Genomic DNA, 238,232 nt, shown 5'->3' with positions numbered 1-238,232 from the left:
TAAATTTCAGACTTTTTCTTTTTATCTTCAGATTCTTCTTCAGATGTCACACTTTCATCTGAATCACCATCACCATCATTACTTGTAATTCTCTTGACTTGTCACTAAAATCTGCACTGAAATTACGATACTGGCTTGCAAACTGTTTCAGTTCTAACAACAACTCACTTCTATTCACGTTTGCTAATTGAGAAACAGTTTGCAAGCAATCATCTGGAAAATCTTCTACCTCCACTGCAACTATATATCCTCGTACCTTTTTGGGTCTAACCAGGAATAATCAAGCAGTAGAGTCTTGTTGGGTACAAACTGTTCTTCTATACTTTTACTCGCATAATCGAGAATGTTAAAGTATAGTGCTTTGTATTTCTGTTCATGTGACAAATTTCTGGTCTCGTCAGAAACTTGTTCACAAGGCATTTTCTTCACCTTTGGATTTTTTTTGCTGGAAAATCACCTTCTATATCAATTTCCCCATTCCTAAAATAAGGTTTGATGTCTTTAACCAGGGATTTACATTTGTCATGCAATCTTTTAAAATTTTTGTCACTTCTTTTTCTTCTAATTTCGTCTAATAATGCATCTACCGACTGCCAGGCCTTTGGAGAAAGACGGACACAGGAGAAGTAACCGAAAACATGTCTAGCATCTACCGACTGCCAGGCCTTTGGAGAAAGACGGACACAGGAGAAGTAACCGAAAACATGTCTAGCATGACTACAGCTAGAAACAAATTTTCGAATTTGCACCCACTGTCCTAGAAGGGAACGCACTGTAAATTTTGTTTTGCAATCGAAATTGCCTGTTGACATATCTAACAACACTGACAAAAATGTAACGAATTTAGAAGATTCAACATTATCTATCATCATGTAAATCTATTATGGATGATAGAGCTTTGTGTTTGCTCCACCACCTAGTAGCACCTATTTTTTTTTAATCGATGTAGCTTTCCGACACCAAGAATGATGTTTCTTTGTAAATTTCTCTCACACGATCATTCTCTTGTATGAATTGCTTAAAAAGCAAGCGGATTCGTCCACAAGCCCGAATAAATGTTCTACTTGGAGGCACTTTACAGTAGAATCTGCTATAACTAAATTGAGAACGTGTCCCATGCAATGAGTGTATATGATTTCTGGGTTTACCTTCTTCAAATGTGCTTGAAGACCATTGTAGCACCCTTTCATATTACTGGCTCCATCAAAAGAGCATGTAATCATATTTGAAAGAGGTATATTTAACTTTTCAAGTGATGATTGTAAAAGTCCAAATAGTGCTTCGCCAGAATTTTAGGAAAACCTGTGGAAAATACGAAAAGAAAGGAACAATAAATCTATGAAAACTGTCACAAAGGAAAGTGTGGCAACTATAAAGTCCGAAGGGAAATAGTATAACAGATAGTTTTCGGTACTGTATCTAGGTAATGTTATTATAGAAGATACCGTATGAACTGTGAACTGAAAATTAAAGTTAGATAGGAAAAAATGTCATTATATCCAACTTACTTTTTTTAAAAAATATTTTTGGGGGCCCTACAAGAGTGGCGCCTTAAGCTATAACTTGTTATGTGTAAATCTGGTACTGGTTGTTTTATAACTGTTTTTCAAGCATTACATTAAACTATGTTGTGTTTTAAAATTATCATTAGTTAATTCTGTTTTTTGTATTCTAAACATCTGATAATTAAGTTATTTTTTAAGTTTTAAACATTTATTTTCCTATGCGTCCGGGCCCTCCCAAAGGTTCTCGGGGTCTCGGCGATTGCCGAGCAGCCGACCTAGCCAGACCGGCACTGGATCGCAGCTCGGGCCAAGTGAGCTTTGTGTGAGAAACATCGTGTGCATGTCTCCTTGAGGTTCTCCCGTTTCCTCCTACTTCATTCCACCATTTAATTCATTTCTCATCATCATCGTCTCATTTCGTCTAGCCGGCATGATCGTAGGACGTAAACTTAAGATTTCATTTTTTTCAACCCTCATATTCTAGCGAGTCCAAGGTTGAGAAACCTCGCAATAGACAAAGTGGACTATTTATTATGAAAAAAATGTTCCATGATTGTGTCCTTTTAGGCTAAATGAAACGGATGATCGATAAAAGTGAATTATAAAATCACATGTACGTACTTTTGTACTTTCACTATGGAAATCGAACCCGGGACTATGTGCAACAAAGCCACACGCGGCAGCTACTAGACCAGAGCGAAGGGCTATTTTAATATCGAATAATAGGGGTCTATAGTGAAATATGCATGTGATATAATACAAAAGGCCTGAACTAAATGTAGGATTTTCAAAAAATGTCAACATACTTATACCGTTAGGAGGCAATGATGATGAGATAGGGGGAACGAATATTATGTTCCGTACATCAAGTAAGTTTTTCGCCATGGTTATTTTTCTTTATTTAATAATAATAATAATAATAATAATAATTGTATTTTAATTACGTGTTCATTTGTATCGTACCAACACTTATTCACATAACCATAGTAATATATATATATATATTCTTTGCAATAACTTATTTATAGTTACGGAGTTGCTTTCTTTCTCCTCTCTTTGTTGAGAAGGACAAAATGAATCGTAAAAGTTTGTCTCAAACGTGTCAACTGAGCGCCACGGACTTCGAAGAGAAACTGAGAAACCAGTGTTGCCACAATCCTAGCTCTGGAGTGGGCTGAAAAATAGTACTAAATTGAAACAAAAAGGGCTGAATTCATTATTTTATACCAGTAAAATACGTCTCTATAGAACGAAACTAAAAGAGAAAAATTCTAGAACACTACCCCCCCCCCTCTTCCAAGAGTCCAAATCAAGAAAGTGCTCTTTTTAAAAATTATTTTTTTAAAAAACATCCAAATCGGAGAACCCAGTGGCGTAACAATGGTCTTTGGCGACCCTAGGTAAAATCCCTATTGGTGCCCCCCTCACCCATTTAATAGACCAATGTATGACCATCTGTAACTACGCGCCACATCCCACATTTTGCTAGTTTAGGCACTGTTGCCAACATGAGATTTTTCTTTCTGCTAAAAGAGGGGTAAAAATTCGCTAACTGAAAAAAAAAGTCAGCACGTCTACAAAAATACTGTAAGTAATATTGCAATCGGTATTTAAGAAGATCAGCTAATTATTACTCTCCAATAATGTTGAGATTAGAGTCTAAGTAGGTCAGTCTCGTCCTCATCCATTTAACTCTACATAAACTCAGTCAACGTCAGGAACGGACGAAGGCAAAATTTTCACCCTGCTAATGAGTCTTTGCCCCCTTACCTAGTTTTAGCCTATACTTTGCATTTTATTACAGTGATGTTAGAAAATAGGTTCGAAAATTTATTTTGGAGTGCTCGTTTGGTCTCCCCCTGACATTAGCGGCCCGGACAGTTGCCCGGTTTGCCCAACCTTTGGTGTTTGTGCTTGGTTCTGTGTAGCCGCAGTACGTGGCAATTGTGATGTGGCTTATAATAACACTTTTTAACTCGTTTTACTCCAGATCTTATAGTCATAGAATTTGTCGTTATTGTTGAAAGCCTGTTGCGCAGAGGAATTTTATTTATAGTTAGTAAACTTAGTATATGTAATATAGAACTGGTATCGTATTAATACAGGAGGATTAATATGAAATGAAATGAAATCTTTGAGTTTTACGTCCCACGGCTAAAGGAGACGGTGATGATGAGAGATGAGTGAAATGGTGGAATGAAGAAATTGGGAGGAAACGGGAGAACCCCGAGAAAACCCACGAGCACGGTGTTTGTCCACCACAAAGTTCACTTGGTGGGGCTGGGATCGAACCCGGGACCCCAGGCACCAGAGGTGAACGCTCTACCACTGAACCACCGCGCCCCCCTTACAGGAGGACTAATTTCTTAATCATACAGTGCTATAACCTCTACGAGTTAACAATAATGACAATAATTTGATACGCAAATGTAATAAACTGCGAGCGAAGTGAACAGGAATGTTTATTCTTGCCATGTTTGGAAATGAAGACCACGAAAACTTAAGGCTCCGTTTATATAATTTGCTTCTCTTTTACTAAAAACCTAATATACCGAAACGTCCTGCGTCCGTACGCAATATCTACCCTACCTACTCTATTGTTACGCCACTGGGAGGACCCCAAACAACCGTGGAAGTAGATGAAACTATTTTCGCATGTAGGAAGTATGACAGAGGCCGCAAATTAAAAGAGAAAACAGTTCTCGTCTTCGCTATGTATTGTAAGGAAACCAAACGTGCCTCTATTTCAAAGTGACCAATAGACCAAAACGGTATTATGGCCATATATGAAAGAAATATATATAAACGAGAAACAAATGAATCATCTCCGAGTTCGCTCCTCATGACATCACACATATGAGTAACGTGAGATGTAGGAAAAGTCTTACTGACACTTTTGAAAATATGACAAGTATTTGTTAAATGGTGCTGAATTTCGTAGAATTGTATCAACCTTTTCACAAAAGGGGCTGAAAATGCTAGCGTGGTACCAACGGGCCAATGAATGACAAAAAGGGCTGAATTTGGTACAATTGTACCAAGTGTGGCAACAGTGTGAGAAACACACCACGCACATGGTTTGTTCTTTCGTCGGCAGCTGTCCCGTATAGGGTATCTTAATGTTAAATGTGACAACTCATCTCTGTTGATAGCCGTGTTGGGGGTGGGCAGTGTGTTTGCAACTCCTATTGGTTGACACTTTCTTGTAGTCTGAAAAATAGTGTTGCAAAGTTGAGAACATTTCTCTACATTGACGGAGTGATGAGGATAGGTACTACAATATTATAAAGCAAGTTTACTCTGAATTTCAGAACATATTTGGAGCATTGCGTGTCGTTTAAGAAAACATAGCATTTACAAATAATCTTTAAGAATCGAAAAAAAGACTAGATTATTTTCAACAACTATTTTAATTTCATACATATTTACTACATACAGTATGAGGCATTTCAAATAGTAAGGACAAACTCAACATCTGGCCAACTTTTTTTTTATTTACCCAAAGTATAATAATCACAACAGAAATTTCAACAATAATAATAACAACTAATTGAAAGAACGTTTTGTAGAGTTCTTCATTGTCAAGAAAGTTTAAAATGCGTCTTTCCCGAAGTAACTCTTGTTGAGTTCACCATTATTACCCGGAATGCTTCATATGTTTTAAAATAGTGTGTATTGAGCATGTATTGAACGCTAGCCAACTTCCTGATACAGCCTGAGACGCCAATTTATACTTAAAACAGAAACAATCTATAACCATATAAGACGAAGTTGAAGGAAGCTGGCCAGTGGCTACCCTGAAAAATATCATTTTATTTGCTAGATGGAACTTGAGGAAAGCATCTGGAGAAACCTCAGACAGGATAAATAGTCTTCGGATTTGTACCTGGGATCATCACATTAAGAAAGAAGATCGCTAACACTAGCCTATATTTTTGATTGATTGTTTTTTATTTGATGTTTAGCGTCTCTTTCAACAGCGAGACAATATGGGACGTGGACGTACAGGTTAATGAGGAATCCGAACTACATGTGCTCCCACCGATAACCAGTGTTTCTTCCACCGATACCAGTTTTTTGGGGGCACTGCACCCCGGAGGAGACCAAAATAATACGTCTACAATATAATAATAAAGAGAAAAGTACCAGCAGTGCCCTCCGGATTACTAAGTGTGCCCCCTCGGAACATTTTTTTCTGAAAGAACGACTGCCGATAACCTCTTAGGCACGAGGTAGCTACTACCCTACATTTGTTCGATAAGCATTTCCCTTTTAAAATCTCGGGTTTTACTTGCATTCCTGCGAGTAGCGTGTTTCCAAGCAGGTTTTCTAAAGGGAAGTCGAAGGAACGAACAAAATCTCGTATAATTATTACAGTTCTATTTTAAAATAAGGATTCATATGCTCTGATATATATTTTAATGAAAAATCATATTTTCGTTGTGAGCGCAGATTGTGGGTAACCCTTTATCATGTAGGACATTCTTTCATTTTATCTTACAAAAACAATAAAACACAGGGTGGAAGATATGTAGCTACTCAGAAACACGAAATTCAAATCTTAAATTACTATAAACACAGCGTCTTTATTTTGACATAATAAAATCCTATTGTTCGCAGAATCATTCAATTGTTGTGTAATATCATGCACTTACTTAAATAACTATTCCAGAGAAGCAATATACTCCATCGTGGCTAAATGATTGTCTTTTCACATTGTTTTAATAGGTAATGAGTTGACTCCTTGTAGGAGCTTATGTTTTTAATCCTAAGTTAAGCTGCCTCATAATACTCGCTTGCCTTCCCTTGCTATAACGCTCGCTTAGTTCTTTCTCTGGCTAGAAAACAAATCTTGTTGAAGCATACTAAGTGAAAATAAAAAGTTACCTATAGATTAAGAGGGTTAAAAAAAAGTTTAGGAATCAGTTTTATTCATAACTCACTGTAGAACACCCTCATATCTATGTGGACAGTGTACGCGCCTGTGGCGCGGGAGACCCTGGTTCGAATCCCGGCAGGAGCTCATGTGGTTCGGATCTCAAGTTAAACTGTAGGTCCACGTCCCACATACTCTTGCTGCTGAAACGGACGCTAAACTCAAATTTTAAAAAAATCATATCAAAACCAAGTGTATTTATATTCATTATATATAGATCTCATTGTTCAGCCGACAAAGAAAAGGATATATTTCTCGAGTAAGACTCGACAATGAAAGGGAAAGGAATAACATGAACACAAGAAAATTAAACATTTTTTTCTGCATTAATAGCACAATATAATTCTCATAACAACAGTAACTACTAGAGTTCATAAATTTGCAACACTGTTTTTAGTTCGCATACTTTCCGTCTATCTTGTCATCTGTGGCGCACTATATCATGCTTCAATAGCTGCAAATAGTATCATAAAATATTACAAATAGCGCGATAGTCGCAGCAACTTCACTAATGCTTTACTTGCCTTCGATATCGTTTGTAACTAAATTACAGGTTTTACCCACATTTTGTATTTCTTGTCACAATACATTTGGATTGCGAAAAAAAAAAAAAAGCCGTGAATAGTTAGAACATAGACACTACTAAGTTGCACACACTAAATAAAAACGAAATATACAAAGAAACAATAGAAAAAATATTAAATGTAATACTGTTTTCATGATCTTTCTCATCTCCGTCCTGGTTCATCGTGTCAAGTCATCCCTACGTAGACACTTTTGTTTCGTGCATCATAACTTCAAACTATATGCAAGCAGCAGAACTGTGACCTATTGTAGACACTACTATAACGTAACATTTAACCATTTGTATATAAAACAAATGTAACTACTGACATTGTACCAGAAACTTGTATTACGCAATATACGTAATATTACGTGGGGTGGCTTAAAATGTATTTATTTTAAATAACTGTATGTCAGTAAGCAAGCAGTCATTTTAGTAGCAAGTTCGAGTGTTAGGCTAGTTTTAGACGGAAGCATTTATCGTAGCATTTCTCGTAGCAGATGTGCTGCCAAAAAAATCATATAATATTCTATGACATCAAAAGTATATGGTGCTTTTAAACGGTAGCATTTTGATAAGCATCTGTCGTGACGTAGCAAACAAATCACTGGAGAAGAGCGTAATTATGGCTCCGAATTTACGCGAGAGGTAGCTAAAGCTATAGTAATTGTAACAACAGTTCTCGCCGGTCATATTAAAAAACGAAAATCACAAAGAAGTATGTGGGCAAAGAGCATCCCTACTCCAACTCATTTTTCTTTACTACGTACTATTCAATTTCCCACACAAAACAAAGAGCATGGATATTTGACACAAAATCTTTCGCTTCTTTTTAACACACCACGGCGCTACAATCGAACCAGAAATGCTGGGGAAAATGCTACGAAATAGAGCAGGTTCTATCGACAAGAAATGCCATAGGATATGCCTTGGCATGGGAAATGCTATAGCATTTGCTACTTTACACGATAGGATATCGATGATACGATTTTTGCTACGATAAATGCTTCCGTCTAAAAGTAGCCTTAGATTTATCCGATAGACGCCTTGAAAGCAATGACATGAAAAGAAAATCTCATTGTCCCACTCCTTCCCCAAACATACCAGATATAATTGAAATGAAATATTCCAGTTTAACGTCCCACGATATGCCATTTAGGCTAAAGGAGACTGATGATTAAGGCAAGTGACTGATGGAATAGTTGGTGGAAAATGTAATGATTTTTTTTTTTAGTTTTACGTCCCACGGAATGAGAATGTGTGAGGAAACGAAGTACCCCGAAAACCAACGGGCACGATATTGTGCATCACAAACTTACTTCACCGGAGACCACATGCAGCAAAGGTAAGCTACCACTAAGCCACCGTGCCCCCCAGACGGTAATTAATACTGCCGCTGGATAGATCTAATAAAACTATAGATACTGTTACACAAAGAAAACCACTACAATCTTCGTCCAAAAAAACAAACACATACATTATATTTTGTTGTATTATAAATATAGTGTTTTATATTTACACCGACTTAACTTGCCTTTTATTTTGATTCGTATAGATATCAATAGACGCAGTTTCCTATTTAAAATCATTTTTCGTTCGTTTCGAAGTCAGTATTTTCTAATTTTATTAATAAAATGTACCAAATCTTTACAACTTATTCCCGGAAGTTGTCATTTGTATGTATATGCCCTTATTGTAGGCAACTTCTCAGTGCAATAAATGTAATGAAAACTTATGAATAAAGAAGAAGAAGTGAGCCGAACTCAGAAGCTCCCGGCGTGCAAAGCTGTGGAACAGCCTCTATTTCGAGCCGAGTCTAGCAACCAAAATAGGGATCATTATACGATGGACTACTTGCCTACCCACGGGCGTCTCTGGTGGGAGGGGACAGGGGGGACGCGTCCCCCCAAATATTTTGAGTATGAAATAATTCATGTTGAAAGTATATACATTTATATGTAAGAAGTAAAAACATAGGCACAAGTGAAGGTTATGTCTGTTGTTAAACATTAGATTTTTTTTTTTTTTTTTTTTACGTTACACTTCTTGGTTAGTCAAAGTAGTCTCGGCTGCAGGCACATAATTTTTCATTGCTGAACTAGCAACAATTGGATTCCATGATGAAGAAAGAGTGGAGGAGGGAAGGAAAGGATGTTTAGAAAGTTGATCTGCGAATTAAGAAGGGAAATCTATACAAAGACAGGGAAATATACAATGGAAACGAAAGTGACAAAACGAATTAAAAAGATATAAAAATTTGAATAATATATATGAATGTAAATTTCATTTAAATAGAAAGGAGCAAAGGAGAATATAGAAACTACCGATGGAAACGAGTCTAAATGAGCGAAGATGGAAAGAACACATTGAGGAGCGGAATAATAACTACAATAAAGTATATTTTAGATTTTAAAACGGGAAATGAAATAAACGAGGATGGTTCACTGAACAAGATCTTAAATATACAGCGAAATGAACAAAAAGGTAGATAATATACCTTTAGAATTTTTTACATGTCCCGGTACCCCCAATACACATATGGACCCAGGCCCGCATACAATAGTAGCTGGATTTTAAAGTAATCGCTAATGAAAGTGTCTCATTGATCTTAGCGACCGCGAAAACTATGGATTTGACACTAATATCTGTCATTTTGGATTATTTTTACATGTCTCGGTATCTCCGCTCCGCAACCGAATGGGGTGAATTTGGAAGTTAATGCGATCCAAGGATATTATAAAATAAATGATCTGCCCATACGTATCTTCATCATACGAACTCAATGAAGTCGAAAAACAATCTAGCATCGTCTGAGCCGGCACGTCTGATTGGCTACTCTCGTTTCCGCCATGATTGTTGGCTCGAAACATTGCGATTTTAGTGGCGCGGAGTGGTCAGAGTAGGTGTGGCGAAGCTGTGACGTATGGCTTCACGATTTTGTTGTATGGGCAGATCCTCTATTTTATAACATCCTTGATGCGATTGGAGTTTCACCATTCATCTCAGCGACTGCGAAAACTACGAATTCGGCACTAATATCGACCATTTTCTACTACTTTTGTATGTCCCCGTAAAAGCCCCTCTGAGACTCCTCTGGTTCGAAATTAAAAAAAAAAAACGCTTCGTCTTGGTCTGGGGCCTGGACCAAGGTACCCGTGACTCAAATTTTGTATTCTCGATCTGTTAAATATAGCGATCTTTATTTCTTAGACAATGGGATATACTCCCACCAAATTTCATTTAGTCAGATCCGACGAGTAGTAACCGAGAAATCAAGCACCAGATGCAAAGCGGTTCGGACCTATCTCTGGTCGAGCCCGGACATTAAATATAGCATTATTTATTGTTTTGATCACGGGCTATTTGCCCATCAAATTTTGTTCAGATCCGGCTAGTAGTTACTGAGAAATAAAATACAACATACAAGGGAAAACAATCAAATTGATCACGTTTTAATAGATAGAAGTCTAACAATTGATGTTTGGTCGTTCGGAGGAGCTGACTGTGACACTGATCACTACTGGTAGCAGCGATAATAAGAGACGGGTTATTGTTGAATAAAGGAAATATTCAACATCAGAAAATGAAGATGTTTAAAGAAATTAGAGGGGACCCAGGTGAGAGAGGAATATCAGATTGAAGTGTCGAATAGATTCACGGTTTTAGAAGGTTTGGAGCGCACTAGTGTTCAGGATACTTGGTTTGAAATTGAGGATAGCATTAACATTTCAGCAAAAGAAAAATTGGGCTAGGCGGAAATGCATAGGAACAAACTATGGTTGACCAGGAATGCACTAAACTTGCAGAGAGGAGAAAACAGGCAGAACTGCGATGGCTACAAAACCCGAACGATGTAGCTACACAACATTTCTTTAACATCAGGCGCGAAACTTTCAGTATAAAGAAATGCGATTTTTTGAAAAATAAAATTAATGAACTTGAAAATAATAGTAAAAACAAAAACATTCGGGGCATGTATAAGAGCATCAACAAATTTAAGGGAGGCTATCAACCTCGCGCTTATATATTAAAGAAAGTCGACGGAACAATTCTCACTGATACTTGAGTAAATTGAAGGATTTATTTTATCATTTGCTTAATATGCAATCAAAAACTAATGTTTGTGGGGAAAATGAAATGCAAACAACAGAACTGTATATTCTAGATCCTAATCCAACAGAAGTAGAAATCGCTATAAATTAAAGAAGCACAAATCTCCGACTGAGAATGGAAGCACAAATGGAATTCCGACTGAGTTAATTTTCGCTATAGAGAAAAGACTGTGGAACAAAATACGCAAACTGATTCTCCTTATCTGGAACAAAGAGGAATTGCCACAAGAGTGGAAAGAATCAACCACTGTTCCAATTCACAAGAAAGGCGACAAAACAGATTATAATAATTATCGAGGCATTTCTCCTCTGTCAACATCCTATAAATCCTCTCAAACATTCTCTTGGAAGATTGATATAACGCAAATTGAATTATTGGAGATAGTGCAGATTTAGGCGAAATCGACCAAATATTTACCATTCGACAATACGTCAAAAGAAATGGGAATACAATAACACAGTAATCAATTATTTATTGACTTTAGAAAGGCCTACGACTCGGTTAGAAGGGGAACATTTGTACTGAATTTTGAATACCGAAAAGGCTTGTTTGATTAGTTAAGATGTGTTTAAATGAATCCCAAAGTAAAGTTCGAGTAGCAAAGTGCTTGTCCACGAGCTTTCGTTAAAAATAGACTGAAACAAGAAGAGTGCGTTGTCGCCATTATTATTCAACTTTGTTCTGGAGTACGCTATAAAAGAAAATCAAACAGGAACCAGGGCCTAGAGTTGAATGGTATTCACCAGGTTATGATGTGTGCTGCGATGATTAAAATATAATAGGGGATGATAGGAGAACAATAGAAAGAATTGCAGAGATTTTATTAAACGCTTGCAGCGACATGAGTTTAAAAGTACATGGAGATAAAAGTAAATACATGGAACTTCGCGGGAATCGCAATTCTGCAAATTATGAATGCCCCAAAATATCAAATAATATTTTCGACAAAGTAGCCTAGAGTAGATTCGTATACAATTCTCCTCAATCATGAATATTCATGAGTGTATAACTTCTTCACAGCTATTCATGAGTGTATAGCTTTGAATTACATATTCCGTGGAGATTCTCTACATTTGACAGTTTTTAATGATACATAATAATTGTTTTCACGGGCGGTCTTTTTATAGTATGACAGTTTGAATAATTGATACAACTTCCTCCGCATATTAATGATTTTGTAAATGACACAGAAGAAATACGATAATATATGCATCTATGAATTATTAAGCGTACGGATGTTGTATATGGGACGAGAATGTCATGTATAATAAATGTTTTCTGCTTGAAGAAATACTAATTTGACAAGCAGGATATAAAAAAGGCCTTTTAAAAATGAAATATGCAGATCACACACGTATAACAAATTAATATATTGTTTTTCATTTATATGCATGACATGTAACACGGCAGCGGATGTTGATCGTTGTAGAATATTCTGGAATGTTGGTCGTTGGAATGGGATATCACGTGATGCACTAAGCATATTAAATACCCGATGTTCTTTTAGTGAAAAGGAGTTATAAATTAGTTTTAAAACATGAATTTATCGAAACCTTTGAATCTTAGTACAAGAGGTGAAAGTGATTTTACAGAGTTGTTATCTTTGCCGGGGACAGAGTTTTCAACATTGCCGGAAGTGACCCCGCATTTTCCACCATTGGAAACAGAAGTTACTCCGTTTAAATTGGATGTATTAACATCTTTACCTGGAACAAAGTGTTCATCCCAACCGGTGGTGAGCCCGCAACCTCCGCCACTGGAAACAGAAGTTTTCCCGTTACTTGATGTCGATCATGAAATAGAAGAATATCCCACTACACCTTCACCAACAGTGAGTAATTCCTCGATGGAGAATTGGGAGTTGGAAGAACTTTTGAATTTACCATGTGAGTGTACTGTAGAACGAACATCATTGGACTGTATAAAAGACTGTATAATATACTGGAAACCAGACGATATGTGTATTTGTTTTGCTTGCGGCTTCGGAGACGGCAGTCAATGGACACATGATTGCTTGGTGTTGGATACGGAATCTCTTGAACGGAAAGCTATAGACAGTGGTGCCCACCTCCCTCATGTCCATGACGCACCCCCTACAATTGTCTATCCGTAGGTGTTCTTCCATGCAAAAAATCTTTGCGATTAATTTTTACACCCCCTCAAACATATTTATATAGATTTTTACCCCCCCCCAAATATTTCAATGACGCAGTTTGCGTCATAGCCCCCCTTTGTGGGCACCCCTGCTATAGATGCTGTAACAAAAGTTAAGATTCGTGAAAAATTATTATCAATTTACAGAAAAAAGCATGGACAGCCTTTTGCGATGATATGGAATTTCATTGAACGTTTCCGAGATCTTGTGTGTGATTTTGGATACAGACCCACTCTATTAAAAATTTTACTAGAAAAATATTATGGGAAATACGTGGACATATGGTGAATTGTGTATTGTTTTCAATTTTTAATTGTTTGATTTCCTTTTACTATTATTATTATTATTATTATTATTATTATTATTATTATTATTATTATTATTATTATTATTATTATTATTATTATCATTAATCATGTATTGTGATAGTGAGAATTGTGGACAAAACATTAGTGAAAGTTGTGTGTTAGAAACTATAACTGTATACTTATGCTCAAATGGTATAAGTGGTATGCAGCATAATCCTGGAACTTTTCTTGAAAAACACTTGTTGAATGATAAGGCTTTAGTAGAATTCTTTGAAATCTTTCATGAATGGTATCGTGAAATTTCAATCACAAACTTTATGTTAAAAACTGGTGAATGTTTTAAAAAATACTGAATTTATTGGACAACTTATTCCAGTTGTCATGGAGCGTTCGTGTAAGATTTCAGTTTGTCATAAAATACATATTGTAGACATACAGGAATTTCCCCGAATGAATTTGTGATACGTGAATTTTGTCTTGCTGCGTGTGATGATACATTAAATTTCCATTGTTTAGTAAAAGTACCATGTGAATTTAACGATTTACCAATAGGTTGCCAAAAACAAATTGATTGGCTTAAAAACCACTCGTATGGCTTGTCGTGGTCTAGTAAGACTGGCTATCTCGTATCACATATTCGGAATATTATGTATGATTTTTGTGCATCAGGTGCAACTTTCCTTTGTAAAGGTGGGGAAAATCCATTTGGATAAAGAAAATCTTTGCACTAGCAAACGCTGTGGATTTGGAAACAAAACGTTGTTCACCATTAGCATAATTACAAGGTACCGTTTGTAATGAAATTTGTTAATTTCATAAGCAAGTAGAATCAAAATCGGCATGTGCATATTGAAATGCACAGCAATTGAATTATTGGTGGAAAATGAGCGATCCTTACTAAGGTCATAGCAAGTTTAATGTTTTCATTGTAACCTTAAAATTATTGTAAGAAACAATATTTAAAAAAGGTATTTATTTATTTCTAAAATTCTACAAACATTTACTTTTTTCATTTGTTTTCTACATGTTTTTGACAAGCTTATTATTATTTTTAAAATTTTTTATAATTACACATTGCCAGTGGAGTATATAGGGGGGCTTCCGGGTTTAAGCCCCCCCCCCGAAATCTTACTTACTATAGTAAAGTATATGAAATATCTTGCAGAATTTTCACATTTTCAGGCAAAGCCCTCCCCCGAAAGTTAGCAAAGCCCCTCCCGAAACAAAATCGTAAATACGCCACTGCACATTGCAATACATTTTTCAAATGAAACACCACGTATCATATAATACAGAAAATATAATACAAAATATCCACACATGATAAAATGATTATCTTGAACTTGTACAGTATTTACAAAATAGAGTTTACAATTTCTTTGTAGGAACTGTTGAATTAGTTTAGGCAAACCCTATGCAAGAGAATCAAAATAGTAGCCATGTTTATTGTTATCTATATAGATCGCTACCCAATGGCTACGAGGTAAATCAGACTTGTCCAAATTAATAATCAGCCCTACTGGGTGTTGAACAAGTATAGGTAAACGATCAATGGGATAAATTCCAATCACATTTGCACCACTAATACAGTCCTTTAGTAACACTTGTAATAATTGATGACTATACATGTTTATTAGTCTATTTCGTTCTTACTTTCCTTTTTTTATTTTTGATGGAACATACGTTGCACTATTTGGATTTACGTATAAAACATAACCATAGACTTTTAAGTATTCAGCATATAATAAAGCTTCACGCACACAACACTTAAATTATCCAAATCTGTGTTTTAAATAAGCACAAGAGTAGACATAAAATCCCAAGGAAGAAGCTTTTGGGCACTGTAAATCTTCTAAATTCACAACAGTCCGTTCCAATAGTTGCTGCAGATAGTCCTGACGTGTCCTACCATAAGTATACAAGGTACAGGTATTAGCACAATATTGTTTCAATATAGTAGGTTACAATTAGTAATCTACATCGCCATCGTAACAATCAATACCATAATCATGTTATACTAGATGTTTATTCGAAACTATGGGCGGCACAGATAATTCATGTAATATATATGGTGGTTAAAAAATCAAGCTTTGTACAATTGGGATATCAGGATTTACAATTGCAAGTTAGTGATGACGTCATTTCCTCTCCGTTACCATGGTGATCGCCATTTTGTTTTCTACACAAACGTGAGTTGAAATATGGGGTGTTGTGTAGTTTCATGTGCATACGAACAATGGCTGTGAAATTATTTAGAATTTTCAAATACTTTGAGTACGAAATGAAGTTGGTGGAACAAGAAACAACTAATCATGAATGGTTCTGCACATATTTTTAAACACCTGTTAAAACAGTAATTTTTGGTGCTTGGAATACTGTATACAATATCAATACCACTGAGAGAAAAATTTAAACTTAGAGTGAATAAGGTGGATACACTTTGAAAGATATTGTAAATATCAAAAAGAAAAAAAAAAGTACAATTGAGAAAGAACATTTCATAGTGAATGTAAACTTACGCTGATTTCATTGTAATACTTGTCAATATAGGCCTATAACGTTCTTTCTATGAAACTAAATATTACTTACCTAATTGTTCTTTCCATCTCCTTTTTTCTGTTTCATTCATGGGAATGGGAAATGTAAAAGATTTACAAGCGTCCCTATCGCTATAATGTTTACAATCAGGTACATAACACACAACCATTTTTGCGTTATTTCTCAGTCTTCGCTCGTGTTTGTATAGAAAAGAAAATGGCGATCACCATAGCAACGAAAAGGATGTGACGTCACACTATTTCAGTCTATAACCCTCATGGCACTCAAATGACGAAATTTACATTGTATGATCAATATATACATTCCTGTCTTTATCGATTTGAATGAGAGAATCAAATTGAGCGTACACATTACATGTAATGAAACTTTGTAGAGGTTGAGAAAATGATAATTTTAAATTGATAGGGGAATGACGTATGATATCCCACGTAGAATCATCTAATGTTCCTGTTGGAGATAGAATGAACGGGTACAAAGTGTATCCATGTCGAAATTCCTCACTGGAAATTGTATGTGAATGATCTTGATAATATATACGCCATCGGAAAATAGAGTGGAATATGTTTGAGCATATAATCCATTTGCAAAATCAGGAGTGAGGGGTGTCGGTGGAAATGATTTTGAACCAACTTGTAATTGCAACTTGTTAACGTAAAAAGGTTGAAAATCAAAAGGGTTTACATGTTTTTGGCCGTTAAATGCAGCGTTTGATATAAAACCTATAACGACACCTTTTGGTACTTTACCCAAAAATAAATTATCGAGATTATATGAACTTACTTCTGCGGGAATAGTATATGTGCGAGTTTCAACACGGGTAAAACGTATGCTGACCGGAATGTGTTTCATTCCAGCATTGATTTGCATAGCTAAGTCGGCAGCAATTTGCACGTGAAGTGTTACGTCTTCAAGTTTGACTTTATATGCTGTATTTTCAGCAGACATTAATCAACCCCTCAGTCGTGCAGTAGCATTCTTCTGTCTATTCTCGTTGTGCAGGTGTTCGGGATTGCGGAGATGAAGTGTTCAAGTTTTCAAACTTATAGTGAAACTTATTCTCAGTTCTCAAATTCAAATTTATACCCTAAAAAAATTGTTTTCCTTTCATAAATGTTTGTACTGAATATATTTTAGAAGAAAAGTCGTGAAATTCATTTACATTGGGCATAGAATGGGGAGAAAAAGTGAGACGTAACACCGACAAAAGCCAGTAAAATATGAACATTAAGTGAGTGTGACAAAACCAATGGTGAAATTGTGTGGATCATGAAACTACATAAAAGCAGAGACGGTAGGTGTAGGTATGCAGTTGGCTAAGTTTCGGGAAGCGGAGTGCATAAAAAGTGGAAGAGTTAGTAGATATGGTCGAAGAGTGAAATCTTCTTTTAAACAGCACAGTGTATTGTGGTGATTGTGTCTTGGAGACAGATTTCAGTCATCTCAAGATCTTGCAACGAGTTGGTTGGAAACATCTGGTGTCAATGTTTGTTCACGTACAGTGAAAAACTAGTTGAAATCCATGGATTTGTGTCACACAGGGCTGTTAAGATGTCATCTTACACAAAATAACGTACAGCACTTGTGCAATGAGCCAAGGTTCACAAGGATTGGACTAATGGACAAGGGTGCAAAATATTGCACTGTAATGAGACAAAAATCAACTTTTATGGAAATGATTCACGTGCCAGGGTGTATCACATGTCTGGTTAAGCACTTAGACCTACGTGTACTGTTAAAACCTCGAAGTACCCTATAATGTCATGATTCAGGTATGTTTTTCTTCCATTGGATTGGTAAAATCAATATTTGTGACGGTGTTGTTAATGTACCAAAATACAAAATAATTCTTTAGACTAAAATGATACTTTCGAGTAGAGATTTATCTAGCGGTGAACTCTTTATTTTTCAAGTCGTTTCTGCTCGATTCTTATTTCACTTCACTGGTTCGGTAATTCGCCGGTCTTAAACCCTATTGAAAACTCATGGCGTGATTTGAAGGATTATAGTTTGTGCAAGGATGCCTATAACAAGAAAAGGTTAATTGGAGCAATAAACGACGTCTGGCAGCATTGCATTCAAGTAGAGACACTGCACAACATAGACCTGCTATACACTATAAGATAGATCCTAGGAAATCTCTTACGATTTTTCCTAGAGTCAAAGTCTCAACGTGATGGCATCAGATCACGTGTCATTTCCTATGATATTTATCTTGTTTAGCCCACAAATACCCAGCGTATCACAGGTATCACATTGATTTTCCGTTCACCTTATAAAGTTGATTTCAAACCTTGTACACAAATACCCATTGTACTTTACAAGTCATACATAAACCTTTGTATCAAGATTTGCTTCGTTCCTTTTCTTCAGGTTTTAGCAATTTTATTAACTTTTTCATGTCAGTAGGTGCATGTGGCTCATGGAGTTCTCGAGCGGCTTTCAACTTCTGGATATATTTTATTTATTCTTAAGATAAGTAAGTATTTAAATCCCTAATAATTTATATTTTCAATATCTAGAAGGATCAGTAATTACTCTGGTAAAGTAATAATTATTAATGTATTAAATTAAGGTTATAAACTACGTTTGTTTCTCGCTGTGTCACAGGTGTCACATTGGGTTTCTAGAGTGAACAATCACAAGGATGAGTGTGCTTTGTTGTAGTTACGCATCCATATGAGATTTTTTGAGAATGAATTTGGATTTTTCAGGAATGTCGGGGAAAAAAGATATCGAAAGAGGAGATAGAAAGTATTCTTGACGTGATAAGTGGATATGAAAGTGAATTTGAGTTAGAAATTTCTGACGATGAAGACATAGATGAGATCAATAATTTTTGATCTCAAAGTGAAATAAATATATCGCCTATTCGACTTAGGAATAAAGCAGAACAATTATTTGGAGAAGGTAAGAACCACGTTGATAATACAGTAACTAGTGGGATACAGGGAAATGACATTCCGAGGAAGGAAAAACTACAATGGAAGAAGATTCTATTTCATCCTCCAGATAATAGTTTGGATAGATCATTTCCATTTCCTCCTTAGCAAAAATACACACCTTATCAATATTTTAAAACTTTCGTACCTAGTGATGTGTTCAGTACAATTTCTCAAGAACCTAATCTGTATCACAGCCAGTGTACAGGTCAGTCTCTTCAGTGTTCATCAGAAAAAATTGAACAATCCGTTGGTGTTTATTTTTTAATGAGTTTAGTGTCAATGCCAAATAGTAGAATATATTCGGAAATTGAAACCAGATACAGTCCAGTGGCAGATGTGTTTTCTAGAAATAGATTTCAGAAACTTCTAATGTATATTCATTTTATGTACAATACAAATAACACAGATAAACATAAGAAAAACAAACTTTGGAAACTGAGACCATTTTCAAGTGCTATTAGAGAAGAATTCTTGAAGATTTCCTGAAGAATATAATAGTATAGATGAAATGATGGTACCATTTCGTGGACGTGGGGTTCCAAAATGTGGGGTAGAGCTGATAAAATTGGATTTTTGTATGATTTTGAAGTTTACCAAGAGTAGTAGGCCCCCCGTTATGCACGAATCGACCTTTGTGACGTCATAGGTCAAAGGTCAATGACCTTGGCCCGGGGTCAATGACCTAGGGGTACATAGGACCACCCCCTCTAAATTTTGGCAGGGGTACATAGGACCACCCCCCTTAAATTTTGGAAATTGACAAATTTAAAAATTTGGTATGGTAGCCTAGGACCATAGTATGAACCTCTATCAGTATTGGGGGTCTATGTCGTTCCCTTTTATGGGTAAAAAATTGCCAAAAAGTCAAATTTCGGGGGGTTTTGACCTAATTTATCCCCTTTGATGAGGTGTTATTACCCTATATGGTTATATGGGCGTATACAGGGGTCCATTCCCTTTCATAAGACATGGGTATATTAATGCACTCCTTGAAAAATTTGAGAGGGGTACCTTGGCCCAACCCTTAAATTTTGGAAATTGCCTAATTTAAACATTTCGTATTATAGGACCCTAATATGTATTATGATAAATTTGGATGGTCCACCTCGTTCCCTTTTAGGGGTACCAAATTGCCAAAATATAAACGTAAGCAATACGTAGTACCACGTGTTTGGTTTTGACCTAAGTTATCCCCTTGGATGAGGTCCTATTACCTTATATGTTTATATGAGCGTATACAGGAGTCTATTACCTTTCATAAGACATGGGTATATTGGTGCACCCCTTTAAAAATTTGGGAGGGGTACCTTGGCCCACCCCTTCATTTTTAGAAATTGCCCAATTTAAACATTTGGTATAATAGTATAGAACCCTGGTATGTATCACTATAAATTTGGGTGGTCCACCTCATTCCCTTTCATGGGTACAAAATTACCAAATTTTAGTACAACCACGTGTTTGGTCTTTTGACCTAATTTATCGCCTCTGATGAGGTGTTATTATCCTATATGGTTATATGGGCGTGTACAGTGGTTCATTACCTTTCATAAAACATGGGTATATTAATGCGCCCCTTGAAAATTTTCGAAATTTTTGTTTGTAAACTTTTTTTTGTTTGAAATTATTGTTTGGAAAATTTTGGTTTGACATTTTTTAAGTTTGTGCACTAATTAGTAAAGAACCGGAACTGTTTAGAACAAAAACCTTTGACAACATTGTTTTTTCATGATGCAATAGTACACGTCAGAACATGGGGCTGTACTTGAAGTGAAAAAACACAAATCATTGAAATGGATCATTTTATTACACTCCACATACGTCCATACCAGATATAGGATCTGGTTATTGTCGATAGAATGTATTTTGAACTTCTTGCACTAGTTTGTCTTTAGCGTATAATTTTAATTCCAGTTGAAGTCTTTTAAGGTCTATTGCAATATCAATTGGTGGAAACTCAATGTCCATTTGATCACAAATAAACTGTTTATCAATACAGGTATGCACCCACGAACGATGTTGACAACCATCACACTATCTAGATACATGTTGTACAATATGCATGACACATTTTTCAAAATAGTACTTTTTCAGGAATATACTTGTTTTGTTGCACACTTCCACTGCATGTTTAACACACTGGAATACGTTGATGAATTTGTTCCATTCTGTTTGCGTTAGATACACCATGTTGCGAGGGACATGCAATATACTCTTTTTACGTAACAGCACCATCTTCTCTTCAGGGACTGTACGTAACACCACTTCATGATTTGAGCCTAATGATTTGACTATGGTCACATTTAGCTCATCATGAAAATAATCATTCATTTGGTCGATTCGTGAACATAATATTTGCCATTCTTCAAAGTTCAGTTGTACACCAAATTGTTCTGCTTTGCCCAATCGAATCACAGGTTCAAATGTTCTAGCACTGATACCAATCATCACATGTTTGGTTTCAAATATATTTATTGGATAATAGCTTGCGAAGATGAATTCTTTATCGTTAGAAGTACACATCTTTCCTCCTGAAACGCACTTGCTCAAATGATTTCGTGGGATGACACTGTATTTGCTGGTTTATAGTTATTGCTGACGTCATTGGAAAGAAATGTGCTGACGTTTGAATTCATGATTTCATCACAGTTGCTGACGTCATCCTGACAAACCAAATTCATAGATCGCATTCTGCATACAGCTACGTCTGACGTCAAAGGAATGTGCTGACGTTTGAATTCATGATTTCATCACAATTGTTGCCGAAACCGGCTGTGTACTAAATTCAAATTGATGATTCGACCCAAGAATCCTTTGTAACATAAAGATACAGATCCAGTATTTAAGAAACGCAGCAGTTCTTCTTGTTTTGATGCTTCCATGGGTAGATATCTTGCTGGTAAAATTATATTCTTATTATTTTCAACCTTCACTACGATTCTTAATCCAAACTTTGTAGGGATATTTTGGCTAGCTAAGATTCTATAAGATACATTCTGTTGTAAATCAGTAATCTTGTTAAATGATTTCAACACATCACGTGTGTTTAGAAATTGCAGACAAGTAGCCATGATGACGTTATCATGAATACTAACTCGAAAGATACTTGTATATGATGCAAAACTGATGACGTTGCATTATTATGTTCTGACGTGCACTATTGCATCATGAAAAAACAATATTGTCAAAGGTTTTTGTCCTAAACAGTTCCGGTTCTTTACTAATGAGTGCACAAACTTAAAAAATGTCAAACAAAAATTTTCCAAACAATAATTTCAAACAAAAAAAGTTTACAAACAAAAATTTCGAACAAAAATCTTTGAAACAAAATTTTGAAAAAAAAATTTTTGAAACGAAAAAACTTGGAAAGGAAAAAATTTCAAACAAAAAATTTCAAACGAAAAACATTCAAACAAAATTTGGAACGAAAAAAATTCAAACAAAATTTTGAAACAAAAAATTTCAAACAAAAAATTTGGAAACGAAAAATTTCAAACAAAAATTTCAAACAAAAAAATTTAAACAAAATTTTGAAACGAAAAAATTTTTAAAATTTCAAACGAAAAATTTTTAAACAAAAAATTTTTAAACAAAAGTTGTCAAAAAAATTTCAAACAAAATTCTGAAACAAAAAATTCAAACAAAAATTTGAAAGCAAGAATTTTCAAACAAAAAGTATCAAACTAAAAAATTTCAAACTAAAAATTTTACGTTTCACGGTTAACAGTCAAACTTTATCCGGTTTTTTAACTATTCGATTAACAAATAAACGGTTTTGATCATATTTATCAGTGAGTGCAAAATGTTGAACGAAACCAAGATTTTAAATGTTAAACAAAATTTAAAAACTGAATGCAGCAAGATTTGAAAATCATCAACCAATCAGATTGCGCGAAAGATAGTGATCAACCAATCAGATTGCAGGAAAGATAGTGATCAGCCAATCAAATTGCATTAACAATAACTTTGCTAGTGTCAGATTACATCACCTTATGATTAAATTTCAAACTGTTGTAGCATGTATTGCCTTTCGTCTATGAGTCATAAGATTCAATAAGGTTAGCTATCAGATTTCTAAAGCTCAAGGTCAAATCAATCACCACAAGTGATCTTAGACTATGAGCTGTGACTAAAGTTCAAAGTATTCTTTCAAATTTCGCGCCTTATGTTAAAGTTCTGTTTATCAAAATTCCCAAATTTAAAGAATACTTCTCTCGATATACCTAAGTCTTAGAGTTAATAATATCATTATATGTTCAATAAGGTCAATAATGTCCGTCAATTGTTTACCTGAGTAGAACCACCTGTTTCCTGCAAGTGTTTGTACTCAAACTTAAGAAGTACCACAACAAAGGAAATGAATCCCTGTACACTACCTCATCAAGGACAATCACGTGGTACAACGTCTTGCTTACGTTTATATTAGGCGGGAATAATCAAAACCAATGACGTAATTTCATTTGACAATTCTCAAATTATCCTACAAAGTTTCAATGTACAGTCCGAGGCATAAAATTTGTAACAAAGTCCAAATGAATAACAAACTCTTGCCCAGTTTTCTTATGCATTCCCGCAATACATGTATCAATCGATTAGTTGCTTCTAGTATTTATTCCAACTTCTCCCCGTCCTCCACCTCTCCTTGTCTAAAGCAGTGTGTGTGACGTAGTACACTCTTTCCATTCAGCTGAAAAAGAAACAGGAATCAAGTTTACAACGTTATAGCTTTAAAACAGTCTTTTCCATTCGTTTGTTCTGAAATATTTTTAAGAGCCTAAATTAAAGGAAAGTCACACAATCTTCCCAGAGCTTCATAAATATCTTTAGTTTCATTCTTTTCTTTCTATTAAAGAATGCAAGCTAGTAAGATGCTCCCTAAGAAATCTCTGGAAATTGCCAAGTGCTCTAAAATATCTACGGACAGAAACGAGTTTTATTCAATGATTCATTGAATTTCTTTTCAGTACGTGCAAGCAAATGTTTCAGGGGCGTCATTTGGGCAGGACAGGAGGGTGTAATTCCCTCTCTCTTGAGCTTCATAAATACGTATTTTTTGATCAAATGTATAGTAATACACTAATAAAAAGTAAAAATCTTATGTCGCCGGAGAATCTCTTCCTTCTCCCCCCCCCCCCGAATAAAGTCTAAAAGACACTGGTTTTAACAACAAACCTATAGAGCTACGATAGCACATTGCTAAAGAGCTTACATTTGGTTTCAAGAGTCGAAGGTTTGATCTCAAGCCATATGACTTCCTGGGTGACATTGAGAGAGAGGGAGAGAGAGAGAGATTCAAGTATGGAGACAGAGAGGGATGATTTGTATACACAGATCTAGAATTGGGGAAAAAATGATCGGACAGCATTCGTATTATGACAAAAATTCTGATTTTGTGAAAGATAAGAAGGGAAGTTTTCGAACTGCGAGGATCACATTAGGCAGATGTCGAATTAATGTGGAGAACTCTTTTTAGAGCATCAGATGATTACGAAAGGAGAGAAAGATCTTCAGAACTGAGGAATTAAGATTTTAAAAAATCTAATTTCGGCGACGGGTTTCGAACCACGAACCTTGTGGTTATCGAACCATGACTTTATCAATTCTGCTACGGAGAAGTCTATTACTGGTTCACATACGTTTCCCTTAGCTGCGTTGAAAGCTACCTTAAGGGGATATTCCAAAAGTTGACTCGGTGGATGCGCCGTTCAGATAGGACGTAAACCTCTTGTAACTTAGTTACAATGTGCAAAATGAACATCCTTTTCTTCAGGACACTTTTTAAAGCTTTAAAATTTGTTACTATTGTTTTAATTAAGTTACATTTGATAGAACCATCTGATAAAGTAGTGCCAAGCCCTGTGCGTCATTGTCTGTTAGGTGAATGGTTAATGTAAGTTACTCCTACGTGGATGGTCCGAGCTTCCAATCAAGACCATTCTTATTGATTATTTTATTTGAGCTACGCTCATACTGTATATTCCACAAGTTCAATTTTGAAGTAATGTAGTCACAGCTAGTTTAATTCGAAATAATTTTCCAATATTATATTTGTTACTAAATTTACATGGCACTCCTCACTGTTTGTAGCCCTGCATAAATGCAAAATTGTTTTAAAAGTATATTTTACTTTCAAGTTTTATTGTTTTTTTAATTGTCCTTCAACTTCATTTTATAATTATTTTCTATTTCTTAAGAGCCTGCCTTACTAAAATTAATACAAAATTTACCATTTTCCTTTTGCTTGTTTATTCATCAGTGAAAGGAGATAATGAAATGCAAGTAACCACAATCATAGATAATGCTATTCTTCAACAGCAAATATGAAACTAAAGAATGTTCAGTGTTGCCATCCATAGAAATTACAGTGTTGCCAGAAAAAAACATTTCCCTAAAATCTAAGTTAATGCAGCGAGTAGAAGAACAAACTCAACTGCATTTGGTTACGTATCATATTGTTTTGGTTTCCTGTGAACTATTTTTTAAATAATAGTTGTATTTAGTTTGTAATAAACAAAATAGTTTTAACATACAGTTATTAAAACTAAATAATAATGTTAATTAAAAATTAGTTCACAAGAAACCAAAACAACATGATACGTAATCAAATGCGCTTGAGTTCATTCCTCTACTCGCTGTCTTAACTTAGATATTAGGGAAAGGTTTTTTCTGGCAACACTGTAATTTCTATGGATGGCAACATTGAACATTCTTCAGTTTCATATTTTCTGTTGTAGAATAGCATTATCTACGATTGTGGTGACTTGCATTTCATTATCTCCTTTCACTGATGAATAAACAAGCAAAAGGAAAATGGTAAATTTTGTATTATTTTTAGTAAGGCAGGCTCTTAATTATAACATATTTTCTATTTATATTGTATTCTATGTTACACCATTATTATTTATATCTTATGTCTTACCTTTGAAGAGGAGCTTTTGACAATTCAGAGCAGTAGGGACATACACAGGATGCAGGTCTTTGCAATCAAGAGCTTTTGCCCCAACGAAATCACTACTTTTTTTGTAAATTATATCTAATTTTAGAGATGATGATAGCAGGAGCGGATTCAGGGGAGTGCGTTCGGGCGATCACATCCCCCAGAATAGGGAACTTTTTATACTTTTTATTTTAAAGATAAAACATATCCTAAGTATTTTACATCTTTGTATTATAAACTTAAATTAAAACCTAAAGTAGATAGGAATTACTTTCTTAAGAAAGTTAATTCTGCAGAAGAGCTACTTTTCCTTTTCTAAATTTTTTTCTTTTCTTTTCTTTCTTTCTTTCTTTCTTTCTTTTTTTTTTTTTGCAATCCGCTCTTACCTTGATTTGACTTCGAACGACCGCCCCTCCCAAACAATCATCCTGGATCCGCCCCTGGATGATAGACATTTTAGTAAAATATGCCCTCAATCGCTGAAATAAATTCCTGTCAAGCTTTCGATCGCTGAAATAAATTTATGTCTACGGCCCTGCAAAACAGTAACGATTTTAGGGAGTGATCAGTTAGTAATGCCTCCCTGGAGCAACGACACTTCCCCAGAAGTCATATCTCCGATAATTCAGAATGTGATTTGTGCATTATCACTTTTCACTCTCAGTGTCTTGAAACGCACCAAAAAGGAACTGTTCTGAAGTATTTACTGGTTCTCCCTATGACCCCATTTCAATATGGCCAACCTTGGACATATACACATCTGAAATATCACCTTTTATGTCAGTGATCCCGAAAACTATCCATTCGACACAAATATAGGATATTTTCGATTCTTTATTCCTGTCACCCTCCCATTGTCAACTCGAAGCCAACCAAGGCTTATTTTGGACTTACGCAGCATCCACAGTGTCACTTTTCATCTTTGCACATGAATTCGACACTAATTTCGTTCGTATTTGACTACTTTTACATGTGAACTACACCTCTTGGTAGGGATTTTTTCAGTATCTCGCCCCCACAACTATGGAGAAATTTCAACCAACTAAGTATAATTATAAATTATCATCTGAAACGAAACAGTACGGGTGATCTTTTTCGCAGAGGAATTCGTTAACTACTGTTTCAATATCAATATATTGGCTTTTTTTTGCTCTGTATGCTAAAGATTGCCAAAGGGCTAAACTTCATCTGCACTATTGTGCAATGAATATAGGTTTTAGTGGTTTAATTTACTGAATACTCGCTTAGATGTTGCTCTCGTCACAGAAAAAGTGAGATACAGTTATAAAAGAAAAATGAAATGAAATATCTAATTTTTACGTCCCACGATTATGCCGACTATGCTAATGGAGAGAGTAATGGTGAGAAATAAATGAAATTGTTTAATGAAAAAGTGGGAGGAAACGGGAGAAACCCGAGGACACTCATGCACACGGTGTTTGTCCATAATAAAGTTCATTCGGCGTGAGCTGGGATCAAACCAAGGACCCCATGCACCATAGGTAAAGTTATAAAAGAATAGGCGTCTAAACAAATACGGAACACTACTATCAATGTGAGTTATATAAGATTAGATTTTTAGTTATTTCATTCTAAGTTAAAATTTCAATCAATCTTGTTCTTCATTACTGTTCGGAAACTTAAAGTTGTTGCTGCAAGGACGTGATAAATCTTTTCAGTAGACTTCGCAGTCCCCTCCACAGCTTCTTTTTCATGTAAGGCTAAAGTACTCTCATTTGAGACATCGAGGAAAAATAGTGGAATTACGAACTTTCAATGGGCCCCGTTTTACTCTGGGCTCCCTCAACGCACTGCCGTTAGTTACGTCACTGTTCAGGATGCATGATGCAGCTTCTGCTTTTAGGAATACTTTCTAAGGCAGTACGAGTTTTGTTTTTTAACTGCTGTGTGAATTAAGTTGTATTTGCTAGAAGTGTCGGTTTAAGGAAACTAAAGATCCTACACTCAAATACAAATAATCTCTTTCGAAACTAATGGAAAACGAAACGAATCGTTCTAAGCATGTTACGCTTTTGAAGAGAAAAAGAGCAAAGCAGTAGTTGCACATACGCTTAATGGTGTTTCTTGGATACAAATTTATAACTTACAAAAGTCATGTTCACGTCATGGTTTGATAGATGAAGGGTTAGTAAAAGGAATTCTTACGCTGGTGGTCGTGGGTTCGAATCTCTGCTCTTCTTGTTACTTTTTTCTCAGCTACACTTAGTTTGTGCATTCCAAACCTCGAAGTTTGGTTTGGATTATTTATGAAAGCAGGTAGAGAATTAATTGTAGTCGAAATTAGTTTCAAATATGAGATTATAATTACATATTTTGTCTATAACTTATTACGTATCAATTTTATATCAAATTTTCCAGTCTTTATTTAATTCATCTTCCGGTGTAATACAATGAACATTTGCAGAGCGACGTCAGTCGGACGAAAGTACTACATTCCATTGTTACTCTAATATACCTAGGTATTTGTTCATATATTTATAAATTGTTTACTAAGTAAAAACTTATGGCGGTCCACATTATGTGCCATATAATAGACCGCACGAAGGCGGACATAGCAGAAGGCGTATTGCAAATATCCCTGGTGATAAAAAGTAGGGGTCTTCTTCACTAGATTCGAACCACTGTTACAGGCGGTTTTGGTTTACATAGCAAGCATAATACCACTCGGCCACCAAGTCTCGCACGTTAGCCTCTTTATTAATGCAGAACATACTGAGACACTTACATTCACTGGTGTCGCGTAATGTATTTCATAAAATTTTGTTAATAAGTGGGTCGAATTAGGTAGCCCTCGAGAGGGCTGATGGTGTTGTGGGCGAGCATTTATTAATAGTGTGTATAGTCCCCTTGGGACTCGATTACAGCTGCCATACGCCGTGGCATTGAATCCACCAGGCGAGAGATATAGCGTTGGGTGCAACAGATCGACCACGCATCTTCAACACGCTCCCAAAGATCATTAGATGTTCGTGGAGGATTGTTCGACCAGGTTTCCCGCAATGTTCTTGCAACAGAGGCCCACATATTTTCAATAGGGTTCAGATCTGCTCCGAGGAACCCAGTCAACTATTTCGACATCAGGTTGCCTCTGCAACCATGTCTGAACCACATTTGAATTATGTATCGAGCTATTGTCCTGTTGCGAATATAATATGCCGTCACCTACATGAACTTTTATTTCCGGAAGCGTTTCATTCAGATGTTCCACATACTTCTGGGCGCTTACGCTACCAGGAATCCTGTAGATTCCTCCGAAATTTGCAGCCTTGCATATCCATGCCCAACAGTGGACAGTTACATGTCCCATTCGACCAGAACGGGAAACGTATTCAGAGGCATACCTTTTTCCAGGGGGGCAGTAAACACGCTTCGGCCCGAAGTTGCACTTGAAAATATTTTTTCGTCTGTGAAAACGACCTCGTCCCACACACGTGCAATATTTAACTGTGCAAACGCCAGACGGTCAACCATGTCGTCTTCTGTTAGTCGCTCCTTAACAGCTGTCCTGTATGATCTCAAACCAAAGGATTTGAGTCTACGACGGACAGTCGTAACATCGCCTGGGAAATTGGTTTCCTCTCGTAACTGTCGGGCAGACATGAAAGGGTGCTCACGGCATTGGGCAATTACACTCTGGTCTTCTTCGGCAGAGGAAACTCTTTGTCGCCCACTTCCTCTTTTACGTCTTACATCTCTTGTTTCCTCATATCTTCTCCACCAAATCCGTGCTGTAGCACGGTTAACGCCATATCCCGCGCCTGCCTCACTATAGTTCATGCCCGCATGCTCAATTAAAGCAATCACGCTGCTTTTAACAGAAGCTTCGTAGTGAGCCATTTTCACACCAGAAGCAAAATGATAGCTTTGCTTAGGTGTTTGAACGGAACGTGCTTCATGTGACGTCACGTAACAAGGCGGAGTTTCCTCTCATTGCTGTAGACGATATCGTACGCCCTCTGCTGGGCGTTTCGTGACGGAAAAAGTGCTTTTAAGCAGTTCATGGCGACCGCTTTGAAATCAAATGTAATGTATGAGAATTAAATTTGTCATATCTGTAGTTTGGTGTAGAGACAACAAAATTGGAAACCAAAGGTTTAAGAGCAACTCAGATTATTAATATAAAACAAGTCAAAGATTATTAACTTGTATTATCATTCAAGAAATGCGAGAATTTTGAAACAAAGAAAAATAACTTAGAAATTTGCAACTGAAGACAAAAAAAAACTAACTTAAACACACTAAAGGGTATGAGTAGGGGGATTAATGGCGACGTCAGCAATGAGGCTACATGTCCCCGTCTCGATTAACGCGAGGGATGGATTTTACCATTTCACTTTGACGGAATAACGTAGAGAATGGGGAGGAGGGGGAAGATACATAACAGCTATAAATATAATAATAAAAGTGACAATGTTCGGTGGTGAATAACTCTTGAACTACCCGATCGTTCTCAATCACATTTTGAACATAGATGAAATTCGAACCTGGAAAGCTTTTTATAATTTCATTTTGATATTAGAACTTGCGGTAGTGGAGGGGAGGGTAAATATATGAAAATGAATAAAACTTAATAACTCTTGAACAATCCGACTGATACCAATCAATCAAACATTCAATATAGATAAGGTTCGGACCTGGGATGTTTTCATTTTTTTGCCTTGACGGCACAATGTAGGGGAGGGGAAGGGGGGACTATGTAAAAGATAAAAATAAAAATGCTGTCTTGGTGACTTCATCACGCTTAAACCACCGAACTGATTTTAATCAAATTATCAACATAGATGAGGTTCGGACCTGGGGTGGTTTTTATCATATCCCTTTGATGGTAGAACGTAGGGTAGGAGGAGGGGAGGGGAGATATCTATAAAAATGAATAAAACTTAAGAACTCTTGAACCACCTAACCGATCTCGATCTAATTTTCAACATAGACGACGTTCGGGCCTAGAAACTTTTGTTTTAATATTTTCACTTTGACGGTAGAACATAGGAGAGGATAAGAGAAGGGGAGATTAATATATAAAAATAAATAGAACAACTCTTGAACCATCCAACAGATTTCGATCAAATTTTCAACGTACATGACATTCGGGCCTGGGATAATTTTAGTCATACCGTGCCCCCAACATGGAGAGGGGAGAGGGATACATAAAATCATCGAAAATGACCAATATCAAAGAGTGCTTTAGTAATAGTAAAACCATAACATATTACTATTTTTCTTTAATTTAGCCCAGCGAAATCGAAGTGCGACTTAGATTTGAGGACTTCTTAAGTTCGAGTAGTTATCGAGAAATAATTAAAGATATTAAGATATTAACGTGTTATTGAATTACTTTGCTAATAATAATAATGATAATAATAATAATAATAATAATAATAATAACTATTATTATTGTTATTATTATTATTAGTAGTAGTAGTAGTAGTATTGAAGATTTGATCATTCAAATATTGAAAGATCAAAATATTCAAATACCTCAAGACAATTAAACGTGTGTCATCGCCGACTAATGATCACCAAAAATTCTAAATTTAAACAAAATATTCACACATGGTTCCGACTTGAGAACCTCCAGATTATTAGCTAGCGCCTTGAGCACAGATCCACGCTCTATATGCGCCAAATGGTATGTTTTAGTATGTTTAAATTAGATTTCCTTGCCTCCAGTTACAAAATTCTAAGTTAGTATTTTTCGTTCTTTCAAAATTTCTTTCGAGTTTTTTTAAATCATGTAAGTCAATAATCTTTGGCATAGTTTATATTAATAACGTGGTTGTTCTTAAACCTTTCGTTCGCTATTTGGTTTCTTCTCCACACCAAACTACAGATATGATACGTTTAATTCTCATACTTGTCATTTGGTTTCAAAGCAGTCACCATTATCTGGTAAAGCAATTTTGTTCGCCACGATTCATGAGTTTTGTAACAAAACACGTCAAGAAATAAGTTAAATGAAGGCTGCAAGAGTTTATATCAAAGTTGAGTATTGTGAGCTAGTGACAAGCATGTAATAACGTCTCGTATTTAAAAATAATGTTAGCTACTTTTAATTCACTAACTGGTATTAGATTTAATTCAAGCTTAAAGAATTGGAATGAACAAACTCAGTGTAGCTTCAAGAAACAAAACGTAAGAAGAACGGACGAGATTTGAGCCATGGACCACCAGTACAAAAATCCTGTTCACTAACCCCTCACCTAACAAGCCATCAACTTCTATAAGTTTTAAATTTGTAAGCAAATGATACCATTATACGTTTGTGCAATCAATGTTTTGCTGTTTTCCTCTTCAAGAACGTAACATGTTTACGACGATTCGTTTCGTTTTCCATTAGAGCTTCTAGAGAGATGATTTGTGTTTGAGTATAGGATCTTTTGTTTCCTTTAACCGACAGTTCTAGCAAATACAACTCAATTGAAACAGCTGTAAAAAAAACTAGTACTGTCTTAGAAAGTATTCCTAAAAGGGAGCAACTCCATCGTGCACCCTGAACAGTGACGTGAGTGCGTTGAGCGAGGCCAACAGCAAAATGGGGTCCATTGAAGATTCGTAACTCCACTTTGAAGGGTTTTAATTAATTTCACACTTTTTCCTCAATGTCTAAAATGTAACTACTTAGCCTTAGATGAAAAGGAAGTTGTGAAGGAGCTATAGACTGTGAAGTCTACCGAAAAGATTTATCACGTCCTTGCAGCAACTATTTGCAGCAACTATTTGCAGCAACTATTTCCAGCAAAAGGGAATAAGTACATTAGACCTAAGTTTTCAGAAACGCTAAAAAACCTTCCCGAGGCGTATTTGTATTTGTTTCAACACGTGTATAACTGATTAATTGTAGCAAAAGACCTGACAAACTCTAAGACAAGAAGAAGAATCTTGTAGCACTGCAATTGGTGAGAAAAGCTTAAAAGTGGAAAAACTATTTTTATGTACTTATTCCCTTTTTCCAATCAGTGGTTCAATTATGAGCCTATATTTTTGAGGTGTTAAAAATAATAATAATAAGAAGAAGAAAACTTATTAACTGGTAGGTTACACTGGACTCTTAATTGTGTATATGGAATAATGGAACGTGGGGTCATACAGAGGATTTTGGATTTCTGTTGGCGATCAATTAATCTTTACCCTAGTAGGGAATACTGGTTGGTCCGGATTTCGAACAGTAATGAAGATCAAGATTGATTGAAATTTTAACTTAGAATGAAATAAATAAAAATCTAATCTTATACAACTCTCATTGATAGTAGTCCGTATTTGTTCAGACACCTATTCTTTTATAACTTTACCTATGGTGCATGGAGTTGTTGGTTAGATCCCAGCTCGCGCTGAGTGAATTTTATTATGGACAAACACCGTGTGCATGAGTATTCTCGGGTTTCTCCAGTTTCCTACCACTTTCTTCATTAAACGATTTCATTCGTTTCTCACCATCACTGTCTCCATTAGCGTAGTCGGCATAACGTGGGACGTAAAACTTAAATATTTCATTTCATTTTTCTTTTATAACTGTATCTCACTTTTTCTGTGACGAGAGCAACATCTAAGCGAGTATTCAGTAAATTAAACCACTAAAACCTATATTCATTGCACAATAGTGCAGATGAAGTTTAGCCCTTTGACAATCTTTAGCATACAGAGCAAAAAAAGCCAATATATTGATATTGAAACAGTAGTTAACGAATTCCTCTGCGAAAAAGATCACCCGTACTGTTTCGTTTCAGATGATAATTTATAATTATACTTAGTTGGTTGAAATTTCTCCATAGTTGTGGGGGCGAGATACTGAAAAAATCCCTACCAAGAGGTGTAGTTCACATGTAAAAGTAGTCAAATACGAACGAAATTAGTGTCGAATTCATGTGCAAAGATGAAAAGTGACACTGTGGATGCTGCGTAAGTCCAAAATAAGCCTTGGTTGGCTTCGAGTTGACAATGGGAGGGTGACAGGAATAAAGAATCGAAAATATCCTATATTTGTGTCGAATGGATAGTTTTCGGGATCACTGACATAAAAGGTGATATTTCAGATGTGTATATGTCCAAGGTTGGCCATATTGAAATGGGGTCATAGGGAGAACCAGTAAATACTTCAGAACAGTTCCTTTTTGGTGCGTTTCAAGACACTGAGAATGAAAAGTGATAATGCACAAATCACATTCTGAATTATCGGAGATATGACTTCTGGGGAAGTGTCGTTGCTCCAGGGAGGCATTACTAACTGATCACTCTCTAAAATCGTTACTGTTTTGCAGGGCCGTAGACATAAATTTATTTCAGCGATCGAAAGCTTGACAGGACAGGAAAGAAAGAAAAGAAAAGAAAAAAACAAATTTAGAAAAGGAGAAGTAGCTCTTCTGCAGAATTAACTTTCTTAAGAAAGTAAGGCCTATCTACTTTAATTTTTAATTTAAGTTTATAATACAAAGATGTAAAATACTTAGGATATGTTTTATTTTTAAAATAAAAAGTATAAAAAGTTCCCTATTCTGGGGGATGTGATCGCCCGAACGCACTCCCCTGAATCCGCTCCTGCTATCATCATCTCTAAAATTAGATATAATTTACAAAGAAAGTAGTGATTTCGTGGGGGCAAAAGCTCTTGATTGCAAAGGTCTGCATCCTGTGTATGTCCCTGCTGCTCTGAATTGTCAAAAGCTCCTCTTCAAAGGTAAGACATAAGATATAAATAATAAACGTGTAACGTAGAATAGAATATAAATAGAAAATATGTTATATTTAAGAAATAGAAAATAATTATAAAATAAAGTTGAGGACAATTAAAAAAACAATAAAACTTGAAATACTTTTAAAACAATTTTGCATTTATGCAGGGCTACAAACAGTGAGGAGTGCCATGTAAATTTAGTAACAAATATAATATTGGAAAATTATTTCGAATTAAACTAGCTGTGACTACATTACTTCAAAATTGAACTTGTGGAATATACAGTATGAGCGTAGCTCAAATAAAATAATCAATAAGAATGGTCTTGATTGGAAGCTCGGACCATCCACGTAGGAGTAACTTACATTAACCATTCACCTAACAGACAATGACGCACAGGGCTTGGCACTACTTTATCAGATGGTTCTATCAAATGTAACTTAATTAAAACAATAGTAACAAATTTTAAAGCTTTAAAAAGTGTCCTGAAGAAAAGGACGTTCATTTTGCACATTGTAACTAAGTTACAAGAGGTTTACGTCCTATCTGAACGGCGCATCCACCGAGTCAACTTTTGGAATATCCCCTTAAGGTAGCTTTCAACGCAGCTAAGGGAAACGTATGTGAACCAGTAATAGACTTCTCCGTAGCAGAATGGATAAAGTCATGGTTCGATAACCACAAGGTTCGTGGTTCGAAACCCGTCGCCGAAGTCAGATTTTTAAAATCTTAATTCCTCAGTTCTGAAGATCTTTCTCTCCTTTCGTAATCATCTGATGCTCTAAAAAGAGTTCTCCACATTAATTCGACAACTGCCTAATGTGATCCTCGCAGTTCGAAAACTTCCCTTATTATCTTTCACAAAATCAGAATTTTCGTCATAATACGGATGCTGTCCGATCATTTTTTCCCCAATTCTAGATCTGTGTATACAAATCATCCCTCTCTGTCTCCATACTTGAATCCCTCTCTCTCTCAATAACCTTTAAAGTTTGAATATTTGGTCATAAGAGGAACACCATACCTACAATGGGTCCTAGAAAACGTTTACCGAATTTTGTTATTTGATAATTCCCAAATTTAAAAGGGAACATAAACATATGAAGGTAATAAACCTCTGTACATACCCGTATAACGTGTTAAATCCTTATCAAAGGGGTCAATAACCTCCGAAATTTGATTTTTGGTAGTTCTTTACCCATGAAAGGGAAAGATGTGGACCATCCAAATTTATAGTGGTACATATTGAAGTCCTGTACTTTGATACCAAATGCTTATATTAAACAATTTCTAAAACCGAGTGGATGAGCCAAGATACCTCCTCCCAAATTTTTAAAGGGTGCATCAATGTACCCATGTCTTATAATAGGAAATGAACCCATATACATGACCATATAACCATATACGGTAATAGAACCTCATCAAAGGGGAGAAATTGGGCCAAAAACCAAACACATGGTACAACATATTGCTAATGTTTATATTTTAGCAATTTTTACCCATGAAAGGGAACAAGATGGACCACCCAAATTTATCATGATACATGTTGAGGCATGTACTATGATACCGAATCCCCTCCCGGGGTGCATCAATGTACCCATGTCTTATAATAGGAAATGGACCAATATATACATGACCATATAACCATATAAGGTAATAGGACCCCATCCAAGGGGATAAACTGAACCAAAACCAAACACGTGGTTGTACTAAAATTTGGCAATTTCGTACCCATGAAAGGAAACGAGGTGAACCACCCAAATTTATATTAATCTATATTAGGGTGAACAAATGTACCTATGTCTTATGATAGGAAATGATTCCCCATACGTGACCATATAATAATATAAGGTAATAGGACCTCATCCAATGGAATAAATTAGGTAAAAAACGAAACACGTGGTACAACGTATTGCTTACGTTTATATTTTGGCAATTTTGTACCCCTAAAAGGAAACGAGGTTATAGTAATATATATTAGGGTCCTATGCTATTATACTAAATGTTTAAATTGGGCAATTTCCAAGATTTAAGGGGTGGGCCAAGGTACTCCTTCCAAATTTTTCAAGGGGTGCATTAATATACCCATGTTTTATGAAAGGTAATGAACCCCTGTATATGCCCATATAACCATATAGGATAATAACACCTCATCAAAGACTATAAATTAGGTCAAAAGACCAAACACGTGGTTGTACTAAAATTTGGTAATTTTGTACCCATGAAAGGGAATGAGGTGGACCACCCAAATTTATAGTGATACATACCAGGGTTCTATACTATTATACCAAATGTTTAAATTGGGCAATTTCTAAAAATGAAGGGGTTGGCCAAGGTACCCCTCCCAAATTTTTAAAGGGGTGCACCAATATACCCATGTCTTATGAAAGGCAATAGACTCCTGTATACGCTCATAAACATATAAGGTAATAGGACCTCATCCAAGGGGATAACTTAGGTCAAAACCAAACACGTGGTACTACGTATTGCTTACGTTTATATTTTGGGAATTTGGTATCCCTAAAAGGGTACGAGGTGGACCATCCAAATTTATCATAATACATATTAGGGTCCTATACTATAATACCAAATGTTTAAATTAGGCAATTTCCAAAATTTAAGGGGTGGGCCAAGGTACCCCTCCCAAATTTTTCAAGGAGTGCATTAATATACCTACGAGGGCTGTCTAAAAAGTATCCAACCTTTGGCCAGAAAAATAGTTGCGAATACCTGACAGATTTGGGACCCTAATCCCCTTCAAAGTAGGCCCCTTGTGCTTCCACACACTTAGCCCACCGATCCTTCCACTGCTGGAAACACCGCTGGAAGTCTTCTTTTGGAATGTTGTGCAGCTCCGTCGTCGTGTTCCGCATTATGTCTTCTCTACATTAAAAATGGGATCCCTTCAGAGGCGTCTTCAATTTTGGAAACAACCAGAAGTCACAAGGAGGCAGGTCTGGAGAGTAGGGAGGTTGGCGAACGGTTGTAATTCCATGTTTGGCTAAGAACGTGTGGATCAATTGGGATGAATGTGCTGGGGCGTTGTCATGATGGACGTGCCAGTTCTTCGCTGTCCACATGAGTAGTAATTGCGGGACTTGGCCTAACTTTGGACTTTGACCCCGACCTTTATGACGTCATAGGTCAAAGGTCAATGACCTTGGCCCGGGGTCAATGACCTAGGAGTACATAGAACCACCCTCTCTAAATTTTGGCAGGGGTACCATGGCCCACCCCCTAAATTTTGGCAGAGGTACATAGGACCACCCCCCTTAAATTTTGGAAATTGCCAAATCTAAAAATTTGGTATGGTAGCCTAGGACCATAGTATGTATCTCTATTAGTATTGGGTGTCTATGTCGTTCCCTTTTATGGGTAAAAAATTGCCAAAAATTCAAATTTCGGGGGTTTTTGACCTAATTTATCCCCCTTTGATGAGGTGTTATTACCTTATATAGATATATGGGCGTATACAGGGGTCCATTCCCTTTCATAACATATGTGTATATTAATGCACCCCTTGAAAAATTTGGGAGGGGTACCTTGGCCCACCCCTTAAATTTTGGAAATTGCCCAATTTCAACATTTGGTATTACAGTACTGGACCCTAACATGTATTATGATAAATTTGGGTGGTCCACCTCATTCCCTTTTAGGGGTACAAAATTGCCAAAATATAAACGTAAGCAATACGTTATACCACGTGTTTGGTTTTTGGTCGATTTTATCCCCTTTGATGACGTGTTATTATCCTATATAGTTATATGGTCATGTATAGGGGTCCATTCCCTTTCATAAGATATGGGTATATTTGTGCACCCCTTGAAAAATTTGGGAGGGGTACCTTGGCCCACCCCTTAAATTTTGGAAATTGACCAATTTAAACATTGGGTATTATAGTACTGGACCTTATCATGTATTATGATAAATTTGGGTGGTCCACCTCGTTCCCTTTTAGGGGTACAAAATTGCCAAAATTTTAGTACAACCACGTGTTTGGTATTTGGTACATTTTATCCCCCTTTGATGAGGTCCTATTACCTTATATGGTTATATGGTCATGTATAGGGGTCCATTATCTATCATAAGACATGGGTACATTGGTGCACTCCGGGAGGGGTACCTTGGCCCACCCTTAAATTTTGGAAAATGCTCAATTTAAACATTTGGTATTATAGTACAGGACCTCAATATGTATCATGATAAATTTGGATGGTCCACATCGTTCCCTTTTAGGGGTACAAAATTGCCAAAATATAAACGTTGTACCACGTGTTTGGTTTTTGGTTCATTTTATCCCCTTTGATGAGATTTTATGATTACAGGGGTTTATTTCTTATCATATTGTTGCACCCTTCTTAAATTTTGGCAATGGGGGTTAACTGAAATTGTCCAATTTAAGCAAGCATACTTATACTTTCCCGTAAGATAGTTATATAAATCAACACCACCCATGTCTTCATTATAAACTTTTACAAGATGTGGTCTTGTCACAGAAATGTGAGAATTTGTTTTAAAATCCCAACTTTTCAGATTTGGCTTGGGGGGGCGACCCCTTGATATAAGTAAAATTTCGCGTTTTTCACTGACTTGCTACTATTCTATTGACAAAATCTATATAAATCTCAAACCCAGGAAGGGGGAAATGCCCCTCCCTGCCCCCCTAAATGACGCCCTTGCCTTCGAGCTTTATCTATGGGTTCGATTCCAACAAAACTGGAAATAAGTGTGACCTGCTTATTATCAAACCATCGAACAATGCAAATTCCTTTAAAATTGTTAGCTCTAAAATCAAATTATCCTCTCCCCAATTTTACAAGCTCCTTTTCATTTTGTATTGTAATGTGTAATTCGAAAGCCGGTTACTTATTGTACCAAGATATCCAATGTCATTTGATAATAATTCTACAATTAACGGAATGCTCGAAAAGTAATTATCAGTATGTACTGTGTGATTCACACCCTTGAGTAGAGTAAAAATGAAATCTTTAAGTTTAACGTCCCACGGTTATGCCGGTTAGGCTAAAGGAGACGGTGATAATGAGAAATGAGTCAAATGGTGGAATGAAGAAAGTGGGAGGAAACGGGAGAACCCCGAGAAAACCCACGAGCACGGTGTTTGTCCACCACAAAGTTCACACGGCGTGAGCTGGGATCGAACCAAGGACGCCAGGCACCGGAGGTGAACGCTCTACCACTGAGTCACCGCGCCCCCCCTTGAGTAGAGTATTCACCAATCGCACATTAACATCACCTTCAACACCTAAATCACTTTTTTTTAGAATAATCTTGGAGTAGTAGTAGGCCCCCCGTTATGCGCGAATCGATCTTTGTGACGTCATAGGTCAAAGGTCAATGACCTTGGCCCAGGGTCAATGACCTAGGGGTACATATGAACACCCCCTCTAAATTTTGGGAGGGGTACCATGGCTCACCCCCTAAATTTTGGCAGGGGTACATAGGACCACCCCCCTTAAATTTTGGAAATTGACAAATTTAAAAATTTGGTATGGTAGCCTAGGACCATAGTATGTACCTCTATCAGTATTGGGGGTCTATGTCGTTCCCTTTTATGGGTAAAAAATTGCCAAAAAGTCAAATTTCGGGGGGTTTTGACCTAATTTATCCCCTTTCATGAGGTGTTATTACCCTATATGGTTATATGGGCGTATACAGGGGTCCATTCCCTTTCATAAGACATACGAGGCCTGTCTAAAAAGTATCCGACCTTAATTTTTTCCACGCAAAGTAGTGATTCTCAGGTGGCGCCACCGTGCACGGTGGAAGGAGGAACCTTAATGCGCATGCTTGAATTTTTTCACCGCATTCGCGTGTGCCAGTCGTGAGCTGGTGGTCGCGAAGTGAGGTGCTGTTGGTAGTGTTCGTCGGATTTAGTGTTTCTCGCAAGATGACTGAACGAATTCTAAAGATTCTGCACATGCAATTTTGCGTTACGATTTGAACATGAAACGAGTGGCTGCTAAATTTGTACCCAACTCGTTGTCTCAGGAACAAAAAGACACCCGTTTTGACGTTGCACAGGACTTTCTGGACACCACCAACACTGATCCTGGGTATCTGAATTCCGTGATAACTGGAGATGAGTCATGGGTGTACGGGTACGACCCAGAAACAAAACAACAATCGTCTCAATGGAAGCATCCCGATTCTCCAAGGCCGAAGAAAGCGCGGCAGGTGCGAAGCAAAATCAAGGTGTTGCTGACTGTTTTCTTCGATGCCCGTGGAATTGTGCATCACGAGTACGCACCGGAAGGACAAACAGTGACAAAGGAGTACTATCAAGATGTTCTCAGGCGACTCCGTGACGCAGTCCGGCGCAAAAGACCAGACATGTAGTAGTAATTGCGGGACTTGGCCTAACTTTGGACTTTGACCCCGACATTTATGACGTCATAGGTCAAAGGTCAATGACCTTGGCCCGGGGTCAATGACCTAGGGGTACATAGGACCACCCCTCTAAATTTTGGCAGGGGTACCATGGCCCACCCCCTAAATTTTGGCAGAGGTACATAGGACCACCCCCCTTAAATTTTGGAAATTGCCAAATCTAAAAATTTGGTATGGTAGCCTAGGACCATAGTATGTACCTCTATTAGTATTGGGTGTCTATGACGTTCCCTTTTATGGGTAAAAAATTGCCAAAAATTCAAATTTCGGGGGTTTTTGACCTAATTTATCCCCCTTTGATGAGGTGTTATTACCTTATATAGATATATGGGCGTATACAGGGGTCCATTCCCTTTCATAACATATGTGTATATTAATGCACCCCTTGAAAAATTTGGGAGGGGTACCTTGGCCCACCCCTTAAATTTTGGAAATTGCCCAATTTCAACATTTGGTATTATAGTACTGGACCCTAACATGTATTATGATAAATTTGGGTGGTCCACCTCGTTCCCTTTTAGGGGTACAAAATTGCCAAAATATAAACGTAAGCAATACGTTATACCACGTGTTTGGTTTTTGGTCGATTTTATCCCCTTTGATGACGTGTTATTATCCTATATAGTTATATGGTCATGTATAGGGGTCCATTATCTATCATAAGACATGGGTACATTGGTGCACTCCGGGAGGGGTACCTTGGCCCACCCTTAAATTTTGGAAAATGCTCAATTTAAACATTTGGTATTATAGTACAGGACCTCAATATGTATCATGATAAATTTGGATGGTCCACATCGTTCCCTTTTAGGGGTACAAAATTGCCAAAATATAAACGTTGTACCACGTGTTTGGTTTTTGGTTCATTTTATCCCCTTTGATGAGATTCTATGATTACAGGGGTTTATTTCTTATCATATTGTTGCACCCTTCTTAAATTTTGGCAATGGGGGGTCCACTGAAATTGTCCAATCTAAGCATAGTACAGGACCTCAATATGTTTCGGTGGTCCTATTGTCAAAATTTTAAGTACAACCACGTGTTCGGTTACTGACTCAATTTATCCTACATGTTAGGGTCCAGTACTATAATACCAAATGTTGAAATTGGGCAATTTCCAAAATTTAAGGGGTGGGCCAAGGTACCCCTCCCAAATTTTTCAAGGGGTGCATTAATATACACATATGTTATGAAAGGGAATGGACCCCTGTATACGCCCATATATCTATATAAGGTAATAACACCTCATCAAAGGGGGATAAATTAGGTCAAAAACCCCCGAAATTTGAATTTTTGGCAATTTTTTACCCATAAAAGGGAACGTCATAGACACCCAATACTAATAGAGGTACATACTATGGTCCTAGGCTACCATACCAAATTTTTAGATTTGGCAATTTCCAAAATTTAAGGGGGGTGGTCCTATGTACCTCTGCCAAAATTTAGGGGGTGGGCCATGGTACCCCTGCCAAAATTTAGAGGGGTGGTCCTATGTACCCCTAGGTCATTGACCCCGGGCCAAGGTCATTGACCTTTGACCTATGACGTCATAAATGTCGGGGTCAAAGTCCAAAGTTAGGCCAAGTCCCGCAATTACTACTACATGTCTGGTCTTTTGCGCCGGACTGCGTCACGGAGTCGCCTGAGAACATCTTGATAGTACTCCTTTGTCACTGTTTGTCCTTCCGGTGCGTACTCGTGATGCACAATTCCACGGGCATCGAAGAAAACAGTCAGCAACACCTTGATTTTGCTTCGCACCTGCCGCGCTTTCTTCGGCCTTGGAGAATCGGGATGCTTCCATTGAGACGATTGTTGTTTTGTTTCTGGGTCGTACCCGTACACCCATGACTCATCTCCAGTTATCACGGAATTCAGATACCCAGGATCAGTGTTGGTGGTGTCCAGAAAGTCCTGTGCAACGTCAAAACGGGTGTCTTTTTGTTCCTGAGACAACGAGTTGGGTACAAATTTAGCAGCCACTCGTTTCATGTTCAAATCGTAACGCAAAATTGCATGTGCAGAATCTTTAGAATTCGTTCAGTCATCTTGCGAGAAACACTAAATCCGACGAACACTACCAACAGCACCTCACTTCGCGACCACCAGCTCACGACTGGCACACGCGAATGCGGTGAAAAAATTCAAGCATGCGCATTAAGGTTCCTCCTTCCACCGTGCACGGTGGCGCCACCTGAGAATCACTACTTTGCGTGGAAAAAATTAAGGTCGGATACTTTTTAGACAGGCCTCGTATGTCTTATGAAAGGGAATGGACCCCTGTATACGCCCATATAACCATATAGGGTAATAACACCTCATGAAAGGGGATAAATTAGGTCAAAACCCCCCGAAATTTGACTTTTTGGCAATTTTTTACCCATAAAAGGGAACGACATAGACCCCCAATACTGATAGAGGTACATACTATGGTCCTAGGCTACCATACCAAATTTTTAAATTTGTCAATTTCCAAAATTTAAGGGGGGTGGTCCTATGTACCCCTGCCAAAATTTAGGGGGTGAGCCATGGTACCCCTCCCAAAATTTAGAGGGGGTGTTCATATGTACCCCTAGGTCATTGACCCTGGGCCAAGGTCATTGACCTTTGACCTATGACGTCACAAAGATCGATTCGCGCATAACGGGGGGCCTACTACTACTCCAAGATTATTCTAAAAAAAAGTGATTTAGGTGTTGAAGGTGATGTTAATGTGCGATTGGTGAATACTCTACTCAAGGGGGGGCGCGGTGACTCAGTGGTAGAGCGTTCACCTCCGGTGCCTGGCGTCCTTGGTTCGATCCCAGCTCACGCCGTGTGAACTTTGTGGTGGACAAACACCGTGCTCGTGGGAAAGTATAAGTATTGTTTGAGGTCTAACAGGTGGTATACGTTTCTGCTTTTTTTTAAAAATCATTTTCTCATGGCCCACGGAAGTTGAAGAGTGAATGAATTCCTTTATTATTTTCTATAGAATTGTCTTTTATTTTATTTAAGAGTGTAAGTAAGCATACATTTCTTTTTTGAAATTATTGTCTTTGTAATTGTGTTACAGTACGTCTGGAAATACATATTTTTTTCTTTACTATATAGAAAAATATATCTTTGATGACCAGTGTGTCACCTGTGTCACATTACCCCCTCTTCCCCGCAATTCATTCGAAAACTTTTTTTCTTTTTCATTTCTGTTATCTATAAGGCTCTCACTTAGTGAACCATGAAATTTTTTTTCCAAAATTCTTACTTGAACTATATTTGGGTTTTTCGGGGTTAGAGCATACTCTATTTCGGAAAGAAAGTTCGTAAGAATTCGATTTAAGCGACATCCGGTGAGAGAAAATGAAAACAAATTTGTTTTCTCCCGCCAGCCGCATGTGGGTGAAAGAGTAAAAATACTCGACAAAATGAAGAGTGGTGCATGGAATGATGAGGTATGTTTTGCTCATTTATCTTCTGATTTTTATGCTTTTTGTAGAAGTGTAGGTAGAAATTCCTATGAGACATGTCTTAACATTTGTTCTCAGATAAATCCTAAGATATTTCTTAGGACTTACCTCATAGTGTATAGCAGGCCTTACTGAATCCCATGCCAAACGAATGCAACCTGCTTATCAAATCACGCGGATATCCAATTAAGTATAAGCTCAAGTCAAAGTCATTTTTGTACGAACCCAAATTTAACTTCCGTTAACAATGGCTGGCACATTTTGTAAAATATCACCCATTATTGCACATGTAGGTAACTTCTGTAACTTAATTTGCATTCTGTATAAAATTTTAAATTAATGTATTTTTCATTGCATGTTCATGCTTACTTTTTTAGAAATTTCTTATTAAAAGCTTGTAAACGCATAAAATTACATGTAGTTGCTATTAATTTTTCCATTACTGTATATAAGGGAATTTTTTGAAGCAATAGATAGCTAGATCGATTATTCTGGCCTAGCTCGTTAACGGTGTTAGTCTGTTAACGTCTTAACGGACACTGATGGCTATCTACACCCTACAGAAGCGGCTCGAAAGGAAAGTCACATTCGTAAAGATTTAAGTTTTATTGTTTCAAAGGAAGAGAATAAAGGTTACATAATGTATTAATTGTTGTATACAAAATTAGTAGATTAAGAAAATTTTCTTCTTTTAATTTCAAATGGAAAAAACTTTAATTTTTACCAATGTGACTTTCCCCATGAGCCGCCTCTGCTATATCCTATATATTTCGCGTGATCCTGTTTACAGTATCCGCCAGAGTTTATTGTTTCTATACTTTCAATGTGTTTAGTTTTATTTATTTGTTTGGAACGCAACTGAAATCAAATTTTTTACGTTACACGTTTGTATTCTATGTAGAGCAAGTGAATGATAGTAAGACTTGATGAAATGATTATTCTAAGAAAAAGAGGGAAAGGCACATTATATGCTCGCCTATATGACTGAATCGAACCCACAACCTTCCGCAGTAGAGGTGAGATTGCTGAGCACTTGTATATTCCGGGCTCACAAGTGAAGTAAGGTCTCAAAGTAGCTTACATTTGTTATCATGCATAAAATTATTATTATAAAGTTTTATGTTTCGCTTATCGTAGTGAATTTAAAGCATACAAATATAGCAAACACAGCACAACTGAAAGAAACAAGCGGAAGGCACAGAGCTCTTCCAGAAACGATGAAAATATTCTTTTGTTCTATATTTACAATCTTCGTATTTAAAGAAACAATATCCCACTCCCTTCCTCCAAGAATTTGCCAATGCGCAAAATTCCAAGAGCTAAGCAAAGACCACTCTGTGGCGATATGGCAAATGTGTTTCCTGGAGGCGGCAAAGACCCGTTGAGATGTGGAGTCCAACCAGCGCCACTTGCTACGGTTTTCGCGTGTATGAACGCGCACCTGAGATTAAACAGTGTTGTCAGACGAGTGTCGCCAGTGTTTTGTTCTTCGTGCTTCGTGGCTGTACACCTGAGTCTCTCGTGTGGTAGTGTGTGTTGTGTACAAATGACAGAGTAGGCGCTTAAAGGCTGGAGGAGACAAGTTGACACCCTATAGTTCATCATCTCAAAAGTGCCAGGTAAATATTTTTACATGTTTTATAATTTCAATATGCTTGTCTCTTGAATACTGGAATATTGGCTCCGGCTAGTGTGCGAAAGGAAGTTCTTTCTTCCAGCATTGGAAATTCTTATACACTTATTTAATCACCAAAGACAATGCTGATATTTAATAAGCATCAATTGTTAGAATTTTGTTTTTATTATTATTATTTAGTGTAAGAAGGTTTTGGAATTATCGGTTAAAGAGATGAAAGAACTAATTCGAAATAATAATGCTTCAGTGTGTAGAAATAAAGGTAAAAGCTTAACGTAGTGTATCAAAGTCGTAATTTACACTATAAAACTGCGATAGTTTATGTACTGCATGATTTAATTATATTTTATTCCGGTCATTTTTTTCTTTTCGTTACTAATGATTTATTTCTTGAACACATTAATAATATGGCATTAATTTAATTAAATAACTTTGAACGTCACGAGAATTTGTGTATTTCCTTCTGTATAATAGAATAATAGCATAGAATAAAAATATTCCTAGAGGAATATTTTGACGGTAATAGTCTCGGACGTTTCTATAAGGAAAGAAAACGAAAAATGAAATTTTTGAGTTTGACGTTCCACGATCATGTCCTTTAGGTTAAGGGGGACGATGATTAAAGCAAGTGAATGACAATGAAATAATTGGTGGAATGCGAAAGTGGGAGGAAACGGGAGTACCCCGGGAAAACCCACGAACACAATGTTGTCCACTACAAGAAAAAAAGAAAAAGAAAATACGGAAATAGATACATAATGCATCTAGATTACGACAAATTATTTTAGTTTTAAAATGGATATTATTGTGAGTGAAAAACAATGCAATATTGGACAGCTAGATAATAATAATGTTTCCGAGTTTTATAAATTTGTTCCTATTCATAAACCAGAACATACATGCTATGTGCTTTAACTCGTCACGAAGAAAGGTATATCTACTCTACATGTATAACGTTAATTTGTCGCAAAGTTTTTATTATGAAAACAAAGATTTATATTTTTCCATAATAAAATCCACCTGTCGTCAAGTTTGTCATTGTGCTTATTCATGTGTACTGAGATTTTGTTTTTTATTTTCTCACAAGATGATGTCATGGAAGACGTGATTTCATCCGGCTTCAACAATTCAATTCAAACCTAGTTGTATTATATTCTGGCTGAAATGAAACAAAAAAGCACGTTGTTTATGGCAAAACCAAGGCCATTCCAAAAAGAAGAAAAATGAAACTTAAGTTGATGGACGAGTAGGAGGTTAGAGGCGACAAAAAGTAGTATGGGGATAAAGAGCAAAGAAATAAAATAGAGAGAGGGGGAGAGGGACGAACGCAAGGAAGAAAAGAAGTAACGGTGTGATCTTGTATTTGAAGCGAAACTGATTGTATGAAGACAACGAAAAAAAAAATTGCCAGGTACACTTCACGATGACTTGTTAGCACATTTTGTTTAAGGAAAAGAAAACGAGATTAGCTAAATAAAAAGAACGGTGAAGGGGATGAGGAAAATGTGTTGCATAGAACTACGTGTTACATATGCAATTTCAATGGCAAGGTAGATCAACTAACATTATAATTACTTCATTTTAATATCAATATTACTTAACTCGTAAAAACTGAGGTGTGGTTGCATGGATCAATCCCCTCTTCAGTTAAAGCGTTTGTCTTTGCAAAGAATTGCCTCATCCTAATTGTTTCAGTCACCACACCTTTAATTTAGCATAGAATAATTAAAGGGATCATTAGTTTAGGTATCACTGTTATATTTTAACAGGCTTGTATGTTGCATTCCATCTCAACATTTTTTTTTTTTTTCACATTTCCTTGTTCTTTGTAGTTTAACGTCTCTTTTCAGCAATAAAGATACGAGGTGGAGCCAGAAAGTTTTGAGACTAGTTCCGTTTTACAAGAAAGTACTTCATTTATCAGGTACTACACACTATAACCTTCAAAATAGTCACCTTGTACATCAATACAGTACTCCCAGTGTTTTTGCCAGTGCTGGAATGTGTCTTGATAGTTTTTATTTTGAAGCGTGTCAAGCTTAAGCTTGCCAGATGTCCCGTAGAAAACAGGAGTCCCGATTTTGGACCCGTGTGTCCTGCGTCCCCGTAAATTTAGTCGGGACAGATTTTAACTTTTTCGTCCCGTATTTTAATACCGTCCGTAAGGGCGCCGATTTCTCTGTAAATTTGAGGGAGGGCCCATTCAGATGCAGAAGGCATATATATGAGGATTTTAAGACAAATTGCATTCAAATTATGCCAAACATTGTATATTCATAAATAAAACGCGGGGACCCACATGAGCTTTGGGGGGCCCGGGCCCCCTCGGCCCCTCAGGATCGGCGCCCTTGCCAGCTGAGCTATTGTTGATAATAGCCTACATTACAGATGGAGTGTTCCAATTTTGTATGAACGAGAATGCCTAAACAGAAGTGAACGTTTTCTTCCAATTTGAAGGAGAAGAACCCTTTTCTGAAAGCAACGAAATTGAACTATCAAGTTGACTGACAAAATTTGTCAGGGTGTCCAATATACAATGCAACCCAGAGTTTGGAATAGAAGAACTTTTGAACCTGAAACGATACACAAATAATGGTTACACCAAAATGAAGCCTTATTCATGCATATTTTAAACTTGGAAGCAACGATTGAAGTACACTAGGAACCACACAGTGTTGCCAGATGTAACTGTTGATGTAAATCTTTTTTATTTTTATTTTGCAAAACATGTAAATTGACTCATAAGTCATACGTATGGATGTTCTATCGTTAATTTTCAGTTTGTTTAGTTGGAATAGCTTGGAAAGTATGGAGCAGAAAAAAGAATTTCTCATTTCCATCCATAACTAATCGGATGTGGCCTCTGTAAGGAGGAATGAGGAAAATCGTAGTTTTCATAAATTAACAGTCTGAATTGGCAACATTGCTGATGTTTTAGTGCATCAAAAAGTGTGTTAAGGATCTGTCTACATTATGCAATTCCTGAAAACAACGAAAAAGAAACTTTGAAATTATCGTGATAAAACTTTTACTTACATGCACCTGGCAACACTGCTACTATCACGAAACGAGTTATCAGCTGTACAGCGCAGTGTTGCCAATTTGGAGAAAAATCGCTAAATCTAGGAGATTTGAGCAATAAGATAGTGACAAAAAATAATTTGTCCGATTGGCGACATTTTTGGTGTGACTTTTGTGCAGGTAACGATTTGTCCGCTTGCAGTCAAGCACTATTAGTTCAAAACATATTTTCTGTTTCATTTCTTCTTGTTTGATATAATCAGCGCAAGCTATGCTGCAAGTAGATTGCAGCACCTCTCCACACCCCTGAATTGTTTTATATTATTTTTTACCTTTACGGGAGAACAATTGCAACCTTCATGTCCTTTAGTTTGCAGAGCTTCAATTGAGAGAAACAATACAATATTACCTATGGCTATGATATTAGATATAGATGCGCGAATAAAATCGAAGTGGGTGTTTGTTATATTTGTCCGTTGTGATTTTTAATTATTCTCCACTTTTTTAAAAATGCGTAATGTAAATATTGTAATGTTAATTATTTCGAAACTATTACGGCTCCAAAGTATGAACAAAAGTACCCAAAACAATGTGAAATAATTCCTAAATTCAAGGGTTGGCTGCGTCCTATTGACAAAAATCTGAGTAGAACATATTGTTTATTTTACATCTACAACTTTAAAACAACGCTTATAGACAATGGATTTCACGAATAACTTTTTAGCGACTTTTCACTCCAAAATTGGAGTCATTTCACCTTTCGTTTAGCGACTTTTTGTGCCAAACTTTTGCAACACTGCTACAGCGATGCTGGGAGTGCCCCCTGTTTTGATTCGAACACTGGTTCACGTTTCATCATGTTGGCAGCAACTTTACGTAGAGCAGAAGTGTTCTCAATGGCACTGCGAATTTTCATTTGCAGGTCTTGTATAGTTCCAGAATTGTTCTTGTATACCTTTTGCTCTAAGTAGCCCCATAGAAATGAATAGCAGTGTTGCCGGGTGCATGTAAGTATCAAAGTTTCTTTTTCGTTGTTTCCAGGGATTGCATAATGTAGACAGATCCTTAACACACCTTTTGATGCACTGAAACATCAGCAATGTTGCCAATTCAGACTGTTAATTTATAAAAACTACGATTTCCCTAATTCCCCCTTACAGAGGCCAAATCCGATTAGTTATGAGTGAAAATGAAAAATTCTTTTTTCTGGTCCATAGTTCCCAAGCTACTCCAACTAAACAAACTAAAAATTAACGACAGAACATCCATACGTATGAGCTGTGAGTCGATTTACATGTTTTGCAAAATAAAAATAAAAAAGATTTACATCAACAGTTACATCTGGCAACACTGTGTGCTTCCTAGTGTACTTCAATCGTTGCTTCCAAGTTTAAAAATATATGCATGAACAAAGCTTCATTTTGGTATAACCATTATTTGTGTATCGTTTCAGGTTCAAAAGTTCTACTATCCCAAACTCCGGGTTGCATTGTATATTAGACACCCTGTACTTTTCCCATTACACGCAGTGGAAGATAACAGAAATTATGAATAATAGGTTACAAGTGCAGAATTGTGCTTTGGTTTGGGACTCAGAATGTGTAAATGCGGTCCTGAAAAACACAATACAATGAGAAAAACCAGGCGAGTTTTCATCAGATTAAACTAACAAACGTAATTTTCTCAAATGCAACCACTTAAATAATAATTAAATAAATTCGTATTAATAAACGCACGAATAATGTATAGAAGGCAAATTATATCACTGATTTAAATAAAACGAATTATTTGCATATTGTTTTCCCGTAAAGCATTTTTATAAGAGTCACCTTGAGTTTTTAAGCCGATTGTTTTCTAGTTGCATTGTAAATATCTTCAATCCGTACAATTAATCGCAGGGAATGAAGAGAGAAAAGTAGCTGCAGCTGAGGGAATTTTCACTTATCATGCTGTTGTTCATAACCAGAGCTACAGTTCATAGGACTGTGTTGGAAAGTTGGAGGGGGGGGAGGTATCGAAGGTGTCCCGTATTTTCATGAAAAAAATATGGCAGGCTTAGTCAAGCTCCTTCTGCGATTCACACTGGATTTCCGCAGTGGTGTCCAAACGGCGACCTTTGAGCTCGATCTTAAGCTTCGAAAAGAGGGCGAAGTCTCCAGGAGCCAAATCCGACTAGTAGGGTGGGTGCGGAAGTATGATAATATTGTTTCTAGTGAGAAATTCACGTGTGAGGAGAGCATGATGAGAAGGTGCATTGTCGTCGTCGTGGAGCAGCCAGTTTTTCGCGCGCCACAGATCCGGCTGCTTTCCCGAATTTACTCCTTCAGACGCTTTAAATCCTGGCAGTAGAACTCCTATTGACGATCTTGCCCCTGAGAACGAATTCGTGATTCACAATGCCGCGAATGTCAAACAAGACGATGAGCATGCACTTGGTCGTGCTGCAGACCTTGCTCGTTTTTTCGGTCGTGGAGATGATGGGCTCTTCCACTGTGAAGACTGTCTTAGAATCTTGCAACCAAGTTTCGTCATCGGTAACGATTCTCGACATGAACGACACACTGACGGAGTTCTTGACAGTCTTCGATGCGGTATTCTTTCTGGTTCTGGGTCAGCAGCCTGGGGACAATGTCGGAACAACACGGCACATGCTCAAATCACATATGAGGATGCCTGGACTGTTCCGTATGTCATACCGACAATGGCAGGAATGTTGTGGATTGTTCTCCGATGATCTTCGTGGCGAATGGTGTCGTCGTAATCTCTCGTCGTCTTCCAGTGATGTTCTTCCGCTTCTTGAAGCGCGCGTGCCACTTAAAACACCTCGAACGACTGAGCATCGCTGTACACTTACTGAATCATACCAAGATTCTCTGTGGGTGATTTGGCCAGTTTCACACCGAACTTCACGTTCGATCGATGTTCTACAGGGTGCTTATCGGTCACGAAAGTCACGAAAAAGTTACGAAATCAGAAAAGGGTCATGAAAGTCAAGAAATTTTGCTTTTGGGTCACTATTTTTTTTATCTGTACACATATAAATATTGATTGAAAAACTTTGTTCTATAAAATGTCAAAATTCAGCGCCAAAAAATATCTTTGGTCGGCTTTAGACGCTAGCAAATCGCAGGCAAAGCACGTTTCTGTCACATGCATAGAAATTCGGCCTGATTCGCACTCAAATTCGATCTTGAGATAGTTACGAAATTTTGTGGTTTGGTAGAAAAAAGGTCACGAAAAAGTCACGAAATTTCATTTTGGAATTTTAATAGACATCCTGTTCTAACTTGCTGTTCATGGTGAAATTGCAGACGTGGTAATGCACGTGGTCAGAAGAGCGCCAGATGTAGATGCACAGCTCCCGATGTACACAGGACAATGTTTCTCAGCATACTGACTTACGAAGGTCCGTGTTTCCTGTGCCTGCACCCCGGCTGCCATTTATTGGCGTGTTACAGAACTAATCTCGAAACTTATTGATAACACCTCGTATATGTAACGTGATTCTCTGGCTTAACATGCAACTCAAACTACATAATCCCCCACCTTGAGTGGAATTCGGGTTAGCCACGTTTATTGAAGTATATTAAAAGTTTATTGAAGTTTAACATTCCTTTTGAGCACCGAGGCTATATGAGACGTGGACCTACAGTTTAAGGTGGAAACCGATCTAACATAATACCTTCAATGTTCTTCAACTAGAAACCGAGTCCAGGACCACGTGCACCAAAGGCATGCGCACTAGCACTAGACCACGGGAAATGCGCCGCTCCTCAGTGAAGGGGGAACACTAGTCATGGAAGGGCTTTACGTTTCATGAACATGGGGGGAGGGATTAAGGCTTTTGAGGCCCTGAAGTCGACTATTTCAAGGAGGCCCTATGCTACTAATAATTCCAGAACATAACGTAAATTTTCTTTGCTGCCTTTCACAACCTCATAGGCTTATCAAAACACCGAGAACGATGCTGTAATATTTTAATGTGCTCCAAGTTTACAATAATTAGTTTAATTACATTCATTATTAACAATTAAATGCCCATATGCTGCAGTGTAACACATACATGTCAAATACAAGAAAAATGGTCATCAGTCCCTATAAAAACACTAATAAAGTAAAAGAGATTTGGAAAACCTCTTAGATATGCTCTAAATAATGACAGAGATATTTCAAAGGAATTATCACAAACTAATAATTTGGTTAGTAATAAAGGCCCAAAATTGCTCACTTCCTCACAACAAAATAAATATCGTGAAGATTCTAGTGCAGCGTTTGCCAACCGGTGTGCCGCGGCACACTGGTGTACCGTGAATGGGCCGCTGGTGTGCCGCGAGGAATCGAAACAAAATTATTAATTTTATAGTAATCAAATTGCAAAACGTAGGGAAAAATGTATATTTGTATTTCACATTACCATGAACCTGTACTATGAATCTACAATTTTAAGTTGGGGGCCGCGGTGGCTCAGTGGCAGAGCGTTCACCTCTGGTGCTTGGGGTCTCGGATTCGGTCCCAGCCCCCGCCAAGTGAACTTTGTGGTGGACAAACACCGTGTGCGTGGGTTTTCTCGGGGTTCTCCCGTTTCCTCCCACTTTCTTCATTCCACCATTTCATTCATTACTCATCATCACCGTCTCCTTTAGCCTAACCGACATAACCGTGGGACGTAAAACTCAAATATTTCATTTCATTTTTTTTACAATTTTAAGTTTCATACCAGGTTACTGTTCTGTATATTTCTAATGTTGAAAAAAATGGTTATCATTGTTATGACCATTATTGCTTCTTTATTATTGCAGACTATTTCATAACTTGAAAATTTAAAATATCATTCAATCCTTTCGACAAATTACCTACATTTGTGTTTTAAAAGGGAAAGAGATTTGTTTGTTCGTTCGTTATTTAGTGACCTTCCTTCTTAGGATACAGTTTTTAAAAAGAAAGCGTATTTTTAAAAACCTTAGTCCAATATTTCATTTCAATTGTTTTCTATTTTTAAATTAGAATGAAAAATAAGCATAATGATTTACCACGGGGTAAAACCAGTGCTAGAGCTTTCTAGTCTGTAAGAAGGAGATCAATAATCACAGAAAAATACCACTGTGTTTTATATTTACAAATAATAATATCTATGAGTGTGCCGCGAGAATCCAAGTAACACCCGTAGTGTGCCGCAAGTTGAAAAAGGTTGGGAAACGCTGCTCTAGTGGAAGAAGACTTCAACTCTAGCGATACCACGAGCATAGCGAGCGGAAAAAAAATAGCATGGATCTGAAAGTTAATTACTATATTTTAGCATTAAAGAAAGAGATTTTTTTGGGGGGGGGGCCTGAGCCTGAGGGATGTGGGCCCTGAAGTCTGGACTCCATTGACTCCGCCCTTAATCTGATCCTTTTCATTAATATAAGTGTGTATAAAATTTACGTCAATAATATTCCTGAGCAGCGGATTTTTTTATTGGCGTGATTGTAGAAATGCGAATTCTTGAATATAATTTGAAACTTCCATGCTTGACTTTCCCAACTGTTGAACACTTGAAATGGATATCGTATATCTAAAATAGTATTCTAAATTTGTTAAATATTATTTCTTTAAACACTATGTTTAGGCAGATTTTCAATCTTTCTCGACAAAAATACAAATGTGTACCAATTGCGTATGCAAAGTTTTTTTTTTTTGGGGGGGGGGTTGGGGAATATTTTTCCATGTTCTTCCCTTCCCCTATCCCGAGCTGAGCATTATTTTACAAAGGAACATACACATTTATGTTAAAGTACTGCGAACTTTATCACCTCAGATTCAGAATCGCACGTTCCATGGGGAAATAGTCACTGGAAATACTTGCTCCATCCTCATGGAGTTCAATAGAAAGTCAATAAAATAAAAAGCGTCAAATCATGTGAAACTAATGTTAACAGTAGATTTTTGTTTAAATATACTGTTGAAAATTCCTCTGTCTGAGCATAAGAATAGACTAAACTAAACTGTGTTACAACATGATACTGCTGACTAGATAGCACACGTTCAACTGGGTGACGCATGTTCAATTCATCGTCTTTCAAAACCATTATTTCTGATTTTCCTGGCTGGAATTAACTCTTAGTTCATTTTAGTTAACGTCCTGTCTTACTTAGCAGCACAAACAGTAGGGACAGCATTGCGAGAAAGTAGGCTGACGAATTGCAATTACAATCCCGATATTGTAATTAGACGCTTCGCCGAGCATTAGCCAACCAACTTATTTGCCAACATATACGCAACGAATACTGTTTTTCGGTGTAAGTTGGATTTTAAACCAACGCTTGTCCAACGTATTCACGATTTGAGAAACTGCAGTTTGTAGTACGGGATCAAAACTATTGCATTAACGTTGGCGACCAGTGAGTTGGGCCACTTAACGTTTCGAACTACATTGTCAAACACATTTTCCAACTTTATTTTTTTGACGTTTTAATATCCAATCGTACGAACGATTAGCCTACGTAGAGCCGACCATGCCGACGGTTGTCTATGTAGAAACCAATGAAGTCTGGTGCGAGTACTTAGTGTTACTGAACTTCTGTGTTTCATTCCGTTAATTCAAGAATTTCCTCGATCATCTGAAGATGCTGAGTTAACCCTGGAAAGTATGTTCTCAATAGAAACTGAATGGGTTAACGCCCTTGGAGTAGCAAGCAATACGGCATAACCTGCAGAATACATTACCTATTGGCTGATAAGTTTGAAATCTGGAATGTTCAGGGGAGAACACTTTCCCCCGTTCGTAGCGGAGAGTTGGAAGTAACAAGCAGTAAATATTACTTCCACTATTGCCAACAGCGAAAACATAATGGGCCTTATGCAGAGTCGTTTGACGAGTGATGAGTGCCATACTAAAGAGTTCGACTAACATATGTTTCCTGCAGTTGTCAGGCCTTTAGTATGGCGCTAATCATACCTCAGATCGACTCAGCATAAGGCGGAATATTACTAGTTTATACAGCATATGTTCTTGATCATACTCTTATAATATGTGGTGATGAAATGGGATAATAAAGAACTAGCTAATGGAATGAAAAGTGCGGTCGGAGGGAAGAGTAAACCTGAGAAAATCTCGCATGTGGTGCTCTTCAGTAGTAGCGTACAGAAAATTTTAGGGAAAATTTTGATGCTACCAAGGTTACATCGTTTCATGATTTTTGTATATCTTAATATGATTAATTTTTATTTTTCATAATATTTCGTTCAAGTGGGCTTTCTGTACGCCACTGTTGCTCACTATACAAAATGCATATGACGCGATCAAGGATTGAAGCACGAATATTAAACACTCCATTTTTTAAAAAACTCGTGCACCCCAGTCCTGTAGCAATGAGGTGCCCAGGGGTGAGGCCCTTCTTCGACCACTTGAGCCCCGTTCACCACGTGAACCAAGTTAGTCTCAAAAAAAAAAAAAAAAAAAATCTAGTTTGCCCTGCGTTAGTGTTCTGTCTACGGCCTCGATACACAATTTCATAAGCATGTCCTCTGGTAAGACCATCTACTGCTGTTCGTAAAAACCCTTATATATTCGTTATTAAAAAAAAAAAAAAAAAAAAAAAGCTAATCAATTGCAAACCACAAAATCCAGGTTATGAAGGAGTATTCATGGGAAGAATTGGTTGGAATTTACGCTGTAGATTTTCTTCTTTACAAATGAACATCTCATGTTTGCATCGTACAGTATCATTAGATATAACAAATTTAATAACGCAGGCAAGCGGTGGTCTGAATAAAAACATTTAATGTGAGAGCAGAAAAATAAAGTTGAAAATTTCGAACTTAGATTAAAAAAAAAAAAAAAGTTATTGAAATATAGTTTTTATACCTCCATAAAATACATGTTCAACAACGCATAATGATAATAATATTAATAAACGGCATGATTTCCTCAATTTAAGTTGACTGTTTTCTTTCTTTTTTTTATGAAGAATTGCAAGTTTAATTCTCAGTGGCCCAGCTACCACACAAAAAACTATTATTCATGTACTTCGTTATACAGTCAGTTCATTTAAATTATTGAGTAAACAAATAACATGTAGTCGTTACTGGCAGGGAAGCACTTACAGCTACCGACATTTATTGGCGTCGTCGCAGGCGATAGCGTAGTGGCAGGCAAGTGATATTACAGTCCAGGCACGTAGCCAAGAGATGGGTCCGGGGGGTCCGGACCCCCTTCTTCGGATCCAGAAATGAAAAACATTAAGGAAGAATGAAATAAAAAGAATCGAGAAAAAATGAATCAGCGTCAAAAATATAAAGCTACAGCAAGTGTTTGGTTACTCTTTCTTATGAGGAGCTTTGTGTGGAGGAAACCGAGGAGGGGGAGTTGAAAATTGGTATTATTGTAACGAAGCTTCCGAATTCCATCTATCTGCATAGATAACGTAGACTCTCATGTAGAACTTAAGAAACGCCCAGAATCACCAATAATATGAGCCATTTTGAATTTCGCGGCACCTCTAATACATTTTATAGGATGTCTTTACTCCCGAAAGAGTATCTCGTTACTATCCTTGATGGCATTAAACGAAGATAAGAAAAAGAAGAAGAAAGAAGACAAGTAGAACCGAGTTCGAATGACCTCGGAAGTCTATATCTTCTTCAATACTTTTTATTTTCTTTTACTCAAGATTTCTTCATAGTTTTTCTTCTTAAAATACTTACTAACATGTCCTCATTGTATTGTCCTAAAAGACCAATATGGGTATGTTGTCAGTAAAATAGTTTAGATTACTCGATCCCCTGGTCTGTAGCCATAGAATTTCATGTTACCCCCCCCCCAAGATTACGAAATCCTGGCTGAACGAACGAATATATATTGCCACTAAAATAATTTAGAATGATCGAGCCCCTGGTGTGATAACCACAGTATTTCATCACGGACCCCCCCTATTTCGAAATCCTGGCTACGTGCCTGTACAGTCACCGACATTTATTGGCGTCGTCGCAAGCGACAGTGCAGTGGCAGACAAGCGATATTACAGCCACCGACATTTATTGACGGCGGCGTAGGCGATAGTGCAGGTACATATATTAGCGTGACGCACAGAATGAAGGACTGAGACATTTGCTGCTTATTATTGGAATGTATACCACATACATAGGAATTTATATTAGATTAGACTATAAACCAATCAAGAGACGGTTTACTCCTCAGGCTTAGCAACAATGTTTATTATAACCTGAATAATCTTCCCCCAGAGTTTGCTCTCATTTTTTTGACACACATATCTCTCTCTTTCTATATGCATATACAGTATAGTGGAATCTACTAAAAGCTCTTCGTCCTGGCACGTTGAATGTCTTTCCATGACATACTTCAATTTTGGACAAAAGAAAAATGTGTAACAGGGTCTCATCTGCCCAATATGTGGCATATTTCATTACACAAACCGATTTCGAAGTCAGACTGTTTCTCAAGTGCGTTATCACAGAATAAGAATGTAGTATCATACAAGAAAAATCAATTAATTTATTCAGTTCTGTCATGTCTTATGAAGGTGGACGTTACACCAACCCTAAACAATAGTGACGAATTACGGTGATGTCCTAGGGAATAAATTTGCAGTGGTTGATACCAGGGTTGGCTGGTTTAAACCTTGCTTTAAACCAGCTGTTTTTTCAACAACAACAACAATATATATATATATATATATATATATATATATATATATATATATATATATATATATATATATATATATATATGCTTTAAATCATGTGAACTTTATGGTGACATCTCCACATATCAAACCATCCGCATTACGTTTATCTACTTTTCACCTTTTAATCAAGGAGTCCCGTGTTCAATTCTCGATCGAACCACAACCCATCTTTCAAGTGTAAACCAAGTAGCGATTCGAGGTGTCCTTTTAAGCGAAAGTCTTCTCCGTGATAACCTTGGTATTTCATAAGGATGTTAAGCCTAAACATACGAAACGAAACCAAATTATATATTTCTACTTGCCTGAATGCCTGTTGTTTTATAAAGAAGCCAAGGTTGCTTAAATATATTGATAGAAATTGGCAAAATTTATCAACTGCCTACATACCTTCCGACATCAGCTTGGATTCGACTTTGTTTTAATTTTATTGAACGATACCTACATACAAAATTTGTAATTTAATACCTCAGTTTTAGCGTAGTGATTATGATACGTTGACCTTAAAATTTTACATACAAATACATTTAAAGTAATAACAGGATTTTCCCAATGGCTAAGGCGGGAGTTTCCCCATTTATATGTAATTCTGTATAATGTTTTTACTTGTGTAACTGTTTATCTTTTTGTCCTGAAATGACTCTTGACATTTATATTAATAACTAGGCCTATGTAAAGATCAGCACAACGTCTTTTTATCAGGAGTCCTTCGTGAGTGAGTCGGCAATTTCATTTGTGACCAACTACCGGTTTCGTGTCGAAATAAACAATTTCTATTGGATGTAAGCCGAGAAGCGGTTTGGATTCCGCTTTAAGCTTATGTAACCCCTTCCAGCATAATCTTGTTGCATAATAACATCAAGGTGAAACAAACTAATTTATGTCCATATCTAATATGAATATATAGAGTAAATTATTTAAACAAAAAAAACCTGGTTTAAACCCAAAAAAACCTGGTTTAAACCAAAAAACCGGGTTTAAACCAAAAACCATGGTTTTTGCCAACCCTGGTTGATACCATTCACATGAAATAAAATAATGACCATGGTCTGCACACATGAGTTTCCGGGAGGGTCGGGAACATATAACAGACTCTCCACGTTCCCGGCAGACACATCTCATCATAGAGATCACCTCGTAGCGACAGTTGACAATATGCAGCCATACGAAGGAAACATCCGAGGATGGTGTCGTCTGGTGTCAACATTCCTCGTGACAATGCTTGCCCACATGAAGCGGGCATTTTGCAGGAGGCAACGATTTGAGTTCTGCTTCACTCACCGTGCAACCTGGACTTTTCACTGTGAAATAAATATTAAAGGAAAACTGTTTCATGGCGATGATGAGGTGAATGGTGCAGTGACGGAATGATTCAGTGCACAGCCGAAATTATTCATTTTGGATGGGGTTCGACTCTTAGTGAAGCCTTGGGACAGTGGTCGAATTGAGACGGTTTGCGGTGGTATGCCCTACCGCCTCTGGTTTTTCAGTAGTGAAGCCATACCACCTCCGGTTTTTCAGTGATCAAGACATTCCGTCACTGGAGGGTGGATTCTAAATACCTTTAATAAATCCATTTTTATTCACAGTAATTGACGAATAGCTTGGCAAAAACATTTTATTTCTTATGTAGGAATAATTTCTAAGTTGACAACACCGACATTTTTGTTATCTTTCTACTACCTTTTGTTTTTAAAATGAAGTGTCTTCAAAGAAGTTCATATAGTTTGTATTTTGATGAGCCATATTGAATTGTTTATTTCTTATGTATGCGTCTTCTTGCCTTAAAGCATATAAATGTCATGTTTTGAGCATGGACAGATTTACGGGGCGGATCTTCCGTGGATTTGGAATACTCCTCAGTCGAGCAGGGGCCAAAGAGTTTTTCCGCTGGAAATTGTTGGTATAAAAACTCGGGTTTTGAGCATTTTCAGTATAATTCTCTATAATACAACATAAGGGGATATCTATTACTTCTTCAGAAAGTTGTTGGTGGAGATCAAATCTCTCCATGTCCTCCTCTCCGTAACGACAGAGAAGCTCTCCAATGATTTTCAGTCATTATATAAATTGAAATGCAATATTTTAGGCAACATACCCTCACTGTATTTCAACGTTTAGATAAGCGCTATGTCGAGTCAAAATCGTAATATAACATACCACTTCGAACACTGTCTTGGGACACCTGTCTCAACTACTAACTCCCAACATATGTTACACTTTTGACCCTTATGAATTGTGCTTTCTTATGTTCATGTGTCGTGCTCCCCAAGTTGAACCCGATCTTTTTTCATCATAGACAGTTTCATTTTCACACGTTTTGTAAATCTACCTTTCATATGTATATATCTAGTGGCATCCTATGTATCATTTCCATTATTGTTTTTTTTTTTTTTTTCAGCTGTTTAGTTCGGTTTTTGTCTGTTTCTCCATTTTAAAATTTCCCGTGGTTTATGTTTTGTCTCTTTCTTTTATTACAGTTGAAGTATAGAAGTTATCAGGTGCTTGAAACATAGAATTGTTTAGAATTATTGTGCCGGTTTAAGGAAGTTGACGTCATGGCATTCTTTGCTGCTGTTGTCAGCATTACTAGAAACAATATTATTTTTCTTTGTGATTTATCTCTTGGTGTAATTGTGCAGATTTATTGTGTTTACGCATATATATACCATAAGGATTGTCTTTGTTAAAGATAATCTCTAGTATTGATATACATAAAGATCCATAAAATCCTAGTGGCCAAATTTAAAGGTGTCGTATTGGCGTTCGCTCTTCCTTCGATTTCTCCTTTAGGAGATTAGCTCTTGAAGGTTCGTTGCCTTTTACTCTTTACCATATTTCACTTGGCGAGGAATGTTATTCCTTGGAGTCAGGTTCTAATATACATTCACATTGTAAATCATAATATAATTCGCATACGAATAAAGGTATTGTTATACAGTGGTACCAATTCCGCGAAGGTACATGATCCTTCCCTTTCCGAAACTAAATTCTCTTGACATACATATAGGTCGCTTGGATGCCAAGTGGTTCAAGCCCAAAAGTGAAATTTTACTGGAGAGAAATCTGAAGTTCGGCACCTCGTGAACAATTCATATTTCTGTTATATTGGCAACCAAAACCATACTATGTTGTACATGGTCTTACAATTTACTCTTTACAAAGATTTTTTTTTTAAATGTAGATCTACGTATATATAAAGTGAATGCGTTCATTAGTACATTTTCCTATTTTTTGATTTATACCCTTGGTATCCAAGCGGTCTATATGTCCACTAGCATAACTAAAACTATTTAAAGGGAAACAACCAAAATTTTAGGAAGCATGTTAAAAATGTTTGAGACGAGTGGCCATAATTAATCGTTCATGCATTGGCGAGGTGCTGGTTTCGAAGCTCGCTATCATCCTGATTGAGGTTTTCCCAGAATTCTTTTACGGTTTCCAAGTAAACGACAGAGTTTCATGACTTTTTTAAAAATAAATAATAAAATTTAAATACTTCATTTGAACAAAAGGACAATATTTTCCACAGTAGTTTCTTAAATTTTAGTATTTGCGTTCCAAACTGCTAAACAAATATAAATTTGCATAGCATATCGTAAATTTTATATTGCATTTCCGGCAGTGTAGAAAATTATTATTTTTATTATATTTTATTGTTTTATGTGGATAGGAGATAACACAAAATTAACATTGTTTTGTATATCACAAACAATAATGATAATGGAAAACACAATGAAAAAATAGTTAGTTGTACTTTTGAAACAAGTGAGTTTCGTTTCACAGTGTGGAACTACGGTAAGACTTCCAAACTGTGCAAATTCAATACTCAAACTTGAAGTAGTACATCAATAACTGCTGGTTGTAACAGAGAAATAAGATCAACATAGAACCTGTTCCTCGAAATCTGATTTCATATCAAAAAGTCATTACTCGACATTTTTTACCTTGTTTCTTTATGCCAATTGATATTAGAGCTGGAAGTACTAGTAAATTTGAACCACTTCTGGTTTCCGAAGAGTGTTGTGTGTACTCATTGTATGTTCTCTTGAGACGCTGAATCGACTGCAAAAACATTGCTTGTCACTATCTTGAATTGTTGAGTTGATTTTAACGTCTTTTTCAGCAGCGAGGCTATATGAGACGGAACCTACTGATGATCGTGGAATCCGAACCACGGGAGCTCCCGCCGGGAATCGAACCCGGATTTCCAACGCTAGAGACGCGTACGCTAACCGCTAAGCCACGAAGGAGCTCATTGTCACTATCTATTACAGTTTCTGTTCTACAGGATGTCCCAAAAGTAGGTATATACCCCTGCATTAATCAAGTATAACATTCTAGTTTATGAATATTTGCTTCGGCTCTTTTGAGCTTAAGATGTAGGTAAAAACACATTAAGAACAAATAATAAAGAAACTAAGTGTACCTGATGGATAACAATAAGAAATGATATAAAATGGAGTACGGTACTGTATACCTACTTTTGGGACACCCTGTATAGTGATCAACGTTGCAACCAGAAAAAGTTCCGATTTTAATAGAGGAGATGGAACCTATTTTTGGGACGCTGAATAGACTAAAAAAAAAATATCTGTATCCTTTTTTTTTTTGTATCGAAATCAGTATTGAAACCGGAAGTACTGGTAAATTTCAACCACTTCCGTTTTCGGTAGTGTGTTGCGGGTGGTGATATTTTTCACTTGAGATGTTGAATCGATTGCAAAAGACATCTGTCGCTGTCTATTACCGTTTTCATTCTATGATGATTAATGTTGAAACTGGAAATGGCTAATGGCTAAGTCCAGTTTGAATAGGGAGTTAATGCAAGAGATAGAATCTATTGTTGGTGCCCCGAATCGATTGGAAATAACTGCTTCACCTTTTTTGCTTTGATACCTGTCAACATATGGGCATAACAAGTCTATGAAACTTTTCACACTTATACATAGCAAAGTTTGAAAGTCTAAAAAAAAGCTAACTTTGTTCTATAGATTGTCGAGGTTGATAGCTGGTTTTGAATGCGTCCGTATTTTTTTTTTTTTTTTTTTTTTAATAGTGCTGAATACGAAACAGAGAATTGAAATTATGCAGTCTACGAAGTGAACCTTAATTTTTAGGATTAAATACATAATAAGTTAATTTCACATAAATGATTATATCCTAATTGATATTGCAGCCAAATGCTACTCGGGTTCAGTTCACTTTCCCACTTTTCTGAAAGTTCTAAACCAAACATTACTTTTCTTTATCCATTTGAAAAGAAAGCTAGAAGGCTTAGCGAAAAGAATATTTCTCGACAACACCATGTTTCATTTCTCAACCTCAATTCCAATTTAGAAAATGTATTATTGGTCGACGAAGAAACATATGGTGAGGATTTACTGTTAGTGTTCTTACCGAACCATATAGTCTTCCATCGAGAATTGAATCTTAGTCTTCTGCACAACAGGCAAGAATGCTTATGAATGTAGAATTTTCATCTGTAATATGCAGAGTTTAGTTTTCGATTCCAGAGTATGTCAGTTTTGGAGTGGACAAATACGTTCTGTATTGAGTTTTCGTGAGATATTTATGATTATTCATACTTCGTTCCATTCCATCAATTACTTAATCGTCATTATTGATTGGATTGAAGTTAAATATTCCTTTCAGCACCGAAACTATAGGACACGTAGACCTACAGTTTAAGGTGGAATCCGACCTACTGTAATGCGTTCAAGCTACTATACCAGCTACTATACTATACAATCAATATTCTTCTTCTTCTTATTATTATTATTATTATTATTATTATTATTATTATTATTATTATTATTATTATTATTATTATTATTATTATTATTATTATTATTTAATGGAAGAAGAGTGTAGAATCAACGTAATGATGACATATTTGAGCAAACTTCACAAAAGTGAAATGTTTTTGCTTTATAAGGCGATATGACTCTTGTTACAGAATGTGAAAAGAAAATTCACTGAATGTTAGAAAGAATGACCATGGGAACCGAAGGCACTGTTAGCTACAGAAGTTGTGTGGGAGAACGTAAAATTAGTTCTATAGTTTTCACTTTCTGGATAATATTATTTGCTAAAAATCTAAAATTTGAAGGATAAATAGCCAACAGAGAGAGGAATGGCGCGTAAAGAAGGAATAAAAAAAGTTGATTTTTGTGGTAATACATTGAATAAAGAGATACAGGTGACTCACCAACTGTTCACATAAAAAGACTCATCAACTGTTCGGTGCGAAGTATTGTATTATACTGGGAAGGTGTTAAAGTTACGGAAGTGACAAAGAATACCTTGAAGCGTTCGAAAAGGAATATGGAAATAATCGGGGAATTAATTATATGGAACAAAGTGTTAATAAAAGTTGGAGAGAGAGAGGAACATCGAGAAAATTAGAGAACTTGATTAGGACATCAATTTATTTGAGAAGGAAGGTAGGAGAGGGAAGCGAAGAATTTTTCATGTGATAAATGTTATTAGAGAAACCTTTTTGGTCTAAACAAAAGTCTAGGCGCAAAATCAAAATGCGTGGCAAGTTTCTTAATTCGTAGCAAGTGAGCCGCAATCAATTGTGATGGTGATGATTGTCAATTATCGGTTTGAAAGAAAGCCCCCCCCCCCAAAAAAAAAAAGACGACGCTGCATGTTGACATAATGAGAAAGGTCAAGAAAAATCAATATTGTATTTAATGAGGCATGCTAATCTGCACCTAAACTTTATGTAAACGCTACTCGCACATTACACTAATATAGCAAATTAGCATTGAAACTTTAAAAAGAAATATAATTTTTAGTTCGAAGGAAATTTGTTACAACACTCCCTGTCCTAAGAAGACTTTGAGGATGCCTAATCTGTAATCAGTTGTAAATTGTAAGGAAGTCAAGGATACGGAATACTCGCTTGAGAAGACTTTTAATATTGGCGTAGCGAAACTCACTTCTCCTAAGGTGAATAGAAAGGTAGTCTTCCGGAGAACAGCGTACTTCCGTTGTTCTTTCGAAGAGCATCTCAACATATCATGTGGAACAACTATCAAGCTTTTACCATCAATTTCAAGTTGTACTGTTATAAAGTGCATAACCAACGGTTTAATAACTAGTTGTGTCCTTTTGTAAGACTGAATTTACGGTGTAACGTAGGAAGTTAAGTGCAGGCAGAATCAAAGGAAATGCCAATTTCTTTCAAAACGTTGAGCATATACCCATGAGTACTATACATTTTGCATCTCATGCGAGAAGTCGATTTGAAAAGTTAGAAATGGTGGAAATTTTTTAAAAAATTCATTTTGGAAGATAAGACTTTTGTATGATAATTTGATAATTCCCACGAACTGGAGAGTCTTTCGATTTCAGATGCAAGAAGGCGATTTAAATTGGTCTTTTTATATATATATATATATATATATATATATATATATATATATATATATATATATATGTGTGTGTGTGTGTGTGTGTGTGTGTGTGTGTGTCTGGAAACGGTTTGACTCGTTCTGGCATTGTGAAAAGTTATTCAAGTATGACTGCGTAAGTGATTTACGTAACTGCAGCAAAATCGTACTTGCACCAACAAGATTTTGAAATCAGTAAAAGTATATTTTAAAAATATTTATCATAAATCTTGTCTTCATATGCGAAAATTGGTCACTTCTGCTGGTTTATATAGGAATATTTCAAAGCCTTATATGAAAGCGGAATAACAAAATTTAATAATAAATAAATGATTACATTTTTTTATTACTAATATCTCATGTATATTATAAATAAACAATTTTGTATATACAGTGAAACCTGTCAACTTGGCCATCTCTCCAAGTTGGCCACCTGCTTATCTTGGCCTAGTTCGTCTTGAACCTGCATTTTCCCATAAGGCATTCGTTACTTACTACTCTGTAAGTTGGCCACCTGTCTATCTTGGAAGTTGGCCACACTGAAGTAATGTTTACCCTATGATAATAATGATAAGTTTACCTGCGTATCTTGGCCACGGAAAATACAGTTTTGTTATTTTTCTTAACTCTTTCGAATTCCCATACGAGAGGCAGATGTTCTGTATTTGTGACTGGACACAAAGAAGCATAGATTCGCACGATTTGTTCTTGGAGGTCAATGGCCTGAACGCTACCCTCATAAAGGGGTGGTGAAGGAAGATATGAATAAGAAAAAGCACGTGCAGGAATTCAGGAAATGGTTGTACGTATTTGTTTACTCTGTCTGTTTTGGTAAAACCATTAGCTATATCAACTCCTCTCATCAGTGGGGAGCTTTAGTAATTCCGGAAAATTCTCAAGGTTAAAATTAACCATCTCAATTGTCAACTATTGGCACCTGTCGGCTTGTCAAAAGATAGCGGAGTTTTTTTTAGATGAATTCCCTCAAGATTTTCTCAAAATATCTTTTGCTCCGAGGGAAACACTTCTAGCTCATTAACAAGAGGTAGTTAACTACAATATTAGAATGTGTATATCTGCCAAAAAGTATAAAATAAATACGCCTAGGATGAACCACCATTCAGTAACAACTGAAAAGAAGTTACATAAATTGCGTATGAATTTCTCAATTTATAACTTAGCTTTTCTTGTTTTCAATCTGAATAACTCAGTGTGCTATAATATCAATTTCAATAAACTGCGTACATACGCTTCTATTTCATGGTTGTTTGTGTTATTGTGTTTTCAATCCGAATAATCCAATGTACCAGACTAGTTTTCAGGAAGGAAAAGTATGCACATATATTAAACATATTATAGTAAAATTTCTAGTACTGTATGTTTTTGATTACTCTATATACATTATTTATAAGTAGCTGTCGTGCCACTGCTTATTAAAATTTTATAATCAAGTACTACTAGAAATCCTATTCTAAAAATACACAAATCACACTTATTTTCTGTAAGTTGGCCACCTGTCTAAGTTGGCCACTTTTCGATGGAACCGATGGTGGCCAACATAGACAGGTTTCACTGTAACAAATGTACATGAAAAGCTAAATAGAGGGAAAGTAATGACAATCATATACACTGATCAGTCAGAACATTATGACTAGTACCTACTATCGATATAAACCCATTCAGGCGATATCAGCGTCACGTGACGAGGAATGCCTGTAGTCAGACACACGTATGGCGCATGTAGTATCATGAGCGTGCTGGCCGTGTGTAGAATGTTGAAGGTGCGCGATCTGTCTGAGTTTGACCGAGGTCAGATTGTAATGGCCCGGAGGCTCGTCACGAGCATTTTGGAAACTGCACTACTTGTCGGTTGTTCAAGGAGTGCTGTGGTGTGGTGTCTTCAACAAGTGGCGAAACCAACGTGAAACGACGTCGAGAGGTTGGGCGGCCCCTCTCATTACAGATGTCGGACGTTGTAGGCTGGGCAGAGTATAAGTGTGTCTGAACACACAATGCACCGAGCACTCCTAACGAGGGGTGTCCTCACCCGACGACCCATCATCCATGTGTCAATGTTAACACGACGATATCAGCAACTACGACTGAAATGGGCGCTAGACCTTGGCGCGTTACATTGTCTGATGAATCCCAATATTTTCTTTGTCATGTCGATGGGAGGATGTAAATCCGTCGTCTTCCAGGGGACAGCTCCTTGACACCTGTACTGAGAGAAGAGACGAGCTGGTGGCGGCTCAATTATGTTCTGGGAAACATTCACATGGGCATCCATGGGACCAGTGGAGCTCGTGCAAGGCACCATGATGGCCGAGGTATATCGTACACTGATTGCAGATACATATATCCATTCATGACGACCATGTTTCCCAATGGCAGTGACAGTTTTCAACAGGATAATGCACTATGTCACAAGGCCAGGAATGTGATGGAGTGGTTCGAAGAACACAGGAGCGAGTTCCAAGTGATGTGGTGGCCTCCTAACTCGCCGGATCTGAACCCAATTGAACACATCTGGGATGTGATTAAACGTGACGTCAGAGCGCATCGCCCCCTCTCCCGAATTTACGGGAATTAGGTGACCTGTGTGTGCAGATGTGGTGCCAACCCCTTCTAGCGACCTACCAAGACCTCATTGCTTCCTGCCAAGACGCGTCGCTGCCGAAGGTGGACATACCGACTATTAGATAGGTAGTCATAATGTTCTGGCTGATCAGAGTATGTACGAGTTTATAAAAGCCTCGAGGAAAGACAGTGGTATTTGGTGAAATTTAATTATTAGGTGGAACGGCTTGGGATCGGACCACAAAACAGTATGTAGGTGTTTAATTTCAAAAATGTGCGTGCAGATACCACGGGAAGCTTGTTTGTGTGTGTCATTGCATTGCATGCAAATGTTGAACTTTCTTTTCCAGTTTACTTGAAAGTTAGAAAATATGACATACCGTTGTCTTTATTGAATTTCCCCTGAACCGCTCATGTACTTTCCTTAATTCAAATTGGATAATTCGAACAAATGTCTATTCACATTGAAAACTGTATTGGAAATAATGGTAAAAAAAAAAAAAAAAAAGAGTAAGTCGAAGTTGTATACTTCCTCTTCGGATAACTCGAAGTAATAGAGTACCACAATTTTTAATGGTGGGCGGATTGCAAGCAACAGAATGCAGTTAAAATTGCTTTTGAGTTATGCAGGGGCAATTGTAGGAAAGAGCGCCAAAAGCATAATCTAACTGATGATGAAGAAGATAAAGATCGTCAATGAAGTAAAGAAACAGCGTATATCAGCCTTATCTGAAGCTTCCGAAATGGTTGAAAATTTTGAATGTGGATGATTGATCTAGATTCTTAAGATGATTTATTGCATATTAACCAAATGTCACTCATAACGTCCTACACGCAGTGAAATTCAAGGTTTTGTTGGTAGTGTAAAAACAGTTCAAACCCAAAGAAAATCTTAACTTCTTTAAGTGAGGACAGATAATAAAGGTTATAATTACTCGTATATATGGGTTTGTATTTTAATTCAGTGCATATGGTTTTGTACTTTTCCATGGTACGTGGGTCTCTATTTATGTACGAGTAAATGTCGTTTGTTTGCTTCCGATGTTCTGTTACGCAGATAATATGCTCCCTTAAAAGTAAAGTATAGTGTATATTCCATTTTCCCATGCAGATACGTAGATACAGTAGTTTTGTTCGCTTAGATACTTAGCAATGCATATTTTGAATAATTCAAACTTTTTTCGCGTCCCCTTGCATTTCGAATTGAAAACATTTCGCTGTATAATATGCATGCAGAATGTCTCCATATGGATGAATGTGTCTAAGAAACGGAGAATTGGCATTACATTATACACGAAGTAACTCTTCATTTTTTTTTTTAAATAGCAAAAACACAACAACTTTTTCTAACTCATAGCAAAATACTACTCGAATCCATTTTATTTATTTATTTTTCAAAATTGTAAACCGAACACTTCTTTCGCCATTTCAATTAAAAACAAGAGGACGTAGCAAAATAATGTTTCTATTTCAGAAGTATCAAATAACTATGTAGGTGTGTCATTTATGAATTACGTACTTACCAATGCGTCAAACAACAGAACAGAAAAGGAAGGTTCTGCAGAAGTTATCTGATTCCGCTAAAGTTATGCACCGTCCTCGTGGGTTTTCTCGGGGCTCTCCCCTTTCATCCCACTTTCTTCATTCCACCATTTCATTCATTTTTCATTATCACTGTCTCCTTTAGCCTAACCGGCATTACCGTGGTACGTAAAACTTAAAGATTTCATTTCATTTTCCCCCTAAAGTTGTCTAATTTCCAAGAAGTAAACTGAGGTCTTGCATTTCGAGAGACTTTTGAGCCGCTTTATTTTTATGTTATAAAATATCGAAGTGCGCATTATCTCTCTTTCATCAATTCTACAGCCAATCTTAAATAAAATAGTCCTTAGTCCTTAGCGGAATTGTATATGTTATTGAGAACTAAAGGAAAACGTCATATTTTCGAAGGGAGAATTACCACAATAGCATATGAGATCTAAGAACAACAATTCTCTTATGAAGGAAATAACTATGTTCTGCTGTTTTTGCAGCAATAATTGCTTACTTCGGTAATAAATTCTGGTCATGGATGCAGAATAAATTCTGTGATTTTGTTTAGTTAACTGCAATGGGATACTGCTTTAAAAGACGCTTTATATATACCGGGTGTAACAAAAATCCGGGCCTATAGGTCAACTGCGTTATTGTCAAAGATATGAAATAATGGAAAGAGAGAAATGTTCTTCGAAATGAGTAGTTTTTAATCTAAAAATGTTCGAATTTTCCTAAGAACAGCAGCCATTTGGATTCTATATTGGTAAGTCGCCCTATGTTAAATGAAAAAGTAACATTGACAGTTCAGCAAGCTGTTGGAACGGAACGTAAGGGGAGCGGAGAATGTGGGACGGAGAACGTGCACATGGTTGTGTGAAGTAACTAGGACGTCTCAAATTCATTGCCCAACAATGTTATATTGTGGGTTTGTTGAGAGCTCAGAGAAACAGCCTGTTGAATCAACAACATTGCTTTTCATTTAACATAGATCACTTTACAAGTATGGAGCCCAAACGGCTGGTGCGATTTGAAAAAATCCACCATTTTGGATTGAAAACTATCTATATTTGCAACAAGTTTTCTATCTTGCTATTTTTCCGTATGTTTACTTGACCTATGGTCCCAGACTTTTGATACACTTGGTATAATATTTGGATCGTCGTCCGTGCTTATATCACTATGTAGGTTCGTATAACATTTTCCTTTAATCACTTGTTGAGAGTAACTACAAGCCTCTGCTTCCTCAGACCAAAATAAGAAAAAAGGTTGTTTGAGCGAGACTCCAGTAAATGCCTGCAGCGGCCATAAATTATAAAATGATTGAATGGATTTGAATTGTAAGTAATAATCATTATGGTCATACACGTCTTAAAAGTCGGAGCAGTCTGTTTCTGTTTTCACTTTCTTTTTCTACTTCAGCGGTTTTAATGTTTTATGATACCGTATCTTAAGCTTCTTTGTACACGAACACCCACTTGTAGTTTAATATTTCATTCCAATCCCTTATAGTGTAAGCCCCAGTTATCAGCTTCTATCGCCTAGTAGTCTTTATGTGCTTAACAAACATGATACTTTAAACGTTTGCTGGTGGATTACAAAGATTTCACATGTTAGAAGTAGTAGCGTCCTTGATTTAAAAAAAGCAAGTGTTTGCCGTCTTGAATACTACAGAGCTCATAATAATGGGAGCAGCCGTGCCCACACATATGCGTTCTCATTTTGCGTGTTAAGGCATTCTAAGCACCTGCGACGATGGTGGGTTGGGAAACAGCCAGAAGCATTTCAATACTTTTGAATTTCACTTGTTGCGCAAAGACTATATCACTATTTCCTTTCTCGTACACTATGTTCTATATTCTTATGCCAATGTTGTGTTAAACGAATCATTACGTTTTAAGGTTCTGTATTGGAGATCGCCTACGAAACAAGAGGCTAATAAGAAATTTCTTCAGTAGAAAATTTGAATTACTAAAACACATTTATATAAGAGGGAGAAGAAGACACAGGTTCCTTTTACGGTTTTAGTTAATTTACTATTATGTAATCATATATCCATACGCGTGTATACGGGGAGGAGACAAAAGGAGGAGATAAAACCTATATTGCAATCAAGAACAGCATCATAGTTTATTACTTTAATCATTACAAGAATACTTTCCGCTGAAACCTTCACATTCAACTTTGAATCTACGTACTTTGAATATACGAGTGTTCGTTCGTATACTCAGTACCACTAAATCCATTAATATTTTTCTGCATAAGATTAAGAACAAAAATATACATTCATATCAAACTTTAAAATACGTATAATTATACATGTATCAAGTAGGGATGGCCAATTCTGGAATTTTTACTTTCTGGAATCCGGAAAGTGAAATCGGAAAAATTCCGGAATTCGGAAAAAATTAGGAATTCGAATTTTTCTGAATTTCGGAAAGTGAAATTTCCAATCCCGGCATATATTTTATACAACAAAAATACTTGATTTTATTTATTTATGTATGTACATAGATACATTTTGCGTTCATATTTCTTGAATTTTAGACGAATTAATATGGGACTTGAGTGAAAAGAATAAAATTATGGGTCAAAGCACTAAACTTTCTCACTATTATTTCATAAATTAAATCATATCATGCTGCAGTTACGTTCAGTGTATTGATTTGCGGAATAATGATAAAATTATAATAGATGTTGTGGAAAAACGTCATTCAAAGAAACTATTTCCTTTGGAATTTTCATGAGATGGCTTGTGCCATGTTACATTTAGTCATGAATAAAATCACCTGAATCGTTTTTGAGAAAATCATCGCAAGAATAATCTACTTGTATGTATTTTTTTAATGTAAAAATTAATTTATCCTACATTATAGGATTGCTAATTTAATATTTATTTATGAAATATTTGATGAACAGATCCCCTGTATTGATCTCGACATAACAAAATCATTTACAAAAACACCAAGAATAAATTAAGTTACCTCTTCTGGATGAAATATGAACAAACTTGCCTGAGTCGTTGTTGAGAAATTTGTCCGAAAATCCCTTACCCTCAAGTGTAAATTACCCCTTACTTGAGATGAGTTGATTTCTATGAACAGAAGGAATACATGTTTAAGTATGAGCATTTAATCCCTTGTTGTATTGCAACTTTTCATTTGATTGTGCTTCCTAATTTATTTATCACATATATTTTCTTACCATGTACCGATGTTTAAAAATACAGTATATATAAGTTACCATTTGTTTTTCAAATGTACATATTTGGTTATCAACTTATCTTTTAGGTGACATAATTATTAACTTATGTTTCAGGTCTTTCCTTAAAGACCTAAAACCTGATGGTGAATGATATACTTTTTTTCGTTTACTTTACACACACACACAAAGTTTTTGAAGTTCTGTAAGATTTGAAAGTCTTGTGAATTCCAAACGGACGATCTCATTAACATGAAATAACGTGTAAAAGTAGGCATTGTAATTTAAAATTCTGCAATTGGCAATATTTTAACGTCAGCGTCTCACAAACAACTAGCATTTAATTCATTATAAGATGGAGAAAGTGCAATGTGTCGTGTAGTTTGCTGAATTTAAATCGTTACGTGTGTTATATTGCCCAGAAAGTTCCAAAAACCTGTCGCAAAGGAAGTTTTGGATTTAGTGACAATTAAGGAATAGTTAGAAAACTTAATTATTAATTTGAAATTTTGCAGACTTTGCTGAGCGGTACATTATTAACTCGATGAGGATAGTGTATTGAGAAGTAGAAGAAATTCACAGATGAAAGGCTGCAAAATTAAGAATGAATGTCAGTACAACATAGAAATAACGCATAAACAACTCAAAGCTAGATAGTATTAGATAAAAATAGTACATTACTAAATGAGGAATATTACGGTACTATACGCGCCGGAATTTTGAGAGGCGATGCTTAATCAGATATAAAAGATGGGTTTAATTGTGTCAGGTTAGTCTACTTTTCATGTTTTCTATACGAAGTGAATAAACAATTGCAGATTTTGGGAATAGAAGCATCCACGTGAGTTTGAAACACATGAGCGGGACAGTCTCGAGATAAGTATGTGGTGCACCATTTTCATGACACATTTAATGCGTCATTTTTTGTTCAAAGGGGACACTGTCACTGGAAATGCATAGTTCTAACTGTTGCAGACATTTCTAATAATACATAATGCTGATTACTTTGAGGAAGTCGGATCCCCACACTTCTTCTCCAGAAAGATCTCCAGATTTTGCATCCTACCACTGTTTATGTTCAGGATGTTAAGCAAGAAATGTTTTTGCTCTGCAGAAATCCGTATTGAAATAGGAAGTAGTAGTAAATTTCAACCACTTTTGGTTTCGGTAGTGTTGTGGGTTGTAATGGTATACACTCGTGAGACCCTGAACGTATTGTAGAAAACCATTCTCCGCATCTATTACATTATTGTTCTATGGCGATAAGTGTTGAAACCGGAAATGGTTAATTTTAATTAACCACTTCCAAATTCAATAGAAGGGTAAGGGAGGATACAGAACCTACTCTTGAGAACCTGAATCGATTGGAGAAAATAGCATCTCGATTTATCTTGATTGCTCTATGAAAATCAGTATTAAAACCGGAAGTAGTAGCAAATTTCAAGCACTTCTGATTTTAGTAGAGTGTTGTGGGTTGTGACGATTTGCTTTTTTGAAACCCTGAATTAATAGCAGAAAAACACTTGTCACTATTCGTATATATCCTATTACCATTTTTATTCTATGGCAATAAATGCTAAAACTGAAACTGGCTAATTTGAAACATTTCTGGTTTAAATAAAGAGTTACTGAAAAAGATTAAACTTATTCATAGGACAATGAATCGATTACAGAAAACCGCATCTCGATATCTCTTACCATTTTGCTCTATGGAGATCAGTATTGAAACCGGAAGTAATATTAAATTTGAACCGCGTCTGGTTTTGGCAGTGTTCAGAATTGTCATGGTACGTTGCGTTTAGACGCTGAATCGCTTGAGAGAGAAAACCACTTCTCGCTATCTGTTACCGTTTTCGTTCTATGACGATAAACATTGAAACCAAAAATGACTAATTTGAACCACTTCCGGTTTAAATAGAGAGTTAACAGCGGAAATATAAGCTACTCTTGGGACGCTGAATCTATTACAAAGAAAGTGCATCTCGATATCTCTGACCGTTTTTGCTGTCATATTTGTCGACAGATAATGGACGGACGGACAATCCCGTTCTATAAAACTTCCGTCACTTACACATAGCATAGTTTGAAAGTCTATAAATAAAAATTTACTTTATCTTGATAAACTAGCGCATTCTTAAAAAATTGAAAATACGCACTAATTTCCAAAACAAATACGTAGCAACTACATTTACTTTTCACACCCAAGCATGCATGTTGCATATATGCACTAACAAACAGAAGAGAAACTAGGCAGAGAGATAAAGAGACTAATAAATAAGAGGTGAATAATAAATAACGAGTGAGAGATAGAGAGGAAATAGAGACAGTGTATGATAGATTTGACATAAATTATACTATCGCACTGTAGCAAGTGCCTGTTTATACATTAACAGAAAATAGGAGGAAGCATAAAATAAATAAATAAATAAATAAATAAAATAAACTTGGAAACATGAAATATGAAAATAGCAAATGAAATTAAGAACTTTCATTATATTTGCAAGAGATCTTTACAAGTTCTAGTTCAGATACACTTTATATATTTTCTGCGTGTCTATAAGCATTCTATACCTATACTCTCCAGTGTTATAATCATTCATTTGCACGAAACAGAAGTATAAAACTACATGAACTGACATAAATTAAAGGGTACTTCCGGTTGACGTGGAAATTTGAAATTTGGCATGATTGTATAATAGCTTTCTGAGACTAACCGACAGGAAAATTGCCAAAAGTGAATATTCTTAATTCTTAGGGGGTCGAAAGGGAGGATGAAGAATTTTCCCATGTTATTTAAATGGATCTTTGTTTGGACCTATAATCCCATGTTTGAGGTATTTTGAATTGTAATAAAAACTTGAAATTCGGTATGCTTGTACGTTTTCGTTAGCATTACCTAAGTCAGGTACGTAGCCAGGATTTCGTGAAGGGGGGGGGTCCGTGACGAAATACTGTAGTCATCACACCAGGGGCTCGATCATTCTAAACAATTTTACTGGAACATATATTGGCCAGGATTTTGTAACGGGGGGGGGGGGGTAACATGAAATCCTGAAAGCCCAGGAGCTCGATCAATCTAAACTACTTTACTATCAACATATATTGGTTTGTGAAGATATGTTGGTAAATATTTTAATAAACTATGAAGAAATCTCGAGTAAAATAATAATAAAAAAAAGTATTGAAAAAGATTATACAATATTTACATCCTTTCTCTGTTTATTCAAATATAACAATTTTCCTTTCATTATGACCTCAACTATTATAAAAAATACATATTGACTATTATAGAAAGTACATACTCAATATGTCTTGTAAAATATTTTGCAATATCTGTGTTCCTTTTTCTGTTGAATCAAATGTTAACAGAACTTTCTTTCCACATATATTTTTGCTTTTATTATTCCATCAACTATTGTCTGTTTCAAATGACAGGTTAAAGGAGCAGTAGAAAATTGTTTTTGAAGTAACATGTTTGATATGCAAGGATGCGATGACGAAAAATTATGATAAAAAATGTCCACGCTGTTACTCAACGGCACTATGCTTTCGGAAGCTTGAAATCTCCCTGGCTAGTAGCAGAAATTCTGAGAATTCCGCAACTTTTTAGAAATTTCAAATTCCTTGACTCTTTCAGAATATATCGCTCACCTCGCAACCATGTATTTCAAGTAATACAAATTTCCTCATAAGAAAGAGTAACCAAAAGCTTCCTGTAGTTTATTTTTAACGCTGATCCTTGTTTTTCTCATTTCATTTTGTTTCATCCCTCGCTAGTTTTTTTCATTTCTTGTCTCAAAGGGGGGTCCGGACCCCCCGCACCCCCCTTGGCTACGTGCCTGCCTAAATAAATCAGTAAAACTAAAACTTTACAACTTTAGAGTGGTTTTATGGGGAACTGAAAAATTTGAAAACTCTTTCCCATGTTACTTATATGGGACACTTTTTACACCCCAAAATTATTGGGCACTTCCTGTAGAGCTACAATGATTAAATTTGACGCGATTGTAGCTTTCCGGGACTAACTGACAGGAAAATTGCTAAAAGTGAATATTTTTAATTTTTAGAGAGTCTAAAGGGGAGATGAAAAAAATTCTCCATGTTATTTAAATGGGCTTTTTTTTTGGACTTATAATATAATATTTTAGGTACTTGGAATTGGAATACAAACGTGAAATGTGGTATGCTTGTACGTTTTCATTATCGTTACCTAAGAAAATCAGGAAAAAGAAAAATTTCCATCTTTAGAGTGATTTGATGGGGAACTGAAAAATCTTTGCCATGTTATTTATATAGGACGTCTTCTACACCCCAAAATGTTTAGGTATTTCCGGCAGGATTAGAATGATGAAGTTTAGCATGCTTGTAGCCTTCGGGACTAACCTACAGGAAAATTGCCAAAAATGAATATTTTTAATTTTTAAGGGGTTTATAGGAGAATGAAGAAATCCCCATGTTATTTAAATAGGCGTTTTCTTGCGATACAAAATCTTGTTTTAGATAGTTGAAATAGAAAAAAAATATTTGAAATTCGGTAGAATTGTGGGTTTAAGAAGTGTGAGGGTCTGGGGGCGGAGCCTCCAGCTAGCCAAAAGCTAGTTTTAATATATAATTGGTCGGGTTTGAACCTCCGACTTCACGATTCTAGACTTTCAGACTTTCACACGACTTAGGAAGCCATTTTGCTTTCAGGTAAAGAAATGAGGAATATATGTATGTATGCATCTCTCTCTCTCTCTTTCTCTCTCTCTCTCTCTCTCTCTCTCTCTATATATATATATCCAGTTCTTCGCACAGGGAGAATAGGTTTATTGAAAATATTTGAGCCTCCTTTCCCCCTTAGGATACGCTCGTTAATAAATGTAACATGAAAAAAATTTAAGGTGGGAATTGACTATACTACAAGATTCATTTTAAACGGGTAACCCGTTTTCCATGATGCAATCACAAGCAATGGGCAACATTTATTCCAATGTGTCGAAAAAACATAGAAATTGCACTTCCCCCTTAAAACAGTAATTTTGGAAAATGTGGGATCACGTGCGCACTTACTTATGAGGATTAGTTCATAGGGTCTACAGATTTTCAGTTTCTGGGACTCATACTATATTTCTCGCATTAATTTTGATCCCTATTCTTTCGTATACGACTTTTAATTAAAATGATGATTGAAACCTACCTCGAGATAGATAGTAAGTTGTGTATGTTGCTAAATTCATTTCGAAAGTTTAAGCCATTTTCTCGTGTTGCGATCACAAATAACCAACAACACCTTTTCAATGCAGAGGGAAACATTTCTCTAACTTGAGGTACTTACGTGGTACCCTATTTTGGGCAAAAGAATTAAATCTCCTTTACCTCCCTTAGGATGAATATTAAAAAAAGAACTTTCTTATTAATTGCTTTCGTAACAAAAGGATTTTTAAAATCTCACGTTTCTAGATACATTGGGCGATTTTCAGTGAATGGTTTTCACTCTTCTATATAATCGTACATATTGCCACCCCTTCCCCTTCTAGTAGCGGAATTTTCGAAAATACTGAAATAAATTTTTCCCGTACTTTTAATGAAGAGTTTATATACAGAATTTCATGTCTCTAACTTAAGCAAATACCCACATATGGCAACTTTGTGACTAAATAAAGGGAAATTTCAATATTATACACCAGGGCGCAAAATTTCAAAGTCAGACGCACTTGTCAATCCAAAAATGATGGTCGCCAGTATCTCTCACGTACAAATTATGAGAGGTATCTTCCCCCGACGGCCTTTGGTTTGACAAAGAAAGAGATTACATCAGGGCATGAAATTTCAAAACCAGACAATTAGATTCAGGAGGGTGGGAAAGGAGAGGCGAATTACAACCTTGTGAGTACTTCACTTTCCATGTCCGTTGTGAGGATTTCATATTCCGTGTTTTCTCTCGTCTGTGACAATTATTATCATGCGAAACAGAAACTGCGGAGCCCTGTGAGTTTAGGCAGACACCATTCCTACTGAACACTGGTCTCCAGCTCTACTGGCGACCGGAAATTTTGCGCCCTGTTATAGACATATCCCGACTTTCTCCCATATTAGCGAAATTTTCAAAACTGCTGAAACATATATTCTCTTATTTTTAGTTGAGCTTATAACCGAATTTCACACCTCCAACTTTAGTGATTCCTCCTCATATTGGGCACTTCCTGAATAAACAAAGGAAAATTCGGATGTTGTAGAATTGACCTCAGTTTTGTCTCTTGAACCCAATTTTCGAAAACGCTGAAGTATGTTTTCCTTTTTTTATATGAGAGTTTATATACCACACATTAAAAAATAAATAAAAAAGAATATGTCCCAAGTTGCCAATTTTCAGTTACACACAGCTTCATTGTACGCATAGTATGCATATGCCCTTTTGAACAACCCCAGTGGATGTTCGTGATCTCGCATACGAAGGAGAAGTCAATGTTACCTAGGAAGCTAAGGATAACTAAAAATTGGCAGTTTTGGACTTGTTTCCCTTCCGTCCGAAAAAAACACAGAATTGATTGTTTTGTTTTTGTTAGTGTTGGCGGATTATCTTCTTTTCCGAAAGAAATTCTGTAGAATTATTACTGTTAATTAACATTGACAATATGAATATGAATATTTATATATGAAAGTGATCTTACGTGGGACTTCATCACGGGAAAATTCTCAAGGGAAATAAATTTTGAACTGTAGTTATCAGAATAAACTGGCTATTTAAAAGGCATAATAGCAGTACTGAATATTCCGCCTGTGTACTACATATTTTAGTGAATCTTTAGGTCCGTATTTTATTTTAGTGCATAGTTGTATGCGTATTTTTACGGTTTTTAATGCATATCGACCTGAAGTCTGTTTATCACCTACCTCGAACCGGATTTTATTCATGTTATTTTAATTAAAACGTGTGTCATAAAAGGGAAGTGGATAGGTGAAAATTTATGCTGAAAATGCAGTACACCACGAGCCTGTCAGGGTAGGGAGATGGAACTTGGTATATAAACCCCTTATTAAAACTAAGTAGAAACGTGTCTTAACATTTTTAAAAATTTCCGTTTAAGGAGGAAAGATTTTTTCCTTATAATTCGAATTTTAACAGCACTAGCACCTAGCCTAAGCTAAATTTTTAGCATGTTATATAATGCAGAAGGAGGAATTCTGAGGAGGTAGAAGGGGTTCAAAAGTTATGTAAAAGATACAGTAGGCCTTTGTTACGAGCCCGTCAAGTTAGGAAGACGAAATTGATGTGTAAACTTATCATGAAAAGTAAGGGGACACAGTCTCACATTGTAACCACATCACGGGGAAACGGTTGATCGGTTTTAAATTCATTTTGGAACATACTTATCTAGAGCTAAGTTTTTAACATGTTACTTTGATTGAAAGGTACATCTTAAGAAAATAGAAGGGCTCAAAATAAATCCATAAAATAAAGTATTTTATGCATTTTATCGTTAAACTTTGATTGAAATAAACAAATATTTTCCATACCTATTTCCAAGGGCGCCGATTTCTCTGTAAATTTTTTGAGAGGGCATTGAGATGCAGAAGGTATATATATATATATGAATATTTTAAGACAAATTGCACTCAAATTATGCCAAATATTGTATATTCAGAAATACAATAGGGAGGCCCACATGAGCTTCGGGGGGGGGGGGCTCGCTCCCCCAGGATCGGTGCCCTTGCCTATTTCCCGTGTGAAGAAAGAGTATTTCAGCTAGTACATTAATATCCGCTCTTCGCAGTGACCGTAACTCGTTTATTGGGGCTTTATTCGAAGCTTAGTCAGGAATACACGAGATCGAGTGCGTTAGCTATCGAGGCACAAAGAGCACACTGATTTGTGGACTCCAGGACTCCAGGACTAAAGAAGATCTACCTAAATTAACAGTTACACTTCATGTTTTGACTTGTTTAGGTTTGTATTTAGCACTAATTAAAACTGGGATTCTACGAGTCGAATCTACGATGAATCACATGAAGGTCGAGCTCATTACTGAAGTCTGGAATCCACGTAGACAGTAGAGAAATTTGATGAAGGAAGAAAGGGTTGAAGTTCCCAAGTTCAAATCGTTTCAGAATTATTGTAATATGGTAAATGTTTATTTTTTTTCATAATATCTTGCTCAACGGAAAATGGGGGGTTAAACTTGGAACTCCCGTTTGTGTACGCCACTGCACACAAGAATACAAACTTCCTACCCATGTACTTATATTTAATCTTACTCTACATAAAACGAAGAGTAAAACTGCGGACGAACGCGGGGGGACGCCGTCCCTACCTCCAAAAAATATGTCCCCCAGTTTCTAAAAAATTACATTGGGCAAAAATAGGCTACGGGAACGGCGTGACATCATGCCGCTACCTACCATCCCCCCTACCAATTTCAGATCCACTTTTATCCCTGCATAAAACCATCTAGTATAGCAAAAGGAAAGGAGAAAAAATATGCATCGGGTATGTTTAAGTAACTGTGTTCTGTGGGATTTCCCAACTGAAGATTACTTATTTATGGAAATGAATGATAAACACTTGGAGACTTCATTCTAACGAAGAGAAAGGAATAAAGTCATTGACATCACTTTTGGTAAGATGGTGTAAATTTATTGAGACCTAGACACAATAATTACTATCTGTGAAAACCTTTGTTGTCTGTAATGTATAATTACCCTGTAGCTGCCAATAAAGTATAGAAAAGTGTTTTATTGTATGCAGTATATGTTGTCACCTCAGAGCAATATTTCAAGCAATACAACTGACATGAGAAATTCTTGTGGAAATATTCTCTTTTTTAATATCTTTTATACGGATTCTCTTCTCAAAAGTAGGTTTGATCTTCGCCTTTATGTCTCTGTTGAGACCGGAAGTCGAACTTGCAATTATAATATTGGATGCGCATAGCTTAGAAGTTTATTGTAGTTTTGCAATGAAAAAAACGACTCTCGCTCGTTTGATGTGGGTAAGTTGTTTTGTGTTGATTTTCCCTAGCTCTGCCTCTACTGTCTATGGTTTACCAATACGTAGTATGGATGTAGAGTCGGCCTCAGGGTTAGAAGTGCAAACCTGCAGCTAAAATTTTTGTCACCCGGGGACAAACTCATAATTCGGCGCCCCATAAATTTATACGTATTGCTTTTTTTTAGGCGCCCTGCACAGATGTTAACATCTATCACTGTTTTCAGTTTAATGTGCGAAGAGGGCTTCCAGCCTTTACTTGAACGTAGTATACATTTGCGTGTTATTATATCACTAAAGATATCCGATTTGGAACTTCAGAAAAAAAAAAAAAAGCTGGAAAATACGTTACGTACTGATTACATCACCTTGTGTTGCTTTGTTTACAAGTTCGCCAATATACTTTGAATGTGATGAGCTTGCCGATTTCTTTCTTTCTTTTCTTTTTTCCTGTAGCAACAATTTGCATACATAGTTGTTCGCGATGATCCGCGTCACCATGTTAGGTGTAATCCTATATGTGCGTGTACCCGTAACATTATTATTTGTAGTTCGAACATTATGCTTTATTTTGGTAAAAGGTTTGAGCTATAAATGTATGAGGCTATGTAAACTTTCCTGTTATTTAAGTAATTAATACTTTTCTGACCAGAGTACATAATTATATATCTAAACATTAAAATGCATGTTTTATATGTTTGTGGCGAAGCTGGGATTCATATCCTTATGTTACGCAGCCAGTAGAGGAGTTAGGTATGACGGGTCGACAGGCATTGCAGATGATTTTCTTAAACGTATTGCATGCAGGGAAAATCTATGGCATGTTGTCAGGGCCGGACTAAGGGGAGCTTAGGAGGGCTATAGCCCCGCACCTCCAGGTGGACTGGAGCCTCCATTCTGATCAAAATCTCAACTGGCTAACTAAAAAGAATCATGAAGGTACAATAATCATCGTAAAATAAAATATGACCAAAAATATAAAACATATTCCCTTAACTTTTCTATTGTACTTTCACATAAATGTACTAGATGAAGTCAGTAGGGACCACATATTTTTTCTAGCCTCGGACCTCCAGATGGGTTAATCCAGCCCTGCATGCTACAACTTCAAAGACATCAAGAGCCGGAATGAGGCGTATTCGGACGGATAAGGATTTACGTATAAGGAGAAAAAAAAAATCCGTTTCACATCATCTGCCACTTCTCCAAGTTTGCCACAAACTCAACCTAACATCTATACATTAAAATGCTAGGTTTATACGTTTGTCTATAGCAATTCACTCTGTGAGTAGTCCTGTCCTTCACTTGTGTGTGTAGAGTATAAACGGACATTACAAATACAGTGAAGAAATGGGAAAGAAATCCGTAGCCATATCAGAATGATGCGCTGAGTAGACAGTCCAGGTTCAGCTCGTTAAAATGTAATAAGTCGTAACAGTTTCAATAACTTAATGTTATTTTCATCAGACGTTAACTCTTACTTAAACTGTTATGACATATTTTAATTTTAATAAATAATTATATACTCTGGTCAGAAAAATATTAATTATTTAAGTAATAGTTCCAGAGTCAATATGGATGAAGTTTCCTGTTATATAGATCGGCAGTGAGGAAATAAAGTGGGGCGAGCTGTTACTATCTCTATATGCAAAAGAAGAGTTCCTGACTGACTGATGGTCAATGCTAGACCAAACTGAATAAGCTAGGAACTAGAAATTTGGGCAGTACATAGGAGTTGTGACGGAAGAATTTTTGAAAATTTGACGTGGAAGGGGGTGGGAGTTACAATTTTTATAGTAAGATGTTGATATCTCAGAATTCCTTATGGATAGCGACATGACATTCTGTATTTAGACTTTTCATTTAAAATAATTAATTAATTTCTTTCATATTTTTTTAAATGTGTGATTCATTAATTAGTTCGAATTTCGTGTAATACTTCGAGTTCAGAGGGAATTAATTGGAAAGACGCAGAAGGAGGAATGCAAAATATTGTCCGTAATAACACGTGGAGTCATTTGCTAGTTATTTGTTTGTCTGGTTTCAGGGAGCGTTTGTTGTGATTCATTGGCTTTTAGGAATTCCGGAAGTAACATTCCGATATTGGAGACGAGAGTTGCCAAGCCAAAGAGTCCTATTGTTTCTCTCCGATGAAAAAAAAAAAAATGTAGAAATTGTCTTTCTGTCCTGTTACATATGACATGTGATGTTAAAGGTTTGATATTTCAACGAGCATCTAATTACTTTTGTCACAAGATAGCAAAGACTACTTAACCTGTCAAATAGGGATGCGCTCGAGTCGAGACATGTCTCGAATCTCGACTCGACTCGACTCGAATTTTCGAGTCGAGACACGAGTCGAGTCGAGACGGCTCTTAAAAATCTCGACTCGACTCGAATGTCTCGAAAATCTTTCTATAATTTTTAATATTATTTTGAAGAAAGTATTCACTCAGAAACAGCCTTGAAACCAATTCCAGCTTTTATTCCTTCAGAAAGGTACAGAACGCATAAAATTAATAGTTAATCTTTAAAGATCAAGATTTAATTTTCAGCTCAATTCAGTTAATTAGAACTAATAGTTAATGTCGTTGTATTTGGTTGTACTGCAAATATAATGATAATAATAATAATAATTGATTATCTAGTTTGTATAAAACTATTATCCGTAGTCTAAATCTAGTTTGTTTAAAACTATTGCGATAAAGTGAACTTCATAAATTCTCTGAATGAGCAGTTGGTACTCTATAGTAATTTAGCATAGTTATAATTATTGTGTTTTCGTTCCCATGAACGCAATAGGGTTACGTAACTTCTGGATTATTCGCTTGCCCAACTATTCTGAGGCTTTAATATGTTGCAGCATATCACGAGCTACGGATAATATATAATGTAACATTTGTTGTACATCACTTATTATGATACGAGACTATTTTACATAGTATATCTTATCTAATATAAATAAAATAAAGAGTTTGTTTGTGTGTTTGTCTGTCTGTCTGTGTGCGACCTGGGGACCAGACGAGTGGACCGAGAGTTCCCAAAATTTGGTCACGGGTACCTTAGTCCAGGCCCCAGATTAAGACGAAGCGTTTTTTTTTTATTTCGAACCAGGGGGGTCTCGGGGGGGGACGTTTACTGGGACCGACCTGGGGACCAGACAAGTTGACCGAGAGTTACCAAATTTTGGTCACGGATACCTTGGTCCAGGTCCCAGTCTAAGGCGAAGCGTTTTTGTCAAAATTGGAACCAGGGGGTCTCAGGGTGGCGTTTAGCGAGACATGTAGTAAAAGTAATCCAAATTGATCGACATTAGTGTCAAATCCATAGTTTTCACGGTCGCTGAGATCAATGGTGACACTTCCATCAGCGATGACTTGCAAATTCAGCTACTACTGTATGCGGGCCGGGTGTCAGCGAGTGAGGAATACCGAGACATGTATAAATAGCCCATATTGATTGATACTAGTGTCAAATCCATAGTTTTCGCGGTCACTGAAATGAATGGTGATACTTCCACAGGTGACTTCCAAATACAGCCCCCATGCGAAGAATGGGTATATTAAGCTAGTATTACAATAAATGGACTGCTTGGATGCCAAGAACTAGTACAGATAAGTACCATTCACTTCTATGAATAGGTATTTTTTTAAAGGATTTTTGTAAACACTAAGTTATAAAACAATGAACTACATACAGTAGTTATGGTTTTGGTTCCCAACATAAAAGAAATATGGATTGTTCATGAGATATTGAACTTCAACTTTCACTCCTGGAAAATTTCAATTTTGGAGTTAGGCCACTTGGCATCAAAGCAGTCCACTGTAAGATAAATACATTCCGCACATTAGTAACATAGTTGTTCAGGGGCCTTCGATTTCCATCCTCTCAAATGAAAGCTGAACGATTGCTTGATACATGCTGACTATATAGGAGAAATAGTGTATTAAGTTTCTGAGCTTTGGTGCGTATCCGTATTTACACTCTGATATAATTTTAAGTTCACACTCAAATCGAGCTAATTGTTTAATGCATTTCGAAAGCTTTTGTTTTTATGCAGCTCATTAAGGAAAATCTATTTCATAATCGTAACATTTATGTACTAAGAAACTATGAACGTAAAGTGGACTCGACCTAGCCCCGTGGCCGCTGTGACTCAGTGGCACAGCTCTCACCCTTGGTGTGTGAGGACTCTGATTCTCTGTGTGTGTGTGTGAACTCCGCGGCTAGTGTACGCGTCTTTGCCGTGGAAGACTCGGGTTCAATTCCCGGCGCGAGCTCATGTAGTTCAGATTCCACGTTAATCAGTAGGTCTACATTTCATATATCCTCGCTGCTGAAAGAGACGGTAAAGTCAAAATCAACTCAACAATATATATGTGTGTGTGCTTATGTGAATTTCCTCGTGGCTGTATGGTTAACACATACGCCTTGATCGCGGGAGACTCTGGTTCGATTTACGGTGGAAGCTCATGAAGTTGTTACCGGTATCCCACTTTAAACTGTAGATCCATGCCTCATATAACCATAGATATAATATATATGCCTTTGATACACTTATTTCCGACTTGGAAGCCATCGAAAATTTCCGGACACAGAGTCCCGTAGACCGAAAATGAGAAACATGGCTACAGAGTAAAACAGCCATAGAAATTTAAGCTTTTTAGGCTAACTTAATCCTTACATACAATGCAACTAGCTTGGCCAAGTTATAATGGAGGAAATGCAATCATTGCAACACTCTGAGAATAGAAAATGTTCGTCAGGTATTACTATCCCCCCCCCTCTCCTGCAGAATGAAAACCCTGACTAAAACTCAATATATATATATATATATATATATATATATATATATATATATATAAAACTATTTTGTGTAATGTAACAAACAGTGGCGGATAGTATTCATGTTTCCTTGCAGAGGTCCTTACGAGGGTTCGCTTCCATCTTCCTCTCCCCAAGAACTAAAATAAATTTAAAAAAATGCTATTACTTGTTAATCTTGTACAAAGGACGCAATTAAAGTCCCAGTGTAACACCCCTTCACATTTAGATTTTTTCCCTGGAAGAAAACCAGTTATTATTGTTTCTTGATTTCTCAGTCTCACCTACATAAACATACGAATAGAATTACAGGATCGGACATGTTTAGAGTGCTTGCACGTGACATCTAACTATATTTCTCATCAAATGTGTCACAGATGAAAATTTCCGTTTGTACTGCCTCTATTTTCTGGTACATATGTTTCATTTATGTTATGTTGCTAAAATTCGTTAGGAAACAAGTACAGACTGCGCCTGTGTGCCTGACAAAACGTAAATGTACTGGATAATTATTTCTTCACTTTCTTCCAGAAAAAAAGTAACCCATCTCATGTCGGCTAACAAAAGGAGGTAGCGGACCAAAGATAGCCGTTGTTTACCTAAGGTCGATACACAGCAGGGGTTTCATTCAGTCAGAGGGAAAAGAAAAAAGAATTTAAGGTTTCTACATTTGTTTTGAAGTGCAATATACTTCTTCCTTTTATTTTAAGAACCATTTCCTTCTCATTTGTCTGCATCAGAAAAAAAATGCAAAAAAAAAAATCACTAGAATGTGCCTATTTACCCAAAGTACGTACTAGATCACTAGTTCAATAGTAAAATCACTAAATCTAGTACGAAATCATAAATGTGGCATCCCTGGGTTGGAGCGAAAGTAATAGTTGGAGTAAAAACTAGTCCGTGTTTCTACTGCGTTCTGTTGTTGAATTCACAGAAATGTTCAAAAATAAATTCAAGAAGTAAAACACGATCCTACCAAAGACTGTTTACTTGCTCACTGGTTTTAGTATTGTGAACTGAAACTCAAGTGCGCAGTCATGTTGAATACTTCTGTCCCTTTCTACTTTACAACTTGAGGTGGGATGAGGGTCAGGATAGATATAGTGATATACCGCTAAAGGAAGTGCTTCAGTACAGAGTCGGTACAGTATGTATTGTTTATACTACTTACAACGTTACCCCCCACATAAAATATAAATTCACCCTTTCTCCCTTCCCTTTTTCGAATACAATGAACCGACTCTTTTGCTGAAGAAAAATGCTAAAAGAAAATTGAAACATCTGTGTCTAAACTTTCTTTGAAGCGCAGTCTTTTGTATTTATAAGGTTTTGCGAGTGTTTTCGAGATAGTCAAATCTTTTACCATGGACTCCTGCTGCGAACTGACCGTGAGTAAACACCCGATCTCGCTGTGCTCAATTTCTCTCGCACACGTGAAATGGGTTTGTTGTTTCCAAAATAAATAGGAAGTTACCTTGTGCTTTTGCATTTCTGCACGCACACAGGTACCATTGTTGTTTTAATGATCAGAAGAAATATCAAAACCATCCGATATATATGATACAAAACAGCTAACAGAGGGAGGCAAAGATAAAAGTAGGTCTATACCACGTTTTCCGCGTGGTACCATTATGGAGAATAAATATTTGATAAAGTCACGTAGATGCGCTTAAACCTATTCCATCTGTTCTTATAATTTTTCTGGTCTCATCAATTTCTCAGGAGAATACGTACAACATATGTCCAAATTCCATATATACTCTTTCTAAACTAATGAGTAAACTCATTAAGAACACCAACTGATATCAATAAACAGGAAAGAAAACAATACTTTATACTTCTATCATTTGGTACACATCTCTATGAAGCACAGCTTGTTTCTTTTCGAAATAGCTCCTTCGTGTCACAGCTGTGGTTAGTTTTGTTTTGTGTTAGGATGAAAGAGAGAAATACAACATTTGCTTCGCGGTGAAGTTATATATATTATTAAGATGAGCGGTGATAAGCGAGGTTTAACAAAGAGTGCCTTTCGGATGCACAATTTAACGGGTAGTTGCAGTCCGTGTTGGGAATCGAACCAAAGCTATGTAAGACATGTTAATATTGAGCTCTTTTGTGGTAAAAGTGAACTTCAGAAACACACAAAAGACTTGAAACATCAAGCTAATGTAAAGCAATTGAAAAATAGCCTACCTATCGCTGCATCTTTTCTGTGGCTAGGAACATGCAGTGTGTAGCAACAAGAATCGTGTTAAGGACTTTTTTTTCGAACATAACATTCCCTTCCACACCATAAAAGACAATATAATGTTTGTTAAAAGAAAGTGCACATAATATTTTTAAATTTTGTTTGTGATCCTATCATGCATAATTATTAATAATGCCTTTCATACTACGAGAATGAGTTCAACTATACGTCATGGCCCCTCTAAAGCGGGGCCGCGGTGGCTCAGTGGTAGATCGTTCACCTCTGGTGCTTGAGGACCCTGGTTCGATCCCAGCTCGCACCAAGTGAACTTTGTGGTGGACAAACACCGTGTGCGTGGGTTTCCTCGGGGTTCTTCCGTTCCTCCCACTTTCTTCATTCCACGATTTCACTAATTTCTCATCATCATCCCTCTCCTTTAGCCTAACCGGCATAACCGTGGGACGTACAACTTAAAGATTTCACATCATTTTTTCCCTCGAAAGCGATATCTTTCAAAATTATTTAATGTTAGATATTGTAAATTTACGGTATCTATTTTAGTGGACGGGAAATTTTGCATCTAATCGGATAATTTCATGGCTTCTAACAGGAATTCGCAGTTACGAAATTTGCATCACTGTCTTTTGAAAGGATGCCTAGAAAAAATACTACTAGAAAATAACTGAAAACACAAAATGGATTTGATAGCCAAATTCACGTCATCTTGGTGCGTCATCATTTTTCTTTAAATATTTGTATTTAGTATTAGATTAGAGTTTAGTGTCCCTTTCAGCATCAAAGCTATATGAGACGTGAACTTACAAATTAACGTGGGTTCAGAAGCACACGAGTTCCCATCGGAAATCGAACCTAGGTCTCCCGCAGCAAAGACGCGTACGCTAATCGTATGGACAAGGGTGTTCGATATTTAGTAATGTGTACATAAAGTTGTGAAATTGCGCTTGTATAATGGAATGCAATTCCTTCTACTGACATAAACCTTCACAATACTTAGCTGGACAAAGTATCTTTAAAAAGAAAATGTCACTCTTTACGTTTCAGTTTCTGGTTCGACTGAAGGATGGAACAAATTGCAATGAGCGTTTTTGGATCCTACTTTGTGTAGTTGATTCATCATAAACATGGTATTTGATACGGATATGAACTATTACACTTATTTGGTGTTTATTTCTAAATAATAAGTCCTAAAACAACTTCATAAAGTTGTAATTCTTCTTTAGTTTGTATCACTTTACACAATGACAAATCCAAAAGGTGTGTTGTATCGGTGCAGTACCAGTTTTTCACGTTTTTCAAAATGTTCCAAAACCCAAAGAATAATCTTTAATTTCTGATATTTTAGTCATCACAAATTACAATTTTATAATGTAGTCAATGTTTATAATTACTGGGCAGTTGGGCGTTTAAACTAATGACATCATAATAAAGTCAAAACCATAATTTTGAGTTGAATTGATTCTGAGTTTAACGTCCCGTTCAGCAGCGAGGCTATGTGAGACGTGGACCTACTGATTAACGTGGAATCCGAACCACATGAACTCCCACCGGGAATCAAGCCCAGGTTTCCCACGCCAAAGGCAAGTATGCTAACCGTTAGCCACGAAGGAGCTCCACCATAATTTTAGTGGGTGATAAGAAATATCTCGCCAGTGCTTTTACAATAAATAAAATTTTATAAGTATTAAAGAATAGTGGTAAGAGATTTTATAATAGCTCTTTTATTTATGAGATATGAGTATTTTGAAGAAAAAAACAACAACAACTAAAGAATAGGTTGGCGGAACCACAAAAGACTCGTAAAATAAACTTTCTTATAAATACATACGCACCTTACTCACCTTCTATAATTGCTATGCTTACGTTCTCCATAAAAACAGAAATTCTCTTTTAGTGATACTTTACACAAGATCATGAAGTGGGTTCAAATTTAATTAAAGGCAAAATACAATACAATAATCCTCAAATATTGTCTCAAGTGAGTTTAAAGATTTCTAAACACTAGTGCGAAACCGGGCTCTGCCGTTGCGATCAATTTACAGGACTTGAGACGAAAGTAAGAAGGGACTTATACACACAGTAAGTAAAAACAATTAATATGCCTGTAACTTTCCCCCAAATGGGTGTATCTTAAAACTAACCTCACCATTATTTTTCTAATTAAGTTCTAGCCCGAAATTATGTATCATATTACCCTATTCCCATTTTGAAAACTTGACCTTAATTCAAAATGGCGGATTTCAAGATGGCTGCCATCAAGGTCATATCTACCATACGACTTCCCCCCAGGACTTATATGTATCCACATGGTTTTTCTTCACTTTTCTTCATTAACGCTCCGTTTACAAAGGGTAGTAAGGGACTGCTGTAGTAATCTCTAATAACCACATCACAACTCTTTAAAGTTATTTAAAAAAATAGAAAACATGCACCATGGCAAAAATTTGTCATCACAAGTAATGATGCATACATGCCTTCTATCAGCAAAAAAAGTTTCATTGAAATTGGAGCCGGACATTTGAGTGATGTCCCTTGTGGGATGTGATTGAACGTGACGTCAGAACACATCGCCCCCCTTCCCGGAATTTACGGGAATTAGGTGAGCTGAGTGAGCACATGTGGTGCCAGCTCTCTCCAGCGACCTATCAAGGATCATTGCGTGTATGCCAAGACGTGTCGCCGTTTTTATCCATGCCAAAAGTCGACATACTGACAATTAGGTAGGTAGTCATGATGGTCTGGCTGATGTGTGCGTATATTTTAACTCGTACATTTTGTCTCGACTCGAATTTCGAGACGTCTCGACTCGAATTCGAGTCGAGTCGAGACAGAGACTGTCGAGTCGAGACACGAGTCGAGACAGAAACATATTTTCGAGTCGAGACACGAGTCGAGACAACATTTTCTCGAGACGAGTCGAGACAGGCTTAAATCTCGACTCGACTCGACTCGAATGCATCCCTACTGTCAAATGAAACCCAGCTGATTTACAGGGAAAATGCTTGCTTATACAGTAAATATGTAGGTAGACGAGTTATAGCATGACAGCTGTTGGTTTTTTATTCCATCGTCATCATTTCAAAGGAATCAACTAACTGTCGGGAATGTACCGACTCCTGAAAAAGAGAACAAAGCGTATTACAATGTATATTTGTCACTGTAAGCAAAATAAATTAAAGATGTATAGTTAGAGATCAAGCATGCCCGCAATCAGAAGGGGGCTAGGGGGACCTGGCCCCCCTAAACTTTTCATGGCCCTAGCAGGACTCAATACAAAAACACAATTTAGATATTTGTAAGAGAATTTTTAATGACTTCCCTCCCTAACATATTCATGCCCCCCAGACTTCTGTGGCCTGTTTCAGGCCTGAGATCAAGCATTATTTTCTTCAAAAATGAGACATAAAGGTCAAGTTAGTAAAAAGTAAAGAATTATTAGGTCTATTATTGGAAATCTATAAAATGGCCAATTGGGTGACCCTTTTGGCTCCTGAACTGTAACGGAGATCATATTGTCTAATGAACTTTATCTTTTAAAATGGCTACTTATAAGAAAAGTTTTATAATACTTTCCATTTTTTCAAGTTTTAGTTTTCTATTATTTTCATCGTGTTGCGTGTGCTTCACTGCTACGTGTGCATATGACTCGCAGATTTTTTTTTTTTTTTGATGACGTGACGTGATAGCTGACTTTTTTCTTTGTAAATTTTGTTCTATTTTACTGAACCTGACAGTAATACGTTCTTACAGTAATATTTTTACTTTTAAAAAGAACAAAAAATTGCATCTTTTATAATAACTTTGCCACTTAATTATTACAAAATATGTTGAGTTAAATATATATATTTCCCGTTATTAAGCACTATACTACCAAGGGATAGGTGCTGACTGCCACGACTGTCGTTGATTGCAAATATAAAGGTGCTGACTGCCACGACGGCGTGCTGACTGCCACGAACCTGGGAGAAACTGTATTTGGAAAGAGAGGAATTAATCCCTCATACTAAATTTATGATTATTAATTAATTTAGTAGGGATTAATTTAGTAATCATTACAGCAAATCTATGTGGCATCCTATAAGTTACAAAGTTGCTCACTAAGTGGAACGACATACACTTGGATGTTTATAAAGGGATTGTCTTTTCTGTACTATGTACAATTCGCACATTTCATTGTTTATATTAATTGTCTTATTGTATTATTTAATGGATATGATGGTCTGAAGCCAGCTGACAAGGGAAGTTTGAGAGAAGCACTCGCCTGCAGAGAAATAAGCATGTCATTTGAAAGACCAATTCATGCTGATTACAACAGGTAATAAAACTCCTCGAACAGATATTCAGCTTGGAAATTTATATGAGAAAATGAGTGGATGCACGTTTCAATGCGTTAAGTATTCTCACCCATGACGAAGCCTGATGGTTTGAACTTGCTATTGCTTGATCACTGGGGTCCATTCACAGACAATTTGTCTATTACAAGTTGCATGACGGATGGCAAAGACCTAATGGTTGAGAAGATACCAAAGAATTGCACACGATTTGTGCAACCATTTGATGTGTTTTGATTCCGATCAATCAAAGATTATGGCAGGAGATGTGCACATAGTATGAATCTTCTTCATCTGGACGTTATAATGTACCAACGAAACAATCAAATAAAGTTTATGTCCATACGAATCACTTCCGATCACCGCGATACATTGGATTGTTTCAGTTTGCGTTCTGCAAGACAGGTTACGAACAAATTATAGGCCTATAACTTTTGAATCACTTGTCGAATTTGCTTTTTGCTTTCGTCCTGCGAACTGTTCTCTTGACGGATGCAACACAATTGCACATATAAAATGTTCATGGTGCAAGGAAGTATTTTGCCTGCGTCATTTCTTCATAAAACAGAAGAACAACAGTGATCAATTTTCATCTCTAACCTATGATTACTGTGAACAATGTAATGACTAATTGTATCTAACAAACCCGTTAGCTATTGCGAAACACTTTTCTGTTACTTCCGATAGCTTTCAATTCGTATGTCAATATTCGTTACTAATTACGTCGTACTTAACGCGTATAAATGCCTATATCCTCATTTTCTCATATAAACTTCCAAGTTGAATATCTCGAACCATTCTCAACCTACAGGAATTTTATTAGCTTGTTATAATCAGCATGAATTGGGACCTTCAAGTGGCATGCTTAGTTTCTTTGCAGGCGAGTGCTTTCTGCTGAACTTCCTTTGTGAGGTACAGCCAGCAGTGCTTTTTTGATGGAACTTTCAAGAGCTGCTCGAAACAATTTGCACAGCTGTACACAGTTCTTGCTGACATAGGGAGTTCAAGTGAGAATATATAAATCGTACCAATTTTATACGCACCGCTCCCTGACAAAACTGAAAGTACACTCATGTCCAAAATTATTGTCGCATATCTATAACTATCTTCTTGTAAGAATATAATTTGATAATTTTGCAGAGTACTTTTAATACTTATATTATGTGTATAATCAGGAAATTTATATTTGTGATAAATTTCATAGGAAAAGAATTATAAATACGAAAATCATAATGAGTAAAATAAAATGTAACTAAATGGACAAGAAAATTTTATTTTCGTTTTATTGTTCTTATTTACTGCTCTTTTGACATGAAATTTACCACATGCTTGTCTTAACCGATTATGCACATACTAAAATTATAAGAAATACCGGGCGAATTCGTTATCAAATTATATTACTAGAACAACATATTTATAATCATGTGACAATAATTTTGGACATGAGTGTACATACAGAGACCTGTTTACCTTTGTTAGGTGTTGGTCTGAACAACACGATCCTAAGGATCATCTAGTTTCTATCATGCTTCTTGGCGTCCGGTAATGTTACGTCTAGCAACTTTCTCTCAGGCTCGTGGCAGTCAGCACGCCATCGTGGCAGTCAGCACCTTGATATTGGCAATCAGAGCCAGTCGTGGCAATCAGTACCATTAATTGGCTGTGGCAGTCAGCGCCCCACCCTACCAAGGGGTATCCCGGGTGTTCTTGTTCACACTTAAAAATCTTCATAAGGTCAACCAGGTGTTCACAAGGTCACCCTAATAAAACTTTACAAACTCACCCATTTTCCAATTTATTCCATCAGATTATCCACTTTTATTTAATTGTCATGGTAAGTACGAGGGATATTTTTTAAGTAAGGTCTGATGTCCATAGAAACAAAACTAAGGTAATTGCAAGTATATACGCCAGTGCAGCTAAATACGCCAAGTGTTCAGTGCTGGGACGTTTCCGGCGAAATCTACTAAAATGCTCTTCCAATATACGCCACGGTCTTGGACAAGTCCGATTTGACGAATACTCTGGGGGACAGCGCTCAGACCGCCACGTCGTGCAGTGCTGTATGCTTCGGGAAGGTTTCGTGAAAGGACGTTATTATTTGAATAGAGATAAGAATCCGTTATTAGTTCCGTACAGTGCTAACTCAGAACATTGCCGTTTGTTTACAGCAATGTATACCGTATTTCGTGTCCTTCTAGGGATACTTTGTTTTGTAGGTGTAATTTCAGTATTTGTGATTCTATGGCTACTAAATCAATACCAAGTATAGTGCAGCGAAATACGCCAGGGCTTGTGTTATGCTGGACTGACTGCAGAAGAAAAAGATGTTTTCATTTGTCCCACATGTTCCATGTAATATCGGTGTAGTTTTTTTTCTTCTTTTTTTTAAGTCACAGTACAGTGACACTGTTTATCTTCTTATGGACTAAAACTTTTCAGTTGGAACTTCATTTCAACTTTGGAGATTATTGTATTTACATTTTATCTTTTTATGTTCACCTAGCACTTTGGTAGTTTATTTTTTGCTTCAGGCACGTTGTGGAGTAATATTTGAGTTCGTAGAATACAGACGATGTAAGCAGTTGCAAGATTTATTACAAGTTTCTAGTCGTATCCTAGACTTGGCGTAGTTACCTGCACATATTGGTAAATACGCCACTTTGTAATACTATTTTCTTTTACCTTGGGTAGAAAATAGAAGTGAGTCGCATCATAGTCGCATTTTTCCTACACGCGGAAAAGGCCACTCTGCAACGCACATTCTTTTTCTTTTTGTTTCTTGAAAATTAAGGCCATAAAAAATTCAACCTTAACATGGCGTATTTACCTGCACCTACCTTATAGTACGCAACTCCCGAACTGGTGAATGACCCTCAGCGCTGGTCTCACGTCAACCAACCCGATTGCAACGACGTTGCCAGTCCAATATAGTAGAAGACTTCTTCGGCCGAAACTAAGATAAAATTTTGACATTTCTGATCTAAAACATTAACCGAGAGTAGTAGAGTATATTTTTCTGAGAATATCGGTGAAACAACTATGTTTCTAGCTCATTTTTTGTATTTTACAGATGTTTTTATTTTCCTATGATTTCTTATTGTAGTTATTGCTTCATTATTAAAGTTGATTTTATCAATGAAAATTAGTTTTAAATGATTTAACTTTATGAACCCCCTCTAATTTTAATTTCCGTTGTCAGAGGACTAGATCACTTCTAAATGGAATTTACAACTACAACTGTATAGTGTGTGTGCTTCTAGTACTATTGTGCAGAACTGTTCGAGGACACTAACCTCAGTAATGTTTAAAATCACATTATTATTATTATTATTATTATTATTATTATTATTATTATTATTATTATTATTATTATTATTATTATTATTATTATTATTATAGTAGTAGTAGTAGTAGTAGTAGTAGTAGTAGTAGTAGTAGTAGTAGTAGTAGTAGTAGTATTGAAGTACTAGTAGTAATATACGTTATAACAGCTGTGCATAACACGTAGCCCTAATTGTTTCCTTGTTGCGAAATTTCCTTTGTCTCGGAATATAGAAAATTCAAAATGATGGGGCATTGGCGTTCAGTTTGCAGAATCCTAAGTTTGATCTTCTGATGCATGGGGTTATAAACGACGTACATATCCCAAGTAATATCAAGTATGTCTATATTCATTTGATCATTATGGGAACATTCTACCCAAATGAAATATTGTATTCATACCACATTTGTAAGAAAAAGTAGTATTATTAATAAGTTACATACATTAATAATCCTATTGTGTGAAAATTTTGTATTGTTATGACATAGTGGATGTTCGTAATGAGACACGTACCTTTGATACATGCAATGCGAGCCCGCTGGAAGCTGGCTTTCGCACCGGAAATTTGGCAGCATCGCACTTTGCGAGCTGATTGGTCGTTGCCATTCGCTAGTTCGGCAGACGCGGGCTATAGTATAGTGACATATATTTTTGTTTTTTCTCTGTACACGTTAAGCTATTTTTCTACTTATTTAGGCCTACTATGTTTGTTAAAACATTTATCATAACGTTCGACAAGTTTTTGTACGCCTACGTCGTAGAAATTACCCGCCTGTGACCGAAGTCAATCTTCAACCCTTGCTATCATTGTGGCTATTGGCTATATTTGTTGTATCCGTCGAAATGCGTACGGGCGCTGTTTCCCAGCATGCGTTGGATATGAGATCAGGCGACATCAGTTGCAGTCGTAACGTATGTATGGTGTAGTGTGGGTAATTGAAATGTTTCGTCAAATTTAGCTTCCTGCCAAGTGTAAAATAAGGTCTGTGATTCGATTTTTGACAGCGAGGAACGAGTTAGCAATTGAAATTCGACAGATATGTAGGTGTGCGGCTCGAATGCAATGAGTGACAACAAGGTGTGTAAAGGGGTGTGATCGTTCAAGGACGAGCGGGACAATGTTCATAATGAACAGGATCGGATCAACCTTCTGTAATCACAGACGAATTGGTGCATGCAGTTGATGCAAAACTCCATGAAAACAGTTGTTTCACGATTTACATGTTGTTACTGGAATTTCCAGACGTTCCATGGCCGGTAGAGATGCAAAAAAGCCGGCTTTTTTGAATCGATGGTTTTTTGCACATAAAAAGCCGGCTTTTTTGGAAAAAAAACGAGAATTTTGGAAATTTTGGCTTTTTTCATTTTCACGATTTTTCTGTTTAAATAGCTTTCTTATAGTATACTTTAAAGTTAAATAAGGTTTCATGACCTGAATGCCATATTTCGTTCTAGAATTCACCATCATGATGAATGGAGCACATGGTTTATGAATTAAAGTAAACATAAATTACGTCGTATTTGAGGGCAATTTTAGAAGCTGTTTAACCTTATTTTAACTTCTGAATCATCGACATTTTTTTCTTCTCCAGATCACTTATGATTATCAGTATACAACCTTGAAGACCATTTTATACTGATAATCAGTGGCGGATTTAGAAAAGTATTTTGGGAGGGGCTTTTTTATATTAATGCTTAGTTTTTCTAAAAATTCCTTTTTTTATTTGAGGACAGCTTGAAGTTTATGAGTAAAGGCAAAACTAATATTTAGTTTGTTTGAGAAATTCCGTAATTTCGGGGTAGAGGCTTTAATCCGAAAGACATCCCCACCCCTAACCCTCTTTGCAAATACATCACTGGTGGTAATTAGTAATAACAAAGATTTAAAAACGATTAGAAAGGAAGTCGGCCAGGACACACAGTACACGCACTATCTACATTCACAGATGGGATTAAGAAAACTTTTGTCAAAATGGTCGAATGCGGGGTTGAATCCCGGACTTCACGATAGAAGCGCGAAAGCTAACCACTCGTTCATGTTTGTTGTGCTTAACTTAAATGTATTCTCTCTTTCTCTTTGTCTATGGCCACAAAAGCTCTCCATTGACTTCTGTCCTTATCCAATTCAATCCAGTTTCTACTCTGTATTCCTACACTGAGAAAAAAAGGACTAGGATTTCCGTGTGGATACATCGTATTTACGCGGGTGCGCTCCTTAAGTAGTGTAATTTCATGTATAAAAGTACAGCAGGTGGGAACACCATGCCAAGTCTGGAGTTCGGCGTCGAATTAGACTCTCTGTGATTGGATAATTTTATTCACATGATTGATTTTGTGTTAAAAACTATTACTCTCGTAAGGTAGGGAGTCACAGATTTAGAAAGAACCAAGAGGGGACAGTCGTAGGAAGGTAGTAACAACGTTATATACTAAGTTACCACCGTCGGAATGGGTATGGCGTTAATTCTAGATTTGAAATGGTGGTCCCACAATACAAAATTTTCGCTGGACGGTGGTGTAGATCGTACTACTGATGAAACAACATTACTTAATGTGGTGACGCGCGTAACCTGGTAAAAACAGCATTTACATGCCGACTGAAAAATGAAATGAAATTTTTGAGTTTTACGTCCCACGGTACATGCCGACTGGATTATGCATTTTTCTCCGTGTATTTCTGCTATATCCATCTTAATATTGTCCTCCCATCTGGGCCTAGGCTTTCCTAATGGACGTTTCCCGATTGGATTTCCAGTTAAAACTTTGAAATCGTTCCTACTTTCTTCCATTATGGCTACATGAACTGCCCACCTGATCCTCCTAGACTTGATGACTAACGATGTTTGGTAAACCGTATAAATTATGTAGTTCCTCCTTATGAAGTTTCCGCCATTCCCCATTCCCGTTCCTCTTGGGTCCAAATATTCGTCTCAGAATTTTATTCTCAAATAATTTCAGTCTACGTTCTTCCCTCAGCGTAAACGACCATGTTTCACAACCATAAAGCATAACAGGCATGATTATCATTTTATATACTTTAAGCTTTAAATTCCTTGACAGAATTCGCGACGACAAAATATTTTGAATTGAATAATAACAAGAATTTCCTGATTTCAGTCGACATTTAATTTCTTTGTGGGTATGATTTTGGTCTGGTAATACTGATTCAAGATTTTTGAAAATATCCACTATGTCGAAAGTATTAATTGATATTTTAACGCACTCATAATTTGCTATTACTCATATCCTTGCAAGCGTTTAATAAAGCCTCTGCATTTCTTTCGATTGTTCTCCTATTAGATTTACATCATCAGTATACACCATAACCAGGTAAACACCATTCAACTCTAGGCCCTGGTTCCTATCTTTGATTTTTATTATAGCGTACTCCAGAACAAAGCTGAATAATAACGGCAATAACGCATATCCTTGTTTCAGGCCAATCTCGACGTGGAAGCTCGTATTTTTCTACTTGGACTATACTCTGGGATTCATTTAAACACTTAGTAAATCTATTCTGTAAGAATGTTGTACAATGTTTCCCTCCTAACCGAGTTGTAAGCCTTTCTAAAATCAATAAACAGTCGATGTACTGGGTAATATATTCCCATTTCTTTTCGAGTATTTGTCGAATGGTAAATATCTGATCGATTTCGAGTAAATACACACTGATAATCTCCAATAATTCATCTTCGTATGGAGTCAATCTTATTAATATAATGTTGAGAAATGCATGGATAATTATTACAATCAATTTTGTCTCCTTTCTTGTGAATTGGAACAGTGATTGATTCTTCCACTCTTTTTAAATGTATCCATAGTTTTTCTTTTTGGTAAAAAAAAGTTTCGTAACGATATGTTGAATTTTCTTGTTAAAAATTCAGAATCCTTCAGGACTGGGTAAACCGTGATGGTGGTTATATATTCTACAGCCTAGGAAACCATACGCTCAGATGAACCGTCAGATGAACCATACGTATATGATCCATGAACAGAAAATTCGATACTTTCCCGATTCTGAACAAGCTTAAGGAACAATCAGTGCATTACAGAATTTGGAGCTTTACCGATTTTGCAGATCCGAAGCACCTGATAGGTGGTAACAGATTATTACGTTTGTGATCAATCAGTGAAAAATTTGTTCGAAATATTCATACAATGTATATGAAAGTTAAAACTTAACTGAAAAATTTCAAGAACGTACAGAGCTACTCGAAACGAAGCTCTTGATGTGCATATTTCTCTCATGTTTTTCTTTATTTTGCTTCAAAAAGAGGGTGTGTGATATTTAGAAGTAAAAATGCTACATACAATTTTGCTAGTTATTTATGTATCATTTTTAAAGTACTTATTGTATATAAGAGGCTAAAATATTATTACATATATTGGTTAATCCTTTGAAATTCATAATGTAAAAATGTTAAGAATTTAAAAAAAAAAAATCTTTTTGAAATTCATTGTTTATTTTCGAGGTTTCATATTATTATCTGCATCAACCACTAATTAAATGAGTTTTTTGTTGTAGAGAAGCGAAACAAAGTCTGCATTATCAGTTTAAAGCAAAATTTTCAAAAAAGCCCAAAATTTCCCAAGCAAAAAAGCGAAGCAAAAAAAAAACCGAGTTTTTTTTTCAAAAAAGCCGGTTTTTTTCCGAGCCCTTGCATCTCTAATGGCCGGTGCTGTGCACAATTGTCTGAAACCTTGAAGCTCCAAAAATTGTGCGCGCTATGGGCTCCCTGGCTGCTTACTGAGGAACACAAATAGAGACGATACTGTCTAGTGCTTTGATCTGTCTGTGTCGATGCAATGAGGAAAGAGATACCTTGGAATACGAGCTTACTCCGTTGCAGAACTCTGCTCAAGTTCCAAGACAAGTTTTCTCTTAGGACTCAGGAACAGATTAATCAATTCTTTGTTAAATAGCAAAAATTTGATTAATCTGTTCCTGAGTCCCAAGAATTCGAATGATTTTAACAATAAATGCACTGGATTTTAAGATAAAATATTAACAAATAATAATAATAATAATAATAATAATAATAATAATAATAATAATAATAATAATAATAATAATAATAATAACAATAATAATAATAATAATAAATAACTTTTTAGGCCTCGTGGGAAACATTAAGTTGTCATTACCCGATATATTAAAAAGAAAGGAAAAAAACTAACAGAACAGGCACAAAGGCATAAAGTTGCAGCGAAAACTACACGAGATGCATCACTCCAGCTTCCGACAACGAACGGAAGGACAAAGCAAAGCGGAAAAGTACATAAAAACAGATACAAAATACTCGTACATGCTGGCATTCGTATTCCAAGTTGTTTAAGTCCTGAGGCTTTGGGATTCCAAGATACTACTGTAGTTGAGTTTCAAGACACTGTATTTTAATTTTCCAAGAAGTATTTAGAACTCTGGGCCCAAAACATCTTGCTAGTGCCACTGTAAAAGGCTTGATAAGAATCTATTTTAGAATCAGTTTTACTTTAATAGGTGTCGTATTACTGAGCACATTGTTGTTGGTCACGAATTACATATTTTTAGTGCCATAAAAAGTGATTTTTGTCGATTTTCTCGAAAAATGCGCATGAGAATTTACTTTAACACACGTTTACAGTTCAATGGAATCTACCGATTGACATGTCCCAGCTTTAGACATTTTTTCCTATTATACGTTAATACTATTATAGCGCTGTAGCTTTGGTGCATGCGCTCTTGTTCGTGTTTGTGTTTGTCTTGGAGTCGGTCTGACATTGAGTGGGCTAACAATAAAATCAACAATAAGTATTAGCTACTTTTCTACTTCTATACTGTATTTGTTTCACATTCTATTATCATTACAGTACATATTAATTTTTTAAATGGTTTTCATGTAGTATTTTTATGATATTCACTTAACATCACATTATATTCAATGTGGTTTATATATTGAATAAGGAATTTCTTCTTTGCTCAGTACCATATTATGTTTATAGACAAATACAAATGGAATTCTGAAGAATAATTGGACGTTATAACTTCTACAAAGTATGTCATTTTCCCCAAAATCACACATTCCTTTGTGGCATGATAATTATTTAAAACACATTGAATCAGCAAAATGAGTAAGGTTTGGGGAATCGTATGATTTTGATATGCAAACTCCGCCATACGCTCTAAGTTACTTCTTGATAGAGTGTATATTTGATGTTTACTTTATATTGAAAATATTTGAATCATTAATGGTAAATAAATGATGAAAACAAAAGAATATTGTATGGTTTGTGTGAAGAATTGAAATATCAGCGACTACTCTTAAGTACAACACCTGTTCACCTTGAGAACGAACGTGAAAATGCGCTTCAGTCTTAAGTAAACTAATCATTGGAATGTTATCATTGAAGTAAAACAAATATTTCAAGGAAAAATTGAACGATACAGCATTTACTTAGTTACTTAGTGTGATGACCGTAACTTTAGACAATTACTCATAATGTGCTTGTAAGCAAATTATCCTGAAGCAAACAATAAATTCTATACATAATGATAATATTAAACAATCACTTACAGGGAAGATAAATATACATTGAGCATGCAGTCATTTGAACGCTGGCAATGAGATCTTGACGTAAAATTTTAACTTATAAACCGAAATATTATAATAATCCAAATTCATTCACATTATCTTGTTTAGCTCTTTTTCAAACTTTCCCAAATCTTTTGCTATTATTTCTTTTTTCATAAGAGCATGTGGAGTTTAAAACCTGCCTGAGTGATATCAAAGCTTGATTAATTGAGAGTTTAACGGAGAAGTTAGCAGCGAGCAATTCGTTTCCGAGAGACATAATCCACCAATAATAATATGAATTATTATTGTACACTGCTGGAAATCAGGGTGGAAAAAAATCATGATTTTTTTCAAAAAAATCATTTTTGTTGATTTTTTTGATTTAAATCGATTTTTTTGATTTAAATCAAATCTTTTTCTTCGTATAATATAAGTCGCGAACTGAAGAAAAAACATTAGGAAATAGTATTAAATGTTAATTATGTCATTTATGTGAAAGTATTAGGTTTTAATTTTGAATTGATTCCCAATCGTTAACCTATTCAATCCCAAACAATGTTTCTTAAGCATTAAGGAAAAAGTACAGCAATGTTTATCAACATGACACTTTTCTTTTCACGAAAGTTACTGATATTTGGCAGGGGCATATTTTTAAACAATTGAAACTAGCTAGCGGCACGAAATACATATAAAGTACATAAATTTCGCCTAAAATTAACTAACTCACTCTATGACCTATGGAACCCGGAGGTTCAATGCCATGTTCACAAAAGCTCTCCTGACTTCTATCCTTAGTCAACTGAATCCAGTTTCTATTTTGTATTCTTATTTCTGCGAGATCCATCTTAATATTGTCCTCTCATCTGCGCCTAGGTCTTCCTAATGGTCGTTTACCGATTGGACTTCCAGTTAAAACTTTGAAAGCGTTCCTACTTTTTTTCCATTCTAGCTACATGTCCTGCCCACCTGAGCCTCCAAGATTTGATGATCCTAAAAATGTTTGGTGAATGGTATAAATTATGCAGTACCCATCATGAAGTTTTCGCCATTCCTCATTTCCGTTCCTTTTGGTTCCGAATATTCGTTTCAGGATTTTATTCTCAAATACTTTCAGTCTGCGTTCATCCCTCAGCGTAAGCGATCATGTTTCACAATCATACAGCACAACAGGCATAATTATCGTTTTATATATTTTAAGCTTCAAATTCCTCGACAGAATTCGCGACGACAAGAGATTTTGAACTGAATAATAACACGAATTCCTGCATTAATTTTCTGCAGGAATTCCAAAATAAAAAAAAATTCAAGATGATCAGTTCCAGAAGAACAAACATTTGTGATTGTTAAAAATATGTTTTATGTGACGTGAAAAACAGTTCAAATGCGAGTTGTCCATGCATTTAAGACATCTATACATAGCAGGCACGTTTTTATACTTTTCTGTTGGCTATTTTATTTCCTCTGACATTTTTTCCTGCACAGGCGCGGTAAATTTTCTGCGATCACATCGCAGATCGCGGCATGTTCTGCAAGGGGTCAAGTATCCACTTTATCAAAAGTATTATTCGATATTTTAACGCGTCCAAAATTTGTCGTATTACGATCCCGAGGAACTTCTATCTATTTAGTACATAAATTTCGCCCAAAATTTTAAAATTAATTTCTTTTTTGTTTCGGAGAGGGGATCGGACCCCTCTAAATACGCCCCTATTATCTGGAAACAAACAAATAGACGTGGACACAAAAGAGTTTTCATCTTAAATGTCCATGGTGATTTCCCCATTGGAATAAAAATTTTAAAACCCTGTGTTACAAAGAGAAGAAAGCAGGGTTCACCCGTAACCCGTTCAAACGGGACTTTCCCTGATCGTTCTCTATATGATACTCGTTTTCATACTGTGCTTACATACATTTGAGTCTCATTGTATTATGATTATTATCTTCCATAATCAAAATAACAGAAGAGAAACGGGATTTTACTTACTTTCACTTTAAATTAATTCATTTCGGAATTTGATTTAAATCAACGATTTTTATTTAAAAAATCAAGTGATTTAAATCTTGATTAAAATCGTGATTTAAATCAGACTGATTTAAATCAATCCACCCTGCTGGAAATTATTGCAACATTAAAAAGGAGAAGAGGTAGAAGCACTTAATGTGGCGGACGTATAGTTTGAAGTACAAATATATAAAATTAGTACACTTACTGCGCTATGGTATGTGATACAGCGCCGTGAGAACCAGCATAAAATCTAAAAGTCAGTAGCGCGAGTCCAACATGGGTATCCAGAATAGCTACGACACAACAAAATAGAGAAGGCGAGGCATTGGATGTCCTTCGTGTGGTATGGCAAGCTATGACTCTGTGGCTTGTTGCCAAAGCTCAAAAATTATAATTGGGTAAGTGTCTGGTGTGCAAGGGCTCGTGCAATCAAATCATAAAAAATAGACGTGTTCATTGCACGAGAGAATAAAGTGAACTCGCCATCCAAGGAAGTAGTGGGACATCGTCTGTGTAGGACGTTGCGTACTACACACAATCTCGCGTTATCCTATTGGAAAGTGCTTCCGTGCAAGATCTGCAATAAAAGTTCCACCACAGGACCCAACTCCTCAACGGTGTATCGTTAGCTAATCAAAGACCCGTCGATGCGAGTTAGACGCGAGCGAATACAGTATCCAATGACCATAATACCACACCATAACATCTAGTACCAGAGCGATGCAGAATGCAAGAGATACTTAATTAGTTACCATAGTATCACCAGACACGGCTGTGGCCACGATGTTGGTGCAAATAGAAGCGGGATGTGATGCCATCTAACTCTTTATGACAACAGTTACAGCGCTATTGCGGCCGCATATGCCTTTGCTATGCAGTCAAAGTAAGCCGCATCAGTTGATATCCTGCACGCAATACTACGTAGAACTGTTCGCAGAAATACTGGTCGCTGCGCAACAATGCCAAATTTATGCACTAGTTTTCGGCATATATTTTAACGGAATCATCGTAGCTATGAGCACAAGAAGTGTTCTCTCGGTCCGTGGTATGACGCGGCCGTTCAGATATTGTACATGTTATGTAATAGCTTCTAGAGCTATCGATCCCACATTCGCATCATTGTCCGCATTATTTCACTTCCATCCAACATGAGTACAAATATTGCGGAAGGAAAATTCACAGTCGTGATGTGCCATAACTCTTACATGATCGAAGGCGGAAACCTGTTAGGCTTGGTGCCAGATTCGACCTTGAGGCATTGCTCGACCGTCCAGAAATATTCAGGTCACGCCAACGCTGAGCTACTACTAAACTATGACTTACTCATCTATCTCCAGTACCTATTTCTGGAGAGGAGGGGCGAACGTGATGTCACGGAATTGCTAATCATTTTACTGTGCTTCTAGCATCTACATATACATCCTAAAAATTGTGAGTTCAGTCTCATGGTTTTTCTTAGTGTTGCACGTTGAAGCAGTCAAGCCAAGCAGTGTATTTGTAGTTTTTTTAAAAAAAACTTCCTATATATTGTTCACCTACTGCGTGCAGTCGTCACACTAAAAATGCAGTATTTTAACCATCCCTAAGGCTATTTTTTAAAAATCATTTTATTAATTGCATGTCTTGGAATAAACATTTAGTAGTTCATAATTAAAAAGCAATTTAAAAAATTGCAATAGAATGTTGTAGTTTCAATAATTGGCTGAACTATTATTTTTATTATAGGAAACAAAAATTAACATGGATGTAATAGCTATGATAGGAGAATATTTGAAGGTTGAACTCCAAAAACAAAACAGTGTTCCCAAAACACGCTAACAGATTAGAATAATCTTTGAAAATGATAATTAGTTTTAGCCGCTATGTTAAAAAAAAAAAAAAAAAGAAAGAAAGAAAGAAAGAAAGAAAGAAAAAGAAAAAAAGAAAGAGTATTTTAATAGAAATTAAATGTTTCAAGGAGGCCAGTACTATAGTTTATTTGTTCTGCGTTGTGTTCTCTGTAATTTCACGTAGTTCATCACTAAAAAGTACACAACATTACGTATCACAAAGTTGTTGGCTCTGATGAAACATTCTATACTCCACTAAAATACTATGGCCTCTCAATAAAACTGCCATATTACACTTGTGACTCAATAATTTAAAATCAATATATTGTACTATGAATGTACTCCTGTACATGATCTATGTACAATAAAGAGATGCAGGATAACTTTGAACTTGGTAACTCACTATTGTAATTCTTCATTAATCTAATGTAATTTACTTAACTTCATGGAGAAAAATGATAGTTAGGAGACAGAGAAAAGGAACGTTTCAAAAGATGTTATAACTACGAAACTGTCTGAAGATACCGAAAAGGTTTCATCACAAATTCAAGTGGAATAATATTATTGATCTACAACATTGTGTGAAAAAAGTTTGTACAGTCGAGTAATAACTATAAATTATATTAATAGTTTGCCGTTATTGAGCAAAATTGAACTCTCGATTTGTGTGTGTATGTGTGTGTGTGTGTGTGTGTGTATGCTCTAACCACAACGAAACAAAACTACAAACAACTAAAAGCCAAATCAGAAAAAAATAAATAAATAAATAAATAAAACTGGAGAAATTCCTTTGTATTGAATACTACGTGAGAAAATCCAGTCAATTATGAGGTCACAAGATTCAGGGGCGTTCGGAGGCAATCGAAGTTTTACAAGTTACCTCACAATATTCTTCCGACTATTTCTGAAATTCAGTGATGAATCGTCCCGCTTTGTGGATACTTGTGAAGTATTTATTTATTTACTTAGTAGATATTAAAAGTGATATAAATGTCGAAAAGTTTCATATGCGGGAAACTCATCACATTAGTGAACCATTTTTATAGATTTTCCTAACAGTAATTATGTCATATTATAGACTTTAGAAATAACATATTTATAGACAAAATTGACATAATCGTTGTAGACTTTTATTCAATTTTGTCCAGAACGAACTGTATATATATAAATAATGTGGAGAAAATCATTAGAGCAATTTTGGAAATAATCATCATACAAAACTCGTAATACTTTGGTGAAAAAGGGGCAAAAGGTGAGACATATATAAATTGATAGGTCTGATTGAGCTTAACATAATGGTATAGATGAGTGTAAATGTGTAGTTTATGAGAACTTTTTTATGTATAAAAAATATAACTTGATGCTGAACGATAACCACATTACCCATTAAAATGAAACTTTATGCTGAAATACATAATTACTATCAAGCTTTTTGTCAAGACACTAGCAAAATTACAATATACAGTGTGTGTGGTTAATGAGATATAGCCCTAAATTATAACTTTAATTTTTGTGTAACTATAATATTGTCCAAAGATAAGAAATATAGCAATCGATAGATCACATCTAGCTGAACAAGATGACATATTTCAGGATAAATTCCCATGAGTAGTTTTCGAGAAGAACGTTAAAAAGTGTGTCACTCTATGTCAGTCCGATGCAGTTGGTATATTTTATTTTGTTGGAATGGATGATTTATTTATGTAGTGTATATGAAAAATACATATGCACTTTTAACTAGCAGTTTTGTATATTATCAATTTTGTCGAGTACGGTAACTGATAAAATGTTTTTTTTAATTAGATATCAATAACTATTCTAGAACAATTTTAAGGAAATATCTTCGAATCTTTACACCCCACATAATACTACGCTTTCTTAATTTTCTTATAAAGATAATTCGTTATTTTCCATGAAATACAAGGCTATTGTAAATGATCTTCCCGAATTCAAAGTTTAATAACTCACGTGTATTTATTCACAGCTACATACAACTTACGTTCAACGAAAGAAAAGCTCAAAAACTTTTAGTGGCTGACAAAGTTGGTACTTAATTACATATTCACAGGAGAGCATTTTGTGGTCTCGAATTTCATGTACAGCATTATGTAATTAGTGTTCAACGAAGATTCAGGAGAAAATTCGGATTAGATCCACCAAACGGAAGTAATAAAAAATAATGTAAAGAAGTGGGTGTACCTCCAAGAGGAAATCAACAAGTGTGTCGTGAGTTGACTAGGAAATAGTTTATCGTGGGCGTTCGCTTTTCGATAGAAGCCCACAAAAATCAACCGTTCGTGCAAGCAAAGAATTGAACTTGTGGAAGATTGTGCGAAAACGTTTGAAATTTCATCCATACTGATTGAAATTACTGTAGGTGCTTCAACGTACTGACAGTGATAAGAGACTTCAGTTCTGCGACAGCCTTATGGAAAGAGATAGTTTGACGATTGGGTCAGTTGTGTTTATTGACGAGATTACCTTCCTTCTTCCGGGCTAAGTAAATCATGCAAAATGTGAGGATCTGGGCTTTGGAAAAGTCTCCGTGGCTATGAAGAACATATCTATGATTTTCGCAAGGTAAACGTGTTTATGCAGTCACCCGCGAAAAAGTGTATGGCCCTATATTTTTGGAGGACACTGTAGACGGACGTTCCTACCTGAGTAAAGCCCATCCCATCAGTAAATTACTCATCTAAAATTGTGTTCAATTAATACAATTTAATGTGTTTTGATGAAATATTCACGTATGAAATATAAATAAAGGTTGCTAATGAAACGTTGTTTTGGTTATAGCGTTTCCAGAGTGTGATTGTTGGTGATAGCTGAAAGAAGTAATGGTGAGGATCAGAGATGGCTATTGAGGATCAGAGGATTATTTGAGCTTGCGCTTGCTCGGTTTCGCTACTCTCAATTGGACTAGCGCTCACTTACTTCGCTGAGGCTTATGTTCCCACGTACTTACTATTATGAATGAAACTCACTCTTATTTTTCTCCTCCATGTTGTACTTGTATAATCTACATTTTCAACATGCATGTTCAGTTCGCTTCATCCATCTAATCAAGTCTCATGGGTTAGAATAGATTATGTCAAGGTATATTTTTCGAAGAAATTTGATTTTCCTTCCTTAAAAAAAAAATATGGACGGGCCGTAGATTTTTAGGTATTAGGATGCGTAGATGTCTAGGCATTAGGAAGTTTGATAAAATCATTAGATGGGCAGTGGAAATGTGAAATACAGATTCAGTGACGATACTTGACTGCAAAAACGAAGGGTAAAACTAAAGACTGTCTCTTCCGATGGAAAGACATGTACTTAAGTACGAGGGCCGTTATTTATATTTTGAGCCTTGGCAACATTGATTGTAGTTATATATATACAGAGTGTAACTTAATTAATATAACAAACGTCGGGAGATGATTCCTGACACCGAGATAAAACGAACAATATACATCAACCTGGGTGTAAAAATGCCACCTTTTGGCGCCTTGATTACCCGAAAATTTGTTGAAAAAATATAAAAACAGCCATAACTCAAGAACAAAACGTCGGATCGAAGTCGGGTTGTCCATTATGTTTAGTAGTAGTTTCCATTAGTGTACAATCGGATATAGTGCATTGGCGGTGCAAGAGTGACTCCCAAAGAAACTGGAATATTCCTTTGAGTATTCTATAAACGTTGAATGAGGGAAATGAACAACAATCAAGTATAAGATTTCAGCAATCAAAAATAATATAGCACATCGTTCAAGATAGAAGAACACTTAGAATTCGAAAGAAAAAAAATATGTCTATTTTGTCTCAGTACAGAATAAACTCTCGGAAGAATTTAAATGAAACAAAGTCCTTAACGTATCGCTAATGGTGACGGGTGATAAACGGATTCCTGTCCAAGGTACGAGTGTGTGAAAATGAAAAAAAAAAAAAAAAAAACTTTGATCTAGATTGAGTTTAAAACGACTGTGCGTATTACCATCCTGAAACTAGCAGTAGCCATGTGTAGGGCGTAAAAATTCACATGCAACTCTAGTGAATCATCAGATGCAGAGATTTAGTGTGAACGCGCGGCGCGGTATGGTGGATAATTTTGTTGTAGGACATTATCTATTACCAGCGCTCCTTAGTAAATAAGGTACGTATCTCCACTGTGTGAGAGTATGTATCTTTTATTTTTACGTAATGCTCTCACAAAATTGTTAAAGCATGTGCCCTTGAACATAAGACAGCAGATGTGATCCTAGCACGACAGTGCACCTGCACATTTTGACAGGAACATGCAGACCTACCTAAATGAAACATTCCCAGATCGTTGGATTGGGAGAGAAGGACCTGTGTTATGACCACTTCGTTCACCCTACTTCACGCCCCTTGATTTTTTTTTGGGGGGGGGGAGTATGAAACGCCTTTCGTATCCAACACCAGATACGACAGCCGAAGAACTTGCTGCTGGAGTTAATATAGCTGGGGCAGTCATCTCCGAAATTTCAGGAATGTTTGACAGCATGTTTGCTTCTCCGAAGCCACCTTTGCAATGCGCTCAACGCTTGACAATATTAAACTGTGAATGTTATTCTTCACAGCTGTCTCGTACACACATAATGCATTGCGCAAATACTGTACAAGATACCTCTGAGTATTTCATAGTTATTCTTCTTTGTACAGAATAATCGATAGTTTGAAACTGTATTTTTTTTGTGTAACACGCGCAACAGCTTGTTTCGTCGAGTTTCATTGCTTTTGTGCTCAGGATTATTATTTTGCACGGAATTACGTATTTCGAGGAGGAAACCTTTTAATACAGGTTACTTTCGCCCAAATTATATTCAAATAATTTGTAGGAATTACTGTTATGTGAAGAATTCCGTATACTCTCGTTCATCATACATGACCTTTGCCGCCAGTGTTGCCAGACACGGCAAGCAAAATTACACACACCTTCCGTCCAAATTGCACAATTTTACACACAAGCTGGAAGACAGTGCACATAACATTACACAATACATAACTACCTATCTATATGTATATTATGTCTAATAACGTACATACCTATACGTACACTCATGTCCAAAATGATTGTCGCATATCTATAACAGGCTTGTTGTGCGAATATATTTGGATACTGATATCGCAGGGTACATTTAACACCCTTACTATGTGTATAATCGGCAGAGACATTATTATTATTATTATTATTATTATTATTATTATTATTATTATTATTATTATTATTATTATTATTATTATTGTAAAACGGTAACCTTCCCGCCCGTTGTCACTTTCATTTTACTTTCAACCATGCGCGCCGACTACATGGGTGCTCCAGGGCTCCGTCACCCACATAAATAATCTTGTGGGTACCGTGCACCCACAAGATTTTTAGCTTGAACCCGGGTTTGAACCAGTTTCTCTTGCGTTTAAACCAGTCGTGTTACCGACTGAGTTAGGGCAGCCCCAATTTATCCTTATAGTACCGATATATTTTACTTTCTCACAGCACAGGCCTTTATGACAATGTTCATAAAATATTTTAACTTAAAGTAAATCAATCAAACATCGAGACTTCCCTGAAAACATATAGGCTAATATGACCCGCCATTGGTACGCATCCACATAAATCTTGGAAAGTCTGCGCCATTGCTTTCAACGTACTTAATGTTTTTAATTGGACATCGGCCACTCTGTTGTTCATCTGTTTGCAAAATGGCACTTTCTTAACAAGTGGTAAGAAGACAAGACTTCTGACCACCTCCGCCTCATGTTTTGGCCAACATTGAGGGTCAACATTCATTCACATTGCTTGCTTGAACAAAGCGTCTTTGCTTGGGGATGTCATAGTGAGATACCAAGGAAGCAAGATAGGTTTTATCATACTGTAGAGAAAATAACAAGAGATTAACAATAATAACAAATAACTTGTTATTTTCTCTGTGGTCTTATTGCACTCGCCTGGAGTCAGGCGTTGGAGCTCGTAGTTTTTAGAAGGCAATTTTCAGGAAAAAAATGTGGAAATAATGAATATTTGAAATGAAAAGAACTTAGTACAAATCATCAATAATCAAAAATTTTAATTGTGCCAAATTACACACAAAATGCACACAGATTGGCATTACACACAAAATGCACAAACAGGCCAAAATTGCACACATTTTGTGCAATTACACACACATTGGCAACGCTGTTTGCCGCTTGACTGTCTTATGCACAGTTCTTATAATTTAAACCTAATCTGAATGTTTTATTTATTTATTTATTTTCACACACTCCGAACTTTGACGAAGCCGTTCATTTATCATTCGTTACCATCAGCGTAGAATATATAACTGTGATATGTTAAAAATTTCTTTTCATTGAGCTGAGCGAGCGAAGCTCTAATACTCGGGTTAGCCGTTTGGTTGTCCGCGAACTCCTCCTAGACCGTTTGGCCGATCTCAACCAAACTTAGCACGCTGATAGAGTATGTCGTGCTGAGTGACAACATAGGTCGAAATCAAAAATCCGATGTACCATCGAGGAATAATGACCGAAAAACGCTTTCTCCTAGACCGTTTGGCCGATCTCAACCAAACTTAGCACGCTGATAGAGTATGTCGTGCTGAGTGAGAACATAGGTCGAAATCAAAAATCCGATGTACCATCGAGGAATAATAACCGAAAAACGCTTCCATAGACTTAACATGGGGAAAAAGTTTTCACGTGATTTTTTTGTCAACAATTAAAATCTGCGCGTGATTTTCAAAAATTCCGGCGAAGCCCTTTTATTTTTTTAGCGTAAAAATTTACAATTTTAATCACAATTTAAAAACAAATTAACGATTTTTTTAAACTTTTTTTAGCCGGAACAAAAGGTCAAGACGAAGAATTGTGCGATTGTTATGAAAAATACTGATTGTTTTAAAAAGTCACAATAAACTGATTACGTTGCTTAAGCTCGCTCAGCTCATTTCATTGCAATCGAGTATATCCATTGCATTCCTAGTTTAAAATTCTTCTTCTGAGAGTTTATTCTGTGCTGATACAAAATAGATCAATCACACATGTGTATCTCTCTTTCTTTCATTTCTGAGTGTTCTAATTTGAACGATGTACTATTACTTTTGATTGTTGAAATCTTGAACTTAATTGTTGTTGATTTACCTCATTTAACGTTTGATAAAATACACGAAGAAATATTCCAGTTTCTTTGGGAGTTAACCTTGCACCGCCACTGCACTACATCCGATTGTACACTAATTGAATATACGACCAAAAATAATAGACATTCCCTTTTGCTCAATTTCGATCCGGCATTTCGTTCTCGAATAAGGCTGTTTTTGCATTTTTCCGAAAATTTTCGAGTGGTCATAGCTCCGAGCCATTTTTATACCCAGGTTGGTCTATACTTTTCGTCTTCTGTCGGGGACAGGAATCACTTCTCGACCTTAACTACATTAATTGAGTACGCTACATATATATATAATATAATATAATATGAGCGTTTGTATGAGCGCCCTTTTGGTAGACTTGTCCACCGCCCTCATTAGTATCTAGTGTCCTGCCTGCCACCTGCCACTAATGTGTAAAAGCACGTAGCATAAACCTTCGCCAAGTTCGATGACCAAAGACACAGTCACGTGTTCTGCCATTTCTTTGTTACAGGGCCCACTCACGGTCCACGGTTTGCGCAAACATCATGTTTGTTCAAACATCGTGTTTGCGCAAACACTCGGCCACACACGATACAACTGTTTGCACAAACTTCAGTTCAATTTTGAGTTTAATCGCGTAAGCATGTCCACTGAAGCAGCTTGTTTAACGTTAATGTATAGTAGGCTATATAAATAACACCTACTCTCAGTGGCGGAACTTCAAAATCAGCCCTCCCCCCCCCCCCACACACACACACAGATACAGAAAAATCTTGCCAGGACTTATTAGGACCTATAAAATAATTTAAGCATTTCATGTTTCTTTCCAGCACAGACATTCAAAGTCAGGCAATGAATGACACCATGTAAACACGAGTAACTACATGTAATAATCAGAATATTACCGCTACTTTGAATTAGGACTATTTACTAATTGTTTAAAACTGAATATAATATATGTGAATGGAGTTTTCATGATTGTTACACTGTTATAATTCAACGAGCATATGTATGTGTACACGGCTGATTGACAGTGACAGTTCTGGAAAAATATTATGTTGCTTATTTTCCTAATGATCTTTTGATTACGAGTTACATACGCATATACTGTTGTGAAATCTAATTTGATTTCAAATAAATTTTGTAATATATTAAATTTACCTCAGACTTGTAGCCAAACGGACTGTAACTGTTCCGAAAGTAGTTCTAAACTTACTCAGAAAAATAAAGATATCTTTTTCCCCAACTTTGATCACATCAGGAATGACAAAATCAGGTGTTATACCCGCTCAAAACCAATAATCTTAGGGTAAAATAGTAAGTATAGTTTTCAACGGAAGTAACAAAAATTATTTTTCTTGATTGCGATTTCATGTCTGACTAAAATAAAACACATATAATCAGGGCCTCCTTACGTCTTGGGCCTCCCTGCCGTTGCAGAGGCAGTAGCTCCGCCACTGCCTACCCTACAGTTTTTTTTTTTTTTCGTAAGATTGCTCTAATTTAGACTTTAGTCTGGCAATGTCAGCTTATGACCTTTGTCTGACCAAGTTTTTCACCCTGGCAGATGTTATTGGGTACTAGAGTATTTAGACGAAATTTGTCGCTTGGTGTTGGTGAGCTCATTGCTTGATGAAATGACAAAGCGACTGTTTGTAACAAGCTGCTTGCAAAATGGGTCTGCAGTCATTCAGTCAAGGATTTTTTTTTTTTTTTAATCTTATCAACTAGAACACAAAATCTTTTGTACGAATGCAACAAAACTCCGCGTGCTGCTATGCTCAGTGAGGTATGATCGGTGGCGTTGGGCGCTGAAAAATGCCTGTTACGTGATGTCATGCAGATTATCAATCATGTCATTGCTGGAACTCCCGCGCTTCGGTGTTGATCCCACCCCCCCTTCGGCCCCACCGACGGCCGCGAAGGCGCGAACTCCAGAAACTATTGAAGTTAGCAGCACAACGACTGTTGTTACCAACATGCACGTTTAAAATGGTGCGGTGTGAAGAATGAAGACTATGTTTTTTTTTTTTTTTTTTTTTTGGTTGAGAACAAGGTCACAAATGAAAATATCTATCATAACATATGCACAAATTTACCACTACTTATATTAAATGAAAGTGTTTCTTCCACATCAATTATTTCATCCAAGGTCGAAATACCGGATAATTGCATTTCCTGGTCTCTCAGAAAGTCCATATGGGAAAAATACCACAACGAGGGTACATACACGTCATCTGTTCCACTTCCAGATCTTGTACTTGCATTTATCTTCTTTAGTTCTCTTCGGTATACAGAACGAAGTGAATTGATTTTATTCCTCACTGACTCTCTGTCCGCCGTTTGATCTATTTCCTTCATTTTATTCACTAACTTCTAATATGCCGCATTTTTCAAATTCCTGTTTTTATAATCTTCACTCTTTACCTTCCACAGTTCAGGTAAATTTCTATAAAGGTCAATAAATTCTCGCCGGAATTCTTGATTCCTATTCATTGACGCCATAGCGCAAGAAATAATCGTCTGTACACTAGGCTTCCTACTCGGAAATAAAGCTCGTGTTTGCACAAACATGCCCATACACGGTCCACGTGTTTGCGCAAACATCATGTTCGTGTAAACAATTTTCGAACGAGTTCGATGTGGAAAATGTTTGCACAAACGTTTGCACAAACAGTTCATACATCGCCACACACGGTCAAACTGTTTGCACAAACAGCCTTGTTTGCGCAAACCTTGGACCGTGTGTGGGCCTTGTTAGAGGCGAGGACAATGGAAGCAGAGCACTTCCAGAGAAAAGATATATAATTGAAAATGAGGTCTACGCACTTTGGATATTTTTTTTCTTTTTCTTTTTTTAATGACAGTACTCATATAACACCGCTGTTAATAGGTTAAGCCTCATATGAGGAACTATAAATATCACGTTTCTACTATTCCCTGCGGTCGGTTTGTCCACAACATACTGTACACTGATTTTCTTCTATCTTTTCATTTCAATTCATATACTTATCCTAGGCGGGTGGGAAAAAGGGTTAAAATATACCTTTCATATGTTTGCCATAAACGTATTCTTTCTAAAATAAGAATGAGCAATTCAGCTAGTTGTTAATATTGCGAATAGGAAAAATATGAAAAATGTATAAAGGTAACCAAGAAAGTTTTGTCGCTTTTTGTGGTTGTCTGTGTTCAGTTGGCCTTCACACCCTGAGTTGAATATGAATGGAGATAAGGCGAAGGTCAGTTGTTGGTGTGTGTATATCCAACATACTACCTGGTTGTGGCAGTTCAGTTACACCGTGAACTTGCGTAAGGATAGGGTTGCCAGATTTAGTAAACGAAAAACCGGGACACTAATCTCAGGCTATATATAAGGTCAGGGTTCCTACTGATTTGGTCAGAATCCAGGGTTGGCAAAAACCATGATTTTTATTGAAAAAAAACAAAAAACCCGTTTTTTGGGTTTAAACTTTTTTTGTTTAAACCAGTTTTTTTTTTTTTGTTTAAATATTTATATCACATATGGACAGAAATAAGTTCGTTTCACTTTGGTGTTATTATGCAACAACCGGGTTATGCTGGAAGAGGTAACATAAGCTTAAAGCGGAGTCCAAACCGTTTCTCGACTTACAACCGAAACAAATTGTCCTCCATTTCAAACTCGAAACCGAGATTAATTGGCCACAAATGCGATACGTCTGCCGACTCACTCACGAAGGACTTCTGACACGTTATACTGATCTTTACATACTTTTAATATAATTGTCTAACTGTCAAGAGTCATTTGAGAAGGACAAAAAGATAAACAGTTGCATAAGTGAAACCATTATACAGAATTATATCTGGACAATTTCAAAATACTGCAGAGTATAGAAGAACTAATTAATTCGAAGTTAGTTTACTACGATTTTTATTAGTCCAAGTTAAAGAAATACGACGACTTAATTTGCATATCAGTAAGAAAAGTGAATAAAAGATACGAATTATTCAGTCCACTTTGGCTCTGACCCATTTATACATAATAGATACCACAGATACATCTGATTTCAATAGATGCATCTCGTAGGGTTTGTATGACCCCATCCCCCAAAAGGTACGGTACTTCGATGTATTTTATTAATAGTAAACATTATTAAAATGAAACAATATTTAGAATTTTTCTTTGATTGCAGTTGCATAACAATAATAAACTATTTAAAAAATCTCAAAAGAAACATTCATAAACTTGTATATTAAAAAAAAAAGTTGCTTTTGTAGTATAAACTCTTTGAGTAATGAATGGGGAATTTAGGTCTGAATATAATACGAATAATATGCGGGAGTGACACGCGATAACCCACAAATGTGTGTTCATGAAGATTTTACGAACACTTACACTTTTACAAACATTTTTCGTTTTAAACCATTTTTTTTTTGTAACCCAGCTGGTTTAAACCAAGGTTTAAAACCAGCCCACCCTGTCAGAATCAATTAATTATCTGTTTTTTCCAGGTTACCAATCACAATTTTCCAGTTCATCCTATACACAGTTAACACAAATGAAGCCTCACATGGGATGTATAAAGAATATGAAAAGGCAACATAAGAAGAGCTGCCTGGCGTTCCTTATTCCGAACTTTAATTTGTTTAACAGGTCCTAAATATTGTGCGAATTACGACACACTCTCCCATTTATGATTGAAGAGATACTATTTTCTTTGTTGCGTCATCACCTGAATCAGAATCACTATCCTAAGAGAAATACAAAGGACACCACACAATCTTTAGGGAAATTGGATTTCGGTGGAATTGCTCGAAACCGTGATTCAGTATGTTGTAGATATTGTGATCTTGAGAAAAAGTCTCAATGGGCACAACTACCAATCACTGACTGTTTGGCCACTGCAGGGCCACTTTAAAAAAAAAAAAAAAAAGAAAGAAAAAGAAAACAGCAGAAGGTAACACTATTCTGGATTTTGGTGGAACTGCTAGAAACCGTGATGTGTTGTAGAATTATGATCCTGGGAAAGTCTCAAAGGGCACAACCACCAATCACTGACCGTTTGCTCACTACAGGGCCATTTAAAGAAAAACAGTCGAGTATAACGATGTTCTTGGATTTCGGTGAAAATGAATGAAACTGTGATATGTTGTAGATCTTTTCATCGTTAGAAAAAGTCTTAATGGGTATAATCATCAATGATTGACCATTTGGCCACTACAGGTCCACATTTTTTAAAACAGCCGAATATAACGATATTTTAGAATGAATGAAACCGTGATATGTTGTAGATGGCGTGCTCGTGGGAAAAGGCGTTAATTTGTAGCTACCGAGCAACTTTAGATCAGGCTACCGAGCAACTTTAGGTCAGTTGATAGAGCATGTTCTCATGGTTCTGGGAGGTTCGGCCCAGGCCGATCATCTTCTCTAGGATTTCCGGGGCTTTCCTTTGTCCCGCATGACGAATATCGGGATGTTACCTATGCTTAAATGGTGTTAGCTACTATTCACCGTCTTCCTTTACAGGGTTGTGGGATAGGATGAGAAGATCTAAACATATTCTTGGTTTCATACAATCCCACAAAAATCCCAGAATATCGTTACCTTCTAGTGTTTTCAAAAAAAAAAAAAAAAAAATCTCGTAGTGGCCAAACGGTCAGTGATTGGTGGTTGTGTCCATTGAGACTTTGTTTCTGGATCACAATATCTACAACACATCCTAGTTTCGAGCAATCCCACCGAAATCCAATTTCAATAAGGATTGTGCGTGGTTCTTTAGGAAGAAAAAATATATTTATGCTAAATTCAGAACAAACAAAAAGTAAATCTCTTTAAAGATTCACGCAGGCTCTCCAAAAGTTTGGAAGAAAAAAATCTGTATCAAAATTAAACAAAAGACATACCTTTATGTGTGTAACTACTACTTTTTGTACTAGACCAAGTTGTTACGGAATTTTAACCTGAAAATTACTGCAAATTTGACTTCACTCTACACCTACTGGACTGAATAAAATACTTGATTGTAAAATTCTTCGTCAGAAGACGGCAGACAGAAGAAATAGTTTAAATGCGGTTAACATGCGGCAACTGAGAGTAGTACCACCATTGTTGATTAAAATTTCAACAATGAAGGCGTTCTGCGCTGCCGATTGAAGTATAAAACAACTAGTAGTTGAAGCCCGTCACCGGGGGAAAAGGCGGTCTTTCCTATTGAAAGTGATATTCAAGAAATTATTGCCATTTTCCCTCCCTTGAATATTTTAAAAATATTTTCTCTCTCTCTCTCTCTGAAAGCTAAACAACCCATAGGACGAAAGAATGGATGTGATTTTCAAACTCCTTGGTGTTTGTTGAGTAAAATTAATTAGCTACATAAATCTCCCGAAAACCTTCCGTTTTTAGGTGACATACTCGTACTTTCAGATTGATTTTTTTAAATCTGAATGACGAAAACCGGGACAAAAAGGCGTCCCGAAAGCCTTTTTCGGGACAGTTAATTCTTTCATTGAAAACCAGGACTGTTCCAGAAAACCGGGACGTCTGGCAACCCTACGTAAGGACAGAGTGAACATGGGGCCTCCACAGAGCGTCATAAGGGCGTATATGTTGAACAAGTTCAAACTGGGGTAAACGCAGCTGCAGCGGGGTGGAAGATATCCCAGACCTTTGGTGAGAATGTCGTGCCTACGCGGACAGCGCAGCGGAGGTTTAACATGTTTAAGGACAGTGACGAAACACTCGAAGACGCACCACGTGCCGGAAGACCTACACATATACAAATGAAGATCTTCTGTCAGCAATTGAGGCAAACAGTGGCCAGACATGTGAGAAACTGGGACTACGATTCAGTGTGAGTGAAGAAACCATTCGGCAGCACCTTCATCAACTTGGGAAGCACTAGAAGTTGGGTCAATGGGTCCCACATGATTTGACTTCAGACCAGAAGGTAACGCGAGCAGACACCTGTGTTTCTTTGGTGTCTCGTCTGAGGAAGGAGCCATTTCTAGACAGGATGTTGACGTGTGATGAGAAGTGAGTCCTGTACGAAGCTCCACGACGCCGTCAATTGTTAGCATCCCATGAACAGGTTCCAAAACAGCCGAAACCATTACTGAATCAGAAGAAGACCCTCCTGTGTGTGAGCTGCTCACTGCATCGTGCATCGGGAACTGTTACCAGCTGGTCAGAGCATCAATGCAACTGTGTACTGTCATCAGTTGAGCCATATTCAAGAAAAACTCAAAACTTTGGAGCCAGCACTTCTGAATCCTCCTGTTACAGGAAAACGCTAAACTTCGCGTGGCTAAGATGACATGGGACATCATTCGACGCCTTGGATGGGAAAAATTTTGCATCCGCCATACTCCCCGGACATTGCACTGTCCGATTATCACCTGTTAAATTTCTTGGACAATCACCGTAAGGGACGCCAGTTCCAATCCCTAGTAGAGGTGCAAAATTCACTTAATGCCTTCTTCGTTTCACGGCCCACCAAGTTTAATTGCTGTGTATAGATGCTGGAGTAAGTTTGTATCAAATTTGTAGAAGTAACACGATATCAAGTGGAGTTTTTTCTAATAAATCCATATCCGTCCGAGTACGCCTCATTGTGTGCCTTCAGGCCTTTGAAGTTGCCAGTATTCACTCGGTTTTGCCATTCAGATTTCAGCAAAGTGCCTGTAATGTCTACCAACGCGCAATACATAGCTCCTTTACTGGTTGCCTAACATAAGGATATGAACCTTAACCGGCCTAGCGACAATGTTAATCTTATGGACTCGAAACAATTCCTAAAACTTTCATAGAAAACGTCACGTTTTTTGTTAGTTTTTTTTCTTGGTTTGAAATTTCGAATGAGAACTCGCAGATCTACACAAAATTTGAAATAGATCAGTGAAAACAGCACGTTTCTAGAGCCTCTGGTTTCCGATATCTCATTGTCAAAAGGAATTGGCTACAAACATTGACCACAAAAATATAAACCTAGCATTTTAATGTATAGACTAGGGATGGCCACGGAGATCCGGTTTTCAGAACCGGTTCTGGAACCGGTTCCGGACCTGGATCCGAAAACCCGGTTCCAGAACCGGATCTTAGGAACCGGTTCCAGACCTGGATCCGAAAACCCGGTTCCAGAACCGGATCTTAAGACCCGGTTCCAGATCTGGATCTGAAAACCCGGTTCCAAAACCGGATCTTAGGAATCGGTTCCACATCTGGTTCTGAAAACCCGGTTCCAGAACCGGATCTTAGGAACCGGTTCCAGACCTGGATCCGAAAGCCCCCAAAGACCCGTAAAGGAGGCATAAAGTTCACCTTCAAAAATAATGCAAAGAGGACCATGCGCTTGTGCCTTCCCCGCCCAGACCCGTTTGTGCCCCCAGAAAAAAAAATTTGGTCCACCAGTGGATGTTTAGCCAAATGAGTTGGCCAGTTTGCCTGTTTAACCAATGAGTTTGCCAGTTACCCAGTTTATTTAGCCAAATGAGACAAGCTGCCGCCGCCTGGGCGCCTGCCTGTCGCTTCCACCATTTAATCTAGCATACTGTTCACAGCTTGCCAGCAGCTCGGGTTTAGCGTAGGGATGGTCACAAAGTTTCGGTTCCAGCGGAACCGGTTCTGTTTTCAGAACCGGTTCTAGACCTGGATCCGAAGAACCGGTTCTAGACCTGGATCCGAAGAACCGGTTCTAGACCTGGATCCGAAGAACCGGTTCTAGACCTGGATCCGAAGAACCGGTTCTAGACCTGGATCCGAAGAACCGGTTCCAGACCTGGATCCGAAAAACCGGTTCCGGAACCGGATCTTCTAGAACCGGATCCGTTCAGACCCGAAAACCGGTTCCACCAGGAACCGGTTCTGGCCATCCCTAGTATAGACTAGCTGAACCTGTGCTGTATACTTAGCGCATCGTTCTGTTATGACCATGAATCTTCTTTCCACTGTGCATGTCTCCTTACTTACACAAGTAAAGGGTAGAAGACTCACAAATTAAGTGAATTGCTATTTATAGATGTTGGAGTGAGTTTGTAGGAAATTTGTAGAAGTAACACGATATCAAGTGGAACTATTTTTTTTTTTTTTTTAATAAATCCATATCCGTCCGAGGTACGCCTTATTGCGTCTCTTGAGGCCTTTGAAGTTGCCAGTATGCAATAAGGTTTTGCCATTCAGATTTAAGAAAAGGGCCTGAAATGTCTGTCAAACCACCATGCGTAAGTTCTCTACTGGCTGCTTAACACCGTAGTTTCGGCCAGTTACAGTGTTTATCTTATGGGCTCAAAACGGCCCCTAAAATGTTGAATAGAACAATAATGACACGTTTTTTTGAACATTTGAATGAGAACTGGACAATCTATACAAAATTTGGAATCGACCAGTGAAAATGGTTTCTAGCACTTGTGGTTTTCGAGATCTGTCAAAAGGATTGGAGACGAACACATAAACCAAGCGTTTTAATATATAGAGTAATTAAAGTTACTGTTTTCTATTAACTATGTATGCTTTTCCATTATGCAACCAATTTTTTGTGGGATTAGCATGTACAGTATAACATCCAGGAAGCTGTAAATTACGTTTCACGTTGTGAACCCACGATAGATTTCAAGAACTGATTGAATGTGAAAACACCCCATAAGAAAAAGTAAATAATGATAACCGTAAAAACCACTTAGAGCGACCAATATTTTTATAGACTTAGTCCCATTTCTTCATTTTATTACATCATGAAAAAAAATGTTCGTTTTATAAATAGAAGTTTCTTTTAAAAGTTTTTAAAAGTTATTTTTTAAATCCTTCATTGAGACTTATAAAATTTATCTTCGTGTAGCATTATATTCATATCGTAATTCTTTACCTTTGCTTGTATATTTCATGCCGGTTATATCCTCCACACTGTTATTCCTCTCTATCGAAAGTCTTCCTACATCTCCCATTCTCCGAGAACAGAATAGGAGTTATATCAAGTATCTTCGACTCTGCGTATTTCTGAGTATGTTTACTTGATTTATTTGCTTTAATAATGCAAATAAAACAAGAAAATGTACACAGAAATTAAAAATGTGATATTTTCCGATTGTTTTCCACTTCAGAGTACCCTTGCCTTTGAAGTCACTCCTAAAATTAATACCAATATTATAATGTCAATCATTATAATTTTTTTCAAATTTGGTTGATTAATTAGGGCTTAACGTGGTTTTTCTCCATTGGAGCTGTATGTGGCGGGAATTTGCACTAGTGTTTTTTTTTTTTTTTTTAGGAAATTCCTTGTTTGGTTGTTTCATTTAAACTACAACTTCGATATGGGTAGTCCTCTGGGTTAACATTATTTCTTTGTTATACACTGTCATTCAGGACCCATTTAAGATATTGTATAGGGAGGCTGAAACCTAAGTAGCATTCTTCTTGTTTTCAAATGTGAAATGTGAACAAGAAATAAAATCAAGAGTAGGAAGGAGAAAATTAGCTTTACGAAGAAGAAAATTACAATTGTGGTTCATTAAACAAAGAATAACAGGAACTGCTCATCAAATATTTCAAATTGAATAATGTAATCTACGGGGCAGAAAAGTGGTCATTGCGAAAGAGCGATTAGAAATGACTTGGAGCGTTCAAAATGTGGATTTAGAGAAGAGTTGAGAAAATTTGCTGGATGGAAGGCATGTAGGTAGGAATTTATTTCTGGGGGATCCAAATTCAATATGAGAAAAAAATATATATTAAAATTTGTAAAAAAAAAAAAAAAAAAAAAAAAAAAAAAAAACTAAAATAAGACGATTTTACAGAAAAATCGGGTTTTGGAAAGGAGATCCTGTCTTGTAGGACCCAATCCCTGCGTACGTCTCTGCTGGATGGAACAAAAATTAAATGAGAAACTGTTATCGAGATCTGGCGAAAGAAGAGCAATATTGGAAATATTTTCAAAGAGATATGAAAACGTTAGTGAATAAGAATTTGAGAAAGACAGAAAGAATATAATACGAGTATTAATGCGCTCTGTTAAGAAGGGCACTTTCTAAATCTATAATGGACCAGATTTAGAATGGAACTTCTTATGTCAAAACTAATGAACAAACGGAGGACAGCAGCAGTAAATCGAAACTCGTATCTTGAGGCAAGTAATAACTTACCAGTGATGGCAAAATAATTATTGTGATGATTAGAATGTTAGCTAATTTAATATTCTATTATAATAACTAATACCAATACTTACCTGAACAATTTTTCATTATATGAAACAAGTATTTCTTTAGAGAAACAATTAGTGCCTACAATTATTTGAAAAACAAACGTTAATATATATATATAAAATTTTTAACAGTCTTAGTCCCCGGGTAATTAAATCAGGATGGATAACTTATTACTGGCATTATAACTAATATCTCTGTTGAAAATATGGAAAATATAATGCTTGTATGATTAAGATGACCAAACGACCCATTTTAGCCGGGACACTCCCTTTTTCCAATCGCTTTCCCGCTTTTTTTCCCCCTGATTCTCAAATGGGATGTCTAAGTGTCCCTTTTTCAAATAAAAATGAACAGTGTTCCGTTACTGTTCAAAATATAATTGATCAGCTGCAGAAGGTACATTTTCATATCGGATAGTGCAACATATCTATTATTCAGTTCTTTAGACTGTAGTTCGAAACCCGTGTAGCGTGTTTCTGAGTCAAAATGTACGTGCGGTCGTTCAAAAGAATATATTGTGCAAAATGTTTTGACTCCATTTTCATTGTCCGAAGTACAGCTTAATTTACAGGAATCAAGATATGAATCTATTATGACTGATGCTTCAAATCTAACAACATTAAAATATCAGCGGCGTAGCGTAAGGGAACGCCGGTATGCCCGGCATCCCCTGTTAATAAGAAAAAGTACGTATTTCATTATATAGAAATTGTTTGCTTGTAATTATCACAATTATTTCCACTGCGATCTTCTGGCGCGCTCTCTCGACTTACTTTGACAAGAGGAACCTACGCATGCGCGTCGCTCAGATGCACATTTTCTGTCTTTCCTCCTGTCGTATGCTATTTTCCTAGGGGCTTCCAGGCTTACTGAAAGCATCGGTGTTTTCGTCTGCTTTCTGTTGAATGCGCATGCGCAATACTTCCCTTCTCACTCCTCCTCATCCCTTGCAACCCTACATTTGCTTTAGATATACGCTGGCATATTCAAGTATTTCCAACTGTATATATTTTGAACTAAGCTATAGTTTCTGAACAGAACGTACGAGCCCTAATATAAAGGAAAGAGAACAAAACGGAAATGGTTAGTTCAACGCATTTTTGAAGCATGCCGGTTATGTAAATAATAGTATTAAAATAGTTATGCCTTAATCGTAACTAAATGCATCGTAATTGTAATCTTCATCGTAAAGGAGCTCACAGACACAGGCATAAATTTAAAGCATTCTGTAGAATTACGGTCACCGATCTGGTAGAACAAGAGAGCCACCACTCCCCGTCACTCGCAAAGATTGTGCCAGGGCCCTTCAGTCACTGGCACAAATCTCGGGGACATAAGGGGAACATGTTCCCTACAATCTTGCCCCCCCCCAATAATCCGATTTGAGATTGTGATGATGATGATTTCTATCCGACTGCCACAAAGGAAACTGATGTCCTTTGACTTGTTTCATTTTTAAAAAAGAATCGTATTCTTTAATATTTCATTGTCATTAATTATTAGTAGTCTATTTTCAACTATTTGTTTAATTCCTGTAACAATTCCTATAATGCTATTGTGGTAATCATAATTTTGCTCAGATAAGAGTATTGTTGCGCTAAATATACGCCTGATTGATTTTCTTTCAGTTTTGGGGAAGTCATTATTTGTATTGTTATAAAACAAATGTCCTAAAATTTTAATGTGGATCATTGTGGATGCGTAAGTAGAAACATGTCAATTATTATTATGCATATATTCAAATTTCAGAATGTGCTCACGGCACTGAGTTGTAATAATGATATGTACCACTATTTCATCTACATCATTTGGTATATAATATACGAGTACAACAGGTTTACCTCAGAAATCTGATTCATCTACTGTAATATGAGTCTCTTCTCCCCTCCCCCACAATAAGCCTTAAAATGTGCCCTCCTGCCGATGTTATAGACAACTCTGCTCCCCTAATCCTCCACAGCATTTTTTTCAACTTCATAAATATTTTGAACATCGTTATAAAAAGGAACGGATTATGGGAACATTGTTACCCATCCCACGAACGTTGAAGACAGATTTGCGTCCTTGACTTCAGTATCTGGATACAGAAACAGGCCCCCAGAGTTGGTTTAAGTGCTTTGTATTTACAGCTTCAAATTATATATACACTCAGGCCCATATTCACGAACGGGCGTCTGAGTTTCGGACCCAAGATGACAAATTTCTTTTTTTTTTTTTTTTTTTTTTTTTTTGAAAGAACGAGATTCACGTGTGGTATGTGGAGAATAAAGCCGCCCACGAGAAAAAAAAATGAAGGGAATGATACTGGAAACAATGTTCATACAGAAGTGGGGCCTAGTTTTCTCGTCACAACGGTAGTGGCAAGAAGGAGCTGAGACAATTGGTTATTAAATTCTAACGTAATCCACGCATTCGCTTCTCTATGCCCCACTAGACCTCCAATTAGGGGGGCTTCCTTCTAAATTTTGTATAACCCTATATTTCCATTCGGAATAGCTATGTATTGCTGCTTGCAGTAGTACTATATCGCACAAATGATTAACTTTGGCATCCCCCTTTCGGAATATCACGCTACGCTACTGTAAAATATTTTCGTTACTGGTGAGATATTTCTTTCTTTTGGAGATGTAAGCTTAAATCATTGCCTGGAGAAACAGCTGAAATGATTACACCTTTTATTAACAGAACATTTTGAAAGAAAACGGGATAATAATAATAATAATAAAAACGAAACGTGTAGTTATATATGCAGATAATACGAACTGTAACTTATGTATACTGTAACTTAAATTAAAATACTGAGGCGCCCAAAATGTAATCTAGAAATCAGAACTTTGTCTCTCCCTCCTTGCCTCACAGATTCATATGTGTCTCTTTTTTTCTTTTTTCCAAGTTAAAATTCTGGTCACCTTATGTATAACGCTATTGTAAAATTGTCAGAGCACAGAAACAAACATCGTAATGCAGCTGATAGGCTCTTGTTCTGTGTTGAAAGAGAATGATAGACCCTGCATGAATGCAATTTCAAGTGTGGTGGGGAGGATTTATTTAATGTTTATCTTTAGCACAGCACTAACTTCAGGCAGCACGTGACACGTCTAGGCGCTTGGCGTATGGTGGTTAATGAGTAAACAATGCCTCGAAGCAACTCGCTAATTAAGCACCCAATTAGTTGTTCGCACTGCCCTGGAACTGTATTCTGTGTCCTTGCCCTAAAATACTGAAATAAAATATGTAAGATTCTTGTGTTGAAGTGACGTCAACTATGAAAACTGCGAAGAGAGTAACACAGCATAAGTTATGAGTTCGATTTTCTTCTTGAATTCGTTGCAACATTAACCAAATATCTCATATGGCAAATAATTAAGAACAAATTATTAATTTTGTTCGTGTTCATAGCTAGTTATCGTCTTCGAGACTATTTTGTGTTATTCATACAGATAAGCATTTATATTTATAAGTAACAAGAATCAATTAACGCTGTTACGTGGATCGCAAGGTATAAAATTCCATCTCAAAGTCTCTGTCTACATTTGGTAAATGAATATTGAATCTTTCATGCATAAAATTTTTTGTATTAGGAACAGTGCATCACCTGGGGAAGTACAGAAGACTGCATCACCTCCATGTGTTCGGAAGTCGAGAAAGTGTACATCAGTTACAGCAGTTGGGTCTTTATGGCCTGTCGAAAGGGAGGCTACATTTATTTAGTACGGAAAGGACAGAGTATGATAAGAAGATAGTGGAACTTTTAATTTAATAAAGAACATTTTGAAAATCTATTGTTACGATAGTCAGTCCAAAGAACATGGGCGTCATTTGAGGAGAAGAGCAATATACTAATAAAAAATATGAAACTTTTATGTCGGTCAACAATCTTGCCACACACATGTAACAGTATTGCGTAATTTTTATATAACTTGTATTTACGGGCAAAATGTGCTTTTAAAATATGCGCAAGCTGTTCAAAAGGAAGAAGAAGAAAATATAAAGAGAAATAGATGTAATTTCTTTTCTGTTATTATGATTGATGTTCTGTTGTGATAGTGATATGACATGTTTTGTAAGTCGTCATAGCAACGGAAAACATATAATATATAGAGAATCCATCTTGTGATATATACATGTACAATATTTAAAAGTGTGTAAATGTTTAATTTATTACGTACTACAATAAGAAAAGGTAATATCTAAATGAAGTGTTTAGATGGATTTTGGTAAAACAGTAACCTAGATTATATAAATATACGGACTGAGAGCTATAACGACATATAAAATATGCAAAACAAGCATTAAGCTAATTACAAACTGTGTTTTTCATAGTAATACACATTTAGTGGTCGTTATAAATCGGGGTTTGCCGCCTCAGGAATTCAGGAGATCTGTGAGAAGTAAACAATCTCCTAAATAAATAACTGCAGATTGATTTTAAGGTTACGTAGTAATTTTATTAATTACATCAAAACGGAATATACCTTATTAAGTAGTGGAAGAAAAATTTTCAGAAATGCTAAAATGAGTCTTCCTGGTAGTGAAAATACTCCTGAAGCAACTGGTAATAGGGAAATGTACACTTTCTTTGACCTAGCTGACCTTATTAAACAGCAGATAGTACAATTGAAGCAAGATTTTGGTGAACAAATGAATCAGCAGATAGGACAATTAAAGCAAGATTTTGGTAAGCATATGAATCAGCAAATTGTACAATTGAAGCAACAACTCGACAGTAATAGTCATCATTTATCACAACAAATTGAGAATACAAATCAGCGAATTGAACAGAGTGATCACAAAATGGAACAAATACTATACGTAGGTTCACCGAAGTGCAAAATTCAGTTGTAGTTGTAGAACTATAATTAAAGAACACAGTAACCAAATAAGTGAACCTGAACCTTTCATGGAAACTATAGAGCAGAGCTGTCCAAATGGCGGCCCGCGGGCCGCATGCGGCCCGCCAGACCATTTTCTGCGGCCCACAAAGCTCTTACGACATACGATTGTTATTACTGATTACATTTATGTTCATTCTTTTAATGTTTCCACTCTTCTTTCGAAATAAGGCATCCATTTAGTGCTTCTGTACAACAAAAAGACCCGGACATCCAAGGCAACACTGGAGTCGGTAATGTAGCTATAGGCTAAAAGGAACGATTACTTCAATTAACCAAATCAAACCAACCATACCAATTCACCATGAAAATTGTGAAGAATCTCTTCGGAAGCTGCCTTGGAGATTCTTCTCTTTTACATCTGCTGCCTCGCAATAACAGGATTGGATGTAGATATCCCAGCCCTTGTAAACTCTCCAAGTTACCATCATTTATCCCATTGAATGTAATATTTCAAATACATTTTTATATTTTTCTTTTGTAGTATAATAATAATAATAATAATAATAATAATAATAATAATAATAATAATAATAATAATAATAATAATAACTCCTTGCTAGCAAAGACGGTTATGGCCCTCAGGCTCATTATAATTGGACACCACTGCTATAGAGGATGTAGATCCTAAATTTGCATCGACGAAGGAATATGACGTCATTGATTTAAATGTGTGGATGAAATTTGCTGAGTCTTCGCAACAACATACTGCGGTATTGGTTGAATTAGATTATCCCGACTTCTCTTTTTATTCGAATGTTTTTGATTGCCTTACTGATGCTGCGTGTAACGAAGATTTTAGTATGCATCAATGTGCGAAAAGTTATGGTCATCTTCGTCTAGTGAATGCTATTGGTTGCTTGTATTCACAGTATGTTCAACATGATATTAATTCTGGAGATGAAGTAATTGTAATAGAATCGTTTAATGATATGTACACAACATTGGTTCATGTAGCAGGAAGAAAATTGATTCCAGTATTCGTGAAATTCAGAAAGAGAACGTGTGTTCGCACCAATGCTTGTAGTGATTGGTCGATTGAGTTGGAGCTGTTGAAATGTTCACTCAACGAAAAGACCAAAATAGAAATGAACAATCCGATTGTGCTTTTACAGAACGTGATGTAATGCGTTGACTTCAATCATCTAGGTATGACATTGCAAAATTTTGAAAATCCATCAATGGTGCAGTACAATACTAACCTGAACCAAACTAACCTTAATCGAAACCAAGTTCGAAATATCCATGTGAGATTAAAGTGATTCCAATGTAAAAAGTAATGTTAAATTCACGTGTACCGGTAATGTAACCGAATCTAATCTTAGTAACAACAGTAATTGTACTGCACTTAGGAAGCATGTAATCATTAGAGCTAATTTCCCTCGAATTGGATTTCGTAGAAATTTCCTAGATGGCAAAAATTCTCGAAATAGGAAACAAAAAACTGCAGATGTAAATAACGCGCAAGATTGTATTCCGATTTATGATTTTCAATGCAACCTAAACGAATTCGTTGGTCATGTAACTTAAGCTAAAGTTACAGCGTCCGAGAAAACTATAATCAATTGATTTTTGTTTATTTTCACTTTAAATATTGTTATGATTTCGTTTGTTATTTGTACTTTATTTGAATTCTATGATAATATAAATAATCGTAACACATTTAGGTATCAAACGAATTAATCCTAAACTTTTCGAATTTTGGGTTTACGCAATATTGATGAACTTAAGTTATGGCGTCCTTCGAAGTATACTAAAAGGAAATGGATGCAATTAGTTAAGACATTAGTTCCTTCGGAAGTTGTAACCAAAGTTAACGTGAATGATATTTAATCTTTGAACTAATTCTTAATGTGATAATTTCTTTATTTATGTTAGTTTGTTATGATGTTGATTATCGTGTTTTGTTCTACATATTGTCGATATTTCATTTATAAATTGCATTTTGTTTGAATATATAATATATTTGATCCTTTCTCATTTAAGAAAACAATCATACAAACATCATAATAATATCCTTTTCGTAATCATCTTAGTTTTGCTCAAGAAAATGACATAGATTTTGTTAACTTCCAACTTGTAACACGTATCGATGGCCTCGAAAGGACTTTAAATTAAACAACTTTTATAACGTTATTTGAATGTACCATCTATTGTCAATGTTGAATTGGATAAAATGAAATTAATTATAAGAATTAAGATAAATATGAAAATAATATTGATATAAAAGTAAAATATGATATATGATGGTATGAATTGTAATTATTGCATATACGAGGGTCATTCGAAAACTAAAATAACCAACATGTGATATCCAACGGTCCAGGATTTCTTTGTTTATTTTTAAACAAAAAAGTCCCATTTTTCGGGTGACATTATGTAACAGTATTGTGTAATTTTTATATAACTTGTGTTTACGGGCAAAATGTGCTTTTAAAATATGCACAAGCTGTTCAAAAGGAAGAAGAAGAAAATATAAAGAGAAATAGATGTAATTTCTTTTCTGTTATTATGATTGATGTTCTGTTGTGATAGCGATATGACATGTTTTGTAAGTCGTCATAGCAACGGAAAACATATAATATATATAGAGAATCCATCTTGTGATATATATATATATATATATATATATATATATATATATATATATAATATGTGTGTGTGTGTGTGTATGTGTGTGTACAATATTTAAAAGTGTTTAAATGTTTAATTTATTACGTACTACAATAAAAAAGGTAATATCTAAATGAAGTGTTTAGATGGATTTTGATAAAACAGTAACTTAGATTATATAAATATACGGACTGAGAGCTATAACGACATATAAAATATGCAAAACAAGCATTAAGCTAATTACAAACTGTTTTTTCATAGTAATACACACTTAGTGGTCGTTATACACACACGCCCTCTGGCAAAATCTGAAATGACAGTACTGTTCAGGAAAGCTGTGAATAATAACGAGAAGATAAAGTTAATTATATAAAGAAATATTTTTTAAATAATATTAAAATAAGTTAAAGTTTAATTTGGAAAATATACGATATTCTTTTCTTTCTTAACTCCGAGTACTTGTTTGAATCTTAACGAATACAGCGAAAATAATGACTGAAGAATAGGCTTTCTAGCATATTTAAAATTCTATTAAGTATACGAGTAACGATCTCTTGGTATCATTTTGCCCATGTAATTTATTTGAAAGCTTACGTTTTATAACTATTGTAATTACTTGAATTTCACTTAGCTAATAATAATTTGCTGTCCTGTTGATAATATTTTCTTATAAAACAAATAGGCACATTACTGTGGGATGTATTCTAGACGATTCCTTGACATCTCATGACAACGTTATAGTTTGAGACACTGTTTCCTTTCTTCTTTCTTACTTTTTTACTATACTCGTGTGACAGTTAAAGGTTATAGTCCTTATCCGGTTTTAAAGCATGTAATTTTAACAACGCTATTTTCTCTCACGTAACACTTTAACTAGCAGCCAATTGCTACTTCACTCTCAATGTTGCCATGTTCTACGCCAATCAACCTTTTAACTACCTTCTAGCATGGAAAACATGCAACGCACATGATATTAACATGCATGGAATGTAGTGAGGAAAGTAAGCTACGGTACCATTAGACAACATTTGGTTTTTAGCATAAGAATATTTGGTTTGTCAAATTCTTCATCAATTACAAAATTTTCTGTTAAATACAACATAGCTTTAAAAATAAACATAGTATATGGGCAAAATTGAATGGAAAATGTAAGGGAAAGAACGCTAAAAAAAACTTCTTCCGAAGTACAGTGAAACTCCAATTATGCGTACTAATGAGTTCTAGACGCAATCTGGATATACAGAAATCCGGATAATGGGGACAATAATAAGAGTTGCCTGGAACTGTTGCCCACAAGACTAAATTTGAAGCTGTCGCGTCAGGAAAAGGTATAGTGAGACTAATTTCTCGCCACGAATATCTTGTCTCGTCTCGTCTCCTTTTGTGGGAAACGCTAGTTGTGAAATATAAAAGATTATCTAAATGAAGAAAAAAGAAGCGAGTTTTTCGGATTTTCTCACAATATGAGAATAGAGAAACACAATGTGCATCTCTAAAATTGTTGAAATATTGACTTATTCAAATATAGATTTAGAAAATGCCAATAAAACAAATTTTGAGAGTACCGCGAGAAAACCCATAGGCACGATGTTGTTCACCACGAACTTACTTGCTCGAAGATCGAACCAGGGATTCGACGCACCAGAGGTAACCGCTCAAGCGCTGAGCCACTGTGCCTCCGGGGAGGAAGGAGAATTAACTTCCGTTTTAATCACTCAATATTACATTGTAGCTATGTCTATTAATCAATTTGCAGAAATATAAAAAAACAATTTTCTTCTCTCAGGTGTATTTAATCATTAGTAACATATCTTACCATTGATAATCTCGATGTTGCAGAAGAATGTAAAACAATCAATCTACTGAAAGATGTTCTCTGCAAAAATTAAATAAGCAATGACTCGAATTGAATTTGTAGTACTAAACTCTATTTTTATAAAATGGTATTATACACATTATAAATTTGCGTACATCTTTCATCTTGTAAGATAATAGGGTACCTGGCGCAAAAAGCAATGAAATTAATTTTCTTTTTATTCCTAATGTCTGGTAAAGTCATGAAAATGCAAATTAAAGATAGGAAAATAATTTAATCGAGAATATTATGTGTTTTAAACTTCCAGCATATCGTCAGTTTGAGGAAACACAAAGGAAGAATTTGTGGTCTTTTGACTACCATTGTTTTCCTTCAATCTCTAAAATTTACAACTCTACAACTACTACTCGCGCATGCGTTTTGTAGTTGAATTTCTGTATAAGCTGCATGTCCGCAACATAGTTCTAAACATAATTCCCTATGCGCACATATACATATCCTAAGCCCATCTTGTTTACGTGTGAAGGATTGTATGCACCCATTCTTTTGCAAGTGAGAACGTCCTTCTGCCGATGTTTTTCTTTTCGTGTTCGTTAAGATTCCCCGATGAGACGAAACGAGACAGAATTTACGTGACGAGATATAAGACAGAGCTCTTCCAATAGAAACAGATACATTTTCCGAGACCAGACATCGCTTTCATGACACATTTTGGAGACGAGACATCAACTCTTGTCTCGTGAGTAATCCTAATGTTCGCTAAGAACCCTTCACTTAACGGAATTTAGATCTTTGCTGTAATTTTTAAAAGTACATTTTGTTTAACTGTAGGACGATACTACACGTTAAAAAAAAATTGCTCTTGCACACAATCGTTTTGAAGAGTGAGTACGGTGCCTAGTAGTAGAGTGCTCATATATGATGCCAAGAGTTCAGATTCGATCCTAGGCCATGTAAATTTGTGGTAAGCATTATCATGTTCGTAGATTTTTGTCAAGGTCATCACGATGTACTCCTACTATATAATTTTATCACATACTCGTTCAAGATTCACGTTGGAATGTTAGCCCGAAGATCTCATTTTCTTTCTTCCCCTAATTTGGAATTTGAAATTCATAATTCACACTAATATTTCCTACTATCTTCTCAATGTAGCGACTACTTTTAAATCAGTATGTAGAATTTTTTTTATTCTGTTGATTGTATGTAATTAATCTTCACTCGAATTTATCTGCAGCATTTTCTTTACTATTAATTTACATGAATATTCTTCATACAAGTTGCTGTAAAAGCTATCAGTTTATTTTATTTGGGGGCAGTTGCAGATTTGAGTGGGCAATGTATTATTATTATTATTATTATTATTATTATTATTATTATTATTATTATTATTATTATTATTATTATTATTATTATTATTACTAGCAGCGTTCACCCCGCTTCGCTGCGGTCACCCCGGAACGCAATAAACTTTGTTACTTAGATAATTTTTACTTTTTCGCTTTCAAGTGATATGATAAAAACCATAGAAGATTGTAGTAAATGTTAACATTATATCGCCTGTCATTTATGTTAACCCGCCCCGCTTCGCTGCGGTCACCCCCGAACGCAATAAACTTTGTTACTTAGATAATTTTTACTTTTTCGCTTTCAAGTGATATGATAAAAACCATTATAACGCCTGTCATTTATGTTAACCCGCCGAGTGACACGGTCATGCGGGTTGCATATACATACGTTTATTTTTATACCTATGATGAACTAACAAAGGATTTGTACGTAATGGACACCTGAATGGTCAATTATCTCAAGACACTGGTAATTGAAAATTAAAGTGATATGATAAAAACCATCTAGGGTCCAAATCCTAATAACCCCCCAAAAATAAAAGAAATTGGTTCAGCCGTATTAGCGTGATGAGCGGACAAAGGATTTGTACGTTCTCTTTTATATATATAGATTACTGATAACAATAAAATAAAATTACATTTTCCACTACATATGGAAATGGAAACTTGCATACTCAACAAAGTTTATCAGATGTTGACTTAATCAACCCTATTATTTTATATTATTTCTTAAAATTTTTAGAAATCTTCTTAAAATCCCATAAGCATTTATCTAAAAATCTCAAGAATATTAAGTAAACGATGCGTCTCTCGTATGTAGGTTAATTGTGTCACCACCTGACAGACATATATGTCTATTCTATACCTCTGTTCTAAAGTTTTGTAGAAAACGTTCGTTGTTCTGTTATTGCCAAGAATAAAATAATAATAACCTTGAATTGGCTTTTAGGCAGGATTACGAAATGTCTTCTTTTTTTTTTTTCTTTCTTTCTTTCTTTTTTTTTTTTTTTTTACCCCTGACGTATTGTCTTTCTTAAAAGAGTAAAATTATGCGTCCAGACGGATGCACTTCCACAATAAAATTGCCCAGATTTTCTAATGAACAGAGAAAAAATGAAAATTACGAATCAATAGTTCAATTTCGATTCTATCGACCACAAAGAAACGTAATCAATAGTCGAACGCATCCTGGAATGCTAGCCACGGTGGTTCAGTGGTAGAGCGTTCACCTATGGTCCTTGGGGTCCTTGGTTCAATCCCAACTCGCGTCAAAGTGAGTTTTGTAGTGGACAAGCACCGTGTACTTGGGTTTTGTCGGGGTTCTCTCGTTTCTTCCACTTTCTTCATTCCACTATTTCATTCATTTCTCATCATCACCGTCTCGTTTAGCCTAGCCAGCATAATCATGGGACGTAAAACTTAAAAATTTCATTTCATTTCGTTTTTGCATCTTGGAATGCGTTCGTCTGCTAACACTGGGCCGGAAAGAGACAGCTAGAATTTGTTCAGAAATAGCATCTCTGGATGCATGTAATGGAATTGACGTTTCTTGTGAATAATGAAAATGTCATTTGAAAGATTAAAAATAATTTATATCTGCTTACATTTTGTAAATATTTTTGTCGGATGACCCTTTTTTTTACTTCATGAAATTTGGTAACCATGTTTTCTGATGTAATTCTTTCTGAAGTACTACTGGCTCTTGAATTAATCATTGGAACATAGTTTTCCTCTTCATGTAGCACACATGCACGGAGATAAGTATTTTCTAAAGTAGATGTATAGTGGTCTGACTAAGCAAAAGCAGTGTCAACGTTTCAGAAACACATTGAAAGCTCTTACTTGCGATGTTGTCTAATTTGTTGTTTGCACAGGTGTATTCCGATAAACAGCAATTGTGTGTTGTGTGTTCTTCCATATAATATTTGTAAATTCTGTCTAAAATGTAAAAAAAAAAAAAAAAAAAAAATACGAGTTCAGCAATAAGATGTAGATATCCAGCCAAATGCTAGTTACGCAAACGAAATTATCTGCTAAAGAAACCTTTCCGCCAATATTGAACCTTGAACATAAAAGACCGAAGCTTTCTCACCATTGTAGTTGCTTGAGCTACCCCTCATCCTTCATTTATATACAGGGTGGGCCATTTATCTTGATATGTCCTTGTAACTTTAAAGTAATAGATAAAATCAAAGAAGTGTGTAACATACAATAATCGAAAGAGGGACATTGTTTAACGTACTTTGCAATAGCACTCGGTTAATAGTGTTGCCAGCCTAAGATAAACTTGTATTTTTCAATTACACTACGTCAGATTTATTACATATTTCAAATCTACATGTTAAACGAAAACTTAATACTGCACTTATTATTCAGTGCTACAAATTAAGGACACTACGGATCACAAACATCCGTAAACATTCAAATTTTGAAGGAAGAATCAAGATAGAATGGACGGAAAATTTTACTTTCGTCAAAGGGTTTTATTCCAAAAAAGTGTTTAGATATGTAAGGAATTTTAATTTTTTTTAAAACAAAACATTTTGAAGAAAGTAACATTTTCTTTCCCTTGCAACTTTGTTCCTACTATTAGAAATATGACTGACATACCATGGTAATAAAGTTCGAAACTAAGATAATTCCGATGAGCATTGACACGTTCATCTGACTTGCAGAGTATGCCAAACTGTGTCCCCCTGTGTTGATATTTTCATATTACACAATTTCATGTATTTTTATCAGCTATGTTAGAAGTTCAAGATAAATGATCCAACCTGTATACCATACACCAGTTGTTCCTAACCTTTATTTGACTGAGAGCACAGTTTGCTGAATATCCATGACATCACGACACAATTACTTTATTTATTTATTTATTTATTTATTTATTTATTTATTTATTTATTTATTTATTATTATTATTATTATTATGTTATTATTATTATTATTTTGTTATTAATCGACCCTAGTACTGTAATATGTCACTGGTTTCTAATCGGTGTATCGTACAGTCTCATAAGGTGTGTGGTGAAATTTTACAAACTAAAAGTAATGAAACATTTAACAATTTAGTTATAATCAGTTTTGAGTTGGACTCTACCAGTTAACGCCTCCAAGGGCAGCAACAATGCTCAGTACCCGTGATGGAATGGACCATTGGTCACTTGGTGGATCACGACTTCTCTTGGGAATTCTGGAAGGAATAACTCCATGTCCTATATCAAATTCCTTCTAATCCCCCTTGAGCTCTCTTTATCTCCTCAAATACAGTAGTCTCTTAAACAATTCCCAGACATTCTTTCAGGAGGATTAAAATGTGAAGAGTAGCACTGGGACACTATTTGCTATATATATATATATATATATATATATATATATATATATATATATATATAAAATTGCATGAGAGTGACACGTAGTTGAAATTTAATTTATCTTAGCTTCGAGGAGGAGGCAAAGACCCCTGGATGTATGCTTGGAAGAGTCAGTGTTCATCCCTATCTTCCCCCTTGCCCATATTTTCCTAAAACTAATGTGAATATATTGTAGATTCCTTTTTAAAAACAGAACTTCAGCCAGAAATTCTATTTTAATATTGACGTGGTTTTAATGAAATGCAGGGAGATTTTGACATAAAATCTAAATTTTCTTTGTTAGTTGGCTTCACAGCTATCAAACATGAAATTGGATTTTCAGTTTAGCGTTCCTTTCAGCAGCGAGGCTATATGAGACCTGAACATACAGCTTAACATGAAATTCGAAACGTATAAGCTCTTACCGGAAATTGAACCCGGTCTCCCACGCCAAAGGCGCGTACGCTAATCGCTTAGCCACGAGGGATCTCAAAACAAAAAGAAATAATCCACAACCATTGCGTGTCTGATATTTTCATGCTATTTCTCTTTTAATGTTTCTTTTACTTTTCATACCAGTGGTGGAACATGCCACCTAGATAACTTGCGTCACAACTTTTGATCGGATCTGTGTCTCACTTCTCATGCCCCGCGGCGACCCAGGAGCAGCCAAAATATCAACTGTATAAAATTTCTGCAGAATTTTGTAGTGAATTAATGTATCCACTACCCGAGCTCAAACATACATTTGTTCGGTTCCCAGTGTAACATTTCTTAAAGTATCCTGTATTGAGTATTTTAAATATAATTTCAAGTTTTATCTGTCTTCCCATACTGAAGTCTCTTTGAAAGACTATACAAAAAAGTTAATAAAACACAGTTTGGGCTGAGAGAATCTTTTACTTTATTTTGGACGACAAGTTTTGTAGGTTCGTTTGATTAAACTTAGACTATCCCTTATAAGAAAAACATGTAGGCCTATCTTCCCTTTTCTGCGATTGTCACGTACTTATAGTGTAATAGCACTAATGCAATACTTTGACACGCATAGACGCACACGACATGAAAAAAGAAAATTATAGATTTAGTGAGAAGAGAAGAGAAGAGAAGAGAGAGAGAGAGAGAGAGGGAGGATAGAATCATGTTTGTTAGAATTGTATTAGCAGCCTCATACATACCCATATGTATGACGATATTCCGTCTTCACCGAGTCACTCCAGTCAGGCACGTAGCCAAGGAAGGGGTCCCCCCTTCGAGACCAGAAGTGAAAAAAAATTAAAAAAGATAAAACAAAATGAAACGAGAAAAAGAAGGATCAGCGTTAAAATTAAAAAAAAACTACAGGAAGTTTTTGGTTACTCTTTCTTATGAGACTTGTATTACTTGCAGTACATGGTGGCGAGGTGAGCGAGATATCCTGGAAGAGTCAGAGAATTTGAAATTTCTAGAAAAGTTACATAATTCTCAGAATTTCTGCTACTAGTCAGGGAGATTTCAAGCTTCCGAAAGCATCGTGCCGTTGAGTAACAGCGTGGACATTTTTTATCATAATTTTTCGTCATCACATCCTTGTAGAATCAAACATGTTATTTTAAAAATAATTTTCTACTGCTCCTTTAACCTGTCATTTGGAACCGACAATAGTTGACGGAACAATAAAAAAAAAAAAAAAATTATATGGAAAAGGAGTTCTATTAGCATTTGATTCAACAAAAAAAGGAACGTAGATATTGTAAAATATTTTCAAAGACATTATGGAGTATGTACTTTTTATAATACTGAATATGTACTTTTCATAATAGTTGAGATCATAATGAAAGTAAAATTGTTATATTTGAAAGAACAAAGAAAGGAACGTAAATATTGTAAAATGTTTTTCAATACTTTTTTTTTATTCTTTTATTACTCGAGATTTCTTCATAATTTGTTATTAAAATACCAACATGTCCTCATTTTATTGTCCTAACAGACCAATATATGTTGATAGTAAAGTACTTTACATTGATCAAGCTCCTGAGCCTTCAGAATTTCATATCACGCCCCCCCTTCCCCCCGTTACGAAATCCTGGCTAAACAAACCAATATATGTTCTAGTAAAATAGTTTAGAATGATCAAGTACCTGGTGTGATGATCACAGTATTTCATATCACGGACCCCCCCCCCACCTTCACGAAATCCTGGCTAGGTGCCTGACTCCAGTCATGGGTCTGACTGCCTCGGGGGTTTCTGTGTCATGTCACGAGTTAAGTGATCCATTTCATCACTGGTTCATACTATTCCTTTATTCCTTCTTGCTGTTATTTATCATAATGAATATTTGTATTGCCCACGAAACGAGAATTTGCTCGTCTCATCTCGATTCTTGTCTCGAAAACGACACAAAGACTCAAGACGAGTTCACTCAAATTTGAGGCAAGACGAGAAATTTCTCGTGTTTCGAGGACAACAATTGTTCTTCTAAATCTTAGAGTGTAACACTTTAGTTCGTACAATAACTTTATCACTTTAAAATTGTAAAGTGATAAAGTTATTGTACGAACAATGAAGAGCATTTATTAACGTTTAAAGATACGCAAATCATTGCACAAGCTTTGTTTTTTTTCATTTCTTTGCACTTATGTGATACTTCTTTAATAAATATGATTTAAATCTTCTTATATCACACACTTCGTGGACATTCTGTGACGTGAGACATGGATTTAAAAAAAAAAAAAAAAATGACGAGTAAACCTTTCCAAGAATCGAAATAAGATGAAAAAGAATTCTTGGAAAATCGAGACGAGATGAGAATTCGACAAGAATTTACAAGTCGATACGAGAAATTTTTATTTCTCATCTCGTCTCGTACGTAACACTAATGAATATGTGTTTATTTTTGTTTATGCTCTTGAAATTTGATTTCTTCGACTATTATATTGAGAGCTTCTTTGTGGCTAAGCTGTTAGCATACGCGTCTTTGGCATGGTAGACCCAGGTTCGATTCCCTTCGGGAGCTTATGTGGTTCGGATTCCACGTTAATCAGAAGGTACACGTCTCATATAGCTTTGCTGCTGAAAGGAACATTAAATTCAAAATCAACTCAACTATTATATTGAGTTAGCCCTCTCGATTACACAATAGAACCTCTCAAACATAAAACTACTATTCTTTGTATGCTCGAGCAACTAGCAAATATTTCACTTTTAATAAAATGTTTCGAATTAGGCCTCTTTCCAGAAAATTTAATAGGTAGGCTAATTAATGTTAAAGGAATGTCAATAACAAAGAAAACATTGACAATTATTGTGTGGTAAGGTTCAGTTCTCACACAGTGAGAAAACATTTTAGCCTTGAATTTTATTGCGCAAGATTAGATTATATCCATAATTTATGGTTGCTCGTGTCTTGTTTACAATCTACAAAATATATAACTGCTATTGCCTAGATAAACTTAATTTCTAAATACAAACTACTTGTTTCACATAAAACATACAATGAATTATGCTCCAAATGAAACAGTAATGTATTAATTTACAATCACATTCACTTTGATGAGAAGAGTTCAAAGTTAATTCCCGTTGGATCTCCACTAACAGGTAAAAAGATAAATTGCAAATAAAGTATTACTGTTTACATTTAATTGCGAGAACTTTTTAATAAATGATGCACGTAGATTGCTATCAGATTGCACGCTATTCCGATTGCTATTGCACGTAGATTGCTTGCTATCGTATTTAAGGCACTGCAACACTTAATCTTGGCCATGGGTGTTGGTAAGGCAATAAATAATAAGTTGATCATTCAGTACGTTGAATGTACCTTCCAGTCACTGGGAACGATGTTTAGCAACTTGCGTTGATAGAAACATCTAGTCCTTTTTGACGTAATTCACAAGATATAACAATTCCAAATGCGCATCCGTTAGTATTTCCTACCCATGAAAGTGCTTTTTTTTTTTTTTTTTTTTTACATATTTTATTATTGATGTTCCAATAATTTAATGCTTCTCTATCTTGTATAACTCCAGTGTAAGTGGCGAATATTGAAACAATTACGGAGGAAGGGGAGGGATTGCGAGATATAGAACCGTGGTGATCTGATGATGTTAAGGTTGCCAACTAGCTAGTATTTTACCGTCAGATCGCTATTTTTGTCAGCCTAAATTATATATTTCAAGGTTTAAAATACAATTATTCTTCGTATGTTTTGAGTATTATGACTGGGTGCTATTAGTTTTACTGTGCAGAGTTGGCAATCCTGCATGAGGTGCCCAAAACGTTGAATCTTATTCTCCTCTGATTAATCAGAAATGCATTGCAGCTAAATTAGCAATAAACTTACTTAAAAAAAAAAAAAAAAAAGATTGATACTGATTACTGAAATTGTGTATTTTTACGTCAGAGTCACTTGTAAATATGTGAAGAATTCAGAGATATTTATTACCTGTAAGTGGGCTTGGATTTCCCAACACACTTCTCTCCGAACTGATGTAGCACAAGACGTCTCCAATGATCCATTGCAAGCAACTGTTAACGTAGAGCAATCGTCGCTTTTGCATTAAGTTAAACATGCTCTTGAAAAGCAGTATACTGAATTTTATAATTATATCTTGAATACTTTTTCAGTTATCAGGTATTTTAAAATAATATACTATTCTAATACGAAAATTTTCCTTTTAATCTGTTTTCCAGATCTGACCAGACGACAAACAATAGTGCTGACCCTTTGCTATAGGAGCAGATCTCTTAAAACCAAAGAGGGACCTGGCCCCGGTGGCAATACTTCCTTATATGTGAAAGCATCCAGTTTTGTCGGCACCAGTCAATTGCTTTCTTTAGTCTGCCAACAAGTACGTTTTTTTGTTATATTTTTATTGATATTTTATATTTTATTTATTATTATATTTATATTTTTGAGAATTTTACTTGTTTCATTGACCAAACAAAATTTCAAGAATAGTCTAATTTCTCACTTTTCTTCGCATAGTTCATCGTACAGAGTATAGGAAGCACCTTCCATATGACGCATTAAACACAATGGGTAGATAGACCCTATAAGCCCAAAACTGATTTTAGCACGTTTACTATCCCTACACTATTAGTTTACAGCGCGAGGAGATACTTTCTTTAGTAGCCCGACATATCTTTTCTTTCACTGTCAAAATTGAATTATCCTTCACGGCAATGTCAGAACGAGTGTAAATCAACAAAGTTCATCGCCGGATCGTGTGCAACACCCCTAATAATTTTAGATATATATATATCTAACAGAAGCGTGAAATTTCAAGTAATGGCTATACATCCACAATTGAAATAATTTTAAGACGAGACAACCAAGGGCGCCCATCAGGGGGCAAGGTGGGGCGCTCAACCCCCTAAGAGGAAATAGTACTTGGGAATATCGAAAGCCCAATAGAATTTTTACATTAGTTATAGCAAAATTTGAAACTATATTTGAAACCTCGCTTATATTTGCCCCCACCCTTGGAAACCACAACATGGGCGCCCTTGGAGACAACTGTCCGGAATTAAGACGTCCGCAATTGGGACATACCCAAGTGTATTTAATATTCGCTCCTAAGCTTGATGCTATAGAATTCTGGTAGTTGCACGTGATTTAAAATAGTCATAGTAATTGTTCGTTCTGCGAAAAACTCCTTTTGAAAATATTAATTAATTTTACGAACAGAGAAGAGCGAAAATGTGTAAATTAAACTAAACATTAAAAATTGCTTTATCACTAAATACTATTTTGTGCAAAAACTTCCGGAGTTGCACAACAAACCAATACGGACAACGGAGGCAGTGGTAGTAACGACAATCTAGGAGAACACACAGCAGGGAGAGATTATACTCTACGCAATGTGATAAAAGCGTATTCTAATTTTACGTAATAGAACACTAATTTATTACAGACCAGACAAATATTTAATCGCAGTGTAACTAGAGATAACAGGTAACGCAATAAATTTCCAGGAACTCGTATTTCATTTTATTTGTCATAGATATATGACTACAGAGTATAATTAAAATAACTTTTTACTCTACTTGGATATATAAACGCTAAAAAGAAAACTCTCATTTCATCCTCTTCACTGATATGATAGATAACTCTTGTGCCTTCAGGGCACGACGTCCTCGATTAAATTTCCGATAGGGAAGTAGTTCAGATTCCACTTTGAATTTGAGGTCTTGTCCTAATAACCTTGGTGTTGACTAAGGATGTAAATACTCTAAACTCTTGTTTAATCCTATCCTTACCAATAAATATCAGAAAGTGTGCAAGTAGTTGTCCTTAAATTCATATCTCAGAAACTGCAAAGAATAAATGCTGGAAACATCCTGAATTATTAACAACCTTCTAAGCTGATGACTGGAGACACTCAGCACAGAAATATCCTTATCCTTAGATATTTTCTGTGCACAAACATTACACATTTTTAAAAAGCATTTTGTATATAGATATAACAAACAGATGTTTTGTAATATACAACTACTACCTGAAATTCCTGTTCTTCGTACGTGCAGAATAAGTTTGCGCCCACCACCTTCGAACATCGATATGTCACCTAAGACATGCCTGGAAGATCAAAAATAGTCCCCATCAGTATCGACGACCTTTTGCCAACGCTCTGGAAGGCCATGGATTCCATCGTGGTAGAACCTGGTTGGCCGTGAAGCGAAGGAGGTATCAAGTGCATTTTGCACCTCTACTAGGGATTTGAACTGGCGTCCTTTAAGATGATTGTCCAAGGAATGGAATAGGTGATAATCGCACGACACAATGTCCAGGGAATATGGAGGATGCAATAATGTATCCCATCCAAGGCGTAGAGTGGTATCCCGTGTCATCCTAGCCACGTGGAGTTTAGCGTTGTCCTGTAACAGGAGGACCCCTTCACGATTCAGAAGTGCTGGCTTCAGAGTTTTGAGTTTTTCTTGAGCACGGCTCAACTGCTGACAGTACACAGTTATATTGATGCTATGACGAGCTCGTAGCAGTTTGCGATGCACGATGCCGCGGGCAGTCCAACAAACACAGAGGAGGACCTTCTTCTGGTGCAGTAATGGTTTCGGCTATTTTGGAACCAGTTCGTGGGATGCTAACCAATGATGACTGCGCCGTGGAGCTTAGTGCAAGACTTCTCATCATATGTCAACACCCTGTCCAGAAATTGCTCCTTCCTCAGACGAGACAGTGAAGAAACACAGGTGTCTGCTCGCGTTGCCTTCTGGTCCGGAGTCAAATCATGTGGGACCCATCGACCCAACTTCTAGTGCTTCCCAATTGTAGTCCCAGTTTGTCACATGTCTGGCCAGTGATCACCTCAGTTCCTACCTGAAGATCTTCATTTTGTACATGTGTTTGTCTTCCGGCACGTGGTGTATCTTCGAGTGTCATCACCGTCCTTAAACTTGTAAAAGCACCGCTGCACTGTCCGCGTAGGCACGACACCCTCACAAAAGGTCTGGCATATCTTCCGCCCACTGCACCGGCGTGTGGCCCCAGTTTAAACTCGTACAGCATACACGCTCTTATGACGCTCTGTGGAGGTCCCATGTACACTCTGTTCTTACGCAAATTCACGGTGTAACTGAACTGCCACAACCATTTAGTATGTTGGAGTTGGATATACCCACACCAACAACTGACCTTCGCCTTATCTGCATTCGCATTCAACTCACGGTGTGAGGCCAGTTGAACACAGACTTGCACAAAAAGCGACAAAACTTTCTTGGTTACTTTTATAGTTCCTTGTATGATTTGCAATTGGCAAATAAATCATTTTCCTTTTTACAGCACTTCGATATCTCAAACCGTTCCGGAGATATAATAAAGTTTGTAATACTGCTGAAAGTGGCGTGTTTGCGGAAAATATTTTTTAAAAAATTATCCTTCTCTTTTATAGCATTACAACAGTAGCTTCTAGTACAATAAGATCTCACACTTACATGATTTAAGCAGTGTTGGAAACTTCAGAGAGCAGTTGCAGACAAGTATTCAAATTTAGATAACTCAAAGTAATATGGTAAGAGTATGCAGTATACAGTAAATGCATTAGTAGAAATTACAAATATAGGCTAATAACGAAATACTGTACTGTGTTCGAATTACTGAGAAATGAGGGGAAAATCCCCCTCTGTAAAGAAGAAAAAGTGTCGGCGACTATGTGTTTATTTGGGCGTGTATTTCAAAATGCTCGTGTAACAATATTCTTCTCAAATACGAGTCGTACGAGGGTTGATGCAAAAGTGGTAAAAACAAGTATGTAATATCTACAACGTTTATGTTTAAAATTCTATTCAGTTTTCTATACAGTCTCCTAACAAGTCAATACATTTAGTTCATATTTTTTTCTAAACTCTGAATACCCTTAGAAAAAATTCTGTCTTGACCCTCCCAATATACTTCTACAGCGGTAATTGCGTCATTTTCATCTTCAAATTTCTAGCCCCGAACTTTTCCTTGAGCCAGGGGCAGAGATAAAAGTCATTGGATGCTTGATCCGAAGAGTATGGCGGGTGTTCAAGCAGTTCGAAACCTGCTTCTCAGATTGCAGCTGGCGTAACTTTGTTTTTCTTCATTTTTTGTGTTATCTCGACTGCTCGTATTCATATTAGTGTATCTCCCAGAAATATACAAACCTATAAGCTAGAATGTTATATTTGGTGGTGTATATCTACTTTTAAGCCACCCTGTATATACAGAGAATTATTGAAAGAAATGATATTTTATTTATATTTTTATGTGTAGTACAAATGTCCGATTATCATTATTTTTGGAGCATCTCTCGCACCCTCATAAAAGTTACATAATTTCCTCTACTGACTGTATAATAAGTGTAAAAGAAACCCAACAAGAATTTGCAACATTCATATGTATGACAAAGTTTATGTTAAACGTTTATTTTCATATTTTCTTCTAGTTTCTGCTATTAAGAAAAGCAAATGCTATTTATAATACAAAAAATGTCAGGCTTTGTGTAACGCTAATTCATAATAGTACACAGTTAAGTAAATAGGTGTCAGTACATGTGTTACCTGGCTACCAGGTGCCCATAGCTGCCGCTAGCGTGCAGGCAGTTTGCAGATTTAATTCTATTTTATACATTGTTTCAATCTAATTATTATAAAATAAGACAAGGGCAGTTACCATATTTAGATTTGAGCATTAACATTTAATGTCTACAGTAATATACGTACATGTATTGTGAGTGGCGTATTTAGGATTTTGTTTCGGGTGGGGGGATATGCTCATTCTTCTGAGTGGGTGTATATATACTGGGACTATGTAGGTATACAGTTATTATATACAGATGGTGATCAGAAAAATGGAAACACCTGTAGTTGGCAACACGTCAGATGTATGGGTTGGCAGTGGTGTCGTGGCGCCCGCAGCGCCGGACCGCTGGTGGTGGTGTGTCCAGTGGCTGCAGCAGACGGAGGTAGTGTAAAATGGGAGACCTCTCAAATTTTCAAAGAGGGCAAATTGTTGGCGCGAGGTAATGTGGAGTGAGTGTGACGGCAGTGGCTACTGTGTTAGGTGTGTCGCGTGGGACAGTGTCGAAGGTGATGACGGCCTACACAACACACGGGAAAACTACATCGGGGAAGCGGAACAGTGGGCGGAAGAAAATTATGAGTGACAGGTCACGCCGGGTATTAAAGCGCATTGTCACGCAGAACCGTCGTGCCACTGCGGAGCAAGTGACGGACGAACTCAATCAGCACCTCCCCCACCCTGTTTCGACAATCACAGTCCGCCGCGAATTACATGACATGAACTTACGGGGTCGTGTTGCACGGGCCAAACCGCTCATCAGGAACCATAACGCTTTCGCATGCCGCAAATGGTGCCGCGACCATGCAACTTGGACCGTTGAGTACTGGAAACGTGTGATATGGAAGGATGAGTCATCCTTCACCCTATTCCCAACCACGGGCCGTGTTTATGTGTGGACAACGCCCAAAGAAGCTTATAATCTGCAGTGTCTCTGCCCAACTGTGAAACATGGCGGCGGCACAGTAATGCTGTGGGCCGCCATATCATGGTTTTCATTGGGTCCTGTGGTCACACTTAGCGGACGAATCACTGCCAACGATTATGTCGCAATTTTAGGAGACCACTTGTATCCTATGGTCCGGATGTTGTTCCCGGACAATGACGCCATCTTTCAGAATGATAATGCACCCATTTACACAGCTGGTGTTGTTGCAGCGTGGTTTGAGGAACATCGGGATGAAGTTCAACACCTCCTCTGGCCCGCCCAATCCCCAGATCTCAACATAATTGAACATCTGTGGTCCGTCTTGGAAACACGACTCCGGCGACGATTTCCACCTCCATCCTCTCTCACAGAACTGGCCATGCCCTGCACGAAGAATGGTGTAAAAAATTCCACTTGCTACCATTCACGACCTCTATGCCTCCATCCCACGTCGCATCAAGGCTGTTCTGAAGGCGAAAGGTGGCCCGACACTATATTAATCTGGTAAGTTGCAATTTCGTTCAGGTGTTTCCATTTTTCTGATCACCATCTGTATACTATATATAATTTATCTATTTCGGGGTGGTGGGGCTTGAGCCCGATAGCCACCCCCTAAATACGCCACTGTGTATTGTAGATATTTAATTGCAATATTAACTATCTAGGTATGTGGTTTCAATCTAATTATTTGAAAATGGATAATGGTGATACTGAACACGAACTTTCTTCGATTTATTGTTGTATTAGGACAAGTAAAGAATAAGAACTTTTAATTAAGTACGATTTTAACCTACAGAGGGGCAACAACTAGTTTCTATTAAACAAAGAGATCCTTTTAGTTTACCTTCCCTTAAATCAATTTTCCCTCTGAGAAATTCAATTCCAGCATTGGGAGGTAGGGTTTGACTAATCAAAAGTCTAGAGCTAGGTCGTGTCTATACGATTGGCGGACTTGTTTCCGACGCGAGAGACCTAGGTTCAGTTTCCAGCGGGAGTTCATGTTGTTCAGATCCCACATTAAACTGTAGGTCCACGTCTCATATAGCGTCATTGCTGAACGGGTCGCTAAACTCAAATCCAGATTTGAAAATAAAATGTTTACGGTTTAAAGTTCTTACAGTTCTCATATATGCATGGCCACAATCCCCTTTCCTGCGTGTGTTTAAAAGAAAATTTAAAAGAGAAAGTGAAGTAAAAGAAAGTTTGTTATGAATTCTGGAATCCAAAATAATCGAAGTATATATTTTTGGCCAAGTTTGTAAACCAAGTTTCTGGAGATGGAAGATCTTAGACTTTGAGATGGTTTCGTTCTGTGGTTTAAATAACACGAGTAATACATCAGTGTTATTAGTCCATATGAATTTTCTAAGTTTGAAGCAGATTCGCATTAGGCTCTACACTAGCAACACATGTTGCCAAACTAGTATTAAAGGTTGGTGCGAATGAAATATCCGCTTTGACGTCTGATACAAAACTCATCTCAGCAACTCAATACAAAGATGGAATGCGTCTAACGTCACAAACTCAGTACACGTCCTGTAAGCAGAGTGAAGTATCCAAACAGTCAGAAGGCAGTGCATTGTAGAACAAGTCGCATGAAAGTGCATTATGAAGAACACATAATTGTAGGTAATTTTTCCTGACGAATTCAAAGTAGGAAATTCTACACACCGCTCCTCCCCTCCCCTCCAAAAAAATAATGCGTGTGAGACAGAAATGGAAATGAACGTACTATTCGCCATTGGTTTGTCCAATTTCGTTTTGGTGACAAGCATTGCAAAGTAAGCCCCATGGGCACCGACCAATATCATGTTCGAATGACATCATGAAAATGGGCTAATCGGAAAAGTATTCGTAGCATTGCAGACGAGTTACTATACATCACACTACTGTTGTTCCTCTGTCCCGTGAAATCAGTAACGTGGAAAATCTAGGCTCATAGATGTCAAATGAGTTAACATCAGCTAAGAAGAATTGCGGTCTGGATATGTCCAGTTCTCTGAGTGTGAGGATTAACTGGGAAATATTCCTCTATCGAATTCGTCACTTCAGATTAAAATGAATCTCTTATGACAATCATAAAAAGTCAGGAAAATGGTTGGATCATGATCAACGTCCAGGATAATTTCCTAATCCACTTTTCCACTTACAGAAGGCCTTCCTGGTATAGTAGTCTGTGGTTGAAATTATCCATCATGCCTGTCTCCAGGCGAGGTAAAACTAACAGATCGTTTCATGCTGAACACTGAAACGCACTGTCAATTTATCCACAAACATACATCAATGGTCAACAAACTTGGTGTTTTCATATTGTACGATAGTGCTGTCGCGCAATGGACTGTGCATGTTCCCCATGAGATACGGTATAAAACTCTTCCTCATTGACCGTATTTCGCCGTTACTTTCGCATTAACTACCACCTCTTTCGGCATTTCTATCACTTCTTGGAAGGGTAAAGCTTCCCTGGCGATTGGGCGATTCAACATGGTGTTGAGGGCTTCGCAACGGAATCCAATCGTTGGCTGAGCAATGGTAAAAGTGTGTGGTTGCAGACGACATGTATCATATTTATAAAGCAAAAATATACCAGTCTGCGAATAACCCCAATGTGCAAACTTCAAAATCTTTAGGAGTTAAGGGTTGCGTAAACATCTAGATGAAAATATTTATATTTTCGTAATTCTTATTATAAATGAAAGGCATCTTACTTGTCAATCATGCTAATTCCTAATAGTTCCAGTTAGGATAATAGTCGTTGCTAGATGTGAATAACCAGGTTTTTTTTTTTTTTTTTATTTGGAAATGTCGCACTTATACTGCACACTTCATTCACACCGACCTAATAATTTCAAACATTGCTTATATGAACTTTTAAGTCAGAAATGTTTGCTGGACCGAATGGATTGTAATGGGAAGACGAATTACTCTTGGTGAGCTAGTGCTTCTAACCACCTTTGAAATACAACCTAGAAAGTACAGGTTAAGTATGACACCATTTGAACAAAATATTATGGACGGAATTATAATATATTCATTAATTTTACTGCAGTTGCTGAGCAGTCTTTTCTGTTATGATTTCGTAACGATTAATAATAAGCTTGGGCATGTTTCTGTTTTTCTTTAATATTAGCTCTGTTTATTTGGAATGTTGTTCCGTGTTATTGATCTATATACACTATCAGTTGTGTCAGCACGCGAGGAGAATGACGCAGTTTTAACTACACAGGAAAAGCACGTTCATATGTGATGTTTCACTCTGAGCAAAGTAGCATACATGTATATCTAGCAACCACATGACATCAAAGAGGCATGTCTGAAGCTTAAGTGATCTTAATCAATGTCTTAAATAAGAATGGTCATTTAAAGAAGTCATTCTTCGAAGCAATATTCAATTTTTGAAAGAATCCTATTTTCAGATTTTTGAATTTTTCTCCGATTTTTCATCTAATTGTGTTCAAGTTTGATACGAAATGTTTTTCGTCTTGCAATTTGACATTTTTGAGAAAGATATACATTGTTCTAGGATATAGATTAATATCCTAGTCAGCATATTATTATTATTATTATTATTATTATTATTATTATTATTATTATTATTATTATTATTATTATTATTATTATTATTATTATTATTATTATTATTATATAATATTGATTTTTCAGTGTAATGTGGCCCAACAAAGTCTCAGATAACTAAACTGTGGGCCAAATAGACCATACTTAACAATTCAACTTAAAAAAGGTACTTTTTTTTAACTTTCGAGCGTCGATAGGGCAGGAGAGAAGAAAGTATGGTAACTGTGAAAAAATCGAATTCGAGTTTTCAAGGGATTTACACGTTTCATAGCTCTTACGTGGTGAAAACATGACTTTCCAATATCTGTCCTGTTCGTCCGTTCGTCGTGGTATTCACCACTGCTGTCTATTGAGATGACCGTGTGTACATTCGCCTAGAGGTCATACTATCCAGCGTATCTCGGTTAAGTTCTAAACTTAAAGAATAATAATCCGATTTTCTCGAAAACGGCTCTAGGGAGGCATGGTGGCTCAGTAGTAGAGTGTTTATCTCTGGTGTGTGTTGTCCCTAGCTCAATCCCTGACCAAGTAAAGCTGTGGAGGACAAAATCTTGTCCGTGGGTTTTCTCGGGAAAACTATATTTTTTTCCACATTCCCATTGCACCAATTCTTCCATCATCATTCACTTGCCTTAATCCGTTTCCCTTAACCTGAAGAGCATAATTATGGGATATAAATTGAAAGAATTATTATTATTATTATTTTTTTTTGAAAACAGCTCTAAAGATTTTTTTTAAAAATATATTTTCCGTAGATGGAATATTTCGTTAACAACTCTATAATATCCCCCCGAGCTCTGATTGTCGATATGGTCAATCACTAGAATTTCTCGTTTGAAAGAGATGAGCCATATAATAGCAATATGAATGACGTAGTAAAGTGGTCGATATATCGACCATCAGGTCAGGTCTCATGAGGATATAGTATAAGTTGTTTCTCAAAAAGAAATCCAGAAGAGGTAGTTCATTTTTAAGTTTTTTTTTTTTTTTCTGACAGCTTTCTCAAAAATGATTCAGGTAGTTTAGTTCATATTTAAGAATAAATGTTGTATCAAGAAATGTACAATATTATATAAATCACTTTTCATTTAAAAATTCTCAAGAGCTTATTTACTTTTGGGGTGAATTTTTTTCGGACGATTTTCTCATATTCGTAATTGATTTTGTGCATATTTCATAAATAAATGTTCCACAAGGAAACCTACAACATGGTATATTTTTTTTTTTCAATGAAGAATTCACAATACCTAGTTTACTCATAGGGTACAAACTGTACAGTTGATTTTGTTTTTATTTCATAAATAAATATTTAATTAACAATCCTATAACACGGCGTTAATCATTTTGCATGAAAAAGGCCACAAGGGATAATTTACTCCTAGGGGTGTTTTTTTTTTAATTTTAATTCATACGATGCACTTAAAAACACCTATTATAATTTTGTTCATATTTCATAAATAGATGTTTTTTTTTTTTTTAATATCTCCACAATATGGCCTCAATAATTTCTCATAAAATACTCCACAAGGGGTAGTTTATTCTTACAGGCAAGTTTTCTTTAATAGTTTTCCGGGAACGCCTATTATAATTTTGTTCATTCTTTGTAAATTAAAGTTTTACTACAGCATATGATTCCATTCAAGTATAATGACGCTGATAATGGTGGAAGGAAACTCAAACAGTTAATGTTTATTGATTCATCCAGAATACTCCACAACAGAAGTCTCAATATTTAGAGTCAATACAGTGAAATTAGAATAATAACCTCCTCTACTATTATGTAGTTTCATATCAGGAATCTCCTGTGCAGTTACGTCCACAGCTAAGGTAGATATTAGTTCATGATAATTAAATGTTCATATTGGTTCAGTCAGATTCGAATTTCGTCAAGTAGTTTAGTGCCTGATAAATTGTTCTGAATAACTAAAACAGAAAAAAAAGAACATAAAAGATGTTACTTTGTGATCATATTTCTTTTCTTAAACACATTTGCTCGTGCAACCTTTACCATTTGAACTTGATCCAATTTCTCATACTTGATATATCGTTCCCTATTTCGCAAGTCAGATTCATATAATTCAAGTGTAGTATATTCTTCAATGCACACTTTATTTTTAAAGCAAGTCCTTATCTGACAGTGAAAAGCAAGTGTTAATTTTGATTATTCCTTTTTTCGTTTATTTACAGAATGAAGTTGTTGGAAGTGGGACGTAACAGCAAAGGCCATTTGGACAACGCCTTCTTTTTGCTACTTGGAGCGTGCCTTGGAGCCTACCTCATTGCAACAGGTGGTGTCATGACATATGTAGCCTACTTTAGGGATCCACCCATCGACTATGATAATCTAGGATTCAATACACTCCCCAATCACATCACTGGTCCAACACTTATTGTTCTTGGGAGTTTGGTGATCATTTTGTTGTCATTATTAGGCTTCTGGTATGGTTGTGATACAATTCCTCAATTTATACGAAGAAAAAGAAATGCGACCGAATATAAATCGCTTATTGGTAATCAAGAAGGAGAATCTGTGTAGTATAATCCCGCAGATAGCCTAAAATTGTTGCAAGAAGTGCCGTGAATAATAACGTAAATCAGCTCCCACGTTATTCCAGTGTGAAAGCATGGTTTCCCAAAAATCTGGTAAAATGTGTGGTCATACATGAGAGTTAAGAATGGCTGTGTTAGTGTATGCGATTTATATCTTTAAATGAGTGAATGTCAGTCAAATCAGTTTGTATGAATGAAAATAGCGTTAATGGAAGTTAACATAGTTATAAAATATGTGTGAGAGTGCTGTGAATAAATCTTCAAATAATGAAAAACTGAACTATCAGTATTGCTTCTTAAATGGTGACATATTTTTTCACCTGCAGTAAGACATTTATACTGTATGTAGTTTATAGGTTTTAAATAATGTAGATACAAGAATAATAATAATCTTTTATGATAAGAACGGATATATTTTATAAAATTTATTAGAAATGTTTTGATTAGTAATTGCTTGAGATAGTGCTATGTTACGGCAGTGATATAGAACTTACATTAAGGTCTATCTTATTATCCGATCGGAAAGTCCGTCTTAGAGTACTGTCCTATTTCAGGTATCCATAGATTAGTAAAATTTATAAAAGAAATATCGAATGTTATTTTAAAATATGAATAATTTATAATCAAAATATATGGGGATCTTACCTCTGATATTCCTAATGTTTTAAAAAAAAGTAATATGAACTGTATACTTTTAAGCACATAACAGCGCATAAGAAAGTCATGATGAGCTGAATTCCTGTCAATGCAGTGTGTTAAGTCATGATCCGTAACGATAAAGTTGTCTGACACATAAGACATCTAGTAACAAGAGAAACACAGTGTGTTTCCATTATCCTCGCTTGTGCGCATACCACTCCATCGCTGATGCGTCTGCTTCCTACAAATGTGCTACCGCGCGGGTCTACCAGCTTTGTCCTACCCGGCTACCCTTACGCGTGTTAGATACAATTCGTGCTTTTTAGTGTTCACCTAGTACAGGTTGGTTCATGTTTCTTTCACTGTCGCTTTTACGGCATATGTCCATACGACATATAACGGTTAAGCCATTCTAAAGTGAATTTCCATCCAGGAATGCAACTCAACCCGTAAGAAACCATTTATAAGGCACTCTTAGTCCTTTCGTGAAGTCCATGATTCATGAATTCAAGTATGAATACCTAAAATAGGTTAGCACGCACCTTAGTCTTAATTTTGTAAAATTAACCATACACTAAATTAAATATACTATGTGATACATATGTGGAAATATTTTACAAATAAATTATTTTTATAGTCAGTTTTTAAGTGTTCTTTCATGATACCCATACTTGAATGTGGTCAGTATATCTCTTATAATTTTCAAACTACCAAAAATTTGAATTTTCTGTGAGGAAGTTGATGTCAGAATTTCAGAGTGAAATGGTATTACAAAATTTATTTATTTATTTAAAAAAATATTATATTTATAAATTCGTTTGTCTTTTTATACTACTGAGTCTATTCTGGAAATATGTGGATAAATATCCTAATTGTTACGCATATAAATACAATGTTTATTTATATACAAGTCCAATAAAACAAACGTTTTGTTTGCCTATATCTGATCCATATTTCTTTAGGTTTTAATTGAGATTAGATATAGATAAATTAAAATCAATATGAATGACACAGGGTTTTTAATATAATTGATGCTGGTGAAACATATCACTATCCTATAATGCGGAAAGATCTTTATATATAAAGTACTTTGTACAAGTTAACATAGATAGCTTCGAATTCTTTCTGAACTTCGTGTTGGTCTTATATAAATAAATGTATATGCTTTGCCGTCAACACATAATGTGTCTGACAGTAGCATAGATTTATTATAATGACAATAGAATTGTGTAAATAAATTGAATAAAAAGTACTGTATGTATTGCAGGGTTACGTTTTGTTTCTGAAATACTAGGAATGAATACATAAGGTATAGATACTTTACTTTCGAAATAAGTTTATCTAAATCTAAAATTATTGGTTATAGAGCGAAGTACATTTTATACGTATATACTTGTTTAGCATTATTTTAAATAATCATTCTACTGACGAATGATTTATTATTTTGAGAATATTGTTATGTACATAATATTTGGGAAGAATACATATTCTTTTAAAATTATTATTGTTGTACATCATTAGTCTAACCGATTCTGCAATGTTTACTGTACTATTATTTACGTAAGGCCGGCCCGCATGTTCTGTGCAGTGAATTTCGTTCGAATCGGGCGATGTATTGTATGTCGAGTGATCCAAAATGGTTTTCCACTAGTGTCTTACTTTCATATCGCATACAATAAACATTAAAAAAAAAAAAAACTCCTAGCATGAAGGAGATAATATGGCCGAAGAAATAAAGAAATTGTATTGTTTAGATGTGGGAGGAGACATTGCACAAAGAAGCAATTAGTTTCCGTCGAGTGAAGTAGGTGAAAGATTTTCAAACAAAGGGAAAGTAATATATGTATTTACTGATTTAGAAAAAAGCTTTTAAAGCTTAAGGTGGTAATCTGAAAGATAATTGTGATGAAATGAAAGATCGAATCCGGAGGAAACTTACATATGAACCAACCATTAAAAGTTGTAATACAAGGAATGATATAGTATAGTGAAGTTGAAAGGGATGTTCAACAAAGAGCATCTTCTTGTCTCTGAACACTTTAAAAATGTTTATCTCTGACGTCATGATGAAGAGATGAGCTAAATCTCGCAAGATGCCGCTCCAATGATGAAATCTGGAGTAAATCTCGACCCTCGCAAGATGCCGCTCCAACGATGAAATCTGGAGTAAATCTCGACCTAACTGAGATTTTAAACTTCCAATCAAAAATGATTACGAAATACACTCTAATTGAATAAAATAACATGAATGACAAAATATATAAAAATCTAAAATAATACTACTCCATTCATTTTTGTGCAACCACTTCTCATATATTATTTTACAAAATAATAAATTTGTAAAGTTAATTCTGCTGGCGAAAGCAATATTTTCAGATGTTTAGCAATCCCTTTTGGACCAACCAAATTTGGATTTTTTTTTTAAGTCACGGATCATGATACATTATATTAATGTATAATGTAACAGTGTTTCATGAATTTTTATGATTTTACTGAATTCAAACCAAAAATTTGACGGCCAATAATTCGGGAACCAAAGATCCTCACACCATAATACGTCATATGCTTGTAGTTAAAAGTGCCCACGCTTGGATGCATTTCTAATTACACTTGTACTAATTTGAGGTTGCGAAATCCATTGGAACTATTTTTAAATACAGGTGAATATTTTTTCAATACCTAAGTAATATTATTAAACTTGATACTCTGACGGTGAGTACTTGGTAGAAAGCAGTTGCGTAGTCAGTGGAGCTTACCCAGCTCAAGCCCATCTCCCTATTAGTACAGTGATACTGAAAATGAATTCTACTTACACTCTGTACGTTCCATTTGTCATCTGCGATGTTACGACGCATTTTTATAAGCTCAACACGTATATTTTACTCAACACGTACAAATACAAAGCAACACTATTTTACGTTAAGATTGCGTGCTATGTTCCTCTTCAAATTAACTGTATTTCTTTCACTTTTATAATCTATCCAAAAAGCAAATATTGTACAGTTAGTTATTAATAACTTACTTTCCAGAAAATAACTTACCTTTAACCCTACAAAAGATTTCAGCAAATTAGTTAGCATATATATACTGTATTCCTTATTTTCGTGAACACTGTCGTTAGCATATACACCATAATTTAACATCTGCGAATGCAAATACAGAGCACTTGAAAAGAAATGGATTAAAAAATGCATTATAGGGCTTCCTGCTGAGCCAAATTGTTAGTGCGCGCGAATTCGATATGTGTAGTATCTAGTTTTATTCCCGGTTGGAGAGCTAATTTTCTGACGTTGACCCAGCATCATCAGACAATGGGAGTGAGAGGCAGAATTAAGACGCAGCGAACTCCTTTCCAGAAAGTCAGAAATAATGGCGCCTGAGAGCCGATGCGGTAATCACGTATCATCCAATATATATATACCATTTCGCTTTTCGTAGCTCTTCACAGACTTTAGTACCTTTATCAGTTAGTTAATTTCATCAGCACTTCAATACCGCGAAACTATAGAAAACTAATAAGAATATAATTTCTTTATTATATAACTCTCCTGCAATTCATTTCACTTTTGTATACTGAAATAAAATACTTCGTGCCATAAATCCATGAAGGACTCTGGTCAGCCATATACTTCTCATTTCAGCTGGTGACGCGTGCCCTTGAACAGTACATTGGCTTCGAATGCCATATTTTTAACATTGTCACACTAGGGTAGCTTTCCAATTAATATAGTATTTTTTCATTGTTTATAATATCTTGCGCAAGAGTGATCTGCGTTTACTCCCTTCCTTGAACAGGATATATAGACGTGTTCAAATTATTAGATACGCTCAAAAAATGCAAAGTTGATGTAGGAGTCCTAATTTCAGACTTCTAGGACATTTAATTTAATGGTTAAACCACGAATACAGGTTCCTTCATTTGTTTACTGTACAGTTGAAGTGGTGATATCACTGTTGAACAGCAGATGGCATTAATGCGGAGGGAAATAGTGAAAGTGGTGTTTCAGTTGTAGATAGCTATTGTGGTTCCTATCAACAAGTTACAGTCTGAAGTGTTGTGGTTGCTGTTGTAAGAAGTTACAACATTCAAAGCGTTCAGCAGTTCGAATGGGCCAGTTTAAAATGACCATGACGTGTTTCGAATCAATCTTTTATTCTGTAAAGTCCTGTAATCGCAGCATAATGGGAAAAGTAAAAGGACCTTTCTCCGCGTAAAGTGGAAGTTAACAAAATACTTCTGGTGGAAGGAAGATATACACGGCGACACATTGCTAGTAGAGTTGGGATAAAACAAAAATCTGTGAGTAGAATCTCTGTTGGAATGAACAAGAGCCAAAAATTGGTTGGGAAGTGTGGACAAAAAACAAAGCTATAGCTAAGAGGTATCAGAAACTAAAAAGATTGGCTCTGGGAAACAGAAGTGCAACTTCTAAGAGACTTAAGCATAAGAATAGCTAAGTGTGGCGCAGAGATTTGGCCTGAAAGTGTTCGAAGGATTCTTTGTGCCGAGGGAATAAAAGCACGCGGTCAGAAAGAAAACTAATTAGACTCTACTCCAATCATGGCAAAGAAGCGCCTCGAATGGGCACGAGACCTAGAATATTGGACTGCTGACGATTGGAGAATAGTGTGTTTCAGTGATGAATCATATGTCTTCGTGTCTGATGAATGTTCACAATCTGTGTGACGTCGACCTGGGAGGAATTCAAGTTGGAATGTCTTTAATAAACCCTAAAGCATCCTACTTTAGTCATGGTCTGGGGTGTGAGCTCTGTCTTTGGGTCTGGAAGACTATATATAGTAGAGGGGACAATGAAGTACGACCAATACCTACAAGTTCTTCAAGAACTGCTTTCCCAGACTGCACTCTGGTTTGATGACGTACAATTCATCTTTATGCACGATGGAGACCCATGCCACCGGATCAAAGCTGTGACAAAATTCTTCGAGGACAACGAAATTAGTGTTCTTTCGTGGCCAGGCACTAGTCCTCATATGAACCGATTTTAAACCTTTGGAGCTTCTTGAAGGAAAACCTAGAGAAGAAGTACATTACAACCAAACATCAATTGATCGAGGAGATCAACAATTTCTGGTGTCATGATGCTGAATTGAAGGCAAAATGTGCTAAACTCGTACATAGGATGCCACAAAGGATAGAAGAGTTAAAAAAGAATAAGGGATTTCATACGAAATATTAATCTTTGTGTGAGAGAGAATTTTCTTGTAAGTATTCCATTTCACTTTTTGTTTCCAATTTGGATATATACACTGTATAATAATTATATTTGAATGTCATGTACGCATTTGTTTCATTGATATTGAAAAGCATATGCCACGTCCACTAGAAATTAGGACAGAGTTACAAGGTAGTAATTTGGACTAAGTTCGAACGTATTTTCTCGCGTAATATTATAAGAACAGTAAAATATTCAGAAACTAAATGTTGAGTCTAATAATTTGAACACGTCTATATATACAAAAATAAATAATAATAATAAAATAAAAAAAATAAAAAACTCATTTGTCCTGAAAGGATATAAAATTGTAAGTTTGAAATCCCATGATAAAATTCTACGTACATTACTGTCAATTTTAATATACCAGGGAGAGAGATGTTCTGCACTAATATACGTTTAATAAACATTTGTAAAAATTCTTCTCCATTATATTTCTATCATGAACAGCACTGTGGGGATAACACCATATTCTTAACATAAAAGGCAAAAGTTCTGGGCTACGGTGGCTCAGTGGCACGACGAGGAAAATTACATTCAGTGACAGGGTGCGAGTGGAATTTTTCCAGGGTGACAAGATGCTCCACTAACCTAAGAATTTCATGTTTTTATTGCTATATTTGTATGGACTTCTCAAACATATGGGGCTTCTCACCCTCCTGCCCTTCTCAAATGAAGCTTCTAGTTAAACTTAAAGTAAAAAGTATTGGCTGGTCAGAGCATTGTATCAACAATAAAAGTTTGTTTAAATTATAGTTTTTGAATTTATTTTATTGTTGTAATAGTTTAAATATTTCATATTACTGTAGTTACATATAGCAGAAATCACATAGAAGATGGAAGATGAATTAGTTTAACCCGTAACACACCAAGCGGGGTCCTCTAATGACCCCAAAGGGTGATATTTGGTGATACTGCTGCAACTATAAGAACTAATTTATTCTCAATTTTTATGTGACCTGCATCCTTTTGGGATATCTGCTACATAATTAGATCAATGATACGTTCGTTTAAAAAGTACAAAAAAAGTTGAGAAATAAAATAATACTTGGGGTCCCGAGAAGACCACATCTTGGTAAACAATGTTGACGATTTAGGCTTGGTGCGTTAAGGGTTAAAAAGATATTATATTGGAAGAAGATATATGAAAAAGTTGTGTCCGTGGGATATTTCGACAGTTCAATTTGCAATTGTATTTCTGGTGTATCGTTCGATATTAGCATCTAAAATGTAACAATTTGGATTTCAATTATCTGATCCCTAAGTGTTTAAAAAACTTGAACAATACACGGGAACTTCTTTGCAAGTCCACAAACAATTTAAAAACTTTACAGTGCTATATAATATAGTGGACTTTAAATAGAGACTTTACTGCAAGCCAGGAATCCTCATATAGTGTGCAATTGGGTGAGACCAAAACACATTTCCTTTTTAATTATTTCATTATGGTATTTGTCTTTGTAAATAGTGGTAAAAATTTAGCGTTTTAGATTTAAGATCGTGCTTTTCATTGTGTGGACTTTGTTAGCGTTATAATTAGTTATTAATTTTACTTATTAGTTACAAGATGGCGCAATATTTTCAAATTGACAACGCAGGTTTAGGTCTATACTGTAGAATCGACGAAAATGATCACTAGCCAACAAAATTTTACTTTTTTTCTGTAACTGGCATGAGAACAGCTAATCTTTATGTTTTCGAGTGTGCTGTTAACGAAAACGTTAATGAAAATACAAGATTAGCTTTCGTTTTGAAGTTATGATAATTTTACGTTATTGTCTATCTAAGCTTATCCGTGTATTTACCTTGTTATCCCTAGGAAGAAAGTCACTGAAGACGCAACAGTTTAGCCTGGCATTTGTAGTTTTCTGCTGGTGATTCCCTGATTAGTGTCCAGCAGTAATCGGCTAACATTGATGCATTCCATTTTCCCTGGTATTTCATTTCCATGTCCGAAATTTGCTGGAGAAAGCGTTCTCCGTGCTCGTCGTCGTTTACAATACCACAGTTGTCAGGAAGATGTCCAAGTGGGAATCCAATCAATCCTTTCAGGACATGTTTCACCCTAGTCTATCGTGGTGGTGCAGAAGATTAGTTTCTTGTGCTTCGTGCATAACATTGTAATGTCCTGGTTCAAGGGATTTACGCTTAGGCCTACCTTTCTTTTTAAAACGAATTGCTTTGGCATGGCTATCCCAGACTGGAACAACAGAATTTAGTGTAGCCCAAGTAATATGCCTATATCTTTCAGATCCCGGGAAATCTACCATTTAAACTTGTCATAGTTCAATCGTAATTGTCATACGTTTCTTTCATGTAAGTTGCATATTCAATCAGAATCGATGGTAACACGTTGCCATTATGCAGTAGGACACACTTGAGACTTATTTTGGAAGAGACGATGAACAAACCTCCACTCATCACTTTTATAGTCAATACCCATAGCTACCATTAGTCCCTCTACATCAGTACAAAATGCCAAGTTCTTTTCACTTTCGACAAGTGGAAGGAATGACATATGTCGGTTACGGAACGCAGTCACATTTACCGTCTTACCGAGAAAATTCCACTGTTGTAGTCTTGACGCCAACAGTTTATCTTTACCTTTCGGCAATTCCAGATCTCTCACTAGGTCATTAAGTTTACACTATGTTATTTAGTGAGTCACTGTACACTCATCGTTACACAAAATCAGGATCTTTTGAAGAATTTTGTTTTGAAGGTGATGGTGCAGCACTAGTTTCACTACCGCCCTCGTCACCATCACAATCAGGTGGGACAGGAACATGCGGTCCGTCTCCGTGAGGCACTGGTCGCATGGTCGACGGTATGTTAGGATATGTCAAGGAAGACTTTTCTTCTTGGAAATACCATGTGTTAATGGAGTCGTCATACAAAAGTAACAATCATCCACATGGTTTAATGGTTCTCGCCATATCATGGGTATAGCAAAGCCCATAGAAGATATTCATTCTACGATTCAACCACAAATGCAGACTCGAGACACAATATATGTAACACACATGAGGAGCCCAGAGCTTGTCCTAGTCCCCGATTTCACAGCCAAAATACAGGTACGTCTTCCTAATATATGACTTTATTGGCCTCTTTTGCGATTTCAATATAGCCTGTCCGCAATTGTAACAAAAATTGTCAGTCTGTTTACGCATTTGCGAGGCATATTGAATCACAGGAATTACAATGACCACATACACTAACTACACTTCACTGACACGTTCTTCCAGTATCCGAACAGAACACAGCTTGTAACAGACTGAAAATACGCTTAAATGAAACATTCTCCACTCTTTCCTTCGCCTTCCCCTTCCAATTGTTGCTACGAGCCCAGCCTAAAATAGCGACAAAATACACACAGGCATTGTTACCTGCAGAAACTTAATCACTCTGTTTACCATCAGCAGGATTTGAAGCCTATATAATAGGAAGAGATTAACAATGAATGCTAATAAAATATAATACATATAATTAAATGCGCCTCCCCCACTTAACTTGGAAACGAGAGCTAATTCGAGTTTTTCATTATTGTTTTCGTTATCAGCGTGGTCGATATAGTTAACGAACATTTATTTCATTCCAGTTACATTTTCACTGTTGGCTAGTGCCGCAATCCATAAAAAAAAAGTATAGAGATTATTGTAGAATCAAAGACTCAATCAAATTATAGGGCCTATATTGGTACGAAAAGATAATTATCCAGATAATAATACAGAGAAACCAAATAATATAGATAATTTAGGTGTCAAACCCGCCATTACAGAATCGATACAACGCTGAACATGGTGCACCTTTCCATGTGTTTAAAAAAATCAAATAACGAAGGTCTGGGAGCTAAACACATGTCCATAAGTAGAAAATTGTATCTTGCAACCATAGAAGGCATAATCCATTTTAAAACAATTGGAAAAAATTTAATAAAAAGTATAATTATTTTGATTCTGGTAAATCAGCAAACGCTTTCTTGACCACACAATATTGAAAACGTAAAATTGGACTGCATTCATCCCTAATTTTGCTATCTATACAACAGGTATCGTAAAGGATGTAGATCCTGAAGTAACGGTAGAGGAACTTTTACAAAAAATAAAATGCGATGTTCCTATTGTTTCAAACTGATATTCCGTACAAATGCAGGAAAGAAAACACACTGTTTCTATTATTATTAATTATTACCTTTAAATCTCAACAGCTCCCTCTACATGTAAAGCTCTTCTATTTAAGATTACAAGTTGAAACATACATTCCCGCAATAAGGCAATGTGCCACATGTATACGGTATGGTCACACTGTCCATTTGTGTAAAGCAAAAGTATAATAATAATAATAATAATAATAATAATAATAATAATAATAATAATAATAAATCTAAGAGCAAAAGTGAATCTAAAAAAAGTGTTCATTCACATCCCAATTCGCAATGTAATAATATCATCAAGCGTTTTAATTGCAGAATGGGACATGAAGCTGATCATAAGGATTGTTCAGAAAGAGCAAGACAACGCAAGATCATTAATGTAATGGCTAGAGAGCACTTATCATTTAATGAAGCGAACATGTAAGTTTGCAAATAAACTAGTTACCATAACAAATGGGAGATATACAGTACTTCACTACCCCATATGCAAGATGTAGTCGGACCGACTGCGAACCGCGGCGGCTTGCTGTCGAAAATTTGGCGGAGCGATGGCAGCTTAACGCGGCGGTACCCTTACGAAATTAGACGTGGCAAAATGATGAGGAGGAGGCGTAAAGATATCGTGAAAATAGTTAGCGAAAGCATAAGCTTTTTCGACATCCGTTTGTAGGGCGTGGCTATGCTCGACAATGGGTAAGTAATACGAGCCTTGGTGCCAGTAAGTTGATGGAATTTTTTGCCAATAAATGGAAGGTTTGGATGTTGCTGCACTTCTGTTCCACGTATTGGAACATCGTTTATAGGCTACAAGATAATTTCACACATCCTGTTCCATCGACGATGTTGGCCCAAAGCTTCAGGATTTTGAATGTGCAAATATTCTCGAAGCGTCTGCCTTGATGCAGTAATAATGGAATGATAGTAAGGTGGTACTGGAGGTCTATGGGGATATATGCTTTTGAGATATATTGGCTTGCTCTGTATGTGTAATGATATCTGAAAGACTATCGATTACGTGCAGAATATCGTTGACTGTGTTGGGAGTAGGAACTCCGCCTAAGGCATTATCGATATCGGATTGATATGACTGCCAGTCGGCTCCGTCGTAATCATAATAATGAATGGGCTTTCGAGAAATTTTTGTTGGTGGCGCACATGAAATATCTATATCGGTGCATGATCGCAACCAAAAGGACCTATAATTCGTAAGTTTGATATAGTAAGGCTGGAGGAGACAATGATAATATCACGTAATGTCTGGCTAATTCTGCGCGTTGCAGAAGGAAGATCCAGTATTTCTGCTGCAGTTGAGTGATTAATGAAATCGATAAAGCTTTGTTTTTCGACCAATGATGTACTATGCAGATTAATATCAGCCATGATCAGGTAATGGTAAAAGTTGTTGTCAATATACTGAAAAAAAAAACGTGTGGTGCTCCATGGCTTGGTCGTACATAAATAGTGCAGAATGTGATCGCTTTGTTGCGAACATAAATCCTAACAACGTTATGTTCTGGAAGCTGCATGGTAGATGGAAGCACATGAGTGTGGATTGGCAAATGGTTTTAAGTACCGATAGCAGTAACACCATGTGCTCGAGCAATATGCCGGGGACACTGAAATGGAGTAAGTAATAACCAGAAAGTTTGACTTGGTGTCGTGGTGTGAGAAAGGTTTCGTTTCATCCCGAAGGAGTTGCTCAAACACAAGCTTGTCGATGGTAAGTGAACGGATGTTCAATAATAAAAAGGTATATGCCATTATGTAACAGATCCAGTCCATATTAAACAGAAGTTTCAAGTGAAGAAATGTGGAAGTGGACAGTGTTGCCAGTGTACGTGGTATGAACTTGGAGGTTAAAGAGAAGTTTTGCAGCAGCTGTAACTTGAGATAAGATGTCATTGCGTAGGAAAGGATGAATATTTTGGAGACAACTGTGGTGAAGCGAAGATCTTCTACAGTGAAAGATGAACGCAAAGAATTTGTCGGAAGTGTCGAGGAATCGATCGTGCGAATGGGAAACGTGAATTCTGATTTTCCGGTTGTGGTGCTGGTCTCGCGCGGCATTTACAGCCATAGATGGGATGATCACCAGAGCAGGTAAGGCACCGTGGAGCTTGGTTGTGATTGCTGCAAGAAGATATGGAATCTGGTCCAGAACGGTAACCACCTTTAGGATTATTCGGACACTGAGATGTAGGGTGTCGGTTGTAAGTTTGATATCGCTCACACCTAATGGGCAAAGGAGGGGGTGGGTGAGATGGTTCAACTCTATGTCGGCGACGATAGATGTTAGCACCATGCTGTAGCAGATCGTCAATGGTGTCCTTAGAATCTGTTAGGAGACGAACTATGAGGTTGGTCCGTTATTGTTTTTAATACGGAGGCACATCTTAAATGAGTACTCCTCAAGACATAACTCTGCTTCAATTTCTTCTACGGTATATTCTAGTGGTACATCTCGAATTACAACAGAGAGCATTGGTGCTCGGCGAGGAGGAGGTTGCGTCTTTTGGTACAACTAGACAGCGGTTGGAGCTTTGCATTTGGCCCGAAGATCCCGTATGATGCTTTACTGCGCAAAGTAGTGCCAAACTGAAGATCAGGAGATTTTACGATTGGCTCGTTTTTGGTCTTGACGATTTCGTGGATATTCGCCCGTGGAAGATACTTGATTATTTGGAGATAAATATGCTTTTCTGTTTCGAATCGGGTGTCAAACCCAGTAAGCAAAAAACGGCCAGTGGTGTGTCTAATATGTGTACTAGAAGCAGCAGTAGCAGACGCGGTGCTAGTGTCAGGATGTAAGGTGAATGGATCGGTATTAGTAGGATGGACAACGTCCCTAGCACCAGTATCCATAAGTAGCACTTAAGCTCATGTAGATGACGGGGGTGATCGTGAACAGGCACTGTCATTATCTAAATGATGTGCACTTTGGGTGCGAGAGCGTTTAGATGAGTTTGCAAAGTGGGAGCTGAAGAGTCTCCTCGGGTAGGTTTGGGACCACCCCATTTGGCCGTTTTCGATTGTCCTCGGGTCGTAGCAACCCTCACGCTTTTGTACAAGCCGATCAGGTAAAAGTAATAGGTAGAAGGCACTCCGTTTGGATAGGTGCTTAGGTGGCTAAACACAGCAATACAGAAAGCTAGCACAGTAGGCGTTTGACACTAAATATTTCTAAAAAGAAAGTGCTAGTTGTAGTGACTAGCTTCCTGTAAGAGGGTTACGTCTTCTTTGAGGTGCGTGGTGGGAAGCTAGAAATGAGAGATAGAGGAAAGCGATGAATAAGCTAAGATATGTTATTTTAATAATTTCATTAATTTGTAATAGATCGGACCTAAGGAGTTTCGTTCCTTAACATGAGGTGCAGAAGCAAAGGAAAACATATATTTATATTTATACATAGTGAACAATATAACATTAAACATATTTATATACATTAAACAACGTAACATATTAATATAAGAATATAACTTAGAGATCGCGAGTATAACTAATAGAACAAATAATATCGGAACATGGAGAAAATGGCAGTCATTGTGGTGAGAGATTTAAGGCACGGAAATCGTAAAATTTTAACATGTAAAATGGAGATGAGGTATGAAGCGAGGTGGGTTACACAGGACAACACGTAGGTTCTGTTATAAAGACAAATGAAGTCATCTTCTTACTAGGGACAGCTCTAGACTATAATGAGAGACGAAGGAAGCCCGAGTTAGACACAAAGAGAATTACTGTGCAGGAAAAGATAGATGAATGAAAGTAAGATGTTCATGAATAATATAATCACCAATGACTAATAATAGGGGATCTCCGAGCGATAAAGTATAATAGTATAGTGTGAACAGTAGCGATAATGGAGGATGAAGATGTGAGTGTGGTGTAGGGTGAAGTGCGAGATGATGCATTGCGTCTTGTAGTAATGGATGTTAAGTGTGTACGCGTTTACTGATATAGGTAAGGCGAAGTTTCTCGATGTGATATTGTAAAGTTGGAAAGGGAATAAGCCGGTATACATCCTGAGTTGGGCTAGGCAATCGGATGCGGAAAGCGATGCGAAAAACGTGGCGTTCAAGGATTAGCAGCTTATTATAGAATTTAGGTGGAGCGGCTACTCATGCGGTAAAGCCATATTTTAATATTGGACTAGGAACACTTTATAAGTATTTAGAATAGGACGCAGACAAGGTTGGACGACGACAAGCCTGGACATTTAATTTTGGTCGCTCCCGACAAAATTGGACAACGACAAGGTTGGACGACGACAAGCTTGGACACTTCTCAATTTATCCTCTTGCGCCAGACTTGAACGAATTCCTGAGGTGTCCAAGCTTGTCGTGGTCGATCCCGACAAGCCTGGACACATCTCATTTTGGGTCGTTGACGACAAGGTTGGACGACGACAAGCCTGGACACATTCCTGGGGTGTCCAAGCTTGTCGTGGTCAATCCCGACAAGCCTGGACTCATCTCATTTTGGGTTGTTGACGACAAGGTTGGACGACGACAAACCTGGACACAATCCTGAGGTGTCCAGCCAGGCTTGTCGGGATCGATTTTGGATCGTTGACGACAAGGTTGGCCAACGACAAGCCTGGACACATTCCAATGGGCCGATTTGGTGCATTCAAAGCACGTAGCAATAAGTTTGTTTAGCGCTGAAAGTGCAGCATTGCGTGAATTTCCACCAGGAAAGTTTTGTTCCGTTTCCAGGTTTGGGAGATGATAAATACCCCGGAAAGTAGCACCGTAGGCTCCATAAAGTTGCTTTGTTCTTTTTTACCAAAAATATTTCAATCCAAATATAAATTTTGTGAAAATGAATATATTTGTGCGTGTGTATGAAAAGGTACAAGTTCGCGGGTACTGAGCTATTGGTGTTTTCTTAATGTTTGTTAAAAGTAATAACCATATAGAATGCGGTTTGAATACAATTTCAGCATTAAAAATTACTTTCATGAAGTTAAAAAAAAAAAGGTGTACACGAAGATCAATTTTCAAATTCGGTTTACGCAAGAAGATAGATAGTGTAGGGGGCACCGTGAGACGCTATAGAGTAGAATCTGTGGATCTAGTCTTCTTCTTCTTCCCGAGTATTATCGATATGCAAAATACTGATTCCCCATTTCATCCGCGGTAGTTCGCAGTGGAACAACATAAACAGTCTCTTTAATGTATCCTACCCCACACAAAGTGAGAACAGGTGATAATCCACTATTAGAGATCCTCATGCCAGAAATTCTAGAAAATTTCTATGCAGATTTTTCGAATATCACTTCTGATACGAACATCACCCTTATTGGAAATATTATACTGATATTTCCAATAAGTATATTATAATGTATACACGGTGTCCGGTGAGGAAATGCAAAGATTTTGGGATGTGATGGGGAGAGGGGATCGGGAAGGTCATGCTAAGCACAAATGCTTATGTAAACATAGGGTCTATTCCCCTTCGTTTCGGAGATAGGGGTGTGGGTAACGTTTTTCGTGGTGCACTTACCGATTTTCGTTTGAAACATTATAGCCCACCCTGTAGTTGGTCTTACGTTACATGCAGTTTATCCCAGTATTTTCCTATTTTTTAAAGATTACTAGCCTTAACGCCCGACTTCGTACGAGGAGATCTGGTTTCTTAAAAATATTTTAGAATACTATTACCTATTTCTACTACATTATACTACTTCTACCTACTACTACTACTACAACCTATTACTACTACTGCTACTACCTACTACTACAATTACCTACTACTACCACCACTACTGCTACAACTACCTACTACTACTGCTACCGCTACTACCTACTACTACTACTACTACTACTACTAATACTACCACTACTACTACTGCTACCGCTACTACCTACTACTACAACTACCTAGTACTACTAGAACTACCTACTACTACTACTACTACTATTGCTACACGTATTAAAATGAAATGAAATGAAATTTTTGAGTTTTACGTCCAACGGTTATGCCGGTTAGGCTAAAAGAGACGGTGATGATGAGTAATGAATGAAATGGTGGAATGAAGAAAGTGGGAGGAAACGGGAGAACCCCGAGAAAACCCACGCACACGGTATTTGTCCACCACAAAGTTCACTTGGGAGCAGGGTTTGAACCCGAGACCCCTAGCACCAGAGGTGAACGCTCTACCACTGAGCCACCGTGGCCCTGCTGCACCTATTAGTACTACTACTACTACTACACCTACCTGCAACCACTACTACTACTTACTACTACTACTACAACAACTGCTACTACTACTACTACTACTTCTACGGCGTTTGGAGTATTAACATTGATCTAAGTGGCCTCAAAACCTATATAAACGACACTAATATTGGTCATTTTCGACAAATTTTACATTTCAGCCCCTCCACCTCCATCTATGGACGCGTTAGGGGTGTTCCACTCCAACATTATTATCCGCCAGACTATAAGGTATATGTGTGCCAAGTTTCGTTCAAATCGGTTTAGTCGTTTTAAAGATATTTCATTAACAACATTTATGCCATTATTTATATTTCAACCCCTCCACCTCCGCCCCTGGACGCGCTAGGGATGTTCTACTCCAACATTATTATTCTCCAGACTAAGCTATACGTGTGCCAAGTTTCGTTCAAATCGGTGTAGTCGTTCTTAAGATATTTCATTAAAACCATTTATACCATTATTTATATTTCACTCCCTCCACCTCCGCCCCAGGACGCGCTAGGGGTGTTCTACTCCAACATTATTATTCGCCAGACTATAAGCTATATGTGGGCCAAGTTTCGTTTAAATCGTTCGAACCGTTCTTAAGATAATTCATTAAAACCATTTATGCCATTATATCACCATTTAAAAAGCATTGTGTAGTGTTCCACCCCCTCCCCCTCTGCAACGGTGTGAGTGTAGGGTGGCTAACCCCGACGGTGTTGGTTGTCTAGTAGCAAGAAATATTTGTGCCAAGTTTGATCAAAATCGGTTCAACCGTCTAGGGGGAGATGTGGAACATACATACATACATACAATCATTTTTATATATAAGGATAACCGTTACTTGGTTAATAAGCCGATTTTCTACAAAACTGGAAATACAATACTATTCCCAAACATACGAAAGCTCCACATTTCCACGTAGGAACACAAGTTACAATAAAAATTGTGACAATAATAACAGTAACAATTAAAATAAGAGAAGAAATTATAATAATTATTATTACTAAACAAGCAAAATTGTTTGTTTCCAGTGGAAGTCATTATTTAACAAATTAACCGATTAGTAAGAAGTGTTTGTGGCTTCTAAAGAAGATAACAAATTGACACTGTGTATAGTTTTCCCCAAATCAGAAACAGTTTCTCTACTGACAGAGTTTCTACTCAAGAACAGTGAAAAATTGTGTTACAAAAGAGAATTTTAAAAACATCTCTCCGTTACTTCCCTATTGTATGCAGTATTGAGACAAATTGCAGATCTCCTAAAAGCCTGTTTCATTAGCTTTAAAACAAGCTATAATATGTAATGTAAGACCAATTACAGGGTGTGCTATAATGTTTGAAACAAGAATGGGCAAGTGCAAGATGCAAAAAGCTATCTCCACCTCTATCTCCGAAACCCTATATGTTCACATAAATATTTTTGCTTAGAATGACCTCCCCTATCACCTCCCAAAGTCTTGGATCCAATATGGTGGCCGAAAACATTTGTCATAAAAATACAGAGCCTAGACGCTGAGGCTAGAGACACCAAATGTGGTATAAATAATGATCATCACGAGGAGGTTAGAAACAGAAAATAAATTTGGGAAAATTCTCCATCCTGAATCCAATATGACTCCTAAAATATAAGCACAGTATATGCACAGCCCGAACTACTGAACCTAAAAATACGAAATTTGGTATAAAACCCTTTCATCAAACGTGCATTAAAAGAATAATAAAAATGTTCAAGAAGTCACCATCTTGAATCCAATATGGCGGACGAGAATATATTTCACAGTCGCTGGGGATAGAAACACCAAATGTGATACAAATATTGATTATCAATATGTGATCACGCAATGAAGTATGAAAAAATCGTCATCTTGAATCCAATATGGCCTGCCTCTTAAAATAAAAATCAAAGCTGTATGTACAGTCGAAGTGCTGAAGTTATTGTACCAAATTTGGTAGAAATATATTTGTGAATGAGCAAGTCAAGGAAACAATGCCAAATTTTGAAAAAGTTGCCATCGTGGATCCTATTTGGTAGCTTAAATAAAATAAGGAGTGTATATGCACAAACCAAATGGCTGAAGCTATACAAACACAGAGTTTGATATAAGTGTGCATTATGATAAATTGGTAAATCCATTAGGTAAATTGGATAATACCAAGAATGTAATGGAGGGAATACCTTCAATTTTGAGACACCATTGTATGGCTACCTAAAATTTATGAAGACTATATACCGCATCTATAGAGCGTGTAATAAATGTCAGAGCGTATATCCACCTAAAATTTTAGGATGACATCACTGGAAACTTTGAAAATGTTGTCATATTGAATTCAATATGGCAACCGTATATACAATTTCAAGGTAGCCACCATTCCCGTACAATGTAAGCGTAGTTTGTTTTCGTCCACTTTTTCGAGGGCTTTTCAGATATCTTCGCTTTTTTTCTGTATTTTCATTCTGTTGGTTTAATTCAGATACCAATTAGTAGTTGTTTCGATTAAAGTCATATACAGGGAAAAGTTCCTATTTCGTGATTGCGACCATATTGAATCCAAGATGAAAACCATTTCAAAGTTTCATATTATCCCATTTACGTAGTCATCATAATGCACATTTTTTACCAAATTCAGTGTTTCTACCTTCATCCATTTATTGGGTTGTGCATATACTTTCGTTATTTATTCAAAGCGCCATACTGATCCACGATGGGAACTTTTCCACATTTGGTATTCTTTCCTTTACCTGCCCATTCTCTTGAACATTTCTACCAAATTTAGTACCTTCGATTTCTATTTTAAGAGGCCATTTTGGATTCAAGACAACGATTTTTCACACTTTATTTATCATTTCGTGATCACATCTTGATAATCAATATGTGTATTTCATTTGGTATTTATATCCCCAGCGATTGTGAAATACATCCTCATCCACCATATTGGATTCAAGATGGCGACTTCATGAAATTTTTAAAGAAATTATTTTCGTAATACACGTTTGGTGAAAGATTTTTATATCAAATTTCGTATTTCTAATTCTAATTCTCATTCCCATTCATCATAATCAACATTTGTCTTTGGTGTTTCTAGCTTCAGCCATTTGACCTAGAAGGTTCTGAGGTACAGGGACTTACCGTCCTTTAAAAATAGGACAAATTGCAAGAAAGGGTATTTTTGCGGGGATATGGAAGATTCGGTGTAGGGAAGTTCGGTGCAGGCCCTGGACATAAGGTGGACGCTTCCAGACCCTGGACCTGTTGTATCAACAATTCATCATTCCTAGCAATTCTTGTGCAGTTTAGCACATTTTACAATAATATAATGCATTGAGGAAATATAGTTTTTAATATATATATATATATATATATATATATATATATATATATATATATATATATATTCATTTCATCATCATCATCATTTCCAACCGATGTCGATCCACTGCTGGATGAAAGTCTCTCCAACTCTTCTCCATAACCATCTATCTTCTGCTGTTCTTTTCCATGCTATTCCACAGTGCTTTTTCATTTCGTCACTCCATCTTGTATTAGGACGCGTTTCCTGTCTCTAGGTATCCAGTCGAGAACTGCCTTTGTCCATCTGCCATCAGTTCTTACGATATGTCCCGCCCACTGCCACTTCAGTCCCTTTATTTTCGCAATAATATCCGTCACTCCTGTCATCTTCCTGATCCACGTATTTCTTTTCCTATTTCTTCGGGTTATTCCGAGCATACATCTCTCCATGCTCCTTTGTGTAGTCTGCAGACTGTGAATGTCTGATTTTGTTAGTGTCCATGTCTCAGCTCCGTATGTCAAAACAGGAAGAATACATTCATTGCAAACTTTCCGTTTCAGACACATCGGTAGATCACTGGCGTGACAGATCTTGTGGCCCTGAGCCTGCCCCAATACCATGTGCAATTATTTCCACCTGAGTGATGGCCGTGGGGTCAGCACTGCGCAAATTTGAACCAAATTATTTTAGAACTAGTTGGCGAATGAAAATAAAGTTTTGGTCTAAAATGACAGTATTTATTGAGGCAATGAAACTGTTGCAAATATTAAATTAAAATACTCTTCCTTAGTTATATATTTTTATTTTTTAAATGTTTTTTCTATAACAGGTGGGGTGAATAAAAACAAGCATTAATTTTTTTGTGTTACTTTCCTATTGCATTGCAACTGACATGAATTATCATCATTCCCTTACAGTAAGGCTTTGGCTGCGAGAGTTTCCTTTCTACTTCCCAAAATGGAAATCGAACAGATCTGGAACGTCGGGATAGCCACACACGAAATCGATATCTGAGATTTTTCGGAATGACGTTGAAGAAAACTTACGAGCAAATTATTTTTGAACTTTGGAACGAGCAAATTATTTTCGAACTTTGGAAATGTTTTCCCTTATTTGTTAAGATATCTTTTGATCATCAGTGTTATGTCATACTCTTGTAGGGAATAATCCTACTCTGCACACTCCACAATTTTATCAATCATGTTTTTTTTTTTTTTTTTTTTTTTTTTTTTTTTTTTTTTACAGTATTCGATCTTGAGACTTCACATTATATTGGTTTACATGTCTCTGCAAAACTGTTGTGGGTATGTCATATTTTTTACTAACACATCTTTTACGTTAGTTTGTTAACGATAATGCCCTTTTAGCATTTTCAGTTAGGTCATTTGGGTATTTGCGATATTTTTTGGCACGGGGTTATGGTTTATAAACTCAAGACATTATGTACCTGTTCACCTGCCACTCTCAAAAATGCTGTTGTTAATTTATAAAAATGTCTTAAAATCAAGCAATCGCAGAAACTTTAAACGTGTTCACCTCTAGTGTTTGTGATAGTATTACGTGGTGAACTTTTTGGAGTTCCAATTCAAAATAGAATCAATTTCCAACTAACGTATTCATTGATTTTTCGCTTCTGAAATGTATAATGGCGACGGTTTTCTACATGCTTTCAATTTGTGCTTTAAATCATGTTCACTTTCACACGCGATCATCTATGAAAATGCAATGTTACGCATTTGATTTGCAAGATATCTTGATCAAAAGTTGTTAGTACATGCTCCTATCTTTCGACAATAAGGATATAAAACTAAACTATGATCACTCTAGCGGTTTCTTATACAATTTTTGTCCGTGCGCTTCTCAGAACGTTTAGTTTCTAGACCCGGGCTTAGTAGGCCTATTGGGAAATCCGGGCCTGCAGGAACAGATAATGAAATCTAATTGGAAACTTTCGAAATGTGGGCATAGAGAGAAAGGTAAATTATCAGACAAAATATATAATGAAGGAGAGCAGAAGAAATTAAGTGCTGTAACAGCAATATTAAAAAGATGGAATTAAAGAGAAGTATAAATAGAATGGGTGAGACTATGCACTAACTGAAGAATGCGATAGGCCAGGGGGAGCGAGAAAGAAGCTTAGCATTAATGCATACTCTTCAGATCAAATCTATAACACTTGTACGAAAAGCTACAACAGTACATTGTATATTTGTAATTTTGGGCCATAAAATATTCTAAATATGTACTGGGCTGGCTGTTTACTATCAGAAGAAGAGAAAGAAAAAGAAATAATGTATAATTATAATTATAATGTTAATATAAAAAGATATTCAAATGTTTAAATAATAAGGCTTTGGAATGTCGTTGTCAGGACAACCAGGTATAAATAAATGGAATCAAAAAAAGGACGGAGTGTGTATTATTTAATGGCTCAAATTTATTACAAAAGGAACCAGTGATTTAATCGTTGTATATGGTGCCGAAACCCGGGAGTGGAAAGGAAAAGTAATTGTACCGTTTTCGAAGCATAGTAAAAGGCGATCAAGATTGAGCCATATATTAATTGTACTTTTTTAAGAAGTGGCCGAATTATATATAGGAACCGATAGTGGAACAATGGACAACCAAGTAACAAATTCATCCGACAACATGTTGGAAGCTGTAAAAGAAATATCACGGCAACGCAAAGACCAATCACAGCAAATCAAAGAACAGGCTCAGGACCAAGCTCGATGTAGCGAGGAACTATCCCGACAGATTAAGAACGAAGCTCAGGAGCAAGCTGAACAGTTTGCTAAGATGAACCAGCAATTGGAAAGGTTGGATCAAAAGGTGAATCAGCAAACCCAACATTTTGGTGAGCGATTAGAGCAATTGCAACATCGTAATGATGGCTTACAACAGCAATTGCAACAAATGAATCAACAAATCGTAGTCAAATTCGAACATTATGATGAGGAAATGAGAAAGATAGTTCGGAGATGCACTGAGATTCAAGATTCTGTGGATGTTATCGAGACTGTGGTAGAAGAACACGACAACCGAATTAAACGATTGCAGGATGAATTGAACTTCATTAAAGAAAAGCGTATTCAAGAAGGTGCAGTGCAAGATGGTGGGCACATGAATCCTGTACATCCCACATCTATCGGTTGGGAATCTACACGTCAGCCTAGAACAATTCTTGAAGGTAACCAATGCTCGAGTTGTAATGAAGATAGTACAGAAGGAGAAAGAAGAGTGAGGCGATCATCTCATCAGAAGCGGGCTCGTCACAGATATTTAAGGGTTAATACAAGTAAATCTTTGCGATTTAGTGAAGTGAAATCACTTATAAAATTTAGTGGTGTACCGGAAGACATAACTGCGAGGGGATTTCTCAAAAATTCGACGACGAGTGCGAACTAATGGGCGTACATGAATCTCAATATTTGAAGTTACTGCCTCATGTATTATTGCCACCATGTCTAACTTGGTTCAAGACAATTAGGAATAATCTTCGTACGTATTCCGACTTTAAAAAGGCATTGCTTTCTAATTACGAAAACCATTTTATGATAGCAAATAGAGACGCTTTGTTAAGATCGAAACCCTTCAATTCCAAGTTACATAGAAATGTTACAGAATTTGTGATTTCTACATTTAACGAGTTAAGAGCGTTAAATCCGTGTCATCCAGAATCACGAATCATCGCTTCTATCCGGATATTATTGCCTTTTAGATTACAACAGCTACTAATGTCTGCGCAATGTGTTAATTTTAAACATCTGATAATGCTCGTCCAGAATTATGAAAGTCAATTTGTAGTACAAAACTGTAATAGAGAACAAGACAGGGGTCAAGGAATTCTGGTCGTAATCATAAACAATATGCTCCAATTCGCAACTTAAGTATACAACCAGGAAATACTTTTAATAGCAGAATAAACGATTACAATGCTACCGGTAGTCAGGCGCAACCAAATCGTGGAAACGTAAACAGGAATTTTAGAAATAATAATCGGAATTCCAGCAGGAACAACAATCGTCGCTTATTTATGCAAAATCGAGGTACAGATGGCAGAAATTACTTTGATAGGAGACATACAGATGGCAGTAGTTACACGTATAGAAATCCGAGTGCTGTAACCATGTGTAATCGCCAAGAAAGTACCGAAGAATGTGGAATACAATGTAATCTAATTGAAGCTATGAGACACCGTGACTTGGGATAGATTGTGTTGATGTGAAATGGATTGAATTTGCGTTTAGAAAAATGAAAATATTTTATGGATATGTGAGTCGGTTTATTGTATTTTACTTTAAAGTTATTTAATCTTGAGTTCATGTCTATGATTGCAGTTACTCAAATATGTCTACATGTCTTAATGTTATGTGTTTTCTTTGATATTTGTATTATCAATCACATTATTCGTGTTCCATGTTATTGAAGTACATTTAAAAGCATCTTTGTAATGCTAGGATATACGGTGTATATTGAAGTTAACAATTTATGTTTTCTATAAGGAATTTGTATTTTAAACAATTCTTATTTCTGTGTTCTTGTTACATTCGAATTATATGCTAATAATATAAATATATCGGATCATTTTTACGTTCAAAGAACAACTATATGAATATCGCATACATCTTTTTCAAAACCTTCTTCATGATGCCCAAGTAAATAATTATTATCTTGTAACAAGCATTTAATGGACCCGAAAAAGGACTTAAAATCAAATAACTTGCAAATTAAATTTCGAATGTGTCTTATCGTCCTTGAAATGTATAAATAAATGAAAATGATGATAAAGTTTAAAATAAATATGATGATAAATATGATAATAATATTGTTATAAAATTAAATATGATATATATGTATATTTATATGAATTGTAATTTTCAAGTATACGAGGTGCATTCGAAAACTCAAATGATTAACATGTAAACGTGAACGATCCAGAATCTTTTTCTTTTTATGAAGTTAATGAATAAAAAGAAAAGTCCGTCGGGCGTCATAACATACAACAGTACATTGAGTACATTGTATATTTGTAATTTTGGGCCATAAAATATTCTAAATATGTACTAGGCTGGCTGTTTACTATCAGAAGAAGAGAAAGAAAAAGAAATAATGTATAATTATAATTATAATGTTAATATAAAAAGATATTCAAATGTCAGGTCAACCAGGTATAAATAAATTGAATCAAAAAAAGGACGGAGTGTGTATTATTTAATGGCTCAAATTTATTACAAAAGGAACCAGTGATTTAATCGTTGTAAAGCAAGTATCAGCATTTAGCTGCCCGTCTGTCTCATTTTCCTTGCATTAGAGTCATAAAACTATACACTCTTTCATACACTGATGTCAAGCAAGAGAGTTCCACACAGAATTTTCTCTACCACTCAAGACTACATCTGTATAGCTCAAACGATTGATTCAATTCTAACATTGCAGTTTGGAAAACCCACACTTACTTGTAACATTGTTCTCCACCGAGATGGCGTCCGTAGAAAAACACACTGTGCGATATTGGAATATTCTTGGTTTATATTTCAAAATTGCTCATGTTCTCATAGTCCGAAAATAACATCAAGATTAGCACAAATACTTGTTGTCCCAGCTTAATGCTGCTATGACATTGTTAGTTTCCTTTATTGTAGTAACTGGTTTAAATAAAATACAGTGATGCACCTATGAAAATATCCTAAATATGGTCTATACCCTCCTCAAAATATTCTAAATATGGCCTATACCCTCCTCAAACAAATCCTGGGTACGGCCCTCTTTAAGACGAACCCCATTCTCAGCTTTTGAACATCCTACTAAGAGCACGCAAAGAAAAATGCTCTACATGGTCATAGATCATGATTTTTTTTAGATATTCTTTGTTCTATCAGATAGTCTTCTAGAAACCAGACATACTTAATTTGCTAACGATTGCTCACCAGATTATCTCCCCAAATAACTCACTTCCATAATTGTTCATCAAAAAGTCCTTTTTTTTTTTTTTTTTTTGCGAAGTGTAGGCCTACTCACGCTAATAATTGATTCATCTCCCGTAACGAAATAAGTGTTTACACGAAAAGAATTTCATAACACTAGGCATTTAACCTGATCAAAGAAAGCATTTAACCTGATCGATGTTTAAGAACGCGCCCCTAGAGTCAGCGGTGAATGAAAACGTGGCTTTCACGGCAGAGTCGCACGTTCCGTACTTATCATGATTTTTTGGAGGAAATATTGCAACGATTGCTAAATACTGCTTGTAATTTTTTAACTAAACCGAAAATTTTGTAAATAATAATAATCTCTTTTAATAAAAGATAAATAAATTTAAAATAATTCGAAAATCCTCTAGTAGAGGGCAGTAGCTGACTGGCGAGAATCAGCCAATAGCGATATAGATACGAGCCATGCAATTCTATATTGAAGGGCATGTATGTATGAATTGGTACAGTTTGTTGGAACAGACATTTCAAATTGGGTCGTTGACGACAAGGTTGGACGACGACAAGCCTGGACACATTCCTGGGGTGTCCAAGCTTGTCGCGGTCGATCCCGACAAGCCTGGACACATCTCATTTTGGGTCGTTGACGACAAGGTTGACCAACGAGAAGCCTGGACACATTCCTGAAAGTGTCCAAGCTTGTCGGGATCGACCCCGAGATGCTTTGACGTATCTCATTTTGGGTCGCTGACGACAAGGTTGGCCAACGACAAGCTTGGACACAAAAAATGTCCAGGCTTGTCGTCGTCCAGCCTTGGCGCGGTCCCATTTAGAATGTGTGCGGCCGAAGGCCCCAGGTATACCTGTCAAACGCTTTAACAAATTGAGCCGATTGCAAGCTTTGCTGGGGACATGTTCCAGGTGTTTAGACCAAGTTAGGTGTCTGTCGTATGTTATACCAAGATAGGTAACTATGTGACGTGGTTGGATAGGAACGTGGTAAACGTGTAAATCAAGCAGTCGTTGATTTCGATGAAATCTAGAGTTGCGTCTATCTGGTAGAAATACTATGGCTTGAGTTTTGACCGCATTAATTGTAAGTCTCCATCTAGTACACCGCGATATAATGCAATCTATTTCGGTTTGGAGGAGAATGTTGATCTGTTGAATGGTTGTAGCAAGAGTGAGGAATGCAGTATCGTCAGCGTGCTGAAATAAATGAGTATGTTCGGGCAGTCGGGGCGTATCTGGGACACAAAGTAAGTACAATAGGGGTAAGTACAATAGGGGTGACATTTAAGTATCGATCGGAAGTATGACACCAAAGATATTTTTTTAATTTTTTAATGTTTACCCGTTTAAAGGGTTGCGCCCTTTCTTCGGGAAGAGGTCGAATGGTATAGGAGCATCTATTGTATCATGAGGGAGTCTAGGTGCTGTTTACTCATTTTTATTTTACATTTTATTCAGTTTACTCAGAGGGATGGGCATCAATTAAGTGAGGGCAATCTGCATGTGCCATGGATGCTTAGGAATATCATCTGGCTGATATAAGTCGTAGTCTTTCTTTAACTGCGGTGCCTGAAATGATGAGAGAGTGCCAAAACACAGTACGGTGATTCAGATGCATAAGGAGCTATAAAACATAGGGTTCAATCACAGGAATAGACGACAGTCAAGACAGGAGGCGTGATAGATGTCATGAGGGTGAAGTGCTACGACACCACAACAGATTGGTGATATTAGTAAGACGAATGCTGTTAGCTTCTGTTCCTGGGACAACGCAGGAACTAATGAAGACAAAGGCAGCCCTGTTAATGGGTGATTTACTGGGCATGAAATGGATAGATGAGCAGTGAAACTGTGCCAGGATGATAACTGTCGAAAACTTCTGGATCGACGTTCTCGCGGCCGATGTTCAAATGATACAGGGTCGTCAGATGTTTTAAAGGTGTCGGATAACAAACAGCAGAAGTATCAAAGTCTCTGTCACAGTAGAGAATGTTCAGAAATACTGGATGAGCAGTTTCAATGTGTTTCTTAATGTAGTTTAAGCGAAAGGCCTCAAGATGGGATAAGAGCGGTGGAAAATGTATACAGTCGTAGAATAGACGGGTCGGGTGGGGCAGCTAGATACGAGGGGCTAAACGAAATGCATGGCGTTCGAGTATTGCTAACTTTTGATAGTACTTAGGGGCAGCTGGCAACCAAGCTGTGTGGCCCCGGGCGCGTGAAAACTTTGTAAGTGTTTAGAAGTAGATGCGAATGTATACCCCACGTGGTACCAACTAGTCGTTTGAGTAAGTTAAGTCTGTTTTTGACTTTCTCGATGATAGTGAGAAGGTGCGGTGTCCAAGTAAGCTTGGAATCAAACACAATGCCTATACACTTAAGAGTGCTATGGATGGTGACTGGTGAGTTATCAACATGAAGTCGTAATAAATGAGGATTTCGGTGTACTCGAGATCGACGTCCAGACGATAAGAAGACGATAGCTTGCGTTTTAGTAGCATTGATTGCCAAACGCCAAACGTTGCACTAGTCAACAAAAGAGTCAATTTTCAGTTGAGGGTGATGTTGGATACCAGTCATTGTCCGTTCGACAGCGAGAAACGCAGTATCGTCAGCTAATTGGAAAAGTTGTATGTCAGGAGTGGTTGGTAAGTCGGGGACATATAGCAAATACAACAGGGGAGAGAGAGAGAGAAGACCTTTGAGAAACGCCAGAATTCAGGAAAATTGGAAATGGCAGAGCAACATTGATCGATATGTAAACAAGTTGGGCTGTGAGAAAGGAGTGTATAGTTCGTATGTAATACAGAGGAAGTTGGAAAGAATATAACTTGTATATAAGACCCTAGTGCCAAACTTTATCGAATGCCTTTTCAAGATCGAATACAACCAGACATGATGAATGTCTCTGGTTGAATTGATTGTATATAGAGGTGCTGAGGCGTAACAGAGAGTCCAGAATGCTGAAATTGGGGCGAAACCCAGCATACGTTGTGGAGTATGCCAGCCAGGTAGGGGAGTAAAGATAATTTGGAAGTGTGCGGCAAAGGTATTGGCCTTGTTCTGATCAGAAGAGAGTGCTTGCTACTTTACAACTAGTGAGTATCCTTTGAAATTATTCAACGAGTTGATTGAACTTTCGCCATTATTTGGTAGGATGGGATGTTCCGTTAAGTTTATTGCAGGTTCTGGCCCAGTGAAGGCATTTATATGCGATTATGTAGTTATGGGTGATGCGAAGATATGTCTATGGAGGCGGAGTGCTTCTAAATTACGGCTGCGGGTGTATTCTCTGTAGGCACGCCAAGCTGCACTTATGAGAGAAAGGTATTGTGGAGGAAGTGTCGGTTTGTGGAGAGTAATATATGTAGTTGAAATGTGTTGATCAGCAGCCGTATGTAAGGTCTGAGTGAGATGGTGAACGGCAGTGTCTAGCTCATCTTGTGATGTTAGCTCTAAAATATCGGAAAGTGCTGAGGTGATGGTCGCTTGGTAGGCTGGCCAGTTGGCCTGATGATACACGTACACTTTTCTCTTTGATGTGGTATGGTGCGAAGAAGTGTTGGTAGCAAGAGACAACTTGATTGGAACATGATCGCTCCCCAAAGAATCTAAAACATCAATATTGATGTGAGAGTTGAGTGTTGTTGATGACATAATGATATCAGGTGTGGTATTGCTAGAGGGGCGAGTTGCCCGAGGAAGTACATGGAAGTGGCCGGTCGTATTAAGACTAATGAAATTCAAAAATCGTTTTTTTTTCCTGTTGAGGGCAGCTGTGAAAATTGATGTCTCCCATGATAATGAATTTACAATAGGTGTCAGAGAGGTATTGAAATAACTGATATGGCACATCCTGTCTCGGCCGGACATAGATGGTTGCAAAGGCTATGGTATGATCTTTCAGATATAAGAGAACAACTTTGTATTCGGGCAACTAAAAGGCAGGAGGTAGGATAATAGACCGATGGGGAATGCGAGATTGCAGGCCAATAGTTGTATCTCCATGAAGGTGAGCGCCGTTGGGTCCATCATGTCTGTGGAGAACGTATCGAGGAATATAGTAGGGTATATAAGAAGCCAGGAACATTTCGTTGAAAGCAAAAGCGGTTATGCGTTCCTCCATAAGAAGTAGTTGAAACAGTACTTGATGCGTGGTAAGAGATCTTATGTTCAAAAATAACACATTGTAAGCCACAATGGTTTGGACCAAAAGTATGGAAATAGCACTGATACTGCTAAACATGTTCAAACAATCGTTTCAATGGGTTGTACTTGGAAATGTACGTTGGATCCACTGTATGTGGCGTGTAATGTGAGATTGTAAAGAAGTTTAGAAGTAGAATGTGAGATTTTAAAGAAGTAATGTGAGAGTGAATGATTTGATTGAGGACGTGCTGGCGTTGAAATGGGAGGATGTTCTGTAAATTAAGAGTTATGAATCGTAAGAGGTCTTCCACTGTGACAGGATGTATCAGTGAGTTTGCAGGTGGGGTGCTGTCATCAGAAGTTTTAATGGGTGCTACTAATTTTGGCTTATCAGGTGCAGATATGGGCTTGGCACTGCAGCGATAACTGTATGTAGGGTGCTTTTCAGGACAAGTAATGCATTGGGGAGGTGCGCTTGGATTTGGACAATTACGGGTCAGATGAGTTTCACTACAGTACCCGCATTTGACGGTGTTTGTACAATTATGGGTGTAATGATCGTTGTAAGTCTGGCATTTCTCGCATCGATTGGGAGAGGTGGAGACGTGCGAGAAGGCTTTACCTTGTAGCGGCGGTGATGTACGTAGGCACCGTTAGCCAAAATATTATCAAAATATTATCATGACTACCTTACAATTTCAAAAATATCACATATTTTAAAATGTCGGATTTCAAAATGGCGGCGGAGGTTCATGATCTACTCTGCCCATTCTTCTTTTGCCAATATGTGAAACTGCTACTGTTTGTATTCTCTATCTTTCACTATTTTTACGACTCAACACTTTATTTGATGTATTTCTATAACATAGCATAGGCCTTCCCCACCAACTTTGACCCCCCCTCTCCGTTTCTTATGGCGCTCAGCCGCTATAACTTTGCACATATACATATTTTCACATCCTCTTATAAGACGCACTATGTCTCATCCCGCAACTCGATTCATCCATTTGGACCCTTTACTTGTTAGTATCGAAGTTCTTTAAGATGAAATTCTACATGGTTTCTTGGTTAGCTGGCAAAGTAGCAGAGGATGGCGCATTAGCCCAATCCATCTCGGCGTTTCTCTCAATCACTGAGGCAGTGGAACCTTCTCCATCAGAGCTATAATGCCTTGGTTTCTTAGCGTCTGATTCCTTGAAGTTCCCAATTGGAGATCGTGAGCGATATTGAGATTCAGCCTGTTTCGAAGTATCTGCTTTAGTGGTCTTCATACCAGCAGGTTGACCTGGTTTCGTGGCTGTGTCCTTCACTCCCGTCGGGGAGGGGGCATGATGATGATTTGACCTAACAGAGTATGTAACTCAAATATGAAAGTCTACTGAATGAGAAGATGAAGATGAAGAATGATGCAATAACTGGCCTCTATCGGGTGAAACCCTCTATCTCGCCGCACCACTACGCCCGTAGCAATGATTGCCAGGTTGCGTCCACACCTCAGGATCAATCTAAACCTAGATTTGATACGTATGTACCTCAACCGGACAGTTGAGAGCCAAGTGGAAGTATGACAACAATGATTTTTTTTGTCGTCTACCCTTTTAAAGGGTTGCACTCTAGCTTTTCAAAACTAGTATTGCCACTTTTGAAACATCTGAAGTGAAATTCGAACCAAGATTGTAACTGCCACACGTAGTACTGCTGGTATGTATAAAAATGTCGAGGCACGAATTAGGTCGAAAGGGCATTGGCCTCCACTAGAAGTTTACACAAGCATGATTTACTAGATGAAGTGTCAAAGAAAAATGTCAAAAATTAGTTTCCGAGGTGAAATAATTATTGATCTTTAAACTGCAACTGCGCATATGAAAATCACAATAGCATCAATGTCACTTGGATTGGATTTCTGGTAGAAAAAGACACTTCTCACTTCAAGATATTTAATATACGGACATTGTTAACATGTGTTAAACTCATTGATTATAGTGTTACTTTGGTCCTAAAAATATTATGTATTTCACTCTTTTAACAGCCACTAATTATGCCCTTCGACCGTGAGACTACAATATATTGTGTTATTTTGTTGGGTTTTTCATTTTGTTTGTGGGTTTCTTTCTGTAACCCCAGTATGGCTGATGATACTAATTTGACTATTCTGCATGCACAAGATTTGGGTACTTTAGAAATCAATATGGACACTGATGCTAATTCAGTTGTCCCTGAGTCAAGCCCTTCTGCTGCTCTTCCTACGGTTCAATCTAATACTTCCGTACCTGATATCCATTCCTCTACGGCGTCCACTGCTATTTATCATAACAAAGATACTAATTTTACATAGTTGAAAAAAACAAATACAAATCTAATCATTTAACTCCATGTTATGTATTTCTGAAATCCCTATTGATGATATTGAAAAAAAATCATATTATGGTTATCAGTTGGAAATTATAAAGTCGCGACCACCGATAAACGACCCTTACCCATACCCTTCGTAGGAAAGAGCCCCTTCCACAAGCATAACCACGAGTGACCACAAAAGTCTTTTCCGCACGTGCTGGAAGACAAGATAGCCACATTTTTTTCTTGAAAATGTCTGGACAATTTATGTTCTTCACTTCTAGAGAAAGCCATAGAGTGAGCCGTAGTAGAAACGTATTGACGCATGAATTGTGTAATAAAAATGATCTAAGAAAAATGTTATGTGATCCATTGCCTACAACATAATTCAAATCGGGCGATAATATCAAAACTCAACACGAATCATTCTTTTTTTCTTAAAAAGAAAGAAAGACATATGCACTATTATATAAAAATTTTAAAATGACTTACTCATCAATAACTAAGTCAAACTATTATAGATAGAAGCATGAATTTGTAAGTATGTTCCATTGTCACAAAATCAAGGACTAAGAATAGATTGTTTAGAAGTATGTCCTATAGGGGAGTAAAAGAGGGTTCAAATAGCTTTTGCTAAGAATAGAGTATCTCACGAATCCTTGAAGTTATTTTATTTTAAAAATTCCGTTGCTGAGGAGGGAAAATGGGGTCATTTTCTATATTATACCTATAATTTTAGTTTTATTGAAGGAAAAGTCCTAGGTAATTAAAAATAAACGTTAGTGCAAAATATCAGAAAATTGCAATTTGATAAGCACTTGGTTGATAAAGCCGTTAGTAAACGAAACTTAAAATAAACTTTAAAACAGGCTATTGTGAAAATGATGACTTGTATGTAAATATTTTACTATTGTATTGAAATCAATATAATTCAGTTGCTTGCAAATGTCTTACATGAAAACATATCCTAAGGTTAGTGGCTTGGGCTGGGTTTATGGCTCTCATCATTGACGCCAATAAATAGGCGATATTAAAGAAATGTTGTTTAGATTTATTGTATATTACCCCCATTGGACACGCGGGAACGATTTAACTCAATCTTGACCAGTGTTGCCCACGAGAAGAGACGTCTTGTTAAGTTTGAAAAAGTCTCGCCTCGATTCTCAAAGAATTCTTTTTCACTTCATCTAAAAAAAAAAAAAAAAAAAAATTGTTCAGAAATTTTATATTCTTGACTTTTAAAAGTAATCTTGGAAAATTTTTACATTTAGCAATAAGAAATTTAAATGCTTTATTGGGATAGGTGTTAAATAATTAGCATTAATTAAAGATACATATCGCCCAGGTTTCTTAACCAATGTTCATATCGAAATCAGATCTGTAGCTAAGGTTAGTTCGTCTTTGACTACTTTCAGCCCTCCAGAAATTTTCACTTCTTTGTTGGTTGTATATCAGATAACTTTGCTTCTATGTTATTTTCGGTCTTCGGGTAATGAATCATAAAGGATAAGAGAAATATATTGTATTACCAGCGGTAATAAAATAAAACTGCCACATATTACTCTAACTGTATGTGAATTCTTCTACAAGAACAGGCATTATCATATTACAAAATAAAAACTTACAATAAAATATATCAACATTTTAATTAACGCAAAAATAAATAGGGAAATTATTTTTAAATAGGAAATTTTGTAAAAACATGTAATTATATGTTCGCCCATTTGTAAATACAAATATTTTGAACAAGAAAAATTTAATTGAACAGTAAGCAACCACAAATTTTATAAGGTGCATGATCTACAAAAATAAGAGAATATTAAAAACTATGGAGTACTGTCTTCCCTGGAAAACTGCTATTCCTGATCTAAGTCAGAATCGTCTGTTGACGAATCTGTTATTTCCAGTAAAACTCTACTTGAGTTGACTGAAGATTTCTGTACCTGTCTTCAATATCCTCCAATTTCTCCAATTGTCAACTCTAATTCTGTTGAATGCACTATTTAATAAAGACATTAGTTTTGGTAGGGGTTCGCCTTTCATGTTTTGGGATGCTACCGTCCGTTTTAATTGTGATCACACCATTTCAATTGGGTTAAGTACGCAATGATATGGAGGTAATCTTAAAACAACATGCCCATATGATGATGCCAGTTCGTCTAATTGCGTACCTTTTTCTTTTCGCAGACAGTTGTTCATCAATAATTTGGAGAACAGGTATTATCAGGACCGGTCTAGATATGGCACTATTGTAGATTCGCATATAATTAAGAATAGTTTCTTTTCTCCACGAAGTATTAGGCTTCGGATTAATTACACGACTATGGGAAGGGGCATTATACAAATATATAGACGATACCTCCTCTAAGCGTTTTAGTATGGAGTTTTCAAACCAATGTTCGAAAATGTCTGCGTTTATTGTCCCATGTCCACAGGAGGAGCACCATATATTTTCTTCTGAGTTATAAATAAATAACTATCTACAAAAGCGAATTGGCCACCAAAGTGCATAGTAACGTTCCTTCCCCTTGTTTTGTCCGAAGTTGCAACTGTGCAATTGTTAAGAGTCGTCGGACCATTTTTTGATTTCCCACGTGTTGCTATCGTACCAAGTTTCGTCTAGGTATACGTCACAGTATCCCGCGGAACGGTAAGCTTTAATTTTTTTCGAGATAATGGTATCTCTAAGTAATAGCTTCATTGGATTCACATTTCGCGCTTTTTCTTGGCACTGATTTATACGAAAACCCATACTATGTAACAGACGACGTAATGTTCTGATGGAATAAGAAAATTCATAGTTTGTCTTGGATGTCTTCAGAAATCATCACGTTTCTAAAAAAGATCAAATCAGATTATTGGAAGGGACAGTCCCCCCAGTTCCAAGATTGGGGAACATGTCCCCCTCATACCTCCGGAATTTGTTCCAGTGAACTATTGTTGGCTATAAACAATAAATTGAATATTTCTACAAGGAACGAAGTTTATTGAGAAAGCATTTTAAACTAAGATTTTTCCTTCTTTCTATTCGTTTCTTTAATTTTCAAAACAGTAGAAAAAACTGTTTTAACTTTAATTTCTTTATATGTGCTACTGCTCATTTATGGATGAAGAAGACCTAAGTCAAACCGTCTTTTTTTCCCCCTTTATATATAAATTTAGAAAAGAATCATGTTTAAATTTACAAGAATGTGATTCATTTTATTATGGTTTGCAAAATCCGGAAAACTATAAAACTCAAGAGGAGAAAAGGAAAATAACCCTACTACCTCCCTTAAGTTGTGTATTGTAGCACCAAAGACTCTTGCAGGAATTGAGAATGAATAGTTACCCTTTTAGAGGCATTTACACTCTTCGCTCTTTTTTTATGTCATTCTGAAGAAAAGAGGATCCTTTTTAAAAATGAAACCTTCGTTAGTTCAGTTTAGAAATCTGGCAACATTGACGCCTTCGCGAACCCGAGTGAAGTTTGTGGTTGCTAAGCCAAAGGGGGTAGAGGAAAGTTTTTTCTCTTCCAGGAAAAATAGTCGTTTATCCATGGCCCCGAGATTATCTTGCTGACATTCCTGGTATTGACTCTATTGCACCTATCTTACGTAACTTAATTAAACTTCAATTTCGTTCAGGTAACGAAGCTAACAATTTTCTGGAACACCCTCTTTTAGCTCAAAACCAGTGGGATGCTTAAATCCCCAACCAATACACATCACTCATCTTACGCCAGTATCGTATCTTCTGCTTCCACGTCTACTTTTGCTCCTCCTAAATCACAATCCCCGACTCACCTCCGTGGCAGAAACGACGCAATACGACTGGTACTTTTCCCCTAATCTTCGGAACCAAACCGTACCTCGTACAACGGTATGCATCGCTGGAGGTCTTTAATTTCTTCTCCCACATCCCCTTCAGCAGTTAATATTTTGCCTCCACCTGTGCTCCAGGATGTCACCCGATTTCGTAAAAGGAAGACTATACGTCCAATATCTGATCAATCTACAGAACCATCTGGTCGGACTGTGTCACTTCATCGGGGTCAGCAGACATCATTAACATCATCCTCTTCTTTGTCGGTTTCATCCCATTCCTCCGAACCTTCCTCTATAAGCACGGGATTCCAGGATGTTTCCATTCGTTCTCAGAAGTATAAGAATGCGCTTCGGAAATGATTATTCACCTTTTTTGGTGGCCCTCTGGCAAGTAAATACGATTCTCATCTCGAACCTTTATTGTCCACTCTCTATCTTTCCCTTGACATCAACTAATATGGCGCAGCAGCGACTTCGACGCGTAACTGTACTCCAGTGGAATTGCCAGAGCGTCTACGGCAAAACTCATAATCTAATTCATATTTTTTTCTCCAGACCTCATCTTCTTACAAGAAACCTGGCGTAAACCTAACTTGAACCTACAACTCAAGCATTATACAGTAATTAATCAATTTCGACATGATCACCATGGAATCATTGCGACTTGTGTCAAACATGGCCTTCCTCATAATATTTTTCCTATTCAGTCTTCTCACAATTCCCCTCGCGTTCAAATGCTTGGGGTTACGGTGGATACTGTTCACTTTGTTAACCTTTATATACCACCATCGATTCATCCTGATTTCGCATTTTGGGATGACCTTTTTCAAGCCAATTCACACATTGACTATATAGGTGGTGACTTTAATGTACAAAGTACCCTCTGGGGCAGCAATCGCACTGGTGTGGCTGGGAAAACCTTTCTTACAGCCTTAGCAAACTCTCCGTATCTGTTTCTAAATAATGGCTCTCCTACCACGTTTTTATATTGATACGGAATGGCATACATATTTCAATCCCTGCGATAGTGATCACTTTCCGATTCTCTTCACTACTCATCCCTTTGTTCATTTTCATGGCTGTTCTCTCTCATCTACTTTGGCACTCACCTCCAAATTACAACATACTGCCACGAACTTGAACTGGACTCATTATTCTCATCTTATTGATGAACAAAATTCCACCTTGACTCCTGAAGCGTTCAATTCTTCCGGTTCACAGCTCTTCTCCCTTATTAAATCTACTGTTTCTCATTTTCGCAAACAGGCCTATTCCTCTCCTGCCGGCCGCACCACTTTATTTCGCTCTGTCCCTCACAGGAAACCTATATGGTGGACATCTTTTTGCCAGCAAAGCATTAATCTCAATCAATAGGCCTTTCGCATTTTCCTTCAACATCCGCCCATGGACAATTTCTTTTCCTAAAGCTATCACAAAGCCCGTGCACGACGTGCTATTAACACCACTAAGGGTCAGAGTTGGCACGACTTTTGTTTATCTCTGTGTAACAGACCGATTACCAGTTGTTTACATTCTATTTGAGTTGGCTCCCGTATTGTAATGTTTACCCGTATTGTAATGTTTACCGGTTGTTTATGCAGCGTTAAAGTTGGTTCGTGTATTGTAACACTGCACCCTAGTGCTTCCAAAGATTCGTTTTGATGTTAATTTGTTTCGTTGCCAATGAAATAAATGACACAAAAGGTGATTAGTTTTATATGCGATATGCAAAACACATATGAGATACGCAAACACACCAATAATTTACCACGAAAATTTCGAACTGTTTCTTTCTACAATTGTTTCGCGTTACTGTAATAATTCCACTCATGTTATAGCTTAATATAGTGAAATTTAATTTACACTTTTTCTCTATTTTAATTTACTTTACCTTATAGAAATATCAATCCAGAACTACGATTGGAAGAAAATTTAACTTCTCATGCTATTTCACTCTGTTGCTTTCCGTCGTTCTTTTGTTAAGAACATAGCGATCATTTCGGTTACGACCGCAAGAGGGCATTTGAATTGCTATACGTGAACCTAACATCGTCAAAATGGCGATGCTGCAACCAAATTGGAGAAAATCATTGTTATAGCAACGTAAATAATTGCAAGAACTAACTAGGTGAGTTTTAAAAACTTCATTACATGATTACTTCCAATACTCAGGAGATGTTATTTAATAGGTAAAACGACTGCTTATTTATCTAGGGTTTTGTATAATAACAGAAGGAATATAAATTTGTTTTTGTTCGTAGTCGACTATGCAATATTAAAACCGCTATTATTAAGGTCTGGTGACGCGAGTATGATGACGCAGTGAAACGCCGTTTTACAGTGTAAAAGAACGATGGCTTAGGTCAGCTCCTCAAACTTAAAAATTTCGTAATCAAAAGTATAAACTTTCGAAGTCAACCTAGTATAAATTGTTAATTGGTGTTAACCTGAACTATTTGGAAGAAAAGGAACACTGAGGAGTCTGACCGAAGTGAAAAATTCATAAAACAAGTTTTGGCTAAAGCCATCAAGTATTACTTCCGCCATTACGAGTGATAGAAAGTAATGGGCAGGAAGTAGGGTTGTTGGAGTTCATTTCGTCGGCTAATAGGACCAGGGTCCCATATTTAATAGGACGTGGGACTAATACCCGAGGAGATCAGTTTCAACGTGTAAATAAATAGGTTTGCTAACCTATTGCTAACCTATTCTGTCCTGTGAAGCCAGAGATCCAGGTGACAAGGACCGAGAGGACTATTTTGTAGGAACCTCGACTAATTGGGTAATATCCATCCATTTTATTTTTTTATTTTCTTCTTGTTCCGATCATAAACAGAACCACTAATTCACCAAATGGAGTGCTTCAAAATAAATATGTGTAGTTAAAACGAAAATCGTTACGCGTTTAGACAGCTCATCTCGTTTCCACTCAATAAAAAGATATCATAAGCATATGTGATCAACATTCAAAATTGTTGGTGAACTTTACTTTGGGCGCACCGCATAATATTAATGTGCCTCTAATATTTTCCATGTGAGAATTGATACATATTTTTTTATTTGTTAGATTAAGTAATATTTTCATTCTAAGATGTCATTTTGAACGTGTGCCCCAATTAAATAATGTGTTTAGGTTGCTTAGGTTGGGTAAGATTTAAATTGAACGTATCCCATAATATACATCTATCTTGATTGTTAGGTTAGGAAATCAGATTGTGTGCTTACTGTTAAATAATGTACTTTTGTGTTGTCTTGCGATATATTTCGGGAAATATATATTTCAATTGCTTGTTTAGGTGAGGTAAATTGAACTTGTGTGCTTGCTGTTAAATAATGCCTTTTGATTCTGTCTCGCGATATATGTTGGGCAGTGGCGTATTTAGGGGGGTGGCTTCCGGGCTTAAGCCCCCCCGAAATCACTTAGTATTGTAAAGTAAATGAAATATCTTGCAGAATGTTCACATTTGCAGGCAAAGCCCCCCCCCGAATGTTAGCAAAGCCCCTCCCGAAACAAAATCGTAAATACGCCACTGATGTTGGGTAATATATTTCAATTGCTTGTTTAGGTTAGGTAGATTGAACCTGTGTGTTTATGTTAAATAATGTCATGTTATCTTGTCTCGCGATATATTTTGATAATTTACAATTGCGTAGGTTAGGCTTCATGTAGGTTAAGAAATTATATCCTGAACGTGATTTCGTATATATATCTTGCATCTTAAATGTGAAAGGGTTTTGGTAAATTAGGATAGTAAATGAACCGTTTTTCGTTGTTGTTGTCCCATGATATGCGAGTGCATACTTGATCTGTGCAGATTTCAGCTAACCTTCAGTTGTAGTTTTTTTTATATTTAAAATCTTGTTCGAATATGCTTCCGTGCAAGACTCTGTCTTGGGCACATATTTAGTTTAAAGGTGCCATTAACGCGTTATGGAATTTCTTACATATTTGCCTCATCGGAAGTCAACATAGCTGACTGATGTTCAACTTTATTGATAAACATATACGTACTTACGGCTATTCAATTTGTCGTTCTTACACACAATCTGAAATTTATCATGTGTTCATTGCTCTAGAGAATTAACGACATTATGTTGTGAAGTCAAAAGTGATAATAATGTTGATAATGACGTTCCAATCTCTCATAAGATATGTATACCCTGTCGTAGAGAAGTAGAAGTAGAACATTTTTTTTCTTCATTTGTAAATATCGCATCTCATTAATAGTAGGTTTCTTTTGTAGAAGTGTTACGTATGGTTGATATATGCTACTTACTTGTCCTAGAGTGCAATGAGAATGTAGTAGCAGTCATGTAGGGCTTATGTTGTCGCTTCATTCAAATGAATAACAGGGTTATAAATAGTGAACGTCTATTTAGGAATAATCTTCGTAATAATAATGTCATGTTGTTAAATGAGTGACTAGAGCGTATGGATCATTAGTTCTTGAATGATCACGAACTGAATATGTATCATAAAGATATCAAAATTTGAGAATTGATACAATGTTTATATTAAGTCAATGTAATAACATAATATCGTAAGTGTTTGAACATACTGCGATGTAGGCAAATACTTAACAAACTTTATTCTGTTGCTCCTGATAATTACAATGTAACTGTTGACTGATTGGCACAAATAAACAATCACGACCAAATTTCAATTTTATAATTTCGAATACTGCTCATAGAGTTAAGCATATGTAAGTTTGATACTATAAATATTTTTTTTTCTCATTCAATTTAAGTTAATGACGTCGAGTCGTCTTTCATTTCGATTAGCCACTCAACAAGAATCTGAAATCTTTTGAAAAATTTGTTGCGCATGTTTGAATTGAATTTTTTTTCAATGAATTGATTTTTTTTCAATGACCGTAATATTTGATTTGTTATAATTGGCTTCGTTCAACCAGGATATATTTATTTATTTTGATGTTAAGACATAACCAAAGAAAATGGTGTGTTATATCTGTCTACTCGTACACCCACTCGTTAACTTTGGAATTTTTGGAGACATTACACTAACAGCGGTTTTTCACAGAATCTACCTATTCATTTTCAGGATTTACGATAGGTTGATCTTTTCCATCATTCTTTATCACCCCCTTATGTCAATAATGATCGACTCTCTCTTCAACGGCAACTTTTTAACAATTCAGACCCTGTTCTTGATCGTCCCTTTTTCCCTGCGAATTGGAAACTGTTCTGAACAGCATTAAGAAATCTACTGCTCCAGAGATCGATGGCCATACCTATAATCATTATAAACATCTACCGCCTTCAGGATTCACTTTCTAGCTCCGATACTTCAATCACATATGGAACACCAGTCTTATTCCTTCGGCATGGAAAAAGTTGCTAATTGTACCAGTCCCAAAAACCAAAAGTTCTGTTGGTTCCGCAGATAACTTTCGCCCCATAGCTTTGCTTCCATGTGCTTACAAAATCTTCGAATACCCCATTCTCAACCTTCTAACATGGTTTATTGATCATCACCAACTCCTTCCCCAAAATATGACTGGCTTCCGGAAGAATATTTCGACATACGATGCTCTTGGCTCGGTTGTGCTCGACATCTATTATGCTTTTTATACTAGACGATACCTTTTGGCGACTAGTATTTATATCAAACACGCCTATGACTCCGTTATCTTGGACATTCTCAGTCACAAACTTTACGACCTTCATATCCCTGGCAAGATAACACGCATTGTACACAACACCTTAATTAACAGAAAAATCTATTTAATATACTAATATTGGGAATTCTTACGTTAACCGCATGACCTCTTTGTGCCTTTTACAAGGCAGTAAATTGAGTCCGATTGATTTTAATCTTTACATTCGTGACTTATTCACTGAATGTACAACTCCCGTACGAATAGTCAGTTTCGCAGATGATCTGTTCGTCTGTTAAAGCCTACTCTGGACGCTGGATGCGAGACGCTGAAACGTACTCTTCAAACTCTCGTTTCCTGGTCCTCTCAACATGGTGTAATGCCCCGCTATTTTACACCTGCGCCGCATTACATTAAAGTATATTTTGGAACGTGGCGATTTGCATTATGATCTGTATCCGGTGATTTAAATCTAAACAAAGATACATTTTTCGAATCGAAACTTAATTTTAAAAAAAGTTTGAGTCGAAGAAGATAGAGAATATATAATGGAAGAATCAACCCTGCGAATTATTTTATGGATTTAATGTTATAGTGACGAGGGTTTGAAAAGTGCAAAACTATTGTGCTAAATTTTAATTCACTTTCCAATACGTGTTGATTATTTTACAGTAAGGCATGAATAAAATATAATGGATTTCTGAAGCTATTATTTAGCTCAGGGGATTCTATCCCCTCTCCAAAATTCTACACACCATCACGTCTAAATTTTCGACATGAATTCTAAATAGGTATATTATAAAATAAAATGTGTTATCAAAATTTTCTGTGGGGCATGCTATATAATTTGTAGACTTGATATCAGATGGTGTTTGTAGCAAATCGTAATGTTATTGATCTTTCTTGCTGCTTAATTTATATAGATGCAATGATATATTATTATGGTGTCATAAGATGTTATATTGAAGTTGGTTACATGCTGACGATTCTGGAAAAGCTCACTAAAATACGTCAATTGTATTTAAAAAAGTTAAAAATGTAGATATTATGATATATATATATATATATATATATATATATATATATATATATATATATATATATATATATATATATATATATATATATAATGAAAGTATATAAAAAAGATAATTGTGTTAATATAAAAAGTTGCCTATAAGTGCACAGATATATTTATAAAAGATGATGAAGTAAAACTCCGTATATTTGATATATATGAGCGTAGGAACGTCAGATAGTACCAATCAATGTTTGAAAGAGAAAATAGAAATGAAATGAATTACTGCCAGGTATGCACAAGCAAGACACTAAAGCGAGCTACATACAAACAGAACTACAGTTATAATCATAGTACATGCAAGCACGCGCAAACTATTACTAAATTACTTAACAAATTTCAATGGCATGGATTTATTATTCATAATGTGATTATTACTGAATTTGCTCTTCGTTTTCACAATATAGATTTCAACACCATATAATGTATACAGAATCATTGTAGAACTGCTAGAAACTAAATTTACTTAAAGTAGGATTTTGGTACAAACCAGTTCAATTTGATGACGTTCTGGAACATTTAAATACATTTGCCAGACGTTGTGAATTTTAGATTCCTGCTACGTAACATCCATCTCTACTACGAATCTATAATTTTCCTCGGATAAAGAAGGAGAACATCGGCGACTCCGTTACTGGGCCACAGGCTCAGGTCTTCTCGTAGAAGATTCTGCGCCTTTTATTATCTTATGATAACGCCTAACTCATTGGAAGTCAGATACTGTTTTGTGTTGTCTGTCTTGTTGAAGTAGTAAAGGGTCCTGAAACGATATCTGTAAAGTCATCCACGGCAAGATAACACTGAAATAGTTAATGGAGGGCGTTAGTGAGAGTTAGCGCATTACATTTTTGGCGTCCCAAATCCAGGATATGGTTGCTAAGGAGATCAGATTTTGGTAACCTTAATTGGTCTGATATGACAATTACAATCTAGGTATTGATGTTATGAAGCGTACGGGAATAATTTTCATCCTTTCATATGTTTATGTCTAGCAACATTTCTGTAAAATGTCCAATAGATATCTTCAATAATTTTACAAATTATTCAAGCTTTTGGTTTGAAGCCCAGCATATATTTGATGGTGTTAGAAGACGAGGAAGGGAAAGCCCTCTGAACTAACAAGTAATAAAAAAATAAATGGCACTGAACTTTGTACAGAGTAAGTTATTAAGCGAATATTACAGAGACAGTGTTCGTGAGGTGGACACTATGCAAAGGTTATTACTTAAGAATGGCAGAATGAGTGTTGGTGAAATAAAAGGTGATAATTCGGTGAAAATGAATACGAATACTAAGTCTAGCCATACAACTAAGAAAAATAAAGAAGGAAATATGGAAAAAGAAAGAAGAAAAATAAAAGATGTTAGTAAAAGTGGAGAGAAGATAAAAGAAAGAAAAAGAGTAAAAGATAATACAAAAGATATAGAGAAAAAAGAGAAAAAATAGTAAGAGATGGTACTAAAAATGTAAAGGGAAAAGAGAAAAACATAATAAAAGACAAAACAGAAGATATAATGGAAAAGAAATAAAATGTAATTGAAAGTGATATAAAAGACAAGAAGGAGATTAAGCATAAAGGTTACGACAAAGAAGAAAAATAAAAAGGGATAAAAGAAAACATAAAGATAATTGTAACAGTGAAGCAAAGAGGAAAGAAAAGATGAAGCATAGACACAAAGAAGAGAAGAAAGGGACGACAATTATCAGAAATGATTCCGCAAAATGTAAGATAGATTTGAGGAAAATGAAGAGAACGCGAGTAAAGTAAGAAAGAAAATAAGAAGCTATAATGAAGAAGAGAAGGTCAAAAAGGAAAGAAAGAAAACAAGAAGCGATTCTGAAAACGATAATTCGAGAAAGGAAAGAAAGAAAACTAGAAGCGATACAGAAGATGTAAAGGCTAAAAAGGAAAGGAAGAAAACGGTAAGCGATACTGAGAATCAGAAGAAAGAAAGAAATCGAAACGTGATATTGAGGATGAAAAGAAGAAGAATAGAGAGAAGAAAGTTGGAATATAGAAACCAATATTAAGAGAATAAAACCCAAACTTAAAGATAAAATTGAAGAAGGGGAGAGGCAAATAAAGAAGCCAAAGAGCTATATTGAGAGTGAAAAGAAGAGTGAAAAGAAAGAAGATAGTAAAATAGCTAAAAAGAAGAAAACAAATTCTGATATTGAAAATGAGAAAAGCAAGAAGAGAGAAAAGGAAGAAGGCATTGGTGGAAAAGTTGGAAGAAAAGAAAAGAGATGTGAACCAGAAGATGGAAAAAACTAAGAAGATAGGGAAAAATTAAAAGAGAGACATTTTGAGGACAAACATAAAAGAAGAGAGAAGAAACGTTTAGAGATTAATAAAGAAAGTGATGGTCAGTTGGGATAAAGCTTAAAAGAAATGAAAAGGAAGTCTGCAAAAGAGAAACTAATGAAAGTTCACAATAGGACACATGATGAAGAAATTCCGTTTGTTGTTTTACGGGAAGCAACAACTAAAGAATATGAGACGATAGTCTTACTTTGTCTCAATTATCATCCTACAATCATAAGAAGGTGGACGAAGTGATAGACCCTGAGAATAGTGAAATTAGTATCAGAACAATAGATGGAAAAGAGAAATCCCAAGATAATTTTACAGAGAATGAAGATATTGATAAGCCAGATATTTTAACTGCAGAACAAATCGAAAATGAAACAATGATTGTAAATGAGAATAGAAGTAACACACTCTGTCAAGAAGATAAAGTAAACCAGCACATGGAAGAGGAGAGCAATTATGAGTAGCAAATACAATTACAGGAGAAATGCCAGTTTCAGAAAATGGAACAATAGACTATTATCATGAGGAAAAAGGAAAATATGAAATTGGAAACAATGACGATATTAACGACGATGACTCGGAAGAAGAAAGAGAAGCAAGGTATCGATTAAAGGAACAGAAGTATAAGAAAACAAATGTTGAAAGATGTTAAAGATATCGAAGGAAGAAAAAGTAACCTGATGAAGGTCATCAAAAGAGAAAAATGCATCAAGAAGGGAAAGAAAAAGAAAATTCGCGGAAAGGAACAGAATGGGGAAAAGAAAAAGAAAGAAAACTGAAGTTTCTACATGTTGGACACCAAAGGTAAAGAAAGCAAGATTCCAAACCCGGAAAAGAACGAGAAGAAAAATGAAACAATTGACACAATGTGAATTAAGGTTTAGTAAACCAAGATTCGAAAGACAAAGCGGAGAAGTAAGACGAAGGAGAGAAATAGAAATTCAGAAATAGAAGTGGAGAAAAAAGGATTAAATCCAGGAATGAAAAACAAAAGGAAAATAAGAAGAAAAAGATGTTTTTAGGAAAAAGGAAATTGGGAAGGAAGAAGTCAAAAACAGATTGGAAACATGAAATACATAAAACGAACCAATATTTGAAAGGCAAAAGAGAACGTAGAAAATTGAAAATCCGAATAGGTAGTAACGAATCATGGCATTCGATGAGACAGCAAACACTTGTATTTGACCCAGGAGGATGAACTAGCAGGAAACGTTAGATGATATAAGTTAATTTTGTGCATTTGTTAATTTTCGTTCAAGTTGTTTTTTGTTAAGATTTCATGTTATTTTATAAAATTATTACATCTATGAAGTTATTGCTGAAGAGTGAATAATCCAATTTCAAATGGTATTAGTGAAAGGTTGCATAATTTATTTAATGATTAAATACGAAATGAAAGTGATAAAATGGTATGAAGGAAGAGACATTAAAAATTTTATCCTGATAAAATTTTTGTTCAGACCAAAAGGAGACTGTAATGCCCCGCTATTTTACACCTGCGCTGCATTACATTAAAGTACATTTTGGAATGTGGCGATTTGCATTATGATCTGTATCCGGTGATTTAAATCTAATGGATTTAATGTTATAGTGACGAGGGTTTAAAAAGTGCAAAACTATTATGCTAAATTTTCATTAACTTTCCAATACGTGTTGATTATTTTACAGTAAGGCATGAATAAAATATAATGGATTTCTGAAGCCATTATTTAGCTCAGAGGAATCTATCCCCTCTCCAAAATTCTACACACCATCACATCTAAACTTTCGACATGAATTCTAAATAGGTATATTATAAAATAAAATGTGTTATCAAAATTTTCTGTGGGGCATGCTATATAATTTGTAGACTTGATATCAGATGGTGTTTGTAGCAAATCGTAACGTTATTGATCTTTCTTGCTGCTTAATTTGTATAGTTGCAATGATATATTATTATGGTGTCATAAGATGTTATATTGAAGTTGGTTACATGCTGACGATTCTGGAAGAGCTCACTAAAATACGTCAATTGTATTTAAAAAAGTTAAAAATGTAGATATTATGATATAAATATATATATACATATATATATATATATATATATATATATATATATATATATATATATATATATATATATATATAAAAGTATAAAAAAATTAGATAATTATGTTAATATAAAAAGTTGCCTATAAGTGCACAGATATATTTATAAAAGATGATAAAGTAAAACTCCGTATATTTGATATATATGAGCGTAGGAACGTCAGATAGTACCAATCAATATTTGAAAGAGAAAATAGAAATGAAATGAATTACTGCCAGATATGCACAAGCAAGACACTAAAGCGAGCTACATACAAACAGAACTACAGTTATAATCATAATACATGGAAGCACGCGCAAACTATTACTAAATTACTTAACAAATTTCAATGGCATGGATTTATTATTCATAATGTGATTATTACTGAATTTGCTCTTCGTTTTCACAATATAGATTTCAACACCATATAATGTGTACAGAATCATTGTAGAACTGCTAGAAATTAAATTTACTTAAAGTAGGATTTTGGTACAAACCAGTTCAATTTGATTACGTTCTGAAACATTTAAATACATTTTCCAGACGTTGTGAATTTTAGATTCCCGCTACGTAACATCCATCTCTACCACGAATCTATAATTTTCCTCGGATAAAGAAGGGGAACATCGGCGACTCCGTTACTGGGCCACAGGCTCAGGTCTTCTCGTAGAAGATTCTGCGCCTTTTATTGTCTTATGATAACGCCTAACTCATTGGAAGTCAGATACTGTTTTGTGTTGTCTGTCTTGTTAAAGTAGTAAAGGATCCTGAAACGATATCTGTAAAGTCATCCACGGCAAGATAACACTGACATAGTTAATGGAGGTCGTTAGTGAGAGTTAGCGCATTACAATGGCCTTGATATTTATTGGAAGAAGACCAGATTCATAGTCTTCTCTCGACCGAAACATCTTCCTCCTACCTACCTTCGTATCAATGGTATACAACTTTCCAATGAACCTGCGCTCAAATACCTAGGATTAATTCTTGATAAAAAAAATTAAATTGGAAAGACCATCTCAACTATTTAACTCAGAAGGTAGAAAACTTTACTCGTTTGTTTCGTTTGTATTTCAGCCAAAAAGTGGGGTCTGCACCCTTTCAGTCTTTTGACCATCTTGAAATAATGTGTGGTCGCTAAATTTATGTATGGTGGTATTTTCTATTCCACTACCATAAGTTATATTTACACGAAGTTGACCAGTATAGTCTATGAGTTGGTAAAAATAATTTTTCTCAGCCTCGCTTTTGTTCCAAACAAGCCCTCATTATCAATGATACTACTACTACAACAACTTATTATTATTATTATTATTTATTAATTAATTAATTATAACAACACTGTATAAACATGAAAGATAGGTGGTTTGTATTTGAATATTGAAAAACCTTGATTGCCAACCTCGGTAGTCGTGAAGTCTAGGAGTCAAGGACATTGTTCTCGAGCTTCTGAATTTGGGTTGAGGGTCTAGGTTGAATATTTGCGCACGAGCCAAACATTGTTAGAAGTTATAGGGCACTGGCCAAATATCTTGAAAACTGCTCGGCCCGGGTTAAGAATTGCCAACGACTCGAGCAGCTTGGCTCACAGCTCATTCACTATCGACCCGAACCGAGAAGTGAGCTGAGCCAACAGCTCACCCAACCGACTTAGCTAGAGCCGTTGGCTTAGTTGAACCGAACCGAGCAGATGGTTCATCCCAACCAAGCCAGAGCGAGCCGATAGTTCACCCCAAATGAGCCGGCTCGAGCCATCGGCACAGTTGTGCCGAGCCGAGCTGAGCATGTTATAAAATATATCTTCTGGTCTCACTATCGAGACGAGACGAGATGCAAGCAGCGTCCCCTCTCGTAAGCAACCTTAAAAGTATCCCATATTACTGCTTAGCTTACATTTCTCATGGCTTTCGCTTTCCAAGGTAATCAGGCCATGATTTCAAAACGAGCGAGCCATTTATCAAACTCAACTCCACTCGAAACTCGACGCCAAAAACAGTGAATCGGCTCGGAACTCGACTCGAGAATATTACCTTTGACTCGACTCAAAACTCGACTTGAATTTGAGTCGAGTTTTAGCTTGACTCGTGCCTATCCCTATGCGTTAAAAAAATGGTTGCTTATTATTATTCTGGTAAACTAGTTATATAATAATAACAACGTTATGTAAAATTAAAAATATAGAATATAGAGAAGCATTAGGACAAATAATACGAGGGGGTGAATCAAAACTTGCCAGTAACTCTAAACTCGATACATGCTTTTAAAGCTAGTTGTTCCAAACTCTATAATCAACTGGACGTTAGGTATGCAAACTGATCTAAAAGAACTCGAATATTACATACCATCAACATTACATCAATAAAGTAGGCCTGCTCATCAGAACAGTTTATCCATATTAACCCGTTACTGTATATCGTTAATTACTGGACCCTAACTGTTGATAAATATTTTCCACCGGGGCACCACTTTACTTCTAAATTCTGTCGACCATCATCTTCAGCTTTTAAGCAAAAGTATTCTTTCAAATATTCGAACGATAAAATATTTTAGTTCTCCATCTTTATAAAAACAACACCAATCAAAGTAAAATAGACTACCGGTACCATTGCACTCGTAGTTCACACACTGAATGTATTGATTTGGAGGTGTCAAAATCTATGACAAAATCTTCCAGCTGCTTGCAATCAGTACACGTGATTTCCCTGAGGCTCTCTTCATCTTGCAAAAACAGCAAGTGGCACTATGATCGCATCTCTTTCTTTGTGTGTCGGAGACTGACTGTTGGTCACTGACATACGTAGTTCATTTTCCATTGTTTCATTCTGAGAAATTCACTTACAGGGAAGAAACGTTTGTTTCCGAAAAAAAAAAAACATATATTGTAGTTACCGTACTCATCGGAAATGTAACGCGAAAAAAGTAACGCAAACTAGGTACGTTACTTGAAAATTTGTAACACGTTACCGTTACAGTTACTTTGGAAAAAGTGTAACGCGTTACTAGTAAACGTTACTTAAAAAGTAACACGTTACAAGTAACGCGTTACTTTCGTTACGTTACTTCCCAAGAGAGGTTCCACAATGGAACTTTATCAAAAACACATTTTATTAAAGCATCAACATCTATTTCCATCTTTATTTTTTTTATTTACTTTTATCTACGCACCTCGCAACGTCATCTGCTTTCACGCAAAACAAACTTTCTTCTTCACGTAGCGCTCAATTCCTCTGCAGACGACTCTCCATTCGCACGAATTCGACAATCCCAGTATGTTGGGATCTTTCGCATTCGCATTTTTTCGTCAGTTTTCGCAATTCGGAGGTCGGAACTAGCAGAGGGATCCCAATTTATTTACACTTGCTGGGAAATTCGCATTTGCATTCGCAATCGCATTCGAAAGCAAAGTAGGCGCGACCTTATTCAGGACGGTGGCAATATTCCTGCGACGTAACTGGTGCAGCAGAACTGAAGTGAAGAATTTACTGATCTGGCATCTCAACTCCAACAATGCTGCACTATATTCATCGAGGACCTAAACTTCCTTATTATCAATCTCCTTACCAGACATCTTTAACTACCTGCCAGGTGGAATTTCCGTACTGTACGCCTTATAGACAACGCACAAAAGGCGACCATGTTGTGGTTTCCAAGGGGGGGGAAGTATAAGCGATATTTCAAATATAGTTTCAAATTTTGCTGTAACTATTTTAAAATTTTTATTGGGTTTTCGATATTCCCAAGTACAATTTCCTATAGGGGGCACGAGCCCAAATACAATTTCCTTGCCCACCCTGGTGGGCGCCCTTGCAACGTACCGTTCCCACATCTATGATAGCGCATTTATGGGAGGACTACATTACTCAGCACCACCCAGATGCTGTTTTTATATACACGGACGCTTCTAAGCAGTGCCGAGCAGGACGAACATATGTGGGTATTGGAGTCAACATTCCTCACATTAATCTGCGCATAACTCAAGCATCACCTGATTACACTATCCATCTTCCTTGGAAAAGCAATGGTGGTTCGAACTGCACTTCTGCATGCGCTCCGTCTACGCTTAATTAACACCTTCATATGTAGCGATAGTCAGAGTTTTCTTCGATGCCTCCAACCCAGCGCTCACCAGATGCAGAACAACGGGATATTCCACAACATCTTTCAACAGGTACATCAAGAACGGGGATATCAGGTAACCTTTTTGTACAATTATTCGCACTGTAACATACCTGGCAATGAAACTGCTGATGAAGTAAACGGGGGGCTTTTATACAGCCTCCGAAACTTAAACTACCGGCCAGTACCTTCCTACCACAACTAGACGACCAATGACACCAAGAGTGGTATAATTTCCAACGGCAGACAAGAGGAGGACCAGGTAAATATTACTGGCAGATTGAACCATCTCCTACTACCCATAAATGGCCTCATTACTCCTCCTGGACACATGCACATCACATTTTATATAGTCGCCTCCGACTGCATACCGCCCAAACTCCCCTACAAAAGTGCCGCAGGGCCTTCGGGACACTCCCAACTACTATTGCCTACAGGATCTTGGCACCCTAGAACATCTTACTTATTCTTGTCGTTTTACGACGCGTTATCGTCCTGTATTTCTTAGCTCCTTGCACGCTTTGCTTGTTTATGGTCCATTGCCTATCAGCACCACACTTTCACTGAAAGACCCCACAGTCATCTATCATCTTCGACAATTCTTCGTCCTTAACCAACTTGACCTCTAAGGCCAGTTATACACTATAAGATAGATCCTAGGAAATCTCTTACGATTTGACCTAGAGTCAAAATCTCAACGTGTATGGCATCAGATCGCATGTCATTTCCTGTGTTCTGAACGATCCTATGAGATTTCTCGTTTAGAGCACGCTCTATTTCGGAAAGAAAATTCGTAAGATTTCGATTTAAGCGACATCAGGTGAGAGAAAGTGAAAACAAAACATGTGAAAACACAATTGATGCGGTATCTTCTGATCGTGCAGGTTTACTTTAGGTGTACCACTCGAAACAATTGTTGAAAAATTATAATTTGTCACTGTTTCCTAAATGATTTGCGTTGACCGACATGAAAATACGTATCTAACATAGCATAGGTAAAATCCCTCAAGGGGACCATCAAAAGCAATTGTTGATAAACTACAATTCTTTTACGATTTGTGTACAAATACGGGGTCCAGATATATATATATATATATATATATATATATATATATATATATATATATATATATATATATATATATATATATAGTATAAAAACTATAGTGCAAAAAACTAACCAAGTTGCACTAGGTGGTTTCTAGAAAGTACGAATGCTATCCAACCGAGTCAGGGCAGGGCGAAGTGGGGGCCCGAGCGTTAGCGAGGGGTGCGAGCGAAGGAAACACGTGCGTTAGTGAATGTAGTGAAAACGAGTGGGTTTTGGCAATGATACGAGTTTGAATCGCACATGTCATGGTATCGTGGTAGTAGCGCTCCACTTGCAAACATAAATTATAGCTTCTGTAAACTATACAGAAATACACCGGTGGTGGAAAATAGTATCACCGGTCATCTTTCATATGCACTCACTTAGGTAAATGTTTCGCAGAAGGGGCCCAAAAGTAAGTAGAACATACAAAATTTACAGGAGAAATGGAAGATGCAAGTACTTAGACCTAACACAATCTAACCAAATCTAACATAATGAAATTAACTAACTTAAACTAACCTAATATTAATAGAAGTAAGTGAATTTCTATCAGTTTTTAAAAATTATGTTGGACCCATATACTAATATAATCTAACGTAACATAACCGTAACTAACCTGAACCAACCTAAACTAAACTAATGTGAATAGAAAGTACCGAAATTGTAACATTTCTTAGAAAAATAGCTGGACCCTTTCTGCTAAACATTGTCTCTCAAATGATTTTACACTAGTAACCCTGCAGTTTACACATAAAACATAAAATACAGGTGTACAACTTTGTATTTACTTATGTTGCTTACAAAAAATTTGTTCCTTATAAATATGTTTTTTCAAGCAAATTATTAAATTTTACTTGTAAATATTCTAAAATATGATGCGCAAAAAGTATACTATTACCCTTCTGACTTTTATGTTTTTTCTTTATTTTTCTTTCTTTTTCTTTTTTTTTTTTTTAAAAAAAAGAGGTATCCAATTTAACAATATAGCGCCTGATATTAATATCAGTGGGATGTGCAGTGTGATTAGCACAGTAATTCTTCAACTTTATACTTTTATTAAATAGAACTATTTCGCAACGTTGATAAACGTCATTCGGTCAGACAGGAAAACTCTTCACGTGTATGGCACAAAAAGGGTAGGATTTTCTACAAGATATGTCATAACATTTTTCCGAAGATAAATCCGAAGTTATTTCCTACGATTGATCTCGTAGTGTATAGGGAGCCTAACTTATATCCTGTGGTCCCAGTAAATACATCTACGACATGCCCCTAATCTAACTTTGTTCTAGCAAGCATGTGTACTACCAATGATTTGTTCTTGGGAATCCCTGGAACATAAAAAGGGGAGAAACATGAGTTCCTCCTCAAATGAAGAAGAAGAAGAATATGATATTAAAAAAATTAACAAGTGAAGTACATTATGGCGAAATATTATTAGTAACCGGAGCCCGGAGATTGTTTGTTCGTACTTACGGAGTAAACAAGTTTGTGTCTTTTAACTTTGAAAGGAAGTCAAATAAATTTTTAGAGCAAAAAATTAATATAAATTCAAAATGGAACTTTTTCTCAGATCTCGTAGGCTAATTAACACAACTATTGTGGAACAGTTGGCAACGATATGTGGGTGTAAATTAAAGAATGAAAGACTACAGGTAATTTTGTAAGTTCAGATCAAAAATTTTCTGTTATGTGATGAGTTTGGTGCATACTTAATCTTTGCGTATTTGATGTGTCCAGATTAAGGATATGGGATCATTTTATAAAATCATTTGGCTAAAGTGCCGCAGATAGCGGACCCGGATAAGATGCATATGAACTTGTTTTCAACATTGAATTACTACTTATCTGTTCTTTCATATACTTTATCTGTAATTACCCATGTTTCATTTTTGGGCCTCACTATTGGTTAACTTTACAATACCCACTCAGTAACGAGAAATTACTTAAGGATTGAGTATAGCCCGCTCCCCCCAGTGATTTTTAACGAATCATAGTGATTCTAACGGTTCATATTAGTTCATAATGAGTCGGAATCACATGTTATAAAGATTTAAGATGTAAATCTTGTGGTAAGGAGGCTTTAGTATAAGTAGTAGTAGCGGTAGTAGTAGTAGTAGTAGTAGCAGCAGTAGTGGCAGTAGTAGTAGTAGTGGTGGTAGTTAGTAGCAATACTAGTAGTAGTAGTAGTAGAAACGGGTTAGAAGCCCCGCAGGGGTTGGTTGGGTTCTGTTCTCGATATAAGTAGTAGTAGTAGTCGGAGTAATAGTAGTAGTAGTAGTAGTGGATATAGTAGTAGTAGTAGTAGTAGTAGTAGTAGTGGATATAGTAGTAGTAGTAGTAGTAGTAGTGACTCTTCCAGTTCCGGTGACAAAGAACTGGGGGGAGCGGGCTATACACAAGCCTTACTTAATTTTATGAAAATGGATAAAAACTTCCTAACCTTAAGCTAACCTGTTCCTACCCCTACCCTACTTAACGCTATCTTAGGGTTAAGTTTAGTGTTACCCCTCCGCTTTTTATAAAAATCAGGAAAATTTACAGGAGAAATGAGGTAAGAAATGATAATTTGAAGTTTTTATGGCCTATGTTTAGCAGAAGGGGTCCAGCTCTTTTCTCTAAAAAATGTTACTATTTTTGTAATTTCTGCTCACATTCGGTTAGTTTAGGGTAGAGTTGGTTAGTTTAAGTTAGGTTAGGCTAGTTTAGGTTACGTTAGGTTAGTTTAGTTTATGTTATATTAGTGTAGGAGTCACTCGTAATTTTCCAAAAAAATGATAGAATTTCGCTTATTTCTACTAATATTACGTTAGTTTAGGTTAGTTCAGGTTAGCTTACGTTAGTTTATGTTAGGTTAGCTTAGATTTGGTTACGTTATGTTACGTCTAAGTACTTGCATCACTCATTTCTCCTGTAAATTTTGTGTTTTTTACGTGCTTCTGGACCCCTTGTACTAAACATACTCCGTTTTGATTTGATGTTTAGGAATGTAAATTCGGCAGGAGAGTTATGTTTAATACGAGAAAAGATATATGGAAGTTAGTACTATTTGCCGGATGCGGAAGCATTCTTGGAAGGTTTCAGCAGCATGGTAGTTGTAAAATATGGCGAACAGGTGTAACAGATGTTCAAAAATAATGAAAAAAAACCTTTTAAATTTTTGTGAAGCCCACGGAGTACTGAAGTTAAGTGAAATGTAACAATTTTTAATACTTTAAGCACTGTTTTTTGTATGTTGCAAAGTCCAAGGGCAATCTGGACTGGAGGGGCAACTCTAAACTTAAGCCCTATCTTATTTTACTCTATCCTCCCCTATTCCACTTTACCCTTTTAAAGCGGTCGATGCGCAGCTGGAGCGTGTATTGTAAAGTTTACCAAATATTTTCATGCTTTCGTTGCTCTTCCCTACATCTGTATTATCTATATAGTATTACTGCACAGAAATAGTGCCTTCAGACTGTTAAGTATTGCAAACTACAGACTACTCAGAAACTATTAGAACAATGAAGCTTCTCATTGCGATAGCCTCGAAACTGCTATCAACTATTCGTAAATGATACCCTTGTGTGTTTCAGGGACATTTGGGGGGTGCGGTCCCCTATCAGAAACATGTCCCTAGGACATTAAAAGTTACAAAATGCATACAAAATTTTTTCTTCCATGCATACTAATCATTAAATGGGGAAATACGTACATTCATGAAGAACTAATTTCCCTCAACATCATAGGTACTGTACTCTTACTACCTTAGAAAGTATTTCTTAAAGGAAGAGCTCCATTAATGGGCGCACATTGGCTTGACGAGGGCTAAGTATTAAATACAGTGTGTGGATGTATGTCATAAGAACCACAGTCAATTAGCACGAAGCAACATTCCGAACGGCAGCGAGGGGGTGCGTCCGTAGGGATTAGGCGCGTCAGCGCGGTGGGTATATGTAGAATTGTGGAAAAAACACTTCATATCGCATAATACATATCCATTGTTTATCGTAAAGCTTTGCGATAGTTGCACTATCACTTTGCACACTGCCTTGATCTAGGAATACCCTTCGTCATGTCTTTGTTATTGAGTATTATGCGATACAGTACACACTTTCCATTTAGTACTTCCACCGGTAAGTCTTTACTTTGACTCCAACTGTGACTTTAATCGGTTCTTATAGGGTCAGTTACTTCCTGGAACTGTTTGTGCGTGAGTCACTTGTTAGAACTGTTCGTGCCTTTGGTGTGACGGCTTAGTTCATATTTTTCCCACTGGGTGTCTGTGTAGTCATATGGTAGTTGGTTAGTAGTCACATGTTCTGTGTGCATGTATGTATGTGCTGCTGTTTGTGGCATGCGGGAGCGCGTAATTGAATTGGTTGAATTGAGTTAGAGAAAACCTATCATAGTTGTGGTCTAAACTGAAGATATTTTCGACGTATTCTAAAAGTGGACGTTTATTGGTTTCTTGTTTGTAATAATAGCAAGTGTGCTCGGTTTAATAAAACGATGTGTGTGCGGAAAGGAACATTTTTCAGTAATGTTGAGTACTGTGCATGTGTTCTTGGTATCTTATTTTTTCGTGTGTGGAATTAGCAGTTATGTGTTCATTATTCATGAGATTTCTCCTATGGCGAAATGGTGAGTGTTTTCTTTTTTTAATTCATATTATTTTTATTCTTGATTTGTTTTGCATTTGAGTATTAGGCAAAGTATTTGGTTTGCTGCTGCTTGTCCTGTTGTCTTGTTGAGATGTAATTTTTTTTTTCTTTGTCATGCACTGATTTATGATTAGAGACGAGTGTTTTTTTTTTTTTTTTAAATTTTTCCCTTCTTATCTTAGCTTTATAGTAGTGGTGTGATTATTTATTATTATTTTGGATGTTTTTATGGTACTTGAGCGGGGGGCATAATTGATAACATAGTGGGTTTGAAGCATTGTAATATTGTGCTTTACTGAATGTTCACCTCATATCGCATGAATCCGCACACTCACATAGTCCAGAATTTAACATCGGTTTTCTCTCTTACTGATCAGCCTACATTGAGGCCTTTATTATTATTTATTTATTTATTTATTTTGTTACTCTCATGGTGACATTTCGTCTGATCCTGTTCATTTCTCCGTAAGTTTTGTATTTTGGGGCCGACATCTGTGACAGTTAACCCAATTATTTTACTTTGTGTTCCTTTAAACATTGTTCTAATACATTCAGCCTTTGTGCTGCAGAGAGGTCCGGTATTTTCAAGCGTAAAAATGTTAAAATTTTTGTCATTTCATTTATCAGAAAATTCGCTGTCACTATTTCTCAAGAATTCTTCGGTACCCATTCATTTTAAGAAAACTTGACCGTTTTGCGTGCAAATACTGCCTCAAATATGCCATAATGACTAGTGTAGAAATCATAAACCAGCTTACCTAGGTGCCGGTTAAAAAGCAAGAATGCCTTCGAACCGAGTCAGAGTGAGAGCTCAGCAGGTGGCCCTGATCAACAGCAAAGAGGTGCGTCCGTAGGAAGGAGGCACGTTATCGGTGGTGGTATGCGTGTCGCTAAAACACTAGGTTACGTTAGGTTAGTTGCTTTCTTAATACATTCACTGCTATTACTTACCTTTACGTTGTGATAGAGAACTTGAATAAGTACTCTGGTAAATAACCTTCCACGTGTTCACTTAGTTTTCACACTATCACTACGATATTCATATTTAAATATGTAACTACTACATTTTTGTATGGTCTTTTTTTTTTTTCAATAATTCGGTCAACTCCTGCACCTCACCAACATGCGTCATTATAAATCTGAAAATCTAAACGTCACATCAGTCATCAGAAATTTGTCATCTTTCAACTAATTGCTTCATTACACACTAATATCTGATGTCAGCATGGCTCCACTTAAGATAATACCAATATACAACTTTTAACATGTCAAAATAACACGTTAAACTTTTTTTAAAATTTTTTTAATTTTTATTTTTTTTATTTTTTATTTATTTATTTATTTTTTTTTTTACGAATTTCACGAAAAATACCCGATTCAGTATTTCTCTCCTGTAAGTTTTATACATGTTTCATATTTCCTAACATACTCTACAGCAGTTAACCCATACATTCTCAAGTATTTTTTCTTTTTTTTTTTTCCTTTTTTTTTCCTAAAAATTGATAGCGCCTAATAGCTATGCCGTCAAGTTGGTATCAATAAAATCATGCGAAGAAACAATCTCTGCTAATTGGTTACTACAAGCAACAAGCAAGAATTGTATATATTCTGCTTGAGGCATGGCCTCATCTTAAAGGTAAAGGCGCGTTAGTGATGTGAATATGTACGTAAATTTAAGATTTTCGTAAATCTTACATTCATTAATCATACTAGACTTTACTTTATACTTCTTCCTCTTTCATGTTTGCTTTGCACAATGCCAAAGAAATTTATCTGTATACCCATATCCAGAAATTAATGTCTTCGTCACATTCATTTACTCTGACACAGGCTTTCAATAGTTTCATTCAAATCAAAATATCCATGTAATAATTATTTCCTCTCACCCTGTCTGTATATACTGTATATGGAAAATGAGTCAAAAGTCCTTTTGCACACCTAGTAAAATGAAAGCGAATGTGGATAGCCAAGAACGGCCGCCATTTTGAATCGCTCAAAAAGTTTAAATGGGAACGGGGTCTTGTGATCGTGAAACGGCCAGAATTTTAAGAGAAACTCAATGGTGTAATCAGATTTAGCCAAATTGTAATAGCTTTGAAGATACAATCACATGAAACTCAGGTGATGAACCATGCCATTAGCGAAAGCTGACCGCGTCGGGATCGTCAAGATGTGGGGTGGTAAAAGTGCTCGGGTTATAGCTCGTAATTTCAATGAAAGTCATCCTCAAAATTCTTCACTTTCGCACGTTGCAGTGGTACCTTACTAACCAAATTCGAAAAGATGGGTACAGTCAAGGAATGGCTACGATCAGGCAGGAAAAGAACTGTCACTGACGAACGCACAGCCACAACAGTGCTTGCATCGTTTGTTAAGTCTTCATAACGCAGCACATGTCGATTATTACTTTAATGCCACGTCAACCAAACCTCCATTTACAGGATGTTCACAACGGATAAGTTGCATCCTTAGATGCTACACCAAAATCTTTCGGACAATGACCCAGATCGGAGAGTGCAATTTTGAGAATGGGTAGTGGAACAGTTGCAATGCAGATTTTACGCACCGATGAAGCAAATTTTTATATTAAAAAGAAGGTAAAAGAAAAAAAGTACGCTACTGACGTCCAGGTAACCCCAAGTGGTCAGATCCGTGTGAAATAGTTGGTGCAAGGAAAGTTGTTGTGTGAGCAGGGATCTGTGGGACACGTATCATTGGGTCATTTGTTATCACTAGTACCTTAACTGTGGTGGCCCCGGATGGCAGCTTTCCCTTATTTTACTAACATGATGGGGAGCCACCTCATTATGGACTACAGGTTCGTCAGTATCTGGATGAGCACATTCCGGTAGATGAATTGGTAGACGTGTGCAAGTTGAATGTCCTGCCAGATCACCATTGATTTATTTATTTTTTACCTGTGGGGTCACCTAAAATCAATAGTATATGGCGAAGAGATTAGGGATGATTTGGAGTAATGAATACAGGATGGCGAGTATGCATTTCTACAAATCACACTTAAGACATTGCTCGGTGTTCGTACAGCTTAGGAGAAACGTGTACAAACATGCATAGAGCTACACGTAGAGTATATTTTGGAAGAGGTAATCTGAATTTCATGTGATTATAACTTCAAAGTTACTAAATTTATGTTAAATATGATTACACCGCGTTAAGTTTGTGTTAAAATTTTAGCCCTGTTTCATACATCACTCAACCCCCTTCTCATTTAAACTTTTTGAGCGAGATTCAAAATGGCGTAAAGCAAGATGGCAACCATTCACCTGACGCGCACCATAAAGGTTCCTCCTCGGCCTAACGTGTCCTTACAATTATCAGTTCCGGTTATCTTCTCTTACTTTCATTTTATAAGGGCTGCCAAGTGACTTTTGACTCACCTTGTATGTACAAAGTACAGGGTAAATCATTTATCTTGATACGTGATGTTAGCACGTCATGCATGACGGTTGATATCGCATGGCGATCACATCGCGGAGAAAGAAACGAATGGGAAACTAAGGAAGCAGCCTGGAAACATTGTGTTAGGTACCATCCCGGTAATTTGCTTAGTGAGAATGAGATAAACCCAGAAAAAACTCATTCAGAGTTGTTAGCTTGATAAAGCTGTTACACTTGTTCAACCGAGTATTCCCACCCGGCATGTTGGGATATCCTCAATAAGCCCTAATATTTCATTACCATTTATAGTGCAATAATTTTATATGTATATAAATCATATGATTTATATAAAATTGTTGTAACAACATACTTCGGACAGCAGACACTCTTACACTGGTTCTTGAAATAAAATTCACTCTTATTATTTGTATTGATTACAAAAGTTCCATTCCAATTATCTTAGAGATTTCTCAGGGACTTCTATCTCGTAGAAAGTAAAGAAAGGATTTCTCAACATTTTAATGTTTCATAAAAGTTACGTACAACTGATTAAATGTTCATACATTTTGTTTAAGTTTCTGTCTATAAATTGTTGTAATGTACGTTTGCTTGTTCTTGAATTCAGATTCCTGGAAGAAGACAGTCATCTTATATGAGTAGCAAACTTGAAGGACCTGCTGATCAATATACTGATGTCGAAGTGTGCAAATCTCCAAAGGAATGGAAATACGTAGAAAGATTGTTACGCCCAACACATGTTCCAGAGCCAATTCCTAAAGACAATAATCCATCGGGCTGGAGACCTGCTAAAGGCAAGTTCCTGTAACTTCCATTTATTTTTATTTATTTTTCTGTTGTTTGTTTCAGTTCAACAGAGGATTTCAACATCCACTAGGATTTTCTTCAGTGGAGTGGACTTATTCCTTGTACGGGTTCTTGTTCAGGAAGCTTGTTAGGATATGTAATTGATTACATCCAATAACTTTAAAAGTAATTTTTGACATTAACTGTGTGGAGGTGGTATTATCTTTAATTTGAGGGTAAACTCATTTTTAAAAATTTAATACAACTTAGTAATTTGATGTTGTGTCAGAACGGTACCAGCTAAAAATCAGTCTGCTCCTAAACACTACGTTTAACAAATTTATAACTTATTTTATCTATCAAGATGGTGAGCATCTTATAAACTATATTACTTCTTTAAGTTGGTTGCATTTCTTTGCGGAATGAAGAATACTGTCGTGGTCAACTTTAAATTGAACCACGTGGGAAATACCTGATCACTCAGCTCTTTTGTCGAAGCCTGGTTATTTTTCTCATTTAGTTAAGGGTGAAGTAAAGGCATATCGTTGCCTTTCAAGTCCTTTGTAGAAGTAGTTTTTAACGTGCTCGTTTTGTCCTACCCTAAACTTAGCTAGTACGATTTTGAAAGAAGGCAAACTTTAGACTTTTAGAATATAATAATTCTATAATTCGTAAACTTGATTAATGTGTTCAGTGACAAATTTGATGCTACTAAAAATGAGGAAACTTTATAGGCGTAAGGTGTCCTAAAATACCAATAAGATTGCTGCTGATTTTGAAGAAGGTAATGAGTTTGGGGCAAACATTTTCAGTGCGATATAGGGCTTTACTTGTTTGTATTAAGAACTGTTTTATATATAGCCAAAGTAATTGAGTAATGTAGTACTATATACCCCCATAAAGTAATGCCAAGTAAGTTTCCAATTTCCGAATGCTAAAATCAAATTCAAGCTATTAATATGTATTATAACAAAAGTTTTGTGAGCTAAACAAGCCGAATTGTGACGAACTAAATAAAAAAAGCAAAAGAAATGGCTGCCCTGTTCAAGTAATATCTTTAATACTACATTCATAGTTGTTGAGCTATGTTTTTATTATGCTTTTATTGTATAATGTGTGTTCAAAATGTATTTTGTCTTGTTAGGAACAATTTAGAGCTACAGAAAATGAATTAGATTTGTTTGAAGTCGTATTCTAGAAAAGAGTTTTAAATCGTATTTTCGTACAACTTCTCTAATCGAAGCTAAAATAATGCATTTTTATGAAAAGTTAATTCTAGTGCACAATTATAATCAATTTCTTTCACTTAAGTAGTTTTACTAATTTATGCAAATTCAAGGAGTGTTATTTATTGTAATACTCATAGTCAAATATGCTAAAGAACAGCAGAAGAAATAATAAATTAATAACTAAATTTTGGAAGAGAATGAATCTACGTTTAAATTATCTAAGAATAAGAAAATTATCTAAGAAGAAGTGTTCAACTAAAGTAAAACTACGCTTGATTATTCACATAGTCTAATTTTTGTTATTTGGATATATTATAAATACACATTCGGTGCTTATTATAGTAGTAATAATAATATAAATTTGCAACACCAGTCATGCACTGAAATACAAGTGTTTCGTTTAACTATTAACAATGTTCATTCTCTGTCTGTGTGCTGTATTCTTTTATTATCATCGTTCACAAGTACGAAACTCAGAGTATGTCACTTGTATCCTCTATACGGAAGAAAAAAGTACAATGGTTCGAGTTCCGTACACGTTCTCTCCTTAACTTTGTGAAGATTGTATTGTTTTATGTGGGTTTCTGCGACACCAGTTTCTTTGTAAGAATGAAAATATATTATTAGCTTGAAATAGTATACTACTTCAAGAATAGAATATTACTTCCAATGCCACTTTAGCAGATAATGAGTTGCGTTGATTTTGAGTTTGTCCCATTCAGCAGCGAGGCTATATGAGACGTGGACCTACTGATTAACGTGGAATCCGAACCACATGAGCTCCAGCCGGGAATCGAACCGTGGTCCACCACGCCAAAGGCGCGTACGCTAACCGCTTAGCCACGAAGAAGCTCTTTAGCAGTTAATATTTGTCCTCTCGTGCGAACTTAAAGAGTTTAGCTCTTTCTATAATGGGTACATCTAACTGCAACTTGTGCTACTGGTTCTATTTAGTATGTGTATTTCTACAGAATAGTAGAAACGGTGGTATGCTTATCTGCGTATGAAAAGCTCTTTGCGGAGGTCATAATTTTAATAAACTCTCTAAATCATTATTTGTTGGAAAGTCGAAGTCATTTTCTGTTTACTGTATCACATACGAGTAGCTTTCATATAGTGAGTTTGCCCGAATTATGATGATAATGTAGCAAGTGTCCTGCTGTCAAATAAAGTTCAGATCATAGTATATCAAGTATTTCAGTTCTAGTTTCATAACAAACACTTTAGTAATTACTAAATTAATTACTACTCTAAATGGTATGTAAGCTTGTTTCAATAGTAACTGTATTACCAGTCGGCGAGTGAGTAATAAGTATGCATCTTTGGAAAGAATTTGGCTAATTAAGAGGTTTTTTTTCCCCCTTTCTTAATAATTTTTTTCCTTACTTTTTTCAGTCATCCCTCCCCTCCTTCCATACTTTTCCGTGACTAAATGGGGATAGTTCATTTTGTTTTCCTTCTTTCCAGTTTATTGCAATTAAAGCATACCGACAGAAGGAGTGTTAGTTGGTTATTTAATGCCAAAAATTAATTCACAAGCTTAGCAGTTGTTTGTTGTTATTATCTTCGTCAATCGTCCATGCTCTTCCTAGCTGGGGATCGGGGCAAGTTGGCTCAGTAATAGAGCGCTTAACTCTGGTGCGTGGGGTCCCTGATTCCTTCCCCGGCCAAATAAGTTTGGGGTGGACAACATAGTGTGCATGAGTTTTCTCAGGGTACTACCACGTTCTCATTCCACCAATTCTTCTATCATCATTTACGTGCCATAATCATCTGTCTCCCTTCGCGCAGAGGGCATAATCATGGGACGTTAAACTGAAGGATTTCATTTTTTGTTCCTAGCTGTGCTGTTTCATTGAGGATCAGAGTGAGCGGTTGCATCCTTACAAAAGTGTTCGGTGACTACACTTGAGGAACACTAGCTATAGTTCGTCTTGTTCCTTCTGAGTAACACACATCAAGATCTCAAGTTTTCTGAACAATTGGATCGACTGTTTTAACGTCTTCCAAGATGTTCAATCCCTTTTTAAACATTATTTACTGCATACATCCGAATTCTACATTTGTATTTCCTTAAAAAAGTTAAATATGTTGCATGAATGCTAAGAACTTGTTTGCTTTCACCATGAAATGTGAGAAAAGCTAGTGTTTTAAGATGTTCACAGTTCAATCAATAAGAAATTATCAAGTTGAGTATTCAGAGATAATGATCCCGAGTGGATTTAATCTTTTCAGTATTTGGTGGCTGTTGTCTCACTGATGAATTTAAGAATGCAACACCCGAAATTCCCAGAATTTTATTTTTGTCTTTGGCACAAATCTTACGGTAAATCATAAGATGGATGTTTTGCTTTCTTGCCATTATCTGTAAACTTTCGAAGACACATTAAAATTACATTTTGAGTGTGCACACAGATATAGATATAGATCAGATAATTTGAAACGTAAAACAAATAATGAAACATCTTTTAAAACTGAAAAAGACAGAAAATTTAAATGTCTTATTAAATTAAGGATTTTTTTATGAACACTGCTGAAAATCGAATTTTTTTAATGACTGGTTAGCTGCCAAGTTCTTCATCAGTAAAGTGCCAAACGTACTTATTCTTGTTTCGTTCTGTTGAAACATAATTTAAGGTTAGGTATTGAATCTGTGCTCATAAAAGTTGGGAGTCCGATCGGACCTACGTGTTTTTTATGGGCAAGGTGATAAATTGCAGTTGAACTGGCAATTCTGTTTGATAGTCGTTTGTTCATTATTACATGTGCGAGGTAGCTTTGTGTGAGAAGTGTGGATGAATTTATCTTGCTTTTAGTGCTAATAAGTAGTTTCTTTGTGCAATGAAAAACGAAGAAATATGCGCAGAACTTGATCTTATTAGTAATAACAGTATAGTGATCTAGACCTTTCAGAAAATTCAGCAAATGACGGGCACTTCACAACACTGGTAGCTTGGCACAATCAATTAATATAAATAATGAATCCATTATAAAATTTTTAACATATCATTCTGAATGGAACACGTAGGTCTGATCAGCCCTACAGAAACAGCAAATACTTGTTACTTGATATTTAGCGTCCGTAGCGGCGTTAATCAGCAACATCTAATAACCTTGTAGTCAGTATGTTAAGGTGATCGAAGAACACATATTCAAGACACTCTGCCACCTTCATCAGATTAGAACCTTAAATTTCCCTGACCGATCCTTTCTGTGCTCTGATGAAATTGTTAGAAGTTACCGAACTCAATGACATATCCATATAAAGCTCAACGTTTATTGTTTATAGCCTAGTCAATTCTTTATATAAGCTATCAATGAGATTATTTTGCTTAAAATGGAAAGTAGAAAGTGTATGACATGACTTTGTATGTACTGCACCTAAAGTACAGCATCTTGCGCTCAGTTTACAAGGCTTAAAGTAGTCACACACTTAGCATGCTTTTGCGTGAGGTTACTGATTTAATATATGTATATATATATATTGCCTTATCATCCTAGTATTCAATATAGCATTTTTCTGTTAGCACTTTGAAGGTAGCTCTCATTCTTACGATTGTGGAAAACTGTAACTCAATAACTTACATTGTGAAGAATTCTGTCGTTACATGAATCCTGCAGTTTATTTACAAGAAATTAATAATGCTTTGATGGCTTGGATGTTTCTTCTTTCTTCTAAGATTATGTATGAAAGTCAAACAAATCGACAAATCGTCTACTTGTGCACTTACACACAATAATATGGAAATAATTTAAGTAGTACTCCACCAAAAATAAACTCAAAAATTCATCTAACGACAAGAGTTTTCACAATGTAGGTTTTTGAATGTTGTAGTTTTCCCGACGTAGTATTGCACCGATGAAGATGTAACCCTTACATCGAAACTGTATGCTGAAAAGCGGCTACTTGGATATCAGGAAGTAAAGAAATTCATCTTCTATCTAGTCGGTATGCATCCCGTTGTTCTTTTGAGTAATTACTGATAGAAGCTCAGTCTCTATTAATCTATATGTAATCGTGTGTCGTATAACAGTAACATTCATTTTAGTGTAGTCGTATTAGCTTTTAGCTGTCCATTTTGGAGTAATATCAAATTTTTCATTATATTTAATATGAAAGTTTAATGTCTAGATATCTCAAAGCTATTGAAAGCCAGTCTATTGAAAATTAATATTTTTATTAATTGTATTCAGTAGCATTGCTAAAGTTTATTTCTTTTGATAGGTGTACCTAGTGACTTTCCGTACTTCATAACAAGAACCAAGAACCACATGCTTCCTGTTTATTTGGCTGTGGATAAGCGAGGTCAAAGGAGGTTAACAGTAATACGATATATTAAAGGAGATATATGGGTAAGACTATAATTTCACGTAGTTGAAATGAATATCATGTTCAAATGTCTATTAGGTACATCTGCTTTTGTTTAAAAGCCGTATAGTTTTAGCCGTCCTTCTTGTGATTCCTGTAACAAGATAATCCAGTGAGATGTGATTAAAAAGCTTTAACAGGAAGATGAATGCTCATTATATGATTGTATTTTGTATATATGTATATATAATGTGTTAAGATAGTGACTTTTTATGTTGTCCAAAAATCTGCAACAAAGGTTGATTTTAGTTGAACTAATTCGATTGAAATTTTAATTTATGTGTAAACTCGAGTTTATTTTGTTTCGTATAACCTCGGAATAAGCAGCACCGGCTTGCAGCACAGTGTGTTTAAGATACATACACTGTTCTATTACAACTAAATAGGAACCCGAAAAGTGAACCCGTCACTATTGATACGTACCAGTGCACATATAGAACTGATGCTGGAGTTAGTACTTCACTGAGCCCCCATTGACAGCATATGAAAGTTCAACCCTACGTAGTATTCGTGGCAAGGTATCCAGTAAGACATGGATTACATACTGTGACTGGTGTTATCATTCGACAGTAAGTAACTGTTGTTTAGTCATGGATCTGTATGGCTGTGCAATTTCAATTGTAGGAGATGCCGAGCATTTTCTGTAGGATTCATGTCTAGGGATTGTTCAAGTCACAGATGCGTTTAATCTCATTTTGATTCTTCCAGTGGGTGGTTAGCATTTTACTTGTTTCAAAAATGGGTAGCACCCATCTTGTAATACATCGATGCATTTTGCAACACTGTTACGACCGTTTCCCAAATTCCGGTTCACCGTGACAGTAACTTACCGTATTTCGCTGTAGGACGGTGGAATTCTGTTGAATCGTGGTCGTTCATTCGCTTCCACACCCACTATTTACCACTGTCCAAGACTTGGTAAAATTGTTTCATCGGATAATGCAACACGGTTCCAAAGGAGTTACGGCTTGTACACGTACATGGTGGAACCCACTTGTGTCTCCGTGATTTGTAAATTCTAAGTAAAGATTCTTTTGCCGAAAGGCAGAACATTTCCTCATTCTGCAAATACCGCTGGACAGTGCTGATCCCTCTACCTCGCTACTGTATTATTAGCAGTTTTGGGTGGCATAGTTCTTGCACTCATCCAATGACCGCACGTTTCGTACGAGGTCTTGGTCCCAGTCGAACCGATCTTCGATCTATGCATGTCTGTGTTTCAACCAGGGTTTGAAAAAACCCGGTTTTTTTTAAAAAGCCCAACCCACCTGGGCCCATGTGGGTTTTTTCGGGTTTAATCGGGTTTAATTGGGTTTTTTCGAAATATTTCCGTGTCTTTGGGGTAAAAGTGTTAAAATGTGATTTATATTTCAAGATTATCATTGTCACAACTTGCAACAATTTTCTATTCACTGCTGTTTTGAAAAAATTCTGCCATTTTGATATTTTACGTTAGATCGCCGCCAAAATATATACAGCTAATTTAGTGTGTCTCGTGCTTATATTCTTAAAATTTCAACTTAAAAGACCGAAAATTGCACTTTGTAGCGTGGATACCCGCTATTTTTTTTAAGCCACCATTTTGAAATTGTACTTTGGTATGCCGCCAAAATCTATACTGGAAATATTGTGTGTCTCGTGTTTGTACCCTGAAAATTTAAACTTAAAACATCGATGGTGGTACCCTGTAGTATGTGTGGTACAGGCAGACGACGAACAAATGTAGATCGAATCATCCCAGAAGCCTCAGTGACGTTTGCCAAATACGAACACCAAATATATTAATTTAACAGCGTAAAATAAATGGTTTTATTTGAAGGTCACTTTCAATATTTTGTGCGTTCAATTAGGTGAAATTCCCGAGCATTTGTTGCAAGACGTTTCTTTCCAGAAAGTTAATTTAAAACAATTAACAGATATAATTCATATTCTATAAAGTAAATGTTTCAAAATGTCTTAAATGAAATTAAATATCTTCCAGCGTAAAATAAATAGTTTTATTGTTGAAGTATTTAGTTCCGATGCTTTGTGCATTCAGTTGCGGGGATTTCCCGAGCATTTCTTTCGCGACCTTTTTTTCCCCTCGAAAATGCAGCTTTCTTTACTGTACATCGAAACTTCCACTAGTAAGGAAGTTTGAATTCAGCACTTGAAGTAGTAAGTGTTACGTAGTTTTCGGAACTCTGAGCATTAAGCTTCTTAAATTTGACAATAATTTTTACGCTATTGTTGGTGTTGATTCTAAAGAATGCTTATTTGAAGAGTACCAACAAATAACTGAACTAAACTGTTATTGTTGGAAAACTAAATTTTACTAAAGAATACTTGTGCTACCATCAAAGGTAAGAAATAATATTAATAGTTTTACTAATGCACTACATATTTACTGGTAGTACCGGCACATATGGCTTTAAACTCGTCAAACGTAGGGGAGACGGGGTACGTTGTCACAGTAGCAATTCTGAAAAAAGCGAAAACATTAGGTGCTGCTTTCTTGTTTACTTACTAGATGTCACAACTAACTGTACTCGTTTGGAGATGCGCGGGAACAACGGTGCTGCGTCAGTTGAACTTTGTCTGTTTTCAGTGCCATTTGTCTGTAGCAGCAAATATCTTTCTGTGGTTATGTAGGTTACAAATAGAGCTTCATAATGTGCTACTTTGAATGCGCCTAATCTTGTCGTTTGGTATAGATATTTTGTAAAAAGAGTAACGGCGACGCGTGGGACAAGTTGTCACAAATAAGACGGGGCATGTTGTCGGGGCCTAGAGCCCCGGCATAAGACGAGGCATGTTGTCAGAAATAACCCCATATCAATACGTAGGCCTAAAGCTGCTAAAGAATTTCATGTCCACTACAGAACATTGGCAAGATTTTGTGCACGTGTTACAGATGGCGAACTACAGTTCGGCCAATCCTCATTTACATTAGGTTACTCTTCATAATACTAGGAAGAATTACTAATATCATACCAAAACAAGCTTCGCACATATAATTTGGACTCACTACAAAAGAGGTTCGCGATTTGGCTTACAACTATGCAAAAGCGCTAGGATTGAAATGCCCAGAGTCGTGGAATGGAAAGGCCATTGCTGGCCCAGACTGGTATCCGGTATTTCTGAAAAGACATGGTGCTCTTGCTATAAGAACTCCCCAAGCAAATAGTTTTGCACCTATAAACAATGTCAACGAAGGTCCAGAGAAGATTACAATTATTTCTCAGAGGACGACGATACACTGTGTTTAGTTTATGGCGATCCATACAGTGCGAGTACATGTAGCGAGAAATAAATTCAGTGCATTCGATGTAAGGAATCGGCCTACGAAAACTGAGGGAAGCAGAACTTATTTTACGTGTGTATTAACTGTGGCTCTGACGATGACCTCCAGGTGTAGAAGCAAAAGGATAAACATTTTCAAACTAGTTTGCGGTGCGTACTAATAAAACGCAACTAAACTTCGTAATAATATTTACTCCTCTCGTAGCTACACAGTTGTCCTATCAGAGGAATTCTTTGCAATTCATAAACTACAATCAGAAGCAACTTAAATGCAATTGGCTAATTTTGTGTCGGCCTATTGGAGACGTAGGATATGATTTGATAATTTCGTCATTTTGTTATGACCTTTCAGTTTGTAGTTTTGATTCCTTAGCTATGAGTTAGTTCTGTTTTCATGGCAGTTTTGGTTTTCCTACAAAGCTTGATGTAACAATAAATCTTTTAGGTTGAGAAAATATAAGCTACAGGTTCCCCTACTTTCTTTCCTATTTAACTAATATAGTTTCCCCTTTCATTTAATTATGTTTTGATTCTCTTTCAGACTCTAAGTATTTAATGCTGGTAACATTTATAGTCTTTTTGCATTAGTAATAGTTGCATTAATAATATCTACCAATTTCTGGAAAGTGCCACAAGAATAACATGTGACAATTTGCCCCCTATATTGTGACAACTTACACCGCATATGGGGTACATTGTCACAACTGTATTGATCATAAAACATAGTACATAAGTCCAGTTCAGAGCGAGTTACATTGGACAGAGAAATATATATGCTATGCACAAGATAACAAAGTATGTGTATACTAAAAATTATACTTCTCGGCCTTACACGAGCATCACAAGAAAATAAAACGTGAAAATTGTGACAATGTGCCCCGGTCTCCCCTATGAGGGATAACGTCCCTCGGCATAGCCAAGTCGGCGAGCACACTATTTACGGAAAGTATTTTCTAAAATATAAAATTGCATTTTTTTCGAATAGGCTATAAGCATAATCAATACACTAATTTGTTATATAATTATCTCAAGCTAAGGTAAGTTTTTTTCATTTATTCAGTGCATTCAGAACTTTATAAAGGGCTTATGTAGAATGTTGTTGTATACCTTAACGTGAAAGCATTTAATTCGCCCGAGGAATGTCCAAAATTTGATAAAAATCACTTTCAATGTGATCAACTTAGTTGTAGCAATAATATATTAACAAAAAGCTCAAAAACCCAGGTGGGTTTTAAGGTGGGTTTTTTCGGGCTGGGCCCACTTGGGCAAACCCTGGTTTCAACTGCACTATAATCCTGTAAATAATTGCTAACATTGTACTGATGGTGTACCGACTTCTGCCATACCCGCAATACATGCTCAGTTATGTTACATCAGGTAAAGTCCGTCAGCTCCTCATAACCATGTCATCATGCCATGCTCCCACTAATACTGCATGATCACACTATCTACATTACACTCATCGGTCGTTCACATTTGTTCCATGTTTTCACGAAATCGTGTTGTTCTGCGGGTGTCTATTTACAGTGTATGTTGTTGTATTCTTTAATGTATTCAAAAATGTAAATAATTGCATTGAGTTTCGAGATTTTTCATTTGTTTGACTGTAGCGGTATATGTAAATTACTAATTTTGCATTCGCTTGCTAAGGCAGAAAAAAATACTTTTGTCCAGTCATACTTCTTGAGTCCCTTGCAATTTATTTAAAAACTTTCATAATCAGCATAACAAGAAAACAATTTTGTGATGCAGAAGTTCCCTATTTATAGATGTTAAGTATAAGTATTTATTAGCATGGTAGTGTGTTAATTCTTTTGTTTATCATGCTACGTTGGATTAAAAAATAATTTTAAAAAAATAAAACTAATTGTGAATTTATCTATGAAATTCTTGGTGCTTATCGTAGAAGTTCATTAGTATCTGGTTAGATGCGTTTGTGTGTCTGATAGATTGTTTCACCAAAAAGGAACTCTCCATTTAATACATCATGCGTGACATATTTACCATCGTGTTTCAGAAAGTGAAAATTGTTTTCAGATTACCTTGATCCAATGTATCTATCTATATAATAATTTTATATTGAATAAAATCTTGAAGTGATCGACTCTAAGGGTATTATCACAGCTATTATATCGAAGTGCCAGGCAGTGCCTTATCGTAGCCAACTGCTCGTGGTTTCCGTGCATATAGTCCCAAATTTGATCTCCGGTGATGGTTTAAGCGTGTGATCAAAACTTGTAGTGATTTGGATCCTACTTCAAGTCCCATTCTTTATATTAAACTTTAATCAATCAATCAATAGACTTTGCAAAAGGTACAACAGACTCTATTCGATCAATAGTTTGTGCACAAATGTTAGCGTGCTTTAATATTTAGATGTTGGAAATGTACACCACTTAAAACTGAAGTCTAGTTCAGTGTGAACAGCATTTGATCCTATGTTAAATTAATCCAGTTAACATTGCTACACTTTAATTTTCGAGGGTCCTCAAGCTAAAACATTTTTCTCCTCCCCCCTTTTTTCCTCCGCCATTATATAGGACGTGGAGTAGATACAGCCCTTCGAAAATCCGTGAATGCTATCAATACTGAGTTGATGATGTGAGGTGTTGCAGGGTGCTACATAAGTCTCTAATATTCCTTAAGTGTATTTGAATGTAGAATCTTTACAGCTTAAGTATAATTAGATACATGGCAAGAGGGAAAAAGTACGACAGCATTGGGGATGAAGTCTTGAAAAAGGAGAACCGGTACTGCAGAGGCTTAAAAATTACATAAAGTGCCATTTTGTTGAGTGCAAGCTTGTGAATTTAAGGGCCTCATTTTGTGTTCATCATTCAACTGTCTTTGCCTTCTTGAAACTCTATATCTACTGGTAAATCTTTCCGTACACTCATACAGCTAGCAACAAGTTGAAGCTTGTTCATTGTTGGAGGCGATAGCTTTCTGAATGAGAAGAAAAAAGTTTGGTTGTATATCATAATCTGCCTTTTTGAATATTTTGATACGAGAACGAATAAGCAAGTGAGGTGTTGTAGAAAGGTGTCAAGAAAAGAAAGCACTATTTAAAAAAAGGAACATGGGTAGAAGAAAGTATTAAACAAACAGTCCAGTTGCCATTGGTACACTTTACTTCTCAAGAATGTTAACCCACATCATCATCATCTCTCTCTCTCTTTTTCCTTTCTTTCTTTCTTAGAATACAGAAACTTTTCGAATATCGAAAAACATGGACTAAAATAGTAGCAGACAAAATTTGGTGGGGATAAAAGTTAAATAACAAATATTCAAAAATTGGCTAAATGTAGATGGAAAAGCTGGGATGGGAACAATAAAGAAAACAAAAGTGGTGGATAAATTAAGTTGAAATATTTAATAAGTGCATAAAGTAATAATAATGGTAGTCTCCACAGGTGGACAGACACCGTGTGCGTGGATTTTTTCTGGGTTTTCCTGTTTCCTCTCACTTTCTTCCTTCCACCATATTATTTATCATCGCCGTCTCCCTTCGCCTTGGTGCATAATCGTGAGACGTTAAATTAGAACTTTCATTTCGTTTGAAAGGTTAAATACTAGGTATGAAGAAAACGTGGCATAATAAAGTTACGTTCGTTTTATTTTAATCTTACGGTAGGCAAGCATAATAGAAAGATTAGATGTTCCCATCTCTTTTTGAGGGAAGAAAGCGGATTTGGATTGGAGATTTTCAAGTTACTAACACGATAAGTTTTTGCCGAAAGTGGAATATTGATAACCTATGTATTCTTTTACGAATAAATGGAAAACTGGACATTACAGTAGAAGTGGTTCTAATGTTTACGTATGGATGGATAGATTGAATTTCCTCGATATAGAACAAAGTCTATTTTAGAACTAGGAGATGAGGTTGGAGGAATCGCACCTGCCGGAATGAGTATATTTTGTGGGTTCTAGTGTGTTTAAGAGTCAAACTAGCGTCGAAAATAGTGTACCTTTTGTGTTTTGTTTTTAACATTGTGCTTTGCCGTACTGATTATATTAGTTTGGACGCATTCCCGTAATGCATTCTTCACTATACATACACAATATGTTAATGTTTTTAAAGCACTTGTAAAATACGAGTCGCTAAAATATTTAGTTCTATTTTCCTGTTTTAAAAAATCTAAATGAAGTTAGAGGCTTGTGTTTTGACATATGACAGTAAAATTTCTCATCGAAACATCAAACAATTGATTTTAAAACTCAAATCGAAGCCCCGTAGGTCCACCGTCAATGTAGAACTGGTCGAGTAGATCAAATACACTTAATTAGGTGATGCATTGTGTGCTTATAGGCTTCCAATATCATTGTGCTTGGCTTTTTAGATTGGAGCTCGCTACTCCCTGCCTGTGAGTACACGATCGTGAGTCAACTCTCAAAATTCTGAACGCCGTGAGGAATCAAATTAGTGATTGATGGCATTGCTAAATTAAATTATATATCACAAATTTCTGATTTTGACGAAGGTACAATAAAAAATTTCAAGCTGTATTAAAAAATAAAATAAAAGCTGATACTGGAAATACACTGTAATTTTGATCCACATACTGGAAAAATCATGAAACTGATAATTTGTGAACAATACTTTTTTGCAATCGTTTTAATAGGCGTACAAACAATTTTTGTGTTCATTGAGATTGTAAAGTGATGCAAAGCAAGAGTTGTATACATTTTGTAATTAGCAGGGCCCGGATCTTGTTGACCTAAAAATTTTTAAAAAGTGACCTATAAAATGACACTAAAATTCCTGTAAAATGACCCTAAAAATCACAAAAAGTGACCTTAAAACTTATGTTTTCTCAAACTTTTATTTCGTTAAACATTGACAATTTTTAACATCCATTGGATTTTTAATTAGCATTTCGCACTCATATTCAAAAAGTTTTGTTTCAGTTAGTTGCAGTCCATTGATCATTTATTTCTATTGATCAGTCTATTATACGGCATTGTAAGTATTGAAATCGTCAATTCACTCCCGAGTTGAAAGTAGGAAGCACTCGTAAACAATAAAAGTTCGCAAGTGTAGACTACATGAAAATAATAGATAAAAACCTGTTTGAAACCTTGTACGCCTTCTAATCCATGTTTAGTTATTCACCTGATCACATTCTTTGTGTCAGTAACCCAAAAGTATCTGTTTGGCCACCTACCAACTCCCACCTTTCGTTAACCAGCTACAGTTTAATTTTCATTAGCTTGTTAAGAATGCAGTTTTTCCACTCCAATAGTCAGGAACTAAGAAAAGAGATTATTCAACTTCGTAATTTGAATATCCGTAAACCGTGTTTATTTAAAGATTTCCTTGTGTAGAGAAAAAAAGAATAAAAAGGCCATAAGTGACCTAAAAGTTACCTTAAAATATTTAAAAATGACCTGAAATTTCAAAACGGCAAAAAGTGACCAAAAGTTGACCCTAAAAAATTATATTTTTAGAACCTAGAGTTGATGGATAACGTTTTTATTTGATCTTGCCTTATTCTATGCGTAACAAAAAAAAAGGTGACTTGTCAACAAGATCCGGGCCCTGGTAATTAGACATTTAAAGCAGTGGGTGGAGTGGAGGGCTGAGAGTGTGAGGGGAGTTGGGAAGCCCTTTAAAAATGTTTAAAAAATCATTATATTAAAAAATCAAGGCTAACTAAATTTATTAAAAATAAAATATTCTTTTAATGGTAAAACAATTACAAACCTGAAATCATCAAGAGTGTGATTATTCCTAAAGAACTTCAAAAAATCATTGCAGTAGTACAGGAATTTTGCTGATAGTAATACTGAATATACTGGAATTTTGAAAATGAAACTCAGTAGACACCCTGTTTTGTAAAAATGTTAGCTTAAGCCATTATTTTTGTATCTTTTTTCTAGCTTTTAGAAAACCAGCTGAAGAAGTTTCTGGAAGAAAAGCATAAGAAGAAATTAGCATCTCAAGTGCATGAAATAACCAACCAGATTAGGTTCCGAGGCGATTTTGTTACAGACACTCAAAACTGGTTACTTGAAAAAGGATTTTAAGTATCAATGTAATTGTCTGTTAATAGTTTTTGTAATAAAAATATTATTCTGTAGTAATTCGTCATTTCATAAAGCATAAAACCTAGTCCAAGTGACATACATATTTGGTTATCTGAAAACTTCAGTGACGTTATGAACCAAGCAGTCGCTTTACACCTGCATAATGCGTATTATAAAATGAACTATTCAAGACACCTTCTCTAGCCATAATTATAAGTATGACAATTCAAATACCCAACAAAATTAACGAATATCTCAAACTATCAAATTAAATTAAATTTACAGCAGGGTTGCCTGGTTTAAACCAGCTGGTTTTTTTTTTTTTTTTAATGGTTTAAACCAGAAAACGAAAAATGTTCGTAAAAGTGTAAGTGTTCGTAAAATCTTGAACACACATTTGTGGGTTATCACGTTTCACTCTCGATATTCAGACCTAAGTTCCCCATTTATTACTCAAAGGGATTATACTACAAAAGCAACTTTTTTTTTTTTTTAAATAAGTTTATGAATGTTTCTTTTGTGATTTCTTTATAGATTGTTTTGTTGTTATTGTTATGCAATTGCAATCAAAGAAACTCTAAATATTGTTTCGTTTTAATAATGTTTACTATTGATAAAATACATCGAAATGCCGTACTTTTTTTGGGGACAATACAAACCCCACGAGAGGCATTTATTGAAACCAGAAGTATCTTTGGTGTCTATTTATGTATAAATGGGTCAGAGCCAAAGTGGACTCAAATAATTCGTATCTTTATTCACTTTTCTTACTGATACGCAAATTAAGTTGTCGTATTTCTTTAACTTTTACTAACAAAAGTCGTAGTGAATTAACTTGGACTAAATTAGTTCTTTTGTACTCTGCAGTATTTTGAAATTGTCCATATGTAATTCTGTATAATGGTTTCACTTGTGCAACTGTTTATCTTTTTGCCCTTCCGAAATGACTCTTGACAATTATATTCACAAGTATGTGAAGATTAGTACAATGTATTTTTATCAGGAGTCCTTCGTGAGTGAGTCGGCAGACATATTGCATTTGTGACCAATTAGTCCGGGTTTCGAGTTCAAATGGAGGACAAGTTCTTTCGGATGTAAACCGAGAAGCTGTTTGGATTCCGCTTTAAGTTTATGTGACCCCTTCCAGTATAAACCTGGTTGTTGCATAACAACATCAAGGTGAAACAAACTTGTTTCCATCCGTATGTGATATAAATACATAAAACAAATTATTTAAACAAAAAAAGCAGGTTTTTTTGTTTTTTCAATACAAACCATGGTTTTGCCAACCCTGATTTACAATGACCATAATTTGGTGAAGTTATATATTAAGCTAAGTTATGGAATTACATTAATGATAACCTGGTATAATCCTATGTTGTACTTGGAGTAATTGTTGTTTAACTTGTTCGCGCATTTCCATCATGTGTTACCTATTTTTGAATAAGGACAATGAAAGGTTAATATCAGTTGCTTTCAACGGTCTACCTTCTTAGAAGCTACTTTGTATAGTAAATTAGATTGTACATCCATATGATACAGAGAATCCAATTTTTTTCTTAATAGAGATTCAAAGGAATTTATTTATAAAAGCCTAATTGTTCAAGTGATTTACCGTGATGTAGTTGGAAAACAACAAATACTTCCTATTATTATTGCAAATTTGGATTTTGAACATTTCAATAATTACATAAGAATTTATTAATAGTATTTTAGAGTTTAGAACTGTCAAGTATAATTGTTAGTTCAATTTTGTATAGAAGACACAATAATCTTTCAATAGTTCAAGTTTCTAAAATATAAATCTACTGACAAAATCAAAATAACAGAATATTAATTACTGTCCGTAACTAATTATTGTGTGATCGAGAATAAATATAATAATTATTGTATTGTCGATTCATGGTCGGAAACAAGAAGTATTAAATCAGAAATAATTATGTAATTATAACGTCAAAAGAAAAACTATAGTCCCTCAGAGTATAAACACTTCATCCAGTTCCTTGCCAGATGGTAAAGTGCCCAGGACCGACGAGACGTTACCACGTTGGATAGAAACGGATATCCGCTGTATTAAATAAGATGTGGAGCGAACTTCGCCGGAAACACAAGAAATGCGTCTTCCTACCTCCCTAATGAATTCAAGACTTCTTGCACCCCAAGCACCACTTGTTTCAATAGCGATTGGAGTGAAAACAAACTTTTCTAGAAGGTTGTTGTATTTTCTTTGTTTTTCAGCTTCTCTGCGATTAGCAACAGCTCCAGCATTCAATACTGACAGAGGGAGACTTGAATGAGCGTATGTATCAGCGCATGTGAAGTCCCACAATAAACATTTACCTCTCATCCATGGAACCAGTGTCATCCCATCCGGTCGCTTTCCATCCGAACGACAGCAACCAGAAGATTCCCGTATTGAAGGAAATCCAGCTGTGTTGAGGGCTCGTAGTATTATATCATTTACAGAGGAATGTCGGGCGAATCTACCAGCGCTCTTCATGCATGAAAGGCCATGCAGGCCACGTTGGTTAACCTCATCCCCACAAGCTGGACAGCGATGAGGCTCACAAACTGCTAAGCCTAAACGTGAGGCTGCAGCAATTCGAAAGATTTCATTTGACAAATGAAGGCCTAAAGGCCGAGAAGGTATCGCCATCAACCATGCACCCGCTTCGGGAGACGAGGCAGCAAGAAGCCTGGCTTTATCTATCGGAACAACAACAGATTGTAACAAATGATTATGTAATTGACATGCAATTGGTGTATACCAAGATGACTGATAACACTTAATCCTATTATTATTATTATTATTATTTTACATGATTATTACAAATACATTTTATGTTAGATACATTCATAACTTACGCACAATAAAACTCAGATCCATAGAAGTAGTACAGAAAGAGAACATCAGAGTTGTCATCGGCTAATACAATTACCGCCTAGTTACAGTTCACCCTAGAGACGAGATGAAAGAAAATTACTGCTCACGAAGATACAAAAGCGTTTTGTGTTTTAAATTTTTACGTCAACCTGTCTTAGTATTAGCATACAACATAGTTTTTGAAGAAATTGTGAAGATCCACCTAATGTACACAATTTGTAAGCCATACTCCGATTTTAGAGGAAGAGGTTGCATCTAAAAGAGAAGTTATTTAGCTCTCCATCAGTAAGTTGAAACAGTCAAGTTTGTTCGTTCGTGCAACTTTTATTTCAAATTCACAGAAATCTATCATCAGAATCAGCAAGGCATTTGACATCCCGCAACCGACAGTTTGAAAGATTCTGTACATCATCTTCGATTTTATTCCTCCTGATTGTAATTGTTGCAGACCCAGGACGCGGTCAACAAAATAAATTAATCTAGAGTATGCAGACTCTAATGAAAGCCGATACTGTCATGGAATTATTAGCATTTTGTGATGAAGCCACTTTCAGCGTTTTCAGGTAGAGTGAACAAATCATATTAGACGCTGGGTGACGGAGAGCCCTCATTCCCTTGGAGAGGACGTGCACTACTTTTCCAAGGTATTATGCGCATTAACCCTACAAAGGGCCCCTTTTTCAATGAGGAAGCAATCACGGGGATTTCGTAGTGGACATGTGATGTCTGCTGCAGCTGGAACATACTATCCCATATTCCGCCCTCCACCCTTTTTACATTGAATCACAAGTGAACTCGATAGGTGACAACGAAACAGATGAATTGTGCGTGCTGTTATGCCGATAGTGAACTTCATCATTGGCCTCCACGTTCCCCAAACATTACACCCGTAGATTGTTTTTATTTATTGTGAGTCTGTGTTAAAAACAGAATCTACAAGCCACCTCTAATTTTATCTGGGCGTGCACGTCTTTGGCGTGGAAGACCCAGGTTTGATTATCGGCGGGAGCTTATGTGGTTCGGATCCATGTTAAACTAGGTCCACGTCTCATATAGCCTCGCTGCTAAAAGAGATGCTAAACTGATAACCAGCCATCAATATAATTTCATCTGGAGTATCCATCACAAGCTATTGAATTAGTCGGTCATGATATACCAAGATACACCTTATGAAATGGGATTTCGTACAAATATTTTTCCCGACGATTTGCATCATTACGTTTACGTATCAACAGAACATGTTTAAATTGTTGTGCATGTGAAAAGGATGACAGTCTGTCACGTTGTTTCCTACAGTGAAACACGCTGATCTGCTACGTGCTCCGCACAAAGCTAAACTGAAATTGCGTAAAGCTATTATTGCCAATGTAGACGCTTCATTAATTCATAGTATTTGTGAATGTTGTTATAATGTCTTAAAAGGCAATGTTCTACTGACAAGTGCACAGAAGGCAAGATTAAAGCGTTACAAGAACACGCTCTGCTATCTCGTGGACAATACAAAATCATTGGATAAAAAGAAGAAACATTTAGCCGTACAACAAGGAGAATTCTTACCTGCACTACTTGCATCTATTGTAGGAAGTGTGATATCCACTACTTTGTTTAAACAATAAACATCATGGAACATAGCAAGAAGATGGTTTTAGTGCCACCAGAAATGCTTCAACGAATGCATGCATCATCATCCAGTGTGAGTGAAAAACGTGAATCTAATCTCGATCGTGAAATGCAATCTATATTGAATACATCGTATCCAAATAATGAAGAGGGGGCCGCGGTGGCTCAGTGGTAGAGCGTTCACCTCTGGTGCTTGGGGTCCCGGGTTCGATCCCAGCCCCCGCCAAGTGAACTTTGTGGTGGACAAACACCGTGTGCGTGGGTTTTCTCGGGGTTCTCCCGTTTCCTCCCACTTTCTTCATTCCACCATTTCATTCATTACTCATCATCACCGTCTCCTTTAGCCTAACCGGCATCACCGTGGGACGTAAAACTCAAAGATTTCATTTCATTTTTTTTTTCCCAAATAATGAAGAAAAATGGAATCAGTACAATAGAATATTATAGAAATATCTTTATGTTATTCGTAAACAAGAACCAATGCCACTTACAATTACATCAATGAAACCTGATGGTGACGTTCCGAATGTTGATAGCACGAAGCAAGAAATTTTAGCCGCAATAACACAAATGTATCGTAAGAAAGCCGAATTACTATTCCATCGTTTAAAACAAGATGATGCAATTACGTGGGATCATAAAGGAACAGTGTACATCAATGATAATAAACTACATGTATCCAATATTGTAAATTTAATGTGTGATGTGACTCGGCCGAGGAAACATACCAATCCTCAAGGCTGGGAATTGTTTTGCAACTACCTTGCATCGTCAAACACGCCTCAAGAATTGAGTGGTAATCCACGAAGATTGAACTATATTGTAAAGCACTATAGTAGAACAGCATCTGAAGGATGAGCACCAGAATTATTTTCTTCCGGAGAAGAAGATGATGATGACGATTTAGAAGTCCGACCAAAAAGAAAACGTATCATTCCACAATGGTCAACGTACAAACCATGCACAAACAGTTGAAATCCATTTATTATAATTAGACTTCAGATCGATATGCACTAAAAAACGGCAAAATATGCACTAAAAATTGTAAATATGCACCATTCAAAAGCTAAAGTTAAATGAGGAATTTTATTATCTGTAGAGAAAAAAGGTGTATTACATGAACTACATATACTTGGTGTATAACTATGTATTTATGCTACAATATACAACTATGTACTTTTCGATGTTTCTGGCAAAAGCCTGTATTTATCTGTCAAAACATTACTGTATATGGAAATGTTCTTTCTTTGTCACGGGTCGTTAAGAGAGAGTATTTCAAAGAAGCAATGTTACTTGCCTATAAATCTGAAATTCGTGAGTCGTTGTTCCCAGGAACACTTTATTTACATTAGACAAGAATTTTATGCCAGAATTTTTCGCGTCTATTGACTATGCATTTCGAAAAAATTCTTGTCCGATTGTTTTTGGTGGCGTCTGTTTCGTTATTGAATCAAACTGCTCAAGTACACTACAAAGTCCTAATCATCGCTTTTCTAATCTCGTTATGATTTTTGAAATTGCACTAAAATGAAAATGAAATGAAATTTTTGAGTTTTATGTCCCATGGTTATGCCGGTTAGGCTAAAGGAGACGGTGATAATGAAAAATGAATGAAATCGTGAAATGAAGAAAGTGAGAGAAAACGGAAGAACCTCGAGAAAACCCATGCACACGGTGTTTGTCCACCACAAAGTTCACTTGGCGGGAGCAGGGTTTGAACCCAGGACCCCAAACATCAGAGGTGAACGCTCTACCACTGAGCCACTGTGGCTCCCATGAACTGAAATGAGTATTGATAAACGCAAGGTCGCTTTTAATATTTTCAGCTCCGTAAGCCTCCAAAGCTTC

The 238,232-nt window shown here is 36.3% G+C and overlaps 2 protein-coding genes and 1 long non-coding RNA gene across 3 annotated transcripts; all 3 read left to right on the top strand.

Moving 5' to 3' along the window:
* Window positions 1–45,994: 45,994 nt before the first annotated feature.
* Window positions 45,995–157,352, top strand: LOC145660485 (uncharacterized). Its single transcript, XR_014126812.1, has 3 exons — window positions 45,995–46,179; window positions 144,651–144,808; window positions 155,711–157,352. It is a non-coding gene; the product is annotated as an uncharacterized LOC145660485 (long non-coding RNA).
* A 19,517-nt stretch (window positions 157,353–176,869) lies between these two features.
* On the top strand, window positions 176,870–180,792 carry LOC145694211 (uncharacterized). The gene has a single exon (XM_081770323.1). It carries the CDS (start codon window positions 178,220–178,222, stop codon window positions 179,009–179,011), a length of 792 nt encoding a protein of 263 aa, XP_081626449.1. The 5' UTR covers window positions 176,870–178,219; the 3' UTR covers window positions 179,012–180,792.
* A 28,709-nt stretch (window positions 180,793–209,501) lies between these two features.
* mRpL49 (mitochondrial ribosomal protein L49) lies at window positions 209,502–231,937 on the top strand. Its single transcript, XM_081725560.1, has 4 exons — window positions 209,502–209,779; window positions 216,792–216,978; window positions 222,425–222,552; window positions 231,734–231,937. Exons 1-4 carry the CDS (start codon window positions 209,681–209,683, stop codon window positions 231,878–231,880), a joined length of 561 nt encoding a protein of 186 aa, XP_081581686.1. The 5' UTR covers window positions 209,502–209,680; the 3' UTR covers window positions 231,881–231,937.
* Window positions 231,938–238,232: the final 6,295 nt, after the last annotated feature.

This window comes from Thermobia domestica, chromosome 9 (assembly GCF_964235325.1).
Source record: "Thermobia domestica chromosome 9, izTheDome1.hap1.1, whole genome shotgun sequence".
NCBI lineage: Eukaryota > Metazoa > Arthropoda > Insecta > Zygentoma > Lepismatidae > Thermobia > Thermobia domestica.
The sequence above is the reverse complement of the archived record's forward strand: the minus strand, read 5'-3'. Positions and strand labels throughout refer to the sequence as shown.

What these genes read in the sequence shown, in the direction of transcription:
- LOC145694211 (XM_081770323.1), top strand. Translation starts at nt 178,220, where the DNA reads ATGGACAACCAAGTAACAAATTCATCCGACAACATGTTGGAAGCTGTA.
- mRpL49 (XM_081725560.1), top strand. Translation starts at nt 209,681, where the DNA reads ATGGAACTTTTTCTCAGATCTCGTAGGCTAATTAACACAACTATTGTG. An exon ending in TAAAGAATGAAAGACTACAG is followed by an intron (nt 209,780 to 216,791) that starts GTAATTTTGTAA and finishes TCTTGAATTCAG; the next exon opens with ATTCCTGGAAGAAGACAGTC. An exon ending in ATATTAAAGGAGATATATGG is followed by an intron (nt 222,553 to 231,733) that starts GTAAGACTATAA and finishes TCTTTTTTCTAG; the next exon opens with CTTTTAGAAAACCAGCTGAA.